Here is a 288,358-nt window from a genome sequence, read left to right as displayed (position 1 = left end):
CAAAGACATCTCCTGTACTCTATTCTCACTATGTCTGGTGTTAGCTCTCCCAGTTTTATATTTTGAATATCTGGTCACCATATTTACTCCTGTGTGAAGTAAATACAGTGCCACTTGAATCAGTCTCCATGCCTATTCAGCCCTTGATCTCTGTGCTGAAGGGCATTTTTTGTTGGCTGTGATAGTAGCTTTGTGATTGCTCCAACTGTTGCTACCTGCACACAAACAGCATGCCTAATACAGTTGCCCTTTAGACACACTGCTCTGAAACTTAAGTGTGTCTGACTCTGTGTAGGCATGACCCTGGAATGCCCACTGTGCACAAACAAAAGCTAGTGTATCTATTTAGGCATGCCTAAATAGGCTAATCTGAAAATGTTGTGGACATGTAGGTTCCTTTTTGTACATATACAGTGAGTATTTAGAGATGCAAGCATCTCATGTCCTTTCCAGTATCTGGCCCCTACATATACCTATATACCTTCTCACTAGTGAGCAATCTTGGGCATTTTTACCATTGTTTGTTCAGCAAAAGTGCTGCACTATTAATTTGCACTAATTAATTATACCTGCAATTGCTTACTTACTGTAACTAGAAAGCAAATGTGTTATACGTGGGAGTAATGCTGTGGAGTTACAGAATAACCTCAATATTGTTACAACTGGCATTTGAGCATTAGAGGTGTTGTGTGGTGCACAAGGGGAGATAGCCTCTGACCCGTAGATATTCTGATACATGTCCTTTTGTGTATCCTTTGATGTGTTTTTATTGAATGCTTCTTGCTTTCCACCATTGAAAGACAATATATCCCAAAACTCTTTTTTTAAAACAAGTTGCCTTTATTTAAAATTACTATGAAGTTGTAATGAGATTTATAACTTTGGAAAAGACAAATGCTAAGCCCACATCTCTCTAGCATAATTACACTTTGGCTCCTGTCAGGCAGGACCAGTAATACTGACTGCCTAGAGCTGTAGAGTCATCACATTTGGCAGGTTGGTGGTACTATAATAATACTGATTGCTGATCCTGTGTGAGGTGTTTAATACACACACATCTTTTAGATACAGTACATACAATTATCCTTTTGCATGTTAGTGTGTAATTTAACCAAACAGGACTCTCAGAAAGATATCTGTGATTATCGCAAGTCCTAAGTAGAGACACACAAAATTTGCACTCATTTTGGTCCTGAACCAGCAAAGCATTTAAGCACATGTTTAACTTGAACCCATGAAAGTAGTCCCACTGATTTCAATAAGACCACTTATCTTAAACACATGCATAATTATTTTGCTGGATTGGGGCCTCTAGCTACAGTACTAATGAAAGGACTTAATCATGTCCTTCCATGTAAAGATCTAGAGGAAAGCTAAAAATAGGGGGGAAACTTCTAGTAGTGGAGGCAGAGAACGTTGTCTTTCAACCACATAAAGGTACCTGGGGAAATCTGCAGATCTTAAAGCATCCACTGTGGGTTAGGGAATTTGTGCAGTATCCCAGCCCCTTCTTAATCTTTGGGAAATTTGACAGCGCATAGCATGAGCGACACCAAAGAGGAAAAACATTATCTCACCCAGGGAAATCTCTGCAAGCTTGAAGGAGTATGATGTCACAGAAAATGATTCATACCCAACTCCTGCCCTCCTCACCTAGCCATACGTACCTTTAAAACATTAAGCTCTAGACATGTAGAGCTAGGTCTTTAGCTGGTATAAACTGACATAGCTTGTCAAAGTAAAGTTGTGGGCAGCTGGCTTAGTGGCTAGAGCCACAGTCAGATGCCAAGAATCTGAGTCTATCTAAGGTCAGACACCAGGGGCCAGAGTCAGGTATCAAGGTCATGTTGGTGCTGGCAGGTAAGACCGAGGTCAGGAAGCTGAAGTCAGAAGCAGGGGAAACCAGATAACAGAGTCAAGAGGTAAAGCCACAGTCAGGAACGGGGGATCAGGAGCAGCACACGGAAGCAGAGTCTGTAGCACTAACTAGCTGACGTTTCATCTAGTTGCACAAACAAACTTCCTGTAGCCTCCTTGGGCTTAAAACGTACATCCGGGCCAATCAGGAATTGGGAATGTCCTGTCAGCCAGGCATTCTGTGGCTGGCACATCCTGTAGTGTATGCATCCCCGATACTCATGCCCCACCAAGCATTTCTACTGGTAGAACTGTTAGGTGAAGGTGGTCACTGACCAGGGAGTCTGCTGATCTAGGTTCTAAACCTGCTGCTCCACCCCCTCCCCTCCAGAGGAGTGACCCTTCAACATCATTGGGCTTGGTTTCTTGGGACACTTTTTGTGGAAAGTCTCCATGAGATTGGGGGTGCTTATGTGGTGGGCCAGTTCCTAGGACCATTCCTTGGGACCACACCCCTTTGAGTCCATAAGATACCATATTTGACTCTGCTTGATCCAGTTTGGCCCAAACTAGGTATTCTTCATAGCCCTGGACCTGGATGGGTAGTGGAGGTGGTTGCATTCAGCCACAGGTTTTCCGTGAATGGCTTCAAAAGGGAGATATGGAAAACGGGGTATATTTTAAGCAACCTTGGCAGGTGGAGTTTAATGCTGATGGGGTTAACAAGTTGGAAAATCTGAAATGGTCTGAGATACCGTGATCTAGTTTATGGGACAGTTAACTGATTTCAAGAAGTTTGATTGATAGCCAAACCTTGATTTTTGGTCCTCTTGCCTCCAGTGAGCTGCATATTGCTTATAGGCCTGCTTTGCCTCTGCTGGGTGTTCCTTGAGCTCTTCCCGGATATAGTGGATTTACTGGACCATAACGCAAGCTGCTGGATTCTTGGAGATGGTTGGGAACATGAGATGAAAACAGGGATGAAATCCATATTTGGTGAAAAAGGGACTTTGGCCTGTGGTGACATGGTCAGTGTTGTTATATGTGAACTAAGCATATGAGAGAAGAGTGGATCAGTTATCTTTATAGTACAGTAATTGGTGAAACACCACAGGCATTGTTCTAGTATTTATTTTACGCTTTCTGTTTGCCATTTGTCTGGGGGTGGTACATGGATGATACGCCGGTACAGATGTTTAAATAGCTGGCAAATCTCATGCCAAAATTGGGGATGAACAAACTGGGAGATGAACTGGGACTTTGTCAGATGTGATGCAGTTAGGGAGCCCATAGAGATAAAAGATGTGTGCAAACAGAAGTAGAGCAGTCACTGTGGCTCTGGGCAGTTGGACTCAAGGAATGAAATGCATCATCTGAGTCTGCTGATCTACTACTGTGAGTATGGTGCTGTATCCATTTGATTCTGGGAGTTCCATGATAAAGTCAAGGATGATTGCTGTCCAAGAATGAGATAGGTTTATAGGGTCATAAAGGTGCTAAGGAGTTTTGTGTACAGAACTTTGGTGTGAGCATATACATCACAGGAATTGACATAAGTCTAAATCTCTGTCTGCATCCTGGGACATCAAAAGAAGCAGGATGCCAGACCTGGGGGGCATCGTGGCATATACAGGGTATCTCTATCTGGGGGCACCCTGGTAGGACATAGATGTAACCATTCATGTATGTTATTCTATCACAGAATGTGGTCTCTTGGAACCACTACCAGGTTGCTCTGGGGAAGCTGCAGTTTCCTTGGTCAACAGGTCGCCTTGAGAAGCTGACCAAATCAATCAGAGTAAGGAGATTCCATTCCACCGCAGCATCAAGGAATTTGCAAGGTTTGAGGAGGAGGAGGGGCTTTTCTCAATTAGGGTTTTCTTGCTCCTTGAAGTATTCCCCCTTATGTGATACAGTATCAGCTTTACCATTCTTGGTTTCAGGTCAATACATAATGCCCAATGAAACTGTCTTTAGTTCAGGGCTTTGGCCTTGCATAAATACTCAAGGTTCTTGTGGTCTGTATATACCTTTGAGCTAGTAGCATTCTTTGTTGGGAATCTGAAAGGACAGCTTCTAAGAGCGCTAGGTACATGGATGCAGTAATTGTTGGGGTCCGTGTCTCTGCGAGACTATGGCCCCAATAGCCTCACTGGATGCATCAGCTTCTATTACAAATGCTTGGGTTGGATCCAGGTGTACCAGGATGGGAATGTCAATGAAAGCAGCTTTGAGTCTTTGCACACATAGTCAATAAAAGAAATGCCAATGCCCTGCTCTCACATAGGCATTACGGCTGCCCCACCAATCTCTAGTCAAGGGCCAAAATCCCCTTTGGGTGAATTTATTCTTTGTCAGAACCTGAATTCAGGGCCTTATGGGAATACCTCAATGAAAATCTAGCAAAGAATTTTATCCATCCTTCTACATGTCCCCCTTAGATCTCAATCCTGTTTGTCAAGAAAAAGGATGGTACCCTGAGCCTTTGCATAGACTATCGACCTCTGAACAATATCACCATCAAGAATAAGTATCTCTTGCCATTGATCAACGAACTACTGGAGAGGGTAGGCGTGGATAAAATTTTCACTAATCTTGACCAATGCAGCACCTAGAACCTGGTCCACATCTGAGAAGGCAATGAATGGAAAACAGCCATTCACACTCTGTATGGGCATTTTGAGTACCCAGTTATGTCTTTTGATTTCTGTAATGTCTCCAGCACTTAATGATATCTTCAGGAATGTTCTGGACCAGTTTGTTGTAATCTACCTCAATGACATTCTTTTTTTTTTTCCAGAGAATCAAACCCTACATGACCAGCATGAACAATTTCGAGCAAATGGTCAACCTGAACAGAAACCTGAGAATGCAAATTTGATCGCACCCTGGTGGTGCCTTGTGTTATGTCATCTCTCCAAATGGAATAAGCATGGATCTAGGAAAAGTCTTGGCAGTTTTGACGTGGGCTACACCCAAGAGCATCTGGGATGTCCAGTGCTTTCTAAGATTTACCAATTTCTATAGATTCCTCCCCAGGCTTGAATAGTATTTCCAGGTATGATGGTTTGGAGGTTCAACCAGACCAAAAGACTGTGTACCCTGGCTCAGAGACCTGACACCAGCAGTCTGCTTACAGCATAGTTACCTCACCCTGGCTTCCACCAGTCTGGTTACTCCTTGCACGGTGACACCTACAGCACTTCCAATCCGGAGTTTCCCCAAAACCATCTCTGCAGTGCTCAGCCCCTTTGACTGTAGCACTTACAAAACCTTATCAAGTTTGCTGCTCCTTTACAGAGATAATACACAGCACCAGCCTATTAGTTTGGTTGAAGATTTTACTCTTCAGTTTGAAACATGGCACTGATACAGTTGTATAATGAAACAAGATTAATTAATTAACAAAGGATTGATATTTAAGTGAAACCAAGTAGAAGGAATTCGGATAGAAATGGTTACAAACAAACAGAAGGAAAAATATGCTTCCAAGTTCTAAGGCTAAAATCAAACTTAAGAAACTACCGTCTTCTTTTCAAAGTGATTTTTTCACCCTGGTCATTCTTCCAGCATGGCTGGCTACTTCTTAGCCAAGATCCAGCACAGAGCTCAAAGTGAAAGACACCTTTTAAATAAATATCATGACAACAATGTGTGAGGTGCACTGAGCTGATCAAGATTCATTGATACATACCAGAAGACCCTTGACCTTCTATCATCGGGGTGCTCTTATGGTCACACTAGGCCAGGCAGGAAGGTCCTGTCAGTCAGGCCCTCTGTGAATGGCACAGCATTTGATGTGTGGGCCCCCAAGGCTCATGATCTGGTCAGTCTTTCTACTGCCAGAGTTGTAAGATAGCAATATGAAGGCCTTGTCTGCCTAAGGAATCTGCAGACCTAGGTTCTAGACCTGCTGCCCCTTATGCTTAGATCTGTATCGCTTTATACTGTGCAAGGATCTGGCCTGGTGGGTGGCTTTCATGAGGTTGGAGGGAAGTGGGTATGATGCAGCAATAAGTGAAAGGAATGACATGGCCCCAAGCAAACAACAATGTAAATATTCTAATTCTGCATAACTAAAGGAAGAGCTATGGAATTTCCCCTTCAAACATGCTGGGAAAATTGATAGACAAATGTGTAGTAACAGAAACTGCGTGTGAACTAGGCAAAAAAGTAAGACAGACTAGGAGAAGGATAAAGCACTTGTCACATATTAAAATAACTTTGGGGGGCATTTGTGATGTTATTGAAAACAGTCTGATAGTCCCAAAATTTCCCTTTATTCACCTTCTGAAAACGATACCAAAAGTTTTAAAAATGGAACGTTGGAAAAAGTGTTCTTACATTTGCTGTTAAATTGGTTCCATGCCTGACCTGGGCACTCAATTTGCCAATAGCATCAGAAACACTAACATAAAAGAGTCCTAATTTTCATCTTCACTCCTATTCATTATCCAAAGGATAAGAATACCTTTTAATAGCCAAATGAACCATTTTGAGGAAAAGTATAAAATGCACATATTATAGCAGGGAGTGGCTAATATTCCAGCAGTTTAAGTAAAACAAGAGATGGAGCGACATCTGTTAGCCAATATAGGATAACCTCTTTCTTGTCCTCTGTTTTCTTCCGTTTCTCAAAACCCATCTATAAACTGTGCTTGAGTTATGAAATTGCTCTTCCTAATGATTCAACAGCCAGCAAAAAAAATTCAACTCCCACACGCTTCTTCCATGATAAAAGCCTACACAACTGGTGTCATTTTGTTTTGGTATATAAAGGAAAATGTATATCCTATCTTTATAATGAATGCTGCATTATGTATTAAAAGTGGATTTTCAGCATTGCTAAAAATGTACTGTAGCTGTTAGCCAACAAACTAAACTAAATATTGAAAATGTATCTCAGACATTCCTGAAAGTACATATCTATCTAATTTGCACTAATGACTGGAAGATTCAAATTAGAGAGTAACTGAAGAAACACATTAAAAAAGCAAGGACAGTGAATCACCTAATGTTTTTTTAATTGATTTGATAAGTACAGTTTCGTAGTAAAGATTATTAGGAGCTAGATGAAACCTTATTATGGGATTGAGACTGATATGTGTGAACTTACCCTTCAGTTAACATAACTGGAAGCATAAAACTCACCTAAAACAAAAGTTGTGAACTGGCCCAGGAGTTTTGCTGAGTATTGTTTTGGATAGGTGTGTCGGTAAGATTACATTTACGTAAACTAGGAACCGTTTTGGTTTCTTCCTCCAGCATCCACACAAGGGAGTTATAGCACAGCATTTTGGTACGCACTGCTATGCACATCCTCTTAGCCCAAACTGCAGGGCAGTGTAGACAAGCCCTGAGAGAAAGGGCCTAAAGGACCAGCAGAAAGCACAGTGGCTGATCCTGGAAGAAAACCTGGGGAGAGGTTCTCGGTTCAGGTGTGCACACTGAAAAGGGTGCTTTACGTGCTGTGAGCTAACAAAGCTGCTTCCTGCTATTTGATTCCTTCTGTGTTCAGTGACACGGGACTTTGTATGTTCTTTGTAAATAAGCAAAACTGCATCAGAGAAGTACCTATCACAAATTTCTGCTCCCAACTGGAACACCCATGGGGTCCTAAACTTTGACTAGCCACTCAGATCAAAAGAGGCCACAGTATTTATTTATGATAAGAGCACATATAGCACACTAGTAAATGTTATTTAATGTATATTCAGATAAAAGTAATGGATTTTTGAATACAAGACCCAAAACCAGAACCTGGATGTTGCGGAGAATTATTATTAGTTATGATTTGTTTATGGTAGTGCTCACAATTTTCTAAATGCTTTCCAAGCAGACTAGTGTGCACCATCCCCACCTCATGGAGCTCACAGTCTAAGGACAGAAAGACAGACAAGTAGACAGAACTTAGGGAGAAGGAAAAGCAACATATAGTGAATGTACATTTTAGCTAGAATCATTGTCTACAGTACGGCAGAAGTGGGTCTAGATACATTTTGGCAGTACATTAGAATTGGGACATTACAGGCCTTACATTCACTGCAGACCTTATGGACAAAGTGGGTGTAGATTCAACGTAGATGAAATGACACATGTGGTTCTTCAAGACAGATTTGAATAGGTTAAGGGTTGTTGGAATCACAGAACAATAGGACTGGAAGGGACCTTGAGAAGTCATCTAGTCCAGTCCCCTGCACTCATAGCAGGACTAAGTATTATCTAGACCAGAGGTTCTCAAACTGTGGTCCGTGGAGGTTCTTAAACCAGTGGTCTGCAAGCTCCATTCAGGTGGTACATGGATAGTTCCCTCTAAGGTGTGCGCCTGGGCGGCCACACATGAGACAATGAAGGGTCACACACCTAATTAGTGGAGCCACGCAGGCGTGGCTCCACTAATTAGGTGCCTGGACCCTGGAGAAGATGAACATGTAAGATGAGGTGGTGGCCTTGGGGTGGGGCAGTGGGGTGAGAAGAGGAGGTGGGGGGTGTGATGGGTTCAGTCACAGAGACTCCCTTGGGACTGTCACCTGATATGCTCAGACTACCTCTGAGCCCGTTTTCTCTGCCAGTTTGGGCCTTCAGAACCCTGCCTTGTTGAGCTAGATATGCTAATCTGCTGCAACGCAGACCCAGGGTCTGACCCACGCCCCCAAAGCTGCAGACTTAACTGAAAACAGCTTAGCAAGTGCTCCTGTCTCTAGCACCAAGACATCCAGCTCCCAATGGGATCCAAACCCTGAATGAATCCATTTTACTCTGTATAAAGCTTATACAGGATAAACTCATAAATTGTCCGCCCTCTATAACACTGATAGAGAGACATGCACTGCTCTTTGCTCCCCCAGGTATTAGTCACTTACTTTGGGTTCAATAATAAGCAAAAGTGACTTTATTAAGTATAAAAAATAGGATTTAAGTGGTTCCAAGTAATAACAGACAGAACAAAATAAGTTACCAAGCAAAATAAAACAAAACATGCAAGTCTAAGCCTAATACAGTAGGAAACTGAATACAGGTAAATCTCACTCTCAGAGATGTCCCAATAAGCTTCTTTCACAGACTAGATTCCTCCTTAATCTGGGCCCAATCCTTTCCCCGGTACAGCTCTTGTTAGTTCCAGCTCAGGTAGTAACGATGGGATTTCTCATGACTGCAGCCCCCTTTTATAGCTTTGGCCCAAGACGGGAATCCTTTGGTCTCTCTGGGTTTCTACCCCTCTCTCTAAATGGAAAAGCACCAAGTATAAGATGGATTCCAGTATCAAGTGACATGGTCACATGTCACTGTAAGACCTCATTCTTCATTACCCACAGGCTGGCCCCCACATCCACAAGAAGGCTTGCAGGTAAATAAACCATCTACAGCCAATTGTCCTAGTCAATGGGTGCCATCAAGATTATAAACCACCATTAATGGCCCACACTTTGCATAATTACAATAGGACCTCAGGGTTAACTTCATATTTCTAGTTTTAGATACAAGAATGACACATTCATACAAATACGATGAACACACTCAGTAGATCATAAGCTTTATAATGATACCTTACAAGAGACCTTTTGCATAAAGCATATTCCAGTTACATTATATTTACAGTCATAAGCATATTTCCATAAACATATGGAGTGCAACGTCACAGGGGGAATTTGGGACATGCAGGGCTGCGGTGGCCAGAGAAAGAAGTGACTTTCCCCAGCTCCAGGGCTGTGGCTGCCGGGGAGAGATGGCCCTCCTTCCCAGCCTCAGCTCTGTGGCTGCTGTGGCAGAGGAGAGACCCATCCCCCTCCTTCCCAGCCCCGGCTTGGGGGCTGCCGTGGTGGGGGAGAGACCCCCTCCTTCCCAGCCCGGGGCTACCATGGCGGGGGAGAGAAGGAGAGACCCCCCCGCTCCTTCCCGGCCCCAGCTCAGGGCCTGCTACGGTGGGGAAGAGAGGGCACATTAATCCCATTAGAAAGGTAAGACTACTGATATTAAAATATGAGTTGTGTGCTTTTATTTGTAGAACAAAAAATGTTAATTATTATTAAGGTTTTTTTTAATATAGTGCTTTTATCCAAAGTGCTTTACAATAGTTAGTAAAGGTACAAACAAAATTTGGAAAGATCATTAAGTGGTCCGCCGAAACCCTCAGCAATTTTCAAGTTGTCTGCAAAAAAAAAGTTTGAGAACCATTAATCTAGACTATCCCTGACAGGTGTTTGTCTAACCTGCTCTTAAAAATCCCCAATGATGGAGGTTCCACAACCCCCGTAAGCAATTTATTCCAGTGCTTAACCACCTGACAGTTAGGAAGTTTTTCCTAATGTCCAACCTATACCACCCTTGCTGCAATTTAAGCCCATTGCTTCTTGACCTATCCTCAAAGGTTAAGAAAAACAATTTTTCTCCCTTCTCCTTGTCACAAACTTTTATGTACTTGAAAACTGTTATCATGTCCCCTCTCAGTCTTCTCTTCTCCAGACTAAACAAACCCATTTTTTCTATAGTACCTCATCGGTCATGTTTTCTAGATCTTTAATCATTTTTGTTGCTCTTCTCTGGACTTTCTCCAATTTGTCCACATCTTTCCTGAAATGTGGCGCCCAGAACTGGACACAATACTCCAGCTGAGACCTAATCAGCACGGAGTAGAGCGGAAGAATTACTTCTTGTGTCTTGCTACAACACTCCTGCCAATACACCCCAGAATGATGTTACACTGTTCACTCATATTTAGCTTGTGATCCACTATGATCCCCAGATCCCTTTCCACAGTACTACTTCGTACGCAGTCACTTCAAGAAACCTCTCCTCTGTACAAATGACAATGTATACAGATTAACAGAGTGCAAAGTTCTTCTGTAACACTTCTTTCCAAGATCTGACTTCTAACCTGGTGCAATACTGAAACTGAAAGATAGAGAGTATTCCTATAATAATGTTGGGGCAAGGATGACAATTAAATGTAAATTATGAATTACTGATATGACTGAATACTTGCATGAAAACCTCCATGGAAAGGACAGAGGGACAGATTCTGCTGTAGGTTTTTCATACCCCGATCAACACAGCTATGTTAACGTAACTTTTAAATATATAGCATGCCCTAGCCTGAGCTGTTGTGTAGCTAGCTGAAAACAATTAGTGAGGGGATTCGAGGGGGGACCTAACACACCTAGATAATTGGGTAGCACAATGGCAGATTCTGTTTAGTTTTGACAAGTTTCAGGTAATGCATACTGGAAGAAATAATTTGAACTCATACACCTCACTGGCTTCTAAATCAACTGTACTCTTGTAGGGAAAAGACCAGAGTGTCAGTTTGGACAGATTATGGAAAACATCTGCTTGATGTACAGAGCTGCTCAAAGGAGAAAACAAAATATTAGGATGCATTCAACTGAATAGAAGTCAATAATGAAAATATTGTAATGCTATTGTACAAATGGTGGCACACCCTCAGCTGGAGTTCTGTGTTGAATGCTGATCATCTTATCTCAAAAAAAGATATAGCAGAACTAGGAGAAATTCAACTATCAAGCTAAAATAAGTATCAGGATCAGAATAAGCTACGGTAAATGAAATGGAGGTGATGCTAATGTATGGGGAAGCAGTTAGAGGAAATGACAGGAATACTGAAGATTCATCTCTTGGCAGATTAATATTTATTGTTTTTATTACGGTTGTGCCTAGAGGCCCCATCTGAGAGCAGACCCCTATTGTGACAAAACTGAGTAAAGAGCCCAGGCCTCCTGGGTCCCATTCCCATGCCCCATCCATTGAGTCACTCCATGCCAAAGGGTTTACCATCTCAGATACATTTGAACTATGGAATGTCCATGAGATGCTAGGCAGCTCTCTAACTCCACATTCTATAGGCCATTATCCTCTGATCTTACTGAGGATTACCAAAAGAAACTACACCATCTGCTCAAGAAACACCCTGAAAAAGCACAGAAACAGATCTGTGCAGACACATGCCTAGAACCCCGACCAGGGGTATTCTATTTGCTACCTAAGATCCTGGAAATCCTGGACACCCCATCATCTCAGGCATTGGCACTCTAACAGCAGGATTGTCTGGCTATGTGGATTCTCTCCTCAGGCGCTACGCTACCAGCACTCCCACCTATCTTCGAGACACCACTGACTTCCTGAGGAAACTAGAATCCATCAGTGATCTTCCAGAAAACACCCTCCTGGCCACTATGGACGTAGAAGCCCTCTACACCAACATTCCACACAAAGATGGACTACAAGCTATCAGGAACGGTATCCCCGATAATGTCACGGCAAACCTGGTGGCTGACCTTTGTGACTTTGTACTCAACCACAACTATTTCACATTTGGGGACAATATATACCTTCCAGTCAGTGGCACTGCTATGGGTCCCTGCATGGCCCCACAGTATGCCAAGATTTTTATGGATGACTTAGAACGACGCTTCCTTAGCTCTCGTCCCCTAATGTCCCTATTCTACTTGCGCTACATTGATGACATCTTCATCATCTGGACCCATGGAAAAGAAGCCCTTGAGGAATTCCACCACGATTTCAACAATTTCCATCCCACTATCAACCTCGGCCTAGACCAATCCACACAAGCGGTCCATTTCCTGGACACTACTGTGCTAATAAACGATAGTCACATAAACACCACCCTATACCAGAAACCTACTGACCGCTATACTTACCTACATGCCTCCAGCTTCCATCCAGGACACACCACACGATCCACTGTCTACAGCCAAGCTCTAAGATACAACCGCATTTGCTCCAATCCCTCAGACAGAGACAAACACCTACAAGATCTCTGTCAAGCTTTCTTACAACTACAGTACCCACCTGTTGAAGTGAAAAAACAGATTGACAGAGCCAGAAGAGTACCCACAAGTCACCTACTACAGGACAGGCCCAACAAAGAAAATAACAGAACACCACTAGCTGTCACCTTCAGCCCCCAACTAAAACCTCTCCAACGCATCATCAAGGATGTACAACCTATCCTGAAAAATGATCCCTCACTCTCACAGATCTTGGGAGACAGACCAGTCCTCGCTTACAGACAGCCTCGCAACCTGAAGCTAATACTCTCTAGCAACCACACAACAAAAACACTAACCCAGGAACCTACCCTTGCAACAAAGTGCAATGCCAACTCTGTTCACATATTTATTCAAGTGACACCATCATAGGACCTAATCACATTAGCCACACCATCAGAAGCTCACTCACTTGCACATCTACCAATGTGATATATGCCATCGTGTGCCAGCAATGCCCCTCTGCCATGTACATTGGCCAAACTGGATAGTCTCTACGCAAAAGAATAAATGGACACAAATCTGACATCAGGAATGATAACATTCAAAAACCAGTAGGAGAACACTTCAACCCCTCTGGCCACTCAGTAAAAGACTTAAGGGTGGCAATTCTGCAATAGAAAAGCTTCAAAAACAGACTCCAAAGAGAAACTGCTGAGCTTGAATTAATATGCAAACTAGATACCATGAACTTGGGTTTGAATAGAGACTCGGAGTGGCTGGGTCTTTACACATATTGAATCTATTTCCACGTTAATTATCCTCACACTTTCTTGTCAACTGTCTAAATGGGCCATCTTGATTAACACTACAAAAGTTTTTTTTCTCCTGCTGATAACAGCTCATCTTAATTAATTAGCCTCTTACAGTTTGTATGGCAACTTCCACCTTCTCTGTATGTATCTATATATCTTCTTACTATATGTTCCATTCTATGCATCCGATGAAGTGGGCTGTAGCCCACGAAAGCTTATGCTCTAATAAATTTGTTAGTCTCTAAGGTGCCACAAGTACTCCTGTTTTTTTTGCGGATACAGACTATCATGGTTGCTACTCTGAAATATGAGATACAGTTTAATACCTTTGAGACCACAGAGCAGGGTTTAACTCTGCAGGCAAGCCTTAACTGAGGCATTGGCTTTTCTAGCTAACAGTGTTCAGACTTCTGGGTTATAACTTATGTATGTTTGTTTTTATCTGTGATGTGCCCAAAGGCACATGATGGGCAAGTTAGTGAAATAAAACAAAGGTCCCCGCAAAAGGTGAAAAAACCCAGGCCCTGCAGTTCTGCATGAAGAATTGCAGAGCTGTAAGGAAAGAAGATCTCCCTTATGCTGGACTGGCCCTCTCCATCTCTCCTGGAATTTATGGAAGTTCCTACAGATGATAGGGCTGGAGTAACTCCCCTACAACCTGGCCCCAAGGTGTGAGAGTGACAGCTCCTAGGTTTGTCTTAAGGGCCAGTTGTTTCTGTTTAAAAAAATAATACCCTTAAAAATATTCCCTAGATAACAGCCGGAGAAGCACCCTTGTGAACTTTATGGTGAGGGTTACATGCTGAGTGGAGTCAGGCTCATGGGAATGACCTCAGGATTCAATGACTGCATTCTCTGTCAGCTTGACATGGCAGGTGCGGAGAGAGGGGGCTTGTCAGATGTGACTTTACCCTAAAATGGGAATGTTTTGAGTGAACTGACATTTTGTGTTTTTATGTAGTGGGGAAGCACCCTCTTGAAATAGGAGCAAAGCTGAGACTATTGTATACCGGATTAGGCCCCTGGTCAGTTAATTGTAGTAATCACAATAGCAAATTTGATTTCTTTTCTATATGAACAAAGAAGTGAGGGATTTTCAAAAGCATGTACGTGATTAGGAGCATAACTCCCATTGGAAATAAATGGGACTTGTGCCCCTAGGCCACTGAGGTGCTTTTGAAAATCCTAGCCTAAACCATTTTGTTTTAAATATATGAATAAATCCTCAAACACTGCATTGCATACATAGCAAAAGACCATGAAGTCAGTTATTTGTGATTTGAAATTTATAGCAAAAGACAACCCAGACTCCAATTTCCCTATTGGTAGTGAGAAATTGATTCAAGTATGATAGCTCTTTTGTAAATCCATGCTAGTAGAAACTAATCATGCACAGAAGCAAATGCATGGCAAAACAGTGGTACCCACAGACAGAACAAAGAAGTGCACTCATATGAAAGTGTTTTCATATACCATTTAAAAAATTATACTTTTCTTAAAACACTTCATATTTTCATCCTTAAAAGAAACCTTTCCATTAACCCATGTAAATTGCATACTCTGTATTTTTTTCCCCACTGGCATAACATTATACTGGGGTATCCACAAATATATAAATCAATGTTTTTAAAACCCTGATGCTGAAGAAACGTTTAACCTACATTTTCCAGTGTGCATGTTGTGTGGGCGTATTTTTCTTAGCTGCCTTTCAATTTTGTGGATGAAATGCAGATGCTAATAGCACCACTACAACTTAGAAAGATGCTGAACAACATGTGTCCATGTAACTTAGTATTTATTACTTATTCTCCTTTTACTCTGGTTATTTCAGTGATAGTTATTCTTGTAGCAAATATTACTTGGTATGCAAAATTATGGGGATTTTTGGAGTGGGGGTTGTTTGTTTTACACAGTTAAAGATCAAATTCATTTGAAAAATTAAAAGCAGCCCAGATATGGGAAATTATTATTGTTGTATCGTTTGTATTGCCGCAATATCTCCACCCCATTGAGCCAGGCACTGTACAAACATAACAAAAAGACAGTTCTGCCCCTAATCTAAATATGAGAGGTGAAATGACAGGTGAATGCAACAACTAGACGGGGTGAGGAAGCATAAGGTAACAAAGAGACATTTATGAGCAGCATAATAAGCAATGACACAAAAACATAACTGCTTCTCTGTGAGCATACCAGATATTGCTATTTAAGCACCATCCACTCCTGGAGGACTAGTGGGGTATTTCCAACTCATTTTAATCAGTCCTTCTTTTACATGACAGTTTCTCAGTTTGTCTCACTAACAGTGACAAATGCATAGCTGGAAACCAGTCAGACTCACCTGTGTGTTCGCATTGTTAAAATAGATAAATTATAAGAATGTGTATAGAGTTTAGACTTTATGAAATGCTTGTAAGTTGCTGCATGCATTAACCTCACTTATAATATCTATATCCCATGTTATAAGGTAATATTTAAGTATTTGCTCTGTAACCATGAAAGTGTTTGCTAAAACTGCAAGACCCCACAGTCAGGAAAGAAGCTTTACCAAGTGTGCAATACTAGTTTACAACAAGAGGTGTCATCTCTTCCCCAACAAAAGAAGGCCGAAAGACACCAGACAAACCACTATGGAACATCAATGGACAAAAGACTTTGCTGATTGCTTCTCCAACACCCGTGAACAGGGTACATGCACAAGCTGCCATCCCATCACAGCTTGAACACTGAGGGGAGTGCATAAAAATCCTTGTCTAGGAGGAATTATCACTATGCTGCTTGGAATTTGGAGAGAGCAATATTTCTAAGCATGAGCAAGGGACCCCCAAGCTGCTTAGCTTGAGTTAGCCCAAAAGGGGACACACAACTTGCATATTACAGAAGCTTCTATTATCTGTTGAAACCCAAGACTGTAACTCATTTGCGTATGTATGTTTACTGGCATTAATCTTGTAAATAACGCATTTCTTTTCTTAGTTAATAAATCTTTAGTTAGTTTACTATAGGATTGGCTACAAACATTGTCTTTGGTGTGAGATCTAGGGTACAAGTGACCCGGGGTAAGTGACTGGTCTTTTGGGACTGGACATAACCTGAATATTGCTGTGATTTTTGAGGTAAGTGACCATCTATCACAAAGGCAGGTTTGCCTGCGTGGCACTAAATACCAGAGTGCCCATAGGCACTGTCTTGTTAAGGCTGTTCCAGTGCTTTAGGAGTTCACGCTTGATACCTGATTGATGAAATTATAGAATATACAACCAGTTTGGGGTTTGTGCCCTGTTCCTTGACAGTCTGCCCTGAGGTTGGCACTCACACTTGTGAACTACTCCAGTCAGCCTGAGAACCAGTACCACTTACAATCATGTCACTGGCTAAAAATAACCAAGATTCAAGCCTATAAAAGCTTTACAATTTGAGTCTTTAAGTTTTATTATGTGGTGTTTTTTTAATTAAATTAAGGGTTTTGAGGGTTATTTGTTGGGAAAGTTCCTCTCTCTGTTAATGCTGATGCAAACTATTAGCTTGGAGAGAGGAAGAAACCAAAAGGGGAATGGGAATGAGGAACAAAAACACCAATTTCCATAAACACTAACGATATCTAAAGATAATATCCTTAACCCAGCGAAATATTTAAGCAAGTGCCTATCTTCAAGAACATGAGTAGTTCCACTGTAACAAGTCTAATGCCCAGAAACAGGAAAAATATTGTATTCCCTGTATACATAATCTCAAAGGTACACAAAAGGCTGAATTTCCTGCTCAGAACAGCACTTAACCATGTAAGGCAGTTAGGGTGACCAGATAGAAAGTGTGAAAGTCGGGACAGGAGGTGGGGGGTAATAGGTGCCTATACAAGAAAAAAGACACAAATATCGGGACTGTCCCTATAAAATCGGGACATCTGGTCACCCTAAAGGAAGTACAAAGTGGACAGAACAGGGGCTGAAAATCTGGCCCAGCATGTGTGGCTTTCTGATTGGGTAACCATCTTCCTTAGGATATTTATGTAGCCTTGGTACCCACTATCTGTTGTAACAGTTTGTTGGGCTCAGATTTCATTTTCACTTATTATGCAAATTATCCACATGCTGGTACTGCAGCAATTAATTCCCCCCATTCTCTGCCCCTTCCCAAAGGGGAGAGAAGAGGTGGGGAGGAGACATGGATTTCTTTGCCGGTATGTGTCTCTGCAGAAAGCAGGTGTCAAGGTTCCTCCCCCACTCTGAACTCTAGAGTACAGATGAGGGGACCTGCATAAAAATCTCCTAAGCTTACTTTTACCAGCTTAGGTTAAAACTTCCCCAAGGTACAAATTAATTTTATCCTTTGCCCTTGGAATAGCCACTGCCACCACCAAACTCTAACTGGGTTTACTGGGAAACGTAGTTTGGACACGTTTTTCCCCCCAAAATCCTCCCAACCCTTGCACCCCACTTCCTGGGAAAGGTTTGGTAAAAATCCTCACCAATTTGCATAGGTGACCACAGACCCAAACCCTTGGATCTGAGAACATAAATGAGCATCACAAAATGGGGAAGAGATGGCCAGCCCTCGGAGGAGATAGAGGTGGTTAGGGACTATTTAGAAAAGCTGGACGTGCACAAGTCCATGGGGCCGGACGAGTTGCATCCGAGAGTGCTGAAGGAATTGGCGGCTGTGATTGCAGAGCCATTGGACATTATCTTTGAAAACTCGTGGCGAACGGGGGAAGTCCCGGATGACTGGAAAAAGGCTAATGTAGTGCCAATCTTTAAAAAAGGGATGAAGGAGGATCCAGGGAACTACAGGCCAGTCAGCCTCACCTCAGTCCCTGGAAAAATCATGGAGCAGGTCCTCAAAGAATCAATCCTGAAGCACTTGTATGAGAGGAAAGTGATCAGGAACAGCCAGCATGGATTCACCAAGGGAAGGTCATGCCTGACTAATCTAATTGCCTTTTATGATGAGATTACTGGTTCTGTGGATGAAGGGAAAGCAGTGGATGTATTGTTTCTTGACTTTAGCAAAGCTTTTGACACGGTCTCCCACAGTATTCTTGTCAGCAAGTTAAGGAAGTATGGGCTGGATGAATGCACTATAAGGTGGGTAGAAAGCTGGCTAGATTGTCGGGCTCAACGGGTAGTGATCAATGGCTCCATGTCTAGTTGGCAGCCGGTATCAAGTGGAGTGCCCCAAGGGTCGGTCCTGGGGCCGGTTTTGTTCAATATCTTCATAAATGATCTGGAGGATGGTGTGGATTGCACTCTCAGCAAATTTGCGGATGATACTAAACTGGGAGGAGTGGTAGATACGCTGGAGGGGAGGGATAGGATACAGAAGGACCTAGACAAATTGGAGGATTGGGCCAAAAGAAATCTGATGAGGTTCAATAAGGATAAGTGCAGGGTCCTGCACTTAGGATGGAAGAATCCAATGCACTGCTACAGACTAGGGACCGAATGGCTAGGCAGCAGTTCTGCGGAAAAGGACCTAGGGGTGACAGTGGACGAGAAGCTGGATATGAGTCAGCAGTGTGCCTTTGTTGCCAAGAAGGCCAATGGCATTTTGGGATGTATAAGTAGGGGCATAGCGAGCAGATCGAGGGACGTGATCGTTCCCCTCTATTCGACATTGGTGAGGCCTCATCTGGAGTACTGTGTCCAGTTTTGGGCCCCACACTACAAGAAGGATGTGGATAAATTGGAGAGAGTCCAGCGAAGGGCAACAAAATGATTAGGGGTCTAGAACACATGAGTTATGAGGAGAGGCTGAGGGAGCTGGGATTGTTTAGCCTGCAGAAGAGAAGAATGAGGGGGGATTTGATAGCTGCTTTCAACTACCTGAAAGGGGGTTCCAAAGAGGATGGCTCTAGACTGTTCTCAATGGTATCAGATGACAGAACGAGGAGTAATGGTCTCAAGTTGCAGTGGGGGAGGTTTAGATTGGATATTAGGAAAAACTTTTTCACTAAGAGGGTGGTGAAACACTGGAATGCGTTACCTAGGGAGGTGGTAGAATCTCCTTCCTTAGAGGTTTTTAAGGTCAGTCTTGACAAAGCCCTGGCTGGGATGATTTAACTGGGAATTGGTCCTGCTTTGAGCAGGGGGTTGGACTAGATGACCTTCTGGGGTCCCTTCCAACCCTGATATTCTATGATTCTATGATTCTATGAACAATGAAAAAGCATTCAGTTTTCTTACAAGAAGACTTTTAATAAAAATAGAAGTAAACAGAAGTAAAGGAATCACCTCTGTAAAATCAGGATGGTAGATACCTTACAGGGTAATTAGATTCAAAACACAGAGAATCCCTCTAGGCAAAACCTTAAGTTACAAAAAAGACACACAGACAGGAATAGTCATTCTATTCAGCACAGTTCTTTTTTCAGCCATTTAAAGAAATCATAATCTAACATATACCTAGCTAGATTACTTACTAAAAGTTCTAAGACTCCATTCCTGGTCTATCCCCGGCAAAAGCAGCATACCGACAGACACACAGACCCTTTGTTTCTCTCCCTCCTCCCAGCTTTTGAAAGTATCTTGTCTCCTCATTGGTCATTTTGGTCAGGTGCCAGCAAGGTTACCTTTAGCTTCTTAACCCTTTACAGGTGAGAGGATTTTTCCTCTGGCCAGGAGGGATTTTAAAGGGGTTTACCCTTCCCTTTATATTTATGACAGCAGGGTACAGCACTTAAAAGGGCTCAAAGGCATTAGAGGAGAGGGGATCTGATAGTTTCTGGGCTCGCTCAGTAGCTGTCTCTGAAGTATGCAGAGGGTTTCTATTAAGGCAAAGCTGTCTAGCAGGTTCCATACTTCATCCGCCATCTAAGAGCTGAGCCAACTGGAGCTCAGAGGGGAAAATGTTATAAATGGGGAGGTGGGTAGAGAAAGCCCTGGGGATTCAGCAGCTAAACAACACAGGACTAATGGTTTGTCATCACTGCCGTGTTAGCTCCAAGGTATAACTTAAATGTTGCCCCAACCTGATTTTTGTCCACACACCCAAATCTCTAGCTCCAGTCAAGTTGTGCTTTTAATTTGAACTAGTTGGACCATCTGTGTATGGGTTGAAGTTCCAGTGAGGATGCAACTACACGGTACAGCTCCAGTTAGCACAACTCATCAGAGACTAATCCAGTCACTTGGTGCTAACCCAAACACCTTATGTTGTTTCCCAGTGTGGTTGCTTTCATATGTGCTAGATCGAATGGAGTAACTACAGCTAAATGTTGCAGTGAAGACAAGTCCTAAGATGAGTCTGCTGTTAGGGCTACATCCCAAAGCCTGTGCCACTCTGGATCCATGCTAGCGACTCCCTATCTCACTGGATACTGAGGAGATGTCCCACAATTGACTTTGGGACTGAAAATTGCTGCTGGCTGTAAGGATCTTCTTATAGTTTTTAGTGAGGAAATTCTGAGGAGTTTAGAGGGGAATATGGGGGTGCCATTCTTCTCTGGCTTTGAGAAGTCCAGGTGATACACAGACACCTTTGATACCAAACTGAAAGATAAAAAGTCATCTGCATGAGACGGTTGGAGAGTAGTATGGATGTATGTGAATGTACTAAGGTACATCTGAAACTGAAACGTTTGTAACAGCAACACAGTGGGGGATTCTGTGTGGAACTACCAAGAGAATTAGTGCATAATAGTTTTGTTTAAAAAAATTATTTACTGATTTCCAAATGCCCGATTGCAACTGTTTGTAAGAGTGAAATTTTATTCTCGGGTTTAACTCCATCATTCCTTTTTTTTTTTTTCCCCAGGTTTGAAAAAGACTGAGCTCTGGTGCATCAGCAGAGATGTAGACTGAGGCACATGAAAGGTGAGCATATTATTCACATATTACCTCAGCACTCCTCTACCCTGTTACACAAGCACATACTTAATTTCTCTATATTACAACAACCTATTATGATTTAGATATTTTAATTGCTGTAATGCCTCACAGAACAAAACACAGACATGCCAAATCCAACGGTTAAGGTAAATGCTGAGATCCATGGGACAAGTTACTCCAGATGAATTACTAATCAGTATAATTTTTTTTACAGATGGAAAAATATATGCACTTTGGAACAAAGAGAAAAAAAGGCACCTGCCTATAGAAGTCTCACATACTATTGCAGAATATTCACCAAGAACTAAAAGATACTAGGATATCTTTGCATTTTTTTAAATCAGAAATTAGGCATAGTATCTCAATATGAGCAGAAATTAAAACTGCAGGAATGCTCATAATCTGTACTTTTATGAGCCTATTTTTTATGTTGCTTTATTCGAGCAAGTTATTTGATCGAATGAATGCCCTGCTGCTAATTTGGAGCTGCATTTTGAAATGGTTATACAGATGCTCCGCGACTTACATCATCGTTTCGTTCCAGCACACCTTGTGTAACTCAAATTTTGTGTAAATCGGACACGTATACCCGACCATTACGCAACAAAAACAAACCAAAAAAAAAAAACCCCACAAAAAACCCCTACTATTTCTGGTTTACGGAACTTTTTCCGTAAGTGCGGATTTGCGTAAATCAGGTCTTGTGTAACCTGTGGAGCATCTGTAGTGTAATAGTGCTTCTAGAATTTAAAGCTATATTTTGGCAAAGTACTGAATATTTTCAGTTATAGCTGGAAAACAATCATTAGAGCTGGTAGAAAATTGGAATCTCCATCCCTTGGTAAATTTTGATACTCCTATTCCTAATTTCTGAATTAGGATGAAAAATCAGAGTATCAAAATTTTTCTTAGAACAGAAAGTTCTAAAACATTTTGATTCAGAAATGTCAAACCGTTTCATTTTGGCTCAGTCTGACATTGAACTGCATCCAACCGAGCTGCTGTGGTATCTTATAGGAGTGGTAGTTTAGATGCCTCTGTGATGCTGGCAGACCAGGTTCCAGCTCATGCCAGAGCCCCAGGCCAATTCGCTTCTTGTATTACTGTAGATCAAAGTGATTGTTAAATGTATAAGAGTGTATTTGGTGTTTAAACTTAATGAAAACTAATGGGATATCATTTGCATTGTTTTCACTTATCTGTATCCTATTGTAATGTAGTAGCAAACATTTACATTGTGTATACCTCAGAACTAAATAATCCATCAAACGAGAAAGAAGCATTATGGAATGCAAATGAAGAATTCTAACAGTGTACCAGATGCAAAGCGGAGATCCCCAGAGACAATCTGGGTACCCTGAAAAGACTTCTGGGAAACTAGGAGTTTATTACATCACTGCCACCATTTGGAATTACAAACTGTGACTCACCTGTGCATATATTTTACCTGGTTTAACATCTCAATAATTCTCACTTCCTCTTCTTAGCTGATAAACCTTTAGTTAGTTTACTATAGAATTGGCTACCAGCGTTGTCTTTGGTGTAAGATCTAGAGTACCAATTGATCTGGGGTAAGCGACTGGTCTTTTGAGTCTGTAAGCAACCTATATGTGATGTGATTTTTGGTGTAATAGCCATTTTATCACAAAATCCAGTTTGTCTGGGTGACAAGATAGACTGGAGTGTCTAAGGGGACTCTTTGTGACTCCAGGATAAGTCTGGTATAGTGATCCAAGAGTTCACCTTTGTTACTGGTTTGGTGAAATCTAATTAGAGAACAGACCACCAGTTTGGGGTGTCTGCCCTGTTTTCTGACAGTCTGCCCTGAGGTAGGCACTCACGGCTGCGAGCCAGTCTAGACAGTGTGACAGCCTCATCCTCCCATTATTCTCTGGAATACATTTTCCATGATACACCAAGGTCACAGTTCTCTCAGGGCAGTTCAACCAGAGGTGGGACTGTAGTTCAACCAAGAGCCATACGGGAGTGTCAGAAATGAGGGCCTGGAATCAGCTAGCTAACCGCAGCTGAAACCTTTAATTGGCCAGATTGTCTGACTGGCTGAGCAGCATTGTCAGGACTGCTCTTATGCCCAGCAGTAGCATTTGGCCAGTGGCTGCTCCACACTTATGCCCACAGCTGCGATCACTCCTGTTTCTGGCTCTGACTCTTGGCTCCCAACCGCCACTGCTCTAACCATTAGGCATGACCACCCATGCCCTAGTCCGTGACAGTTTTAGCTGCCTAACAAAAAAGGGAGGTAAAGAAGGGGAGTAGAAATGAGTCTATTACTGGAATGGATCTCACTAAGGCCAGCATCTCCCTGTTGTGGTAGTGGGCACCATACAGAAGCTATGGACTCAGGCAGACCTCCTGCAGGCACAGAATGCTACACTGCAGGCAAAGGCCATGTTACCCACAACTCCTCCCCCTCGGGAACCTAAAATCCTCCTGCCAGTTTATGAACCTGTGCTGGCTCCTATTCCTGCTGCTCCCAGTCTTTACCTGCTGATCGGTCATCGTGGCTGAGACTTATCATTAGCCTGCTGACCAGGGAGATGCTGGCTTGGGCCTCCCCACTCCTGGAAAAGTCTAGCCCTCTCCTGAACCAGTCTGAGAACTTTGTTCAAGCCATGGCAGTAATTTTTGATGACCTGAGCCATGTGCACACAGCTGAGGCCACACTCCAGACCCTCCAGCAGGCTCATTGGCCAGTTATCATGCCGCTAATCATAGAATCATAGAATATCAGGGTTGGAAGGGACCTCAGGAGGTCATCTAGTCCAACCCCCTGCTCAAAGCAGGGCCAATACACAATTAAATCATCCCAGCCAGGGCTTTGTCAAGCCTCACCTTAAAAACTTCTAAGGAAGGAGATTCTACCACCTCCCTAGGTAACGCATTCCAGTGTTTCACACCCTCGTAGTGAAAAAGCTTTTCCTAATATCCAACCTAAACCTCCCCCACTGCAACTTGAGACCATTACTCCTTGTCCTGTCCTCTTCTACCACTGAGAATAGTCTAGAACCATCCTCTCTGGAACCACCTCTCAGGTAGTTGAAAGCAGCTATCAAATCCCCCCTCATTCTTCTCTTCTGCAGACTAAACAATCCCAGTTCCCTCAGCCTCTCCTCATAAGTCATGTGTTCCAGTCCCCTAATCATTTTTGTTGCCCTTTGCTGGACTCTCTCCAATTTATCCACATCCTTCTTGTAGTGTGGGGCCCAAAACTGGACACAGTACTCCAGATGAGGCCTCACCAATGTCGAATAGAGGGGAACAATCACGTCCCTCGATCTGCTGGCAATGCCCCTACTTATACAGCCCAAAATGCCATTGGCCTTCTTGGCAACAAGGACACACTGCTGACTCATATCCAGCTTCTCATCCACTGTCACCCCTAGGTCCTTTTCTGCAGAACTGCTGCCTAGCCATTCGGTCCCTAGTCTGTAGCGGTGCATTGGGTTCTTCCGTCCTAAGTGCAGGACCCTGCACTTATCCTTATTGAACCTCATCAGATTTCTTTTGGCCCAATCCTCCAATTTGTCTAGGTCCCTCTGTATCCTATCCCTGCGCTCCAGAGTATCTACCACTCCTCCTAGTTTAGTATCATCCGCAAATTTGCTGAGAGTGCAATCCACACCATCCTCCAGATCATTTATGAAGATATTGAACAAAACCGGCCCCAGGACCGACCCTTGGGGCACTCCACTTGACACCGGCTGCCAACTAGACATAGAGCCATTGATCACTACCCGTTGAGCCCATCAATCTAGCCAACTTTCTACCCACCTTATAGTGCATTCATCCCGCCCATACTTCTTTAACTTGCTGACAAGAATACTGTGGGAGACCGTGTCAAAAGCTTTGCTAAAGTCAAGAAACAATACATCCACTGCTTTCCGTTCATCGACAGAACCAGTAATCTCATCATAGAAGGAGATTAGATTAGTCAGGCATGACCTTTCCTTGGTGAATCCATGCTGACTGTTCCTGATCACTTTCCTCTCATGTAAGTGCTTCAGGATTGATTCTTTGAGGACCTGCTCCATGATTTTTCCGGGGACTGAGGTGAGGCTGACTGGCCTGTAGTTCCCAGGATCCTCCTCCTTCCTTTTTTTAAAGATTGGCACTACATTAGCCTTTTTCCAGTCCTCTGGGACTTCCCCCATTCGCCATGAGTTTTCAAAGATAATGGCCAATGGCTCTGCAATCACAGCCGCCAATTCCTTTAGCACTCTCGGATGCAACTCGTCCGGCCCCATGGACTTGTGCACGTCCAGCTTTTCTAAATAGTCCCTAACCACCTCTTTCTCCTCCGAGGGCTGGCCATCTACTCCCCATGCTGTGATGCGCAGCGCAGCAGTCTGGGAGCAGACCTTGTTAGTGAAGACAGAGGCAAAAAAAGCATTGAGTACATTAGCTTTTTCCATATAATTTTTCATAATTATGCTAAGTATGCTAATTTGGTATCTGGTAGCTGACACTGCATGAAATGAGGCTGTGCAGTGCTGCCACCTCCGGCTCAGCCTCAAAAATGAGATGAAAGATGAGCTGGCATGAGCAGACCCACTGGCTGGTCTGGACATCTTGAATGAGCTAAGCGTTAAAAACTGCCTAATGGAATGCTGACTAAAAAGAAGGTTGAGATCCTGAACCCTGCTAGGCTCACCAGGTCCAGTCTGCCAATGTCTCGCACTCTTGTCCCAGCCCGAAGCCATGCAACTCAACCAAGGCCAGCCCAGTCTCTGATACAGAGAAAAACCAGGATTGAACATCGGGCCTATCCTGTACTGCAATAAACTGGGACATTTCACATCAAACTGCCCTGCGAAAGCCCAGTCTGCATTTCCAGTCAGGAAATGGGATACAGGGGTCCAGGGTCAGCTGGCATCTTTCCCGGTTCAGGTTCTCCCAAAACCTCTTCCACTGGGTTCTTCAAGAACTCCGTTCGACTCCAGTCTCATGACTCAGGTTCCGTTATTTGGCATCCATCAAAGCTATGCTGAGTTGATCAGACTCAAGCATAGGGAGTGGGCATAGGGCATACCATATATTCAAAGTTATATAGCAAAACTTTACCTTATACACATTTTTACTAACTCTAATAACACATGCATTTTTACCTGTACATTGCATCATATGCTTTATGATTGGCTTGGTTACTTTCAAGGAACCAATACCTGTACAGCATGTTTTGTCCATGTAAAACCTGATTTTTACATTCCCGACTTATCTTGTCCATTGTCCCTAGCACCAGGGTGTTCCTGCTTATTTTAGCTAGTACAGATATCCTGACTCCAGCATGCTGCTTGTTAAGCCCCTATTTACAACTTAACCTTCCATTCACCTTCCCATTCATGTCCAGTAAGAAATGAGATCTTACTTATGCTTACTTATACAAGTTACTTATGCTCAGCCAGGCCTGCACTCCCTTGCTCCGATACCTCATGTCAGCATGGTCTGACATGCCTCCAACTCATGCTTCTTCTCCAGCACTCCGTTATGTTGGAGGTTAGCCTAAAAGCCATAGTGAACTCTGGGGCTTCAGGCAATTTCATGGATTTGGAGTTTGCCCAAGCTCATAATACCCTGACCCAGTGCAAAATTCCCTCCTGACTTCACAGAGGCCATTGACAGATCACTGTTCTCTTCAGGCCTGGTCATCCACCACACAGCCCCCTTAGAAGTCGTTATCCTGGTCCTCTAGTTGTGGTTGATCTGCTCACTGAACTCTCCAGTCATTTTCAGCATCCTATGGCTCATCATTAAGGCTTCATGTTTGTCAGAGGTCCTCTGCAGCTCTACCTGCCCCCCAATGGACCCCGAGACCAAAGGAGTTAGTCTGGAAGAAACCCCAGCAGCCTCTGTTACTCTCCCAACTGCCTTGGGAATACCTGCTGTTATACCAATAAAATAAAAACAAGCAGGATCTTATTAAAGGGGAAAGGCAAAATGCCACATTTATTGTGAATACAGAAAGAATCATAGTAAGCAGTTAGTTATAGCTATAACATTCCATTCAGTTTCATATTTATTCACACATTCATTCATTCATACACACACACACAGGTTTTGCAAGGTTGTTATCATAGTTACCAGCCTTAGAGTTGCTCATGCCAAGCCACTGGCCAGGTGGCTTGGACACGAGGAGGGAGCAGGGCCTGGTCAGATGCACATCTGACACTCCTGGAAGTTGGTTTGCAGAATCAGACCCCAAAGTTCTCAGTTTCTAGAGTCCATTTTTATAGGAATTTCTTCCTATGCCAGTCTATGGGAATTGCTTCATCATGCTTTTGCTGAATCAATCAGCAGATGGCACATTCCTGATGGCTCCGTGTTGTTCTTCGGTTCTCGAGGTTGTTGGATGGATTCAAGTCTGCCCTCCGGGGATCCTCTGGTTGTTTCCACTTGACACCTTCTTCGGCAGATGGACACTGGATTCTTAGGTTGGCACCTCCCTGATCATTCAGTTATTATCCACACCAAGCATCCATCCATATACATCCTCTATCTCTGTTTTAATCACAATTGTTAACAAAGCGAGATAAATACAACAAAAGGGCGGGGAGTCTCTGTGTGCTGTTTCTGTTGTTACAAAGTATTGCTTTGAGAATAGACTCTGTCTTAGGATGTACTAACACAATTAGTAGCTTGCAAGTTTCACACAGAGAGGAAGAGAAACAGTACCAAAAACCAAGAGACCTCTTAATTAGTAATACCCTGGAATTTAAACTATGGGGAATCAAACTCATTTGTGATTTTAATACAGAACTTCTTTAATAGGAGCCAACACTGCCAAGTATAAGGCTTTCACAGACGTATTCAACTAAAAAAAAGGCTGACATCTTGCCATTGCATGGCAGATATGATGGCCCCATTGACCTCCAGTTTGGAATGGAGGTACCTTTCAGACAAATCTGTTCCCTCTCAGAGCCAGAGCTACAGGCTCTCCAGAGCTATCTTAAGGAAAACCTACAAAAGAGTTCATCCACTCCCTCCACATCCCTGGCTGGGGCGCCAATCTTTTTTGTGACTAAGAAGGATGGCTTCCTGCATCCATATGTCTGGATTATTGGACATTAAATAAGATTATGATCTGGAACTGGTACCCCATATCCCTTATAAGGGAGCTCTCTGAAAGACTGTGCTCTGCTCAGGTCTTCACCAAGCTGGACTTTCATGGAGCCTATAATCTAGTTCAGATTTCACAAGAAGAGTGGAAGATCACTTTCTATACCAGATATGGGCATTCTGAATAACTACACAGGCTGAAAGGCATGACCAACATACCACGGACCTTTCAGCACTTCATTAATGATATCTTCTGAGACATGTTGGACCAGTTTGTGGTCATTTACCTTGACAATACTCATTTTTTTGGAGGAGCAGGATCTCCTTATGCATCATGTCTTAGAAAGACTCTGGCAAAACCTATACACAAATGTTGAGAATTACAGGTTTGACACGGACATGGTTGAATTCCTAGGGTATAATGTCTCCCCTAAGAGACTAACTAAGAACCCATGCAAAGTGGTAGCAATATCCAGCTAAGGGCCATTGAAAAACATACAAGGGCGATAGTGGTTCTTGAGTTTTGCCAGTTTCTACCAGCATTTCATCAAGCGATTTTCTAACCTGGTTGCCCCTATGCAGACGCTTCTGTGAAAAGGAGCACGGTTCTTCTGGGTCCTTGGAAGTTCAGACTGCCATTGATCAACAGGAGAGGGCATTCACTACAGCATCCATCCTTATCCACCCAGACCATTTACTGTGGAAGCTGACATGTCAAACTTTCCATAGGTATGGTTTTGTCCTGTAATCAACTTCACCCCTGTGCCTGGGAGTTAGACTGGCTGGTCTATATTTCCCTGGTATTTCTTTCTCCCCTTTGTTTGCCCTTCTCCAGTCCTCTGAGACCTCACCTGCCCTCCATGAGTTCTCAAAGGTAAGCACTATAGTTTAAGAGACTGCTTCAGCTAGTTCCTTAAATACTATAGGGTGAATTTTATCAGGCCATGTCAATTTGAATACATCTAACTTATCTAAATATTTTTAACCTGCTCCTCCCTTTCCTGACCCAAGATCCTCCCTCCTTTTTAATATTAATTATGTTAAGTATCTGGTCATAATTTAACTTTTTTAGTGAAGACTGAAATAAAAAAGGTTTTAACCATGTCAGCCTTCTGCGTATTATCCATTATTTGCTCTCCTTCTCCATTAAGTAGTGGATCTGCAGATACCCTTCATCATTCTTTTACTTCTAATGTATTTATAGAACCACTTCTCAATTCAGTTTTTGAGTGATCCATCCCCTGTTCAATAAAATGAAGTATTTCAATTTGAGTCAACCTGAAAATGAAATATTTTGTTTTGATTTCCCAATGAAAAATCTAAATAATCTGGAAAAATCAAAAATTGTGTGTAGAAAATGTTGATTTGGGGGAAATTGTATTTTCAGTTGAAAAAAAACTGATGGAAAATTCCCAATCAGCTTTACTAATTATTAAGGCTCCATGTCTGTCACGGAGGTCATGGAAGTCATGGATTTTGTGACTTTCTGTGACTTCTGCAGCAGCTGGTGCAGCTGGCTCCGGGCTACCCAAACAGATCAGACAGCCCCTGGGCCAGTCGTACCAGCCACTACTGAGCAGTTTAGCTGTGGAACGGGCTGGGGGTTAGGGTGTGGGGTGGCACTTACTTTGGGGGAGGCTCCCTGAAAGCATCTGACATGTCCCTCTAGCTCCTAGGCAGAGGGGTCAGGGGGCTCTGCGCACTGCCCCTGCCTGGAGGTACCATCCCTGCAGCTCCCATTGGCTGTGATTCCTGGCCAATGGGAGCTGTGCAGCCAACAGGAACTGTTCAGCCAGAGCTCATGGCAGGGGCACGGAGCCCCCTTGGCCTTCCCTCCCCCAGGAGCTGCAGGGACATACGGAGCCGGGTAGGGATCCTGCCAGTCCCACCAACCCTCCCCCCACACCACCAGCAGGGGTCCCGGGCCACACGCTGCCGCCCCACCTCCCCAGCTCCAGCAGAGGTCTCGGGCCACCCCCCCAGAACACCTGTGGCACCCCCAGTCCACCGCCCCCAGAGCACATCCAGCCCAAGTTTTAGTCAGGGATATAGTACAAGTCATAGACAGGTCACAGGCCATGAATTTTTGTTTACTGCCCGTGACCTGTCCATGACTTTTATTAAAAATACCAGTGACTAAAATAAAAAGAAAAGGAGTACTTGTGGCACCTTAGAGACTAACCAGTGACTAAAATGTAGCCTTACTAATTATCTATAGAACAAAAAGAGACAGCATGCCTAAACTGAATGGAAATTATTACCTATGGAAATCAGTCAAGGAAAGATGTCATTTATAGTTACAGTATTCTAAGAAGTCATATATAACTTCAACTGTTCAACATTTTACTGTACTGCTTGTTAGAAAAAGTAAGATTGGATATGCTAAGCTGATACACTAAGCTCTTCAGAGCTATGTATCAACACTGCAGAGAAGCTCATTGCATAACAACACTTCAGGGTAGTGAAACAATATGTTACTGCCACTAGATGGCAAGAACTACATACTCTAAAATAAATGCAGGAACATATACTTCAGACTTCAAAATGAGACGTATTACGTACTAAATCCTGCCCTGTGCTGCATGAGTTTGAAGAAAGTGAAAAAGTATAGATATTTTGTCAGAGGGTGGGCTGGCCCTTTAAGTGAATTGGGCTCAGCCCCACATTTTCACACTGTGCTCACCCCCGCTCCACTCCTCACCCCGCCCCCCATTCCATCCTTTTCCCAAGGCCCCAACCCACCTCTTCCTGTCAGTTCTACCCCCTCCCCCCAGCACCTCCTGCATGCCACTGAACAGCTGATCGTGGCGGGCGGGAGGTGCTGGGAGAAAGGGGGAGGAGTTAATCAGCAGGGCCAGCTGGTGGATGGGAGGGCTGAGGGAGAGGGGAAAGAGCTGATCAGTGGGGCTGCTGGTGGGTGCTGAGCACCCACTAATTTTTTTTCCATGGGTGCTCCAGCCCCGGAGCATCTCCGGAGTCAGTCCTTACGCTGAGCCCTACCTGTGCCTTAAGAGATGGGTTTTGGGCCCCATGGTTGGGTCAAGTGACCAAGCATCACATGACAGTAACCTGGAGCCAGTGCTTCCTATAAAAGTAATTCTGGGCATTCAGATAGAGGGAAGTCTTCTTTGCCATTTAAAATAAAGAAAAAAGATGGAGAGAGACCTGCAGAGAGCAGGAAGTTGGTGCTTTAGTAAAGACAGGTGGGTGGTTTTTTAGAGTGAATCAGAAAGTCTGCAGCTGAAACTGTGATATCAGGGTAGTAGGGCAGCTTTGAGGAAGGGATCAGTTGAACTTAAGAAGTCATGATACAAGAAATGAGGGAGGCCTGGAAGGTAGATAAAGGGATGCGGGGAGCTCTGGGTTAAGAACAGAAGGGTTTGTTTTGTTTAAATTTTTCTTTACCTCTGGAAGGGTAGATGGATGGAGAGCATTGCATGATTTGTCCAGAGAGCTAAATAATATAGAAGCATTTGGCCCCTCCAAGAACAGGAGATGGAGAAATCTGGACCCAGAAGAAGGGAAATGGAGGCACAGAGACCCATGTAATAAGGTGATGATGTCATGGGGCTTCTTTCCCCCCAAAATACAGTCAGATGGTATCACACCACATGTACTCCTTTGAGCACTAGGCTGGGGAACTAAAAATTCTACTGGCTCTCCATGAACCCCAAAATGAGGCCCTCTGTATCCTGTACATATGCTGCACTCAGCAGAATGCACCACAGGAGGGCACCTGATACTCCTGAGGGCATTCTGTGCCAAAAACTTAAAAATTCTGAGCCAAAAAATTATAAATTCTGCACACAATATTTTAAAATTCTGCAAAATTCTGCAGATTTTATTTGTCAAATAAATATGGATACTCCAGCACGGCATTGGGGAACACAGGCCACTGGCTGCATAGAGGTGGGAGATCCCTGTGCAGCTCCCCCACACCCCCTGACACGGACTCAGCAGTGAGGCTGCACCCAACCCTGACACAGCACGAGGACTGGACCTGCCCAATAAACACCCCAGGGGGATTCTGAGTGCGGGGGGGGGGGTGTGAGGCTGGGCAGGAGGCTCTGGATATGAGGGGGGTCTGGATGCACAGGGGTTGGGCAGATGTGGGAGCAGCTCACTGTAGAGTGATCCCTCTCCCTGCATCTGAAGAGTGATGGGTTCAGAAAGCATGGAGGGGGAGTTTGCAGTGCTTCCTACAGCTGGTGAAGAAATCTGGGGGTGGGTCTGACACGGCCCAGGATGCTGTGCAGAGGAAGGGAAATCCCATCCTCCCCAGCCCAGCCAGGACTAGCAGCTGAGCTTGGTGCAGAATAGGAGCAACCAGCCAGGTCTTCCGCAGTCCCACCCCCTGCTCCACAGTGATTTACCTCTCTGCCAGCCACCCTGGGCACCCAGAACATACTGCTGGGGAGATTCGCATTCCCCCAGGAGTAACCTGATACTACTTCCTCTATCAACTTGCATCAACTTTTCTTTTTCCCTATACTGTAAAACAGTAGAACTCTGTTTCAGTACCTCACTAGCCTGACAGGCTATACAAGACTTTTCAAAGTGTAACAACAACAGCAACCTCAAGTCTTGATTAGAGGCAGATACAATAGACTGGATTCTTATTTATGCGAAGGCCATTTTATGCCATTCTGAAAGTGTAAAGGGGCCTTAAAGTGGATCATAGAAACACAGAATATCAGGGTTGGAAGGGACCTCAGGAGGTCATCTAGTCCAACCCCCTGCTCAAAGCAGGACCAATCCCCAACTAAATCATCCCAGCCACGGCTTTGTCAAGCCTGACCTTAAAAACTTCTAAGGAAGGAGATTCCACCACCTCCCTAGGTAATGCATTCCAGTGTTTCACCACCCTCGTAGTGAAAAAGTTTTTCCTAATATCCAACCTAAACCTCCCCCACTGCAACTTGAGACCATTACTCCTTGTTCTGACAATCTGCTACCACTGAGAACAGTCTAGATCCATCCTCTTTGGAATCCCCTTTCAGGTAGTTGAAAGCAGCTATCAAATCCCCCCTCATTCTTCTCTTCCGCAGACTAAACAATCCCAGTTCACTCAGCCTCTCCTCATTAGTCATGTGTTCCAGTCCCCTAATCATTTTTGTTGCCCTCTGCTGGACTCTTTCCAATTTTTCCACATCCTTCTGGTAGTGTGGGGCCCAAAACTGGACACAGTACTCCAGATGAGGCCTCACCAATGTCGAATAAAGGGGAACGATCACGTCCCTCGATCTGCTGGCAATGCCCCTACTTATACAGCCCAAAATGCCATTGGCCTTCTTGGCAACAAGGGCACACTGCTGACTCATATCCAGCTTCTCGTCCACTGTAACCCCTAGGTTCTTTTCTGCAGAACTGCTGCCTAGCCATTCGGACCCCAGTCTGTAACGGTGCACTGGATTCTTCCGTCCTAAGTGCAGGACTCTGCACTTGTCCTTGCTGAACCTCATCAGATTTCTTTTGGCCCAATCCTCCAATTTGTCTAGGTCCCTCTGTATCCTATCCCTACCCTCTAGCGTATCTACCACTCCTCCTAGTTTAGTGTCATCTGCAAACTTGCAATCCACACCATCCTCCAGATCATTTATGAAGATATTGAACAAAACCGACCCCAGGACCGACCCTTGGGGCACTCCACTTGATACCGGCTGCCAACTAGACTTGGAGCCATTGATCACTACCCGTTGAGCCCGACAATCTAGCCAACTTTCTACCCACCTTATAGTGCATTCATCCAGCCCATACTTCTTTAACTTGCTGGCAAGAATACTGTGGGAGACCATGTCAAAAGCTTTGCTAAAGTCAAGGAACAACACGTCCACTGCTTTCCCTTCATCCACAGAGCCAGTTATCTCATCATAGAAGGCAATTAGATTAGTCAGGCATGACTTGCTCTTGGTGAATCCATGCTGACTGTTCCTGATCACTTTCCTCTCCTCTAAGTGCTTCAGAATTGATTCCTTGAGGACCTGCTCCATGATTTTTCCAGGGACTGAGGTGAGGCTGACTGGCCTATAGTTCCCCGAATCCTCCTTCTTCCCTTTTTTAAAGATTGGCACTACATTAGCCTTTTCCCAGTCACCTGGGACCTCCCCTGATCGCCATGAGTTTTCAGAGATAATGGCCAATGGCTCTGCAATCACATCCGCCAACTCCTTTAGCACTCTCAGATGCAACGTATCCGGCCCCATGGACTTGTGCTCGTCCAGCTTTTCTAAATAGTCTTGAACCACTTCTTTCTCCACAGAGGGCTGGTCACCTCCTCCCCATGCTGTGCTGCCCAGTGCAGGGAGCTGACCTTGTTTGTGAAGACAGAGGCAAAAAAAGCATTGAGTACATTAGCTTTTTCCACATCCTCTGTCACTAGGTTGCTTCCCTCATTCAGTAAGGGGCCCACACTTTCCTTGACTTTCTTCTTGTTGCTAACATACCTGAAGAAACCCTTCTTGTTACTCTTAACATCTCTTGCTAGCTGCAACTCCAGGTGTGATTTGGCCTTCCTGATTTCACTCCTGCATGCCCGAGCAATATTTTTATACTCTTCCCTGGTCATTTGTCCAATCTTCCTCTTCTTGTAAGCTTCTTTTTTGTATTTAAGATCAGCAAGGATTTCACTGTTAAGCCAAGCTGGTCGCCTGCCATATTTACTATTCTTTCTACACATCGGGATGGTTTGTCCCTGTAACCTCAATAAGGATTCTTTAAAATACAGCCAGCTGTCCTGGACTCCTTTCCCCCTCATGTTATTCTCCCCCCTGGGGATCCTGCCCATCAGTTCCCGCAGGGAGTCAAAGTCTGCTTTTCTGAAGTCCAGTGTCTGTATTCTGCTGCTCTCCTTTCTTCCCTGTGTCAGAATCCTGAACTCGACCATCTCATGGTCACTGCCTCCCAGGTTCCCATCCACTTTTGCTTCCCCTACTAATTCTTCCTGGTTTGTGAGCAGCAGGTGAAGAAGAGCTCTGCCCCTAGTTGGTTCCTCCAGCACTTGCACCAGGAACTTGTCCCCTACATTTCCCAAAAACTTCCTGGATTGTCTGTGCACTGCTGTATTGCTCTCCCAGCAGATATCAGGCTGATTGAAGTCTCCCATGAGAACTAGGGCCTGCGATCTAGTAACTTCCGTGAGTTGCCGGAAGAAAGATGTATCTTACAATAATTTTAAAACAGTTTTATGCGGCTACAGTTCTGTTAAGGGACTATGGTATAAATAAGGATCACTCTGCATATCTAAGTTTCTGCTAGAACAGTGATGATTAATATTTATTTGTGACTCAGTAGCATTCAAAGGTCCTAATCAGTATTAGGCCCTCATTATGCTGACTACTGTCAAACATAATAGAAAAGACAGAACCTGCCCCAAGACTCTTACAATCTAAATATGTGTTTTGAGTTGAATAGAAAGTAACCCATATGCAACTAGTGCTATTGCTATAGTACTGGTTTATTTTTCAAATGTATATAATCATTTAGCACACTAGATGGCATGCTGTGTAGCAAAGAGTGCTACTGGGGAGGGAAAGAACACTTTGGTGAGATTATTCATTCAGGACAACCTGCCAAGAATGCTCAGAGGATGTATAAAAGTGCCAAGCAAGCTTCTTTCCCATAGTGACATTTGGATGAAACTAACAAATGCCAATAAGAAGTATTGCTCACGCTGCTGTCTGGATAAAATAACAGTATGTCAAGAAGATCTATCCCTTACCAAGACATTTGGAGATAAACATCTCTCACACAGGCTTACTGAATACCCTGATGTCTGATCAAGTATGATGGGTAGACTTATCACTGACAATGAAGAGTGGAGACAAGAGGCAAATACTACCTGAACTCAGAACCTATCTAAGCTACTGAAACAACCAGCTCACAGGACTCAATTATAACACTGATGTCCCCAGACATGCTTAGACAGCTAGATACTGTCCATACCAGGTATTTTAATCATGTTGAAGCAGGTCAGGGAGCAAGTGTGTTGATAGGGATACTGTCAAGTACTGTTGTTTAGTCCCTGAATGAACTTAACAGTAATACTGATAGACATTTTTGGCCATGTGATATTTTTTCCATACTAGCAAAAGAAACTAAATTGCCTTGGCCATTTTTGACATACAGATTAACCAGAAAACATTTACAGCATAGTGTTAAAATGGAGCCGTGTTTCAAATAGGTTGTGGTCAAAATTTGCAAGAGAATTAATGTTTAGAGAAAAGCATTGCATCCGCTTTTGTGGTGAATGTCACCCCAATACAAAGTATAAAGTTGCACTTTGATTCCACAGGCAAAATTCATGCTGATGCAATGAGCTCACACAAGGCCTTAAGTACCATGTAAGCCTCATATTAAGAGTAAAATTTGTTTCACCTGCATAAAAAACAATAAATTGGGCTTTACAATATGTGAAAGAATGCCACAGAGAGGTTAAAACCAGGGCTCAAGTCTGCCAATGTAGCTCTTCTTTCCTGTGTGTGTTACTCTAACCTGTGGGCTAGAAAGGTGACTGCAACTTTTCTGCACCTCCTGTAAGCATAGATCCTGTGGTCCCTCGCTTGCCAGCCACCAACCTCTAATTCTCCCTGGCCTATGTTTGTCCAAGAAAGTGACCCATTCTGCAGGTACATAGGCTTCAATTCTCCACTAAATCTGAGTACCATGACAGTAGATCCCTGATCCTCAGTCACCAAGCCCTTTAGAAGTTAGAGTGGCAGATGGACTAACTTTTGCCAGAGGCAGAAGCTCTGTAATGGAGCTTACACCAGCAGAGTATAAAGTGTAGTGCAGTGCAGCTCCATGTCCCAACCTGCCCCCTCAATAGCCCCTTATGCAAGGGCTGGGATGACAACTGGTGGACTGGAGAAGCCAGCCCATAGTGCGTAGAGGAAGTCCTGGGTAGTTGCTTTACCAGTGCTTCATCCAGATACAGTTCCAGCAGGGACTTGCACTGGCCCTCACCCAAGGTGAACTTCATAACCCTGTGCAGAGGCCCCCTTCATTTAAGCTGTACTTAAACCCTGCATTAACATCTTAAGGGATGAATAAACTGCTGTGCCCTGAAGTGAATCTCACCTTTGATGAAAGGCTGCCAATCTAAAAATTGCACTTTTCTAAGAAAACATTTATCTCCTATTGTAACAACACAAGACATTGGATAAAAATAGCATGCTCTATTTTTCACTTTGTGTATTTGATAGCACTCGCTATGTAATCAGTTTTACTGTTTCCTTCTGTAGAGTCAGCTAGTTAGACAATGTCCCCTGTTGTTTGCTTGAGTTGTTCACACAGCAACAGACAACAGAAAAACAATTTTTAAAATACAAAAATGTCATTGTCAAACTAAAAAATTGGCAGAGGGACTCAAGAGAGGTGTAATACCTGATATGACTTCTAAGTAGTTTTCTAAATTGGTTAAATTTCAAATTGATAATGTCCCTTTAACGCTGGGCTTAACTGGCCAGTAGAGACTTGTGCAGGCTGTCTGCACTGCGGTAATATTTCCCCCCTGGGAAAAGCCATGAAGTGAAATAAAAATAAAATGTATCTTTGTAAATTCAGGACTGGGTAAGATGTGCAACTGGATCTGGGAGGCAGTGCCACATCTCAGAAATCTCAAGCAATTTGTCCCTACAGTAGAGAGACAAGCGGTCAATCAAATGTCTTTTTATATATTGTTGGGAGGCCACATGTGAATCATTTCCAGATTTGTTGTGACAGAACTGGAGCAGCTCTGTAATAATTTATGCATACTGTATGTTGTCCTGGTTATTGAGATGTTTACTTTATGAACATATAGGTTTACTTTAATGAGGAGATAAGCAGGTAGGGAAACAATGGCTCAAGAGAAACCACCCATTGGTAAGGGTTAGTAAGAGATAATTCCTGAACTATTAGCTCTGGAGATCCTATCTCCTGGCTCTGCCCGATTTACAGAAGTGGTTTGTAAAAGCGGCAAAGAGTCCTGTGGCACCTTATAGACCAACAGATGTATTGGAGCATAAGCTTTCGCCTTGGGAACCAGAAGATCAAAAGGACTCTTGTAGTTCAAAAAGAAACATCCCTCAAGGGATGGAGCAGGTGCTGTTCAGGGGAACGAGACTGACACACGGACATCACTAGCGTGTCTGAAGAAATCAGGCCTGCCTTGATCGCCATCAGGGGATAATACGCCTTTAGATAAAACAGACGTTTGTGTACTTTGTTTTAAAATCCTCTCTCTTAGGCCCTGTCTACACCAGCAAGTTTGTGCGCAGTAAAGCAGCTTTGAGTGCTGTAACTCCCAAGGGGTACATACTGCCAAGCTACTTAGTGCATAGAAATTGCGCACATGCAGCGCTCCAAAAAAACCACCCTGACGAGAGGCGTAGAGCTTTCTGCACCAGGGCTATAGCCCTGTGATGCCTTGTAGACACCGTGGGGATTACAGCGCTGTGATTGGCCTCCGGGAGGTGTCCCACAAGGCCTGTTTTCACCTCTCTGGCCATCGGTTTGAACTCTACTGCCCTGCCCCCAGGCGACCAACTGTCAGCCCCACCCCATACATTCCTTTGCAAATTTGAAAGTCCCCTTCCTGTTTGCTCAGTGATGCGTGAAGTGGTCTCAGCGCATCTTTCCAGGTGGCCATGCCTGCTCCACACACCAGGCGATCCCCCGCTTGGAGCAATGCCGAGCTGCTGGACCTCACTGGCATTCGGGGAGAGGAGGCAGTGCAGTCACAGCTGCGCACCAGATGTCAGAATTATGATACTTGCGGACAGATTTCTAGATGCATGACAGAAAGGGGCCATGACCAGGACACATTACAGTGCAGGGTCAAAGTGAAGGAGCTGCAAAATGCCTACCACAAGGCAAGGGAGGCAAACTGCTGCTCCAGCGCTGCGCCCACGAGCTGCCGGTTCTACAAAGAGCTGGACACGATACTTGGTGGCGACCCCACCTCCACTGCGAAGGATCCTGTGGATACTTCGTTGGCTTGTGTGCCAGTCGAGAGTGGACCTAGCCAGGAGGAGGTAATCTTGGACAAAGAGGGGGAGGGGGACCCAGAGGCAGAGATGCATGCAGTCAGGAGCTCTTTTCTACCCCGGAGGAGGCTAGCCAGTCACAGCAGTTGGATCTTGGCGAAGCGCAAACAGGAGAGGAGGCCCCTGGTAAGTGGACCTGATTTTGGGAATTGCTGAAGCAAGTTGTTGGGGGCAAGAGGGTTGTAGAAAGCAGGCTTGTCACCCACCTCATGTCTAGTCTGAGCCTCAGAACAGGCTGCTGATACACTCCCTCACTTCACGGGAATTTCCCTCAGAGATCTCCAGGAAACTTTCATGGAGAAAAAAGAACTGAAGGAGTGGTGGAACAGTGAGGAGAGGGACTGAAAGGAGAACGCGGCACACCAGAAAGAGTCCACAGAGCGGCTCTTAAGGGTTATGGAGAGCCAAGCAGACACGCTCCAGGCGATACTAGCTCTTCAAACAGAGCAGCTCCGCACCCGCCCTCCCCTGCAGCCGCTGTCACAAAACTCTTTCCCATGCGCCCCCCCCACACCGCCAACACACTGTTATCAACCTACTGGCCCCACTCTCTACCCACAGCATTCCACTCCTCCCTCCTCACAGTCCAGCAATGTGGACTCCCATTACCCACTGCACTCAACACCCATCCCTCTGCAGTTTTGCCCTGCTGAAGTACAGCACCTCCTGCATCATACTCCAAAGGAGAAGGTTGGGTATGATCCTCGGACATACACAAATCTGTAGCTGTCCCAGGACCCCTCCTCCTCTTGAGACCTTCCCTTTCCCAATCCCCATCCCTGCTGATGATTTTTTTTCGTTTGACTCTCTCCTCTGGTTGCTATCTTTCAATAAAAAAATTGTGTTTGAAAGCAATCGTTATTCTATTAAGGGAAAGCAAAAAGAGCACTGCAAAGCAACATGAAATTATGTTAAGGCCCCTTCTTGCATCATGTGCACCAATCACCTCCTAGCATAGCAAGAAATATTAGTGGCTTTCAGCTTCAAATTGCTGCCTCCAAGCATCCCTGATCCTTATGGCCCTGCGCTGTGCCCCTCTAATAGCCCTGGTCTCTGGCTCTTCAAACTCAGCCTCCAGGCGCTGAGCCTCTGCGGTCCAGCCCTGAGTGAAGCTTTCATCTTTCCCTTCACAAATATTATGGCACGTACAGCACTCGGCTATAAGCACAGGAATTTTGTCATCGACCGTGTCCAGCTTCCCATACGGGTATCGCCAGCGGGCTTTAAAATGGCCAAATGCACACCCCACAGTCATACTGCACTTGCTCAGCCTGTTGCTGAACCACTCCTTGCTGCTGTCAAGTTGCCCCATATATGGCTTCATGAGCCGTGCCATTAAGGGGTAGGTGGGATCTCTCAGGATCACAATGGGTATTTCAACTTCCCCCTACGGTGATCTTCTGCTCAGGGAAGAAAGTCCCTGCTTGCAGCTTCTTGAACAGGCCAGTGTTACGAAAGATGTGTGCGTCATGCACCTTTCTGGACGAGCCTGCGTTAATGTCTGTGAAACACCCACGGTGATCCACAAGCGCCTGGAGAACCATTGAGAAATACACCTTGCGATTAATGTACTCGGTGGCTAGATGGTCTGGTGCCAGAATTGGAATGTGCATGCCATCGATCGCCCCTCTGCAGTTAGGGAAGCCCATTTGTTCAAAGCCAAGGTCACGGTCTTTCGGAGCAGGATGTGATTAATGGCCCTGCACGTTTCCATCAACACGACTCCAACGGTCAACCAGATTGGAATGGGAAAGTCAGCAACCGATTGGAAGCAGTCTGGAGCAGCCAGCTTCCACAGTGCAATTCCCACACACTTCTCCAGTGACAGGGCAGCTCTCAGTCTCGTGTCCTTGCGCCGCAGGGCTGGGGCGAGCTCATCACACAGTCCCATGAATGTGGCTTTCCTCATGCGAAAGTCCTGCAGCCACTGCTCGTCATCCCAGATACGCATCACGATGTGATTCCCACCACTCAGTGCTGGTTTCCCAAGCCCAAAAGCGGCGTTCCACTGTGGTCAGCACCTCCGTGAATGCCACAAACAATCTTGTGTCATAGCTACTACACATGGCGAGATCAACGTTGCATTCCTCTTGACTTTATAGTTTAAGGAATAACTCCACTGCCACTCGTGATGTGTTGGTCAGTGCGAGCAGCATATTGATCAACAGCTTGGGATCCATTCCTGCAGCCCGAAAGAGGCGGGGTAGGGTGCGCAGAACACAAACCATTGAAAGATGGCGCCAAATGCGGACAAAGCACAGGGATTGCTGGGATGCAAGGCAATGCATCACGGGGCATTGAGACAGGACCCAGGATGCCCTGCAACCCCTTCTGCCTTCCCACAAGTCTTAGTGACAAAAGAGAAAGATGTGCTCTGTGGGATAGCTGCCCAGAGTGCACTGCTCCGAATAGTACCACAAGTGCAGCAAGTGTGAACATGCTATTGCCAGGCAGCTGTCAGTGTGAACACACAACAGTAGCTTCCCTTCGGCGCTCTCTGAGCGGCGTTGTAACTGATGGCGCTATAACTTTGCAAGTGTAGATGTGCCCTTAGTCTAAATGCTTTGTTCACACTGTTGAAACAAACAGTACTTTGGTTTAAGCACACTGGTAGCTCTATGCACCAGTGATCACAAAGTCCCAAAGGGAAGAATAGCAGGTCTACAAACTCAGTTGGACTTACTGGGTAATCATGGTTGATACACAAAGTACTGTAGCTCAGGGCCAGGACAGAGGTGCAACAAGCCCCATAACCAGTACCCTGGTTACTGGGCAGGGAAGGTGGCTGTACCATATGCACTATAATGTTTACACTTTTATTGACTTGGAGGCCTTGTATTATCTTTCTTCTTTTTTCTGTTAACAGCCGTACTGCTCCAGTTTCAATTATATTTGCTTGAGACTGGCACTATTTGAAATGCATCCACATTTTCAGAAGGTTATGAATTTTGTTTGCAAAATGCCTCCCTTTTTCTTTAAATGCAAGGAACCTGACTGAGCATTACAACTTTGACAAACATTCTGGCCATATACACAACTGCACATGTAGAGAAAACAATTGCAATAACACCCCTTCTCTCTGCCACGCTGATGGTCAATTCTGTTTATTATAGTTAATGAATGCATGGGCTGTAAAGCTAAAATTGCATTTGGAGTAGACTTCATACACTGGAACAATTATTAGTGTCTATTATGCCACATTACAAAGAAGGGGAGCCTAATGAGGTAATGAAAGTACAGTAAACTTGCAACAATGATCAATTATATATGCACTAGGAGAAAGCTGTGTAATGATTTGTAATTAGATGAAATCTGATTGCTTTGTAGTATAATCAAAGATTATGCAATACAAGAGCTGCACTATTTGCATATGCATATAGATTTGGCAATATTTTTATGCTATGCTCTTGAGATTTTAAATATTAAAGCTCTAAAGTAGCTTAAAATCCAAAGGGCATTAATTAACCAATTCTGATTTATTTTAAAAATAGCTATTTAAAATTGTATGTTTGCGTCAAAAGGAGAAACGTTTGCCTGCTGAAGCTTTTTTTTGGGGGGGAGGGGGCTTCCAGCAGGAGCATTTTAAGGCTCTGTCCACACTAATATTTGCAAATCTTGTTTAAAACCTGTTCGAAACACAACTGCAACCAAGTGCTTTTTGGAACAGCTGGCATTCACACTTAGGACAATTACAGACCATGTCAGAACCAGATAGATGGATAACACAGACTACCACTTTTGCCAACAAAGTTGTTTGCAATATTGTTGTGCGTTAGTGAATAGGTACTCTGTTCTGTTAACATGGTTTAATGTTGAGGCCCCACATCTGCAAGTTTCTGAACAGATGATCATGGTTCTGACTGAACACTGTTGAGTAGGGATACCCAATGCCTACCACACATCAACAATGTGGATCCACCAAACTATGTTGAACAGAACTATGCTTGACAACTGTTTTTAAACACAATTCTAGCTATGATATTGTAGGGTACACTGGGTCTAAACAACTAGGATGATGAAGGGCTCAATTGTGGCATTAAGCCACAGCCCACAATAATAATAGTAATATTGAGGCATGGCATCCCAGCAGGAGTTGCTGGACACATTGTGTCTTCGGCAGGTATAATACCTTCAGAAGCTGCACCATACTTGGAGATCCCTGACACTCCTGGGGAGGGATTCAGGACCATGGCATCACCTTCAAGATAGTTTATGGCTAAAATAGGTGCTAAACTAGAGAAGCCTTGGATTTAGGGAACTTGTGTTGTCAGTGTGCCCGGCTCCTTGTGTATCCTCCCTCCCCTTACACATCTGCTAAAACTGGGCACAATTAAAAGCTTAGGGCTCAATTCTACAATGTGCTATCTCTGATCCAACACTTAAGAATGTGACTAATCCCACTGACATCAATAGAATTACTCATGTGCTTAAAGTTATTTAAGGGTTTTGCTGGATTGGACTCAGAGTGCTCAGTACCATGCAGGCTTGAGCCCTTAGTTTGGAAGGGCAAATAATTTGGAAGAATACGAGATCTGACAGAGGTACATAAAACACCAAGTAGTCATTTTTACCTTATGCCTTAATACTAGAACAAGACAGCCCTCAAAGAAAGAAGATATTTGTAATGTGTAATTAACTTTAGGAGCTCACTACTACTGGATATAATTGTGACAACTAGTTTAGTGAGGAGGCGTGGGGGGTTGGGGGGGAAGAGGGTGTTAAATGACCATGGTTACAATCAGGGTCCAGACTCCCCAAACGGAGAATAAAAGGTTTTAACCCCCAAAATAAGAAATTAAACCAACTGACTGCACACTATATTATTATACAATTAAATATATCAAATAAGGTCTTTTATGAAAGCTTGTAATGTTCTAAACTTACTAATCATGGTGAGATATGTATACAGGCTGTGGTTATGAAATTTCTGTATTTGTATATTTAGAAAACTGTGCTTATAACCTGTGGTGCACCTTCAGTTCCACCTCTCAGCAGGGAGGTGAGCAGTCAAGGAGGAAAGCTCCCACGGCAGCACTTTGAAGTGCGACTCTGGTTGCGCACAAGCACTGGGAGAAAGGTCTGGTAATCCACCTCCACGAGGGGATTATCTCCGAGCTCTGGGAGCACAGCTCCCAGCGCTTTAGCCTGTCCACACTAGCACTTTAAAGCACTCAGATGTGCTGCACTCAGGGGGGTGATTTTTCATACCCCTGAGCCAGCAAGTTAGAGTGCTATAAAATCATAGAATCATAGAATATCAGGGTTGGAAGGGACCTCAGGAGGTCATCTCGTCCAACCCCCTGCTCAAAGCAGGACCGATCCCCGACTAAATCATCCCAGCCAGGGCTTTGTCAAGCCTGACCTGAAAAGCTTCTAGGGAAGGAGATTCCACCACCTTCCTAGGTAATGCATTCCAGTGTTTCACCACCCTCATAGTGAAAAGGTTTTTCCTAATATCCAACCTAAACCTCCCCCACTGCAACTTGAGACCATAACTCCTTGTTCTGACATCTGATACCACTGAGAACAGTCTAGATCCATCCTCTTTGGAACCCCCTTTCCGGTAGTTGAAAGCAGCTATCAAATCCCCCCTCATTCTTCTCTTCTGAAGACTAAACATCCCCAGTTCCCTCAGCCTCTCCTCATAAGTCACGTGTTCCAGTCCCCTAATCATTTTTGTTGCCCTCTGCTGGACTCTTTCCAATTTTTCCACATCCTTCTGGTAGTGTGGGGCCCAAAACTGGACACAGTATTCCAGATGAGGCCTCACCAATGTCAAATAAAGGGGAACGATCACGTCCCTCGATCTGCTGGCAATGCCCCTACTTATACAGCCCAAAATGCCATGGGCCTTCTTGGCAACAAGGGCACATTGTTGACTCATATCCAGCTTCTCGTCCACTGTAACCCCTAAGTCCTTTTCTGCAGAACTGCTGCCTAGCCATTCGGTCCCTAGTCTGTAATGGTGCATTGGATTCTTCCGTCCTAAGTGCAGGACTCTGCACTTGTCCTTGTTGAACCTCATCAGATTTCTTTTGGCCCAATCCTCCAATTTGTCTAGGTCCCTCTGTATCCCTACCTTCCAGCGTATCTACCACTCCTCCCAGTTTAGTGTCATCTGCAAACTTGCTGAGAGTGCAATCCACACCATCTTCCAGATCATTTATGAAGATATTGAACAAAACCAGCCCCAGGACCGACCCCTGGGGCACTCCACTTGACACCGGCTGCCAACTAGACATGGAGCCATTGATCACTACCCGTTGAGCCCGACAATCTAGCCAGCTTTCTATCCACCTTATAGTCCATTCATCCAGCCCATACTTCTTTAACTTGTTGGCAAGAATACTGTGGGAGACCGTGTCAAAAGCTTTGCTAAAGTCAAGGAACAACACGTCCACTGCTTTCCCTTCATCCACAGAGCCAGTTATCTCGTCATAGAAGGCAATTAGATTAGTCAGGCATGACTTGCTGTCAAGGTTCCTCCCCCACTCTGAACTCTAGGGTACAGATGTGGGGACCTGCATGAAAAACCTCCTAAGCTTATCTTTACCAGCTTAGGTCAAAACTTCCCCAAGGTACAAAATATTCCACCCTTTGTCCTTGGATTGGCCGCTACCACCACCAAACAAATACTGGTTACTGGGGAAGAGCTTTTTGGAAACGTCTTTCCCCATAAAATACTTCTCAAAACCTTGCACCCCACTTCCTGGACAAGGTTTGGTAAAAAGCCTCACCAATTTGCCTAGGTGACTACAGACCCAGACCCTTGGATCTTAAGAACAATGAACAATCCTCCCAACACTTGCACCCCCCCTTTCCTGGGAAATGTTGGATAAAAAGCCTCACCAATTTGCATAGGTGACCACAGACCCAAACCCTTGGATCTGAGAACAATGAAAAAGCATTCAGTTTTCTTACAAGAAGTCTTTTAATAGAAATAGAAGTGGCAGTGAGGTGGCTAGATCTGCAGACTGGCACTCTAATTATTTACTGTTAAAGCAATGGAAGAGGTAAGTGATTTTTTTGCTATTATAGTGGCATCTAGGAGGCCAAAGCAAAATTAGGTTATACTAACTGTGTATTTGTACAGAAGAGACAATCCTTGCCCCAAAGAGCTTACAATATAAATATACAAGAGACAAAAGTTGGGTGGGGCATTATTATCCTCATTTTACAGGTGGGGAATTGAGGCACAGAGATTAAGTGACTTGCCCAAGGCCAGAAAAGAAGGCTGTGGGAGGGCTGGAAATTGAACTTAAGTCTCTGGCATCCCTGTACAGTGCTTGAACTAAAAGAACATACTAAGCAAAGCAGGCAAGTAGACAGCTCAATGTATGTAAATGAGGTCTTACATGGTTTTAACGGGTAGTGTACATAGGGAGAACTAATTTGAAATTACAGTAGATGCAGATAGCCTTTAACAAAGTAACCCCATACAGAAAATGTCTGGGGCCACTGTGAATAGGTCGATAATCATGTGTGATCAAGTTTCAGAGTAACAGCCGTGTTAGTCTGTATTCGCAAAAAGAAAAGGAGGACTTGTGGCACCTTAGAGACTAACCAATTTATTAGAGCATGAGCTTTCGTGAAAGTAGCTGTAGTCAGGGGTGAATGGTAAAGTAGGTTGTACAATGGCAAAAAACACGGAGATAAAACCTAACAGAAAGCGTTAGGCCAGCTCCATATAAATCACCTAACCGTGTGCAGGAGAACGGCGGAGGGATACCGGGGTATCCAAGGTCTATCGGCGGAAGGGGAAGAGGACATGAGGCGCTACCGACCGAGGAGGGCAGAGGTGACAGCGACAGGACGTGCTGCTGGCGGCCGGCCCTGGCTGGCCTCAGGCCCTGGGGCTCGCCTCAGGCCGCGGGGCGGAGGTCGGGGCGGACCGCAATGAGAACAAGTAGGCGGGGCCGAGCAGCAAAGAGTCTTTCGCGTTTGCGCGTCGAGCCACCCCCACCAGCAACCGCCGTGTCCTACGCATGCGCGTTCGGGATTGGGACGCCGTTGCCGTGGCTGCTGCCGCCGCTGAATGAACCCCAGCCCCTAGGGGTCCCCCGCCCCACCGTGAGGGGGCGCGGCCCTTCAGCCCCCGCCGTTCTCAGCCGGACGCTCCCCGCAGTGAGCGCCCGGGCCCGGAGCCGCCTGAGCGCGCAGCTAATCCGGGCTTGGCCGCGGCGGCGGGCGGAAAGTTCCTGACCCTGCGGGGCCCGGACGCCCCTGAGGCCGGGGCCTGTGATGGGCGGGCGGAATCCCCGCGGTCCTGCCCCCTGCCGCCGCGACCCCTGAGCTGGGGGAGCCGGCCCGCCGGAGGATGAAGAAGATCTTCAGCTTCGGGAAGAAGAAGAAGGGGCAGTCGCCGTCTAGCCGCGCCTCGCTGCCCGGTGTCCCCGGCGGCGGCGGCGGCTACGAGCTGCGGGAGAAGGAGCTGGGCAAATTGCACCGAGCGGCCGCGGGCGGGGACCTGGGCAGGCTCCAGCAGCTGCTGAAGAAAAACGACATCAACCAGCTGGATAAAGAGAACCGGTAACGGGGGCGGGCGGGGCGGGGCGCAGCGCTGTGGCCCTCCCCATCCCAGCCACGGCCGGGCAGCGCGACTCGGAGCAGCCCCTTCACCTCCCTGTTGCCGGGGATCGCCACGTGGGGCCAGAGACCCTCCTTCCCTAGCTCCCGAGAAGCAGCACTTACATAGGCACCAAGTGTTACTGTTGTTTTATTGTAAACCCAACCGTCAGCGGCTCCAGACCAGTGGGTCTCCACCCGCGGGCAGCTTGTGGCCCAATCAGCATACAGCGGTGGCCCATGTGACATCCTGAAGGATGCCGCAGGTAGTATATACAGTGTGTGGATGTGGCCCACATAACCGATAGACAGCTGCATATGGGGTCCATAGTGGTAAACAGGTTGAGAAACGAAAGGAATACTTGTGGCACCTTAGAGACTAACCAATTTATTAGAGCATAAGCTTTCGTGAGCTACAGCTCACTTCCTCAGATGCATATCGTGGAAACTGCAGCAGGCTTTATATATACACAGAGAATATGAAACAATACCTCCTCCCACCCCACTGTCCTGCTGGTAATAGCTTATCTAAAAAGAAAAGGAGTACTTGTGGCACCTTAGAGACTAACCAATTTCCTGCACAAATAGCCCAACTTGATTGTCATGCACATTGTGTAAAAGAGTTGTCACTTTGGATGGGCTATCACCAGCAGGAGAGTGAATTTGTGTGGGGGGGTGGAGGGTGAGAAAACCTGGATTTGTGCTGGAAATGACCCACCTGGTGATCATTTTAGATAAGCTATTACCAGCAGGACAGTGGGGTGGGAGGAGGTATTGTTTCATATTCTCTGTGTATATATAAAGCCTGATACAGTTTCCACGATATGCATCTGAGGAAGTGAGCTGTAGCTCACGAAAGCTTATGCTCTAATAAATTGGTTAGTCTCTAAGGTGCCACAAGTACTCCTTTTCTTTTTGCGAATACAGACTAACACGGCTGTTACTCTGAAGGTTGAGAAATGCTGTACCCTAATGATGCTGTAGCCTTCCTGTGCAGTATGGGCATGGGTCAGTTGCAATTTAAATTACTGTAAATGGTGGATTCTCTCTCTCTCTCTCTCTGTAACTTTTGAAGTCTTTAAACCATGAGTTAAGGACTTCAGTAACTCGGCCAGAGGTGAGGGAGTTAATTATAGAAGTTGGGGGGTGAGGTTCTGCGACTGAAAAGGAGATCAGACATTAGATGATCACACTGGTCCCTTCTGACCTTAAAATTTATGAGTCTTATGGCTAGGGTGACCACATGTCCCACTTTTAAAGTCACATATTTAAGCTCTCCTGCAAGTGTCCTGACTTTTTCTTAAAAATGGGCAAATTGTCCCGTATTTTCTGTCCACCCCCAACCCCCATCGTTACTGACGGTTCCTGCTGCTGGCTCAATCTCTACTTGCCAGCCACCTGCCCACCAGCAGTGTGTGGGGTCCAGTGGCTGATGATGGGGGTGGGTGTGCGAGGCTGGTGGCGGGGCAAAGCTGCAGCGTAAGGCTGACCACTTCCCCTGGTGGTCCATCAGCATAGCTCCCACTGGGTGCCTGCTCTTGGCCAGCAGGGCCCCAACCCCCGTCCTGTTTCCATCCAGCACTGGCTGCGAGCTGCAGTGGCTGGTGCATGAGGGCAGGCGCCAGGCATCAGCTAGTTAAGTGTAGCCCACACATCTGCTCCTTATGTGCTCCCCCTCTTGCTGTCCTCTCCTTGCTTTGCCCCTTCAGCCCCTCCAACCCTGCTGCTCCTTCATATCTCTCTCCACCACCACCACCCGCCGCTGGTGAGCTTGGCTCACCAGGCTCCTGGCTAGCAGGCTCCGTCTGGGCTGGCACCCCAGGAAAGCCCAAGACCCTCCGGCCCGGGGCGCTGGCCAGGAAGAGCCAAGCACAGCGCTAGCGCAGGGAAGCCTCTCCGCCCCTCAGCTAAGCGCTATGCCCCCTCCCCCCCCGCCACTCCAGATATTTCCAGTGTGTTTGCACTCCGACCTTGCAAGCTCCACAGCAGACCCCCGAGCAGGGTCTTAGCATCCTCTTCACACACACCCCCACCCAGGGTCCTGCCGCCAGGGAACACAGGGATGCTCTGTCCCCTGGGCACCCTCCCCTGCTGAGCCACCTCTCTGGCTGGGTTTGCTGAAGCCCCTGCAGTCAGGTTCCCTGGGCCCTAGTGCACAATGCATACTCGGGGCTTAACCCCTTCCTGCCCACGCCATAGTGAGGGGAGAGGAGGTGGTTGTGTTGTGTTGGTGGCCAACAGAAGCCTGGAAGTGTTAGCTGTCGACACTGTGCAGTCAGGAAGGGACAAGCTGCTTCCAGACACAAGGATGGGGAGGAAGAGATGAGCTCTGCAAAGACAGGGGCCGGGTAATCCCTTCCCAGTCCCCTGCTGCTGAAAGCAGCTCCTGTCCCATCTGTCCCTCACAGTGCTGGAAGGCTGCTACTGGCCACATTCTGATATGAACCCTGGCAAAAATCTGGGCAGGGGGGTGGTATGTGACCCTGCATGCTGTCCCCATGTGTTGCCTCGAGAAGAGACGGTGCCAGGTGAGGCGGGTCTGTCCGGGTCTGCCAAGCCAAGCATGGAGGGCGGAGAGCGCCGGGCAGGGAGGGTTGGGTCAGGTCAGTCGGTCACCACCCCGTGTGAGAGAGGTGTATGGGAGTGTGTGTATGTCACCTCTCCCTGTGTGAACCCTAAAGCCTTAAAGATAAGAAGGTAAATAAAAATAATCTAACTACTCAGTATTTCTTTGTAAAACAGGCTTAGTCAACTTGATGCTAATTTGAAGTTAGTTCTGATTGATTACCATTGAGCTTACTTGAATATGAATAATTTTACCAGGTGTTCTGTATTCAGCATAGGGAAATATGGTCACCCTACTTATGGCAAAGCTATTTTCCCCCTTGAAACAGAAGTTGGGGAGCCAGAATGGCTCTGTAATATACCTTAAATGTTACCAAATGTAGACACACTTTTAGATGGTTTCATGCTTTTGAAAACTGCCAGTTGCTTGCAGAGCTGTAACAAAGCATTTTAGCTCCTGTGGTGAGCAAGCATATTTGTGCCCCCTAGATGCGACCTGTGGGGGGCATGTAGGGTCACATTCTCTCCCCCCCCCCCGCAATTTCTGCCTTCCGTTTAGCACAGAGGTTTTCAAACTGTGGGGTACGCTTCCATGGAGGGATGCACCCCATAGTTCGAAAACTGTTGCCTCCCTGCCAGGAGCCAGGGTGTAATGTCAAAAACCACTACTGACAGATTTTGCTACAAGAAGCAGTTACTGACACCTCTGAATGGTCTTTTCCTGCCTTGTCATAATTTGCTACCTCTCACCTTTGAAATTCTCTTTGCTACCTCTCATCTTTGAAATTTGAGCCAGGGTTAGCAAATTCTGACAGATGGGGTCACCTGTCACAGTTCGCTACTTCTCAACTTATCCATCCTCTGGTCCAGGAGTAGCAAATTGTAACAGAGCATCAACCATGCATCACAATTTGCTAACCTGGGCTCCGGCCAATGCAGCTGGGCCCAATCTTGCAAGTGGCTGGGGGCTGATGCTACTGGGCCCAATCCTGCACGCCACCACATTTTTGTACCCTTGCTGGCTCTGCACCATCGGTGGCTGCTCTGCTCACCCCGCCATAGCTACAGCCATGGTTGCTTGGTACAAATTATTTTAAGACTGTTCTTTACCTTTTGCATCCATTCAAACTCCTGTCCTGACCCTCCATTGGATGCTTATTCTCTCCTCTGTCTTGGAAGAAGTTTGAATGGAAGGAAAATTGTAAGGCCACCTGTGGTGCTAACATCTCCAGTAATCAGGAAGGTAGCTTTCTTATAGTACCCTGGCAAGCGCAATTAATGGAGCCATGAGGCACATTGTCTGCCTTTAGTTTTTGGAGTAGAAGTACCATTGATAATCCATTGAACTAGGTATATTAAGACTTAAAAGATGCAGAAAGTTGAAGTGATTGGCTTGTTTAGTACTAAAAGAAAATAATCTACAATGTTTCAAATGCAAAAGATTCAAGGCGCATATGTGCAGTGTAGACAAAAGGAGAATTACAGGCTGAAATAAATTAAATATATTTTATTTATTGACACACTGCAATGTTGACTGGGTTTTCTGTTTGGTGAAATTGTGGTAAGGTAATGAAAATAACTATACCCTCTAAGGATGGTAATTAGCCAATTGTGGTTTATGTTTTGGAACAAGTGATCAACTGATATTGGAATTTTTGGATTCACACAACAATTCATATGAGAGGTAATGCTTTTGAATGATATTTCTTGCAATCAGGAACAGAAGAGAAGTTTAAATTATGCAGCCACTAACTTTCAAACAGGAAGTACAAATTGCAAAAATGATTTTGTTGTCCCATTCTGAGAAAATCTATGCTCAATATTTCAAGCATCACGTGAGGCCTTCAGCCATGCTATTCTCATTAGAATCAATGAGAGTTGAGGCCGGGGATAAAATGTTTTACAGTATTCTGAATGTAGGGGGGTTTATGTAATATTTTGGTAGATTTTTATAAACGAATACATTAAGTTACACATCCTTGAATATTCATACTACATATTTAGTTTTGGCCTTCTTTTCAAGAAAAATGTTTTGTTTTGTTACATGGGTCAACTATTATGAAAATTACTTTGCCAGTTAGGCCCTGATCCTGCAAGAAGTTCTGCCTTAGAGAGGACTCTTCTTATAGCAGGATTCAATGTTAGGACTATTAGAGTTGAGATTGGCACAAAGACAGGACACTTTTTTTGTGTTTTTTGCTTTGTTTTTTAGTGATTAAAAATTAAAGGTGATAATTTCCTTATCTTATTCTGCCAATCAGAAGTTTTATAAACCCACTCCAGTGAGCATAGGCTTACATTTGCTGCAGTAGCTAGAAAATGTAATATATATTTTATCTTTACAAAATTCAGAACTGTCTTGACATTTTGGTACAAAAGCCGATATCCTAACACTTTGGACAGTTTCGGCATTTTAATTATAAAGAAAAATTGCAGGTTTAGTTGTTATAGACTAAGATTCCAATCCTGCAATCTGTTCTGCATTGGCAGAACTCTGCTTTGCACTGGGGTCCCATTGAAGCACCCTATTTGGGCACAGGAGTCCACCTGTATGGTCCAGTTGCAGGATCAGCATCTAATAAGTGTAATCTTTCAAGGATATTTTAAATAGTTATTATTAGTTTCAGATTCTTAGTATTGTAATGTTTTAAAGTACAGAAATGTTTTCCATTGGTAATATGGTTTCATTTAAAGCTTATTTTTACAAAATCTAAAATTTGGGCCAAATTTAAATTGACATTATTCCTGTAACATAAACATCAAACTTTTATTTGGTTGTTGTTAATCTGATGTATCATCTTATTTTTAGGACACCTTTGCATCTTGCCTGTGCTAATGGACATTCAGATGTTGTTACTTACTTAGTGGACAACAAGTGCAAACTAAATCTGTGTGACAATGATAACAGATCCCCGTTGATGAAGGTATGCACAGTATTTAATGCAGTTATGTAAGATGTACTAATATTATTTTTCCATTTAACTACAAATTCTGTATTATGGAATGTATAAAGTTACGTTACTGTCAGTGGGTATTTAATATAGTATATAAACAAAATGTTAATGCAGTTTTTTATTTATTAATTTCATTAAGTTGTGGCAATTCTAATAAGATGGAATTTAACTTGCAGAATTTATTCTCTCTTTTTCTGTTATATTCACAGGCAGTACAATGCCAGCAGGAAAAATGTGCAACTATGCTGCTAGAGCATGGTGCAGACCCTAATCTTGTGGATGTTAACAGCAGCACTGCCCTTCACCTGGCTGCCCAGACTGCTAATATATCTCTAGCAGTACTATTGCTTGAGTACAATGCTCATATTGAAGCACAGAATAAGGTAACTGCTTATTTTTAGAAAAAGAGAACAAGAAAAATTGTAGATTTCAACTTCTAATTTAATGTGTGTTTTCTAAAAAAGAACAAAGCTCATTTTTGTCTTAAAACAGTATTTTTAAATTTCCTTTTAAAATCTGTTTTAATCAGAATCTTGGTATATAAATCATCATCGGTAAAGCAGCACTTTTGGGGTGGGGGTGGCTAGCCAAATGTTCCCCCCAGGCCTCCTGCGGAGCCAGAACTTTGGGGACATGGCCTCAGCAGTCTCTGTGATCCCTCCCAGGAGTACTGTGTGGCCTGGAGCCCCACACATAATTTTCCTGAAGCCGTTGAAGAGGCTGAAGTTGGTTCCTTATTCCTGGTTACATTTTCCAAGTTTCTTATTTGTGCTACCAGCTCCTTATGTGGCTCCCAGTTCTTTATTTCCAAGGCCAAAATTACTTAGAAATATATCAATATTAGATTAAATTTTTAGAAATGTCATCAAATTAATGAGATTCTGATAAATTAAATTCCTATTTACTTGTTTATTAATTAATCAAGGAGCTAGGATTTGAGTGGCTGTACATGATGAAATAAGTTTCAGGTCACCCCAAGTGATACATCTCTCTGACTGTCAGACAGTTCTGAAGGATTTGGGACATGCCACTTGCTGACCTGAAACTTTGTTCGTGTGCAATTTGCTGCTAAATTCATGCTTCCACCCCGCTTCCATATTGTACAGAGGACTTGAATAAGGAACTGGGTTTTGACAGACAGTATCTGACAAAATGCGTTTTGCTCGCCCCAAGTGAAGCATCCCTGTGATTGTCAGACTGTTTTTGAAGGATCTGTGACATGCCACTCCCTGACCTGAAGCTTTTATTCTTTTTTGCAATATGCTACTTAATATCCCATCCGTATCCCACTTCCATATTGTAAATGGTGCTTGAATAAGGAGCTGGATTTTAACTGGCTGTATGAGATAAAATAAGTCTCTGGTCACCCCAAATGACTTGTCTATAAGGGTTATACACTTCTGAAGTAATAGGGGCTGTCTATGGCAAAATAATGTCTTGGGTCATCAAAATGACATGTTCCAGAGATTGTTACTTTGTTAGGAAGAGATAAGGATATGTCACTTTTAGAGGTGAACCTTTATTTCTGGTCTGACAAGTATATTATCCCAATTTTTATTTTGTGTTTTCTTTCTTAGTTAACATGTAATATGCGTGTGGAAAAACAACAAAAAGCAATATTCAATCAATTTGTTGCAAATCCAACTGTAATGTTTTCACAGAAATTATATGATAGTTACAAGTGAAAATGCTGGTAGGAACTTAGGTTTATTGTGAGATAAATTAAAAATAGGAAAAATGGCTAAATTTATTTAATTTTTTTTTTTAATTTTAGAGGGTTTTTTTGATCTTTACACAACAAAACTAATATGAAAACCCTGCATGGGCACAGTTGGCTCCCAAATAATTGTGTTTATTAACTATATGCCTAGATTAATGCATACTACTGTCTTGAGTGGTTTCTAAAATATAGAAAACAGTGAACACCACTAGAATGCTCACAAACTACTTCAAGGAATAATACTTTATTGCTGAATACTACAATTAGTTGAACCAGCTAGTATCTTTAGTGTTGCTGTAAGACTCAGGCAGCAGCTATGTGACTTGGTACACTTCACTAGAATTTGGAGAATTCTACCTGTGGCTCGAATATCTCCACCCCTTCCCTTTTAATTCTAAAATTCCCTGAGGTTGAGCAAGTTTGTGGGAACATACAAAATTATTCTTGGTGTTGTATGTTATCGCAACAATCTGTGATAACACCTTTCTTTAATGAACTTTACTGTTTACACAAATAATGTTGATGACTTCTGTTGAATTAATCAATATTTGAAACTTTTCAGAGTAACAGCCATGTTAGTCTGTATTCGCAAAAAGAAAAGGAGTACTTGTGGCACCTTAGAGACTACCCAATTTATTTGAGCATAAGCTTTCGTGAGCTACAGTTCATGCTCAAATAAATTGGTTAGTCTCTAAGGTGCCACAAGTACTCCTTTTCTTTTTGCGAATATTTGAAACATTATTTTAAATATTAATGCTATATGCAAGTTACCTTGTATAGTTCTACAGAGAGGGCAGATGAAGGTTTTTCTTCTGGACTAGGGGCATTTCATTTTTGTCTAAATAATCAGCGATTGGTATTTGAAAAGATGTAGATCACTACTTTGAGATATATCCTCCAAAATGCATCGTGTTTTCTTTCAGCTTACTTGCTATCATACTCAGAAATCTCTGAAGAAAGTAGGCAAGGGTTAAATTTTTAAATCTTTCTTGTGATCAGATTTACCTGCAAATGTAATTAGTAAGATGCATGTTTCACCATTAATGAAATGACATACTCAATTAATGTAATCAATTGCACTTGTTCGCTTTAATTCTGAAATTGTGAAATAAGTAAATAATTTGCTATATATTGTAATACAATATTTTAATTGAACAATTGTTGCTGCTGTTAGTGCTGATCAGTGGTGGCACCTGTACTTAAGCATTCCTAAGGATTTGTGTGATAAGACACTGATTTACACAGATGGGAAGTTTCTGCATGAATTTCTGCATAATTTGGTGCTCTCTGCTCTCCATAAGGAAGGTCTTATGGTCTGTAATCCTGACACAGCCAACTACTACACCAAACATCCACATGGAGTGGGAAACTCTGAAAAAAGATATGTGTGCAGAAGGTTTAGTAACAGGGTTTGATAGAGACATTTTTAGGTCAGAGGGGACCATTAGATCATCTAATCTGATCTCTTGTATATCTCCATAAAATTTTATTCAGTTGCTTTTGTATTCAGCACTGTACCAATTTGTGTTTGACTAAAATATATGTTCTAGAATGACATCCACTCTTGATTTGCAGATATCAAGAGATGGAGAATTCATTACTTCTGTTGATAGTTTGTTCCAATGGTTGATCATCCTCTCTTTTAAAAATTTGTGCCTAATTTCTAATTTGAATTTGTCTAGCTTTAGCTTCTAGCCATTATTTCTTATTCTGCCTTTGTCTTTAGTACCCAGTTTTTTGTACACATGAAGGTCCTTACATATCATAATTAATTCATGTCTCAGTCTTGGTTTTTGATAAGCTAAACAGATGTAGCTCTTTGACTCTCACTGTAAGGCATTTTCTCCAGCCCTTGAATCGTTTTTGAGGCTCTCTTCCGTGCCCTGTCCAGTATTTCCCCATTCTTTTTAAAATGGGGACACAACTGAATGCAATATTCTAGTATCAGTCTCCCCAATGCCATAAACTGCCGTAAAAATCACCTCCCTACTCCTTACTCAGTACTTCCATTTGTACGTACGAGGATGACATTAGCCCATTTTTCCACAGAATTGCATTGGGAGCTCATGTTCGGTTGTTTGTCTACATCATTAATGACTTGGATAATGAAGTGTAGAATACATTTATAACATTTGTGGATGACACCACCCTGGGAGGGATTGCAAACTTTTGGTGACAGAGTTAGAATTCAAGATGACCTTGACAAACTGGAAAATTGGTCTGAAATCAACAAGATGAAATTCAGTGAAGACAAATCAAAAGTACTACATTTAGGAAGTGTCATGGAGTCACAAGGTCAATGCTCTGGAACTACTCCATATGAAGCCAGTCAGGACTGTGAGGAGCATGCCTCCTCTCTCTGAGCATACTGTCTCCAGGGCAAGAAGTGTACACAGCTTCGACCTTCCTGGGTCTGACCTCGGAGCATTCAGCATCCCCTTCCACACCGTGCGCTTCCCACAGTGAGTCCATCCGAGTGGAGTTCCTGGGGAAGCCAGAGGGCCCTGCACCCCAACTCTGCAGTCAGATGTGACTCTCAGCCAGCCGGTAAAACAGAAGGTTTATTAGTCGACAGGAACACAGTGTAGGCCAGAACTTTTTAGCACAGAAATAAGTGACTTTCAGCCAAGTCCATCTTGAGGGAAAGGGAGTCCAGAGCCAGGGGTCTGGACCTCCCCCTGCGCCCCACACCAGCCGAGACTGATTCACTTCCAGTTGCCTGGTTCCTACCCTTCCCATTGCTCCTCCTCCAGCCTTTGTCTCACTCCCCGGGCCAAGAGTCACCTGGTCGCATCCCCCTCCTGGGTCACAGGTTACAAAGGGGCAGCTATGCACCACCTAGACATTGGTGCAATATACAGGGAAACTGAGGTGCACACAGCATTCATGCAAAACAGTAAGACTCACATAGGCTCACATACAACATAACAAGGGAAACTTCCCACTTCATCACAGGAAGGAAAGATCAAATGGGGAATAACTGGGTAGGTGACAGTACTACAGAAAAGGATGTGCAGGTTAGAGCAGATCACAAATTGAATATGAGCCAATAGTATCATGCAATGGCGAAAAAGGCAAACGTAATTTTGGGGTTCATTAACAGGCGTGTTGTAGGTCAGATATGGGAGGTAATTGTTCAGCTCTACTGGGCACTGGTGAGGCCTCTACTCAGCACTGGAGTTGTGTGGCCAGTTCTGGGCACCACACTTTTTAAAAAAGATGTGTAGAAATTGAAGAGAGTCCAGAGGAGAAGTACAAAAATGATAAAAGGTTTAAAAAACCTAATCTCTGAGATAAGGTTTAAAAACACTAGGTTTGTTTAGACCTTGAGAAAAGAAGACTGGGGAGGGACCTGAAAAGTCTTCAAATATGTTAAGGACTGTAATAAAGAATATGGTGATCAATTGTTCTCCATGTCCACTTATGGTAGGACAAGATATAATGTGTTTAATCTATGGCAGGGGAGATTCAGGTAAGATATTAAGGAAAACTTTCTAAATATAAGGATAGCTAAGCACTAGAATATGTTATCAAGGGAGGGTGTGGAATCCCTGTCATTGGAAGTTTGTAAGAGTGAGTTAGGCCTGATCTGCTGTAGGCGGTTATTTTGGAATTAGCTGAGTTAATTCGAAATAAAACTGATTCCGTCCACACGACCAAACCGTTTTTTTCTATTTAAAGGGCTCTTTAATCTGATTTATGTACTCCACCTCGGCAAGTGGAGTAGCGCTAAAATCGAGATCGCAGTTCCAGGTTACAGGTACTGTGGACGCAATTCAACGTTATTGGCCTTCAGGAGCTATCCCAGAATGCTCCGTTGCGACCGCTCTCGACAACACTCTCAACTCTGATGCACTAGCCAGGTAGGCAGAAAAGCCCCGAAAACTTTTGAATTTCATTTTCTGTTTGGTCACCATCAGCAGAGGTGACCATCAGCACAGTCCACCATCAAAGGCGACCATGCAGAGTCCACTATCACAAGAGACCACGCAGTCCCAGATTCGCAGACGAGCTCTAGCATGGTCTGAACGGGAGGTACTGGATCTCATCGCATGTTGGGGAGACGAATCTGTTATGGCAGAACTGCATTCCAAAAAAAAAAATGCAAATACGTATGCCAAAGTCTCCAGGGCCATGACAGAAAGAGGCTACTCCAGGGACACAGAGCAGTGTCGTACAAAAATCAAGGAGCTCAGGCAAGCGTACCAAAAAACCAGGAAGGCGAATGGGCGCTCTGGGTCACAGCCCCATACATGCCGCTTCTACCGTGAGTTGCATGCAATTACGGGGAGTGACGCCACCACTACCCCACCACGAAGCTGGCATTTCCGAAATTTTGATTTGGTTTCTGGACTTGTCCTTCCCTCCTCCTCCACGCTCCTAACCCAATTCCCCCCCCACCCCCCCGCTACCTTCTGATTTCTCTCAGTGTGTTTTTAAACAATTGTGACTTTATTTCCTTTATATATATATAGGGGGCGGGTAACTTCAAGAGAAACAAACGCAACTGTCACACCGTACCCTGGCCAGTCATGAAACCGGCTTTCAAAGCTTCTCTGATGCACAGCACTCCCTGCTGCGCTCTTCTAATGGCCCTGTTGTCTGGCTGTGTGAAACTGGCCGCCAGGCGAGTTGCCTCAACCTCCCACCCTGCCATAAACGTCTTCCCCCTTACTCTTACAGATATTGTGGAGAACACAACAAGCAGCAATTACAGTTGGAATATTGGTTGTGCTGAGATCTAACTGAATCAGTAAACTGAACCAGTGTGCTTTCAAACATCCAAAAGCACATTCTACCGCCATTCTACACTTGCTCAGCCTATAGTTGAACTGCTCCTACTACTGTCCAGGGTACCTGTGTACGGCTTCATGAGCCATGGCATTAAGGGGTACGCTGGGTCTCCGAGGATAACTATAGGCATTTCAACATCCCCAAAAGTAATTTTCTGGTCTGGGAAGTAAGTCCCTTCCTGCAGCTGTTCAAACAGATCAGAGTTTCTGAAGATGTGAGCGTCCGGCACCTTTCCCAGCCATCCCACGTTGATGTCGGTGAAATGTTCCTTGTGATCCACCAGTGCTTGCAGCACCATTAAAAAGTACCCTTTGCAGTTTACATACTGGCCGCCCTGCTGTTCCGGGGCCAAGATAGGGATATGTGTTCCGTCTATTGCACCGCCGCAGTTAGGGAACCCCATTGCATTAAAGCCATCCACAATGGTCTGCACATTTCCCAAAGTCACTACCCTTGATAGCAGCTGGTCAATGATTGCGTTGGCTACTTGCAGCACAGCAGCTCCCACAGTAGATTTGCCCACTCTAAACTGATTCCTGAATGACAGGTTGCTGTCGGGTGTTGCAAGCTTCCACAGGGCTATGGCCACTTGCTTCTCAGCTGTGAGGGCTGCTGTCATTTTGGTGTCTTTGCGCTTCAGGGCAGGGGACAGCAAGTCACAAAGTTCCATGGAAGTGACCCTACGCATATGAAAGTTTCGCAGCCACTGTGAATCATCCCATACCTGCAACACTATGCAGTCCCACCAGTCTGTGCTTGTTTTCCCGGGCCCAAAATCAGCATTCCACGGCATGAACCTGGCCCAATGCCACCATGATCTCCCAGTCACCACATGCCAAGCTTCTAGGAACGTCTGCGTCCATGTCCTCATCAGTATAGTAATAGTGCTGTCATTACTTCCTCGCCTGGTTTTGCAGGTACTGCACATACTGCTGGATAATGCGCGAGGTATTTAAAATGGTCAAAACTACAGCGGAGATCTGAGCGGGCTCCATGCTTGCCACACTATGGCACCTGCATGGGTAATCCTGGAAAAAGGGCGTGAAATGTAGGAGAGCAGAGTGGCAGCGGAAGAGGTGCTGTTTGGTTCATGATAGCTGAAAAAAGGTGGGAAATGGTTGTCTCCTGTAGCTTTCACGGAGGCGGGAGCTCCGTGAGGTGAGCACGGAGGCAGGAACATGGAGAAGCTCGGTAACACAGCAAGAGTGGGAGAGCAGAGTTGGGGGCAGAAGCTGTGCTGCTCAGTTCACAATGGCCTAGCAGAGTTGGCAGCGGAAGCGGTCAATGAGGAAGAGAAAGAGTAGATACTTATAGAGGTTACATAGAAAGACGAGAGGAAATGCGAGGTGGATTCATAGTACCAGGAGCATGCAGACCCTACTGCACCGTCTGCTGAAAGCAGTATGGCGTCTGCATGCCAAAAAGGCACGAAACAATTGTCTGCCATGACTTTCATGGGGAGAGGAGCGACTGATGACACACACCCAGAAACACCCGTGAGAATGTTTTTTTCCCCATCATGCACTGGGAGCTTAACACAGAATTCCAATGGGCGGCAGGCACTGCAGGAACTGTGGGATAGCTACCCACAGTGCACCGCTTCGACATTCAATGCTAGCCTCGTTACTGTGGACTCACTGCGCTGAATTCACGCGCTTTAGTGGGGATACGCAAGACTGAATGTATAAAATCGCTTCCAAAAATTCAAATAGAATAATTTTGAAATAATTTTGTACTGTAGATGTGCCCTTAGAAAAGCATGTCAGGGATGGTTTAGATATACTTGGTCCTGCGCCGGGGACTGGACTAGATGATCTCTTAAGATCCCTTCAGGCTGTACATTTCTCTGATTATGTGACCACTAAATCCTTTTCAGAATCATTGCTTTCCGGGATTCAGTCCCCCATTCGGTAAGTTGTCTGAATTCTTTGTTTTTAGATGTATTAAAATGTATTTTGTTTGAATCCAGATTGCTTTGTAGGACTGCTTTGTCCTCATCACTATTTACCTCTCTGCCAATCTTTGTCATCCACAAATTTTATCAACAATGTCTTTATATTTACTTACTGTTGGTGAAAATGTTGAGTAGCATTGGGCGTAGTCTGCATCCTTGCAGAACCCCACTAAAAACACCCATATTCATTGATGACTCTCCACTGACAACTACGGTTTGAGATCTGTCAATTAACCATTTCTTAATCCATTTAATGTATGCTTAATTGGTATGTTATAGCTCTAATTCTTTAATCAGAATGTTGTGTGGAAATAAGTCGAAGTATATTATATTCTCTTCCATAGAGGTCCTTATACTGCACTCATCACCAACATCTTCTAGTAGTGCATTAAGAAATGTGACTACACGTCTGTCATATGCTGTTTGGTCTCTCATCCTCCCCAGGGATAGCAGCAGAGTGTCTTGTTTTGGCAGTTTTTTAAGTTTTGTTTTTTATTAAACATACCTGTTGCTATGTGTTTGTTAGAGAAGGCAAGATCAAAGAAATGAGCCTTGCAATTTGAGCAGAAAGTGGTGAGGTTTGTGATGGTTCTTAGTTCCTGGGGGAATTCATTCGACAGTGTGGGACTAGCCCCACCGAGAGTTCTGTCTACTACACAGACAAGCTCTACCCTTATTGTAGAGAGTTCCATTGTGCTTGAGGATCAGAGTTATTGACCAATGTCTTTGTTTTGGAATGATGGAAATGTTTTAGATATCCTGGGTCTAGGCCACTGAGCTCCCTGAAAATAAGGTTGACACCTTAAACTTGATTTGAAATTCTATGGGAAGCGAGCGTAAAGAGTGGAAGAGAGCTGTGATGTCTTCATGATAGCCTTTGTTGCCGAGGAGGTGCACCCAGCATTCTGTACTAGATGGAATTTTCAAAATGCTGAAGTCTTCATGCCCCAGTATATCATGTTGCTATAGTCCAGCTGAGGAGTGACAAAGGTATGGATAACTGAGGCCAAAACATTGTCTGCTAGGATGGGATGGAGTCTCCTAGCCATGTGGAGAGCTCAGAAAGCATTACTCAAAGCTGCTGCTATGTGAGAGCTTAGCATCAGCGAGGAATCCAGGAGTATTCCTAAACTATGACTCTAAAAGACGAACTGTGGATGTGCATCTTCAGCCAAAGGAGACTGAACTGTGGCTGCAAACCCTTTGTCTTGATCAATCACATTTATAATGTCATCATAGAATTAAATTTGACAAGACTTATTTTCCATAAAGCATGTTGATTGGAATTAATTATATTCCTGTTCTTTAATTCCTTAGCAACTGAATCCCATATAAGCATTTCCATTTTTTTTTTTTTTTTTTTTGGTATTGATGTCCTGGGATTGATGTCAGGCTTACTGGCTTATAGTTACCCAGGTCATACTGCTTGCACTGTCTGAATATTGGCACAGCATTAGTACTCTTCCAGTCTTCTGGAATTTCCCTGGGACATAGATCTCCTGAGTCAACTCTTTCAGGACTCTTGGGTGCAAGTTGTTAGTGCCTGCTGATGGACTGGAAAGCAATTTATCAGCCTCATGTGATACAAATACATCATCCTGCTTCTTTTCAAATATAGAACAGAAATATTTATTGAACACTTTCTGCCTCATTATTAACAATTTTACCATCTCCATCTAGTAGTATGCCTTTTGCTCCTGGAGGAATTCTGCACCAAATAATTAAAAATTCTGTGCACAATGTTTTAAAATTCTGCATATTTTTCATCAATTATTTTGGCAATTTATTTAAACTACAATACAATGGATGGAGAATGGGAGTGGGGAGCACTGGAGGAAGTCACCAACCCCCCTCTGTGTATTAGTAATGTAGCTAATCACCCTTCATGTTATTAGTCAACAAATATATGCAGCCATATGCTCAGTGTTAAATCATAGGCAACTGAAGAGAAAGTGAGGGCTGGGGACTCAAACTCACAATTTATACTGCTGCTGACCACCACCAAAAAGGTCAGTAGCAAACAGTTCATCAGTTTTTCAGTCCAAAAATTTATACTAGTTCTAATCACAAAAGCACCATAAGCATTTATAAGGCCATACTGTCCTTTACAATAACGCTCCTTTATACCACTCTGGCAATGTAAAGGAGCCTTAAAATTTTTATACCTGTTCTATATTCCTTGGGGGAATTCACTAAGAACAATGGGAACAATTCACTGAGCAGACAGGCTGCTACATTCTGCTCTGCCTGAAGGAACAGAGACTGCCCCATACCTGCCTCTTTAGAAACACCTCAAAGCCCTGCCTCCACACCAAGAGTGCTGCAAAGCAAGCAAGAGGGACAGAGTGTCTCTCTCTATCTAGCATGCATGACTTCCCAGCTCTCCTGCCCCCCAGCACCAGGGAACAGGGTAAAGAAGTAACACCATGCTAGGAAAGCTTTGCTGGTACACTATATTGGCAAAGGGCTGCTAGTGTGGACACACATTATACCAGCAAAGTTGTGCTTCTTTTCCGTCCTCGAGCAAAATAAGCTGTACTGGCAAAAGCACAGTTCTGCTGGTATAACTGTGTCTACATTTGAAGCTTTTGCCTGCAAAGTTACTTCAGTCTGGGATCACAGCGCTAACTGATGTAGCTGTGCTGCTGAAAGTTTGCAGTATACACGTGGCCTAACAACTGAGACTTCTGCTTTTGTGGTCCTTCCACAGAGCCATATCCTTGGGGGCACATGGCCCCAGCAGGCCCCCTTCCCTTTTAGCAGCTAAAAGGTGCTGTCTTTACAACCTCAGGAACTTTGATGATATCAGCAGTTCCAGACTGTAATCTGCTTTATGAGGTTGGGAGACTGACTGTCTGGTGAGGGTGATGTTACAGTGGAGAGGGGAGGAATAGTGGAGAGGGTGTAATTTATGGACTGTCGTCAGTAGCCCTTTTTGCCATTCTGAATTGCAGAGTTATCAAAGTATGTGCTGCATATTAATCAAAGAACCTTTTCCTCTGCTGGTATGTTATAGCTGCCAGGACCCATCCCTAGCCCTGAACAGTAGTAGAGGGGATGGGAGAGCTCTTAAGCCTCAGTGCCGAAGGCATTCCAGAGGAAATAGGGCTTTATGTACATTGTCTAAAGGAGTTGTGGGGATAGTTTGTTAGTTCCTTTTCATGAAAGGAAACAAGTATGTTTGGTATAGAGGCAGTTGCAGATCATTTTTCCATGTTCTAGCTAGACCAACAAATAGTATAAACATAATAAGCAAGTCCAGGTCACTTTTATGGGGATAGAAGTGGGAAATGTTAAGTGAGCGCCAGGTGTTATGATTTGGTAGAAAAAAATTTAAATGATCATTTGCTTTTAAATAAAATCCAAAAACAAAAAAGTTAAATTATATGGAACTATCAAACTGGGGCCTTGTTCATTTTTATACTGCTATACAGTAATAGTTATTCTCCCCCCGCCCCCATTGTTTATTACTGGCTGTATCTTGTTTTATCCTAGGTTGTAATTTTCAGAAGCATGGACTATGTCTACCATTGTGTTTGTAAAACATCCAGTGTTGGGGCATTTGGGTACTATCATAATATAATAAAGGTGTTTTTAATATTTTTAGAGTTTTTATTAATATCCAGTGAAAAGAAACAAGATGAATATATACATCTTTCAGATGGTTCATGTTTAGAGTTCATTGGACTAACTGTCTGCTCTAATTTAAACTGTTGTAAATCTGGAGTAAATCCATTGAAATTGATGGAGTTATAGCTCTGTAATAGCAGTGTAAATAAGGAAACAAGCTGACTACTCTTCTGAATAAAAGAGGGCACCTATTAAATCTTGAAATTGCAAAATAAGAACTGAATCTTTCCTCAGTTTCTCTGTCTGTGGCGTCATTGAGGAAAATACAAGCTTCAGCAAGATACTGTAAACTGAATTTGGCATAAAAAATAAAATAAAATGTCTGAGCATGAGGTTATATGCAGCAACTTGCAAACCAATTATTCTATCATATCGTACTTGGTCAAAGTTAGCGATAGGTGATTGGAGCTGGGACAGGGATGCTTGTCTCAAGAATCAAGTTATGTAAAGATTAGTGTCTTGCTATTCTGATGTCAGTACATTCTAAAGTAGTATAGAAATTTAGGATTTGTAGCTTCTGTGTTGTGTAAAGTTCCTCAGAATTCAACATTTTAAAATAGACTTTTTTCACTACTGTGAATAAGATTTTAGCTATCAAATGTGTTACGTTACTACTGTGCAGTGGTGTATGTGAAATTTTAATTTTTGGTCTCTGTCAAGCTTTAAGTGGAAAGTATACATATCATAAAACCTGCCACTATTATTTTGTTGGCAGTCTCACCACATATATGAATTAGATCAGCTTGGAAAGTGAACCTGCCTACTAGCTTTACCCTCCTATCAAGGATGAGGAACTTCAGTGGATCAGTATGGGAATCTTGTGCCACTCTGGCCTGTGCTATGTGTGTTGTATGGATAAATATTGTTTTATTTCAGTGTACAGTGTTGTGTTAGCAGATTTTATGATTGCAACATTCTATTTTTTAAAAAAATCCTTCAGTTAGTAGTAGTGGTGTTTTAGCTGTGTTGGTCCCAGGATATTAGAGACAAGGTGGGGAGATAATATCTTCTATTGGCTCAACTTCTGTTGGTGAAAGAGACAGGCTTTTGAGCTACACAGATCTCTTCTGAAGGTTGTCTGTTTCACCAACCAAAGAGCTCTTTGTAGCTCAAAAGCTTGTTTCTTTCACAAAGAAAAGATTTTACCTCACCCACATTGTCTCTTTTTAGTTATTAATCATATTAAATCTAATTTTTATTTTAAATAGAAAGTAGGAGTGTGTGCATGTGCATAATATATCTACGGGAAAAATAATTTATCTTTATTCCATAGGAGGGGTATACACCGCTTACTATTGCTATAACTGAAAATCACCAAGAGATGGTAGAGTTTCTTCTTAGAAAAGGAGCTGATGTACATGCTAGAGACAAGTCTAAAAGGTAAAGTATAGGTCAAACTATTATTGACTAATCTACGAAATAAGCAGTAGCCCCAAATGGTGGATGCTACAAAAGTAATACAGAGGCAGGTCCTCTGGTGTAGCTGATCTTCACAAAGTACAGATCAAAGAAAGATGTGTGTAAAAAGGTACGTTAAAGCCTGCAATCTGCATGAGGGAAGTGCTGTGTTGTAAGAAAACCTATGCCATCTAAGCAAAATCTGGACTATTCTTGCTAGATGTCTACTTTTGAGAATAACCATGGTCGTGAATAACCATTACAAATACATTTTAAAATGTTTAATCCTCCAATTTTGTATGAATTAGCCCAGCAAGGTTTATTTTTAGCAGAAGGTGATTGCATGAATAAGGAATTCAGATTATACCAAATTCTGATCAGGGGATTAATTGACACTTATCTTAGATGCTTCCTTTTTCAAGCAAGTGGAAGAAACCCCAATTCTGGATGGTTAGGAGTTATTTTACTGCATAGTAAGGCCTAGGAGAGCAGGACTTCATTCTTGCAGCAACTTCCGTTCTTTAACAGCTTACTGTTGTGTGCCCTTGATACATGTCGTGGTATCCTAATGAAGACTTAGTAGAAGGAAAGATCCTAGCACGTACAGCTCACAGGTGATCATCTTCCCAATATGGATTTAATTTGCTAGTGCAAAATCATGTATATTTTGCTGCTGGCAGGTCTCCCTAACATCAGACTTGTGATTGACTATATCTCACTTCAAGTGCAAAAGAGAGTAAATCCTCTCTGAGAAATTATATTTCTGTGGGTTGGCTGCCTTTTTATTTGTGCCTGTGCAGTAATAAATACAGAAAGAGTCTGCAGTTTGCAGAATACATGCCATGTAAGAAGTGTATGTCTATGTGATTAAAAAGAAGCGCGTCTTGGTTCCTTGTCAGAAAGTAGTCTACTTGGAAGCCATATTGAGTATGAGTGAAGAAAGATTTTTCCTTGGTGAAATTTCAGTTCCTATATCTGTTTCACTGCACATTCAAAAATGCTTTGGCTATAACACGTCCCCTTAATATTCTTACAATCTGCTTGATTACGGGTATGGGAGAGCGCTATAAATGTTGTTAATTAAACAGCTAAGTATGCAAACTCCTTTCATAGTGACTTCTGGAAACTGAACTACCGTTCTTATCTTGGGTTCATCATCTAATAAGTCCTCTTCTACTGACTTCTGCAGCCATTCTTTTTCTATAAAGAGACTTTTAGGAAAGAATTCCCACTGGTAATACCAGACTGGTGGGAGGCCTACTAGTGAGTTGAATTAGTGTTAGTACAGGTGAGAATTTTTCGAAAAATTCCCTAATTCAAACATACCTTCTGTATTGTTAGTGTTACACTAACTTGTAAGAAGACTGAGTGCAGTAGTTTATTTTCTCTTCTGTTTACACTTGAGTCTGAATTTTTTGGGTGTCTTGTTTGGATTTTGTTTAACTTGCGCTAGGAAGAAAGAGATTAGTTATGTTTTGAGAACAATTAGGGATTAAAAAAATGAAGATGAAAGATCATATAAATTGATATGTTAAATGTCATCTTGTGGTTGTTTTAGAACACCTCTCATGATTGCTGCCTCTGGAGGAGAGCTTAGTTTAATAAAAGTTCTCCTTCAGTATGGTGCTGACGTTTCCCATAAAGATATAAATGGATGGACATCTGAGGACTATGCTCTTATTGGTGGATACTCTGGGTAAGTGTTTACACCTCTTTCAAAACTGTAAAGTCAGAACTACAGATTTGATAATGGAGTCCTTGGTAGCAACTCCATAGTCCAATGATGTATTGAAATTTTAATTTCAAGTTTGAAAAAGAATTCCTCTATTTCACACCTTAGAGATTGAGTTTAGTCTTCAAATTTGGCATGATAACTTGTCAAAAGACAGTTGAAAGTTCCATGTTGATCGAACATACAGTATTGATATGTATCTATTTAAAATTTTTCAGAGATTCCCCCACAAAATTTTTTTTGTTAAATTGGCATTTAAGTTGCTAGACTGCATATTGTGCAATACAAAACCTAAAAAGCAAGGAAATGAGCAGTTAAATCATTCAGCATTATATCTGGATTTCATCTGTCAGTTCTCCTTCTCAACCTCAACAACTAACATAATTAACCTGTAGAACTCATTGCTACAGTAGATCATTGAGGCCAAGAGCTTAGTAAGATTAAAAAAGATTAGACGTGAATGAGAACACACATAGATTAGAAAAGATAAATATTTGAAAAGGTTGTATTGTTACGTTTCAGGACATAAGCCAACCAGTAGCTGATGAGTATTAGGAAGAAAATTTCCTTAAGAATGGCAATTCCATGGTTGTCTGCAAGAACTGGCCACTGTCCGAGACAGGGAACTGAAACACTGGTCTGATCTAGTATGGAAATTCCTATTTTCCTAGAAAAGAATAAATATGTCCATAAAGTTTTAATCATCTACCCCTATCAGAGGCTCTTGCAGGCTTCCTAAGATCCCTGGGGTATCTGGCTGCTCCAGGTAGAATTTACTGCCGGTACTGACATCAGTTCCCAGTGTTTTGTAGGGTTTCTTGCCATTTCAGAGTTAGGAATTCCTCGGGGCATTGAGAAGATAATACTTAAGTTTTTTTTTAAATGAAGTAAAAAGATTCGTTGACATTTTAACAGGTTTACAAATCCCTGCTGTGTAGATATCAGAGACTAAATTATTACTACATTTTAAGCCTCCTGATCATACATTTGTTAAAAAATGTCAACAAAATGGGGTTAAATCTCATTTCAGATGAACAGAAGGACTAAACAGGGATTTCTGTTTTTTCCTTTACTTTTGTACTGGCTATCGATCCTTTTGCACAGAGAATAAGGATAAATAAATCTATCCTAAGAATTAAACTTGCAGGAACACATCAGAAAATAGCTTTGTATGCAGATGATGTAATATTATTTTATTTATCTAAACCAAATAGTTCCCTAAAATTAATTTCTAAAGAAATCCATGACTTTGCAAAAGCATCTGGATTTAAAGTAAATTATGCCAAATCTGAAATGCTAGCTAAAAATTTGCCAAATTCTGAAAAGCCATTCCTTTAGAAAACATTTTGATACACATGATCAACAAGTTATATAAGATACCTGGAAATTTAGGTCTCAAACAGCCTAGAAGAGCTCCAAGATTTAAATGTCAAACCACTACTTTAGCAAATGAAAAAGATCTGGAGTGCTGGTGAGAGCATGCAATTTCTTTTTTTGGGAAGAAAAACCCATTCAAAACGAACATTTTGCCAAGGATAGTGGAATCTGGTCAATTAAAAAACAAAAAATTATAACTAATTTATATTAGGGCTGTCAAGCGATAAAAAAGTTAAGCGCACGATTAAACAATAATAAAATACCATTTATTTAAATATTTTTGGATGTTTTCTACATTTTCAAATTAATAGATTCATAGATCTTAAGGTCAGAAAGGACCATTATGATCATCTAGTCTGACTTCCTGCACAATGCAGGCCACCAAATCTCACCCACCCACTCCTGCAATAAACCTCTCACCTATGTCTGAGCTATTGAAGTCCTCAAATCATGGTTTAAAGACTTCAAGGTTTAGAGAATCCTCCAGCAAGTGACCCGTGCCCCTTGCTACAGAGGAAGACGAAAAACCCCAAGGCCCTCTTCCAATCTGCCCTGGAGGAAAATTCCTTCCCGATCCCAAATATGGCGATCAGCTGAACTCTGAGCATGTGGGCAAGATTCACCAGCCAGATACCCAGGAAAAAATTCTCTGTAGTAACTCAGATCCCATCCCATCTAACATCCCATCACAGGCCATTGGGCCTATTTACCATGAATAGTTAAAGATCAATTAATTGGCAAAATCATGTTATCCCATCATACCATCTTCTCCATAAACTTAATGAGTTTAATCTTGAAGCCAGATAGGTCTTTTGCCCCCACTGCTTCCCTTGGAAGGCTGTTCCAGAACTTCACTCCTCTGATGGTTAGAAATTTTCGTCTAATTTCAAGTCTAAACTTCCCAATGGCCAGTTTATATCCATTTGTTCTTGTGTCCACATTGGTACTGAGCTTAAATAATTCCTCTCCCTCTCCGGTATTTATCCCTCTGATATATTTATAGAGAGCAATCATATCTCCCCTCAGCCTTCTTTTGGTTAGGCTAAACAAGCCAAACGCCTTAAGTCTCCTTTCATAAGACAGGTTTTCCATTCCTCGGATCATCCTAGTAGCCCTTCTCAGTACCTGTTCCAGTTTGAATTCATCCTTCTTAAACATGGGAGACCAGAACTGCACACAGTATTCCAGATGATGTCTCACCAGTGCCTTGTATAATGGTACTAAAACCTCCTTATCCCTACTGGAAATTCCTCGCCTGATGCATCCCAAGACCACATTAGCTTTTTTCATGGCCATATCACATTGGCAGCTCATAGTCATCCTGTGGTCAATTATAACGCAGAATACAAAGTGTAAAGTGCTCACTTTATATTTTTTATTACAAATATTTGCACTGTAAACCAAAACAAATAATATTTTTCAATTCACCTAATACAAGTACTGAGTGCAATCTCTTTATAATAAAACTTGAACTTACAAATGTAGAATTATGTACCAAAAAAAACCCTGCATTAAAAAATAAAACAATGTAAAACTTCAGAGCCAACAATGCTGTGACGTTGCACTCCATATTCTTATCAAAATATGCTTATGTTATGAATATGATATAACTGAGATGTACTTTATGCTAGATGGGTCTTGTAAGGTATCATTGGAAAAGTTATAATTTACTGAATGTGTTTATCCAATTTGTATGCCTGTATCATTTCTGTATATGAAGTTAGGAATATTGACTATGTATCTGTATATCAACTATGCTACTTTGGGTGACACCCACTGCTAACACTTCAGGTATAGCAATGGAAAAGCCAGACAGGGCTGATGGCCCGTCAGCGTGGACAGTGGACTGTGAAAAGGCTTGGCCTTCCTGTGGACGCTCCGTACTGCCACTGACTCATGGACGCTGTGACACTACAGAGTCAGGTGACCTGGTCACCTGATACTAAACTCCATCTTGGACTGCTGAACGTTTCCACTGGGAGGTGGAGAAATCAAAGGATTCCTGCCTTATGGAAATCCTATACAAGGTGGGGGAGGAAAACAATCAAGGTCTTCAGTTCATTTCTCCTCTGCCTCCCTGCCCAAAGAGATACTTGAAAATGGCTGGAAACAAAAGGACTGGAATGAGGGAGGGGTGTGTGTGTGTGTATGTATAGAACTGCTTGACCCAGGCTGGAAAGATACATGGCCTGTGAAGGAATCTACCTAAGACAATATCTAGGGTGAGGAATTACTATTTGTAACCAGTTTCTTTAGTGCATCAAGCTTAGTTTGTGTGCTTTGTTTTATTTGCTTGGTAATCTGCTTTGTTCTGTTTGCTATCGCTTTACCACTTAAAATTCACCGATTGTAGTTAATAAACTTATTTCGTGTTTATAATATAACCCAGTTTATGTAATTTCTAACGGGGTGGGGGGAAGCAGTTGTGCGCATCTCCCTCCACATTGAGGGAGAGGGCGAATTTCGTAAAACCTTTGGGTTTGTACCCCATTAAGGGAGTGGGCACCAGAGTGCTGGGGCAAGTCCCTAAGGCTGAATCTTTCTAGAGCAGATCTCTGTCTCTCTGTGCAGCTGGGTGTGGCCCTGCCTGTGTGCTTGGCTGGAAGAGGTTTGTGAGCCTAGCCCAGCAAGACCAGATAAAGGGGACCCAGGCTGGCAGAATAGGCTGACTCAGTGGCATCCCAACACATCTGGTGGCATGCGGGAGGGCAGGGGGGGCAAACTGTCACAAAGTCCACTCCTATTTCTTGTTCAGCCAATCGCTCAGACAAACAAGTTTGTTTACATTTGCAGGAGATAATGCTGCCTGCTTCTTGTTCACAGTGTCACCTGAAAGTGAGAACAGGTGTTCTCATGGCCCTGTTGTAGCTGGTGTCACAAGATGTTTACATGCCAGATGGGCTAAAGATTCATATGTGCCTTCATGCTTTAATCACAATTCCAGAGGACATGGGTCCATGCTGATGACAGGTTCTGCTCGATAACAATCAAAAGCAGTGCAGACTGATGCATGTTCATTTTCATCATCTGAGTCAGATGCCACCAGCAGCAGGTTGATTTTCTTTTTTAGTGGTTCGGGTTCTATAGTTTCCGCATCGGAGTGTTGCTCTTCTAAGACTTCTGAAAGCATACTCCACACCTCGTCCCTCTCAGATATCGAAAGACACTTCAGATTCTTAAACCTGGGGTTGAGTGCTGTATCTATATTTAGAAATCTCACATTGGTACCTTCTTTGCATTTTGTCAAATCTGCAGCGAAAGTGTTCTTAAAATGAATATGTGCTGAGTCATCATCTGAAACTACTGTAACATGAAATATATGGCAGAATTCGGGTAAAATAGAGCTGGAGACATACAATTCTCCCCCAAAGAGTTTAGTCACAAATTTAATTAATGCATTATTTTTTTAATGACCATCATCAGCATGGAAGTATGTCCTCTGGAATGGTGACAGAAGCATGGAGGGGCCTATGAACGTTTCGCATACCTGGCATGTAAATCATAGAATCATAGAATATCAGGGTTGGAAGGGACCCCTGAAGGTCATCTAGTCCAACCCCCTGCTCGAAGCAGGACCAATTCCCAGTTAAATCATCCCAGCCAGGGCTTTGTCAAGCCTGACCTTAAAAACCTCTAAGGACGGAGATTCTACCACCTCCCTAGGTAACGCATTCCAGTGTTTCACCACCCTCTTAGTGAAAAAGTTTTTCCTAATATCCAATCTAAACCTCCCCCACTGCAACTTGAGACCATTACTCCTCGTTCTGTCATCTGCTACCATTGAGAACAGTCTAGAGCCATCCTCTTTGGAACCCCCTTTCAGGTAGTTGAAAGCAGCTATCAAATCCCCCCTCATTCTTCTCTTCTTCAGGCTAAACAATCCCAGTTCCCTCAGCCTCTCCTCATAAGTCATGTGTTCTAGACCCCTAATCATTTTTGTTGCCCTTCGCTGGACTCTCTCCAATTTATCCACATCCTTCTGGTAGTGTGGGGCCCAAAACTGGACACAGTACTCCAGATGAGGCCTCACCAATGTCGAATAGAGGGGAACGATCACGTCCCTCGATCTGCTCGCTATGCCCCTACTTATACATCCCAAAATGCCATTGGCCTTCTTGGCAACAAGGGCACACTGCTGACTCATATCCAGCTTCTCGTCCACTGTCACCCCTAGGTCCTTTTCTGCAGAACTGCTGCCTAGCCATTCGGTCCCTAGTCTGTAGCGGTGCATTGGATTCTTCCATCCTAAGTGCAGGACCCTGCACTTATCTTTATTGAACCTCATCAGATTTCTTTTGGCCCAATCCTCCAATTTGTCTAGGTCCTTCTGTATCCTATCCCTCCCCTCCAGCGTATCTACCACTCCTCCCAGTTTAGTATCATCCGCAAATTTGCTGAGAGTGCAATCCACACCATCCTCCAGATCATTTATGAAGATATTGAACAAAACCGGCCCCAGGACCGACCCTTGGGGCACTCCACTTGATACCGGCTGCCAACTAGACATGGAGCCATTGATCACTACCCGTTGAGCCCGACAATCTAGCCAGCTTTCTACCCACCTTATAGTGCATTCATCCAGCCCATACTTCCTTAACTTGCTGACAAGAATACTGTGGGAGACCGTGTCAAAAGCTTTGCTAAAGTCAAGAAACAATACATCCACTGCTTTCCCTTCATCCACAGAACCAGTAATCTCATCATAAAAGGCAATTAGATTAGTCAGGCATGACCTTCCCTTGGTGAATCCATGCTGGCTGTTCCTGATCACTTTCCTCTCATGCAAGTGCTTCAGGATTGATTCTTTGAGGACCTGCTCCATGATTTTTCCAGGGACTGAGGTGAGGCTGACTGGCCTGTAGTTCCCAGGATCCTCCTTCTTCCCTTTTTTAAAGATTGGCACTACATTAGCCTTTTTCCAGATACAAATACCTTGTAATGCCAGCTACAAAAGTCCCATGAGGATGCCTATTCTCACTTTCTCATGAAAATGTAAATAAGAAGTGGGCAGCATTATCTCCTGTAAATGTAATCAAACTTGTTTGTCTTAGCGATTGGCTGAATGAGAAGTAGGACTCAGTGGATTTGTAGGCTCTAAAGTTTTACATTGTTTTGTTTTTGAGTGCAGTTATGTAACCAAAAAACCCCTTCATTTGTAAGTTGCACTTTCATGATAAAGAGATTGCACTGTGGTACTTGTATGAGGTGAATTGAAAAATATGGTTTCTTTTGTTTATCATTTTTACAGTGCAAATATTTGTAAACAAAAATAATATAAAATGAGTAGTGTATGCTTTGTATTCTGTGTTGGAATTGAAGTCAATATATTTGAAAATGTAGAAAAACATCCAAAAATTTAATAAATTTGCAGTTGATATTCTATTGTTTAACAATGCAATTAAAACTGATTAATCACGATTAATTTTTTAAATCACGATCTATTTTTTCAGTTAATTGCGTGAGTTAACTGCGATTCATTGACAGCCCTAATTTATATCTTTGCAGACAGCTTTCCTTTAAAAAAAAAAAAAAAAGGAAAAAAAAAGTATATATATAACACACTAGAAAAAGGACTGGGGTAGGCAAATTACCCCAGAGGAATGGGGTTTGATCTGCAAAAGAGGATCAGCATCCTCAGTCTGAAGCACAATGAAAGACATTTCCTTTGAATTACTGTTTCAGTGTTATCTCACACTAGTCAGATAAAAAATATAGAGAGATTGGGATAAAGTTGGATAAATTATGGTGAAAGAGGAGATTTTATGTATATATTGTGGACATGTCCAGTCATTAGAGAGTATAGGAACGCAATCTGTAAGCAAATATCACATATTGTTGGATATTTATTACCAAATGATACTTTGGTATTCCTCCTGGAGATTCTTGCGGAAATGATCACACTGAAGGAAATGAACAATTAATCTCTTATCTGCTAGTAGCTGCTTGGCTACTGATAGCCTCTCCTTGGAAAAAACAAAAATAGTCCAACCATAGAGGAATGGTTCAAAAAATATGAGAGGTGGTTGTTATGAAAAATTAACACTAATTATGTACCCAGCAAAATAGAGAACAAATAGATACTTAGATATTTGTATACCTTTTTATTCAAGTACATTTATTCAGCTGCATAACACCCCCACCACACCTGTAATTTTTTTCAAATATTAAGATTTGGTAGACATGCCTGGTCTGTTAAATATGTGTCATCAGAGATTTCACTCAATTTAATAGTCATTCGGAACAGCATGTCATAGGTGTTGTAATGATACTCTGTAATATGGTAAAACCATGTTAAATAGAGATATCTGATAACTACATTCCTGTATAATATATCTTTAAACAAAAGCTCACTATTGTAATGATTATTGCATTGTTTCTGATATTTACATGGAAAAGACTTGCAAACCTGTTAATACTTTCTAAATAAATAGTTTAGGTTTGTTTGACCTTTTTTTTTTTTTAAACATTAGAAAGTCTTTATGCTTTAATTCCCTAAAGGTTTCAAAAGTGCCTAAATCCCAATAAAAATCAATTACATGCTCTGGAAAATTTTTATCCACATTCTCTCTTAACTCACACCAAGAAAATCCCATCACACCAAGATTATTATCCTGCAATTTGATCTGTATTTGAGGAGCTGCATTGACATCAGTGTAACTCCATGCATGTTTAACGGTCTGCCAATGCAGATCAGATTGCAGGTTAGGTATCTAGATTATTAAAATATATATTTAAAATGGTACAGTTTACAATTAAAAATTTAACAATAGCCTCTAATACAGTGAAATATTGTACATTATCTTTTTAAAGGTTTTAGAGTAACAGCTGTGTTAGTCCGTATTCGCAAAAAGAAAAGGCGTACTTGTGGCACCTTAGAGACTAACCAATTTATTTGAGCATAAGCTTTCATGAGCTACAGCTCACTTCATCGGATGCATACTGTGGAAAGTATAGAAGATCTTTTATACACACAAAGCATGAAAAAATGGGTGTTTACCACTACAAAAGGTTTTCTCTCCTCCCACCCCACTCTCCTGCTGGTAATAGCTTATCTAAAGTGATCACTCTCCTTACAATGTGTATGATAATCAAGGTGGGCCATTTCCAGCACAAATCCAGGGTTTAACAAGAACGTCTGAGGAGGGCAGGGAGGCGTAGGAAAAAACAAGGGGAAATAGGTTACCTTGCATAATGACTTAGGCTTGAATAGAGACTGGGAGTAGCTAAGTTAATTGTATTCAATTTGCAAATGAATTCCAATTTAACAGTTTCTCACTGGAGTCTGGTTTTGAAGTTTTTTTGTTGTAATATCGCAACTTTCAGCTCTGTAATCGCGTGACCAGAGAGATTGAAGTGTTCTCCGACTGGTTTATGAATGTTATAATTCTTGACATCTGATTTGTGTCCATTTATTCTTTTACGTAGAGACTGTCCAGTCTGACCAATGTACATGGCAGAGGGGAATTGCTGGCACATATCACATTGGTGGATGTGCAGGTGAACGAGCCTCTGATAGTGTGGCTGATGTGATTAGGCCCTGTGATGGTGTCCCCTGAATAGATATGTGGGCACAGTTGGCAACGGGCTTTGTTGCAAGGATAGGTTCCTGGGTTAGTGGTTCTGTTGTGTGGCATGTGGTTGCTGGTGAGTATTCGCTTCAGGTTTGGGGGGCTGTCTGTAGGCAAGGACTGGCCTGTCTCCCAAGATTTGTGAGAGTGTTGGGTCATCCTTCAGGATAGGTTGTAGATCCTTAATAATGCGTTGGAGGAGTTTTAGTTGGGGGCTGAAGGTGACGGCTAGTGGCGTTCTGTTATTTTCTTTGTTAGGCCTGTCCTGTAGTAGGTTACAGGACAGGCCTAACAAAGAAAATAACAGAACGCCACTAGCCGTCACCTTCAGCCCCCAACTAAAACTCCTCCAACGCATTATTAAGGATCTACAACCTATCCTGAAGGATGACCCAACACTCTCACAAATCTTGGGAGACAGGCCAGTCCTTGCCTACAGACAGCCCCCCAAACCTGAAGCGAATACTCACCAGCAACCACATGCCACACAACAGAACCACTAACCCAGGAACCTATCCTTGCAACAAAGCCCGTTGCCAACTGTGCCCACATATCTATTCAGGGGACACCATCACAGGGCCTAATCACATCAGCCACACTATCAGAGGCTCGTTCACCTGCACATCCACCAATGTGATATGTGCCAGCAATTCCCCTCTGCCATGTACATTGGTCAGACTGGACAGTCTCTACGTAAAAGAATAAATGGACACAAATCAGATGTCAAGAATTATAACATTCATAAACCAGTCGGAGAACACTTCAATCTCTCTGGTCACGCGATTACAGAGCTGAAAGTTGCGATATTACAACAAAAAAACTTCAAAACCAGACTCCAGTGAGAAACTGTTAAATTGGAATTCATTTGCAAATTGAATACAATTAACTTAGCTACTCCCAGTCTCTATTCAAGCCTAAGTCATTATGCAAGGTAACCTATTTCCCCTTGTTTTTTCCTACGCCTCCCTGCCCTCCTCAGACGTTCTTGTTAAACCCTGGATTTGTGCTGGAAATGGCCCACCTTGATTATCATACACATTGTAAGGAGAGTGATCACTTTAGATAAGCTATTACCAGCAGGAGAGTGGGGTGGGAGGAGAGAAAACCTTTTGTAGTGGTAAACACCCATTTTTTCATGCTTTGTGTGTATAAAAGATCTTCTATACTTTCCACAGTATGCATCCGATGAAGTGAGCTGTAGCTCATGAAAGCTTATGCTCAAATAAATTGGTTAGTCTCTAAGGTGCCAGAAGTACTCCTTTTCTTTATCCTTTTAAACCTCACCATGAATAATTAATGGATGTTTTTGTTATAGTAAATATGATATATTTAAATGTCACATTACTATTTCCCTAATGTGTTTTCTTTCTTTCTTTCTTTCTTTCTATGGGTAGTCTTAGTAAACAACTTTCTGAGTATGCCAACTGGAAAAATGTAGAAAAACCTTCTCCAAACAATACAAAAGGCATGTCGGTGTTTAGCAGTCCAGACAGGGTTGGAGATGTTGGTTTTGCTTTGGGTGCACCTGCTACAGATAAAGAAGGTAGGATTGTTAAAAAAATTCAATTAAATGAAGGGTCAATAACTATTTTACTCACACATGCCTTGTTAAAACTGTTTTTAATCATCCAGCGAAGGAAAGAGAGTGACCAACCTAGGAAGTTTTGTACTTCTCTCGTTAGTTGGCTATGGATCTCAGCAGATTCTTGTTGCATCTCCTATGGCTGGTTGTGATCTGTCTGCCAAAGGATTCCAGCCTCCTCCCCACCAGATCTCACTAGGATATATACCAAAAAATACTGCTGTTTAAAAAAAAATGCGAACTGAAATATTATATTTGTTCAGGCAAGTAATTTTTCCTGCTGCTTATTCACTTCTGATGTGGTGAATCCGCTTACAGGAAACTGCAGATTAATCCATACTTTAAGTCAAGCGATTTCTTCTTTCTGCAGTAAGGAAGTGATAAATAATTCAGTATAAGAACACATGGCTCTCTATTTGGCTTCCACTGAATTTGTGTGTGCGTATATATGTGCACCCTTAAGTAGGATGTTTAAAATAGAAAGAGTGGGTTAACTTTTATTTGTCACCTTCAGTCACAGTTTTCTGTTTCTGTCATAACTAAGCTGTTGTGAGGTTTTTATGATATTACAAAGTATTATGGCTTTGTGTAAACAAACTCATAAACAGCAAAAATACATTTTCTGTGTATACTTATGTCCTTTAAAATAATTAGGTACATTGTTGGATAGAGCTTTGCTTTGTTTTTGATTCTTACATATCATTTTGTAAACTAATGTTTAATTTAGTCAAGTAATGCACTGAGTAGAAACACAAATTATGAATAGTTACATGATCAGGAAATTATATTAAATATCTTTATATGGCAAAAGAATTTATTAAGGAATTTACAAAATCTAATCTACAACTACAAGCCTCTCACGCACTAGAAATAGATTCCATAAACAAAACTTATTTTCCCACCTTGAAATCCCCCTTTTCCATGTAAAGTACAAGCAATATAAATCACTCAGGTTTATTATTTTAAATTAAGATTTCATATTGTTAATGATATTAATACATAATCTGTAAATGTAATAATGTGGTGAGTGGACAGAGCTGATATCATTCAAATGCAGCAAATCACACAATTTTTGAAAATTTTGAGGAAGTGTGTGAGTAAAGCAAAACACAACAGGGTCACCCTTGCTCTCCTTTTTCCTTCCCAAAAGGCTAAACCAAATTTAGGGCCAAATCTTGTTCCAGCCCTGCTCACTGGCATAGAGCTGAACTCCTTGATCCTGCCTGATTCTGTATGTGGAGTACTGTGTGTGCTGGTATCTTGAAGAATTAAATCTTGTGTTTACGGGCTCCACACACCACCCACACACAAATCAAATTGTAGCTCCCTCCCAAAAGACTGTGACGTGGCTCCTGACCTTGAGGGTTTGACGGCAAAAAGCAGTGCACATGCCTACTGATCCTGTAGTGACAGGTCTCATGGCTGACAGTCACACATGGAGTTTGTGTGGCTCAAAGAACAGTACCATCTTATAGTTCGAAAATGGAGCTACTGGCTGGGAGGAAAGGGTGAACAATTGGGCCAAATAACACCTCCATCTCCTGGGCAATTATTGTCATCTGTGGAACCACCTGGTATTGCTGTTACAGATAAACAGAACATGAGTGAAGACTTATCGAACTGTACATACCTGAATAAAAACATTACAGTTGAGAGAAAAAGGCTCAGGGAAGAATATACCATCCCCCCAATTTACTGAGCCCAGGTCTCAAAGGTTCTTTTTTCTTCTTTGGTTGTGATGGCACTTAAATAATCTCCCTGGACCACTTCTCTCCTAATGTTGCATCTCTGAAGTGGTTAGTGCAGGTGTGTGATGGCACTGACCTGTGCAGACGCAGAAGGGTTGTCTGGAGATGTGAAGTTTATTTGAGTTCTTGGGCTCCTGAGCAGCTCTAGCAATTGTGACTAGAAAACAGGCATGGATCCTGTTCTGCTTACTCAGGATCATTCACACTGTTGCAAAGCCAGAATAATCAGGAATTGGGATCTAACATGCTTCCTATAAGAGATTGGAATTTGGCTTTTGAAGTCTTTTCAATGAAAATAAAAGGAGGTAATTTCACCATTTGTCCTTAGTGGAGAATATGCTATTAGATCAGCAGTTTGTCATATTCTAGTATATGCGGGAAATCTCACGGTCCATTTTGGTCAATTTCACTGTCATAGGATTTAAAAAATCATAAATTTCATAATTTCAGCTATTTCAATCTGAAATTTCAAGGTGTGGTAAGTGTAGAGGTCCTGACCCAAAAAGGAGTTTTGGAGGAGTCGCAAGGTTATTATAGTTGGGGTTGCAGTACTGCTTCCCTTACTTCTGCACTGGCGGTGGTGCTGCCTTCAGAGCTGGGCAGCTGGAAACCAGTGGCTGCTGGCAGGTATCCCAGCTCTGAAGGTAGAGTTGCTGCCTGCAGCAGCAGTGCAGAGGTAAGAATGGTATGGTATGGTATTGCCACCCTTAATTCTGCGCTGCTGCCTGCAGAGCTGGGGCCTCAGTCAGCAGCCACCACTCTCTGGCCACCCAGCTCTGAAGGCAGTGCAGAAGTAAGGGTGGCAATACTGCGACCTCCCTAAAATAACCTTGCAACCCTCCTGCAACTCCCTTTTGGATCTGGACTCCCAATTTGAGAAACACTGGTTTTCCCCCATGAAATCTGTATAGTATTGGGAAAAAGCACACAAACGACCAGATTTCATGGGAGGAGACCAGATTTCATGGTCCGTGATGCGTTTTTCATGGCCATGAATTTGTTAGGGCCCTACTCATTAGCCATTCTGAGGCTGCTGTGTTTCAAGCACCAAGTCTTTATTGTAGTGAAGGGCTGTGGTTGTCTCTTCCTTGTTTCTTCTTTCTTTGCCTTTCTCTGTTTGCAAACAGTTGTTAGTAATGAATAAAGAAAGTTTCTGTAAAGAAACACTTTGCAGGATTCCTTATCTCAGGGCTGATAAACCTCCCCTTTCTCTTAAGGTTTTTTTGGCCTTTGTAGGTTGGATCAGGAGCTAGGTCCTTACTAGCTGTTGAGCACCACCCTCTACCTACTTTAAATAAAAGAAAAGGAGTACTTGTGGCACCTTAGAGACTAACCAATTTATTTGAGCATAAGCTTTCGTGAGTTACAGCTCACTTCATCGGATGCACTATGTCGCAAGGTTATTTTAGGGCACTATGCATCCGATGAAGTGAGCTGTAGCTCACGAAAGCTTATGCTCAAATAAATTGGTTAGTCTCTAAGGTGCCACAAGTACTCCTTTTCTTTTTGCGAATACAGACTAACACGGCTGTTACTCTGAAACCTACTTTAAATACTGTTCTAAAAACAGCCATGTAGGTTTTTTTGACCAAGTTTGTCAGAGGAGCTCCCCACAGGAGTTTGCTTCATCAGCTGTTGTTCTGTCTCTTTTCTGGATCCCAATGATGCCTCATTGTTGTATCCTTTCTTATCTACACCCTGCTTTCCAGCTGGGTCTGGTCAGGTGTCTAGGTGGTGTTTCAACACCTACCTTTTTTAAATGCCTGCTTTATTGCATGGACGTCATTAGTCTTAAGACAAGGAGAGCTCTGAACATACAATATACCTGAAAATCAGCCATACGTATCTCAAGTTGGGCATTTAAGAACTGAAGTACCCCAAATTAGTGAACACTTAAAACAGTCTGGGCCTTAACTTTGTACATCATGGTCATTCTCATTTGTAAGGTAAGGGAAAATGATAATAAAAACATAAATTGGACAAAATGGTTAAAAAAAATTACATTTTTCCCCAACCAGCTCACACATTTTTAAACTTCTTTAAGGTCCAGAAACTGCACTATACTGGCAAGCCAGCACAAGTGGTTGTAGGATCAGAAAACTTCCTTTTTATTTTCCTGGACAGATGACCTTAATTAAAAGAAATAAAACGGAATGAGATTTTAATATTTCTCTTTAAGAGCTATACTCTGTAAAATATGTGGAAAGTAGAGTGGCTGTAGTTTAATTAAAAGATTTTGTGGGGGAAGAAAGCATATTAGGAATTAGAGAAAAAATTGATGAGGTTCAAAGACCAAAAAATGCCCTTGCATGCCACTTTATTTCCTTACATTTATTTATTTCCTTACATTCTTCTACCCTTTTGCCCTTCTTGTTGGAAAAGATGTTCAGAAAACTTGAAATTCTTTTTGCATTTTAGCATGTCTGTTTTAATGTTTTAAATTTTTATCAAAACAGTTCTTAAATGTACTGTTTTGATTCATCATTGCCAGATTCAGTAAAAACTCCATTTGGGCAGAAAAATATTTGATTAGAATACAAACCGTGTACAGGTCATGACAAATTTTGCTAATTTTTAATATCATTTTGTAATGTAAATTAAGCTAATGTTTTACAAATTGTGATTGATTAGGCACTACTTTATCTCAGAGCCAGTAAACATTATTTATTTTGTTTATTTTTGGGATCCTTAATGTGTACCAAATTCACGGCTGTGAAAAATGCATCACAACTGTGAAATCTGGTCTCCCCTGTGAAATCTGATCTTTATTATACAGATTTAATGGGGAAAACCAACGTTTCTCAAATTGGGGGTCCCAACCCAAAAGAGGGTCATGGGCGGTGTGGGTTGCAATGTTATTGTAGTGGGGATGCAGTATTGCCACCCTTCCTTCTGCACTGCCTTCAGAGCTGGGAGGCCAGAGAGTGGCTGCTGGCCAGGCATCCAGCTCTGAAGGCTGCATGCTGCCAGCAGCAGCACAGAAGTAAAGAGTGGCAGGGTCATACCATGCCACCCTTTACTTCTGCGCTGCTGCGATCAGAGTTGGGTCAGCACTCCCACAGTTACAACACCATGAAATTTCAGATTTAAATATCAGAAAACATGAAATTTATGATTTTTAAAATCCTATGACTGAAATTGACCAAAAGGGCTGTGTATTTGGTAGGGCCCTATTAATGTCCCTTATTTTTTCCTTATTTAACTGTTTAGTCTCTTTTTAAAAGTCTTTAAAAGACTGTCAAGTAGATTAGTCACAAGATAATTACCAGATTCTAAATTCAAAGTTCACTGCTCTGTCAAAGAAAAAATATAACTTTGAAAGGGCATCATGTTTATAGTGCTTGCCAAATAGCATGGTCATGTTCCCCTGCTATATCTGCAACTGCAGTTACAGTAATTGATGAAGTAACTAACGTTGGCCAGTTTTCCCTTTCCGTGGGAAAACCCACTGCAGAGGCATGGGGAAGAAAGGCCTGTGAGGGAACCTGGTGGTGTTTCTTCTGAATTTCATCTGCCCGCACCTCCCCACTCATGAGACGTTCAGTCCATGGTTTCCCCTCAGGTTTGCGTAGACCTTGGGGTTGTAGCAGAGTCATAGGGTCTTTTGTGTGGAAGTGCAGAGCCCCTGCATTGGCTCTGGGATAGCTGCCTCATTCTGATTTCTGCTTATGGCTACCTCTGGAGTTTTTTCCACAGCATGGAGCATTCTCAGAAAACTAATATAGCTCCAGTATGAATTACTTTTTTCAGACTAATTCCTGTGAAATTGGAGGTCAATGTGTGTCCTGCCCCTGTCCCCACCACACCTCTCCACACACTGTTCACTCTTCCCACTTGTGGGTCTGGAGTAGGAGGAATTCTCTCACCATTTTCACATGGGTCATGGACCAATATATGTAAAGAGGATCCCCTCCAGGCCCAGATTTAGGACAATAGGTAGGTCTTTTTATTATTTCAGGTGTGCACAAATAAGAGACGCTATTTTAAGGTGAGCTGCCTTAAAGCTACAACTTTATTAGCAAGTATTAGAAACATACTTAACCATGCCTATGGGGAACTGGTCTCAAACCATGTCACAACTAGAGAATGTGCCCTGATCCAAAGTGCCGGAGACCTATGCATGGGATCCTCTGGACTATGGAGCTCACATATTTAGCTTGCTGGCACAGACACATCAGCAGCTTTGGAGCACAGTATTTGTGAAGGGAATTTAGGCCCTCCAGCAGGCAAACTTTATTGTACTGCACTGATGGTTTCCCTGCATTCCATGTATATGGTGAAAATAAACATACCTGCAGTACAAGGAATGGGTGCTTATAGAAACATAATAAAATAGTTTGTGACAGACTAGAATCACATGAGTTCAGGGAGGCAGGGATTAGAGATTGCCAGTAGTAAAGTACAGATCCTGATAGAGAAATGTTTTTGTTTTAATATTGAATTGAGGGTATTTCAGATTATGGAGAATAAGATGAAAATTAAACTTATTGGCACGGTATTAAGAGTCTATACAAGTAGCATTTCTTGTTTGTTTTCAGCACTATCATAATTGCTCAATAGATTAATAACAGTCAGTAGTTGTGTATTTCTTTGTTTCATCTTCATATATGTATGTTTCTGCTTTACAACTTTATTTTCTGATTTCATTGTTTCATCTGTCCTTTCCATGCCTTTCCCTAAATGGAAATAGAAATGCAACAGTCTCCCAGCCAGACATCAAGAACAAGAGATTCAGGGAAAGGTATTCCATACAATAAGACTTCCAATGTGAAAATACCAAATTCAAGTGTTTATACATATTTGATGGTTATTATTTTTGTGTGAATTCAAAAGTCCTTTAATGGCTTGATTTTACTTTTTAAATTGTTTTTTGTGGTGGTGATGTTATAGCTTTTGTTGTTTTGCAAATATTTAAGAACTAATTAGTCAGTTCTGGCATTCGTCATGTAAGAGTGCAGAATGTTGTGTGTTAATGTGTGTTGTAGCGTGACATTAAGTAATAGGGTGTTCTTATTTACACCTATTAATTTGATATTACTACAAACGTGAGATGGGCCTGAGTCAAAACAGTGGATATGAGCAACCCTCAAATACAGTTTGGATTTAGATCAAACACTTTATGGCTGGTCCAAACCAAATGCAAGGGTGTCTGAAACACCCAAAACTTGCAGCATGAATTTGTTTCTTATCTTCTAAAGAAAAATCATAATTCATTATTGTTGTAAAATATGTAACAATTATAGGTAACCATCAAGAATTGAGAACATTTTCAATTTAAATAAATGGATTGCAACAATAATAATAGACTCCCAACAGAAGTGGAACCCATTAGTCAAGACTTTCTACTTCATAGCTGCCCTTTCTCCTTCAATAAAGAGACAAATTGGTTAAAAATACATAATTTATGGGAATTTGTGCAAAATCAGGATTTTTTGTTTGTGTGTACTATAATCTTTTGGAAAAAACAATCAAAAATTAAATTTTCTCTGTCATTTTAAAAAAATATTTTGTTTTTGAAGTCAACTTTTATAAATAAAACTTCTGATTTTTTTAAAGGCATAATGTGACTAAAAGACTGATCAAAATTGCAGTGCAAAAAAGAAACATTTTTAAGAACAACCAACAAACTACATTATAGGTTTCAGGGTAGCAGCCGTGTTAGTCTGTATCCGCAAAAAAAACCAGGAGTCCTTGTGGCACCTTAGAGACTAACACATTTATTAGAGCATAAACTTTTTTGGGCTACAGCCCACTTCAGCAGATGCACTGAATGGAACATATAGTAAGAAGATATATATATATATATACACACACACACATACAGAGAAGGTGGAAGTTACCATACAAACTGTAAGAGGCTAATTAATTAAGATGAGCTATTATCAGCAGGAGAAAAAAACTTTTGTAGTGATAATCAAGATGGCCCATTTAGACAGTTGACAAGAAGGTGTGAGGATACTTAACATGGGGAAATAGATTCAATATGTGTAATGACCCAGCCACTCCCAGTGTCTATTCAAACCCAAGTTCATGGTATCTAGTTTGCATATTAATTCAAGCTCAGCAGTTTCTCGTTGGAGTCTGTTTTTGAAGCTTTTCTGTTGCAGAATTGCCACCCTTAAGTCTTCTACTGAGTGGCCAGAGAGGTTGAAGTGTTCTCCTACTGGTTTTTGAATGTTATCGTTTCTGATGTCAGATTTGTGTCCATTTACTCTTTTGCGTAGAGACTGTCTGGTTTGGCCAATGTACATGGCAGAAGGGCATTGCTGGCACATGATGGCATATATCACATTGGTAGATGTGCTGGTGAACGAGTCCCTGATGGCGTGGCTAATGTGATTAGGTCCTATGATGGTGTCACTTGAATAAATATGTGAACAGAGTTGGCATCGGGCTTTGTTGCAAGGATAGGTTCCTGGGTTAGTGTGTTTGTTGTGTGGTGTGTGGTTGCTGGAGAGTATTTGCTTTAGGTTGGGGGGCTGTCTGTAAGCGAGGACTGGTCTGTCTTCCAAGATCTGTGAGAGTGAGGGATCATTTTACAGGATAGGTTGTAGATCTTTGATGAAGCGCTGGAGAGGTTTTAGTTGGGGGCTGAAGGTGACAGCTTGTGGCGTTCTGTTATTTTCTTTGTTGGGCCTGTCCTGTAGTAGGTGACTTCTGGGTACTCTTCTGGCTCTGTCAATCTGTTTTTTCACTTCAGCAGGTGGGTATTGTAGTTTTAAGAATGCTTGATAGAGATCTTGTAGGTATTTGTCTCTGTCTGAGGGATTAGAGCAAATGCGGTTGTATCTTAGAGCTTGGCTGTAGACAATGGATCGTGTGGTATGTCCTGGATGGAAGCTGGAGGCATGTAGGTAAGTATAGCGGTCAGTAGGTTTCCAGTATAGGGTGGTGTTTATGTGACCATCGCTTATTAGCACAGTAGTGTCCAGGAAATGGACCGCTTGTGTGGATTGGTCTAGGCTGAGGTTGATGGTGGGATGGAAATTGTTGAAATCATGGTGGAATTCCTCAAGGGCTTCTTTTCCATGGGTCCAGATGATGAAGATGTCATCAATGTAGTGCAAGTAGAGTAGGGGCATTAGGGGATGAGAGCTAAGGAAGCGTCGTTCTAAGTCATCCATAAAAATGTTGGCATACTGTGGGACCATGTGGGTACCCATGGCAGTACCGCTGACTGGAAGGTATATATTGTCCCCAAATGTGAAATAGTTGTGGTTGAGTACAAAGTCACAAAGTTCAGCCACCAGGTTTACCGTGACATTATCGGGGATAGTGTTCTTGACGGCTTGTAGTCCATCTTTGTGTGAAATGTTGGCGTAGAGGGCTTCTACATCCATAGTGGCCAGGATGGTGTTTTCTGGAAGATCACCAATGGATTGTAGTTTCCTCAGGAAGTCAGTGGTGTCTCGAAGATAGCTGGGAGTTCTGGTAGCATAGCACCTGAGGAAAGAGTCCACTTAGCCAGACAATCCTGCTGTTAGAGTGCCAATGCCTGAGATGATAGGGCGTCCACGATTTCCAGGTTTATGGATCTTGGGTAGCAAATAGAATACCCCTGGTCGGGGTTCTAGGCATGTGTCTGCACAGATCTGTTTCTGTGCTTTTTCAGGGAGTTTCTTGAGCAGATGGTGTAGTTTCTTTTGGTAATCTTCAGTCGGATCAGAGGATAATGGTCTGTAGAATGTGGAGTTAGAGAGCTGCCTAGCAGCCTCTTGTTCATATTCCAACTTATTCATGATGACGACAGCACTTCCTTTGTCGGCCTTTTTGGTTATGATGTCAGAGTTGTTCCTGAGGCTGTGGATGGCATTGTGTTCAGCATGACTGAGGTTATGGGGCAAGTGATGCTGCTTTTCCACAATTTCAGCCTCTGCACGTCGACGGAAGCAATCTGTGTAGAAGTCCAGAATGTTGTTTCGACCTTCAGGAGGAGTCCACGCAGAATCCTTCTTTTTGTAGTGTTGGTAGGAAGGGGTTAGTGGGTTAGTATGTTGTTCAGAGGTGTGTTGGAAATATTCTTTGAGTCGGAGACGTCAAAAGTAGGATTCTAGGTCACCACAGAACTGTATCATGTTCGTGGGCCTGGAGGGACAAAAGGAGAGGCCCTGAGATAGGACAGACTCTTCTGCCGCGTTAAGAGTATAGTATTTTTATAATAAAAATATTTTTAAAATGGAAAAAAAAATTTGGGGAAATGATTGTTTTTGAGAGTTACTCTTTTGGAGAAAAGGTCAAAATTCATTAAAAATATTTGCACTTACCTCTTATTCTTATTCTTGCTAATCAGAATTTTTTCAGTGTTTCATCTATGCCCAGAGTTGAAGTTACAACCATTCAGGCCTGTCTAGCAAAAATGACACAGTAGGTGCAAAGAGTAAGGCAAAATATGAAACTTCTGCTCAGATTATGAAAAAATAATCATCAGTGTACCAGCATTTTGGAGTTATGAAGAATATAATTACTGTCATAGTAAAACAAGTTTATTTGTATTTTGTTTGGTTGTTTGTAGAACAGAGGACATGTATGCCTTGAGATGAACTTGGCCTATGCTTAAGTAACTAACATGTTGCTGTTAATTTTCAGTTTCCTGACTTTATTATGTTTATATCAGTCTTTTGTTTAAGACTGTTAATTGTGCTTTGCTATTTGATTTCCATGTTAAGAAGTTTAAAAAAAATTCTTCATGGAAAGTCACAAAAGGCATATTAATTTTGTCTTTTAAAATAAGAATTACACGAGTTAATGCACAATGATATATCAAAAATCAATTTTTCTGAACATAGAACAGTATTTATTTTCTGATCCTGGAAATTCCAGAGCTCCCTCAAATCTCATTAAAGTCAGTGGTGTTGGGGAATCTCAACCATTTTCATTCTAATTACAATGTCTTGGATATCACACTATGATAAAGTCCCAAATCCTGCACACATGTAACTATGTTCTTAGTTTTATGAACAGTGTGTAGTTCCATTTATTTCTATTCGACTACTTGCAATTTGTAAAGTTAAGCACGTCTAAAATCTTCAGAGAGTCATTGCTGACTAATCTATGGGCCCAATCTTTGGGCGTGCTAGAGCTGGCCTCGGAATTGCTGGGAATGGGGACGCATAAGTGGTTTTCCACCATCTTTTGGCCTCCCCAGTCCTGGGGGAAACATGGATCTAGTTTGGCCACTGATACATGTTACTGCTCTTCCACTAGCGAAGTGTGGTTCAGTGCAACATGCTCTACTCACATCCTTTCTGTTCCTGTAATGCTCCTTACTCAGAGGGGTCAAGAGTGGGTGATGTAGAGCAGGCCCAATCAGCTTTACACCACCTGGCAATTTCCCTACACAAGGGTACTGCTCTCCATTCCCTATGCATTACCAGAGTAATGCAGAGAAGAGAGTGGTGCTGCGGACATAGTCCAGCATATGTCAATGTATAGCCCATACTGTAAATATAAAAAAGATAAGTTTCTATTTATATGAATTGCCCACAATTCCAAATTTTATAATCTTAGCAGTTTTACTTCCCTTTCACCACATCATGCCCACCAAAAATGATTAACTATGTTCCAATTGTTTGGAACTTAGTTTCATTTTTAAATTGTATGTCATATTTTGAACATAAGTACAAAAGTGCTTACCAAACTGAAGACCTTATTTGTTTCATCCTTTGAACATACAGATTTTTTCAACTGATAATAGAAAATGTATTTACATTCATACTACCCTTGATTAACATGTCTATACTAAGTTTCAGCCTTGAATTACTTGTCGGTTTGCTCATGCTAAATATTTTTACTTACCTTTGGCAGCTTCCAAGTCTTTTGCTTTTGATGCTAAAATTATTAATTTCTTTTTTATTTTAATTAATATTTGAACAGTTATAGATGACCTTTCCCAAGGAGATTCAGTAAGGTAAGATTTAAAAAAAAATAACATATTTTAGCAAATCGTAGAGAGAGAGAGAGCGCACCACTTATTATTGTCTTATGTTTTTGTTATTTAAGAAGCTCTAAAAAAGATGAAGGGGATGACAGCTGGCTTACATCAGAGGAGGAAGAACTAGATTTTACGCCTAAGGTATCATACTCTTATGGAAAAACATTTCCTAGATATAAGAGGAAGCATATATCCTTTTTTTTTTTTTTCTTTTAACATTTGGGAGATTTTAGCAAAGATTATTTTTTTGCTGTGATTGAGAGACTTTACTTCTAGTCAGCCATAGTGCAAGTTTTCCCAAAATACAAATGCAGCTGACCTGATCTTCACCCTTTCCATTCCCACCTTGAGCCCCTTCTAAAAAGACTTTTAGTTGTGGCAGAGTGTATGAAGATTTTATGATTTGGATAAATATTCAGTAGATGATGAGATAAAGACCACCTCATATATTGTACTTATTTCTGCTCATTTAAACCAGGGTTTCAAGAGAATAAAGGTAGTTCTTTAAACCATACAATTACCTCTACTCCCTTCCAGAATTAAGAATTTGATCTTGAACTGTAGTACTTTTATGACAGGGTAACAGTGCATTAAAATGAAATTATTTATTTGCCTGTTGTTCTTTCCATCAGACATTTCTTGTACACAGTTCCACTTAAATGCTTCACCATGTTGACTGGTTCCCATTTCCTCAGCAACAAATTAATTGTTCCTCAAGTGGGCTCTGTCGATTACTCACTGAAGTGGTTCTACCTTCTACTTTGTTGTTATATTGCTCATGCTAACCTCGGGGTACTTAAATGTCCTCTTTCCTGGTGCTCTGATCATGTTCTTCCACCCCACTCCTAAAATACTTTTACTGGCTTTCTGATGATTTATCAGCTTCAAACTCCATTACTTCAACTTTAAGCATTTACACAGCTCGCCTTGCTTGCTTCTCAGCTCTCATTTCCTCTATAGTCCCACTCTTCGCCTTACTCTCTGCACACTCCTGCTGCTTCCATATTGTCTTTGTTTCTCCCTCTGTGACTCCCACTGTTTTTCTCATTGTCTTCCAACTTAGAATAGCCTCTTTTCTATGTAGCTAGCTATTTTCAAATCTCATTCAAACTTCCAGTCCCTTCTGAAATCTAATTTCTTCTGGTTAGTCTCTAATTTATAATCTTGAGATTGGTTTTGTCTATTACAGGGGTGGGAAAACTATGGCCCGCGGGCCAAAATGTTTTTATCTGGCCCTTAAGGTCCAGCCAGGGACTGGGGTCTGGGCCTTGCCCCACTCTGGCACTCCAGCCAGGGAGCAGGGTTGGGGGTTGGCTCCACGCGGCTCTGAGAAGCAGCGGCAATGCAGCATGTCCCCCCTCCGGCTCCTACACGTAGGGGCAGCCAGGGAGGTCAGCGCACTGCCACGGCCCCAACTGCCACCCCCGCAGTTCCCATTGGCCGGGAACCACAGCCAATGGGAGCTGCAGGGGAGGCACCTGCAGACGGGGCAGTGCGCAGAGCCCCTGACCACGCCTCTGCGTAGGAGCCAGAGGAGGAACATACCACTGCTTCCGGGAGCTACTTGAGGTAAGTGCCGCCTAGAGACTGCGCCCCAACCTCCTCCCTCTGCCCCAGGCCTGATTCCCCTCCCACCTTCCGAATACCTCAGTCTCAGACCAGAGCACACTCCTGCACCCCAAACCTCTCATCCCCAGCCCCATCCCCCATATCTTAGCCCCCTGCCCCAGCCCGGAGCCCCCTCCCACACCTGAACTCTTCATTTCTGGCCCCAGTGCGGAGCCCTCATCACCTCCCGTACCCCAACCCCAATTCTGTGAGCACTCATGGCCCACCATACAATTTCCATATCCAGATGTGGCCCTCAGGCCAAAAAGTTTGCCCACCCCTGGTCTATTACCACACACATACTTGGTGATCTTGTTTTTAAAAGGGAGAAAATATGAAAGTGAAACAACTAGTCAGTTGTCTTTGAAGAATGTTACTCATTCATAAGCAGTATTCTTTCCCCCCTTGTTTCCTATCTCTCTTCCTTTTCCTCACCTCAGAGGTCTGCTGTCACTTTGTCACAGAGACCCCCTTGGGACTGCCACCTGATGTGCTGAGACTACCTCTAAGCCCATTCTCCCTGCCAGTTTGAGACTTCAGAACCCTGCCTTGTTGAGCCAGACATGCTAGCGTGCTGCAAACACAGGTCTGAAGCACGTCCCCCAAAGCCGCAGACTTAACTGAGAACGGCTTAGCAAATGCTCCCGTCTCTAGCACCCAGACACCCAGCTCCCAATGGGATCCAAACCCCAAAGAAATCCGTTTTACTTTGTATAAAGCTTATACAGGGTAAACTTATAAATTGTTCTCCTTCTATCACACTGATAAAGAGAGATGCACAGCTGTTTGCTCCCCCAGGTATTGATTACTTACTCTGGGTTAATTAATAAGCAAAAGTGATTTTATTAAATATAAAAGTAGGATTTAAGTGGTTCCAAGTAATAACAGACAGAACAAGGTAAGTTACCATGCAAAATAAAACAAAAACATACAAGTCTAAGACTAATACAGAAGGAAACTGAATGCAGGTAAATCTCACCCTCAGAGATGTTCCAATAAGCTTCTTTCACAGACTGGACTCCTTCCTAGTCTGGGTCCAGCAATCACTCACACCCTGTAGTTGTCCTTTGTTCCAGTTTCTTTCAAGCATCAGTTTGGGGTGGAGAGGCCATCTGTTAAGCCAGCTGAAGACAAAATGGAGGGGTTTTCAGAGCCTTTTATATTCTCTCTCTTGTGGGCGGAAACCCCTTTGTTCTTCTGTGCAAAATCACAGCAACAAGATGGAGTTTGTCGCCACCTGGGCAAGTCACATGTCTATGAGTGATTCAGTTTTTTGTAGGCTGACACCATTGTTTACATGTTAGTTTGAACGTTCCCAGAAAAGCTCAGATGTGGACTGGCATCTCCCAAAGTCCATTGTCAGTTAAGTGTTTTTTGATAGGACTATTCTCAGTAAGTGCCCATTCTCAAGAAGCTGACCAAATGCTTCACTGAGGCAACTTAGAATCAAAAACATTGAGATAGAAGGACATAGCCAATATTCATAACATCAAATACAAAAATGATACACACATACAGAGAGCATAATTATAACCAGCAAACTACAACCTTTCCGTAGACACCCCACTTGACCTCCTCTGTACAAGACCTCCTCTGTGCCACCATAGGACCCTGGTTGCAACAATGATCTATACCGTCACAGTTCATGTCATTAATGTCACACCTACATTCTCATTGCTGTTGATACAAGAGTCTTTTTCTCTGCAGTTCTCACTATGTGGAACAATTTTCCGATATCCTTCAGCCTCATTAACAATCCATTTCATTTCATTCCCCTATATGCTATAAAAAAGAAATTATAAATGCAGAGAAATTTTACTTAGTTTTAACTGAAAATATACTCTTCTGTTTTTTGATGAGCACTGAGATATTTGCCTAGGCTGAAATCATTCAGTCTAGGCAAAAATTCTGATTATAGCAGTCTAAAAATCTTTATTAATCTTATATGGATCATATAATCTATTTTCATGAGGCAAGAAAGCACTTCCAGAAATATCCAAACTTAGCAAAAATTGTGGTCTTAGAGAATTTAATTTTACAGTACATGTTAAACAAAAAGGAAATAGTTCTTCCATTGACCAAGTCACATTTACACTGAGGTTTGGGTTGACTTACCAGTGGTGTTCAGGAGTGTGAATTTTACGCACCCAAAGTAGCTAGGTCGATCTACAGTTTAAGTGAAAACCAGGCATCATATTCCAATAAAGAAGGACTGGGAAAACTACACCATGGATTTTGAAATATATTTAATATTAATTTTTATAACTCTTCTGTGTTGTAGAAAATAGTTTATATTTGAACAAAACCTATTATCTGTCTCTTCCAATCTGGGATCCTTCTGTAAATTCAACATGCTGAATTTTTTGAGTCATATTTTTTTTTATGTTCAGTATCTAAAAGGTCATGAAGTTTGACTTAAGTATTCATTTATAGAGTTAGGCAGGAGGAGAAGATGGACTATTATCCAAACACAGAGTCTTCAAAAAGAGAAAAGGGGATATTGGAAATGACAACCAGTTTAAATCCATGAGATTTAAATATTCTCCCCTTCTATGTACGCTGCGGTATGAAAGGCCCAGATTTTTAAAGGTATTTAGAGGTTGTGGCACTCAGCATTGCATCACCTAAGTCTCATTTTCAAAAATGATATAGACACTTAGAAGCCTAAATCCTGATGACTGTAAATTGGGTGTTGACATCTAAGTGCCTGAGTTTCTTCTGAAAATGAAACTGTGATGAGGTGTCCACCCCACAGTAGCCTATAATGGGGTTAATTGAGCCCTAGGGAGGCTGCACAGGAGGCAGCCAATTAAAGAGGGGCTCCAAGGAGCGGCCAATCAGGGCCAGGGAGGTCCATAAAAAAAGGACTGCAGGGGAGAGCAGTTTCAGTTGCTCCCTGGAGCTTGAGGAGGGGAGGACTGGCTGCCTTGCAGGCTGAAGACAGCTATCACTCTGGACAGAGCAGTGCTTTAGGCAGGGACCGGGAAAACTTAAGATAGTTCCTGGTAGGCTGAAGGGATCTGCAGACTGAAGTCCTGAGGCAAGGGCAAAGAGGGTGCTGGGGCCTCAGAGAAGTGGCCCAGGGAAAGGAACGGAGGAGTTGGAGGGGACGCAGCAAGTGGCAGCTATTTACATTTAGATATGCTGGAGGCTAGGGATAGGATACAGAGGGACCTAGACAAATTAGAGGATTGGGCCAAAAGAAATCTGATGAGGATCAACAAGGACAAGTGCAGAGTTCTGCACTTAGGATGGAAGAATCCCATGCACTGCTACAGACTAGGGACCAAATGGCTAGGCAGCAGTTCTGCAGAAAAGGACGTAGGGGTTACAGTGGACGAGAAGCTGGATATGAATCAACAGTGTACCGTTGTTGCCAAGAAGGCCAGTGGCATTTTGGGCTGTATAAGTAGGGGCATTGCCAGCAGATCATTCCCCTCTATTTGACATTGGTGAGGCCTCATCTGGAGTACTGTGTCCAGTTTTGGGCCCCACACTACAAGAAGGATGTGGAAAAATTGGAAAGCATCCAGCGGAGGGCAACAAAAATGATTAGGGGACTGGAACACATGACTTATGAGGAGAGGCTGAGGGAACTGGGATTGTTTAGTCTGCGGAAGAGAAGAATGAGGGGGGATTTGATAGCTGCTTTCAACTACCTGAACGGGGGTTCCAAAGAGGATGGATCTAGACTGTTCTCAGTGGTAGCAGATGACAGAACGAGGAGTAATGGTCTCAAGTTGCAGTGGGGGAGGTTTAGGTTGGATATTAGGAAAAACTTTTTTACTAGGAGGGTGGTGAAACACTGGAATGCGTTACCGAGGGAGGTGGTGGAATCTCCTTTCTTAGAAGTTTTTAAGGTCAGGCTTGACAAAGCCCTGGCTGGGATGATTTAGTTGGAGATTGGTCCTGCTTTGAGCAGGGGGTTGGACTAGATGACCTCCTGAGGTCCCTTCCAACTTTGATATTCTATGATTCTATGACCCAGAGTAGTGGGTGGGCCCAGGTTCCCACCCCCCTCCCACCACCAATGAGGAATTGGCTAGACAGTGGGCTGCAGTTGCCACTGAGGGAAGTGGCTGGACAGTGCACTGCAGTTCCCCTGGAAGGGGGGAGAACAGAGCATGACACAGCCAGAGGGCTGTGCCATGAAGACAGTGACATGGTTTGGGGAGTGACATGGGTCCTGGAGGAGAAGTGATGGCGGTGAGACACCACCAGAAAAGGGTGCACTGGCTAGCAGAGCTAATCCCCAAGACAGCCAGCCGGAGGCACCACAATGGTGAGTCGCACCCCATCACAGAGACTTAGGCTCCTAACTTAGGTATTACAATGTTGAGGGCAGCAGTGCCTAAATACGTTTAAAAATCTGAGCCAAAGTGCTTTGAAATTGCAGGGGCGGGGAGAGTATATGTGCAGCAACATTCTACGAAGTCTTTCTCTCCCTTAAAGTTATCACACAATTCACCTCTTAAGTTGCTTGTTTACAGACTCAAAAAATCTTCATGAGCTTATATACCGTATGAAACAAATCAGCTACTTGTGAAGAAGCCACATACATTTTCCTTCTCCTCAGATCATATGCCTACTAGCAATTTCCTGAAACAAGAAGTTGTTCTTTGAGTATTTTTCTACATGGACCCTGCTCTAGGTGGGCATGCGCTGTGTGTGTGATGATCAGATTATTTTGGCCAGCAGTGCTCATTGGGGCTGCCCCTTCACCCTGCATGTGCTCGCACCAATCCACATGAAGCCATAGTGGGTAAAGCAGGCCCAACCATCTCCTAGTTCCTCTTATCACCCATGGCAGCGAGACTGAATTCAGCAGTGTTGGTCTGCCAAACCATAACTCCCTCAATTAATGTTAGGATTAGTTTAGTACTTAACATTTTATTTGCCCATTGGGCCAAAAAATAAGTTAGAAACTATGAGGATACTTGGTATGAAAGCATTAATGTCATGGCCAAGACAAAGTCTTTAGACTTTAAGTCCTGCCCTTCTTGTGAGGTGGCCACTCCCAAAATGATGGCCATTCTAAATGACTTTTTGCCTTAGAGAAGGCCACCTACTTCACAAGTGCTCCATCTGTAGATCTTTCTCTGAATGGATGCAGAAAGCCTGAGATGCTGCCTGAAATTGATTATTCCAGTAGAAATTATGAAGAGAATCTCTGACTCAGAGAATTGTGAGTTGAAAAATGGTTTAATTGCTCTTAAACCACATTCAGCTAGTTCTCTGGTAAACTCAGACACTATCCCTAGCACCCAGGGGACGACAGCTACCAAAAGACCTCAGACCTCATCTAGAGTTCATGATCGATCAATTGAGGTTTCCACAGGTGAGTCAGTTGTTCCTGCTGACCATGGTCAAAAACAGCAACTGTACCAATCACCTTCCCTGGTACAATCAAAGAGTAGGCTGAGGAGTCCTTCTGTTTCCGATTTGGCCACAGTTCCTCCTTCAAAGCCTGACCCCCCAATGCTGATCAAATCTACTGTCTGATGCATGCTCCTCGGCTCTGGCCTCATGTCAGTTGAGCTCCATAATCAGCCCATCTAATCTGTACAGATTATATTGGTTTCATCCATGCTGACAATGTCAGATCACAATTGAGGACCTTTCATGTGAAAGTCATGATCTAGATAAAGAGTTCCACTCTTTTTGAAAGACTATAGAAAGACACTTTGGCCCCTACAGTATAGTCCAGAGGAGGAGGCATGTTACACCTCAAATTTTTTCCAGGCTAAGGTTAACTTCTCTTACTGTTATCAACAGGAGTCCTCAGAGCTTCCCAAGAAAAGATCTCACTGTCAGTGAAGGAGAAGCTCAACCTTATCTTCTGTTAGAACCCACACATCACCATCCCTGAGACAAGAAATAGATTCTACGGTCAAGAGTCCTGGACTGATCTATACAGATCTGTTCACCCTGTTACTCTCTCACACACACCCTGCCCCTGCACACCTGTCCCTTATCAACCTCCTTTATTTCTTTTTGTAGGATGGTACTGTACTAGAATTAAGGATTGCAGGATCCTAGAAGTTATCAAACAGGGTTATTTGGTCCAGTTTCAGGCCTTGTCCACCCATCCCCATTCATTTTTTAGAGATTCCTCTTACAAGAAACAAGAGACAGTCATTCTCCTACTGCTCGGTGCAGAAGTTTGTATTGCCATTCTGAAAAAGAAAGGAGGATGACATCTCCAACTCAACAAATTCATTTATCACTTTGGGCTCAGGATGGTCACTCTGGCTTCTATAATTCCCTCCCTAAAACCTCAGGATTGGTTTATGACTTTTGATCAGCAAACTGCATATTTTTTATGTATGCCTTCCCCTGTATTGCAGCATTCTTTAGCTTGGGATTCGATATTGGTGAAAGGAATGAGAAGTGATTGAGTTTGCTCTACCCTTTATGTTCTTGGGTGGGGGACATGAGGATGTGAAGGGTGCAGCCGCAGTCCCAGTGGAGATTGCTGGCCAAAAGAATCTGATCTTTCATGCTCCTGTGGGATCTATGTGGACAAAACATCTTGAAGCAACAGGCATTGAAATGTAAGTAACTGTTCTGTATTTTGATTTCTCTTTTTAAATACAAGTGCTTATAGTATTAACATACCATTGCTAAAATACACAATAGGCTGTTAAGGAGCACTAGGTCTTTTTCTAAGCACCACCACTTGCTGAATAATTTGATTCAACATGGTAGACACTAGAATTATTTATTAGGCCTTTTCCATTCTCATTAAGCATGGAACGTGAATAATGGAAGCACTACCTGCTGAAGGTCCACTCTTTCAACTGTGGTTTTCATTAGACCTTCTGAAACCTCCTTAGAAGTTGTACATGAAAATTTAGGAGTATGTTTTAAAAGCATTGCATAGGGAATTTCCTATGTTACACCAGTGAAGAAACACATAGTTAAATCTTCATGAACTTCTTTGAAAACGTACCTTAAAATACAGTCATTAGATTATCTGTCTGGATCACTAATTTCTTTTTATCCAAATTCCTGCAAACTTCTGTATAAGTATTTTTTGTATCAATTTGATGACTTTTCCTCTTCCACTCAGATGATAAATTGCTGAATTTCCACTGTATTTCACGTGCATTGTGTGTTAAAATAGAAGCAGTAACATCTTCCCATCATGATGTAGGAATTTTGATGTCATCAGGCAGTGGACTGGGCCATTTTAAGTGACTAATCTGTTGACTAATCCTAGGGAACCAAGTATTTAAGACTCTTAGACATAAAATTTAAACAAAACATCCTAAATGCCAGTATTGCTAATGCCGACTGGATTAAAGAAAAGATTTTGTAGACTATAATTCACTTAGAAATATTTTATTTAATGATATATGGGCTAAATCTTTTGGGCAAAACTCTCATTGACTGACTTCAATGAGAGTGCTGGCTGAGTCAGGACTGCAGGATGGAGACCTCAACTGGCATTGTCAGTAAGAAAATGTTAATGAATTTAGTCTTCAATATTTGATAAAAAGAGAGGGGTGTTGCTTACTATTCATGTAAAAACTCAGTGTGCTTAAAGTTAACTTTATTTACAGAAACCACAGAAACCAAGTTTGACTCTGCTAATGAACTCTTCCCAGCAATTCAAGAAAAACAGTAAGCAATTGGGGGCGGCAGGGGGAATCTCCTTTACTACATTATATGTTGATAGGAAATTGTAGATTTATTATGTATTTTACTTCCTCTTTTAAGTATATTTAATCTTTGGTTTTTTTACTGTAGTAGGTGAGAAAAATAGCATTATGAGAACAGAACATATAGCCATTTCACAGCAAAATAAATCTGATTGTGAAGCTGAAGATGTCATTGAATCCCCTCCTAAGCCTTTTTCCCAAGTCAAGTCCTACCCTCGACCTGTCCATCCCTCACCTGGCTCCTTTTCAAAACCTTCCCAGATGACTCCTCCTCTCCTGGGGTTTAAACAGGTAAATTTTTGTTTGTGCAATTAATTTGTTGGTTCCTATGTTGTGTTTTTCTTTTTCAAATTCATCTATGATTTTATGAAGATGGCGAGGATATTAGAATTGGAAGTCCTCAGTCATCAAGGCAAAACCTCAAACAAGTAACCAGAAATCACACAAATTTGAATAAAAAAGAATGTAAAGAACTGACAAACGAAGATATTTCAGAAGCAAGCGAACAGGAGAAAGGAGAATTAGAGGAAGAAGAAGAGGAGGAAGATGATGAGGAAGAATTTAGTCAGGAAGAAAAGGAGGATGAAGATACAGAAGATGAAGAAGGAGGTCAAGATGATTACACAGAAGATGAGGAAGAGGAATATGTTGGAAAATTGGAGCATAAGCGTGATCAAGAGTTAGAAATCTTTAACAATGCTGTTAAATCTGAAAGGGAAGTTAAAAGTGGAAGCAAAAATATACACGATGGTGGTAGTCATGAAACATGTGAAGAGGAAGATCAGGAAATGCAGGAATCTGTTGATATTCCTGTGTCTTTTATAGCTGGACATTATGAAGGTTTAAAGGAAAATATAACTGCCATATCATCTAAGATGGTAAATAATGAAGTACCTTATGATTCATCAAAAAAAGGTGATGGTAGTGAACATGAAGAAATTAATGAATTTCAGAATACAAATGAATTGTTACATACCGATGGAAATGAGAAAATCAGATGTAAGAACTGCTCTTCTTTTGAAGGTTCTGAAATGACAGCCTGGAAAAAAGGTGCATCTCCATCTGTCTTAAATAGTTGTTATATTAAGGAGGAAAACCCAAATCTAGTAGATGATATCTTTGAAAGTGATGATGATCCTTGGTCAGAGACAGAAAATCCAAGGTGCAAGAACAGAAGACAGGACTCAGAGAAGCTTAGATTTGTAGGTGATCAAAATGCTGGAAAGGAGCAATGCAAGAATTCCAAGGAATTGGGTAATACAGTCTGTGAAACACTGGAACCAGAAAGTGAGAATTTGCCTGTAAATAGCGGTGATGAAAATCTAAAAGAAGCGTTTCAACCAAGCATCAAAGTAAGTAAAAAGGGACAAACCCAATAACAAGGATTTTTACATAGGTAAAGCAGAAGATAAGACACAAGGTACTTGTATTGTAACTGAATGGTTTGAATATAGTTAAATGAAAAACCTTTATACAAGATTGATAACAAGAATCATGTAACTCAAATTTAATCTGATCTTCAGCATTGAATAAAGAAATGACTGACTATAAACTTGTTTCCAATAAAGCAGAGTTTTCATGCATTAGTTAGGATAGTAATGAGCAGCATTTTTTTTATTCCAAATGTGGTTATGATGCTATAGAAGGATGAATTTTAGACTCATTGTTCTAAGTCAGTATAATTTGTGGCCTAAAGAATGATGCATAAAATAAATAGGGTATTATCTGCAAGAGTAATTGGGCTATGACAAAATCCAAATGTGTTACGAAAAGTAAATTGAACTATAACAGCATAAACTGAATTTTTTTTAATTTACTTTTTTTTTTAATACAAAAATGAGTAAAAGAAGGTGGTTGGAATATAAAGTCACATTTAGAATCAGAAGGTTAGTTGCGCACCTCTGGGACAATACAGATAAAGCCCATTGTTAAGTGTGTGAGATCTGGGAATAAAAGCATTCTTGGTTGAGGTGATCAAATAAGGAATGAAATTCCAGAGGAGATTAGGTAAATCTGACCATCTTTAGAAAATGCTGCAAGAACTTTTCACCATAACAAAATGATACTCTCAACATTGATACCTTCATCCAAACAAATTTGTCCCCATCCAAAAAAACAAAACAAAACCCACCTAAAACAAATGAATCATCCACCCAACTAAACAAACCCCATACCCAAGCAGAGTTTTTTGCCTCAAAAAATGACTCTATTACTGTTGATTTAATGTAGCAGGCACTCAGACACTACAATAATGAATGGGAGTATAACATCTTAAAATAGAAAATAATTTGGTTTTGTTTAGTATTTTTCTTTGGGAAGATATTTTTTATTCAATCTCTTTCTACTAGGAAGAATCATCAGAGGAGGAAGATGACATAGAACAACCACAAATTTCAAATGTTGGAGATAAAAATTTGATTTGTAGTGGCAACTGTGAAGCACAGAATCCCTCAGAAGATACTCCTGTTAGGAAAGGTAAATTAGTAAATAGTAACCCAAATGTTTTTCTTAGATTAGTTTACTGTGTGAGAGTACTAAGAAAAGATCATAATTTGCTGCCTCTGGTATTGTGAACCATGAGATGTTTTTCACTTGCCCTGGTACACTTTCAGGGAATGACTCAGCTAATAAATCACTTTGTTCTTTTGTTTCTGAAGGACTCCAAAGAGTACAAGACACACATTACACTTGAAGCACTTACACCTGTCTTGAAGCACTTATAATCTAAAAAAGGCATAAAGTAGATTGGACATATTGTAAAGCACAGAAATAGGAATAATTCAGATTTTTTATAGCCTACATTTTTAAATTAAGTCACCTCACAGATATCCCTAGCTGGGATGATTTAACTGGGAATTGGTCCTGCTTCGAGCAGGGGGTTGGACTAGATGACCTTCTGGGGTCCCTTCCAACCCTGATATTCTATGATTCTATGATATGTCTAAAATGACATTGGTGAGTTGACGACAACAATCAGAAGAGAGGGTGAATGTTACATCCAACCGTTTAGTTGAAGTTGTATTTCTACAAATTATCTAATTTCACAACCTTCAGTTGCTTTTAGATGATCAGATAGCAGCAGTGGCTAGTACTGATGTTATTTTTCTTCTGTGTCTGGCAGGTAGGGTTCAAATCTATTTTTTGATGGGATGTAGCTTCCATCACCGTGCCTTTGTAACTTTTGAGTACTGCAACACACTCCAAATCATGCTACACCTTAAAACCATTTGTAAACTGTGGCTAGTACAGAATACATTTAAGTGGAGCTACTCAGTGGCAGCATGTAACACCAGTGCTCTATAAAAATCCTTATTCAATTGAATCTTCTATACCAGTTCAGATATTTGTTAAAGTTCCTCCCAACCAGCAGATGCAGCCAGAACACTGAATTTTGGGGATGTCATCATGCCTTCACATATAAGGATTTAGGTATTTCTCAGGGTATGTCTACACTACAGCTGCTCAGCTACAGCACTGCATGTGTGCCAGCGTAGCACCGTAGTATAGATGCTTCCTGTATCAGCGTAGGAGTTGTTTCATCAGTGTAGGTAACCAACCTCCGTGAGAGGCAGTAACGAAATCGATGGAAGAATTCTTCTGTTGATTTAGCCATATTTGCACCCGGGTTTAGGTCAATTTAAGGGCTGCACTTAAGTTGCAAAATACTTCACAGCCCTGAAGGACATAGCTAAGTCAATGTAAGTTTTAAGTCTAGACCAGGACTTAGCCTTCAGTTTCTTTCTTCAGCGGATATGGCAGGTGTTTAGCAGGCTCCCACTGGAGGAGGGAAGAAAGATGGAGTCCTAAAGAAAACAGAGTGACACACTGTGGTGTGCAGCTACCTTAGCAGCACATGTGAATTATTTGTATACAGATTGAGATAAATTATGTATGCCTACTGGCTATTTTATGAATACAGGGCTTATCAGATAGAGAACAAACTAATGTGAAATGTTTATAAGAGAAAAGTAAAATTTCATATTTGTTTTATTCTGTGGATACAATGTCAGTATTAGGATTGGAAGAGGAGGAGGATACAGAATCACCCTGGGATTCAGAGGTACTTTCCATTAATATGGCTATTATGATCACACCAATTGTATTCGATTCACTACCTCTCAAGAGTTTACTTTTATTGCATTTCTGACTTCTTCGCTGCTTAATGGATCATAGGGCTTGATGCTGTGGTTTTGAAGTACTTATGCTATATTAGGGGCTGATTAGTTAAGACTGCTAATAACCTAGGTCTCCTGGCAGTGACCCCCTCCCCCCCCCCGATTCAATTAGTATTTCTAGCATCATATTGAATTATTAAAGAGTTTAGTTGTTTTAAATGTTTTTGAAAGTTAAAAATATTAGGTATTTAAATCTTTTTTTTATTTTATTTTAAAAAAGACAATGAAATCTTGGCCCCATTTAAGTCAACAGTAAAACTCTCATTGAATGGATTTGGGGCCAGGTTTTCACCCTTTATCTGATCTGCAAGCATTGCCTCTATAAATCCCCTCTTAAGCTGATGCACATTATGAAAAAGCTGTAACCATTGGAGCTGCACATAAACCCTAGCTATTGTCTCTTGCCTCTCCCATATCCAGAGGATAGCCCCAGTTGCTACTCAGTTCTTGCAGACTGCTTTAGGAAGAAAGGAGAATGTAGTGGTGTTTTATCACATTAGTCTCCTTTTGAGAGCATTTAACTTTTATCCTTTTAAAATATTAATCTTAAAGTTTTAGGATAGTGAGTGTTAGTGTTTGTCAACTTTTTGGCCTTGTTGGACTTTGTTTCTTTAGTCCTCCTCATAGCATTCCCTGTGCAACTGTGGGCCTATTGATTATCGTAGGGTGTATGCACAATTCCTATAGACTTGTGTGCTGAGGACATGAACATCACCTGCACCTACAGTATAGAGATACAAACAAACAATCATTGTAAAGAACTGCAATTATTATTCAAGCAGTCGGGTTTTTTTTCATTTTCTTGATTTGTTATCTTATTTCCCTACTTCATGTTACCACTTCTTCTGTGTTTATCAAGGCTGGTTCAGACATCTTAGTTGACAGAAATTTTAACTAGCATTATATTAACACTTTAATTAAAAATATTCATAAGTATTACGATTTTTAAATAGTCTATATTATGACATTCCTTTTCCAAAGCTTTTTCAGAGATATATGAGTACTATGTATAGTGGGTAGAACACAAAAGTATTTGGTTGTAAATCATTGCTGATACCCAACAACTAAAAATATTTATACTTTTTCTGTAGAAAGCAATTAAAAATGAATTGTATCCAGGTTATCATGCATATTTTTAATTAACCAGTGTGCTTCTGAAAGCCCAAGAAAACTACCAGTCAACCTGTTAATTTCATCTGCTGTCAGAACTGAAACACACATGCAGAGTATTTTTGAGGAACCAAATGAAGGTAATTTTATCATTGTATTGTTATCCATACTTCATGAGCTTTTATAGAATAAGCTTAATTTTCTATGTATTCCTTAGGAATTCTTCAAAAAAAGGAGGTGGTGGTTCTCTCAGTGGCAATAGAAAACTGTTTGTTAATTGTCATTATTAATAGATTTGGGTTTTTTTATTCTTAATAAGAGCAGAAAATGCTTTGACATTAATTCAGGAGATGATCCATTTCAGAGGAACTCTGGTAGTTTGTATGTCCTTGGCCATTGACTAGCAGCTAAAATGGGTAGTAATTGGAATGATACTCTCCTTAGTAATTCAAACTCTATTTTCACTAGACTTGTAAATGTTCTTCAAAATCTTGACAAGGTTCATTTTTTTTATTTGTATAGAAACTTTTTTCTGACAGAAAAGATGGTATGCGAGATTTTTTTATGGTCAAAAAGTGTTATGATTTGCTGCTGTTATATTTATTTCCTCTCTGTAGTTTTATTGGCCCAGGAGGTTTAGCCTAGGAAAGTTATAAAGAGATGGCATTTATATTTTCAAATATTCCACTTTCCAGAGCTTAACAGATGGTTCTAGATAGAAAGGAGTGAATGAAGTAGATAATTTTCTTGGAAATATATGATTTTTTTCATTTTCTGAATTCAGACTTTATCTATGAATACTAATTTATTTTTGAGTCCAGAAAGGGTAGTACTTGGCATCTGAGAAGTCTAGTTTTCTTAACTGTTCAAATGGCAAATGGGAAGTCTGTAGTTGTATCCCTTTTGTGCGCCAAATAATCTTTCTATAAATCACTGTAAAAGATTATTGCTCTATTCAATATTAAAAAAGAATAACAATATGAACCTTGCACAAAATAATGGTTAATAGTTACAGATGTCTTTTGATTGTTCAAGACATTTGACACCTCACATCTTGATTAGCATAATTGTGCAATACTTAATACTACCTTAGTGGCCACTTTGTTTCAGTTTATGCAGAATTTGGTAGTCTGCATGGTTAGTGGAGCAGGTCCAGCTGGACCCATCATCCTTATTCTTCATTCATTCCAGTGGTTTTGGCTGCAATTAATATTATGTGTCAGTATGTAAAGCCCTACCTGGCTTAGAGCTGGATAATTTTGGACATATCAGACCAGATTTTCTTGAGTGCTGGGGCCCTTTGGCACTGCTTAGGCACATAAAGGTGCTGTAATCTGGCCACAAATTCTCAACAGAGGGACCATGGGAGGAACTCTCTGTTGGGTGTAACTTTGCCAGATCCAGGTCTGTGCCTTTTCTCCGTGCCCCATCTGGTATAGAGTTCCAATCTGCTATGGCAGGGGTTCTCAAACTTTTGTATTGGTGACCCCTTTCACACAGAAAACCTGTGAATGCAACCCTCCTTATAAATTAAAAAAAAAATTGATACATTTAACACCATTATAAATGCTGGAGGCAAAGCGGGATTTGGGGTGGAGGCTGACAGTTCATGACCCCCCATGTAGTAACCTCGCGACCTCCTGAGGGGTCATGACCCCCAATTTGAGAACCCCTGTGCTCTGCCAATCCACTATTAAGAATCAAGCCTCTTCTCGTTCTCTGTGCACCAACAAAATGTCTGAGATACCTGATGCACTTTTGCTTCCTGTCTCCAGAAGCGCGCTCTTGACACCTGGAAGAAACTGTTCTCATTTGAAAGTTCTGGGCTATGGAACTTGCTACTTCTGCTGGTTAGCCAGAGTTCAAATCTGTTAGCCTGTAGAGCAAAGACTGACTCTTTTCAACCCAGCATCTGCCTGATTCTCTAAACTTTGTTGGCAGTATCTGTCCTCTTTTGAATTTCTTGACTTTTCCTGGCGGGTGAACGTTGAACACAAAAGGGTAATACTTCCTCCTTTTGTAGCTACTTTTATATTGATCTCTCTCTTTGTTTTGCCTGGAAGCTAAAGTAATGGATAAAATGTTATTTGATAAAATAATACATAAACCTTAATATTTAAAATAATAAACTTTCTGCATGGTGCTCTGTGACTACGTGCTTATGAGGAGGGCAAGAACGTTCTACTGCTAAGACAGCATGTTTCTTCCTAGTTTTGTCTTTAAAGAATTCACTCTCATTGGAACATGATGAACATATTGACACAATTAAATGAAATTTCATATCATATGTCATTAAGTTGTAGCCAAAACTTTTCCATCTTTTTGAAGGCTTGAAATCCTGTACTGCAGGGTTGCTTTGGGGAAGTCTGTTGCTTTGCATTCCCTTTACTTTGGTATGATTCTGCTAAACTAAATAAAATGTTTTTTAAAAAGATCAAAAGACAATTGTGGAAATACATGAGAGAGATTACCGTATCACTGGACAGCAGTTTTGTTGAGATGAAGTAATAGTTGCTTATAAGAACACTTGAATGTTGGTAGTATTAAAATTGTGCTGTACATGCTTTCTAACATTTTATATTCCTCGTTGCAAAAGAGAATCGAGAAACTATATGATGACTAAGGTAGAGGCTACAAGAAGTGTAGATAGGCCAGTAGATCACATGGGTATGGAAATGATTTTACGCTAGACAAAAGTTGAAGCTGTTATTGAGAATTGTATTAAAAGTGGACAATACAGCCAAACAGAAGAGTTGTTTCTGTAAGTTCCTGGTAATCAAAGCACACTGATCTGTAGATCACTAAACTGAGATAACATCATTTAGAGGTCTCTGTGTTGAGAATTTGTTGCCAGATAACTGAACTGAGATGACATCTGTACTTGCATATAACTCTCCTCCGACTCCTCCCATCTACAGAAAATAGAGATTCTTCAACACACAAACACTTGTGGGATAATCATAATAATTGTACTGTTGCACTGCTTTATAACATATTAAACTACTCCATTCCACTTTGGCTTTTGTAACTTTCCACTCAGGGAATGGATTATTGCCTTCTAAGAAAGAATAAAGGTTTTATTTTTGTACTGTTGATCAGCATGGCCTTATTACTTCACATGAATTACTCTAGCTTGGTCACTTGAAATCTGAGATGCATGATTGAACAATCTTGAGTTTCCATAATACTAACGTGCTGGTTGCTATGATATATTTAGCCTAACTAAAAATAAGTCTTGTGGAATTAAAACAATGGTTGCAAATAGTCAATACATAGTTGTCACACAAGGTACTAATTTTGCATGAAGTTGATAACTATTACACTTCAGGATTTTAAAAGACACTAGATAATACTTTTTCCTCCTCTTTTTAGGATTTTGTGAAAAAAATCTTGATTCACAGGTAAGTGTCATTTATGCTAAGAATTTGTCTTACTAATTAAAGAATATATCATTATTTTGAATTTTATTTAATTTTTGTGTGTTGGATTGTCTATAATAGCCAAAGACCACACAAGCAATTTTAGAAACAAATGACACCTCTTCTTGTCCTGCAAAGGGAATCGAGATTGGCAAAAGGCAAAAGTCAGGTAATATTCACTACATCACATTTTGGTGTGGGATTGAGCATCTTCATTAACAAATATTTATCTTCAACATTGCTTATTTTTTTCTTTTGAAGATTTAATGGAAGAACTTGGTTTAGATGATGCAGATGATATTGAAGGTATTTATATGTTTTTTGTCCTTTTTTTTACTAACATGTTTTAATTGCAATTTATACAAAAAATGATTTACAGTCAATGTATAAAACTTCCATATTTAATTTGTTAGTATTCTTTGCTTTTAACATGCCTTGTGACATTTGCTAATTCTTTCTTGAAGAACACACAATAACTGATCCAAAAATACAGCCCCAGTTTGAGATCCTAAATCTTATATAGAGAAAATGTGGACTTAAAGGATTTTTAAGTTTGGTTTAATTTACATTGATTTGTAATGTGTCTTTTTTTCTTTTATTTATCAGCCAAGAGCTGAATTCAGGGTTCTGTGTTCCCGCTGCAAAAATTAGGTGTTAAGCATATCAGCTGAAATGGGGGAATACAAAACCTTGGATTCAGTTCTAGGCAGGTCAGTAAAAGAGAGAACTTTCATGTATTTTGAAATGCATTGTAAATAAAGTGTATATAGCGTACATGTAGTCTGTTTATGATTTAGGATCTCAAATTCTTTTTGTTTTTAAAAAGGAAAGGTACTTCAGTTCTCCCCACTTCGAATTCAATGGAGGCTAACCTTCTTTTTAGAGAAATTTGTAAATGTATGCTTGTAGTTTGAAAGCAGAACATGTGTTAAAAGCATGAGCTTCCATTTTTCTCATCTTTTTGCAGCATGTGCTTTTTTGGAAGAAGCTAAAAGAGTTGGATATTTTATTATTTGTATTACAGTAGCACTACAGAGCACTAGTAATAGACCAGGATCCCATTATGTTACAAATGCAGAACAAACAGATAGGCAGTTAGTAGCATATTTTTGTTGGCTCTTACTGTTCATCTGCTCAGTGTTTTCCAGTAAGTTCCATGACACCTTATTCTCTTCAGTTTAACATTATCTCAAGAGTCAGACTTGAGAGAAACATTCACATATATTTCTTTGTTTCAAAGCAGCTTTAAGCAGAGTTCATGTGCATGGAGATGGTCTCATGTCACTAGTGGCTAGATGTTTCCAGTGTCCAAGGGGCCTAGGAGCACCTATTTCATTACTGTGTAAATCTGTGGGGGAAGGGAAATGTACTGCATTTGCCAAGCCTGTAAAAGACAGAACAAAGAAGATACTGTGATGCATAAGGATTCACACAGGCCAGTAAAGAGTTCAGTAAGGAGTTGGATCTCTGGGTACCTTAAATGCTATGCTGTTGTGGCTCACAGCCCTGACACCAACAGCCAGTATACAAGCATACAACTAGTTTCCACCACCCAGTTACGCTTTTCTGGGGAACCTCAACAACCCTTCCATACCTGAGTTCTTCCCCAAAAATGTCTGTCTGTCTTGTTTGACTTCTCATTTCTGGTATTCTTGTGCAGCTTTCTCAGCCTCTCATTTTAGGGCTTTTTGCTTCTTTTCCGATATAGCCAGCTCTAAATTTGCAGTTGTTTGACAGTTGCTAATTTTAAACTTCCTTTATTCTATTTCCACACTTGAGATAATAAACAGAAAATAATTAAGCTGTAATCTTTCTTTGATTGTTTCCAGCCTTTTGACTTGTGAACCACTTAAAACTATTTTATTGTTGCTTGAAGTGTAATTCTCAAATAGCAACCTGTATGTGAATCCTGCTGCCTATGCCAATGTGACACTTAGGGGTTCACCCTGGCCAGTTATGGTGTTCAGTCAACATCTGCCATGGAACTCTGGGTGACTTAAATGCTATGCTGTTGTGGCTCACAGCTCTGACACCAACAGCTAGCATGCAAGTTGTACCCTGGCTTCCACTGCCCAATTTCTCTTTGCAGGGGGAACTCCACAACCCTTCCAGCCTTGAGTTCTGCCCCAAAATCATCTTTCTCTGCGGTGCACAGCCCCTCCTATTGTAGCATCCACAAAACCGTATCAAGTTCGCTGCTCCTTTAAAGTGACAGTACACAGCAGCTTATTAACTTAACTGGGATTGACAAACCTTCCACTTCAAATAAATCACTGAGTGGTTTATAGTAAAAGTAAAACAAGTTTATTAACAAAAAGACATAGGTTTAAGTGTTACCAAGTATAAAGAATAAGGTAGAAATGGTTACAAACAAAACTAAAAATATGTTTCTAACACTAAAAATCTACTTAAAATATTAACTAGAGTAGTTTGTCTCATCACTGACATTCTTCCAACATGGCTGGCCCATTCTTGAACCAGGACCCAACACACAGAGCTCAAAGTGTTTGGTTTCTTTGACTATTTGAGTGAAGGATAACTATGGGGTTCTCTTCCTTTCTTTTCATAGTCCACTAAACTTTTAAAATGTATTCTGTGAAACATGAGCCCAGATAAAGTTTCTTTCTCCTTCAGGGGTGTAAATTCTATGTTATCTTCTCCCCCACTTTTTTGCTTGATAGTTTTGTTTACCTTATATATATCGGGATCTTCATTGTCTCTGCCTGACGACCAGGCTGGTCAGACAAACAAATACATATTCCTTTGTCCTGGACAGACTGGGTTATGCATTGTTGGTCAAACATGTTTTAAGAACATAATTCTAGAATGTATTTATAACTCTTTGTACACACTATACATATACTACACAATGATTTGGGGGGCCAGGTGTTCCCAGTTGTATATTATTCCTTACATGTGGTACCTTTTAGAGACAAATTATGACAACAGTGTGTAAGGTTTAGTGAGTACGTCAGGCCTGACAAAAGTTGCTGACACAGAGTAGTGAACCACCAATGGGCATTTTTGTCACACCTCCCCCCTGACATTGATGCAGTACAATTAGCCATTCCTTAGGCGTTGGTCCTAAATCCCCCTGAGCCCAGGTTACGGGTCACCTTTTCCCCTCCTTACTCATCCATATTTCCCCAGCAGTTGCTGCACACCCATCTGGGTCACTTTGGCCAAAGGATTCCAAGAGCATGAAACCAGATCTTACCACCCTGACTCTGCCATGCTCCCAGAGGAATCTTGGCCCACAGCTATTTACGTAGCTCTACTAGTGATTCATCACTCCCAGCAGAGTTTGGGTCACAACACCTTCCAGCTGTGCCTCAGTTTCCCTGCTTTCAGTGGAGTGCTGGCTCATAGCTATTAACCTATCTGTGCTAGGGTCCTACCACTTCTAGCAGAACTTGGGCCACAGCACCTTTTAGCTGTGCCACAGACACACATAACACTGACTCAATTTCCCCAGTGAGGGTTTATACCCCTAATCACTGAGTGTGGTCATGGCAGGTTTGTACCTTAGCCCTTGGGCTCAACCTTGTTATATCATCACAGAAAGTAGCACATCAGGAAAAAAACACTTCCCATGTTCACATGGTCGGAATAACATTTAGTGTCCATAGTGACTCAGGCTACAAGCGGAGTAACGAGGTCCACAATACACCTGTCTGTGTGCTAGCACCTGATCAGGCACATCATTATGTCCTTCCTCCAAGTTTCATTTGTGTGATTTACCCCCCTCTTCTGTTCAAGCCACCTATGTTTGTCCTGGTCAGTAAGCTTCTGTTGCTCCAGCTCTGTCTCCTCACTCTGACACACTTTGAGGTTTGTGGTGAGAAACTTATTTGAAGAAAAGACTAGTTTAAGTTGAAATTCAGTTGTAGAAGCATATTTTTACTTGTTATTTTTTGTAGCCGTTTCTAACCTTGTTCCTTATACTTGGTATCACTTAAACCAGGGATCGGCAACCTTTGGCACGCGACGTGTCAGGGAAATCTGCTGGCGGGCCGGGGCGGTTTGTTTACCTGCAGTGTCTGCAGGTTCGGCCGATTGCAGCTCCCACTGGCCGCGGTTTGCAGCGGATTTCCCTGACGGGCCGCATGCCAAAGGTTGCCAATCACTGACTTAAACCTATGTCTCTTTGTTAATAAGCTTGTTTTACATTTGCCATAAACCAGCTCAGTGCTTTGCTTGTTTGTCAACTCCAGTTAAGTTAATAAGTAGGGCTGTCGATTAATCGCAGTTAACTCACTTGATTAACTCAAAAAATTACTCATGATTAATGCAAGTATTTGTAATAAAAATAACTATAAAGTGAGCACCATACACTTTGTATTGTGTGCTGTAATTGAAATCAATATATTTGAAATGTAGAAAACAGCCAAAAATATTTAAATAAATGGTATTCTACTACTGTTTAACAGCGCGATTAATTTTTTTAATCACTTGACAGCCCTATTAATAAGCTGCTGTGTACTGTCTCTTTAAAGGAGCAGCAAACTTGATAAGATTTGTGAATGCCACGGTAAGAGGGTCTGAGCACTATAGAGAAAAATGTTTTGGGGGCAGAACTCAGGGCTGAAAAGATTTTCGATGTCCCCTGTAAAGTGTAATTGGGCAGTAGAATCCAGGGTGTGACCTGCTTGCTTGTATGCTAGCTGTTGGTGTCAGGGCTGTGAGCCACAACAGCATAACATTTAAGGTACCCAGAGTTCCAAGGCAGGTGTTGACTGAACCCTTTACTGGCTTGGATGACCCCCAAATGATCACAGATATTACTTTTCCATATTGCTTCCCTAGATACTGATTTTCAAATCATATCTGTTTTTAGAATATGGGGCTTTCAGAGCATAGATAAATATTCCAGCATGGATTCACCAAGGGAAGGTCATGCCTGACTAATCTAATCGCCTTCTATGATGAGGTTACTGGTTCTGTGGATGAAGGGAAAGCAGTGGATGTATTGTTTCTTGACTTTAGCAAAGCTTTTGACACGGTCTCCCACAGTATTCTTGTCAGCAAGTTAAAGAAGTATGGGCTGGATGAATGCACTATAAGGTGGGTAGAAAGTTGGCTAGATTGTCGGGCTCAACGGGTAGTGATCAATGGCTCCATGTCTAGTTGGCAGCCGGTGTCAAGTGGAGTGCCCCAGGGGTCGGTCCTGGGGCTGGTTTTGTTCAATATCTTCATAAATGATCTGGAGGATGGTGTGGATTGCACTCTCAGCAAATTTGCGGATGATACTAAACTAGGAGGAGTGTTAGATACGATGGAGGGCAGGGTTAGGATACAGAGGGACCTAGACAAATTGGAGGATTGGGCCAAAAGAAATCTGATGAGGTTCAATAAGGATAAGTGCAGAGTCCTGCACTTAGGACGGAAGAACCCAATGCACCGCTACAGACTAGGGACCGAATGGCTAGGCAGCAGTTCTGCAGAAAAGGACCTAGGGGTGACAGTGGACGAGAAGCTGGATATGAGTCAACAGTGTGCCCTTGTTGCCAAGAAGGCCAATGGCATTTTGGGATGTATAAGTAGGGGCATAGCGAGCAGATCGAAGGACGTGATCGTCCACCTCTATTCGACATTGGTGAGGCCTCATCTGGAGTACTGTGTCCAGTTTTGGGCCCCACACTACAAGAAGGATGTGGATAAATTGGAGAGAGTCCAGCGAAGGGCAACAAAAATGATTAGGGGTCTGGAACACATGACTTATGAGGAAAGGAGGGAACTGGGATTGTTTAGTCTGCAGAAGAGAAGAATGAGGGGGGATTTGATAGCTGCTTTCAACTACCTGAGAGGTGGTTCCAGAGAGGATGGTTCTAGACTATTCTCAGTGGTAGAAGAGGACAGGACAAGGAGTAATGGTCTCAAGTTGCAGTGGGGGAGGTTTAGGTTGGATATTAGGAAAAACTTTTTCACTAGGAGGGTGGTGAAACACTGGAATGCGTTACCTAGGGAGGTGGTAGAATCTCCTTCCTTAGAAGTTTTTAAGGTCAGGCTTGACAAAGCCCTGGCTGGGATGATTTAATTGGGGATTGGTCCTGCTTTGAGCAGGGGGTTGGACTAGATGACCTCCTGAGGTCCCTTCCAACCCTGATATTCTATGATTCTATGATCCCTTTCCCATAGTGTTTTTACGCAAATAAAATAATCAGTTCCTTTTTCACTCTGGAGTCACTGCAAGAATCCCTCTGTAAAGAACCCTTATTTCTTAGGAAGGAAATCTCAGTTCAGAAAGGAAAAAAAAATGATCTCTCCCCTTAATCATAAGATAGCATCAAAAAGAATGTTTTGTGGCTTGCTAAGGTACACACAAACTATTTTCTGTTAGAGTAATAGTCGCTGGATGTGCACAGATTGCCTTGAGATGTGTCTAAGTGGTTTTGATACTGTTGGGATAACTCTGACCTGTACATGTGCATCTGAGGGTAGAAAGATGCAGTCTGCTATATGGTGGATAACTGAGTATGCTACTAGAATTTAGCATTACTGTCTGCATTTTAATTCTTTTAAATCTGATATTCTTTTCAGATGTATCAGACTGGGATTCTACTAGCATTTCACTTAAAAATTTACCAGGTACTAAAAGCCCCAACGTTTTGACATTTGGGAATCCTTCATCTTTACTACCAATGTTAACAGCAAAGGATGATGCAGCAGCCACAGCTTCTGAAGTTATTCCTCCAAGATTAGAAGAAATGTCAAAACCTCAAACTGTGACTGCACCAGAAAATACCCATTTATATTCTCTCCAAAAACAACTCCTGCCAGTAATACTAAAAAGCAAAGGTATTTGTTTGTTTGATATAATCTGTTATAATTTTTTCTTAGTTACAATTACTGTGGAAGAACTTATTTGAAAACTAAAATTTGGGGAGTGGAAGACCTTTGTGATCCTTCTATCTTGTCCTTTCCACTCTCTCTGTACCTTAATTTGGCGTGAGGAAGTGTGCCTGCATCCCATTTTCAGACATCACAAAGTCCCATTTAAATTCAGTGGAACTTAAGACTTGTCTTCACTACAGCTGCTGGTCGATCTAAGATACGCAATTTGAGTTAAGTTAGTAGCATAACTCAAGTCGACATAACTCAAGTCTACTTACCGCGGGGTCCACACTACGCTGTGTCAACAGGAGCCACTCTCCCACCGACATTGCTTCTGCCTCTCGTTGAGGTGGAGTATAGTTATTGATGGGAGAGCGCTCTCCCATCAATTTAGCGCAGTGGTGGGCAACCTGTGGCCCATCAGGGTAATCAGATTGCGGGCTGTGAGACATTTTGCTGACATTGACCATCCACAGGCACAGCCCTCTGCAGCTCCCAGAGGCCAAGGTTCATCATTCCTGGCCAATGGGAGTTGCAAGAAGCAGCGGCCGGCACGTCCTTGCGGCCCGCCGCTTCCTGCAGCTCCCATTAGCCGGGAACGGTGAACCGCGGCCACTGGGAGCTGCGGGAGGCCATGCCTGTGGATGGTCAATGTCAGCAGAATATCTCGATAACCGCTGCATTTGTTGCAGCAGCACTGATTTAGCTCCATAGCGAAGACAAGACTCCTAAGAATCCTAACTCTCCTAGGTGCTTTTGAAAATGTTTCTCTTAATCACTATACTCTTTTTATATTGTTTTTCCCTTATATATGTCTCATTGTTGCACAGTTATTCCTGTAATTGTTTTGGTAAGCTGTTTCACATACTGATTGTCTTTGCATTGTTGATATGTTTTAAAAATTGTCTTTGACTCCGAGTTTCTCAGTTTATATTCGCCAAAAGAAAAGGAGTACTTGTGGCACCTTAGAGACTAACCAATTTATTTGAGCATAATCAAGGTGGGCCATTTCCAGCACAAATCCAGGTTTTCTCCCCACCCTCCCCAACAAACCCACTCTCCTGTTGGTAATAGCTTAGCTAAAGTGATCGCTCTCCTTACAATGTGTATGATAATCAAGGTGGGCCATTTCCAGCACAAATCCAGGGTTTAACAAGAATGTCTGAGGAACGGAGAGGTTGGGGGGGTAGGAAAAAATGGACACAAATCAGATGTCAAGAATTATAACATTCATAAACCAGTCGGAGAACACTTCAACCTCTCTGGTCACGCGATTACAGACATGAAAGTTGCGATATTACAACAGAAAAACTTCAAAACCAGACTCCCGCGAGAGACTGCTGAATTGGAATTTGCAAATTGGATACAATTAACTTAGGCTTGAATAGAGACTGGGAGTGGCTAAGTCATTATGCAAGGTAACCTATTTCCCCTTGTTTTTTCCTACCCCTCCCCCCCGTTCCTCAGACGTTCTTGTTAAACCCTGGATTTGTGCTGGAAATGGCCCACCTTGATTATCACACACATTGTAAGGAGAGTGATCACTTTAGATAAGCTATTACCAGCAGGAGAGTGGGGTGGGGGGAAGAAAACCTTTTGTAGTGATAAACACCCATTTTTTCATGGTTTGTGTGTATAAAAACATCTTCTGTATTTTCCACAGTATGCATCCGATGAAGTGAGCTGTAGCTCACAAAAGCTTATGCTCAAATAAATTGGTTAGTCTCTAAGGTGCCACAAGTACTCCTTTTCTTTTCGCGAATACAGACTAACACGGCTGTTACTCTGAAATCAGTTTATATTTGAGTCACGTTATTCTAAAGTTTGACACCAACTCAAAAATATAGCTGCAAGTCATTTATAAACAAGAGGCTTTGGACATGAACCTTTCTTCTGGATGGTGATGATGAGGATAACATTCTGGGTTGGGAGTGGTGGAGGAGAAAACTCTGACACAAAGATGCATCAGACCTGATTCGCCTCAGGAAAGAAGCCCAGCTACTTGAAACAGTGCCTGGGAGATGAGCATGATGTAGTTGTGTATTAGGTCTACTTGGAGAATTGTGACGCTTCATGGAAAGAACATAATGACCCCTGCTTTGAGGTTGCTATTATTAAGCTGTAAACGAGCATGGAAAAAACTAAGACCTTTAAAGTCAGAATACTGTAAAAAAAATAACTTTACTGTTCCAACAACAGGATCTCATTTCTCACTGGTAAGCAGTTGGTTTTCCAGTAACTTCATTACACAAAACGTAGAAAGACAGAAAAATATTGAAAAGAAACATACAAGACAATGAATATCAAAAGATAGTAATAGTGTTCCTAGCTATCCTGTAATGGAAAATACCCAGTATTTAACTTTTTTACTATTTTAGGACTATACACTGTCACCTTTCCACTTAAAATTGATAATAATAGTCAAGTCCCTACTAGACTTTGCAGTATGTCTGGCACTTCACCCTTTTCAGGATAAAACCTCTGCCTGGGGTAGAGTTCTTTTTAAAAAAAAATTGGTTGATTTGTTTTTGTTGGGTTCTTTTCACTTACAAGGGGGAGTCAGAGTTGTGGTTGCCATTATGATGGAAAAGTCTTTTTGAAGAGCAGGGTTTGCAGTGTTTCCTAAAAACAGTAAGGCATTGGATTCACTAAGGGCTTGTCTACATGGGAAGTTAGGGACCAGCAAGGTAGGGTTTGGATTTACTGTACACTAGCTACTCTATACTAACTCTCCGTCTGCCCTCTTACTGTGTACTGAAAATACCTTTGTGCACTTGAGCTTAGTCCACTTTAAAGTGTTCTAAGCTAAACTGCCTAAGGGCACTCTTAGACCCAATCTGCATTATGAAGTAGAGCTGTGATTCCCAGCAAGTGTACACATACTTGCGCTAGCTAACACAAAGTGTAGTTGTGGTAGCATGGGCAGTGGCAGCACAGCTTAGCCATGCCGACCGTATACCCACTGGTTTCAGGTGAAAGATTGTTCTGTAGCTGGATTCCCTGAACTGAGAATGTCCTGCCCCCAATACTTACATGCTTAGTCCTGGGTTTTGTGATCTGCAATGTCCCACAGGAGTACAGCTGTCTGAGCAGTTGATGGATTGCAGTTTGGTCTTTCACGTAACTGGGGTTTGATCCATTAATCACTCTAAGGATTGGGACAAAAGCCACAAACTGTCGTTGGAGGCTGACTGAGAGGACTTGAACATGGGCCTGATGTTTTTACAGCAACCTAATAGAGAAGGTGCAACTTTATTTCCTGATGTGGAATAAATGGGGTTATTCTTTGAGGCACTTGAGAGAATCCTGTAAGGTTGATAAGATACCAGCCCAGAATACTTCTAAAGGATTTCTCCTTCAAGCAATTTCCTCACTATCCACTATCTCTCCAGTGGATGCTGAGATTTGGTATTGGTTCAGTCCTAGCAGCCCTTCAGGCTCAGCAAATGTGCTTCACCAGTTATCTTGCAAAGATTTATGCCATTCACAAAGCAAGGCTTCAGCCTGTTGTTGCACCAAATTGGTTACTTCGGGGGGAATTATGTACCAAAAAATTAAATATTCTGCACACAATATTTGAAAAATCTGCATATTTTATTTGTCAAAATAAATCATGACAGTTTGAACTATTTTGGTAATTTATTTCAAAATATCTGTCAAGTATGTCTGTAACAACAAAAGAAACAAAAAAAAAGATTCTTGTAATTTTTTTTTGACAAATAGATTCCTTACTAGGCATATTAATACAGAACTTTGTGTAATTCATTTAAATTACCATACAGAACTGTATTTCCTGCACCTGTCAGAAGAGTGCAAAGGCTTGGGGGAGTCAGGGGTAACAGAGGAGCTGAGGGAGAGGGAAGGAGCCTAGGAGTAAACCTGGAGGGTGCTGGATGTAGATGTGGTGTTTGACACCATCTGTGTAGGCACTGTCATTACTAAAACAACCATGTCTAAATACCTGTCTAATACTGTATTACTGCTGTGACTGGGCAGGTCTGCAGTCACATCATGAACATGGCCCTCATTGAGGCAGAATAGCTCTGATTGCCAACCTAAGATGTGTTGTACTAGCAGATATGTTCAAAGCAGTCACATGGTCATCTGTGAATACTTCTGCAAAGCACTGTTGATTAAGATCACTGGTTCTCAGCCAGGGGTGTGTGTACTTCTGGGGGTACTTAGAAGTCTTCCAGCGGGGACATCAACTCATCTAGATATTTGCTTAGTTTTACAACGGGCTACATCAAAATCACTAGCGAAGTCTGTACAAACTAAAATTTCGTACAGACAACAATGACTTGTTTATACTGCTCTATATACTATATACGGAAATGTAAGTACAATAGTTATATTCCAATTGGTTTATTTTATAACTGTATGATAAAAATGAGAACATAAGCAATTTTTCAGTAATAGTGTGCTGTGACACTTTTGTATTTTATGTCTGAGTTTTTAAGCAAGTAGTTTTTTTAAGTGAAGTGTAACTTCGGGGTGTGCAAGACAAATTAGACTCCTACAAGGGGTACAGTAGTCTGGAAAGGTTGAGGACCACTGGTTTAGATTCTGTTTAAGGAGAGGAATCACAGTACATCTTTCAGTCTTCAGAACCTGTTTTTGAAAAGGGTTCCAAAACATTCCTATAGAGATCTTTTTTTTCCAGTTGTCTCTTACTTGAATTGGCCATTTTTTGAAATTCTTAGGAACATTGGAATTGCCATATGAGATGTGGCTAGTACCAGATGCTTGGGAGACTCCCAAAGTGGATAATTATTCTGTAAATAGAGTGGATTAATTTTAATCAAAGTAATTTTAAATATTTGATTTTAATCTTGTTTTGCATTTGTACTTTTTAGTTCTTCTTCCAGTGATTGCTCATGTGTATTCCACAATAGGTGTGCGTGCTCGCCACATGCAAGTTTTTCCCCTAGCAGTACCCGTAGTGGGGGGGAGCGCCCTCCGCGACCCCCGGAGTGGCACCTGCCTGGCGCAGTATAAGGGGAGCTGCGTGCTCCCCCCACCCTCAGTTCTTTCTTGCCACCAGTGAAGGTGTGTTGGAACTGCTCAGCTCCAGCTTTGCTGTAGCTCATCCCCAGAACTATTCGTTCATTCAGCATTAGTACCTATAGTTAGTTAGCTGTTTAGTTAGCCAGTGAGCCCGGGCCGGGGCATGCCCCGTGCCCCGGGGTTTAAGTTGTGCGGCTCTTGTAGGCGTTCTATGCCAAGAAGTGACCCATATGCAGACTGTTTGCACTGCTTGGGAGAAACCCATATTAGCGAAAGGTGCAAGATTTGCAAGTCGTTTAAGCCTTGGACCAAAAGAGAAAGGGACATTAGGCTCCGGGCCATCCTGATGGAGTCAGCGCTGACCCCAACCCCGGCACGCTGCTCCGAACCGGCACCGCGGTACGCGGTGACCCTCTGGTGCCATTGACCAGTCGGCACCGGTCCCCGTCCATGGGGCATGCCAAGCGGGCCGGGAAGACTCCCTCTTCGCAGTGGCACTGAGGGAAGTCTGGGACAGAGGCTAGGCCCATATTGGGCAGGCCTCGATCCCCACCGGGCCCCAGGCCTCCGACTCACGTTGAGCAGAGTAGCCCAGCCCCTTCGGAACTGGCCTCTCTGGATGTCCGGATGCCACCTGAAGCCCTCCAGGCAGCCTGGGACATTATGTCCATGCTGGTGCCCGGAGCACCGCCGATGTTGGCCCTGCGCTCCAGAGGCAAGCCGCCGCTGGGATCTCTGCAGTCGCCTCCATTCCGGTACTGATCTCGGTTGAGGAAACATTCCTGACGCTGATCACCGCCCAGTGATCGCTCGGGGCAGAGTCCATGTGGATTGCCCTCGACGCCGACCAGACTGTCTGGCTGGGTTCCAGCCGGCTGGGACTCGTGCCACTACTCATCCTCAAGGAGCGAATATCGGCGGGACCGTGGCAGGTGTCGCAATCGGTCCTTGTCTCGGAGAGGGTACCACAGTCGATCACGGCACAGTCGTTGACACCATTCCCACTTGGAGTCCCGCTCCAAGTCTCTGCCAAGACATCGCAGGCCTGTGTGTCGATCGCTAGCGTTTCGCTGTCGCGGGTCTGCCCGTCAAGACCGTTCGCAGAGCAGTTGTTACCGCCCGTACCGGTCCTCCATGTCGAGATTGCGGTCCCGTGGCTGTCATAGATCCCAGCACCGCTGCTCCTCCCAGTCCAGAGACAGCAGCAGATCTTACACCAGCCCGGCCTCCATTTGTAGCTTTCCTTCGATGGGCCAGGCCGGCCAACCCGAACAGCCGGCCCCGCCGATGCCACAGCAGGTGCAGTGGCACCGAGCGTCGTGGCCAGCCCAATGGTACCAGTGGGCACTGTGGCCTCCAGCGCAGCTCTCAGTGGGAGCTCGCTTGGTGGCCGGAGCTTCGGAGGCACCGTCGGCCTCCCTCTCCAGACCCCCGAGAAAGGAGGCGGTGGGACATGCGTCCTCAGGACTGTGCCCGGAGTCCGACCACGTGGTGGATCCTCCGGTGCAGGCCTACACCCTGCACCGGCCTCTTCGCCCCACCCGGAGGAGGCGATTGCGGCCCCGCCCCGCTCCGTCCTGCAGGAGGACTTCAGCGCACAACGAGAACTCTTAGAGAGGGTGGCAGCAAGCCTCCACCTTCAGGCAGAGGAGATGGAGGAGCCCTCAGACTCCCTGTTTAACATGTTGTCCCTATCAGCACCAGGTAGGGTGGCCTTGCCTCTCCATGAAGGAGTGGCTAAGATTTCAAATGCCCTGTGGCAAACACCGGCCTCGTTGGCCTCCATCTCTAAAAAGGCAGAACGCAAGTACTTTGTACCCATTAAGGGGCATGAGTACTTGTATACCCACCGGGCGCCCAACTCCCTGGTGGTCGAGTCGGTCAACCACAGGGAACAGCAGGGTCAGCCAGTCCCGACCCCAAAGAACAAAGACTCTTAGAGACTAGACCCTTTCAGAAGGAAAGTTTATTCATCTTCGAGCTTCCAGTTACAAGTGGCAAACCATCAGGCTCTCCTGGGCCGGTACGAATTGAATCTATGGGGCTCCCTGCCCAAGTTTGAGGACTCCCTCCAGGAGTGTGATAGGAAGGAGTTCAAGGCGCTAGCGGAGGAAGGGGCAAAGGCTGTTAGGGCGTCCCTGCAGGCAGCCTAGGATGCTGCGGACACGGCCACACGATCAATGGCCTTTGTGGTGTCCATGAGACAGGCGTCATGGCTCCTGCTCTCTGGGCTGTCCAGGGAGGCACAGTCTTCCATGCAGGATTTCCCGTTCGATGGGAGCTCTCTTTGCAAAGCTCTCTTTGCAAAGGAAACAGATACAAGGCTGAATGGCATGAAAGACTCCTGCACGACCCTCCAGACTCTGGGCTTCTGGGTCCCGACTCCGGCAAAACCTAAGTTCAAGCCACAGCAGACTCCTGCCCAGGCCGCCCTCCCAAAGTATGAGGCCGCCCATAAGATACAGCAGGACTATAAGAGACGCCCTCAGAGGCAGTCCCAGCCGGCCCCCCAGCCTGAATCCTCCAAGGGCAGGCAGGTGGGGAAAAGGCTTTTTTGACAGGATGCTCGGCCCCCACCCCCAGTCCTCATCAGGGATCCACCCCCAATAAAGCTTCCCTTCTCCAACCAGTTGGGTGCTTTCCTCCCAGAATGGTCGTGGCTAACCTTGGACCAATGGGTTCTCAACACCATCTCCTGGGGTTACACCCTCCAGTTTACTTCCTCCCTGCCCAACCACCCCCCGTCCCCTTTGGGGGACCCCTCGCACAAAGCTCTGCTCGAGCAGGAGGTGGGGCGACTCCCAGGTCTAGGAGCGATAGAGGCGGTGCCCGAGGAGTTCATGGGCAAGGGGTATTACTCCTGTTATTTCCTTATCCCGAAGGCCAAAGGGGGGCTCAGGCCCATCTTGGACCTCCGAGGTCTGAACTGGTACATGGGTGAAGCTCAAGTTCCTCATGGTCTCCCTGGCCTCCGTCATCCCCTTCCTGGATCCCGGGGACTGGTACGCTGCCCTTGAGCAAGAGGTTGCGTACTTCCACATCCACATATTCAAGGGGCACAGGCGCTTCCTCCATTTCGTGGTGGGACAGAATCATTACCAATTCATGGTCCTCCCGTTTGGTCTGTCCACTGCCCCCAGGGTATTTACAAAATGCATGTCGGTGGCAGCGGCCGACCTCAGACGGTGGGGGGTCCAGATATTTTCCCTATCTGGATGATTGGCTTGTCAAGGGCACCTCCCGGTCGCAGGTGAGGGATCACGTGGCTCTCCTCCTGTCCACATGCACCGCTTTGGGCCTGTTGGTAAACAACACCAAATCCACGTTAGTCCCGGTCCAACGCATAAAGTTTATCGGGGCACTCCTGGACGCAGTGTCAGCCAGTGCCTCTCTCCCGCCAGACAGATTCGAGACCCTGAAAGGTCTCATTGACTCGGTCACAGGGTTCCCGGTGACAACAGCCAGGGTTTGCCTACAACTCTTGTGTCACATGTCGGCGTGCACATACGTGGTCCATTATGCCAGACTCAGGATGAGGCCCCTCCAGCTCTGGTTGGCCTCTAAGTTCTCCCAGGCCACGGTCAGGATGGTCAAGGTCCTCACAGTGCCAGACTCTGTGATCACCTCCCTACGGTGGTGGTCCGCCCCAAACAACATGCTCCAAGGGGTCCTGTTAAGGGACAGGGCCCCATCATTGGAGCTGGTGTCTGATGCGTCGGACCTGGGTTTGGGGGCCCATGTGGGGAACTTCCAGACCCAAGGCCTGTGGTTGGCTCAAAACCTGACCTTACATATAAACGTCAAGGAGCTCAGGGCAGTGCGACTGACTTGTATGGCCTTCCGCTCGCACCTCAAGGGCAAGGTAGTCAGGGTCCTCATGGACAACACGGCCTCAATGTTCTATATCAACAGGCAAGGCGGGGCCTGATCCTCTGCTGCGAAGCCCTCAGGCTGTGGGACTTCTGTATAGCCCACGACATCCACCTGAAGGCCTTCCACCTGCCGGGAGCCTGGAACAAGAGGGCACATTGCTTGCGCAGGGACTTTTCCTCTCAACTCGAGAGGTCCCTCCACCTGGAAGTGGCCCACTGGCTCTTCTGAAGGTGGGGAACTCCCCAGGTGGACCTGTTCGTGACTCGGCAGAACGAGCGATGGCCCCAGTTCTGCTCCGGGGGGGGGAGGGGGTGCCTGGGGAGTGGCACTATCTCCAATGCCTTTCTCCTGTCCTGATCAGGCTGGTTTCTCTACGCCTTTTCCCCATTCTCTCTAATCATCAGGGTCCTGGAGAAGATAAAAACAGACAAGGCCCGGGTCCTCCTGATTGCCCCGGCGTGGCCCAGGCAGCATTGGTACGGGACCCTCACAGGCCTGACGGTAGCTCCACCACTGGACCAACTCTCTCAGGACCAGGGCCGTCTCCTCCACCCCAACCTGGCGGCGCATCACCTCACGGCGTGGCTGCTCAGTGGTTAGGTGGAGAGGAAAGAACACGCTCAGAACAGGTTCAGTGCGTCCTCCTCAAAAGTAGACGGCCTTCCACTTGCCGCGCTTATTTGGCAAAGTGGTCCCAGTTTTCTAGGTGGACGGCGGACCAGGGTATCTCCCTAGCGACTGCCCTAATCCATCTTATCCTTGATTACCTCCTCCACCTCAGGGCCCAGGGCCTGGCGCCCTCGCCAGTCAAGGTGCACTTGGCAGCCATATCAGCCTTCCATCCGCCGGTGCAAGGGCACATGGTATTTTCCCATGCTTTGACTGGCCAGTTCCTTAAGGGTTTGGACTGCCTTTTTCTGTATTCTACACCCCTGGTCCCACAGTGGGACCTAAACCTGGTGTTGGCTCGTCTCACGGGGCCCCCGTTTGAACCACTGGCCATGTGCTCCTGGTCTTATCTCTCGTGAAAGGTGGCCTTCCTGGTTGCAATCACATCTGCCAGATGAGTCTCGGAGCTCAGGGCCCTGACCTCTGAGCCACCGTAGACAGTCTTTCATAAAAACCAGGTCCAGGTCCAGCTCCACCCACACCCCGCGTTCCTCCTGAAGGTGGTCTCTGCCTACCACATGGATCAGGATATTTTTCTACCGGTCCTCTGCTGCAAGCCTCACTCATCCAGTGAGGAGTGCCGTCTCCACACGCTCAATGTGTGGTGGGCTCTGGCTTTCTACCTTGAGCGGACCAAGCCATTCAGAAAGTCCTTGCAACTGTTTGTCGCCTCAGCTGAGCACGCGAGAGGTCAGCCGATTTCCACTCTGCAGCTTTCCAATCGGATCACTTCATGCATCCATTCCTGTTATGAGCTAGCAGGTGTCCCCCCGCCACCCATTGTGAGGACACACTTGACTCAGGCGCAGGCCTCGTCGGCTGCCTTCATGGCCCGCGTCCCCATCCAGGACATTTGTAGGGCCGCCACGTGGTCTTTGGTTCACACGTTCACCTCGCACTATGCTATCGTCCCCCAAACCAGGGATGACGCCGGGTTGGGCAGGGCTGTCCTCCGTCTTGGGAATTTGTGAACTCCTACCCACCTCCAACATATATAGCTTGGAATCACCTATTGTGGAATACACATGAGCAATCACTCGAAGAAGAAAAGACAGTTACCTTTTCTGTAACTGGTGTTCTTCGAGATGTGTTGCTCATGTCTATTCCACATCCCACCCTCCTTCCCCTCTGTCAGAGTTATCTGGCAAGAAGGAATTGAGGGTGGGGGGAGCGCGCAGCTCCCCTTATACCGCACCAGGCAGGCGCCACTCCAGGTGTCGTGGGGGGCACTCCCCACTATGGGTACTGTTAGGGGGAAAACTTCCGGCACCGGTGCACATGGCAAGCACACACACCTATTGTGGAATAGACATGAGCAACACATCTCGAAGAACACCAGTTATAGAAAAGGTAACTGTCTTTTCTTTTTCTAAAGAGCTATTGATTCTCATTAGTTGATAACCATTAAAACATGTTGATTTGCAACTAAATTATAGTCTTTTAGTTAAATTTGGTACCTCTTTTTGCTTACCAGACAGATACACTGTAGCTATACACATTTAAGCAATTACATTGCTTAACATTTATTAGATGCTTAATTTTTCCTTTTTTTTTTTCCTTATGGTAGGAAATGGTGATGTTTCTTATTTACTAGATTAATATTTTTACTCACAATTTGTTTCAATCTCTATTTGGATGGGAATTAGAATTCAATTAAAAATGCACAAACAATATTTAAATAATTACCTTCAGTGTGCTGGATACATTTTATAAAAACTGAATCAAAACATTTTGGTTTAAAACATTATCAAACCAAGGAATATTGTCTGTACTTCGTGAATTGAACTGATTGTTTCTGGTCACCATATCCTTTAAGATTTTGGTACTAGTAGAGCTCATCCTCTCTCACCTAATTTTTATTCTTACATTGGAAGAAAACAAGCTTTCCTGGTTTTTCAACTCCCAAATGGTTACTTAACTTTAAATGAGCTAGTCATTGAAATGAACTGTTTGAATAATCTTAAATGAAGAAAATATTCTCTCTGTCCCTGCTGTCAGACACTAGTTTAGCACTTCAACAAACTCTTGTTCCATGTGCTTGACCAGTTCTATAGTTTAGCTTTCTTTAAAACTTCAGAGCAGAAATGTACTGTTTAATATTTTTTATTTAATTGAATTATTTTAATAGATTATAGTAAATTTAGGCCTTGACGTAGGTTGTCATAATTTCAAATTTATTTTTAAATAGGTTTATTTTTAAAAAGAAAAATATATTTAGCTTAAACAATTTTATTTAAATAAAAACTAATTTTTTAATTTTAAAAATATTTTTTAAAATCCACTTTGTCTATAACATGTCTATAGGGGCAACTTCTCATTTACTCCAGACATCTTAGTTGTGGTGAACATTTGTGAGAGTGGAATTTTAACTGGTATGGTAAATTCCTCTCCACTGCCCTCCCTCTACTCCTGTATTTTCATATGAATTTTTATTTTAAATAGCATTCATTTTATTAATACAGCTGTTCACACACACACATGTATGCACCATTAAAGGATCATTAAAGTTGCAAAGTTAGATAATGCCAGAACTAAGGTTGTCCTGGTAACACTAATTCAGACTCCTTGTGCATATGTATCATGATACTTTCTGGAATTATGTGATGACATCATATTTTTTCCACAGGATGCCAGCCTCATTTAGTGCACACAGTGGTCAGTGTTCACGTAATGAGCAGCTATTCAATATTTTGTTTTCTCTTCACTGTTCATTGTGTGGCCCTAGGCATTATTTATTGTGCACTATTCAAATCTTGTTCTGAACACAGAATTATTAGTTGCCTCATAGGCTTTTCTATGGCTCTCATCACTGTAATTATTTGTGAAGCACTCATATTAATTGATCTTCATGACACTCTTGTGAGGTGAGGTGGTAGTATTATCCCTATTTTATGGACAGGGAACTGAGGCACAGAGAAATTAAGGTCAAAAGTATACACTAACTTTTGGATGCACGATTTGAAATGCCTAAGACCTGATTTTCAGTTTATTTCCGTTGCAGCTGTGAGGGCACAGCACTTCTGCAAATCAGGCTATAGGGTCTCAAGTTGGGGTCCAGAATATGAGGAACATACAATTAATGGCCATCTGTAAAAAGTTTGATTTAAGTGACTTGACTAGCATCACAGAGGAAGTCTATAGCAGAGGCATGGAGAGAATTCACTTCTTCAGGACAGCACTCAGGTATCTTAGCCATGAGACTGTTCTCTTTCTGTAATCCTATGCCTCATTCATAGGTTTTGAAGGATTGGATTTTTGTCAATAAATTTCAATTTCACCATGTGTATGCAAAACAATGAAAAAATATTTCCATTGATGAGAATCAAATCAAAGAAAAATGCTGTTTGAAAACTTCTTAGAGTTTGATTTAAAGATATTTGCTTTGTATATTTTGACATATGATGTTGACAGTTTATTTTTTAATGATTATAAAGCTTTAACTTTTTGAATCTCAGTGTCTGTCATTAAATAATTGTTTGACTCTCTCCCACCTCCCATAATTTCTCCCAACTCTGGAAAATTTAAATGTATAAAAATTGGAAAAGATGCTTAAAACCCATAATTTTTTTGCAGCTGTGAAAATGTAAATCAATAATTGAAAAAAATGCTTAAAGATAAATGTTGATGTTATCCACTGAAATTATAAAAAATTGAATTCTGATAAGCCTATTCCCAGTTTCTGCAACAAATGAGGCAGGGGTCCTGTAAACAGCCTCCTTTAGTACTCAGCCTTGATTGACCCCCAAAGCAGGTCCATCCTGTGCACTGAATGAGGCAGGCATCCTGTGGAAAAATGTGATTATGTAATTAGACGGTGTCATAATACAGATATGCAACAGGATGAGTAAGGTGGCATGAGCAACATGACTGAGAAATTATATGTCTAATTTTCTATTTCCACGAGAGAGAGGAGTGATATGTGTTTGGCGTCTATTATTATAATGATCTATAATAGATTTCTTTCATACATATATAAAAAGGCAATTAATTAGAAGAAAGATTCAAAACTAAACCAGCTCTATCTTAAATCTACTTTTGTGTCAGTTTCTGCTTCAAAATTGCATAAGTTTATGAGAAACTTGAATTTTCCATTGATGTTTGAAAACTTCCTTGTTGTTTAATGTATATATATTAGCTGTAAGAATTGACCTTTTGCAAAGTAATATAGGCAGAAGTAAATGCTAAAGGCTAATGCCTTTAAGTTACAATTACAAGCATTTTTATTCAATATTAATATAGATGAACTATCCGAACCTTCCTTTAATATGCCATCACCAGATGAAGAACAAGAAGATGCAGGTGAAAACTGCAAGAAGCAGGTATGTAAAGCAAATTTGTTTTAATTTAGATAAGACTATCTTGAAAATTGTTTCACGCTAATGTTATACCAAATAAAATTGACCTTAGCCAGTTCACATGCCGAATTACTGGATGATAAATGTCACAAAGCCCTTGCTAAGTACTTTTAAAAAACTGTCAATAAGCTTTAGAGTCCATGAATCAAATCAGCACTGTAGACTAAAATCATTTTATAGGTGGGGCTCGTAGTGCCACCTTTTATTAAGGGTGCCCAGCACTTCCCAATAAAAGAGCCTGTTCTCAGTTGCTTATAACTTTGTCATACTTTAACCATTGGAGCTGAGATTTTCTTTGCTGGTTTTCTGCCTCAGGCTGATTTTGTTTGTTTGTTTGGAAAATTTCAGCCAAAATGTGTCTGCCATTTTTCATAGTGAAGCTAGGGAGAAAAACCTTGATTGGCCCATGTTAAAAGATTCTAGCAACGATTTCTTTGAAAAGCTCTGTGCTTTGGAGAAAGAACTTGAATTTGCAGGGAAGGTGAAGGGAAGAGGAGGAATAAAGGAGATTCCTTTTGCTGTCCCCATAAAAATCTTTGCAAATTTCACCAAGTTACAGGCTTTTGAAAACTAGCAGTTCACACATTCACAGTAGAAAATTTAGATTTTTGTAGCTGAATTCCCCAAATATTCTGTCTGTACTGAGCATGTTCTAGCTTGGGGCTGAGCAGGACTTACTCTACAAATGCAGTGCTGGACTGCTGCAGTCTTTTCTGGGACTAGGCACCTGAACTCAGAGCAGGGAGACTGTCTCCTGTGCTTTCAATCATGCATCCGCTCCCACCCCCATTTTCTCTCTCTACCGTGGGCCCAGGCAGTGTGGAGGAGGAAGCTGCCTGATTTGAATACAGAGGCAACAAGAACTGAGCCTGAGGGCAGTGGGGTAGTAGATTGGGACAAGAAGCCTGGAGAGATGGGGAGACTGAGACTTGGGGCTGGGAGGGTTGAAAACTGAGAATGTGAGAGAGGGACTGGGAGCTGGTAGATGGCAGGGAAACTGAGATAAGATGAGAAGCCAAGGGGAAACTGGGACTGAGAACCTATGGGTTGGGAGGAATGATGTGATGAGGGAGAGGAGACAGATCTGCCAAGGAGTCAGATTGTGGGGAGAGAACTGGGACTGGCTGGTCAAAGAGACTGGTGTAGGGACCTGTTATGTGTCTGTCAGATTGAACTAGCAGTCTTGGAAGGAAAATAGGGCTTTGGAGCCAGAGGGGACGGGGGAGGATAGAGGTGACTGGAGGCCAGGTTGCAGGAGATAGACTGGATGAGGAGCCGAGAGAGGAATTGGGATCAGTGGGCAAGGAGACCGGGGAAAAGGAGCTGGGGACTTGGGGGGTGCGACTAGAACTGGCTGGGCAAGAAGACTGGGACTGGAATAAGAAGCCTGAGGAGTGGGGACTGGAACTGGAACAAGGAGCAAAGATGTAGGAAAAAGATGGACAGAGACAGACCATTTGGAGAAGTGGGGCAGAAAAGGCCCCACTTGGGGGAATGGACTGTGTGTATATTCAGTAGTGCACACTCCCCATGGAAGCTGGAATGGAACTCAAAATTCCTGAGTGGCACCATTCCTCAGCTGTCAGCAAATATTTATGAAACCTGCTGGTAAAGTGTCTCATCCCCTTTTTGTGTTTCTGCTCATCGAAGCTGACAAGCTATAACTGCTATCAATTACTACATTAGCTCAAGTGGCAGAGATCTATGGATCTAAAGGTTTCAACCCTATTAATGATCCATGGCCTAATATGATGCCACATGGGAGGGTTTTTTTTCAGTTTGCTTATTTAAAAACCAAGGAAATGACACACACACAAAATGAGATTGCAACTGTAATAATGTTCTTTTAAAGTCAAGCACTCAGACTTTTGGAAATGCTAGAATTAAGGGTGCCTATGTAGCCTTTGTCTGACCCCCATGCATTATGACACAGACTTTAAATGTTGTTTATTTCGCCTTTGCATATTTAGATTTGTTTTTCATGGCTGGTTTTTGACTGGCTGAAGCAAAGATTCATTAAACAAACCATAATACAAACCTGTAAATTTTTATTTGTTACAACAATAACCTTATTAAAATGTAAATTACAAAATTGTAATTTTGGGACAAACCAATCGGAGTTCATGCAAAACAAATATGGTTAAATGGAAGAAGAAAAATAAAGGAATCATACAAATGAAGGGCCAAGTTCTGTCTGCTTTATTATGTGTACAACCCTATTGGCTTCAGTAGGCGAGCTCTCTTCTTCAGCCTGCCTTTTTAAATTGCACAAGATTTTACTTAGGAGACAAGATCTTACTTTCCTTTTCAACAACTTTTTGTTAAAGGGACATGGGTACTCAATATAAGCTATTTTTAAAAACCCTGTAACTGGAAGAAAACACCTGTTCAATAATGGTGCAGTAATTATTAGTGTATCATTAAACTAGGTGATGATCGCCAAAACATTAATTATTTGTATTGTAAAAATAAAGCCAATGAAACAGAATATTGCACAAAAGTTAAAGCCCCCTGCATTTTGCATGGCATGGAAATCTTGTGTCAATGTTTAAACCCATTGGGCGTATTATCATTAATTTGAATAATTTTGTAGGTTTTAAAACTTGAAAATCAAGGTATAAGGTGTACAAGGATACAAAAAAAGGTGTACAAAATCAAGGTACAAATGTGAAGGATACATGCACATCACTGGAGCAGAACCAGCCTCCACCCCATCTGGTGTTTTCAGCATATAACTAGAAATAGATCTGAGTCCCTTCTTTGTTAGAAACTGTGGGCGGGGACTTCTTGTGAAGAAATCTCCGCAAGGATTCCCTCACAGAGATTATCCCAATTATCCCAGTGGGAGTTGGAGTTTGCCTCATCACCACAGAAAGTTTGCCCCCTCAAACCTGGAGGATTTCAGGGGATCTGTGAGAGACCAGGCTATCTATGCAGCTGCATGGCCCCGTGAGAGCTCCACATCTTTGGATCTGTGTTACTATGACCTCCCCTTGGGTGGGGCAGATCCTAGAATTTAGGGTGAGGGAAGATAATTAACACAATCTGTGTACAAACTTTTACAGATGACTTCTGTGTTGAAATTTTCTCTAATTTCAAATATTTGAAAGGAGACATAGGGCCAGCATGGCTCCTCTTAGGGAATAACATGAGCTCTAGCCTCTCTCTTCTTCCCCTTTCTTGCTTTCCCAGTGCAGTCTCTGGACCATTGAGAGAGGGGTCTAGGTAGAAAGCCCTTCTGCACAGAGAGAAGGAGATCTGTATATGGGTAAACTCTTTCTTCACATGGATTTCAAAGGCATAATCCATTCCAGTGTCTGTGTTTAATTTTTATATATTTGAAATTACAGAAAGTAGACGGGTTGAAAATTTAAAATGGTTTAAGAAACCAAATTGCTCAGATAAATCCAATCCAGCCAAAATAAGACTCTATAAAATAAAAAATAAAGACTCCTTTTATAAAAACAACATTCAATAAACCTTTTTAATGTTTAGGGATTTTTTACAAGATTTGGTTACAGACCAGTTATTTTCAAGATTTCTTTGGCTCAGATTTGTGGTAGTTGGACAAGTTTGCAACATAAGCTTACTAGACTAATTGTAACTGCTGATCTTTAACTAATTTTTCTTTCTCCATACCTGCCTTCTTAAGGATAAACACATATTAGGTACAACCAACTTGACAGAAAAAACAGCATCTGATAATCAGACTGACAAAACAGAAATTTCATTTCCACATCCAAAAACAAAAACTGAGCCACTAAAACAAAATGAGGACTCACATGGTGATGATGTGCAATTAAATCCAAAACTTTGGGAAGAAAGATATGAGAAAATGTGGGTTGAAAATGACAAAAGGGAAGTGAAAACAAATTTTAAAAGCATTACAGCAGAGCTAAAGAAAATGTTTGGTGAAATTAAGGAAGTTCAGCAAACTGCACCCATGGAAGGGACATTACAAGATGGCTTCAGTGAAGAATTGGAGAGCATTCACAAAGCACCACATAATTTGACAAAACCCACCAGTAGAATAGAAGAAAGAAGTGAATTTATGGACCTATGCTCTGTGCTTGAACAAAAGGCATCTAGCAATGAAAACGTAATTTCCTATGCTTTAAATTCCAGTTCTCATGAGCATCCCAATCAGTACATTATCAGGCTATGTGAAAATGATAACAAATTGTGTACTGAACATGTATGGAATGTAAATGAAGAGGGTTTTACTAACAATGCAGAAAGTACAAAAGTAGCTGTAAACAAAGAGAGGGGAGACCAAATAGCTGCTATGGAAATAGAAGAAAATGTAGATGGAAATATTTCAGATTTAGAGAATAGTCCTGGTTGTTCACTAAAACATAGTTTGAAAGAAAGCATTTTGGACAAAAGAGCTAATATTCCAGATGTTGTAAGACCTGTTTCTACAGATGATAAAAGCACACTTCTTGCTGTAGCAAAAAACAAACTTGGAAAAGACACATGCTATTTTAACGATATTCCCAAAGACTGCTTTGTTGGCAATCCTAAAACTAGTAATACTGAAATTGAAAGTAATTTGGGAAACTCTCGACAATCTCGTGATGAAACTTTGAAAAGACTATTGGATGAAGAACTGGAACAAGATATGGAAAGATTTAAGAATGAGGTAGGAATGCTGCAGATAGTATTCCTGGCTTTGGAGAAAGAGAAAGTACAACTACAAAAAGAGGTAGAGGTTCACCTGCTGCTGCTTCATTTTCATTGGTCTTTGCTCCACATCAACCATCCTGTTCACTTCAGCTATTCATCATTTCAGAAAGGTTTCTTGTGCAAATTGGCTTTTTGTGCAATGCAAATATATTTCATATCTCGAAAGAGGGCAGATGGAGAGAATCTTCCTTTCCTCCATTATGTGGTTTAGAAGATTTAAGAAATCTAAAATTTAGTTATTCTTAATAGTAGTCTACAATTCTAACGTAAAGGACCACATTCAGTTTTGGTGTAAGTAGTTGGCACTCCATTGACTCAACCAAAGAATGAAAATAGCATCTGAACAGGGTATTGACTAATCTTTGCATCTGCTCTGTTCTGTGCATGTGTATCTTTCATTACCCTTTGCTGAAACTCTTCAGTTTTCAGTGAAACAATTCTCTGATTAGGTGATTTTCATTCAAAAAGAATTGTGTACATATTTCTGTTAATCATATCTATTATGTCTACATAACAAACACTATTCATTCCTTCTAATTTACTGTCATTAATACAGTTACGCTCTTCATTGCTTCATGTTTTAAGATGTAAATTGTATTTCAGTTTTAAAGGGTATGTTTTTATTAAACTTTTTAGTAGGGAGTGAATTCATCTTTTTTCCCCCAGTGGTGAAAGTATTCCCACTCCCTTGCTAACCTGTGTAACGGAATATTATGTAAGTGTAGTTCTTTTAACTTTTTAGTTCCTTTATGTGAATCATAGGAGTACAATTTAGTGTACATTTTGGCAAGAGTACCTCTTTATTAATTCAAGAAAATGATGACAAAAATGTTAAGCATCAAACTTTCTTATCCTAGGTAGAAAAGGAAAAGAGAAAGCAAAAATGTGGGGAAAGAGAAGATGCTTATAAGTCATATATGCAAACATTGGCTGGAAATGGTATTAACCAGCAAATGAAACAGAAGGGAACTGTAAAAGGGAACCAATATTCTACAGTAGAAAGTGGAGAAACCACAGAAGAAGAAAAACACACGAAGAACAGTATTTCCTCCAAGGAAAGAGAGAAGTTAATTCAAATACCTTTGAAGGGGTAAGATAGTACAAATAAATAATGATCTTTATTTATTTGCATGTAAACCTAATTGTCTGAAGTATTTTTTATTCTGTAGCTTAATGAAATAGTCTTCCACCTGTGAAAACTTGGGGTACACATTGTGTTTGCTTACAAGTAACACTAAATTTACCTTCCTTCCTAAAAATCATTAAGGACATAATAATTTGTGCACTACCCATTGAATAAATGAACACATTGACCAAGATTTTTTTAAAAGGTTGCCAAAAGTTAGGCGCCTAAAATAGACTTAGGACCCTAAATTAGCTGCTTTTCTAAAAATGTTGAACCACCTAAAAATTCTCCTTGACTTCAGTATCAATATTCAGGCCAAATACATTTTCAAAGCCAAAATTAGACCTCCAAATATACGATGGCATTGTGGAAACTGGTTGCAGACTTAGCTATAGAGAGACAGTGGCTCACAGTTTAATTTTTTCCTTTTCTGGTTGGGTGCAAGTTGTCTCTTTTATAATCAATAAGATTATAGATTTAATTGTCATTCTATTCATGTGTGTTTCGCAGGAATAAGGGGAGAGATGATACTTTTAATGAGTTACGCAGAGTTGGAATAGCATGCAGATGGAGAAAGGTTGGCTTGCCATCACACATGACCATTTCTTTTTAATTTTGCTGCTTAGTGGCAGCAGGGTTTTCTTAACTGCAACCTAACCTTTTAGTAACTTTTTTTCTTATACTTCTGAACTCAGCTGAGAGTATAGGCAAACACTAGTTCTCATCACCTTTCTTCTTTTCTTCCTCTTTTAGGCACAGTCATACTTTTGCCCTGAGTACGTGGTAGCACGTTGTTGGGTTGCCTGTAGAGCAGACCAGAAGGAACACTGTGACTCAGTTGTTGCACGACCCCTGGAGCAGACAGGGAGGCACAGTGAGTCACAGTCTGCTTTTTGGGTTCCCCCTTGCTTCAATAAGTACCCTGTACCATCTTTGTGCTAGCTGGTTGTACCAGGATAGCTATGCTAGCTGGTTCATGGTGGGTGAAGCCAGTGCTCTGCCTGCTCCCCATTCTGTATCTCCTACTGTCTGTCATTTATGTGGGGTACAAAGGATGAGCACTGTGGAGGCTGTTTTCTCTACCTCTGCCGATAGGTGCAAGGGAATAAGGGGCATTTATGCCTCCCTGTGTACTTGTGCATCCATGAAAGTCAGGCCACAGTGACAACTAACAAGGATCAGAGTCTATCCACCTCATATCCCATCTATCCGAAAATGTGGCCACCTCTGGCGTAAGGGTTGAGACAAGGCAGGATGTAAAATGACAATATAAAGTATTTTTGTTATATTACATATAATTAATAAGAGAATTAAAAATAACCACATGATAGATGGATTAAAAGAGTAATTAAAAGAAACTAAACACTGCTTATATTTGAATACAAAAGTGTATTCTAGTAATCTAAAAAATATTTACAAGGTGAATTTCTTTTCTATAAATAGACAGAAATTTACAGTTTTCAGATATCTATTTCAACTTAACTTTAGCTAAAGAAATGGATTAGTAAGAGTCACATTTATGTCTATAAAGAATTCCATCGCTATTGCTTGCCCATACAGAAATCTCAGAAAATTGTTACCAAGTTGATCAAATTGCAGATAAGTAGTTCTTGGAATTTCCCAAACGGTAAGTAAGACCACTTTGTGGGGTTTGAGCCTGCAAGCTGCTGAGTCTTTTCCAGCAAACTGTGCTTAATTTAAAGCATGTGAGTAGTCCCACTGAAGTCCCATTGGAACTACTCAAGTGCAGAAGAGTGACATTTGCTCCTGCTGGGCTGAATCTGGCCCAGGAATTCTAATATATGTTGCCACATGCATGTGTGGAGAAAAATTTGTGCTTAGACTGTTGATGTGTCCTTCACTGTTTGGTGGAATCAGCTTCAGTACTTTTTCATAGAAGACATGTTTCTTTTAAGTGCTTCAGTGTTCCTGGGTATTGTCTTCTGTATTATTTTTGTATTTGTCTATGTTACAAAGTATTTTATTTGAAGATACTTAAGTACTGGATTTTTTTCTTTCTTCATGTTTAAAGTAGTAATTCTGCCTTGAATGTGAAGGATGCAAAGAAAAATGAAAACAAAAAGCGTATTTCAAAACAGAGAGGTAATCAGCAGATGAATTCTACCAATGGAAATCAATTCCAAATACTGGATGATAGCACTTTAAGTGAAACATCTCAGGATGAAGGAAGGTACAGAATATAACAATGCTGTATTTCTAATTTAAGACTATTAGAACTATAACTTATTTAAGGTAGAAATTAGCTTGAGAACTGACACTAATAATAAGTACTACAGTAGAACTTCGGAGTTACGAACACCTCAGGAATGGAGGTGGTTCATAACTCTGAAATGTTCGTAACTCAACAAAATGTTATGGTGGTTCTTCCAAAAGTTTATAACTGAACATTGACTGAATACAGCTTTGAAACTTTACTATGCAGTAGAAAAATGTTGCTTTTAACCATCTTAATTGAAATGAAACAAGCACAGAAACAGTTTCCTTACCTTGTCAAATCTTTTTTTAAACTTTCCCTTTATTTTTTTTGTAGTTTACATTTAACACAGTACTGTACAGTATTTGCTTTTTTTTTCCCCTTTGTTACCTGATTGCATACTTCTAGTCCCAGAAGAGGTGTGTGTTTGACTGGTCAGTTCACAACTCTGGTGTTTGTAACTCTGAGGTGCTATTGTATTTGTTTTAGAGAAACAAGGTGGGTGAGGTAATATCTTTTATTGGACCAGCGTCTGTTGGAGAGGGTGAGAAGTTATTTCCTCAGGTGTCGGAAAGGTATTCACTGTCACAGCTAAATACTAGGACAGATAGTTCTGCGTAAGTAGTTAGCACATACCAGTGGTTCTTGAAGTCAATGCAAACCAAAATTTCATACAGGCAATGACTTGTTTATACAGCTCTATATACTATACACTGAAATTTAAGTACAATACTTACATTTCAATCTATTTTATAATTATATGGTAAAAATGAAAAAGTAAGCAAGTTTTCAGTAATAGTGTGCTCTCACACTTTTGTATTTTTATGTCTGATTTTTTTCAATTTTTATTGGGGCAATTAGTGTACGTCATCCAGTGCACTACTTGCCTCATAACTATGTGGGTGAAGCCAGACAATCACTATGTTCTCAAATGAACTCTCACAGGGAAATGATAAACGACAAAAACATTGTATCACCTGTGGGTGAACGCTTTTAACAAAGAGGTTAGCTATAGAGTGATTGATCAGTCCTCATCCTCAAAGGAAACCTGCAAAACATTTTCGAAAGATGAGCCTGGCAGCTTAAATTCATACCTTTGCTAGACACTAAAAATCATAGACTTAATAAAGACACTGGATTCATGACTTACAACAACAATCTGTAACCCAGTATCCGCCCCCTTTTTGTCCGATGACTTATAGTGGTGTTAACAAGCCACTTCACCTTGAATGGTCCCTTAGTACATATTCTCACTCCTTATGCTAAATTATCTATTCAACCTTGTATTTAGCTCTGACACTCTGAGTACCTTTCCCAGACCTGAGGAAGAGCTCTGTAGCTCAAAAGCTTCTCTCTCACCAACAGAATTTGGTCCAATAAAAGATATTGCTTCACCTACCGTGTTTCTCTAATATCCTGGGAGCGACACAGCTACAACACTGCATACTGCTATTTGTTTTGTTGTTCAGGTACTAAATCAGTGATACTCAGTCTGTGGCTGTAAGCTTAGCACACTTCTCTTTGAAGTATTCTAGGATGATCTTTGCAGTATATGACTATTCTCCCATCCTATTTCAGACATTCAGAACAATTTAGTATTAGTGAGCTATCTAAAAAGTATAGGTTTCAGAGTAACAGCCGTGTTAGTCTGTATTTGCAAAAAGAAAAGGAGTACTTGTGGCACCTTAGAGACTAACCAATTTATTAGAGCATAAGCTTTCGTGAGCTACAGCTCACTTCATCAGATGCATACTGTGGAAGCTGCAGAAGACATTATATACACAGAGACTCCTTACAATGTGTATGATAATCAAGTTGGGCCATTTCCAGCACAAATCCAGGTTTTCTCACCACCCCCTCCCTCCACCACCACCACATACACAAACCCACTCTCCTGCTGGTAATAGCTTATCTAAAGTGACCACTCTCCTTACATGTGTATGATAATCAAGGTGGGCCATTTCCAGCACAAATCCAGGGTTTAACAAGAACGTCTGGGGGCGGGTAGGAAAAAACAAGGGGAAATAAGTTATCTTGCATAATGACTTAGCCACTCCCAGGCTCTATTCAAGCCTCAGTTAATTGTATCCAATTTGCAAATGAATTCCAATTCAACAGTTTCTCGCTGGAGTCTGGATTTGAAGTTTTTTTGTTGTAATATCACAACTTTCATGTCTGTAATCACGTGACCAGAGAGATTGAAGTGTTCTCCGACTGGTTTATGAATGTTATAATTCTTGACATCTGATTTGTGTCCATGTATTCTTTTACGTAGAGACTGTCCAGTTTGACCAATGTATAATGGTCAAATCAAATATAATGGCAGAGGGGCATTGCTGGCACATGATGGCATTTATCACATTGGTGGATGTGCAGGTGAACGAGCCTCTGATAGTGTGGCTGATGTGATTAGGCCCTGTGATGGTGTCCCCTGAATAGATATGTGGGCACAGTTGGCAACGGGCTTTGTTGCAAGGATAGGTTCCTGGGTTAGTGGTTCTGTTGTGTGGTATGTGGTTGCTGGTGAGTATTTGCTTAGAGTATAGAGTACCACCCTATACCGGAAACCTACAGACCGCTATTCCTACCTACATGCCTCCAGCTTTCACCCAGACCACACCACACGATCCATCGTCTACAGCCAAGCTCTAAGATACAACCGCATTTGCTCCAACCCCTCAGACAGAGACAAACACCTACAAGGTCTCTATCAAGCATTCTTACAACTACAATACCCACCTGCGGAAGTGAAGAAACAGATTCATAGAGCCAGAAGAGTTCCCAGAAGTCTCCTACTACAGGACAGGCCTAACGAAGAAAATAACAGAACGCCACTAGCCGTCACCTTCAGCCCCCAACTAAAACCCCTCCAATGCATTATTAAGGATCTACAACCTATCCTGAAGGATGACCCAACACTCTCACAAATCTTGGGAGACAGGCCAGTCCTTGCCTACAGAGAGCCCCCCAACCTGAAGCAAATATTCACCAGCAACCACATACCACACAACAGAACCACTAACCCAGGAACCTATCCTTGCAACAAAGCCCATTGCCAACTGTGCCCACATATCTATTCAGGGGACACCATCACAGGGCCTAATCACATCAGCCACACTATCAGAGGCTCGTTCACCTGCACATCCACCAATGTGATATATGCCGTCATGTGCCAGCAATGCCCCTCTGCCATGTACATTGGTCAAACTGGACAGTCTCTACGTAAAAGAATAAATGGACACAAATCAGATGTCAAGAATTATAACATTCATAAACCAGTCGGAGAACACTTCAATCTCTCTGGTCACGTGATTACAGACATGAAAGTTGTGATATTACAACAAAAAAACTTCAAATCCAGACTCCAGCGAGAAACTGTTGAATTGGAATTCATTTGCAAATTGGATACAATTAACTTAGGCTTGAATAGAGACTGAGAGTGGCTAAGTCATTATGCAAGGTAACCTATTTCCCCTTGTTTTTTCCTACGCCCCCCTCTCCCCCAGACGTTCTTGTTAAACCCTGGATTTGTGCTGGAAATGGCCCACCTTGATTATCATACACATTGTAAGGAGAGTGGTCACTTTAGATAAGCTATTACCAGCAGGAGAGTGGGGTGGGAGGAGGTATTTTTTCATGCTTTGTGTGTATATAAAAAGAACTTCTACACTTTCCACAGTATGCATCCGATGAAGTGAGCTGTAGCTCACGAAAGCTTATGCTCAAATAAATTGGTTAGTCTCTAAGGTGCCACAAGTACTCCTTTTCTTTTTGCTAAAAAGTATAGTAAATCTATTTATTCATGTCTGAATATCAGTGACATTGTAGCAGAATTTTTGGTAGCCTTCACGATCCATCGCTAACTTGAGCTCTCAACAGCTGACCTTCCAGTGGTCTGACATGCCCCATCCATCCATCTTGCTGTTTGTCCACTAGTACCATGACCATATACCATCCCTACCATAATAATTTTCTCAAAAAGTGTGTAGTATGCCAGGAAATAAAGAGGCAAATGAATTGAGAGCTCACTCTCTCTTATCTATAAAAACCTTCCTCCTCTCCAGGTTCTTTTGCTTCCTTTTATTCAGAAGTCTGTAGCCCTCATTTTAGTACTGCTCTGTTCCCCTTCTCTTCTTTTAATGCTTAGGGCTTGTCTTCATTACAGGGGTAAGTTGACCTAATTTATGCTACTCCAGCTACGTGAATAACATAGCTGGAGTCGACGTAACTTAGGTTGACTTACCGCAGTGTCTTCACTGTGCTGCGTCATAGAATCATAGAATATCAGGGTTGGAAGGGACCTCAGGAGGTCATCTAGTTCAACCCCCTGCTCAAAGAAGGACCAATCCCCAGTTTTTTGCCCAGATCCCAAATGGCCCCCTCAAGGATTGAATTCACAACCCTGGGTTTAGCAGGCCAATGCTCAAACCACTGAGCTATCCCTCCCCCCCAATGCTCTCCCGTCAACTTACCTGAATCTTCTCGGGGAGCTGGAGTACTGGGGTCGATTTGGAGAGCGCTCTGCTGTTGATTTAGTTGGTCTTCACCCGCCAAATTGATCCCTGCTTCATGGATGGGTGGTACACCCCAGAGAATGGTGGGTGGACCAGGTACACCCCAACTGCAGCACGTACATATAAGGGTTGAAGCAACAATTTAGTTGGTGTGTGAGGGGATATACATGGAATTCCTGCAGAAGGAATCTGTGGGCAGTGGCGTTGATCTCCCCACAGTGAAGACCAGCCTGTAGTCTTTTTCTTTTAGGGAAAAAAGATAGGAGTATAGGAGGAAAAGCAAAATAAAAAAGGAAAGAACCCACCTAGCCTTCCTTTCTGGCATCTTCATGGGGGATTGGAGCATGGTTAGGGTACTACTTTTCCCCATTTAAAGAACTCCACATGGTGTTTGTGAATGTGGACATTAGCCTTTTTTGATAGCTGCAATAGAGATGAATTGATAATGAAGACTACCATTGTTAGAAGGGTATGCACTTGTATCTTCTAGCTCAGGTGTTTCTCATCCTTTTAGATAGCAGGGACCAGCTTGCTACCTTCCTAAACTGTGTCAGGGAGATCTTAGGGACCAGCGCTGGTTCATGGACCAGTCATTGAGAAACACTGTCTAGCTTACAAGAAGGCTGGCCATTACTCACCATTAGGAGGTTCAGTGACATTCTGTTATAGGGGTTGTCACTTTATCTGCTTGGATGACTGCCAGACAGTAACCTTGTTGTCTTCACATTCCTTCATATAACAATATGAGTTGAACTGCTCTGCATCCCAGTGCTCTCTCATTGGGCCTGGGTCCTTCAAGTATCGCTGTTAAGTAAATGTTGGGTTCTTGTCTCAACATTCACTAAATATCCTGAATGCATATTAGACGAGGGCAGAAGAAAGACTTACGAAAAGGAAAAGTTACTCGCTAGCATTTGTTTGTGATAGGTTTTTTTTTTTTTTTTTTACATCTTATCCATTTCCCTGCTGGGGTAGGGTGGTGCTGCTCTCCTGTTCTTCCTTTGCTCTCAACTTTGCTATTTAACTGGTGAGAAGGGGAAACAGATTGGTGCTTACATAGATAAGTGACAGTATCTCACAAATATTTTTGCCTCCTTGCAGAGCCCCACATGAGAAGATCACTGATTTCCATTATTTCATTGTGATATTACCCATTGCAACACATTTTCATGACATAAAATTAACAGCATAGTGTCGAAGTCATTCTTAGATTATTTTTGTTGCTCTTGTAATTTTATTCGGTGACAAAGTTATTCTTCAGCTGTGAGTAATACTATAGACACTTGTTTGTAGCAACACCTTATAAAAGCAACTGCCGCTATGAGAAACACTTTCCCAACTGTGTCCACTCGGTAACAGCAACATAGCCATCGCATAAGATCAATATTTGTGACATTGTGATATCATATCCAGTGGTGGAGATTGAGGGGGCATGTAGGGGCACTGCCTCCCCAAACTGCATACTTGCACTCCCCTTGCGACCCTGGCCCTTCAGTGAAGCTCCAGAGCACACATCCCTGTCCACTTGCCCTGCCTGACAGAACCTGTGTAGAGAGCATGTGTGGGGGAGAGTTTTGGGGGAAGATCTGGAAGAAAGGGATTTTGGGGGGCAGGGAGCTAGGGTTGACGGAGCATCAGAGGCACAGCTAGAGGGCTTTCTCCCTTCCTCAGCGTCTGGCTTGGTGGGGATGGGGAGGCCGCTATTTTGCAGTGGAGACCCCCCGTGCACTGAGCTGGCAGTGGGGTGTGGGTATCTCGATTGCTGGCAGTGGGGTGTGGGTATGCTGTTTTGCAGTGAGGGGTCAGGGCACTGACCTGTCCAGGGTGGAGCATGAACCTGCCAGTGGGAGCATCCTCAGCCTGGCCCTGGCAGCCAGGCTTGCTCAGCCATTTTGCCAACTGGGGGTTCCCCTGCCAAACACAGGGTTCCGCTGCCCAATTCCCCCCAAACTTGAGGTCACACACACACCCTAACTTCCCCCTCACAATGTGGCTGCCACATCCCTTCCAAAACCCTCTTAACTCTTCATATGCCTTTGGTCAGACACTCCCCATAACAGCAACCGCCACTTAAGAGCAGCATAGGGAAAGGGAAATAAGGACAATCCAGGGAATTACAGACAAATCAGCTTAACTTCAGTACCCAGAAAGATAATGGAGCAAATAATTAACCAATCAATTTGCAAACACCTAGAAGATAATAAGGTGATAAGTAACAGTCAGCATGGATTTGAAATCATGTCAGACCAACCTAAGGGCTTTCTTTGACAGGATAACAAGCGTTGTGGCTAGGGGGGAAGCAGTAGGTGTGGTATATCGTGACTTTAGTAAGGCTTTTGATACTGTCTCGTGTAACCGTCTCATAAACAAACTAGGGGACTACAACCTAAATGGAGCTACTGTAAGGTGGGAGCATAACTGGTTGGAAAACCATTCCCAGAGAGTAGTTATCAGTGGTTCACAGTCCAGCTGGAAAGGCATATCAAATGGGGTCCCACAGGGAGCAGTTCTGGGTCTGGTTCTGTTCAATATCTTCATCAATGATTTAGATAATGGCATAGACAGTACACTTATAAAGTTTGCAGATGATAACAAGATAGGAGGAGTTACAAATGCTTTGGAGGATAGGATTAAAATTCAAAAGGATCTGGACAAACTGGAGAAATGGCCTGAAGTAAATAGGGAAGGAACAATCTGTTGCACACAAATAAAATGGGAAATGACTGCCTAGGAAGGAGTACTGCAGAAAGGGATCTGGGGATCAGAGTGGATCACAAGCTAAATATGAATCAACAGTGTAGCACTGTTCCAAAAAAGCAGTTATCATTCTGGGATTTATTAGCAGGAATGTTGTAAGACAGACACAAGAAGTAATTCTTCCTCTCTACTCTGCGCTGATTAGGGGTATTGTGTCCAGTTCTGGGTGCCACATTTCAGGAAAGATGTGGACAAATTGGAGAAGGTCCAGAGAAGATCAACAAAAATGATTAAAGGTCTAGAAATCATGACCTATGAGGGAAGATTGAAAAAATTGGGTTTGTTTAGTCTGGAGAAGAGAAGACTGAGAGGGGATATAACAGTTTTCAAGTACGTAAAAGGTTATTACAAGCAGGAGGGAGAAAAATTGTTCTCTTTAACCTCTGAAGATAGGATAAGAAGCAATGGGCTTAAATTGCAGCAAGGGTGGTTTAGGTTGGACATTAGGAAAAACTTCCTAACTGTCAGGGTGGTTAAGCACTGAAATAAATTGCCCAGGGAGGTTATAGAATCTCCATCATTAGAGATTTTTAAGAGCAGGTTAGATCAACACCTGTTATGGGTTCAGGGGACTGGACTAGATGACCTCTCAAGGTATCTTGCAGTCCTATGATTCCATGATAGCAAAAGGGCACTGATATGTTGCTACTAATGAGTGTCTACTGTAGTACCAGCAGAGCTTAGAATTTGTTTTGCGAGGGACTTCGCAAAACAAATTCTAATGTCTCTACCCAAAGAGTTTGTAATCTAAAATAACAGTTCTCAGTGTTTTTCATAGCTTGGAATATATTTTAATACAGAAAATCCTCAGGGACTGTCTGCTATCCTATTTACAGATGTTTAGAGCATCTCTTCCTTTGTATAGATGCCTGACACACTGATAATTGCAACAAATAAATGGCCTTACTGCGTGAGACCAATGGTCCATCTTAGCGCAGTATCCTGTCTTCTGACAGTGGCCAGTGCCAGATGTTTCAGGTGGAATGAATAGAACAGGGCCATTAATGAGTGATCCCTCCCCTGTCATAAAGTCCCAGCTTCTGACAGTCAGAAGTATAGGGACTCCCAGAGCATGGGGTTGCGTCCCTGACCATCTTGGCTAATAGCCATTAATAGATATATCTTCCATGAACTTATCTAATTCTTTTTTGAACTTGTGTATACTTTTGACCTTCACAATATCCCCTGTCAATGAATTCCACAGTTTGACTGTGTTGTGTAAGGAAATACTTCCTTTTGTTTGTTTTAAACCTGCTTTCTATTAATTCATTGGGTGAATGAATCCTGGTTCGTGTGTTATGTGAAGGGGTAAATACACTTTCACTTTCTCCACACCGTTCATGTTTTTATATACCTCTATAATATCCCTCTCTGTCTTCTTTTTTCCAAGCTGAACAGTCCCAGTCTTCTTAATCTCTCCTCATACAGAAGCTGTTCCATCTCCCTAATCGTTTTTGTTGCCTGTTTCTCTACTTTTCCCATTTCTAATGTATCTCTTTTGAGATGGCGCGACCAGAATCACATGCAGTGTTCAAGGTGTAGGTGTGCCATGGATTTATGTAGTGGCTTTGTGATATTTTCTGTCTTATCTATCCCTTTCCTAATGATTCCCAACATGGTTAGCTTTTTTAAACTGCTGCTGCACTTTGAGCAGATGTTTTCAGAGAACTAGCCGCTATGACTCCGAAATCTCATTCTTGAGTGGTAGCAACTAATTTAGACCCCATCATTTTGTACGCATAGTTGGGATTAGGTTTCATTATTTTGCATTTATCAACATTGAATTTCATTTGTCATTTCTTGCCCAGTCACCCAATTTTGTGAGATCCCTTTGTAACTCTTCACAATCAGCTTTGGACTTAACTATCTTGATTAATTTAGTAGCATCTGAAAACTTTGGATAACCAGCCAGGATAACCCTCATAGACTGGGTAAAAGGGCCTATTCCACCTCCTAAAAGGTCTCTAAAAGCCCCAGAGCCACCTCACTGTTTACTTTTTTTCCATATCATTTATGAATATGTTGAACAGAACAGGTCCCAGTACAGATCCTTGGGGGACCCTGCTAATTTCCTCTCTCCATTGTGAAAACTGACCATTTATTCCTACCCTTTGTTTCCTATCTTACTGATCCATGAGAGGACCATCCCTCTTACCCCATGACTGCTCACTTTGCGTAATTGCTTATGAAGAAAAATATATTTAGGGAAGTAGAATCTATTTTTAGCTGTCTATATATTTTTAGAAATAAGGAGGAGCTAGCAGCATGTGACAGACCACCAGCACGTACTTTAGGCTAGCAGTTATCCAGGGACCACAGTTACAGAACCTCTAATCTAAAATATGGAAATAACAAAATCAGTGAAGGAAAGAATAGGATGAGGAGGGGAAGAACAGTTATATCAATAAGATCACATGGTGACTCAGTTCAGGTATGTTTCTGAGTATTTAAAAATTAAGTTTATCACTGCTTAAAAAAAGTCATGTCAGAAACTGTAATTTTTATTCTTTTTAGAAAATCAAACCATTTTTGTGTGTAATGCTCTGCAACATCCAAAGTTCATTGAAAAAATGTTCCTGTTGTTTCCTGTTGAGACCATATTTACATTTTATGGCACACTAAAAGGATTAAGTTTCTGCATTTATGGAATATATTTGCAAGACTCATTTAGATTGCTTTTCTAGGTTCTCAACAGCTATAACTAAAATTAAACATTGTTGGTGGAGAACTGGGGAATCCAAAAATAAGTGGTCTAAAATTATTTTGGACCAGAAGAGGCTTTGTCCTTAATGCTGAAAGAAGAGAGAGAGCCAAAACCCCCAGTTTTGAGCATAATGTTTGTTCAGCATCTACACAGAGAGCCATCTACTGCAGTGATGTGAGTGAGTGTAGTGAAGTGTACATGGTTCTGAGCAATGTGAGCAAGCGTCCATGTGCAGGCCTAGTTGTAAGAAAATAGTATTACTTTTTCAACCAGCTGCTTAATACCTCATGACTTATTCTGGGCAGTGTTCTTGCCAGTCCACCCACTGCTCTCAGCTTATTCATCTTGTTGGACTGTGAGTAACAAAGCACTGTGTTAAGCAGCTCTGATGGTAACTCAGCTGTATACTCTGAGCCCTTGTCCACATCTCATGCAGGATTGACCGTAAAAGAATTCACATTTACTAAATAAATAAATCAGTATTTTCAGAACAAACATATAATTTTACTTCTATCTTAACATCAGTTTTCCAATATCAAAATTTTATTTTTGTCTTCTAGACCTGGAGCCAGAACAGTAGATGAAAGGAACAAGGTACTGTAAAATAGCTTACTAAACAAAAATATTGCTTTAAATGTTAAGCATTTATATAGCACTTTATGCATTCATAAATGGGATGGTGTTTCACCAGATATGTAAATCACTGTCCCTTCTCTGAAGAATTAACGGTCTATTATGTTTGAGACCACAATGTGTGGGAAATAGTTGAGTAAATTAATAATAACCCTGCTTTTGTTATAACGTACGGTAATTTGCATTTTTTTTTACTCATGAAATTATGTCTTGTTTGTAGATTGGCAAACAGATGGATGTTGCAGATGATTTTGATGAATTAACTCAGTCTTCTGACACTGCTACAGAGGACTTTGAGTTGTCTGCTTCAACCTACAGAGATGCTGTGTTGCTGATAGAGCAGCTTAGTATGGATGGCAAAGGTAAAAGAGTTATGTTTCCATAGCAACAGAAGACAAATGATTTCAATTTCTGGACAACATTAATGCTTTTCACCTGTGTGTCTTGGAATTCTCATTGTAAATTAAAGCACATATTTATTTTTAAATCCTTGGTATTTCTAGCTATTTGTTCCCAAACTTATTGTCTCCTTTGACCATAAAGAAGGATATATTCCCTGGGAGCTCTGGCTGTCTGAAGCACTGATTCAGGGTAGTAAGCCAGGATAACCCTCATAGACTGGGTAAAAGGGCCTGTTCCACCTCCTAAAAGGTCTCTAAAAGCCCCAGAGCCAGCCACACAACAGGGGGAGGAAAATCCCCAGCAAAGGTATTAAGGGAGAGAGCCTCTTAGAGTATGTCTGCACTGCAATTAAAAACCTGCAACTGGCCCATGCCAGTTGACTCAGACTCAGGACTCAAGGAGATGCTTAATTGCAGTTTAGACATTCGGGCTCAGGCTGCAGCCCTGAGGCTCTGTGACCCTCCTACCTTTCAGGGCCCTAAAGTCTGGGCTCTGACCCAAGCCTGAATGTCTACACTGCAATTAAACTGCCTGTTACCCCACACTCCACAAGCCTGAATCAGCTGCCATGGGCCAGTCGCAGTGTTTTAATTGCAGTGGAGACAAAGCTATAGAGATGCCACAGAATCTCCTCCCCATTCTCTGTAGATTTGCTGAGCTTTAGCTAGATATTTTCCTGCCCCCCTTCCCCTCCCCCCATTATTTGTCTAGCTTCCACAAGCAGCAGCCAGACACTACAGAATCTATTAGCATTGGCATTTAAAGAGACTATGGTATCCGGTATTGCAGCTGCAAAGGGCTCCTTTATCCCACCCCCAGAGCTAGGTATGTGGCCTCTGTAATACCTTTGTCAGGGGAAGTAGAGATCAAACTTAATATCTGTCTCCATTTTGCACAGAAGTGATGTAGCTTTACTGTATAATCTTTACTCTTTACAGATCTTTACAGTATCTTTACTTAGAACAAGCGATGACCACTTAACATGCCACAAAATTTCTTTATCGGGTATTGCAAGCGGAGATTCTCAAAGGCGTAAAAGACAGTTAGGTGCCCAATTCCTCTTTATGCCTTTGAAAATTGCCTCCTCACTGTAGAAGCATGCATTTTGTAGTATATAGAAGTTACTGAATTGGACATGCAATCACAATCACTGGAGGTATAAAATGTTTTATGTTCACACACGCACACAGAATATGTGTGTGTATAATCTGGTTTGTACTTCGCATAATGAAATAAAAATAAAAATAAAATTTTAACATTGCACTTCTAATGTAAATGATAGTTTATATATTTTACATAAATTATACAGTGAACAGAAGTATTTTTAGAAAATATTTCTTCTTCGACAGAGATGCAAAAGAAATCTGCAAGCAAGTACTATGCAAGCATTTGTTATGTTTGTTATATTGGATTTTGAATAGTACTGAAAGAGACATTTACATTTGTTTCCAGATACAGTATAGAAAATTAAAGCAATCTGAAGTGCTTTTGGTTTTTTTGCAAATTGAAATCTGCACATATCTTTACATTGTTGATTTTCTTCACAAAGCAGATTCTATTAGTCTCTTGAAAATTCAGAACTTACTTCATGGATATGAACGATTAATAGAACGTGAAAAGGGCCGCTATACACAGCTTTTGGGAAAAGTAAGAAAGCTGGAGAATGAAAAGAAAGAGCTACAAGCAGTATTGGAAGAGACCAGAGAATTGAAATCCAGGCTGGATCACCAAAAAGTGGAATGGGAAAGCGATGTCAGCAGTCTCAAGTACGGAATCTTAAATTCTAATAAGCATTTTACCAGGTTACTTTGTCTGAATGCAAATAACAAAAGGGATGCTGGAATTAAAGTCAATTGGACGATTAACATGCTTTTCAGTGTTAAGTACATTCTTAAGTATTTTGCTGGATTGAGCTAGTTCTCAGCACTTTACAGCATCAAGCTCAAAATTGTTTGGTCAAAAGCTTACTGTTCGATAGTAGTTTTGCCTGGAAAGTCTACCTGCCAGATATTTTTCATGCAATCTTTTTTTCAGCTAATTGTTGTAACATGGAAAGGGAGGGAGTGATTTACTTGGGGATAAAGTAAGGAATAGAGCACAGCTGCCCTTTTGCTGCCTTTTGCTATCTCTTGCTCAGGTAAATCTCGCTCCATACAGTTTCCCCCTTCTTGGCTGCCATGGTGAGAACTACCCTTGTAACCTCTGTCACACTAACCATAAACAATCCAGTGTACACCTTATATGAAAGAGACTGTGTGGTGATATGCTGTTGGTAGAGTCTCTAAGTAAGATCTGTTCCAGGCTGTTGTTTTTCCAATCTTCAGAAACAAGTTGCTTATTTACAAAATTAGGACTTTCTAGACATTTTTTACATAGGATCATGAGTACACACAGTGCTTTACAGACAAATAATGTGACAAATTCGTGCCCCAAAGAATGATGGCAAACAAAAAGGAGATGGAGAGAGTATGGAAAAATGAGGGTTCTTTGAGTAGCTCTGCTATTTCCACTTATGGGTATTGCACTGCCTAGTGGAGCCTAATGGCAGAACTTTCTCAAAGCAGTGCCTGTTAGAGTCCTTGCACACCATCTCCTAGTCTTCCCCTCAGTGTTTCCAAACATTCTGAGGGTGAGGCTTTATAAGGGGGCACAGGTGCCCCCTACCACCTCAGTTCCTTCGAATTGCTGTGGCAGACAAAAATGAATCACTCCAGTCTGTTCAGGCCTGGGTTTTCTCCAGTTCTTAGTATCTTGATAATTGTTTAGTGATAACCATAAGCAGGGATTTTGTGGGAGGGGGAAGCATTGCCCCCCCCCAACTGAATATGTCGCAGAGGGGATGCATGGGGGGAGCATACAGATTTCTTCCTTAGCCCTGCTTCCTCCCCGCGAAAGAACATTGGGGGGCAGGGGGTGAGCGGCGACACAAGGCACTCTGTGTTTGCCAGTCAGTTTGCCCATGTAGGTTGTATAAGGGGAGGGCAGGGATATAAGGGAGCAGCTCCTGTTGACTCACTGCACAGCCCACGTGGGGAAATTGACCAGCAGGCATAGAGCGCCTGGCATTGCTGCTTGTCCCCCCTCTCCCTCATCCCCTTAAGGGGGCACAGAGGAATGTTGAGGGAGTTCAGCCACGTGTTCTCTGCTAGCAGGTAAGTTTCGCCTTCATGATCTGTGTAAGGGGAGGTCAGGAAAGCAGTGACCCAGGAGAACCAGGTGGCTCAGCTGCTTTCACAGTGTACAGCCCAGGTGAGTGACAGAGTGAATTACTCTTGGGAGAATTGGAATTCTGCACCTGGCTCAGCTGCTGGGGGTGGGGGGACTGGAACTTTCTCTTCCTCTGGAGCAGCTGGGGCCAAATCAGACCCACCCCAGGAAAGGCCACATCCCTCCCGCACTTCCTGACCACATTACTCCTCGGTCACAAGGAGAAGGGGTCACTGTATGGGGAGCTGCTCCCATGTCTGCACAATCTCCTTGCATTCAGACTCACACATACAGAGAACCTATTCCACTGAGCCCCCCGCCCCATCGAGCCACCCTCCCTGCACTTGAATCCCTATCCCACCAAGGCTCACCCCCTGCATCCAGAACTAGAGCCCCCCGCCGAGCCCCACCCATCCAATACCCTGTTGTGTCCCCCACACCCCTCCATATAGAAGTATAGTTAGTTAATATTTCAGTTCTGGATTGTGGTGGAACCGAAGAGAAAGAAGCTGGGTTTCAAGCCCAGCTGTCTTCCCAGCATCAGATGACCACATTCGGTGCCTGAAATGCTTGTGAGACAACTTTTTTCCTTCTGGGTGTTCCATCTGCTGAACTTCATGCCCAGAGTGCACGATGAGAGGCACAACAGATTACAACTGCTTCTCCTTAAGGAGCCTCCTGAGGCCAAACCATCCAGTTGCAAAATCTTGTTGGATCCAAGGTCTAAGAGGCCAGTCTTGGCTTCCATGACTTCCTCCAGCAAACTGAAGAACCTTAAGGGCTCCAGGAACTCTGTTCCGGCTGTGTCAGTTGTAAGGAAGAAAGCAAGGGTGAAGACAAGCACAGTTAGCAGTGACAGATCTCTTGTGTCATTTTTATCGGATCCATCTGATTCTGACAGGGCCTCTATGGCTACGGCTCTGAAACCCAGGCCAGTTCTAGCTTCAGCTTCAAGGACCAATGGAGTAGACCTGAGTGTTTCACTGGATCCTGTGCTGCTCAGATCTTCAGCTCTGGCTTTGACATCTGCTCTGGTTCCAAGTCCATCTTCGGATCCAAAGAAGACTTTTACTTTTGTGGCTGATGTATACCATTCAACTTCCAAGCGTTCCTCAGATCTAGATGTAAGAGTCTTCAAGAAGAGACAGGCTTCGTCGATTCCAAGGTCTGCATTGTCTTCACTTAAAAAAAAAAAAAGGGGGGAAGAACAGAGGAGATTGTTGGTCTTTCTCCTGATTCACCTATACCTCCTCCTCCTAAGATTCTTACAGAATCTCCACAAACAGTTTTCTCTCCATCCTCCAGATCTGTTGCTGTCTCTGGTGCACTCTGTTCTGTATCTGAGGCCAAATCTGTGTTTACAGGAGGATAGAGGAAGAATAAAGAGACTTGTTTCTTCCTGGCTCCTCCTCTTACAAGTATATTCTTGGAACCCAGTTGCTGGAGAAACGACAGTCCTGGGCTCCAGGGCCTTATTGGGTGAGGCTGCAGAAATTTTTCAGTTGTCTTCTTTATGAATGGAGAGATGATGTTTCCTTTGTAAAGAATTTGGTGGTGGAGAAATCCTCAGATCTGGTTCCACCGGATCTGTCTGCATCACAGACAGTGGTACCTGAAATTCTGTCTGAAGAAAATGAGGAAATAGCTCCTCTTTTTGAACATGAGCATGCTGACACAGACTATGATCCTGATTTATCACCAGATGAGTTTGTGGGAATGGCTTGCGCCACTTCCCTTTCTGAGGACTCTGCCGTTCATGGCCTGGTGGATCGCATGGCATCCACTTTGACGTTACCTTCAGTAGCTGTGGAGGAAACATTCCATCCAGTGTTCAACATTTTTGTGCCTATCTCCAAAAGTGGCATGTCATTGCCAGTTCTTCATTGTCTGCTGCAGCTGGCTAAGACTATTTGGTCCATTCCTGCCTCTTGCCAGCCTGTTTACAAGAAGGCAGACAAATTATATCAGATACCCTTAGAAAGATTTTCATATTTTAACACACATCCTATACCTAAATCACTGGTGGTGGCTGCTGTTAGTAGCAGGTTGAGGTCTGGACAAGCATATTCCACTCCTAATGATAGAGTCTCTACAGAGAAAGGTGTTGTTCTCTTCCTCTCTTGGTAGTAGGATGGCAAATTATCAAGCAGTTATGACCAGCTATTAATTCCACCTGCTGGAAAAGATGCCATTGTTTGTGAAGGGTTTGTCAGATGACAAAAGGAGATTGGCAAATGCAATCCTAATGGAAGATCAGAATGTGTCAAAGTACTCTCTCCAGGCTTTCGTCCTCTTCTCTGGTTCTGGATACTGGAATTAAGATGGAAGATCTCCCCTTCGAATGGGATGGTCTTTTCAGTAAACCTGATGAAATATATTTGTGAGTTTTGGTTCTTCTGTATGTTAACTTTGGCCTCCATAATCCCTTCACTTTCAACTATGGATTGGTTTGCAAGTCTAGATTTAAAAGATGCATACTTTCATATTTCTATCAGACACAGTCATAGAAAGTATCTGTTTCATGGCAGCGGGACAGCATTTTCAGTACAAGGTGGTCCCATTTGACCTGTCCACAACACCAAGAGTATATGTACAAAGTGTCTCTAGGCTCATTTGAGAAAGCAAGGTATTTTTGTTTACCCATATTGAGATGATTGGCTGTTGAAGGCTGCTATTTCATGTGGTGAAAATCTGATTCCCTTGTTTCAGCTTCTGTTCCTTGTATTTCAGAATATTTAATGTACTTAAAGACTAAGGGGTTATATTTAAAAGTTCAGTTGGCAGCTATCTCAGCTTACCATTTGAGATCACTGTTTGTGCATAATATGGTTAAAAAGTTAAGAAGGGATTATCTAAAATGTATCCCACTTTGAGGTATCCTGTCCCTCCTTGGGATCTTAATTTGGTTTTATCTACACTCTGAACCCTTGGCTGAGTGGTTTTTGTATCATCTGTCTCTAAAGATGGCATTCATTATTTCCATAATGTCAGCCAGAAGGGTTAGTGAATTAAATGCCTTGATGGCTGATTTACCATTTATGTCTTTTCATAAAGACAAAGTGTTTCTTAGACGTGATCCTAGGTTTTTACTAAAAGTAGTTTTCTGAATTTCACACCAATCAGACAATTACTGTGCTGCTATTTCTTCCAAGACTGCGTACAAATAAGGGGAAATCTGTTTTAAATACGTTAGATGCAAGAAGAGTTCTTGAATATTATTTAGATAGAACTAAAAGTTTTCAAAAACCATTTAGATTGTTCATCCCTTGTGGTAAAAATCACATGGGTCATACTGTGTCTCACCAGACTATTTCTAGATGGACTAACCAATGTATTGTTGAATGTTACACATTAGCAAAAACTCCTGTACCTGTGATCTCATTCCAGTAGATCTGTGGCAGTGTTTTTTGCTTATCTTAAATAATTCCCTTTTGCTGAGATTTGCAGGACTGCAACCTGGAGTTCTATGCACACTTTACAAAACATTATGCTCTATATTTGGCTTCAGGGAATGATGCTAGATTTAATAGAACAGTGCTTCATTCTCTATTCAATTAGGACTACGTTTCCTGGCTTCATGTTATTTTCAGCACTGCTTAACAAATTATTCATAAATTGGAATATCCACAGCCACTCAAAGAAGAAATGAAGGTTACTTACTTGTAACCAGAGTGCTTCAAAATGGCTCTATATATTCAAATTTATTTGAGCATAAGCTTTCGTGAGCTACAGCTCACTTCATCGGAGGCATCTGATGAGGTGAGCTGTAGCTCACGAAAGCTTATGCTCAAATAAATTTGTTAGTCTCTAAGGTGTCACAAGTACTCCTTTTCTTTTTGCGAATACAGAGTAACATGGCTGCTACTCTGAAATCTATATATTTACACTTCTCACCCTCTTTCTCACAGTTGTTTTGTTCTTTTCTCTGTGTCAGTGGTGAAAGGAACTGAGTTGATAGAGGACTCTGTGCACCTTATATAGCCTCACTCTCAGACCATTTGGAGATGCTGAGGGGCACATGAGCACTCTAACAGATGCCATTTGGCAAAGGTTCTACCATTAAGCACCTCTAGGTGGCTCAATACCTTAAGTGGGAATGTGCAGAGCCATCTCAAAGAACTCCGGTTACAAGAAAGTAACCTTCATTTATAATGATGAAAGCTCATGAGTTGTTCTTAATGTTAATGTTAGTGATCTTTGCAACTTTTTAGTTTAACATATGGTATTAGGAACTGTGGGTAATGTCTAGAATGAAGGCCAGGGTTGGGTTCAGTGCTGAAAGGCTGATGGAAACAAGCAAGTTTTGAGACAGAGGGCAGATACTCCTTTTTTAGATGAACGCCACCGTTAAGGAAGATCAAACTTTGGGCTTCCACCTGAGCAGTATCTCTTGACTATACATCTCAATAGTATGGTGTTTTTGTTTTTTTTGGGGGGGGGGGTAGTAATTTTGTTTTGTTACTGTTTACATTAATAGACTGTTTTTAGAAGTTGATTTTTGTGTAACAAATAAGTATTAGTATTTAAAAGGACACTTCAGTTTGATCCCAAATTTGGCATACTTTTGTTTTTCTTTTCTATTTACCAAATCCTTACACGCTGTTTATTTTCATAACAAATATTTGAATGTTGTTTTTTTTAAAATAAAATTACAACTAAATGAATATCAGCTCTGCACTCATGAGCAGCTATAATCTTGCAGAGTTACAGTAAGTATGGCATTGAACCCTTTATCTTTGAAATTCAGATTCATATGTTACATGTCAGTGTTTTTCATAATGGGACACTTTGTCTTCCTTACTATTCGTAAAGTTTGGAGTTCAGACTCTGAAATATGAATCACTCGTACATTAGTAGTTACAAATACTTGGAAAATGTTTAGCAGGATTTTAAACCAGCCATTTCCTTGTATACAATCAGATTTTCCTTGTTGTCTATATGATCTGTGATATTGGTCAAAATATCTAAAAGGTCACCCAATACTCAAATGCTTTATTATTCATGTCATGGGAACAAGGAAACATACTTTTCTTGTCTTACATTGTGTTTTTCATTGTTCACTGTCTCTACACTTATAGATAATTGGATTCAGTTATCAGAAAAGAAAAAAATAAAATTGCTAAACTCTCCTTAAGGCCTTCATTCTCTGTTAACCTAAAAATTAAACCTTAAGGTTCAGTTTCATGCATTTAAAAAAATGCTTGTCATTTTTATCACATTAAGCTTGAAGCTTATGCTGATTAACTAGCAAGACTTTTCTAAACTTATTTTAGATTATTGGCTTCATTCTTTAAGTACACTCCATTATGGAAAAAAACCCTTGCAGAGGAGAAAACATTCTGCTTAATTACTACAAGGTGTTCAGTCAGTTTATTTGTACAAAAGCCATGTTTAAAATCTTGCCAGTTTTGCCTTAGACACTTACTTTACTGGTAGTATTACCTATACTTATTATTTGGAATTACTAGTGAATATTACAGGTTCAGAGTAAAGATATTTAGTTTAAAGTAGCTGCCAAGTTTTACCTTATTTAGATTCATTGGCCCATATCTTCAACTATAGTAAATTGTCATAGCACCACTGATTTACACTAGCTTGGGAATCTGGCCATATGTTTTATTTCTATGTTAATTGCTCTGTTTTAATATGCTTTGTTCCATATTACTGTAGAATGACTCAACATTTTGGATAGTACCTTTTTGGAAGGGGGCAGGGAGAAGCCCTTCCTTTCCCACTTCCATGGTTTGGGATAAGATATAGGATTTGGCCCTTATGGCATTGAAGATAATCAAAGTATGTATTTAATTTTAAGTAAGGCATTGTGTTCATTATGTAAGGAAATGTGTTTTACAACTTTGCCTTTTATAACTTTATAACCAAATATTGTGTTGTTTTAGTGAGTTTGTGTGTTATGTATCTTCATCAAAACTTTTGTACAGCTGGCACCTCTGAATGAGGTTACGATTTTCTTTAAAAGTCCGTTTCAGAGCCACACGATAAGAATTGAAGGTGGTAGGGATTTTAAAAATGTGCTTCTTCTGTTTGTTTGGTCTTCAGGCTACATACTGTGGAAAATTTCTCTTTACCAATTTTTTAAGTGGGCTGAAATATCAACAGTTGAAAATCATGATGGGTGCAAGCATGTTCCAGGGGTTTGATTTTAAAATAATGTTGTGTTAAATACCAGGTTTACTTTGAAACAAGAAGAAGAAAAGAGATTGAGTATAGAAATGCTGTATGACAAAAACAGAGAACTTCTTAGAAAGAAAGAAGATCAGTACTGTAAAGAGATGGAGGAGAAACAACAGCTTGAGCTAACCCAAAGGAGTCTAGAAATGGAGTTGAGAACATTGAGAAATCACTTGAAACAGGTTATTATTTATTAAATCTTAAAATATGTAATTCAACACAATTTTCTTGTAAATTTTTTTCCAATTTGTTTTAATTCAGATGTGTTGTTCTAATATGTTTTTAAAAATGGGTTTTAAAAAATTGTCAAACATACAATGGCAGTATATAATTCTCTACATACATGCTCATGAAACTATAATTCTCTTTCAAGAGCTGGCTCTGCAGATTCCAGCACTCAGTAGCATATGCAATCTCAGAATATGCTGCTTCTACAGATATACCCCATGTTGTTTTTTCTTTTTCTCAGACTGATCATATTGTTTGTTGAATATAGGCATAAAAGGGATTGTAGTCCCAGCAACCCTCAGTTTCTGTTATCTGACAACAATCCTGATCTGTGGGGAGGCTTATTCAGACCCCTAATGGTCACTGCTTTCCAGATGCTATTGAGCTTGTGGCACTAAGCCATGTTCAAAAATGTGGATATGCCAGGGTGGTAAACTCGAAGAACTTCTTCATCTTCTTATGGACTCTCTAAAGTGAAGAAGATAAATGTCTGATCATTGTTCTTTTTAGGTTCTTGACAAAAAATATTTGTCATTTCACCCTGCTTCATTGAATTTAGAGGAATGACAAATGTGTATCTTGTTCCTTCGTAACCTTATGATTGAGAACAAACAAGAAATTGAGTAATAAAGATAGGCAGGTGTGGAGAAAATTTTTAGTGACATCATAATTAGCCATGAAAGCAAAGCTCTAGTGTTTTGTGATGTCAGATGAACACAGCAAGAGAGATGGATGCAGATATGGATGTATCGTTATTTTTATTTTTCCATAATAAATTGATTACAAATTGGTAAAATTAAGTAGAGGAACATTGTTAGTTTACTGATTTTATTTTAAATTTGCCATATTTGCCTGTCTGAGTTCAATTTTAAGAATAGATAAAATACCTGCCTATTTTTCATCCCTCTCATACTGTCAGTATGAGAGGTAGAACTTATGAACAAACATCAAGAAATTAAGGAAGATTTTTGTCTCACTCCAGGATACTCTGCCAAGTTCCCCGGGCCTTGTATTTTCTTTTATAAATCCTGGAATCCTGTTATCTCCAGCTTAGTATTTTGTTCGGGAATTTGGAATAGAAGATCTTTAACAAGCTGAAAAAATGTGGATTTAAGAAATATTTGTGCAGACTGCAATTGTGTTGCTCGAAAGTGGATATTTTCAGAGTGTAGCGTGCTAGGAAATTTTCTTTTGACTTCTGTCTGTGTGGATTGTAGCAAATGGTCTGGCAGATCTAGAATTAGTAGAATGAAGAAAGTTATTCAGCCTCATCAGGAGCCCATCTCTTCTTTCTCTAGTCCTCCTCTTAGAGGCTCTGTTGCCTCTACTCCTTTGTGTAGAGCACATGTTCCCAGCAGACTTGAAAGCAGATTTCCTTCCCCTCTTCTATCATTTTCTATTCCTCCGGTGAGAGAGAACGCTCTTAAAGGGATTAATTTTCCTTCAACTACATTAGACCTGGGGTTCAAGAGGAAAACACCTCAGGAAATACAAGGCCTTGTGAATATGGTTCGAAAAATGGTAAGAACTTTGTGTCCCTTCGTAACATCCTAGCTGTGAGAACTGTGTGTGTTATTTATAGAGCCCCGCAAATCTCCAGATATCTGCTTCATATCCGCAGACCATGTCTGCGGATCATGGATGGATGTGGACTCAAATTTTGTATCTCTGCAGGGCTCTAGTTATTTAAACTTTTAAAATGGAAGCAGGGTGTCCATTCTTGCAAAATGATTGTTTATTCAATACCAAACACTGGAAAATTCATTTACCCATATTTGATATTAGGTGATACTAGGTGATCAAATTGTTTAATTGAAGATTCCGTACATTTTCAGTACCAAATTAGTTTTCCATGAAAAGTAACCTGCTCATCAGAGAGGACTGTTTTTTTGGTACAGCTTCAGAAATAGTCTAAAATTGTCCAATTTGTTCAGCTTAAGAAGTCTGTGACAAAGAATATTGAGAATATCACTTTAAGTTGAAAAGATCATTTGATTTATTTTTTTTCTCGTATTTTCAGAAAACACACACAGAATTTTTGTGTGTTTCTGACTTGCATTTTAGTGTCAGTCTTCACTTAATGTTGACTGCTTTTTTTTAAAAAAAAGCAAAACATCGTAAAGCTATGAATTCATGGTCTCTATTTCTAACAGTTTTTATTGGGCTTATGTAGGTAGTTGATACTCAGTGAGGCACTGACTATAAAATAAGGATCATGATTTCTATCGTAAAGGATTGGGTATCTCAAATCCGATGATTAAGCTATTTAAATAGTCATGTTTATGCAGTGTGTACCATTCAGCTGTCTGCACATGATCTCATGGATCTTTTCACTAACCTTGACCTACTTATAACCTTCATTGTTGAAATGTATTTAACATTAAGGCTGCTTTATCATTGAACATTCTTAAGTTCAGCCTGCATACAAACTTATCCTCAAAACATGATAGCAATTCCTCATTGTGACTTTTAGGCCTTGTCTTCTCTAGAGAAACTTACTATGTTAAGAATAGCATGGTCCTTCTACCACACTTGTAGAACACATCCTATTTTTACACATACAAGATCCAAATTGTTTTCATTGGTACCAACTACCATTTAGATTAGACTTGCTTTCAGTAGGAATAAATACTAGATTAGTCTGAACAGTTTCAACTTCTACAGATTTCGTGCAAATGTATGTGGAACTAATATGGGTCAGAATAAAATGGCTTCCATCCTATATACATCCTAAGGAAGCAGACATATCTTAAAGAGGTGTTCTTTAGGCAAATGTGCAGAACCTCTTCATGTATGGGTGAAGAAGCCATGATGAAAAGGACAATGATTACTATATCTAGTATATTTTTCTAATATTAAAATATTTAAAATGTGTTTGTGTTAGGTTGAAGAAGAACGTAATGAAACCCAGAGACAGCTCTCTCAAGAGCAGAGTGCCAGAGCTCTACAAGAGGGTATTTTGAACAACCATCTTTGGAGACAGAAAGAAATAGAAGAAGAAACTAAAATAACTGCAGCTAAAAGTTCAGAAGTAAGCAGTGTTCTGTCCAGTTCAAGGAAAAATTACACAGTGTTCATTATTAAGTGTAAACAAAGGATGTTTTGTAATTGCATTACTTAACATGCCACCCTTTGCCAGAATATTTACAATATTGAAAATAATATAGTTTTGTAAACATTCCTATCTTTGTTTGTTTCACTTCCAGATTTAAAATTGGTATGTTGTGGATGGCAGTATCCACCAAATACTCTTAGAAAATTTGTAAAGTAAAAATGACACTTTTCTCAACTTCAGTCATCTGCTTATTTTTCTGACAATATTCTCAAATGTTTTCTGTTGTTTTTTTAATTACTTTTAACTCCTGCGAGCAGTGCAGAGCCAGTGAAGCCGCAGGAGATTGATCTGGATCCTTTTCTGGCTCAAATACTATGATATACTAGATAACAAAGTTCCCATTTGAGTTTCTTACTACTAGCAGTGATGGACAAAGCAGAAAGAACACATCTATTAAAAATAGCTGTTTATTTGTAAATTGAGCAAATTTGAGACAAACGTGGACTCCAAGAACCCCATTTTTACAGTCACTTTTGAGAGTGTAACTTCATCTTCAAAGTAATGTGATTACATTTAACATGCCTGAAGCTGACACAGTGAGAAGCTGTTTGACAGGAACACTCCAACTTTTGGTCGTACTTCTTCCTCACCACACTACCCAAAATTCTTGGTACAGTGGATGAATTATCCGTCTCCAGAGCAAAAGAGATTACATATGCATCTCCTATTTGATTATTATCTGAGTACATTATGCTGTTCGGATGATTGGAAGACTACATACCTAAGCTTCAGCAATATGGGAAAAAAGAGAGAGGGAAAGAAAATGAAGGATATGTGGGGAAAAAAACCACACTTTAATGCCAAGATAATACATAAAGTTAAAATATGTAGGATATATATTCAAATAGAAGTCAGAGAAGGAGATAATAAATAGGGAAGTTAAAACACAATGAATCAGGAGAGCTAGGTTCTGTTGCTGATTCTGCAAATGGGATAACAAGCCTAAACCATATTTTTAAAGGAATATAAAAACACCCCCATATCATAGAATATTAGAGTTGGAAGGGACCTCAGGAGGTCATCTAGTCCAGCCCCCTGCTCAAAGCAGGACCAATCCCCAACTAAATCATCCCAGCCAGAGCTTTGTCAAGCCTGACCTTAAAAAGTTCAAAGGAAGGAGATTCCACCACCTCCCTAGGTAATGCATTCCAGTGCTTCACCACCCTCCTAGTGAAAAAGTTTTTCCTGATATCCAACATAAACCTCCCCCACCGCAACTTGAGACCATTACTCCTCATTCTGTCATCTGCTACCACTGAGAACAGTGTAGATCCATTCTCTTTGGAACCCCCTTTCAGATAGTTGAAAGCAGCTATCAAATCCCACTTCATTCTTCTCTTCCGCAGACTAAACAATCCCAGTTCCCTCAGTCTCTCTTCATAAATCATGTGTTCCAGTCCCCTAATCATTTTTGTTGCCCTCCACTGGATTCTTTCCAATTTTTCCACATCCTTCTTTAGTGTAGGGCCTATAGTGTGGTGCCTGTACTAAAGTGTACATGTATGGTAATGTATTTGAAAGGATTTAGATTTAAAATATTTAAAGGCTTTGTTTATATTATTGATGGAAAAAAGAAACTTAAATGTGGCTTACTGATTTGGTTACTGAATAGTATCTTATAGTTCCAGTGAGTTCATTCACTAAAAGATAACGTGTTCAGAGCCTTTTCAGCCAATTAGATTGTAGTTTATAAAGCTATTTTAAGTAAGTCAAGCTTGATTATTAGAAAACATCAAAATGCATGTTTGTTATCATTTTTTTTAAATGTAACTCTTCTCCCTTCCTTCCCCCCTCTCACCTCTATGTTTATATGTTCTCAATTACTCAGGTACCTGATAATCTGAGAGAAAAGGATCTTTTACACAAAAATCAGAAACTGCAAGATGAAATTGCTATACTAAGACTAGAGCTTGATCAAATAAGAATTCGGCACCAGGAGGAAGAAACCAAATATTTAGAAGAAAATGAGGTCTTGAAAGAAAAAAATGAAGATCTTAGGAAGGAGCTAAAACTAAATGAGGAGGCTTTGACACAAACAGTTTTTCAGTACAATGGACAGCTGAATGTATTAAAGACAGAATCTGCAATGTTAACTTCCAAAATAGAGCATGCAAAAGAAAATAAAGATAGACTGGAGACAGAGACGGAATCATTCCGTTCCCGTTTGAACTCTGCTGTTCAAGAACTTGAATGCTGTCGGAAATCAAAAACTGATGTTGAGCGAACACTACAAAGAGAGCGTGATGAATGGCTTCGTTTGCAAGACAAGCTCAATCACGACCTGTCCAATCTGCGAGACACCAATAATATCTTGTCTCAACAGCTTAGTAAAGTCGAAACTAAAGCTAACAGTCTAGAAAATGAACTTCATCATGTAACACACACATTTAGAGAAAAAACTTTGCTTTTAGAAAGTGCTCAAAGAGATCTAAGTTATGCACAATGTCAGGCAAAGGAACTTGATTATGCTCGACAAACTGAGAAGGATCAAATGAGCAAATATATTGTAAAACAGGAATCTATGCAAGAACGATTGGCACAGCTTCAAAGTGAAAACGTCTTACTCCGGCAGCAATTGGAAGATATGCAAAACAAGGGGATCATCAAAGAAAAAGTAGTGAGTGATGTCCAAGACAGATTTAGTGATATATTCAGTAAACTTAGAGCTGATACTGAAAAGCAAATTCATATGATGGAAGAGAGAAATAAGGAACTAATCACAAAATGTAATAATTTAAGGGAGCAAGTCTTTAAATATGAAACAGAGAAAGTAGAAAGAGAGGTAAGTATAAAAACTTCAAACAGTGATTTGAGTTTTATCATTTATTCACTGAAGGTCCCATAACAAAGTTTAAAATTTATCCTTGTAAAATTTTGAAATACACCAGTTGGAAAAAATAATTGTGTAATTTACTTACAGGGGAATGCACTTATCTGTTTCGTACTCGGAATAGTAATAGCTTGCGGCAAATAAATCCATCTCTGCTTTTCCTCACCTATGTATTCTGCTCGGAAGATTTGAGCAATGACTTCCAAATTCAGACTATTCAAGGATAAACTACTTTGTCTACAAGTGTGATCTCCTTTCAGTTTTTACCTAGTAGTATTTGTGCATCATGGAATGGAAAGTAAAACTTTCCAAACAGTTCAAGAAATTCCAGGTGGCATTAGACTGGAGTGCCATGGAACAAAGGAAAGCCACAGAGGCAAAAGATTAGAAGAGAGGAAGTAGGAAATAAGTGAGGCAATAGGACTGTGATAAATGAAGGGATAGCTCCATTTTATGGACACCTAGCCAGCCATATATAGCCAGCTATAAAATTGCTCTTAGTAGTTGTTCTCTAAGTGCTCTACTTCTAAAGGGTTAAAAAGTCTCACTGCTATGCATAGGTAAAAGGAAGTGAGTGGGCACCTGGCCAAAAGAGCCAATGTGGGAAGGCTAGAACTTTTTAAAATTGAAACAAGACTCCCTTTTTGTCTGTTTGTCTGTTGTTCTTGGGGAGAGTCCGTTATGCTGTGAGAAGCTTGGGCCAGGTATGAAAAATCATCAATATCATACCTAGAAACTACTCATCTAAAACCCCAAATATGTAAGTAGATCAGGAAATTTCTAGGAAGACGCGATTAGGTTTATCTCTTTATTTCTTTATGGCTTGTGGACTCCTCTGTGCTAGCCCCAGATGCTTTTGTTTTGCTTCTGACCTTTAAGCTAGACCTCAGGAAACCTATTCTTGATACTTAATCCTTGTAGTTGTTTGTTTGTTTTAAATCTAGCAAAAGCCTAAGTTCCAAGATGTATTTTCTTTTCTTTTTTATTAATAAAATTTACCTTTTTTAAGAACAGAATTGGATTTTTGTGTCCTAAGAGGTTTATGCACATGTTGTTTTTCTTTCTCAGCTCTTCCCCAGAAGGGGGTGGGGTGTAAGGGCTTGAGGGTACCCCACAGGAAGAAATTCCCAAATGTGCCTTCCTGGGATCTCAAAGGGGTTCTGCACTTGGGTGGTAGCAGCAACTACCTATCCAAGGTCAGAAAAAAGCTGTAACCTTGGGAGTTTAATACAAGCCTAGAGTGGCAAGTATTAATTTTTAGAGTCCTTGTGGGCCCCCACTTTCTGTACTCGAAGTGCCAGAGTGGGGAATCAGCCTTGACAAGGACAAAGAAGAATACTGGAGAAAACTAAGAAAAGCAACAGATTAAGAAAGGGAGGCTGAACATAAGAGAGAGTAAATTAGATTTGGGCATAGGTGGAAATCAATTGAAGAATCAATTCGGAAGGGTGGACAATTGGTAAGAGACAGATGAGTGGAGAAGAGGATATGCTGGCAATTTGAAATCTAGTCACCACCTTCAAAAATGAGTTAGTTTCAGGTACTACAATAGCTCCAAGCTTCCCCTACTTCGGCTTTTCAGTGAGATTTAAGCATGTTTTTGCTCCTCTGATGCTGTATGAGAGACTACACAAAAAAATGGAAAGGGAGTGAGTGACTGAACAGGAAAACAGCTAAAATGAACTATAGCTAAAGTGCTTGCAAACGCACAAGAGTGAAAATCACCTATGTGTAGGGGCCAGCACAAGTCTATGTACCTCTGAGATCTCATTTAAGCCCTCAGAATTGAAATTTGAGTGATGCAGAGGCCATGTGCTAGCCAACCGCAATGGGTTGAACTACACCCAAAGTAAACAAACAAGCTTGGAGGGAACTATTTTTTTCCTGTAATCTCTTTCTGTTGTTGTCTTTTTATGTGCTACTTGTAAGAAGATCAGAAACAAAATTTTCAGACAGAGTTATGATTTTTAAGTTGGCAGTGTTCTTTCAGACATTTTCTCCTGTCTCTTTTCTTTTTGGAAATAAACCCTGAATGTCAGCAATTCTTCGGTAGATCTCATTCTTCGGTAGATCTCTGCCTTAAGTTTAGTGTTGCTGGGAAATTATTGATGCTCTGAAATTGCATTTACCTTTATGTATTATGATTCCAGAAACTCTGAGAAGGTCAGATATGTTAAGATGTTGCAGGCCTAGCTAATGACTAAATTCTTAAATGCTAAATGTCCCAACTATACACTCAATCAAATTGTGGCTTTTATGCCTAAATGGTTAAATCTGTATTCTGGTATATCTTAAAAAAATAAAACAAAACCAGACTTAACAATGAAAACTCTCTGTAAAAGGCCTTTCCTACATCACTGGAATGACCAAGACCCTTTCTTTTTAATGACCGTGAGCAGAAGATAACACACATCCTAAACAGTCTAAAACATTTAACCTCTCTAGAAATAGCAATCCGCATTCATTGGCACCAGCTGTCCAACTGGCTTTGATTAACAGTGGTCAGGTGGGAGGGAGCCTGCAGCTATTTAGGCGCATCACTGGCAGTCATGATTGTTTACCATTTTATGCCCTTCTGAATGTATTAGTTGACATATATAACCTGACAAATCAAAAAATATATTTTAGATCCTAATCTGGACTCTTCATACTAATTTTTGTAAGCTTTATTAATACTAACTTGAAAATATTTCATTAGGGTACAGTAAGACAACTGCAACAAGAACTTGCTGATGCTCTTAAAAAGCAATCAATGTCAGAAGCTTCACTTGAAGTTACAACACGTTATCGCAATGACCTGGAAGAGGACAAACTACATTTGCAAAAGGAAATAGACAAGATTAAAACCAAGGTATACAAGTCTATTAACTTCATATAGTAGTAAATCCGTAGTTGGTTCATTGATTTTACAAATAGTGAAAAACATAACATGTTCTGCTTATTTTGAGAATAATATCAAATACAGTTGTATTCATGAATTAATTTCATTTACTTTGTTATAAATGGCAAGATATTACGAAATGTCACAATTCATAAAACTAAATGGAACCTTTCTAATAGGAGTCTATTTTAAAGATTATGATAGTATGACATTTCAAATACAAGTATATCTAGTGTCTTATTTTGTCAGATAAAATCAGAAGGTAATTTCTGTTGCTAGTGTTTTACTGATGTTTTGTCACAACAGTCACCTTGTGGTTAAACTTGTACACTTTCCTTTGACTTCAATGTTATGAAGGGAGGGAGTCCTTTGTCGTCTAATAGTAGCTTTACTTTAACTATTATGGTCACGCTAAAGTCTTGAAGCAGGGTGAGGAAACGCAAAATTGGCCTTTTAAAATTTTCATTTTTTTCTTTAAGTGTAAATTAATTGAATAGTTTAATTGGGTTCTAGTTTATAACATGAGTTTTGCTTCTCTAAGCATTCAAGAAAAATGTTCTGCATGATGTCAGCCCTCATTAACTATAGGTAAAAATAGTTGTTTCTCATTACTATATTTTTCTTCTAAACATTGCAGAAAGTCTAATCTCCATTTTAAGCAGAATTGGGACAACATATTTTATTGGCAGCAGCAAGAAGATCTGTGCATGTGCACTAGAAAGACTAGAGTAGGGCATTTAATGTGAGAGTATTAGGACAAATACAGTGCAAAACACAAGATAAATAATTTTAACTAATCAATTAAACATGCATTAATTTCTGATTAATTCACTGAATTTTGGAGCAGCAGCAGTTCTCCAACTGATCAGTTCAGAATACCTGCAAATAACTGATTCTGTCCTCCCCGCTCCTAGAATTTATCAATCCTCTCTTCTTTCTCCATTTTTCCTCTAACCATTCAATTTTCAGCCCCCTCCTACAAAGCATTTCATCCTCTCTGCCATCCCAAGCATTTTATTTTCTCTCCACCCTCTTTATTTTTAGGAAAACACTTAACTCTTCACCCCCTCTTCTGAGGACTGAGGCAGGGAACAGGATCAGAAACTCCTTTACTCTGTGCTTCTGCCTCAGGCTGTGGTGGTGCGGAATGGGGCAGGATTGGAAGTGTAGTTTCAATCCTTTTTGTCACCCTTCTAGTCTTGGAAGTGTACGTAGAGCTGGAAGCCAGAAAGAGTTGTGAATTGGTACTAAAATCGAGCTTCTCTCCAGCCAATTCCAAAGACTTCTTTGCAGGCGAGGAGGATAGGACCAGTGGTGGTTGCAGTTGCCCTTTTTGGAGGAAGTAGGCTATTCCTCAGGCACATGTTGTAACTCTGATTAGCAGCCTTCCCCCAGGAGAGGGGGAATGTGATTAACTATTCAAATGAGGAGTTTTGCCAAAGAGCCTGAAAACTTTATTGTCTGCATTTGACATATCTGAAGACTTTGTGTTATCAGAATAGAATTTAAAAAAAATAAGTTTACAGAAAGCAAACTAAAAATATTTATAGGATAGTGTTTACAAGGTTTAAGTGAATTGCTTTGACATAGGATGCTACACTTGTTGAAGTAATACATCAAATCACAGTAAATGAAAGGTACAAAATTTTATCACTCAGTGATAAAACTTTTTGTGTATTATTTTGTGGAAATAATTTGGTATCACTATGGAAACTTAATACAAGTCTTTTGCCAAATTGCCAGACAAGCTTTATACAAATCAAATACTGTACAATTATCAAAACAGTTCAATCAAAAAAATTCTAAAGTTAGAAATTTAAATTGCTTTAACTACTGAAATGTCAATTCAATTTAAAATCATCTTACCACATAATTCTAAGCTAAACCTATTCTTGAATGCTTAGAGAAGCAAAACTCATGTTATAAACTAGAACCCAATTAAACCTATTCTTTTTCCACACACACACACACCCCTACTAACATCAAGTGTGCACTTGATGATTCAAAGCCACTTCTCATTTTATTGTTATTCACCAGTACATATAACTACGGGTAACTTGTAACTTTAATAATGGTTTACCTCTTACATTAGAAACAATAAACTCTTCAATTCACACTTTTCTCTATTATCTAAGGAGCTGTCCATTTTGTGACATCACAAACCATGTGTTCTGAAAAATGTATACGCTGTATTCATTATCTCTTTTTCAGCACCTACATACAATTTAAGTTTAGAGTAGTACAATGAGTAGTTTTTGTCGTCTCAGCACTTTAAACACTTATTGACTTAACATTATTTCTAGGCATCTAAAACACAGTGACATTTAAGTAATTTACATTCTTTTATAACTGTGGTACATACCTGATAACAATTTGTCTTAGAGTAACTAAGCTCACTAACTCACTTGGACAAAGCGATGCATGTATATATCTTTTACTTAACATATTATCTAGTTCAGCGGTTCTCAAACTGTGGGTCAGGACCCCAAAGTGGATCACAACCCCATTTTAATGGGGTAGCTGGGGCTGACTTATACTTGCTGGAGCCAAATTTTAAACAAGATATAGTGGGCAAGGAGGAGCAAGTGAAGACATTCAAAGAGTGACGTGGTCTTATAAGATGAGGAGAAATCATTTTTGCAGCTCTGTTTTGGACAAATTGGAGAGGAGCAATATGGGACTAGTGAGGCCAGTATGGAGGGTGTTGCAGTAATTGAGGAAGAAGATAAGGCATGGACAAGGCTTTCATACATCTGGACGGAAAGGAAAGGGACTAAGGATTTATTTAAAACAAATGTGTATGTACAGGAAGTTGAATTTTCATCTGAAATTCAATAATGATTTAAATACTTGCACTTCAAACGTCAGTTACCTTAAATTTGATTTGTTTACAGCTGCAAGAATCGGAAGATCAATATATTCAGTCTGAACGACGTGTTCATGATTTGAAGAATGCATTAGATAGTAAGGAACGAGAAGTGAATGCTTCTTCCCAGAAATTGCAAGACCTTCTAATAGCATCATCTGGAACAAATAATGCTATAAAACAACTGGAAGAACATATACAAAGGTAAGAAAATTGCCAATATGTTGAAACCAGGTTTTATTGTTAAAATATGGCCAGAAATAAAAGGACTTTTGCTAATACACAATTAAATATTACAGAATTAAATACTAGATACAATTTTAAAATGAGTTTTAGATTATGAAATTCATATGTAAATGATTATTTCAAAACTATTTCAAGTTTTGTGCTATTGTGGATTTAGAGACTTGTCCAGAAAAATTATATTGTTACATATTAAAAAGTATATTTGCTTTTAAGACTAGAAATTGAAAATGCCAGATTGGAAGCTACAACCAAACAGCAAACAATCAGAATTGAGGTACTTCAGAAAGACCTGCAGGATTCTGCTTCTGTAAGTCACCCACAGGCTTAACTTTCTTGTGAGTTTATTGCATCTATGCATTAAGGCTGGGATTTTCAAAGGAGCCTAAAGGAAATAGATTCTCAGATCTGATGGAGTTACGCTCTTATGAAAATCCCAGTCTAATATAGCCAAATACTTGGTTTCTGAGAACTTTTAAATGGCATTATATGTATTATTATTATACATCTGACATTATATATTAAATCAGTTTCAGTATGATATATTTTATTATTAATACTAATGTGAATGACAGGTTTCAGAGTAACAGCCGTGTTAATCTGTATTCGCAAAAAGAAAAGGAGTACTTGTGGCACCTTAGAGACTAACCAATTTATTTGAGCATGAGCTTTCGTGAGCTACAGCTCATGCTCAAATAAATTGGTTAGTCTTTAAGGTGCCACAAGTACTCCTTTTCTTTTTACTAATGTGAATGTTTGACTTTAAATCAGACAAGTTTTCAAACATTCATTAGAGATGCAAATTGTTAAAAATATGTATGTAACCAGCTAATAAATGGAAATTCCCTTGGGATTTTGGTGACAAAATACTTCCGCACTAGTCTGCTGATGCTAAATGACATCATCAGAACATCTGAATAGAATTACATCCCTTGTATTATATGTCGGCTTCTCAGTTTTAACAACTGATTTCATGGCTAGAATTTCTTTAACATAATCTAAATGAAAGAACTCTAAAGGTTTAAATATACAATGAATAGGGGAAGAACACATGTATAGAAGGAAAAAATCATTTTTAGGTTGTCAGCTGATGAGATTTTTCTATAAGCAGAGGTTGGTTTTGCTATGTATAGTTGCTTTTTTCCTTTGCTTCCTAATACTATGTTTAGTGATGTGCAATAAACAACAAAGTTGGATCCCTGTGGTAGGTACCTTTTGTGAGATGTTTCAGAGTAACAGCCGTGTTAGTCTGTATTCGCAAAAAGAAAAGGAGTACTTGTGGCACCTTAGAGACTAACCAATTTATTTGAGCATAAGCTTTCATGAGCTACAGCTCACTTCATCGGATGCAAGTGAGCTGTAGCTCACGAAAGCTTATGCTCAAATAAATTGGTTAGTCTCTAAGGTGCCACAAGTACTCCTTTTCTTTTTGTGAGATGTTGACTTTTTGTTTAAGATCCGTTTTTCTTCTGTGATGGCTAGCTTTTCATTTAAATAAGGTCCACATCAGAGAAATCACCACAACAGTTGTCACTAATTGACACCCTTGTAGGCAGTGCCATAGAGAAATCAAATATGAATGGGCACAGATATTGAACTGTCCACTCCACCCAACTGGCAAAGCAATATGGGGAGCATCATTAGTTTTCATCTTTCCCAATTAGCTATGAAGGCCATTGTTTTCAGGTCTAATATAGACTCATCTTACCGTACACCTCTTTCTCAAAGATAGACCTTTTGTCACATAGTCCTGTAGCTCTCTGAGTTGGACTGTGTGGAAACTGAGGAGAAATGCTAGCAGAAGCAAGTTGTTCTGAGAGGAATTATTCTTGGTATCCACAGTCTATTTCAATCACGGGAGAAGATTCTATCACTAAAGTAAGTGGGAAGTAGTTTTGGGGTCGGGAGAAGAAGATGCTATTAGGCTTTTTCTAGGCATGCTGTGGAAGAGATTTTATATGTAATGAATTACCACCGTATACCCTAAGGTACTGAGACACCTGCAGTGTAATAACAGGCCTGGATTTAGAGATTAATTGAATGGATCTGAACATAGGCTCCTCTTTGTTTCTCTCTATATATGGCAAATAACATAGGAGACTTGTATGTTGACTCTGAAGATCCACACTTCTTCTAAGTTCTCTGCTAGATGATGAGCCACAGTAAAAAACGGGGGTTATTTAGGCTGTGAACTTTATTATAATTTTTGCCTTGAATATTTGATTCTGAGAATAGGGTATGCATGCTTTCACAACAGTTACTGCATTTTACATAGTTCATAGACGTGTGACACATAGAATTGTTGAGTCAGAATACTCTGTGAAGGCAAATTATTGGTAATTTGTCATCCTCTCTGGATTGACAGTCCTTTTTTAATCTTGTGGGGGCCATCACATAAATTATCCTTTCTATAAAGCACAGTTTTTTTTTCTTTTTTTGACTGATTTCAAGCATTCACTCATTGCTCTGAGCACCTTACAAAAAGTAGAAAACACAATATAAACATTGAAACTATTATACATACAAAGCTATTTTTACATTTTCTTCTATATTCATTTTATCTACCATAATAGCTTAAAACCCTAACTACGCACAACGTATAACTTGCCCCTTTCAGTCCATCCTCTCCCTGAACACCTGAGAAAAATCTAAACCATTTCTTTATAAAGGTGATGGCCATAATGCTTCTGATGTTTCCAAATTCCACTAGTCTATTGGAATTGGAATCTCTCAGTGGTTCCTGAACCTGCACCTCCTGCATTGCAACACATTGCACACAGCTTCCAAAATCAAATAGGATCTCAAATATAGATAATATTTGTGGTTTTTTAATTTAGAAAAGAATGTGGATTTTCATTTAGCAGATGAACGACTTCTTCTCAGTTTTATTAGCACGTTTTCAGAAGCCCTTTGAAAATCTGTCCCATAATGTCTGGAATGTTAGGGGAAATAATCAGTTGACGTAGACATCAAAACAGATATGATTGGTATGTATAATACAAAAAGGGAAATATTCTTTGAATATGTCTGACTGCCCTTAGAAATTTTCACAATACTTGTTTGTTTCTTTGCATCACTTTTGTTCTATAACTGTATATGAACTTGAGTGTGGAAAGTTACAAATGTGATATATTTTTTTAATGCTTGTATAGGTTCATAATCGCCTTGAAGACTTGATAACAGGCTTACAGACAGCAAAAATCAATTTAGAAGAACAGCTAAATCAGCAGGTAAATTAAAAGACACAATTCTTCGAGTGTTTGTTCATGTCAATTCCAATCAGGTGTGTGTGCGCGTAAGTGCACGTTGGCCGGAAGATTTTTCCCTTAGCAGCATCCATCGGGTTGTCCTGGGCCCCCCCTGGAGTCGCACCCTCATGGCGCCTAATATATAGCCCTGCTGACCCGCCACCCCTTCAATTCCTTCTTACCGCCAGTGACGGTGGCTGGAACTTCCCTTGGCTTTTGCTCAGCAAGTTTTCTTCTCTATTCCGTGTATATGGTTAGTTTGTTTTTAGTAGTACACCAGTTAATAGTATAGCATAGTATAGTAGTTGGGGTTCCCCCCCCAACTTCAGCCCCGGTGCCATGGCATGCCGTGGTCCCTGGGCTTCAAGAACTGCATGGCCTGTGCCAAGCACGTGCAGAAGACTGACCCGCACTCGTCGTATCTTCAGTGCCTGGGGGAGACCCATCAGAAAGATTGTTGTAAGATCTGCTGCGACTTCCGCCCGAGAACACTTAAAGAAAGGGAACAGCGGCTGAAGGTGATCCTCATGGATGCAGACCTATGCCCCCACTCCGACCCAGGCTCAATTGACCCGACCTGTACGGCGGCGTCCTCAACGTGGAGCGCCCCGGCGCCGTCAGCAACTTCGATGCCGAGGAAGGACTCCTTCAAGGACGCTTGGCACCGCCACAGCTCCTCGCGGGGCCCATCTGATAGTAGGCACTGCTCCCATTCTCCAGTGCCTCAAAACAAGAAAAAGCCAGACAACCGTTCTCCTCTGGCTAAGCCTCGAGATGTGTGACCCCAGGCGAGACACTCCTCAGCGTCTCCTTCCGGGGCCGTGTTGACTCCTGTCCAGATGAGGCAGTCGATTCCAGCCCCACCTCGATCACCAGCACCTACACAGCAGCTGCAGCTCCCATCCACGCCGGAAGCATACGCGGCCGCCAGAGATCTCCTCCACCTGACAGCACTGTTCTCGCCTGCCATGGAGGAACCCTTAGCGCCGACGGAGCTCCGTCCTCCAGTGCGAAGGGAAAGCTGGCTATGACGTCGAGGCACTCCCCTTCGCCTTGTCCATCGGCACCTACACGCACCGACAGAGCGCCTTCCCACTCCCTGAGCTCTTGACATTCGAGGCACTGAGGATCAGCTCCTCTGTGGTCTTCGGTGTCTGAGACCCCGGAGTCGGAGCCCGACTCCTACCGCTCGAATAGGAGCAGAAGCCTTAGAGCGAGGTCGGGCAGAGACAGAAGGGAGCATCAGACGTGGCCTCTGCAGTGGCAGTATCCACCTAAGTGGCCCTTAAGGGTTCCCTGGGCTTATCACCAGGGGCGCACACTCAGTGACATCTTCAGTGGCCTCCGCCACTTTCGTGCCGCCTTCCACTGTGCATCCACTCCAGCACCTACGGTCCCGACGCCTTTGCCTCCGGCCCCGTCATCAACTCCGGCACCGTGCTCAGCTCTGACTTCGGCATCGGCCTTCACGACATTGACGCACCTGTCTCCCACACCTGCACCGTTGTCTGTGTCAATCTCGATGCAGGCACCTCGCCCCCCTCCCTGACCCCGGCAGCTCCTGTGAGCGTGCTGACTCAGCTGTCTCTGGTGAGACTGATGCTGATGCCGACGTTTGCTACGACACCTATGGCCCTGGCACCACTTCCTCCAACGCTGCCCTGGGAGTCACGTGACCCTCCAGGGCAGATGGTAGAGAGCTTCCACTACTGGCACACGCTTCCTCCTCCTCGTCGCCAGACAAAGCGTTGGCAGGGACGACTATAGCTGCTGCGTTAGAGGATAACAGAGTCCTACAGAAGTTGCTCCGCAGGGCTGCCCAAGGTCTGGGCATCAAGGCCGAGGAGGTGATAGAAGACACGGATCCCATGGTGGACATCCTAGCACCCTCGGGGCCTTCATGGGTAGCGTTACCCTCATAAAGACGGTGGTGGACACCACTAAGACCCTGTGGCAGACACCGGCATCCCTGTCACCCACTGCCAAACGTAATGAGCGGCAGTACTTCGTCCCTTCCAGAGGTTTTGAGCATCTCTACTCCCATCCACCTCCGGACTCGCTAGTGGTCGATGCAGCTAACCAACGGGAAAGACAAGGTTTCCAAGGTCCTTACCCAAAGAATAGGGACGCTAAATGCCTGGACCTCGTGGGTAGAAAAGTCTATTCCACTGGTGGGTTACAACTCCGTATTGCTAACCAGCAGGCCATTGTGAGCGGGTACTCTTATAGCACCTGTGCTTCAATGGCAAAGTTCATGGAGCTCGTCCCTTTGGACTCGGTCAGAGTTCACTGCCTTGGTGGAAGAAGGCAAATTAGTCTCCCACGCTTCATTGCACATAGCTTTAGAAGTTGCCGACGCTGCCACAAGAGTCATGGCAACAGGGGTGGCTATGCGGCGGGGGGCCTGGTTGCAAGTCTCAGGGTTGCCCTACAAAGTCCAACAGACAGTTCAGGACCTCCTGTTTGAGGGTGAGACTCTTTTCAGAAAAGATGGACAAACGGCTTCAGAGCCTAAAAGGTTCCCAAGCCACCCTCAGATCCTTGGGCTTGCATGCCCCCACCCCACAGTGGAGACACTTCCGCCCACAACCTACTCAAGGTTCCAGCAGCAGAACCGCCAGGACAATTCTAGGAGGAGGAACCAGAGCGGTAGGAGAAGGCAACATTCCTCCACTAATCAAGGCCAGCCCAAACCACCCTCTGGCCCTAAACCGGCCTTTTGAAGGTGTGATCGAGGACGGCATGCCAGACCAGAGACAGGATCTACCCCGCCTTACCGATTCCTTCTGACTGTCCCCTTTCTGTGGTGCATGATCCCATATAACTTTGGACTGCTGGGTGCTTCGCACAGTAGAGCCTGGGATACTCCATCCAATTCTGTGTCCTCCTGCCCTTCCACCCCCCTTTCCCGTCCCTCTTCAGGGACCCTTCTCATGAGCAACTTCTCATTCAGGAGGTGTAATCGATCATAGCACTGGGGCCGGTAGAGGAGGTTCCACTGGAGCACAGGGGCAAGGATTTCTATTCCTGCTATTTCCTAATACCGAAGGCCAGAGGCGGCCTCAGGCCTATCCTGGGCCTGCGCGACCTCAACAAGTTTGTGAGGAAACTCAGGTTCCACATGGTCTCCCTGACCTCCATTATCCCTTCACTGGATCCAGCAGACTGGTATGCCCCCCTCAACTTGAAGGATGCATATTTTCACATAGCAATCACTCACAACCACAGAAAGTTCCTCAGGTTTGTGGTCAATGGTTCCCATTACCAATTTACTGCCCTCCCTTTCGGCCTGTCAGCAGCACCTCTAGTCTTCACCAAGTGCATGGCAGTCGTTGTCACTTTTCTGCAGAGACATCAGGTACAGATGTTCCCATACCTCGATGACTGGCTGATCAAAGGCCGATCCAGGGCTCAGGTGAAAGCTCAGGTGGCATTCATCAGAGCCACCTTCGAGAATCTGGGCCTGCTTCTGAATGAGGCGAAATTGACTCTGTCCCCAGTCCAGAGGATGGAGTTCATAGGGGGGGTTCTGGACTCAACCCAAGCCAGAGCATTCCTCCCGCAGGCGAGATTCCAGGCCCTCGACGCCATGATCCAGGGACTCAGGCAGTTCCCCACCACCACCACAAGAAATTGTCTCAAACTTTTTGGCCGCATGGCGGCCTGTATGTATGTGGTTCAGCACGCCAGACTCAGGCTTCAACCGCTGCAGTCGTGGCTTGCGTCAGTGTACAGACCTGCCAGGGACAGCTTGGACAGGATCATGACCCTGCCTTGCCCTATCGCTCCTGTGGTCAATGGACGCTCAGCAGGTGTGCTCAGGACTTCCCTTAGCTGCTCCACAACCATCCCTAGTGCTAGTGACGGACGTATCAGATTTGGGGTGGGGAGCTCATCTTGGGGGCCACAGGATTCAGGACCTCTGGTCACAGACAGATCTCCATCTTCATATCAATGTCAGGGAGCTCAGGGCAGTACGCCTAGCGTGCCAGTCATTCCACCCATATCTGTCAAGTCGATGTGAATCGGTCATGACGGACAATACGACCGCGATGTTCTATATCAACAAACAGGTGGGTGCACGCTCCTCTTCCCTGTGCCAGGAAGCCCTCTGGTTATGGGACTTTTGTATAGAGTATTCAGTTGATCTACAGGCGTTGTATCTTCCAGGGGTTCAGAACGAGTTGGCGGACCACCTCAGCAGTCTTTTCACATCCACGAGTGGTCCCTTTGCCCTTTCCAGAAGTGGGGCTGTCCCCTGATTGACCTCTTTGCCATGCGACGCAACAGGAAGTGTCAGCAGTTCTGCTCCTTCCAGAATCACAGTCTGGGCTTCACAGCAGATGCGTTCCTCCTCCATTGTGGGGGTCCACTCCTAAATGCCTTCCCACCCCTATCGCTTGTACACAAGGTCCTGCTCAAGATCCTCATAGCACCAGCCTGGCCCCACCAACATTGGTACATGTCTCTCCTAGACATGTCAGTGGGAGCCCCGATTACCTTACCACTCTTCCTGGACCTTCTCATACAGGATCACGTGTGGCTCCTGCACCTGAATCTGCGGTCGCAACATCTCACAGCATGGAGGCTCCATGGCTGAATCTGTTTGAGCTCTCCTGTTCAGAACAAGTCAGACAGGTTTTCCTGGGCAGTAGGAAACCCTCCACTAGGGCCACGTACCTGGCCAAGTGGAAGAGATTTTCAATCTGGTGAGCTCAGCGCGACTTTCCCCCGGCGCTAGCCTCAGTGCCCCAGATTTTGGATTATCTTTTCCACCTAAAGCAGGAAGGTCTCTCCTTGTCTTCTAGAAGAGTTCACCTGGCTGCCATTTCGGCTTTCCATCCGGGGGTACAGGGCCGCTCGGTTTTTGCTAACCCCCTGGTCAGTTGCTTCCTGAAGGGCCTCGATGGGTTGTACCCGCCCATCCGCCAACCGGTTCCTGCTTGGGACATTAACTTGGTCCTCTCTAGGCTCATAGGGCATTCCTTTGAGCCTCTAGCAACATTCTCCTTGTTCTACCTTTCCTATAAGGTCGCGTTCCTCGTGGCAATAACATCAGCCCGGAGGGTGTCTGAGCTCAGGGCTGTAATGTACGAGTCGCCCTACACCCTATGTTTTAAGGACAAAGTTCAGCTCAGGCCCCATCCGGCCTTCCTCCCGAAGGTTGTATCGCAGTTCCACGTCAACCAGGACATTTTCCTCCCCGTTTTCTACCCCAAGCCTCATGTGAGTAGCCGGGCACAGAGACTCCACGCTCTCGATGTCCGCAGAGCGCTTTTACATCGAGAGGACGAAACCGTTCAGGAAGTCGGTACAACTCTTTGTCTCAGTAGCGGACGGAATGAAGGGCCAGCCTGTTTCGACACAGCACATTTCATCATGGATTGTGGCCTGCATTACTGAGTGCTACAATCTAGCAGGGATCCCAGCACCCCAGATAACAGCACACTCTACAAGGGCGCAAGCTTCATCAACAGCTTTCCTGGCTCAAATCCCCACCCAGGAAATCTGCAGGGCGGCAACGTGGTCATCAATACACAGCTTCACCGCACACTATGTGATTATTAGGCAAGCCAGAGATGACGCAGCCTTTGGTAGAGCAGTACTCCAGTCAGTGGACAGCTCTGACCCCACCTCCTAATTTTGCTTGTAAGTCACCTGATTGGAATCGACATGAACAAACACTCGAAGAAGAAAAAACGGTTGCTTACCTTCTCGTAACTGTTGTTCTTCGAGATGTGTTGTTCACGTCTATTCCAATACCCACCCCCCCACCCCTGTCGGAGTAGCTGGCAAGAAGGAACTGAAGGGGTGGCGGGTCAGCAGGACTATATATTAGGCGCCATGAGGGCGCGACTCCAGGGGGTGCCCACGCCGACCCGACGGATGCTGCTAAGGGAAAAATCTTCCGGCCAACGTGCACTTACGCGCGCACACACCTGATTGGAATGGACATGAACAGCACATCTTGAGGAACAACAGTTACGAGAAGGTGAGTAACCTTTTTTTCACATGGCCATGAATTTTTATCTCCTCTGAAAACTGTCATAAGTGATAATGGTGGTGGGGCAGGAATGAAATAACTGTTTTTGGATTGGGAGCTTTGTATGAAGGGGGGAAATTGCACAATACCCAGAGGAGTTGCATTCAAGACCCTATTATAGAACAAGGTGTCTTAGTAAGGACTTGTTAATATGTTTCCTAAGAGCCATATTATGGGTTTAACAGTTCCTTTTTCTGAGGTGGGGGGTGAGGTTATGTGTGGTGGTCAGACTGGATGATCATGATGGTCCCTTCTGACATTAAAGTATATGAGGCCCCTGTAAACATGTGATGTTTTCATCAACATGAACAGTTTCATGCATAATGTGTTCTGTGGCCTATAGGGAAGAAATGCTTATGTAGTTAAGGCACAGGAGTGGAATGTGGGAAACTTTCTGTTCTTGTCTCAGCTGTGGATTGCCATGTCATCTTGAACATGTTAGAATGTGCTTCATTTTCTCCATATGCAAAATGGGGATAGTACTTTCATACCTCACAGAGGGTTGAGACCAAAATAATTGCTTATAAAGTATTTTGAAAACATTCAATGAAAGGCAAAATAGTATAAAATATTTATCGTTATTTTTATCTATTATATAATTTGAGAGTATGGAAGTGGGAGATTAAGAACAGCAGAAGGGCTCAACAGATTATGCCAATATTTTAAATCAAATTAAATTGGCATAAACAAGTTAGATCACAAGTTTTTTCAGCCAGGAGCATGACCATCACCATTGAAAGGATTTACAAGTGCTTAAGAAGGGACCAACATGCAACAGTTTCAATCTTCTTGGGAGCATTCCAAGAGCTTCCAAAGGAGAAAGAAGGCAGAAACACAGACTGAGCAATCCTAGGACCAAGTCCAGAAAATAATATCAACTTGTATTCACTTGCTTCTTTTCAGAATACTCTTCTTCCTTACCCATATCCACTTGTGAGGAAGGCAAGATTAAAATCTGTTCCAAATAAACAGAAGGAGGCACATATTCCTTTATTCCCTTCTGAATTGTTTAAGACACCTGTTCTCAAACTGTGGGTCAGGACCCCAAAGTGGGTCGCGACCCCGTTTTAATGGGGTCGTTGGGGCTGGCTTACACTTGCGAGGGCCTGGGGCCAAAGCCCAGGCCCGAAGGCTTCAACCCTGAGCGGCAGGGCTCACATTACAGCTGAAGCCTTGGGACCATTCCACGTGTCCCCGCCTCAGTGGCACCATTCATCAGCACCATTCCCTATCACGGGAGATGTCCCGCCAGCGCTCGCCTGCATGGAGCCGTCATGCCTCGGAAGTAGGGAGGCAGGTTCAGAGAAGCCCTCTTCGGTCTCCAAACCCTGGGCACCAACAGCTGGATTCAAGGCGAGGCTCGCCAGTAATCTGGCGCAGACTTTCAGAGGCATGCACCCCCTGACATGAGCATCAAGACCAACCCTTCGCATCTCCAATGCCTCGGCACCGATCATGCGACCAATCTGTTGAATGGAGCCACTGGTCACCCGCCCGCTGGCACCTGTCACTGAGATGCAAATTCCCACAGTTGGGGAGATCCTCCTGATGACCGGCCCGCTCCGGCTCCTGGGCCTGCTCTAGGTCCTGACACCAGACGAGCAGCATGAGGCGTAGATCGCTGGTCTACCAACGCCGATCACCGAAGATCCCAAAGGGCCCGCGCGAGGGACTCGTCTCAATTGAACAGGTCGACGTTGAGGCACAGTGGCAATCCAGGCGATCCTCGAATAGGGCACGATGGCGGCCAGAGCGGCCCTCCACGCAGCTTCAGACGCAGCAGACTCTGTGGTTTGCACCAGGGCCTCGGCCATTTCCATACAGAGGGCATCCTGGCTGCTCCTCTCAGGTCTGTCACCTGAGGCTCAGCAGTCGATGCAGCACCTCCCCTTCGACAGCCAGGTCCTGTTTGCAGAACAGATGGACAGTAAGCTGCAAGGACTGAAAGACTCCCACTCTACCCTGCAAACTCTAGGGCAGTATGTCGCCGGTCCAGCCCATAAACGGTTCACACTGCAGCCATTTCAGGGTCAAAGGAGTCAACCCTGGCAGGAGCCGCCCCATAAGAAGAGTAGGGGCTACAAGCACTGCCCGAGCCACCCTCCTCCACCATCTGCCCAATCAGGCCTGACCCGCAATAAGCAGAGGGACAAGCAAGCATTTTGAGGGTGCACTCAAGGGCGACCTACCAGACTATACCCTGGATCCATCTTTCCCACTGTTTTCCAACTGCCTTTCTTTTTTCCTCCCTGCATGGACCACTATAACTTCGGACCGCTGGGTCCTCAATACTGTGTCACAGGGTTACACCCTCCAGTTTCTTTCTTTCTCCCATCCCCCTTTCCTCTTCAGGGACCCCCTCACAAGAGTCTTCTCGCACAGGAGGTAGAAGGGTTGCTGCAGCAGGGTGTGGTGGAAAAGGTTCCTCGTGAGTACAGGAACAAGGGGTTCTATTCCCGGTACTTTTTAATCCCAAAGGCCAAGAGTGGTCTACAGGCCATCCTGGACCTGTAAGACCTCAACAAATACCTAAAGAAGCTGAAGTTCCGCATGGTCTCCCTGGCCTCCATCATCCCCTCCCTGGATCCAGGAGACTGGTATGCCGCCCTTGATTTGAAGGATGCATATTTCCACATAATGATATTTCAAGGTCACAGATACTTCCTACGTTTCACTGTGGGACCCGACCACTATCAGTTCGCGGTCCTCCCATTCAACCTTGTGACAGCACTGAGGGTGTTCACCAAGTGCATGTCGGTAGTAGCCACTTACCTCAGACGTCAAAGTATCCAGATTTACCTATACCTCGATGACTGGCTCATCAAAGGCTGCTCCAGGTCCCAAGTTCAGAGGGATGTCATCATGGTTGCAGTGTGTGGCCACGCCAACATTGGTTTGGTACGCTGATGGACCTGGCGGTGGCCGCTCTCTGGCCCCATCCCGACCAGATCTGCTCTCACAGGATCACAGGCATCTCCTACACCCCAGCCTCGCCCCCCTTCACCTCACGGTGTGGATTCTGCGTGGTTGAACTTGGAGGAGCGGGCTTGCTCTAACGAGGTCCAGAAAATGCTTTTGGAAAGCAGGAAGACTTTCACTAGAGCAGTGGTTCTTAACCGGGGGTGTACGCACCACCTGGGGGTGTGAGATGCCCTTTCTGGGGGTGCGAGACAGGCCAGATTTTTTTAGAAGGTAAATCATCAAAAAGACAAATTAAGCACAGGCACATAAGTACCCTCAAAATGCTTTAATCAAACCTATGTATTTATTAACATTATAAATTTTTTAACGATTACTATAATATACAAACAAAAAGTATATCTAGGTTTAAAGAACTGACCTACTTCAACGATTTTGGATAAGGGGTGCGAGAACATATTTTGATTTTTGATAAGGGGTGTAAGAACATATTTTGAGAACCAAAGGGGCGCAGGCTGCAGTAAAGGTTAAGAACCACTACACTAGAGCAGCCTACCTGGCTAAATGGACGAGGTTCTCCCACTGGGTGTTGGAGCATACCATCTCTCCAATGCGCTCCTCTTTAAGTCTATCTTAGATTATCTGCTCCATCTTAAGTACCAGGGGCTGGCCCTCTCTTCCATCAGAGTACACCTTGCAGCTATCTCCACTTTTCACCCACCAATCCAAGGTCAGACATTGTTTTCACATGACATGTTGGTCTGATTCCTGAGAGGCCTTGAGAGACTCTTCCCACTGGCCCAGGCACCTGTCCCACAGTGGGACCTTAACTTGGTTCTTTCTAGGCTCACGGGCCAGTCCTTGGAGCCTGTGGGCTCCTGCTCCATCTCCCACCTGTCATTGAAGGTCGCATTCCCTGTGGCGATAACATGAGATGAGTGTCAGAGCTTAAAGCCCTGACATTGGAGCCATTGTATACGGTGTTCTACAAGAACAAAGTTCAACTGCGACCCCATCCTGCCTTTCTGCTGAAGGTGGTGTCTTCCTTCCATGCTAACCAGGACTTCTTCCTCCCAGTGTTTTGTCTGAAACCACACACCACTAGGGAGGAAAGGAGGCTGCATGCCCTGGACGTCAGACATGCCCTGGCGTTTTACCTGGAGTGTACCAAGCCTTTTTGCAGGTTGACCCAGCTCTTTGTCATGACAGCGGACCGCATGAAGGGCCTTCCGGTGTCATCGCAGAGGATTTCCAACTGGATCACCTCCTGCATCCAGACCTGTTATGAGCTGGCACAGGTCCCACCACCACTGCTGATTGCGAGGGCCCACTCAACCAGAGTTCAGGTGTCTTCGGCGGCCTTCCTGGCACATGTTCCCATCCAGTACTTTTGCAGAGCTGCGACGTGGTCTTCAGTTCACACATTCACGGCGCACTGCACCATCGCTCAGCAAGTCAGAGACGATGTTGGGTTTGGCAGAGGTGTATTGCAATCTACATGTCTGTGAACTCCTGCCTGCTTCCATTGGTATTGCTTGGGAGTCACCTAATATGGAATGGACATGAGCAAGCACTCAAAGAAGAAAAGACAGTTACCTTTTCCATAATTGGTGGTATTTGAGATGTGTTGCTCATGTCCATTCCATAACCCGCCCTCCTTCCCCACTGTCGGAGTTTCCGGCAAGGAGGAAGGGAGGTGGGGGGAGCTGGTGGCGCCCGTTGTACCGCAGCATTTGCACGCCACTCGAGGGGGCACCAGAGCTGGTCCCCTGTGGATACCACTGAGGGAAAAACTTCTGGCACTAGTGCATGTGGCGAGCACACACACCTAATATGGAATGGACATGAGCAACACATCTCAAAGAACACCAGTTACGGAAAAGGTAACTGTCTGTCTTTTTTCTGTTTCTAAGTGGATCAGGAATTGTTGGGGAAGCCTACAATATAAGGAGTTTCTCCTTGCCAAAAAGCAAAGGCATTATTACCATTCAGTCAGTCTACAAGAACTTCGTAAGTAAGTGTAAGGGACTCATGCAAGAAATTTGCAAGTTTACATCATGATCGAGCATCAACAGTTTTACCAGGCTGTCTAAGTTTGACTTCTTTTGATGCAGTCTTTTAGCAGAAGTCTTGTAGGTTGGTGTAGGGCTGACAGGAAATCTGTACATAATATTAAAATTTCTGAGAGTGGTTGGAGTGAATGTTTATATATTTTTGCTTCTAATCATCTAATGCCTGCCTTCTATTAGACATAGAGAAATTTCACCTGCTGATTTTTCTGGAGATATATAATACAGCATGCAATTTCTGTCCACCAGTTCTCCCAGTGTTGCTCTTAGTTTTGTTTCTTGAGTTAACTTTATACTTCATTTTGGAGAGTTGAGTTGGAGTGGGCCGTATTGGTTTGTTCCTCTAATTTATTTGTTACTGTCTCCCAGTCATAAGTAACAAGACCGCGCTCTTGTTATAAATTGTTGGATGGGCTTCTTAAGAGAGAAATTAGCAGATAAAAAGACCAGTACAGTAACTCCTCACTTAATGTCATCTTGGTTAACATTGTTACGTAGCTGACGAATTAGAGAACATGCTCGTTTAAAGTTGCGCAATGCTCCCTTATAATATTGTTTGGCAGCCACCTGCTTTGTCCACTGCTTGCAGAAAGAGCAGCCTGTTGGAGCTAGCTGGTGGGGGCTTGGAACCAGGGTGGACCAGCAGATCCCCTATCAGCTCCCCTAAGTTCCCTGTGCAGCAACCACCCAGCAGTCTATCAATTGCCAGGCAGTTCAGGTGTCCCTCCCCCTACTGCCGTGTGCTGCTCCTGCTCTCTGCCTTGGAGCTGCTGTGCTGGGAGGGGGAAAGAGGTGTGCTGATGTCAGGGTGGCCCCTTCCTCCCACTCCTGCACCCCACTCCTTTTACCCATCTCAGCAGAGCGGGGGGGGCACAACAGGGCTCAGGATGGAGGGAGCTTGCTGGCAGCAGCTGCTGTCTCAGCTTGCTGATCTACTTAAAAAGGCAATGTACTTAGAGTGGGGTCAGCGTACTTAAAGGGGTAATGTGCGTCTCTCTCACACACATGGTCTCTCTCTCTCTCATACATACACGCACACACACACGGTGTGTGTCTCTGTCTCTCTCTGCCATGCTGTGTCTCCTCCCTCCATTCCTGCTGCCTTGTAGCATGTGAGGCTACATTAACAACATGTTAACTAACACTTGAGGGCTCAGCCGAGTTCTAGTTCATCATTTAGCAGTAAGGCATTCCCTGGGAAATATCCCACCCTCTGACTCCACTACCTCAACCAAGCTTCACAATCATCATTGCTGTGTACGGTATTAAATTGTTTGTTTAAAACTTATACTGTGTGTGTATATGTGTGTGTGTGTGTGTGTGTGTGCGCGCACGTGTGTATATATAGTCTTTTTTCTGGGGAAAAATATTTCCCTGGAACCTAACCCCCCGCGTTTACATTCATTCTTATGGGGAAATTGGATTCACTTAACATAGTTTCGCTTAAAGTATCATTTTTCAGGAACATAACTACAACATAAGTGAGGAGTTACTGTACTGATAATTAGGGCCTTCATATGTGACTAAAATTTCTATAACTTCCAGCCTGACAATAATCTTGACATTTCTTTGTTACATTTTTGTTCTGTGCAAATGCTTACTCTGTAGGTCCAAAAGCAAACCATGCTGTCAATGACTGCAAAAGATACACATAATCTGTGGGAGGAGGAGTTGAAGTCCAGATCCAAACTTGGAGTTCGTCTATCTCAACTTGATAGGGAAAAGGCTGAGATGTTGGAACAAGTAAGTCAAAAAAAAATACCCAAATAATTTGTCAGTTTTAGGCTGTATCTGTATTTTAAATAGTTACATTTTCATTTTATGTCACCCTTAGTATCCTGTGAAATTCAAGCTTATGGTGACATACGAATTCTGGGAAGTCAGCTGGCAGGTTTATAACAGAAGGCGGAGAGCCTCTTAAAAATCTGGAAGATTTTGTGTCTCTTGAGGGGTGATGTGGTATATTATATGATGATATGATAGCCAGTAACTGTCAGATTCTCTAAAGCTACAACATATAATAGATCCACCTTCTTGGGTGTATGCTCTTTGTGTTTGCCAAGAAAGTCACATAGCTCTGTAGTTCTACAACCATTGACTTCACTAGTGTGTTTTGTGCACCACTTCTGGAGAGAAACCACAGCAATCCCTTATATATCATCAGCTTTCAGTTTCACTGTATGCAGGAAGACTGGAGGAGCTCCCAGAAAATCTTGATGGCTGTCTCAGCTATACTTTTTAGTTTAAAATAAATAAAAACAAGTTTTCCATTATTAGTACTTTCTGTGCAGGTAAATTTATTAAAAATTACCATACAAAAATTTCATTTTCCAAAAGTCACTAAACCTTCGAATAACATCAGCCTTGATCCTGGCCAAAACTCAGAAGGTAGCACCTTTATCAACTGGGGTTCCTGTATTATCTGACTTACCCCGTTCCAGACGCCTTTGTCTTGCCAGTTGCCTGTGAAGCAATAAAAATTGTTACAGCGGTTTTATTGTTCTCAATAAGCATTAAAATGTTTCTTCAACATGACACGCACACTGTTCCAAATCCTTAGCTGTCCATCTAAATTGGGACAATTCCATTTTTGTTCCTACCTAAGATTATCCTTCATAGAGTCATCCTGGACTTGGTTCTGGCCAAAATCTTTCTTTCAGGAAAGAGATTCAAGGACATTCACCAATCTGTTTCACTGATTTTAGAACAGCCTCTGTCTCAGTGGGATTCTTCTTGAGATTAATGAGGCTTATGTCCTCTTCCACATATTTACCTATAGCTCATCTGTAAATGAGACCACTGAAATGTTGGTTTATAGCCAAATTCCCTCCAAATGTGTTTTATATGGGAACTTTGTGTATTTTTATGGAAGCCCTCAGGAGTCTCTTTTCAGAGTTGTCAGGCAATGTGCTGCAGTAGCCAGGTAGTAAGATTAGCTTCTGCCTGGGCGGAGACTTCCACCCTCCCTCCTGCTCCTGCCATGGGGTTTTGGGTAACCAGACTCAGGGCTTCAGCCCTCCATTGCTTCAGCCAGGGCGCCCAGGCTCAGGGCTTCCACCCGGTGGCTGCAGCTGGGGTTCAAGGCTACAGCCCCCACGGCTACAGCCAGGACTTATGCACCCAGGCTTGGGGGTTCTGCTCCACAGCTCCAACCACGGTGCCTGGGCTTCAGGCTTCTGCTTCCCACTCTTGCCGGGGCTCTAGGCGCCTGGGTTCGGAGCTTCCACCCCCGCACCCCACTGCTGCCTGGGCTCAGGACACCAGGCTCGGGGCTTCACCCAGCAGCTCCTGCCAAGGCTTGGGCACCCATTTTTCTGTGGGCCCACAAATTGGGAATCATAGAATCATAGAATATCAGAGTTGGAAGGGACCTCAGGAGATCATCTAGTCCAACCCCCTGCTCAAAGCAGGCACAATCCCCAATTTTTTTTTTTTTTGCCCCAGATCCCTAAATGGCCCCCTCAAGGATTGAACTCACAACCGTGGGTTTAGCAGGCCAATGCTCAAACCACCCAGGACTCTTACACATAGGTCCGTTGTAGGCAGGGGGGCACTGAAAATGCTATGCCTAGGGGTGCCTAATCTGGCCCTGTGTGTGTGTGTGCCTGGTGCATAGGAGCCAGACTGTTTTCTGCAGCAGTACCTGTTGAGGTGGTGCATGTGCCCTACGCCAACTCATAGCCCCTCCTGAAGCTATGTTGGGAGAGTGGGGATGCCATCACACCCATAATCAGTTCCAATTATATCCCACCACCTTAATTAGTTTGCACCCAGCAAAATTAATTATACAGCAGACAGAAACAATCACAGAACCAGACAGAGATTATACAGACAAACAATAGCAAAGTGGGAACTATAATGACAAAACAATACAGAAGTGAGGATTTCACATCCCAGCTATTGATAAGTGAGTTCTTACCAGACAGGATGCTATCAAACTAAGTTTCCTTTTACATCTTCTAGGCACTTCCCTTTCTCTGGAGGTGATAGGCATTATCAGGACAGGATTGTATTCCTAACAGCCCAATAGCACCTTATTTCAATGTGACTAGTTTGGAAAGTGAGGAGGTGACCGGTCGCTTCTCAGCTTATGGCTGCCTCTGTTGCTTAGCCAAAGATCTTTGCCTAAGCACAGGGCCTCAGACTGTCACAGTAAGAGAAGGACCTTACACAGGCAGACAGTGATTTTGATTCTTTCTTTTATACCTCTATAACTAGCCAAGTGATAAGAATACAATTAAATTCTTAAAGTATAGGCCTTTACAGACAGGCCTGAATATCGATATCCTAACACCCCCCATATTCAATTGTAAAGGAACTGAGGGGGTGTTGAGGTGGCACTGCACTTACGTAGCTTCTGGAAGGGTTATGGGGAGATACAGGACATATGCACTGCCCTGATGGCTACTGCTGCAGAAAACTCTGGGTCCAGCTTGTTGGGCAAGCGAATACCTCAGTGGAATACATATGTACAACCACATCTGGAAGAACAACAGTTACAACACAGGTATCCATTCTTTCTATTGCCTTGCCATAATTCCAGATGCTGATTTCCTTCAGAAACATAATTTGCTGAGTTTGCCACTTGCATAGGAAACTGCCTGTCTCACATGGGCTACTATGAGTACAAAATGTGGAGCAAGTCTTGCCACATCATATATTCTTTCCTTGAAGAACAGAAAGAATTCAGAAATGCTATCAAGGCAGTTGGAAAGTTGCTTGATATTGCAGATACCACAGTAAGAGCAACTGCCTCTGGAACCAGATGCCTATAGTTATGGATTGCTGCGGCAAGTGTCTGGCCTTCGGAAGTAGGTACAACAGACGCTTAAGGGCCTGCTGCCTCATGATGGAAATCATATTAGGGAGACAATTAAGGCTAATCACACTAATGCCAAGAAAACAAAAGTGACCTGTAGTTCCCTCAAGTCAAGCTTTCCCTTCCTCCATCCATCAGGAAAGTCACAAGTACCACATCAGACTCAAGCAGCACAGTTTTCCAGCTCTCCAAGAGCCTGGCTGGATGAAGAGTAGCAGCTGACTGAAACTGAATCCAGAAGGACAGAGATGGGGCTGATGTCAGAGAGGGACAGAAACTGTTAAGAACTTGCCATCTCCATAACATCACGCTTCTTTGAGGGTGTCTTCCCTCAGATCGTGGAAATGGTGTACATGTTCATCTGGTCTCCTCATTGCACTGGATACCTCATTAGCCACAACTATTTTTATTTTTATTTTTTTACCAAAAAAAAATCCTTTTCTCACCTACTGCTGGCCAAAACCTGTTACATTCAGACTAAGCATTTATGCTCTCCAGGCTTGATTACTGGAATATACTTAACTAGGAATGAAACTATTTAAAAAAAAAAACCACAACATTGATTAGTTCAGAACATAGCAGCCTTCTTACAGATCCACAGGCCTCCAAGAGTACATCACCATAATGCTCCCCTCTCACTAACTCATTGTAACTACTGGGGACAAACTTAAAATTTCAGCCCTCATCTTCAAAAGCCTCCAGGGGATTGACCCATGTTACCTAAGGTACCATCTACATGATCATGACCTCCCCCAATAGTTGTATCCCAGCAGGACCCTGAAAATCTCAACCATGAGTGAGATTAACGTAACAAATGCTAAACTGAGCCCACAAGTATGGGGTAAATTCCTGGAGAGGGCAGCCAATTTCTTGTTCCACTCTAGCTAAGTGACTGTAAACTTACATTGAGAAACCTTATTTGCTTAAGTCTTTTGCCCCTTGGAGGGGCAAAGGATGTTTAGTGAGACTCATAGTAGCTTCTTGATCCAAACAGGAGTCTACTTTGGTGCTAGAGATCTTCCAGAAAGCAACATAGTGCTCAGTCCACACTTGTCCACTAGGCATCACCATTTTGATGGAAGGGACTCCTTGTGCTACATTTTGAAGATTTCAGTGTGGTAATCCCAGAAAATACGTATTTCTGTCACATGATAGTGCCTTCTCTGAGTCTACTGGGTTACTGTTAGATGAAATCCATTAGTCTCTGATGTGGTGAAGTTAAACATAAAATGGCAACTTTTCCCCGTGTATTTCCTGAAATACGGATTTCTGTGAAGATCTTCCCTACTCTGGAAAGCCCACTCTATAATCAAGATTTGGCGCTGATAGTCTTGATCTCTTGCTACAGCAGGAGGTGCCAAAATTCCACTGTGACAATTTGATCCCATGTCCTAAGTGAGAACAGAGAAGAAAGTAGCCTATTCATTTCAGCCCATATTGAAGGGATGCAAGACAAAATCTAAATTTGAGATGAGATGAAATATACTTTCTACATCTGGAAGAATAGCAGCTAATGAAAACCCCAGAGTTTTAATATGAGATAATTGGCGATGCAAAAATGTGTCTTAATATGTACATGGACAGCACCTATCACGATGTGAGCAACACTGAAATAAATAATATTTAATAGTAATGAACAGTGAATTAATAAGGTTAACAAGACTTAGCATCAGTTGTATCTGCTTCTTAATTGGCCACGAATGTATGTTTAATAGAGTTTTATGTTAAAAGATCAAAATTTTAAAACAAAGATGTATTCCAGCTTCTCTGTAAAGAATGTGAAGGTCTGCTTCCTGTATGTATCATATATAGCAAGTGAAAACTTCCATTAATACTATATGTAGTAATGTGTATATGTTTGTTTGTTTTTTTTCATTTTGAAAGTTCGAGAGTGAAAGGAAAAAAGTGAAGAAGCTAGTAGAGTTAAAACGATCAGTGGAAGCCCGGCTGGATCAAGAAATGAAGAGAAACAGTGAATTACAAAAAGAATGTAATGGGTACAGTTTTCTCAGCACTTTCAAGAAAATATCAAGTAAACTAAAACGTGACTTTGTTCTGTTTACAAAATTAAACTTTAACTGAAAAATGATTGCACAACTGACCTCACAAATTGCTTGTATAATGCTGAACTTTTAATGTTGTTCACTTTTGTAATTGAGCACCTGTTGCAAAGTGCAGTGAGCAGGTATGTTAAGCCAGGCTGCCATGCAACTCTTCAGGCAGGGAAGGAGAAAAAAGGACCTACACCTACATCCTCATGGGGCAGCCAGAAGTTTGCCCTAAAAATGATTTCTGAGACTGACGGGATGATTCCTCAGATTTGTCTATCAAATATACTTAAAATGGGTTTGAGGGGCTTGGCTATGGTTTCTAAAAATACATAAACAAGTCTGTTTGTCTTTCTACTGTACTTACTATGCAGAATGAAGAAACTTCTAAAAACAGCTAAGAAGAAACTAAAGGAATATGAGAATGGAGAGAGTGTGTCCCAGTTTAGTTTCCAGGGAGAACTGAAGAACAGATATTCTGAAATGGACAATGAAGTTAGCAGATTAAGGACAAAGGTAGGTTCTAATATTTGAAACTCACATAATTCATTCTTCATATATTCCTCTCAGAATCGCTATAAATGTGGTGGCTACATTTTGAGTGGGATTTTTGTTGTTTTTATTCTGGTTAAAGATTGTAAAGAAATAACCATTCTCAGCTCCCCACCCAAAGAGCCTCATGAGATCCTGATGCATCTCACAGGCTCTAAAAAGCACGCAGGAGAAGGATGGGAACACCCACTAAGATAAATGGACTACTTCACACATCTCAGAGTATTGATTCAGGTTGTAGTCATCAGATGTTCTCATTCTGCTCAAAAGAACACATTGAAATGAGAGGGCCACTTCAGACCTTTCAGAGACTCCTGTGCTGAAGGAGGATGCGTAGAGAAGCCTTTTCCCTCCATCGTCCCTCTATCCTTCCTGCTTAATGAACTGCGCTTCACAGTGCTCTAAAATTTGCATGCTTGCACTGATTTTCTTGAAATTCGCATTGCTTTGCAGGAATACGTTGTAGGGCTAGTGACCACATTCGGGATCATTTGAGACAGTAGTTCCAGAGATATAAGTTCTGAAAAAGATAGCAGTTTTTCAAAAAGTTACTAGGTAGGCTTTTTTGCGCAGAGCCAGAGATAAAACTGTTGCTGGGATGCAGCTCAAAATGTTCTTAATTGATCGTTATTACCCACGGTAATGGACGGCATCCACTAGATCTTTGGGGAATTTAAGAAAGTGTTTGTTTTTCTTCAATTGCGTACTTGTGCAGTCTGGAAGGATTACAATGTACAGGCCCCAGTAAAGAAGAAACCGTGAAAGGGTTTCAATGCAAGCACTTTATGCTTACCTGGGTAGTTTGAGGGAATGTGCCAATATCATTACACCAGTGAACAGCCCTCCACTGATGTTTCTAGTTCTAATCTTTGTACACCTGTGCAATAAAGATCTAATAACTCACGCTGCTTGCTGCAAGTTGTCTGTTATAATATCGTGTGCTCGTATTTTATGGGGAGGTTTATTGTGAACACAGCTGTCAAGGTTCCCTCTCCTCTCTGAACTCTAGGGTACAGATGTGGGGACCCGCATGAAAGACCCCCTAAGCTTATTTCTACCAGCTTCGGGTAAAACTTCCCCAAGGCACAAACTCTTTGTGCTTGGAGGGTACGCTGCCACCACCAAGTGATTTAACAAAGAATTAGGGAAAGGACCAATATCCTCCCAAGCCTTACACCCCCTTTCCTGGGGAGGCTTGAGAATAAACAAGATGAGCACAGACCAGCCTTGGGTTTTTAGGATCCTAAAAACCCGATCAGATTCTTAAAAAACATAACTTTCTTAGAATAACAAAACAAAGATAAAAGAACAACTCTGTAAGATTAGAATGGAAGATAATCTCACAAGCAGTCAGATTCAAAACACAGAGAATTCCTCGAGGCAAAACCTTAAGTTACAGAAAGAAGAAAAAAAAACAGGAATACACATTTCCTCTAGCACAGCAAATTTCACAAGCCAAAAACAAAAGAAAATCTAACACATTTTCTAGCTAGATTACATACTAACTCTATAGGAGTTGGATTGCTTGCTTTCTTGATCTGTCCCCAGCAGAGGCAACACACAGTCAGACAGACAAAGCCTTTTCCCCCGCCTCAGATTTGAAAGTATCTTGTCCCCTTATTGGTTCTTTTGGTCAGGTGCCAGCCAGGTTACTGGAGTTTCTTAACCCCTTACAAGTAAGAGGATTTTATAGTACTGTATCAGAGCTTCTTAACCCCTTCCCTTTATATTTATGACAACAGCAGAATAGTCAGTAGCTGATTTAAGCAAAATGTTTATTTTGGGTTGGGAGGAGCTGATGACAGAGGACTTGTGGGTTGGCAAGAAGGACAGACAAGGAGAGGGGTTGCAGTTGCAGAAGGGGTGGGCAGTAGCGTAGCTAGTGGGGGAGCGGGGCAGCAGCTGCTCCTCCACCGAGTAGAAGTGGCGCCTTTTTAATTACTTGGTGCCTTTAAAATTTTTACTCACCTGGCGGCGCTCTGGGTCTTCAGTGGCGGGTCAGGGGGAGCGGAGATTAAAAAAAGGTGCCACCCCCTGGTATTGACCCGGCGGTGCTCCGGGTCTTCAGCAGCACTTCGGCGTCAGGTCCTTCACTCGCTCCAGTCTTCGGCGGCATTGCAGTGGCTAGGGGGTGGGGGGGGTCCTCCAGTGCCGAAGACTGGAGTGAGTGAAAGACCCGACGCTGAAGTGCTGCTGAAGACCTGGAGCACTGCCAGGTCAGTACCAGGGGTTGGCGCCTTTTTTTATCTCCGCTCCCCCTGTTTTTTCCACCTGGCTACGCCACCGTAGGCGAGCCTTGCATTGGTTGTTTACAGATTTTTTTTCATTTTACTAGCCTCTGGGGAGGTTAGGGCAAAGGGCTATTTCCTGATCTTGGAGTAGATTAATGTGGTGTTTCCTAAAACACATAGTGCAGAAGTACAGAACTGACAGCACAGGTGACTTGACTGCTAAGGGAAGAGCAATATGTGTTCTGCCAGGGTGCCAATATGTCGATTCTGGGTGATTCCTCATCCACAAGGTTGGGGAAGTTTGTGACACAGTATGGAGTACACCACAGTATAGGGATTGCTGATTTGACTGAGTATGCAAACTGCAGGACGGGATATGAACAACTGTCTACATGACTATTAACTCCTATCAACAATGTATCTTTTCCTGTTAAAAAACCTGGGAAATCAATTGGCAAAAAACTGTTAATGGAGTTAAGCTTTGCTTGGTGATATGTTGTCCCCTTGCAGAATGTTGAGTTGAGCAAAACTCAAACTTCTGAAAACCAGGAAATGCACAGTTAAGCCAATGCAATATTTCTGTTCCCTCATTCAGCAATGCCCAATATGTCCCATAAACACACATACCTTTACTCTTCCAACCCAGTAGTTGCTGAAATGTACAAGCTGTTCGCTTCTTTTACAACCCCTTCACTCTCACCCACATGATTTTCATCGAACACTACTGAAAAACAAAAAGGAGGAAAGAAAAAGGTTGCCCACGCCACCTTCCCTCTACACTCTTTGAGCAATGCTTCAATATGCGTATACTCACTCTGGCCCTTGGCACTATAAGATTGAGGAGGTCCTGGATCCTGGCATATGCTCACACACTTAGCCAACTCCCCATAAAGAATACCACTGTGCAATATAAGAACTATGGTTTTGTCCTCACTAGCCCTTTTGTCAGTCAGGGGTGTGAAAAAAAACACAACCCAGACTGACATAAGTTTCACCGACAAAAACGCCAGTGTGGACTGTGGTATGTCTCTCTTCTGCTGACAGGTACTACAGCTCGTTGGGGGTGGTTTAATTATGCCGGCGGGAGAGCTCTCTCCCATCAGCAAAGAGCCGCTACACAGGAGACCTTACAGCAGCGCAGCTGCACCAGTACAGCTGTAAGATCCATAGTGTAGACATAGCCTATTTCACAGCCTTTTACAACTCCCTTGCATTTACTCACACTGTCACAAGATGGCTGCCCCCCTTGCCCCCTCCCCCCCCCCGGGGTCCCCTGTGTAAATACCAGCCTCATATGTTGCGAATATTTTTGTATGTATTGGAAAGAATGTTGGGAAGGGTTAAAGGTATAAATGCGGAACAAAAGGTTTCTTTACAGGCGGCGAAAAGACAGAAGGCGGGGGGGTGGGAAACGGGTTAACTTGATGTTCCAGCTAAACCCGAAAATAAGGAGCTGACACCAGCCCAAGGCCACTACCCACACTCACTCTGCTACCTGCCAAGACAGAAGGGGGGGAAGTCCACCCCCCACTTCCCCGACCAGCCGTAAGAAAGAAGAGTTGTTGAACGAAATGCAGGGGCTGCAAAAAAGACCAAGACAGCAAAGGCCAACAAGGAAAAAACATAACTGTCTCAAGGCCCTGAAACCGGTGTGTTTTGGGAAAGCTGAAGAAACCACGGAAGGCCAGTTTAGACTGGTACACAGAGCATGGGGAACAAAGGTCTCTGAAGGAGATGCCCCCAAGAGACCCCAGGACTTAAAAACCTGCCCAGGAGCTGAGGCAAATCGGAGATCAACAGCGGACCCTGGACAACCCGTGCACGGGACAAGAACTGCCATCCACCCCTCCCCCTCTTCTTCTTATGTTACACCCAGGCTTGGCCAGCCTCGGGTAGTGCGGGTGTGAGTATGAAAGTGGGTTAGGGCTTGGGGCACTAATGCTTTCTTACTTTCTCCAAGTGATGTGGGAAACCCCCCCACCCCCCTCCAGCACTCTCTGCTGTTATTTTATTATTTTATCAATAAAGCTTTAAAAACTCAGTTACTTGGTGTGTTCTGTAATCTCCTCCCCAAACAATCCTGTGGCCTCAGCCTGATCACCTGATGCCTCAGGCAGATTGGTAACAGAAATCTGTCACAACACGATATCATCTCAGCCATCACTTTCACTTAAACTTAATTAAAGCATTAGAATCCTCTCATATTGCCCCTCACCACTGACAATGGTCTTTGTAAAAAATGCCCTATGCCTTCCACCATTTAGTGTAGATATGCCTAACACTGTCTGCATGCAAATAGTTCCCATTGGTTGCTGCCATCTCCAGGGGAACAGAGCAGAGGTGATGTGGGCAACCTTCCTCCCCACCCATAGTATTGGATGGAATTCTGTGGGTGAGAGTGAATGTCTTGTAAAGGGAGGTGAAGAGTTGTACATTTCAGCACCTGGGGAGTGGCAGAGTAAAGGTATGTGTGTTAACAGGGTGTATTGGGGCATTGCTGAAAGAAAGCAGAGTTAAGGTTGCATGGACAACCTTAACTGCATTTCCTGGTTTTCAGAGGTTTTGAGATTTGCTCAACTCAACGTTCTGCATGGGGACCACACACCCCAAGCAACCTTAAATCTGCATTAACGTAGGTTTTTGCCATTGAATATACTTGGTTTTGTTCCAGACCATCTTCTTGAGTCTTATTATATGTTAAGGCTCTGATGTCACCTGCCTTTTAGGGATTCCACCATCATATTTTAGGTAAGCAGGCAATGAGGTAGGTCTGTAGGGAGTGGAACTTTTTTCCCCTTGTCAGCTGTCTCAGCCCATCCTGCCCTATTGTTAAAAACCTGAAAATGTGTCCTAGAAGTAGCTTTTATTATCCTTATCTGGCTTATATTTAGAAACATTTCCACCGTTCCTAGGTAGGGCCTAACTTACTGCAGTCTGTTCCCTTCATTTTATGAGTGTAACTTTGTTGCTAGTGCACTATATTTTAGAAATTAAGTAACTTTTTTAATTATGTGTTTAGTGCTTTGAGTGCCTTCACATCAGAGCATTTTTATAAATAAAATTAATAGTATTTGTATGACTTTGTTGCAGTTAAAATGTAAAAATTATATTTGAACATCAAGGAAGAGGATTTGTATATATTCCCTTCCTTGCAGTTATGTTTATACATATCAGTACAGTTGGAATAAGAAGGTCTGTTTGATACTGTCTACATATTTTTACACAGTATTTATTTTATTTATTTTCCTATTTTCCTTTTTTATGTTAAAAAGGACAAGGAAACCATAAAATATGCAGTAATGACAGAAACGATTAACAGTTTTTTTTCCAGTGAGTTTTATTCAGGTTTCAGATCCTACTGAAAGATCTCACATTGTCTTTTAAATTCTTATAAGCAAACTACCTTTTGATTTACCACAAATATATTTTATTTCTCTGCTAACATAAAAGGTTTCCTACAATCCAATTTTGCAAGTTTTAAAGGGTTGCATAGCATTTTTGATACATAACAAGGCCCCCTCTCTTATGCTCCTGTTTACTTTAGAGCATATGAATAGTCCCGTGACTTCATTGGGACTACTTACGCATTTAAAGCCAAATACATGGGTAAAATGCTTGTAGGTTTGGGGCCTAAATGATTTTATTTTTTAAAGTATTTCTGGAAACTACTGTATATAGGCTGATAAAGAAGAGAACTTAAGCTGTTCTATGAAAAATAATTTAAAAGATAATTTAAAAATTTAATTATAATAATTATAATAATAATTATAATTAAGCTGTTCTATGAAAAATAATTTAAAAATAATTTAAAACTGCTTTTAGTAAGTTTAGAATGATTTATAATTTTAAATGCAAAATTATGAACTTGTAAAATTATTGTGATTTTTTTTCACTGACTTTCATTGAATTTAGAGAAATTTTGAACTCCCTGTTTGATAACTGAGTTTAAACTTTTTCAATGTGTACAGATAGATGAACTTTCCAAAAAGCTGGATATAGAGTCAAAAAAATCTACACAGTTAGAATCTACAAATCGTGATCTACGAGAACAGTTGTCTTCTATGAAGATACTGCATAAGAATCATGAAAAGCTGGAGAAGAGCAAATGGCAGCTGGAAGGAGAAGTAGCTACTCTCAAACATCAAGTAGAGACTAATATGATGGACCACAGTCAACTAGAACAGTATAAAAGAGAGATTGAAGAACGAGCTAGACAAGAAATAAGACAAAAACTAGAAGAAGTCAATCTATTTTTGCAGGTTAATTTATTTGCTACTTACTGTATGCTGTAAATTGGTACTTTAAGCTTTATATTCCATATTCATTTCCATGTTGAAATTTATATTTTAGGTGCTTTTTCTTCTTCATAAAAGCTAAATGTATAGTATTTCCATATGTTTCCAGTTTGGTAGTTAGGGAACTAGAGATACAGTAGAAGGAAGAAAAAAATACAAAGAAAAGTAAAATTGAGTACAATCCCTTACAGTAGCACCTGCAGGTCATTCTATCCCAAAGACTGCCCCAGACTGATTTTCCCTCATGACTCATTTTTTACCCTGGAGGGGATGCTCAACTTGCTTACTCTTAGAGGGATTGTATCCTATCACACTGACCAAAGTAGCTTTTGTTCTTTGTATTTCTTTTGCAGAGCTACACTGATTTTCCCTCCTCCCCTCTTCTTTGGAATTCAGTTCATGAGCTTCTGTAGATAAAGATGAACTGAGGGAAGACTAAGGGGATGGATTATTTATATCCTCGGCCAGTAGACTATTTGGGCTCAAAAGATGTGTGTCTACCACCTCACCTACGCCACCCCTTCCCTTCCCCTCACCCCCTCGAGTTTTTACTGATGGTTCCATGGTCAGTGACCAGGCATGTTAACTGCTACAGTGTGGTTCTGAACACAGTATGTTGAGAGAACAAAAGTTACAAAATAACCTCCTCTTTTTGACTCCACATTTATTATTTCAATGCTGGAAGTATTATTTACGTGTGTATAGATCACATGGGATTCTGGCTCCAGCAAGGGGATCAGTTTCAATTAGACTATTGTCCGATAAGGCTGAAAGTTGTGTAGTGCTAACTTTAATGTAATAGATCCTTAATAAGGGACAGTTTCTTTCTAAGCTGAAATCTTTCTATTGCGTAGTGACTTCAAATGTCTCCCTGTATCGTTGATGGCACTAAGGAAGAGTAGTTCCCTATCAGAATAAGAGTGTACTTATATTGAATATGAGTAACTGTTGGGAAAAAAATCCTCTTTCTTCCAATTTATTAAAGTTGTATTATTTGCTTTAGACGCAGGCAGCCTCCCAAGAGACATTAGAACAAATAAGAACTACTAATAATACTTCACTGAGAAACCAGTTGGAGCACAGAATTAGAGATCTAGAATCTGAACTGGCTAGAATAAAAAACACACAAGAAGACAGTGTCTTTCAAAAACAGTCTACACAGACAGAACTGGAAAGATACAAAGAACTTTATTTGGAAGAGTTAAAAATTAGAAAATCGCTAGCAAGTAAACTGGATAGGTAAGTCAAAATCTTTATTTTAAAACAAACAGTAAAATAGTATTTTTCCCTTCATTAACTTTCGTCTTAAAATGCCTCACTCCTGGACCTGCTCACCATAATATGCATCAATCCAAGAGCAGTTATCTGTGGATGCAGTAGACTTTCACAAATAACTGGAAGGCTGAGAAACATGAATTCCTGTCAATATTTTATAAGTAGCAGAAATATCATTCGTTTTTATAGAGTATATTATAAAGTTATTTTGATTTTTAACAGGCATGTCTTCTGGCTGGTCTGTAATAATCTGTACTTACAGTAGGCAAGAGAAATTGCAGTTCTTTGAGTAGTGTTCTGTGGGTGCTTCACTTCAGGTGCACTTACATTCCATATGTCTTTGATCAAAGATTTTCATCAGCAATGTCCATTTGGCCAGTACATGCACTGCTGATATCCTCGTGCTCTCCACTGAGGCTATATGAGGCTGCACAGGCAACTGCCTCAGCCTGAGATGGAGCTTAGCATGTCTACATTGTGCCTGCCTCGGGTTCTTGCTGAGTTCATTCTACTGAGTTTATTTAGTTTAGTTAATTTGTAGTAGTAGTACAGTAGTTAGTTACTGGTTATTGAAAGATTATTTTATTGCTTCTGGGAAAATCCTTTCTTTGAGGGGCCTGCCCGGTTCACCGGGGTTCAAATGTTGCCTCACATGGAGAGAAGCTATCCTGATCAGCAATGGATAGTCTAAGTGGGTTCACTGCCGGGGAGAGTTGCATGGTCCACAGAAGTGTAACTTCCGGTTAGCCCTCAAATCCAGGGCACAGAAGAACCGGGAACTCAAGCTGTGACTGTTAATGAAGGAGTGCTCCCTTCTTCCCACTTCGGAGCCAAGTCAGGAGAACCCCCGCACCCCATACATCAGTCCCTCTAGTGCCCCTTTGACTTTGGTGCAACACTCTCCTGCAAAGGGGAAAGCCTCAGAGACCTCCTCTAAAGATGCTAAAAAGAGAAGCTCTAATTCCCCTCTGAAGAGATCCATCTCAAAAACCCTCGCTCTTAGACCAGGCCAGTAGCCTCAAAGACTTCATCCTCAAGGCTTGGTACCATAAAAGTGAAGGGCTCCTCCAGTACCAGTGAGTCAGGAAAATCCAGCAGCTTGAAGAGTAAACCTGGCTCTGAGAAGGCTCCAATACCATCTAGTGGAGATGATCAGAGAAAACACAGAAGAATATAGGTACCATCAGACCTAACCCCTCTCCTGGTACCTATGTCAAGCTTTTCAATATCATGTAAAACTAAGCCTCCATCTACATCAGCGCTGCCTATGAATCACTCAAAACCATCAGCACCATTCTGCAGGGACAAGCATTCCAGTCTGTCGGCACTGCAACAGCACTCAGTGCCGCAGCTCCACTCAGTACTGCAAGATATTAGGTATCCAAAGGACTTATCAGTGACTGCTGAACCAGAGTCTCCACTGCTGGCAAGTACCAAGCATCTCTAGGTACCGAGAACCTCTCAATCTCCAGACCCTTATATATCCCCAGTACAGTCACTTCCCTTTTTGGTCAGAGCTCCCCCATTAGAGGAGGAAGATAATGATGATGGAGACCTCTCTTCAGTATCATGGATCTCTGTTTAGGTCTCTCCTACATATCCATATATAAACTCCCTTTCTCAAAGAGACAGATGATGTCCGGGGACCTCATGACTCCTGATGAGAGCAACCCTGGATACCACCCACCTCCCCCTTATGGTCTTCAATGGCCATATTAGGATTCCTGGGCACCTTTTGGCAGCAGTTCTCCAGAGCCCTGATAGGTTCCAAGATTGTTGTCAAAGTTCTGTCAGTGGTGGCTGCCTACCTGTATCATCAGGCAATTACAATATTCCCATACCTTGACGTTTGATTGCTCAAGGTTCAGTCATACCAAGACATGTTGTCTGCCAAACAGAAAGCACTTTTTGTTCTTGGACTTGGGTTTTCAATTGAAAGTGGGACAGTCCACACTGACTCCTGTTCAGAACATAAAATTTATAGGGGTATCCCTGTATTCCTTGGCATCCAGGGCCTTCCTTCCCTTGGACAGATCCACAACACTATCAAACCTTGTCAGACATATTCAAAGGAAACCCCAGACTTCTGTTAGAAACAGTCTTCAACTTCTAGGTCACATGGTAGCTTGCACTTTTGTGACAGAACATGCAAGATTGTGCCTTTGCTGTTTCCAGTGGTGGCTCAGACCAGTTTACTTACCAAACAGATACAGCCTAGACAAACAGGTGTCAGTTTCTCAACAAGTCAGGTACTCCCTAGACTGGTGGAATGTTCATCACAATGTAGGGGTATGGATTCCCTTCCTTCAACCAATGCCAATGGTAACCATAACCCCAGTTGCATCTCTGTTAGGCTGGAGGAGGGCACACCTCAGTGCTCTAATGTTACAGTGCAGATGGTCACCCTAAGAATCCACCCCTCCATCAACCTGTTGGAGCTCAGAGCGGTCAGAAATGCCTGCGTTCATTTTCTCCCTCTCATCGGACACAGGTATATCCAAGTTATGATAGGCAATGTGGCCTGCATGTTATATATGCCTGCAGTCGGCAAGAAGGAGTGAGATCCCCTTCCCTCTGCGCTGAAGCAATAAGGTTATGGAACTGCTATATAAAACATTGCATAATAATTTCAATAATGAATGTCACAGCTGACACTCTCAGCAAGTGTTTTTCCCAAGACTACAAATCGGGGTTGGATTCCCAGGTTCTTGTCGGCATATTTCAGACTCCGGGATTTCCAGAAGTGGTCCTCTTTGCCACAGCTATAAACAAAAAATGCTATCTATTCTATTCAAGGAGGGGCTTAGTTCATAATTTATTAGGGGACACCTTCCCCCTCACTTGAACGAAGAAACTGTTTTATGCGTTTCCCCCAACACCTCTGATTCTCAAAGTGGTGAACAAAATCAGACAGGATAAGAGCAGAGTTGTCCTAATAGCCCCAACACAATCAAGGCAGGCCTGATTTCCTACCTGTTTTGCCTAGTTCTTTGTCCAGTGATAAATCTTCTAATCATTCCTCTCCCAGGGTGCCAGTCAACTGCTGCATCATAATCTGAGCATTCTCCGCCTGAAGGTGTGGCTACTTGATGGTTCGTGGGGTTAGAGTTGGTCTGCTTTGCAGAAGTACAATAGATAAAATAGGAAAGATTCTACCAGAAATACCTTCAAAAAGTGGAGAAGATTTAGTCACTGGTTTGAATTCCAGAATCCTGTCCCCAAATCTGCTTTGCTTCCTCTTGTTCTGGTATACCTGCTACAACTAAAGCAAAGGGGTCTATTACTTAGTTCTCTCAAGATTCAATTGGGTGCCTTAACAGCTTTTCATACCATTATTGCAGGTTCTCACTGTTTGCTCACTCTACAACCATAACATTCATGAAAGGTCTGGGTAATCCCCATCCCAGTTTGGGACCTTAATTTGTCTCTTAAAAGACTCATGAAATCTCCTTTTGAACCGATGGTGACACGCTCCTTACTGAATTTGTCTATGAAAACAGCCTTCTTAGTGGCTATTACCTCAGCGCACAGAGTTGGGGAGATGGGGCCTTCATGGTAGACCCTCTGTCAGAGTTCCCTCCCCACTTTGAACTCTAGGGTACAGATGTGGGGACCCGCATGAAAGACCCCCTACGCTTATTTCTACCAGCTTAGGTTAAAACTTCCCCAAGGCACAAAGTTTTTGCTCTTGGATTAGGGAGAATGCTGCCACCATCAAGTGATTTATCAAACAGTCAGGGAAAGGACCACCACTTGGAGTTCCTGTTTCCCCAAAATATCCCCCCACGCCCTTACATCCCCTTTCCTGGGGAGGCTTGAGAATAAACAAGATGAGCACAAACCAGCCTTGGATTTTTAAGACTCAAAAAACCCAATCAGATTCTTAAAAAACAGAACTTTATTAGAAGAACAAAAAAAAAATAAGAGAGCAACTCTGTAAGATCAGAATGGAAGATAATCTTGCAGGCAGTCAGATTCAAAACAAATGAGAATCCCTCTAGGCAAAACCGTAAGTTACAAAAAGACACAAAACAGGAACTCACATTTCCTCCAGCACAGCGAATTTCACAAGCCAAAACAAAGAAAACCTAACGCATTTTCTAGCTAGAATACTTACTAGCTTTACAGGAGTTGGAGGGCTTGCATCCTCGATCTGTTCCCGGCAAAGGTATCACACAGACAGACAAAAGCCTTTTCCCCCCTCCAGATTTGAAAGTATCTTGTCCCCTCATTGGTCATTTTGGGTCAGGTGCCAGCCAGGTTACCTGCCCTTCTTAACCCTTTACAGGTAAAAGGACTTTGCCTCTGGCCAGGAGGGATTTTATAGCACTGTATACAGAAAGGTGGTTACCCTTCCCTTTATATTTATGATACCCTCCTTTCACAGTATTCTGCAAGGACAAAGTTACTTTATGACCACACACCAGGTTTCTTCCTAAAGTGTCTTCTGAGTTTCATGTGAGTCAAGTCATTTACCTGCCAGTGTTCTTTCCAAAACCACATAATTCCAATCTGGAGACTGTGTTCCATGCTGAAGATGTCAAGAGGGTGTTATCCTTCTACCTAGATAGGATTAAATCATTTTGTAAATCTCCTAGACTGCTCATTTTGTTTGTAGACAGATCTAAAGGTTCTCAATGAAGTCACAATCTATATCTATAGCTCAACCTAAAAATTCCCCAGTATCTGAGATCTGCAGAGCTGCTACATGGTCTTTGGTACATACCTTCTCCAGGCACTACGCCTTAGTCAGTGCCTCTAGAGTTGATGTAGCAGTTGGCAATGCAGTTCTTTCTTCTGTGCTGGACTTGACTCTGGGGCTTCCTCCTCCTTATGGGGATACTGCTCGGGAGTTACCTGAAGTGAAGCACCCATAGGGACATTATTCAAAGAAGAAAGAGAGGTTACTCACCCTGTGCATTAGCTGTAATTCTTCTAAATGTGTTCCTCTTTGGGTGCTACACTACCCCCCCTCCTTCCCCTTTGCTTCAGAGTTTTCTTCTGAGATGCAGCGGTGAAGAAGGAACTGAGGGCAGTTTGCTCATGCAGCCTAATATAGCCTCGCTGCAGGGCATGAGGATATCAGCAGCACATGCATGCGCCAAATGCAGACTGCTCATGAAAATCTCCGATTAAATATGTGTGGGGCGCATGCACATCTGAAGTGGAGCACCCATAGGAGGACACATCTCAAAGAACTGCAGTTACTGCCCAGGATGAGTAGTCTCTTTTTTCCTTACCCTATCAGCCTCAGTCCATGCTTGAATAAGAATAGGGCTCTCTAGAAAAAGAGCCTGATCTGGTGGTGTGTTTAGGGTCAGTTCAGCTCCCATTATAACAGTACTTCTCAGGATTGGAACTACATTGAGAGGAAGGACAGTCCAGTTATTAGGGTACTAGTCTAGGATTTGGGAGACCTGGTTTTAGTTCCCAGCTCTGCCAAAGATTTCCTCTGTGATCTTGGGCAAGTTGCTTACTCTCTCTGGGCCTCAGTTTCCCCCTTATGTAATATGGAGATAATATTACTTTCTGTTCTCACAGGGTATTATGAGATAATTTAAATACATTAAAGATTATAGTAATCGGGACTTATAACTATCTAAGATAAATTGTCTTGAGGTCAAATTCTGAGAACTGCTGAGCATCTCTAACTCCCATTCGTTCCCAAGAGGCACTCAGAATCTTTCAGGATTGGGTTCTCAGAAAACTCCAGAGGGAATTGACAAAAACGAGGAGTCCAGTGGCACCTGAAAGACTAACAGATTGATTTGGGCATAAGCTTTTGTGGGACTCCATGCATCTGAAGAAGTGGGTTTTTTACCCACTAAAGCTTGTGCCCAAATAAATCCGTTAGTCTTTAAGGTGCCACCAGACTCCTCGTTATTTTTGTGGATACAGACTAACATGGCTACCTCTCTGATAGAGGGAATTGAGTAATTCCTCATTTCTAATATTCTTAATCATTTACAGTTATAGAAATATAATAAAAATAGCTTGAAATTTGGATGATAACATTTAGTTGTGAAAGTGTGAGTAAAAACTACATCTGTATTTTTCACAGAGCTAATGAAAGGATAGCAGAGGCCAATGCAAAACTCCTTCATGAGCGCCATAGGAGCAAATCTTTAATTGCTAACAGCATTGTAAATGGAGGTCTTTCTGCAAGTCCAGTCCTGGATACAACTCAACTTGGCAATCTCGGCAATAATTTAACACTAAATAGAAGTCTTGGTCTTGGAGGAAGTTTCATAAACCCAACTGGAAATGCATTATCTTCAAAAAACAGAGTGGAAGCTTATCTTGCTAAGGTGAGTAATTACAGATATCATTCTAAATTATTTTTATATAATTTAGGTTAAAGCATAGTCTGTCTTAGTCTTATTAATGAGCGTTCATTTTAAATGCAAAATATATATCCCAATGCTTGTAACCTAATAGTGTAAAAACCACAATAATTAATCATCAAAATAAATATATATATAATTTTAGAGGGAAAAGAGACTATAGTACTTACATACAGTGGGCAGTATGGGCCTGTGTGCAAATAAGCATGCACACAAGACAGAATATCTGGCAATTAACATCTAACAAGAAGAAGAAAAAAATCTTAAGAATTTTTGTCTTAGGTTGCAGGAAACTCCTAACACAGGTGCATATTATTTATTTACATAGAAAGATCATTTGTATTATGAAAGGGTAAAGATAAAAAGCTCATGATGTTGTAATTCTTGCTAGCTTTAATTTAAAAGAGGGGTACAAAAATTCTGAAGAACAAGTATTAGTTAACGGTACTTTTGCCTTCCTCTGTTACCTTCCTAATGTTTATGCTATATACATGCGTCATAGGGCTCCACTCTTTGGCAAGTGACTTGGCACATGAATATTGGCCACTTGGGCCCCGTTAAAAAAGAATGCTGTACAATGGGGTTGTCTGTATTTAGTATACATCCTGTGGTGAGGAATTTATGCCATGCACAGTAAATATTTACTTTTTAATAGCTCCTTAGCTTAGTCTCTTTGGGCTGTCTCAGGTTGAAGAGTAGCATAATATGGCAAGATAAATGATACCATATATGTACTGTATTATTGCCTGGTTTCCTCCTCTGCTGAAATATGAATGGTAAATAATAATTAAAAGGTAAAACTAATTGCTCTTCAAGTTACTGTCAACACAAATTCTACCTTGAGTGTGCATGTATGTAAGGTTGGATTGTTTTTCAATAGCAGTGTCTATTGGGGCCATGCCTGTAGCCTGGGAGCCCTTGCAACCACCATAGCTGAGTTTAAAATGGGCTGGGCAGCCTCAACCACCTCTCAATTTCTTCTAACTCCTCTGGCATTGACCAAGGAGAAGGGACCATAAGGAGCACTGCTCCTCGGACCAAGGAACATACAAATCTTTCTTCCCAGTCAGAAGACTTAAGTCCTCACCTGAGGCTCTGACACTCCAGTCCCTTGAGGCTGAGCCTCACACAGGTACATCAAAGCCAATGTTGGCATTGACAGTCACTTCACACAGTAAGCACTTTGCCGCTTCTGATACCACTCAGACGGCAGACTCCTCTCTGGCGCTGGATAGGTCCATACCAATGGCAGCAGCACCAAGAAATGCATACATAATGATGGCGCCCCTAAGAGGCACCCACAAGTTCTGAATTGATAAGTTTCAGAGTAACAGCTGTGTTAGTCTGTATTCGCAAAAAGAAAAGGAGTACTTGTGGCACCTTAGAGACTAACCAATTGATAAGGGAACTTCTAAACTGGTACTCTCCCATCCCATGTGTCATCCTCCCCCTCAACACTCCTACGAACACTGGCTTCATTGGTCTCCATGCAGTATCAACCCTTATGTTGGGAAACCAGCTTCCTCAGTGGTCTTCAGACCAAGACCACCTCTTGCCTACACAGCAGATTGAGCCAGTCCTAGTACCCACTCCCAGACATCATCAGTTTCTGAAAGGAGAGGAAGACCTCAGTGGAGATGATCTCTCCTCTGACCACTCACAGTCTCTAGCTATTTCCTCCTCGCCTGCTGATGAAACGACCAACCCTCCTCCTACATCCTCTTCAGCGTGGTTAAAAGTTTTTCAGAAAATGATGAGACTAGCAGAAATATTGGATATCCTATTAGAGATAATCCAAGAAAAGCAACATAAGATATTAGCCCTTCTCCACCCATCATCTTTAAGCAAAATGACTTCACCTATTAATTTAGGGCTTTTGGAACCAACAAAGGTCATCTGGGACACTCCTGCATCCATTCCCCCCACAACTTCCAAGTGCACAAACAAGAGATGTTTGTGCTAGCTAATGGGCACAAATACTTTTTAGAATTCCAGCCTCAGTACCCTGATTGTCTAGGCTGTTCATGAGAAATCTAAACAGCCCAAATCCATTCCCAGAAAAAGACAAAGAAATTCGATCTTTTCAGACAAAAAAATATACTTCTCAGCGAATCGTCAACTAGGAGTTGCCAGTTATCAAGCACTTCTTTTTAAGTATGATGTCCGCTTTTGGGACAGGTTCTTTACCTTAACATAGAAGCTCCCCTGTGAATACTAGGAAGAGTTAAGGTCAACCATGACAGATGGACAGCTCACTGCTAGAACATTGCTCCAAGCAATGCATCAGAACCACAGCTATGGCTGTGACAATGAGAAGGTTGTCCTGGCTATAGACATCTGCTGCCCCTCATGAAGTCTAAGTGACCATACAGGATCTACCCTTCCCAGGTAATTAACTGTTCAGTAGTGACACTGATGAGGCATTGCACTTTCTTAAAGATACAGAGAACAACCCTCCAGTCACTGAGGCTTATGTGATCCAGCTCTTAGAGGTAAACAACAATGTTGTCAGCAGTCCTTGTATAAATACAGCAGCAATGCTATCCTCAACAACGCATTTCATAGCCACCAAGGAAGAGGCAGTGTTTTCACCAATGACATTCCTTGAGCTCTTCCTTGGCACCCCTGCAACAGGGACAGTTGGTCACAAAACATCTCTGAAAGCAATGTCGAGAGCCCAGCTGGACCACCTGTGTATCGAGTCCCTTCTATTCATGTTGGCAACCACCTATTTTATTTCAGAGAAGCTTGGGCTGGGATTACTTCAGACCAGTCAGTCCTCAAGATAATGAACAAGGGGTATCCCATCCAGTTTCAAGCTATTACAATCTCCTCCCCATTCTTCCCGCTCCTCCTCAGAGATCCCTCTCACGAGACACTTCTAAGACAATAAATTTAACACTGGGAATAGGGGAGGAAGTTCCTTAAGGATTCAAAGGAAAAGGGCTCTACTCCCACTACTTCTTGATCCGAAAGAAGAAGGGGGCATGGAGACCCCACCTGAATCTTCAACATCTCAGTCTTTTTGCTCAGTGTTTCAAATTCAGGATGGTCACCTTAGCCTGTGTTATCCCCTCTTTGGATCCCATGGACTTGTTCACAGCTACTTTCACATTGTGCTGGGAGTATCACAGAAAATATACCTTAGTCACTCTTAGGCTTCATCTGATTTCCACATTAATCAGTCCCCTCAACAAGTCATCTACTCCATACAAAAAACTCTAGCTCTCTTCAGCCCTCTGGGACTCAATGGTTAACAGAAACAAATCCACACTAACTCCAACACAATGCATTGAACTCATAGGGGCAATGTTTAGATTCCAGGTTAGCAAAGACATACCAACAGCAACAGAGATCAGACATCATATAGCAGTTCCAGGTGCATTTCATAACGCAAGTGAGAACTTCTCTAAAGATTTTGCCACACTTCACTTTTGTCCACTTGAAGTGTGATTGAAATCAGTGTATCTGCCCAGTGCAGCATGGACAAGAAGGGGCACACAGAAGTCCTGTGATCATTTGATTGGTGGGCACAACCAAAATAAGTGTGTTGGAAAGTTCCATTTTCCACATCCCTTCCAAGGTAGTCTTAGACTTCCACATTAATGCGTCTCTTTATCTGCCAGTCTTTTTCCCCAAACCTCATTCTTCACCTGCCGAAGCAAACCTTTACACACTGGATGTAGTTAGAGCAGTCTTTTTATTTGGACAGGACTAGATTGATTGATTGATTAGAGCTTCACTGAGACTGCTTAGTACTTTTGTAGGACAGATGAGGGGACAACGGATATCCTTGCAGAGATTGTCTAAATGGATTTTGAACAATATACATACTTGGTATGTATTATTAAAGAATGATATTACCCTAGACACATCTGGTCTCATTTGATTCGAATCCACTGGGTCTACACTGCCTCTTTTAATGGACCCATTGACTGAGATATGTAGAAGAGCTATATGGAGTTCAGTCGATACTTTTACCATTCAAGCCTCTAGATCAGATGCAAGCTTTGGTCAGGAGATTCTTCAATCAGTACTTAAATATGACTCCTTTACATAATCTGGGCACAGGATACTGCTTGCTTATCACTAGGGCTGTCAAGCGATTAAATAAATTAGTCATGATTTATCGTGCTATTAAACAATAATAGAATACCATTTATTTAAATATTTTGGATGCTTTCTACATTTTCAAATACTGTATATTGATTTCAGTGACAACACAGAGTACAAAGTGTACAGCGCTCACTTTATGTTTATTTTTATTACAAATATTTGCATGTAAAAATCAAAAGAAATAGTATTTTTCAATTCACCTAATACAAGTACTGTAGTGTAATCTCTTTATCATGAAAGTTGAACTTACACATATAGAATTATGTACCAAAAAAACCTGCATTCGAAAATAAAACAATATAAAACTTTAGAGCCTACAAGCCCACTCAGTCTTGTTCAGCCAATCGCTCAGACAAGAAGTTTGTTTACATTTGCAGGAGATAATGTTTCCTGCTTCTAGTTTACAGTGTCACCTGAAAATGAGAACAGGTGTTCACATGGCACTGTTGTAGCCGGTGTCACAAGATATTTAGGAGCCAGATGCAGTAAAGATTCATATGTCCCTTCATGCTTTTACCACCATTCTAGAGGACATGCATCCATGCTGATGACAGGTTCTGCTCGATAATGATCCAAAGCAGTGCGGACAAAAGGTGTTCATTTTCAACGTCTGTGTCAGATGCTACCAGCAGGAGGTTAATTTTCTTTTTTGGTGGTTTGGGTTCTATAGTTTCCACACCAGAGTGTTGCTCTTTTAAGACTTCTGAAAAGCATGCTCCACATCTCATCCCTCTCAGATTTTGGAAGGCACTTCAAATTCTTAAACCTTGGGTCAAGTGCTGTAGCTATCTTTAGAAATCTCACATTGGTACCTTCTTTGTGTTTTGTCAAATCTGCTGTGAAAGTCTTCTTAAAACGAACAACATCTGCTGGGTTATCATCCAAGACTGCTAAAACAAGAAATATATGGCAGAATGCGAGTGAAACAGCAGGAGGCATACAGTTCTCCCCCTGAGGAGTTCAGTCACTATTTAATGAATTAATTCATTATTTTTTTAACAAGCATCATCAGCATAGAAGAATGTCCTTTGGAATGGTGGCCGAAGCATGAAGGGGCATACGAATGTTTAGCATATCTCGCATGTAAATAGCTTGCAATAGCAGCTACAAAAGTGTCATATGAACACCTGTTCTCACTGTCACGTGATATTGTAAATAAGAAATGGGCAGCATTATCTCCCGTAAATGTAAACAAACTTGTTTGTCTTAGTGATTGGCTGAACAAGTAGCACTGAGTGGACTTGTAGGCTCTAAAGTTTTACATTGTTTTGTTTTTGAGTGCAGTTATGGAGCAAAAAAATCTACATTTCTAAGTTGCACTTTCATGATAGAGATTGCACTACAGTACTTGTATGAGCTGAACTAAAAAATACTATTTCTTTTATTTATCCTTTTTACAGTGCAACTATTTGTCATCAAAAATGATAACATAAAGTGAGCGCTGTACACTTTGTGGTCTGTGTTAGTAGTAATTGAAAACAATATATTTGAAAATGTAGAAGAACATCCACAAATATTTAATAAATTTCAATTGGCATTCTATTGTTTAACACTGTGATAAAAACTGCGATTAATCACGATTCATTTTTTTAATTGCAATTAATTTTTTTGAGTTAATTGCATGAGTTAACTGCGATTAATTGACAGCCCTACTTATCACCAACAGTGAAATCTGTGTGGACAGTTACTCAAAAAAGAAAGGTTACTTACCTTTACAGTCAGTGAGTGAGGTTCTTCAAGATGTATTGTCCACACAGATTCCACAGCCTGCCCTCTGTCCTTGCTAATTCAAAGTCCCGTCACATGGGATTCTTTATCAGTGAAGAAACTGAAAAGTGGTTCAGGCCGTCCCATCCCTTATATCCTTGGCTATGGTGGTTTTGAGAGCTCCCAGGACTCAGGAGCAGCTCCAATGGATATCAATATTTTAAAAGAATCTGATATTGTGCACATGGGGCACATGCATGTTCAAGGTGGAATTTGTGCAAACAACGCATCACAAAAAACCACAGTTACATTAAGGTAAGTAACTACTCTTTCTTCTTCAAGTGCTTGCTCAGGTCCATTCCATATTAAGTATGTGTGCTTGCCACATGCACTGATGATGGAAGTTTTTTCCCTCAGCAGTATCCGTAGGGCACTGGCTCTGGTGCCCACATGGTGCAGTATAAGGGGCACCGCCAGTTACCCTCACCCTTAGTTCCTTCTTGCCACCAGTGATGGTGTTGGAACATCAGCTGCTTCAGCTAGCATTGTTTCATGCGAACTTTGAAAACCTGTAATATAGTTAGTAGTTTCTTAGTTACCCTTAGTAGTAGTACTCAAACTCATCGTTAGTCCCAACGGCAGTCAGCCAGGGGATGGGGCATGCTCTGGTCCCCAGGCTTTAAGCCCTGTGACCACTGCAAAGGTCCTATGGCCACCAGCGATCCACATACCAGCTGCCTAAGGTGCTTAGGCGAAGGGCACATAAGTGACAAGTGTCAGATCTGTAAGTCCTTTAAACCTAGGACGAAGAAGGAGCATGATATCTGTCTGAAAAAGCTGTTAATGGAGTCGGCATTTACTCCGGCACTGGAGCAATGGTCTGACTCCACAACCAGCACCGCAGACTCCATGCGCAGCGCTCGGCTGGCACCGTCTACAAGCCAGCACTGATCCCCCTCCATGGCTCCAGTCAAGAAGCTGAAAAAGACTGTGAGGGGAAGATCTCCTACCTCCCGTAAGGGAAAGGAGAGGGCTGGGGGTGAGCCACGACCCATGCCATGCAGCTCAATGCCCCCTTCAGGAAGTCGGGCCCCAGCTCAAGTCAAGCAGTGTAGCCCATCCCTCGCCTATGACTCCGATAGCGGTGCAGGCCCCAGCCAGCTTCAGCTGCCATTGACGCCCGAAGCCCTTCAAGCAGCTCAGGAGAGCCTTATGTTCCCAGTGCTGCCCACACCGGCTCCAGCAGTACCCCGGTCTCGGGGAAAACCCATGCTGGGACCTATGCGGGTGTCCCCACTTCAGCGGCACTGTTCCCCATCGAGAGGGACGTCCCATCATTGCGCACCCACCAGAAGCCGTCATGCCTCAGGACTAGAGAGGGAGGCTCAGCAGAGCCCTCTTTGGTCTCCGCACAGGGGTCACCGATGGAGGGACTCAAGGCGTACCTCGCCGGTAGATTGGCACAGTCCCTCTGAGGCACGCGCTACGTGGCAAGAACTCCTGGACCGGCCCCGACTGTCTCCAAGGACCCGGTACCAATCATGGTGACCGATCGAGGATCAGAGATTGCAGATCACCAGGTCATCATCGCCCATCTCCTAGCAATAGGTCACCTTACCCAGGAAGATCCTCCCGGCAACCAGCCCCTATTAGCTCCCGGTCCCGTTTGACGTCCCAGTACTGGTCGAGAAGAGTGAGGCGTGAATTGCCAGATCTCCAACGCAGATCCGCCAAATGCTATCGGTCCCCGAGATCCCAACCAAGATGCCTGTCTCATTCGGACTGGTTGGCTTCGGGACACAGTGATGGGCACCGGTCAGACAAGAGCCACCATTCCACCTGATCCTGGTCACCCGGTACCAACCGCTCCGTTTATACCTCTGGCACTAAGCGAGGTTCCCTGACCACGGGGCTAGCCCCAATACCTGCAGTGCCGCCTACATCATCAGCACTGAAACCTGTCCCATGGCCCCAGGTGCAGTGGCCAGTGCCATTGTACCTGTGGAACCCTTGTTATCACCCAACCCTCCCAGGCTGCCCGGTTGGCATTGAGAGCCTCGGAGAGGCCAGCGGCCTCAGTATCTCATCCCCCTCTGTTGGTCGAGGCTTTGGGGGGTAAGACCCCCAGGTCCAGGAGGACCCAGGGGAGCAAGCTACTGGACCACCAGTGGAAGTAGAGGTCCCTGTGGCATTGTCCTCATCGCACGGGGCCCCCTCACCCAGTTTCTCAAGATGACACCAAAATGCACCACGAACTTTTGAAAATGATCGCGTCCATCCTGGGGCTTCAGGCAGAGGAACTGGAAGAGCCCTCGGACTCCCTGTTTGATGTCCTCTGCTCCTCGGTTCCTGCCAGGGTGGCCATACCCCTTCATGAAGGGGTATCCAAAATCACTAATGTCCTGTGGCAAACCACCTCTTCCCTGGCCCCTATCTCTAAGAGGGCTGAATGCAAGTACTTTGTGCCAACCAAGAGACATAAGTACTTCTACTCCTATTCAGCCCCCAATTCCCTCGTGGTAGAGGTGGTTAACCACAAAGAGAGTCAAGGACAACCCAGGGCCACCCCCAAAATAAAGATTAGAGGAGGTTGGATCTCTTTGGGCGTAAGATTTATTCATCTTCCAGCCTTCAGCTGAGAGTGGCAACCACCAAGCCCTCCTTGGCCGATATGACTTTAATATGTGGCAAGCCACGGCCAAGTTCGAAGGGTCGCTCCCCAAGGCTTCCAAGAAGGAGTTCGAGCAATCCTCGATGAGGGCACAACCATGGCCAGGGCAGCCCTCCAGACGGCGTTGGATACCGCTGATGCTGCTGCCTGCACCATGGCTTCCACTATCTCCATGCAGAGCCGCCTGGCTGCTCCTCTCTGAGTTGCCCTCTGAGGCTCAGCAGTCAATGAAGGACTGCCCTTCGATGGCTGAGCCCTATTTGCAGAGCAAACAGACAGCAAGTTCCATGGCCTCAAGGACTCCCACTCCACCCTGAAAACCCTGGGTCTTTATGTCCTAACCCCGGCACGTAAGCAGTTCAAACCGCAGCAGCCTCAGGGCCAGGGGAGCCAGCCTTGGCAGGACCAGCCTCACAAATGAGCCAAGGGCTACAAGCACCATCAGAGCCACCCGCCTCCACCCTCTACCCAGTCAAGCTTGACCTGTGCCAAGCAAGGGGCCAAACAGTCATTTTGTGGGTGTGCCCGAGGGCAACCTACCAGACTATTCCCCAGATCCATCTATCCCAGTGTTCTCCAACCGCCTTTCCCTTTTCCTACCTTCTTGGACCACTATAACCTTGGACCGATGGGTCGTCAGCATGGTGGAGCAGGGTTATACCCTCCAGTTCCTTTCTACCCCCCCCCCCATCTGCCTTCCCTGTCCCTCTTCAGGGACCCCCCTCACAGAAGTCTCCTCGCACAGGAGGTAAAGGGGTTGCTACAGCTGGGAGTGGTGGAGGAAGTTTCTCTTGACTACAGGAACAAGGGGTTCTGTTCCTGGTACTTTTTAATCCCAAAGGCCAAGGGCAGTCTACGGCCCATCCTGGACCTGTGAGACCTCAACAAGTACCTAAAGAAGTTAAAGTTCCACATGGTTTCCCTGGTTTCTATTATCCCCTCCCTGGATCCGGGAGACTTGTATGCCACCCTCAACTTGAAGGATGCATACTTCCACATAGCAATCTTTCAAGGACACAGACGCTTCCTCCGGTTTACAGTGGGGCCCCACCACTACCAGTTTGCGGTTCTCCCATTTGGGTTGGCGACAGCACCGAGAGTGTTTACCAAGTGCATGTTGGTGGTAGTAGCTTACCTCAGGTGACATGGTATCCAGATCTACCCATACCTCGACGACTGGCTCGTCAAGGGCAGCTCCAGGTCTCAAGTCCAAAGGGATGTCCCGGTGCTTCAAGCCACATGCTGCTCCCTGGGCCTACTGGTGAATGACAAAAAGTCAACGTTAGTGCCGGTGCAGAGGATAGAGTTCATTGGAACAGTCCTTGACTCGACCTGCACCAGGGTGTTCCTGCCACTGAAAAGGTTCCACACATTGACAAACCTCAGCGCGGAAGTCTTCACGTTCCCTTTGACTACAACCAGGGTCCGTATGCACCTGCTGGGTCACATGGCAGCCTGCACTTACGTGATCCACTATGCCAGGCTCTGGATGCAGCCCCTGCGACTATTGCTGGGACAGTCTATTCCCAGTCCCGGCACCCCTTAGAAACTATCATTACCATTCCCCAGGCAATACTTACCTCGCTGCAATGGTGGACCAACTGAGGGCAAGTCCTGGATGGCGTTCCATTCAACAAACCCCTTCACTCCATCGAGTTGGTGTCAGATGCCTCAGACCTTGGCTGGCGTGTGCACCTCGGCAACGGCCAGACACAGGGGATGTGGTCCCCAAAGGAGGTGAGGTTGCATATAAACATCAAAGAGTTCTGAGCAGTCTGGCTGGCTTGCAGTCTTCCTGTCCCACCTCTGGGGCAAGGTGGTACAAGTCCTGACGGACAACACAGCCTCAATGTTCTACATCAACAGGCAAGGGGGAGCGTGCTCATCGGCTCTCTGTCAAAAGGCACTCCATCTATGGGACTTCTACATCAGCCACGAAATCCACCTGGAAGCTTGTCACTTTCCCAGTGTCAAGAATATGCTGGCGGACCACGTTAGGAGGGACTTCTCCTCTCACCACGAGTGGTCGCTCCATCTAGAAGTAGCCTGCATGATCTTCCAAAGGTGGGGAACTCCCCAAGTAGACCTGTTCACTACCAGACAGAACAGGAAATGCACCAGTTTTATTCTTGGCAAGGTCTGAGCAAGGGCTCCCTCTCCGATGCCTTCCTCCTGTTGTGGTCAGGGAGCCTGATGTATACATTCCCTCTGATTCCACTCATCAGCAGGATCCTGGCAAAGATCAAGAGAGACAATGTGCAGGTTGTCATGATCGCCCCGGTGTGGCCTCGCCAGCATTGGTTCGGCATGCTCATGAACTTGTCAGTGGCCCCACCCTGGCCCCTGCCCAACTGTCTCGACCTGCTGTCACAGGACCATGGTCAGCTCCTACACCCCAACCTCGAGTCCCTCCACCTCAGCATGTATGCTGTGTGGCTGAACCCAGAGGAACGGACCTGTTCAAAAGGAGTCCAACAGGTCCTCCTGGGGAGTAGAAAGCCTTCAACCAGACTGACTTACCTGGCTAAATGGATGAGGTTTTCCCGCTGGGCATCTGAACGTGGCATCTCTCCCTCACGTTCTTCCATACAGACTGTCCTGGACTACCTGCTCCATTTGAGGAACCAGGGCCTGGCACACTCTTCCATTAGAGTGCATCTCGGGGCCATCTCTGCTTTTCACCAACTGATCCAAGGACGACAATGTTTTCCCATGACATGACGATCCGATTCTTGAGAGGGCTCAAGAGACTCTTCCTGCAGGTGCGGGCTCCTGTCCCAGGAGCAGGTGCGGGCTCCTGTCTTAACTTGGTCCTCTCTAGGCTCACTGGCCCGCCCTTTGAGCCGCTGGGTTCTTGCTCCATTTCCCACCTGTCATGGAAGGTCGTGTTCCTAGTGGCAGTGACGTTGGGAAGATGGGTCTCTGAAATCAAAGCCTTGACCTCAGAACTTCTTCTACAAAGACACGGCTCAGCTGCAGCCCCACCAGGCCTTCCTGATGAAGGTGGTATCCATATGAACCAGGACATCTTCTTCCCGGTGTTCTGTCCCAAACCGCACAAGACCAGTGAAGAGAGGCATCTTTACGTGCTGGACGGCCAAAGAGCATTGGCTTTTTATTTAGAACATACCAAGCCTTTCCGTAAATCAACTCAGCTCTTCATCGCTACAGCAGATAGAATGAAAGGCCTTCCCGTGTTTCTCGCAGAGGATTGCCAACTGGATCACCTTGTCCATAAGGACATGTTACAACCTGGCGGGGGTTCCGCCGTTGCCAATTGTCAGAGCCCACATGACAAGAGCACAGGCGTCTTCGGCAGCCTTTCTGGTGCACATCCCTATCCAGGACATCTGTAGAGCTGCAACGTGGTCCTCTGTCCACATGTTCATGGCTCATTATGCCATCACTCGCCAGGCCAGAGATGATGCTGGATTTGGCAGAGCTATGTTGCAACCCACATATCCATGAACTCCTACCCACCTCTGGGGTACTGCTTTGGAGTCACCTAATATGGAATGGACATGAGCAAGCATTCAAAGAAGAAAAGACAGTTACCTTTTCTGCAGCTGGTGTTCTTCGAGATGTGTTGCTCATGTCCATTCCACAACCCGCCCTCCTTCCCCACTGTCAGAGTTTCCAGCAAGAAGGAACTGAGGGTGAGGGGAGCCAGTGGCACCCCTTATACCGTGCCATGCGGGCGCCACTCCAGAGGGCACCAGAGCCGGTCCCCTACGGATACTGCTGAGGGAAAAACTTCTGGCACCCGTGCATGTGGTAAGCACACACACCTAATATGGAATGGACATGAGCAACACATCTCGAAGAACAACAGTTACGGAAAAGGTAACTGTCTTTTCTTCATTAAATGGGTTCACAGAATCTCTTGAACTGCTCAGCATTTACCCTAACAGGGATCACATGTTCAATGCATGATCTTCACTCTATGAAGAATGCATTGGCCTCCTACTATGAGGCTCAGGAAGCACCAAACTATATTTAGATCACTTGAGTACAGGATTCTTCACAAAATACCTCTCAGTTCCCTTCTGTGAATAAGACTTTGCTTTCAGCTCAGACTTACTTTCTCTCTTTTTTCCCCCCATTCACTCCACCGTTGGTAGGAACTGAGAAATATTTTTTGTCACTTCAGTGACAAGTTTTTCAGTTTAGTTCTACAGTAGAATCCATTTAATCAGCATCCTGTTAAAAATGTGTCTGCTTACTGTACCTGAGAAAATGGCTTCAGGACAAACCAATATGAATTAATGAGTAGCAGTGGCAAATCTAAAGAGGGCAACGTTCTCTTGATAATTACGAGCATATATTTAGGACAGAATATGGACATGTTGTCTGTTGAAGAACTAACCCATGGCAAAAAAGGCAAGAAGCAGGGAATAGGCAATCCAGAAAGAAGGAAGTAAGAAAGGATTTAGGAAGGCAAAGATTAGAAATGGGAGACAGAAAAGTTGAAGGGCAAAAAGGGGAGGAAGCAGGCGAACAAGGAAGAATAGGAGTTGGGATAGGAGTAGAATGGAGGGAATGAAGAGCAGCAGGGAGAAAATGGAACAGAATAAATAACAGGAAGAACAAGGGGAAGGGAGGAATCTGTTCTATATAGATAAAAGAATGCTGTTCCAGCTTAAACAAAAAGGGGTAAGAGTTGTGTTTTTTTAAAGAAGCAGAAAAAGAAAGACAGAGAAGGGAAAGAAAGTGGAAATGGAAGTAGAGAAAATCAGAATAAAGAAATGTAAGCAGGAAAAGAAGATACAGGCAACTTTTAGGTTAGTGATTTTTTATGTCTTACTAGATTTTATAGTGTGTGTGTATATAAGATACAGAAAAGGGGAGCACCAGGAATATACCTCTACACCCCTCTTGACAGTGCACACATGTGCATGTGTGCTCATAATACACCTACTTTCTTTCCTGCTTTGACCTGCGTGAGGACATTAATTCCTTGTCCTACCTCTTGGTGCATCACATCACCACCAGATAATGCAATCTCAAAGCAGCATGAGACAGAGATCTTTGACAACAGCCACCAAAATTGGTGAGCTGCTCACTGCTGGTTTACTTTAATCTCTGCTTACCTTAAGGGTTTTTATAATAGTGTATTTAAATGCTTTGGTCATAACTTATTTTAGAAGAATTAAATTAAACCAATTATAGGAATTTTTTCTCCATTAACTAACTCATTACTGGCTGAAATGAGGCTATGACAAATCAACTAGTTTCTATTATTTCCCCTTTCAGCGGGTACTGAGATCTGAGAACACTGTTAACAATAGGCAGTTAATAAGATCAACAGACAATAATTTCTCCACTAAGAATTGTCTTGACAGAGCTCCACTCTTGGGCTACAAATCCCAAAATCATCAAGAATACAAGAACAGCAACTCACTGATCTGTTTGTTACCATATATTGGGGACCCAGGGCTGCTTCCACCATAGTCAGTAGTTTTCAAAATGATCACTTGCTTCAGCTGTACTGCAGTATGGTGAATTATATCAGGTCAGTTTGTAGGTTAGCTGTAGTTTCAATTAAAATATTTTAAAAACCTTAAGTAGTGTTAATACTGTTTTAAGTTGGTTAGTTCTAATCAGTTTCCTGATTTAAAGTTGACTAATCTCATATCAGATCCAGATAAAATATCTACCATTAAACAGTATGTGCCATGTGGTAATAAAGTATCTGTAAAAGACCAGCACACCAGTTTCCTTGAGTCTCTGGGAGAAGACCACTTCTTGAGGGGGTGCTCAGTTTGCCCTGGGCAATGCTGTTACCAAAAGGATGCGGTCTAGATTGCTGTCAGATTGTATTCCTCATTTCTGTGATCCAGCTGGCCCAAAGGCTTTGTCAAGGCTTACTTGATCCAAGGTGAGACTGCTACCACATTTTACCTCACAGACATCTTCATCTATCCAGACAAATGCAGCTACTTGGCACACTCTCCACATTATTGCTTGGATTTGGCCTCTAGGAAAACATCCTGTTTCAGACTCTCCATCTTCAAGAACTTGTTTTCAAAGAAGGGAGGGCAAACTCTGTGTTAAATAAACTCCCTCTTCTCAAGACATTGACCTTGTTCCTGCTGCTTGGTGTAATTGTGATCTCATTTTCTTCTGGGGCTTCCCTGGAGCATCTTACTCTTTAAAAAAAAAAAAAAATTAATAGCAGTGTCCATCTGGGCCACACATGCACCCTGTGCTGCCTCATGCTCCCGTGTAAGGACATAAAGGGCAGAGCAGCCCATTGCCCTTCCTCGGTTCTCTCTTATTGCACATGGAAGTGAGATGGGATTTAGCAAGTGTCTGACTTGTTAACTTTCCTCTAGTTTCAAATTAATCTTTTGGAATTAGTTTGGTGAAGAAGTATTACCTTTGATTAATTTTCCAATTTGGACGTTTTAAAAAACAACAGAAAGATAGCATGCTGTACAGTGAGGCAAGGTGCCTCATGCCATCTGCCATGGTGGACTCAGGATTTAAGCCCTGCCCAACCTGCGATGGACTTACTCCCCTGGTTGATCAACACAGTCAGTGCCTTTTCTGTCTGCGGGGAGACCTCATTCCTGATAAGTTTGAAATCCTTCTTGTTGTGGACTCACAAGTTGAGGGATGGTGTTGCTGAAACTACTGGTACTTGTGCAATTGGTGCATGTCACCTTAGACCCAATGGAGAAATCCACCTGAAAGGAACCCAAAGGCTTATCCTCAGTGAGTGCCACTCCAAGCAGACACAATACCCCAGGGCCTAGCAGTGAAACAAAGGCTGAGAATAAAACTGTTGAAACAGACACTGGTGACATTGATGCCAATTGCCCGGTGCATTTTGGCATCACTGCCAATTCTGTATCATCATCAACAGACTTGGCACTGGCCTTAGGACAAGCTCCACCAACACCAACAGTGACTTCATCAGAGCCAGCACCAGTGTCCCAACTCCAGGATGACGCTGAAAGGAAAGGCCGTGTAGAGATCAGACATGGCTGCAAGCATAGAGGCACTGCCTCTCAGAGAACAGAAATTATTCCATCAAGGGAAGGGCACTTCAGTTCTGTGCCAAGGGAGTGGCACTAAGTAAGCCAGCATCAGCACAGAAAAAGGTGCCAGCACTAGCCATGGTGCCAATTACAGGACTGAGATATGCCCTCATGGAACCCTGTTAATCCCTTCAGGGACATCATTGGTACCAATGTAATTAAGCCTCCTTTATTTCATAGAAGGCTGTCAAGCCCTCTGAGAGACTAAATAGAAGCCAATCTGAGCCTGTACACTGGACTTAAATTGTATTCCTTTCACGCTCCAATTTTGACTCTGGCAGATGATGACTTCTTGTTGTTATTCATTGACTTCACCTAGGAATTTTGGAGTATTTTTGTTCATGCATTCTGGAATATAAAATATTGACTAGAAACATGTCAGTCATTGGCTTTCTTTGCACCATTAATTTGATCTATTAAGAATGATGTTCCAGACCTATCTGTACAAATGATAATACAGCACTAACCCTTTTGTCATCCATACTCTAATTTTAGGTGGAAAGTTTTCAGAAAGAAGGAACATCCCTTTTGAAGATTTGAAGTTTTGAAGATCCCTTATGCAAACTTCTTTGGCGATTAACTTCCCTTCAGTATGTATTTCACAAAATGGCAAAGGTCTTGAACATTCACAGCATTCTAACTATTCATGAGATTTCCTCCCAGAGCATTTTCTAATGGGTAATCCTTTTCAATAGGATTCATCAATTGCCAGCCTTCCTAAAAATGTGAGATTTGCGAAATCGCAGTGAGCATCCTCAGTGCTGCTTAATTATTGCATGGCACTTTTAAGACCTCATCTTTGTGATAGGCTCTTTACATACCTGAATATCTCTCTTCATTCTACTTCAGCAACACCACCTATTTGTTTAAAAAAAGAAAGAATCTGTCACTTTCAGTCCCTTTTAGTTTCAGGTGCTAAAGCCAGGTCTAAAGTTTAATTAGTAGTACAGTAGACCAGGTTCTATAATTGTGTGGCAGTCATGTTCCAGCATCTTTGATGGAAGCTTTTACATTGCATTAATTACAGTGAAATTATCTAAACAATTATTTCCTTTAAGTTTTAAAAACAGTTTGGTATTTTCCAGGCATCTCTTAGGGTTGCATGAATGTAACTAATTCTGCTGTTGGGTTAATAATGTCAAACATTTTCTAAATGTTCTCATTCTTAATTTTGGATTTTTTTCTTTACAATTAAAGATAAATGCCTACTTTTAGGTAATTTGTTGTATCTAGCTGGCAGTGGAGGATTGTTCTTCACTATATATTTGCAAGTGCCTTTATGTGGTTTACTTTTGAAATATCTTAAATAGTTTTGAAAACAAAATTCAATAATCTTATTAGGAAAAAGATTTGAGGTGAATATCAGGAAGAGTCTTACTGTCAGGAAGGTTTTCCTGTTACTCAGCCTAAATTTCCCTCTCTTAATTTCATCCTATAACTCCAAATTAAATTCCCTTTTACCATCCTAAAAAGTTACTCTCTAGCCTTGTTTATTGATTACATCCTACAAATATTTGTAGATAGTTCAAACATACTTTTACATACTACATATCCATAGTAAAATCTGAAATTTACCTTTTCAGGGCAGGATTATTTTTTTATTCTAATAGAGATGATTTCCTTCTCTAGATGAAAGTAAGCAGAACTACTATTAGATTCATGGGTAATTTACCATTCCCCTCTCTTCCCATAAGAACACAGGACTGGGAGGGACTTCCTGCATTATCGAGTACAGTTCCCAGCTATTGCAGGCAACCTCGTCGTATAGTCCTGTTCATAAATTTATGAAGCTCCATCTTAAAATTAGTTAGGTTGTTTGCCCCACTGTTCTCTTGGAAGGCTGTTCCAGAACCTCACTCCCTTTCTGACTGTTAGAAACCTTCCTCTAATTTCTAGCCCAAATTTATTCATTGCCAGTTTATACCCATTTGTTCTTTTGCCAACATGGTCCTTTAGCTTCAATAGCTCTTCTGTCTCCCTGGTGTTTGCTCCCCGATGTACTTACAGAGAGCAGTCATATTCCCTCTCAGCCTTTCTTTTGTTAGGCTAAACAAGTCAAGCTCTTTTAGTCTCCTCTTATAAGATAGGCTGTCCATTTCCTGATCATCTCAGTAGCCCTTCTCTGCACCTATTCCAGTTTAAATTAATCTTTCTTGAACACAGGTAACCAGAATTGTACATGATATTCTAGATGAGGTCTTACCAGTGCCTTGTACAATGATATTAATACTTCCCTGTCTCTATTGGAAATATTTTTCCCGATATATCCTGGGATCACATTTGCCTTTTTTATAGCACATTACATTGGTGGGCCACAGTCATCCAGTGACTGACTAATAGACCCTAATCTTTCTCCTCCTTTGTCATTTCCAGCTAATGAGTCCCTAGTTTATAGGATAAATTCTTATTTGTCCCTAAGTGCAAGACCATGCACTTGTACTATTAAATCTGATCCCATTTCAATTATTCCAGTCCTCCAGGTCATCCAGTTCTTCCTTTTTGATACTTTCATCTGCCTCTGTAGTGATGCTGCCTCCCAAGTTTTCCCATTTTACTCAGCTCTTTTAAGGTAGATCCTCTACTTTCTTCTTTGTTGGATTTTCAGCTGCCATGTATTCTAACAAAACAGGAGTCTGATCTTAGGAGCTTAAACCTTCAGTGTCTATCAGTCTTCTCTTTCATTAACTTTTTCATTAAGCTGCAGAACTTTTAGCGAGATTCTTTTAATCTATTCACTGGTCAGGGAACAACTTTGACTCCACTTTAATGTCAACATAGATCATCTCAGATCACTGAATAGTTAGTTTTTTTCCAAAGGGTTATACCTCTTAGTTTCTTCTTTCAAACATGCTTCAGAAAAATAAACAGAACTATCAGCAATAAGTACAGTCATTGCTGGAGAACAGTTGAGTAAAATACATATTTCACATAGCTGTGCAGAACTGAGGGTATCTATTCATAGCCCAGTATTTCAGCATCGTATTTGAAGCCATATTCTTCTTCTGCACCCATTTCTGAAGAAGTAAAAGTACAAGATATCTATTCCATATGAACAATGATGTTAAGATATTAAAGTTTCAGAGTAAAGGGTTCAAGTCAGAAATACCGAAGAAAAGACTGCATATGTTTGTTACTGTATGTGTACTATAGAACTTGAGCTTGCTTCCCTTTAAATCAGTGGCAAAACGAGGCTAGAATTAGGGCCCCAGGATCTCGTACTGTTATGTTTTCTTTGAGTGCTGTCCCTGTGGGTGCTCCACTACAGGTGTTGGTGCATCCCGGCGCCGTTGATCGGAGATCTTCAGTAGCAGTGTCTGGGCAGGGGGTGCGTGTGCAATAGTAGTCTTGCGGCGCCGCTGGTGCCTCATCTGGCACGTGCACACCCCAACCCCTTCAGTTCCTTCTCAGCCATCCTCGGCTTGAGATGGAGCTACAAGCTCACTTAGAGTTCATCTCGCCGCCTCACAACAGGTAGACAGGACTTTGATATTCACTCACCCGATTACTAAGCGATTTTTAATGGGCATACAGAACATGTACCCAGACATCCTAGAACCCACACCAGCCTGAGACTTAAATCTGGTGCTCAGAAATCTAACCAGGGCCCCATTCAAACCTTTAGCCACATGCTCATTACTATCTATGAAAGTGGCATTCCTTGTTGCCATTACATTGGTGCGAAGAGTCAGCGAGATAAGGGCTCTCATGGCTCACCCCCCCATACACAATATTCCTCTAAGATAAAGTGACACTTAGAACACATCCTAAGTTTATGCCCAAAATATCTTCCTCGTTCCACCTCAACCAACCAATTCACTTACCTACATTTCATCCAAAACCATGCAGTAACACTCAAGAAGTGGTCCTGCACACACTGGATGTGTGCCGTGCCTTAGCATTTTGTCTGGACAGAATGAAGCCCTTCTGAAAATCACCTTGACTTTTTGTGTCAATAACAGAACGATCGAAGGGCTCTGCCATATCTACGCAAAGAATATCTAAATGGATATCCAGCTGTATCTATATGTGCTATTCACTACACAACACTGAAGCCCTTCCAGGCATCAGAACCGACTCGACAAGAGCTTTATCTACCTCCACAGAATTCCTACACAATGTGCCCGTTCTAGACATCTGCAGGGCAGCCGCCTGGGCCTCTGAACAGACATTCATGAACCACTACGCAATTACTCTCAGCTTAAGTTCAGACACAAGACAAGGTCTCACGGTACTAGCTTCAGCAACGAACTCAACTCCAAAGCCCCGTCCATCCTCATGAGGGCACTGTTCTACATTCACCTGAAGTGGAGCACCCACAGGGACAGCACTCAAAGAGAAGGTTACTCACCTTGTGCAGTAACTGAAGTTCTTCAAGATGTGTGTCCCTGGGGGTGCTCCACTACCCACTCTCCTCCCCTCTACTTTGGAGTACAACTAAACACTCCATGGTAAAGAAGGAACTGAAGGGGTCAGGCCATGTGCGTGCTAGATGAGGCACCAGCGGCACCGTGAGACTGCTACTGCACATGCGGACCCCGAACAGATACTGCTACTGAAAATCTCCAATCAACGGCGCTGTGATGCACCGACACCTGAAGTGGAGCACCCAGAGGGACACACATCTCAAAGAACTTCAGTTACTGCACACGGTGAGTAACCTTCTCTTCTGCCTGACTCCTGCCTTATTCACTATAAAGAATGAATGGTGTACAATAAACAAGACACAAGTTCTCAGATTCTCTGCATCATTTGAAGCCGTTTTTGTATTTTCAGCAGTCAGTCTGAAGTAATTCAGAAATCTTGATTTACAGATTAACAGAAAACAAAAACATTTTTCTCCCTCTGCATCAAAAACCACTTGTTATTAACTCTTCAAACTTTCCCAGTTGTTAAATCTCTGTGAAAAGTCATATGCTGCCTATGTTTGGAGATAAGGCAAAGTTCTTAACAATTTTTATTGTGGAGCATCATGGGCAGCGGGTATAATAGGACAGGGAATTCTAAGCCTTCCCTGGCTCAGCTGCCACTGACCTGCTGCTGGACACCTGGGCCATGGTTGCCCTGTCCCTTCCCCTTTCCCAAGGCCCCCAACTTCTGCTGCTGCCTGCCTGCTGCTGCTCGCCACATCCCTACTCCTCGGGGGTGGGGGAGTGAGGAGGGAACGCAGTTAGCCAGCAGTGGGCAGGAAGGTATGGTGGGGGAGTGAGGTGGCTCGCTTCGCTGGACACGGGGGGGACCAGCAGCTTCGCCCAGCCAGCGTGGCTGGGGCCGGCCTGGTGCTCAGCATGGTTGTGGGTGGCTGCTCAGCCTGGCATCCTGACTTGAGGGGACCTGGGGTCCGTCCTGTCGGGGGGGTGGCTCAGCCGGGTGCTTGGCCTGTCTGGAGGTGCGGGGGCTCGGTCCAGCCTGGCTGGGGCCGGACTGGCGCTCAGGGGGGTGAGTGGCCTGGTGTGGCTGGGGTGGGCAGGCCACAGAGCTCCTCCAGTCGCGGGGATGGGCCTCAGGAGGGCTTCTCCTGTTATGGGAGGAGGTTGGAGCTCCAGCATGCAGAGGGGGCAGGGCCTCGGGCAGAAGCGGGCACCGCCAGCACACTAGCCACTCCAAAGCAGAGGTTCACCCACCACCCACGTGGTGCGTTATGGACCCAATCATCCTTTTACTGCTATCAATGTGAGTTCTTTCATGTAGACTAAAGTGGAAACAGACTTGGGTACTGTCCTGTGGAGTAAAGCATGTTGCATTTTTTTTTTCTGGTTGTAGCTTAAAACATAATGGTATTTCTCTAGATGGCAGCAAACTGATATTTTCCTTAGCTCAAGTGTTAGATCCTGTGTTTCTGTAGCCAAGCAGAATTCCAGTCTGAGCTCCACAAGTGTTCATTATTCTTTTGAAGTGATAGCCTCCTCATGGTTTAGAGATTACAACCACAGTCCCATTCTGATTGATTTTTAACCCCTTTTCTAATGCAAAGAAGAGAATTTTCCATACTTAGAGATTTTTTAAGATTAAGTTCCATTTTCAGCTAGAACTTTTTCTGACGGTTTTGATTGTTTTAATCTCAAGAAATTTAAAATGTCTTAACAATGCCCTTCTGAAACTTCAGAAAAGTGTTTTTCTTTGTATATGTCTACATTACCTCACAAAAATCGAAGCTTAAGTAGATTTTGACATTGGTTTATGCAAGAAATAGCATTCAAGGACAAGAATGATAAAATGTTTTAAAAAGTGGTGCTATTTGAAAATCAGATATGAATTCTCTATCAGCTGAGCTGTTTTGAGGCAGCAGTTAGTGGCAATAGAAGATATTTTTTGTCAACATCCTTGGGTGATTTTTCAAAAGTGGAAAGAGACTTTGGGATGTGGTAAAATAGTTGGTTTCTTCTAACACTAAACAAGGAAAATTGGACTAATCTTACAGCTACCCTGTGTTTGTCTTCTTTTCTGTTGAGCTTCTTCCTACAATCCTCCCCAAATTCTGACCTTCCAAGATTCCTCCACAGATTTAAAGAAACGGTACACATTCTTACATGCCTCTCATACACACTGTTCCAAAAGTGGTTGCTCAGGTCACCAGTAAATTGAAGATGATGATTAAGACTCCTGTCATGGAGGTCACGGAAGTCAGAGATGCCGTGACCTCCATGACTTCTGCAACAGTCCCATGTGGCTAGGGATTGGGGTGTGGGGCAGTACTTACCTGGTGGAGGTTCTCTGGAAGGCCGACAGGAACTCCTCTCCCTCAGCTCCTAGCTTCATGTGCTGCCTCCACCCACAGCTCCCATTGGCCGCGGTTCCCAGCCAATGGGAGCTGCAGAACCGGGGCTTGGGGTGGAGTAGAGGCAGCATGTGGAGCTAGGAGCTGGAGGTCACCACTTCCCAGGAGCTGGGTAGGGAACCTGCCCTAGCCCTACCAAACCCCACCTCTGCCAAGCACCCGCGGCACCTGCCCCCTCAAGTACCTGTGGCGCCCCCCAGGCTGCGCCCCCTTGAGTACCTGCGGCACACACCCCAGCACCTGCATTGCCCCCATGGTCGCTTGTCCCCACAAGGTTTAGTTAGGACTATACAGTAAAATGAATTTTTGTTTAGTGCCCATGACCGCTCCATGATTTTACTAAAAATACCTCTGACTAAAATGTAGCCTTAACGATAATGCTCAATCAGCTATGTGTAAAGGGCTTTGAGATGTATGGATGAACAAGTGTTGTATGTACATACAAAGCATTATTAAACACATTTTTAAGATGGGGCAACTAAAGCACAACAGAGAGATTCAGTGACTTGGCAGGGAAGAAGAGTCTCCTAATGTGTTAGGCATTGATTCTTTAATGAAGATACCTAGGTTTCAGCCTTGAAATTGATACTTAATGTGTCAACTTTTTGGCACTTTTTACGAACATTCAGTGAAGGTAGGCTATGCTGTGCATGCATCCGTGACTGTCTCAACAATATACAGAATGGAAATATACTGCCAGATGCAACTGAATGAGACATTATTCTTCAGAAGCCATTATTAGTTTGCTCAGTGCTAGCCACTCCTTTAATAATTTGGTGACCTTGTCCAGCGCACTAAATAAAAAAAAATGTAAATGGTCTTTTCATTTACCTACACAAAAGAAAAGATAACAAGATAGTTACCTGTCACATCATCTAAAAACCGAAGCACTTAAAACCAAAGAAATTATTAATTAAGAACCTCATAAATCTGATGCTGGGTACAGAAGAAATATAAACTCATTATTCATATCAAGTATTTTTAAAAGCATATTTAATCAAATCACAGCCCCCTTAACACTGACCCAGAATAAATACTATATTCATCAGTAACCTCAAAATGTAAACACTGCATATAAAACCTTTTTGAAAAGGAAACAAAAAAATATGTACACATTGGTCGGCCTTAAATAGAAAATTACAGATAAATAACATACAGTTTTCATATTAAAAATACAACATTATTCTGAAGAAACAGCAACTATAAGTACTTGGGAAATCCACTGCAAACTGCATCTGTAGTAACTTAGATAACTTACAATGTTATGAAGGGAGGGAGGTTTAAACTCGCTAGCCCACCTCAACTCCTCCTAACTCTCTGGATCTCCAACAGCAGAGCTTCTCTGTAGCCAGGAGGAAGTGAGGAGTATGCGTTGCCCTCCCTTGTGCAGGGGCAGAGGGAGATCTGTGTATGGAGTGCTATACCTGCACACTGTTCACTAGGATGGATAGGTTCTAGCCAATAGGCCCCAATCTTTCAGGGAGCTCTGATGACTTTAGGGGAGATCTGCCCACGTGGAGTTCTTTGCAGGATTGAGGCCTTAGTAAACATTAAACAAAGAGCTATGCATAAAACTAATAGATGAATATTTTAAAATATAGTTAATAAAAATAAACAGTGTACGTCGGAAAACAATAGTGATCTCTATTGCCAACTACACTAAGCATGAATCAGTATAGTTATAAAGCACATCTTTTAATCTGTGGAAGTAGGCGGAATCTCCTTTATCTCTAAATTTCAGTTCTGTTTCCAGTCTTTTTCCATCTGCACTCTCTTGTAGTATAGTATTCAAAAATCCTAAGTAATTTTATTTTCTTCATTTATTTATGGGTCATTTTTCAGTTCTGACTTCCAAGACCTATAAACTTATTGGCTTTTGTTCTTACTTCTTCAGCTCCTTGATCAAAAGTCTGTTTCTTCCTTCTCTTCTCTGCAACCAGATACATGGCAAGGTGTGTAGTCAGTATTGCTTAATACAATGTAGTTGTTTTTACTGGGCACGTTTGTCTGTTTGTATTGTTTAAATTTTAATTTCAATTAAGAACAGGTTTTGTCTGGATTGTCATCATATTGCAAATTTTAAAACTTAGTTTATACTTTTGTTATACTTTACAAAAGTGAATAGCATAATTATTTAAATTAGCAAGACAGTACTGCTGTGTTTTATGTATTTGTGTGTAACAATGAAACATCTAAAATGATACTATTGATCAGTATTGAAAAATGGAATGTGCAGAATCATATTTATTGTATTTGAATCATGGCTGTCTTTAAACAGCAGGGGTTGGTGGATATATTTTTTTTATCTTTTAGGTAAAAAGTTGTTTTCCAACTTAGTCTTTCTTCTCTAAAATCCACTCTTGGCGTTCCTCATAAGGACTGCCTTATAGTTATCTAATCCACTGAATCCAGGAAAAGTCCATCAGTCATGCATTTAATGTGTATGGACTAGTGTCATGCTACAGTACTGTATATATTGTATATGATGACCCTTTCATTTCCTTTTTGCCTATCAGTCTAGACCTCAATACTTACTTTATCATTTAAGTTTGTATTTTTTATAGTTTAGTTTTTCATTTTTTCTTGATGTTAATAGTTTTCTCACTTCCTTTTCATCCTCCACTCCTCTTTCCTGGGGAAAAATAAGAAACTCCCAACCGAAGACAAAAAAAGCTGTCAACAAACCCTGGAGTTTCATAGGATCTTAAAAGCCAAAGGTTCTTTATTCTCCCTAAAGCTGATTAACAGAAACTCCCCAAGTAAAAATTTGTGCTAATCTTACCAACCGTTATATCTTCCCAAAAAACATTGCAGATAAGAAGATGGACGCTACCCTTAGATAGGACTTGGAAATTTCATCAGTGATCCATAGAGTATGTCTACACTGCAATTAGACACCCAAGGGTGGCCTGTGCCAGCTGACTCAGGCTCAAAAGGCTCAGGCTGAGGGGATGTTTAATTACGGTGTGGATCTTCAGGCTCAGGCTGCAGCCCAAGCTCTGAGACCCTCCCACTTGGCAGGTTTTTAATTGCTGTGTAGATAAACCCATAGACACTCATTCGCAAGCATATTCTTCACTAGACCCATGATGTCCTGGTGCAGTGAGTTGAAAAGCTTGGACCACCAGAAGCCCATGACAAGGTCGAGTCAACACTGAAGAAACTATCCCTAGCAACTACATTTGTGGCAGATGGATCCATGGACTCCATGAAGCTGGCAGCAAAAGGCTGTGCAAAACTATTCAAAGCAAATCCCTCTGTGCCTCAAAGGTCTCAGGTGGGAATCCTGTTTAGGTAGACACTGGGATAAGGTGGAAGTGAAAGTATTTATTCTCTACACCAGAAAAGATAAAATGACTACAGTCCTTATACAAAGGCTCCTTTCATTGCTACCCACAACACAGGCCACCAGATAAGGGACTTCTCTTATTCCAGGGTAAACAGTTAACCAGTAACCCACAGACAAGTCCTGATCAGGGAACAAGTTTAGCCCTTGTTTCCAATCCAAACAGTCAGTATGGATGCAACTGTGCCTGATTCCACCCAGAAATACTCCTGGGGGGCACTTAGACACATGGTTCCAGTCAACATTAGAGTACAATACTGATAATCTCTGGTGCTCCAGGCTCTTCTACATCTTTATCCATTCTGCAGCCTTAAGACACAGCAAGCCATCCTGAAGTAAATCTCTCATCTCCCAGAGTTATGAGTAGTAGAGCCTCTCTCTCAAGAGCAAATGTTTTCAGGGTTCTAGTCCATATTCTTCATAATAAGGGAAAGATCAGGAAGAATCCAAACCATCTTAGACCTCAAGAGGCTGAACAGGTCAACGAAGAATTAAATTCAGGATCAGATTTTAGCTTCCATTATTTTTTACAATCTCTCCAGCAGGCCTGACAGAAGCTTAGCTGCATATTCCACTCTGCTTCCATCACTAACAATTTCTTCAATTTTTTTGTTCCCTCCCTACAGAAGTAGTCACTAAAAATACAAAGTATTACTCCTTTTATCTGTCATCTGTCTCTACTCAGGTTCATAAAGGTACTGACACTGATAATAAATCATGTGAGTTTAGGGACTCATCTGTAATAATTCTTAAATGACATGCTCATTAGAGGATCATCCCCAGGAACCTCATCGGAAGTGACCCAGGTGACTCTCTCGATACTTCAGTCACACAGGTTCATGATAAAGTTAAAAAAGAGTTCCCTGATCTCGCTTGAGGACAGTCCACAATAGGAGCTGAGAAAGGCACAAGAGAATCAGAGTCTTCCTGACAGAGGAGAGGTGAATCAAAAATAATGCCCAAGATATATGTAGGTTGACTCCTGACCACCCTAGTATTCTTTGCTTCCTTTTCTGGAAGTGTGAAACACAACTCTTAGCCATCTCTTCTCAGCTTTTTCTTTCCATTTGGTCCCTCTTTGACAGATATGGATGAGAATAAGAGGGATGACTTCAGGCTTTGGGAGAAAAAAAAGAAGAGGTATAAATAGGATGAAATGGGTCAAGGGAAGGCCAAGGAGGATCCTGACTGATGATTCTATACCAGTAGAGCAGATACTCAGTAATCTGTGTACGCCATGCACCTGTTTGTGCAGGCTCCAGAAACAGATTGTGGATGTACTTTTTCAGACTGCATAACTTCTCCTTTCCCAGGGATCCTGGCTAGTCTCCTCCCATGGTGGGCTGTTTGACTCCCCACTTCTTGCTGTCTTCTGCTCCTTCAGCTTCTCCCCGTCAACCCTAATAGCCTTTTCCTTCCCAGGGCTTTGCTGCTGTTTTTCCTGGCCATACATAATTTGGAGCTTTGGGATTTAGGGGCTCCTTTTCTCCTGTTCCCTTCTTTACCCATTAAGGTTCAGAATTTCCCCCACCTTGGCTTCCTGATGGTTCTTTCCATTGGCATGCTTCTTAATTTGATTCCAGTTATCCCGTAAATCCAATAGAAGGCACCCATTTGCACTCTAAACAGTTTGCCTTGCCACTCAGTACCAGTCAGACTCTGTGCTCTCTTTCTGTTCTTACGCTTTCCCCAATTGTGTCTTACCTTACTCCTTTACTGAAGCAGTTTCTTCATCCCAAAATGCTGAACTGGTGAGTAAATTAACCTTGTAAAGAAAAAAAGGATATTAACCAGTATTTAAATTCTTCGATTTGTTTGTCAGTATACTGAACGGGTAAAACTCATCATTTGTAAAAGTATTAATTACTGTTCATGAGGTACTCACCACTGTTATATCTGTGTGCTAGCTCCATATATTTAGAAATTATGCTTTCTTATATGCTGGCTGTTGTTGTGTCTTGTCTGTTTAGATTTTAAATTCTTCAGGTCATTGACTGTCTTAATGAAAAGTCTATTGTGGACACTACAGAAATACAAGTTATAAATAACAATAACTTACACAGTACCATGGGTATGAATAAACAAAATGCTTAGAAAGAGCTTGCAATCAGAACTGTAAAAGTGACAGTAACTAATTCCCTTGAGAGAGGAACACACCTTTCCGTTTCTCCTAGTCAATTTAAGCCACTTAATACAAAGGTGCAGAACTTGTTCTCTGATCCCATAACCATCATTTCACCATCCTTAGGAGAAGGATGACAAAAAGAGATGAGTGCTGCATCTTTCCACAAAGATAGAGAGAAGGTCCTCAGTGTGATCTGAGGGCCTTGCAGTAAACTGATATTGTACATTTTTATAGCAGCTAAATTAAATACTGATACTTTATTTTTATACACAATTTAAGGACTCAATCTTGCAAAAACTTATTCATGCAACAGTAACTTCATTGGGTTGCAGGACTGGGCCTCATATTTTTAACAGGTCAAACTTAGAATTAGATACATATATCCACCGCTGAATTTAATTGTGGTTTTATTCACATATCTGAAGATAGAATTTAGCCCTCCATTATTAATTGATTGTGCTTGTTTGTATGTGTTTAACTACTAAATTATGAATCATTTATCATTAGTTAAATACATTAATAAGCCAACAACTAGTAAGGACGGTTTATTAAGCAGCATGTACATGAAGGGGAGTAAAAGCCAAGAGTCCAACACTCTTCTGAGCTATAGAGTAGTGAATTATAGTTTGTAAAAATACTTCACAGGGACAAAAGAGGCTAATTAGTAACTGTCTAGTCAGTTGAGATGGTCTAGTTTATTTGGTCCTGACTCAATGCAGGAGGCTGGACTTGATGACCTCTTGAGGTCCCTTCCAGCCCTACATTTCTATGATGTCTATGAAGGTATAGATTGTTTTACGATGCTGCTGATATTGTTCAACCATCAGAATATGAAGACTCAGCTAATCAAGATTTTCTCCAAAACAAAACTAAATCTCTGTTCAGGATTTCAGTTTCACTTTTAGTAACACTCTGTTTTTAAATATATAGCAATATTTTTGTGACACTAACTACCCTAAACTGTTTATATGTAAAATATTGTTAATATTTAATTTCAGATGCAGCAGGAACTAGAAAAAAGTATCACTAAAGAACTTGACCAAGGTAATTTGTTAGAGCATGTTAACATTTTTTTTTCAAAAACTGTGTGTTACTAAATATAATTTATGATATAGTTATAATTCAAAAATAGTATTAAGCTATTATGTCATACACCATTGCTGTTTCTACTAATTTTCAAATTTGGTAAAAAAAAATTTGCAAGGACTGCCCACTTACCAAAGTGCTGTACAGAATATTATGTAATTCCCCCACAAAAAAAAGTCTTAATCTGAAGTCAGTTTTGCAGGAATTCCCAAATACCATACACATAGGATTAACACAAATACAGTAAATCCTCTTTTAAGATTTTTCACAAACTTTAAAAATCACTTCTCCTCTCACACATATTTTAATCAGTATTATTGTATATAATTCATATTCTTCCAAATGTATCACTAGAATAAGCAATTGTCATTCCGTTGTCTTTATTGGAATTTGGTGTGCTTAGAGCATCTATGGATTTGACCTATGATTTTCAATAGCCCTTGAAATACTAACAGTTATTTACTGATTAGCAAAAAGGCTAATGTATTGCTTATATAATTAAAAAATCTGGTCCCTTCCTTTGTGAATATCCCTTTTATGTAATTTTCATCGTGTTTCCATTGTATTGATTTAAAATGTATATCTGCTGTCTCTGGACCTGACACAATGTCCACCGCTGTCAGTGGAAAAAATTCAATGGGTTTATGACAAAGCCTACTGTAAAACTATCACACAACATAACACAGAACATATATGGTCATTTGTTTTTCTTGTTCTTTCTAGCCACAGCTGAACTTGAAAATGGGTCTGTAAGAGTCTCTCCTGTAGGATCTACTGATGGATCTTCAAAAAATCTAAATGTGGATCAGGATCCGGTTTCCAGGGCAACACAGCAGTATCTAGATGTATTAAAGAAAAATTATATGATTTGAACAAAACATTAAAGCAAGTTTGTGAAAATGACTTTGTTTACATAATATTTTAATGGTTTCCCATTAAATGGGTTCAGATGTGAAAAATCTTAATTACAATTTAAATATAAACTATAAAGGTATTTTATAAATATCAGGCACATTGCACTTCTCTCTGGAGAAACAGCACATAGTTATATAGTCTCCTTTTAAATTAAATATATAAGCCATACCTTGTTTTCATTTGTAACTAGCAAAGGAAATACAGTGCAGTGTTCTTGAGTTTGACAGAACTGCCAGAATGTTAGTTGTTACAATAGCTGTTCTGAGTCTTGTCCCATTCATTTTCTCTGATGTATTTTAACCAAAGCATTTCCTGAATTTTGTTTTGTGTTTTCTCTTTTACATGTATTTTATGTTTTTAAATGTTCTCTTAAGTAGCCCATTAGCCTGTTCAGATCTGATGCATCTGTTTTGTGCCCAGTTCTGTAGTCCTGACACAGGGAAAACTTCTGTTGATTCACTGTAAGATTTGCCTATATTAGGTTTGCAGAATTAGGCACTTGCCTAATTTGTTTTTGCTTTTATTCCATTGTGTTTGAGTTTAAAAAATACTACATATCTGTAATAGTGCCAAGAGATTTGTAGTGTGTGTTTTATATGGTAGAGGAACTTATCAATACAATGCACTGAATTTTTAATTGAATAATACAGCAACTTGGGGCATTCTGAGTTGTTAGTAGATCACTGCTATGTTATAAGTACAACTCTTCTGTAGATGAAATAGAGTAAAACTATATATATTTTGTGTGCGCCTACCTCCAATTTTCTTGATATTTTCCAAAGTTGGTGCACGGAAAAGCTAAGTTTTGCATTATTACTAAAATCAGAAGACCCCTTGATCATAAATCTAGTAGACTGGACTTACAGCGAGTCTGTTTCAATGATCAAGACAGTTTTACTTATTCCAGCGATTCATCCATTGTTACTGAAGACCCATATTTCTGCCATTAAATATCTTTAAAAGTCACTAATGTTGTGGTTCAAGATGGTGAAATGGAGGAAGAAATCCCCACTAGAGAAAACATGAACAATGATTATACTGAGATGAGCAGGACATGAAAAATTTGTCCTGTACCCACTATTCCAAGAACTAAGCTAACTAGCCTGGGTGGAAAAAACCTGTGCCACCATGTCTCTTAACAGTTTTAAAGGAATAAAACAGTTTTGTACAGTTGGTATATTGTCTTTACTTGTAAAATATTCCATATCAGCTGTTCAATAAATTTTTAAATGTAACATGTCTCACTTTTTGTTTTACATTGCTTCTCTTCCTGACTATACTTGTGCGCATCATTCTCTGTGTTGGTTTCCGTGTCTGCTCTTTCTTTCCGTCCTTCTCCTGCCATCCCTTTATTCCCTCTCCTGTCTTCTGCCCAAGCCTCACAACTGATCTCATTTCTAATACTTCTGTCTCTCCTGTCTCCCCACAAAATGTCAGTCCCATGCCTCTCTTTCCTACACACCCATATCCATGCTTATCCACATACTCCTTTCTCTCTGGTCTTCTCCTTCCTTCTGATTGAAGGAACAGCAGCTCAGTGGGCCAGAGAGAATGGTTCCGATTGAGTTCAATATCCCATATAAAACTTCCACTCACCCTGAGCAAGTTGCCTTTTAAAACCTCATACAGTTTAGGGGAGGTATTGCAGCAGATCCTTTGCTGGTGTCGTTCAGCACCGTCCTATTGACTTTAATGGAACTATGCTGATTTACAGCAGCTGAGGATCCAGCTCATTATCTACCACCTCTAGATACCCCAGCCAAGACTCAAAAATGGGTGCCCCGAAAATTAGACTTCTAAATAAATGACCTGATTTTTTCCAAAGTATTCAGCACTCCCAGCAGCTCTCACTGAAATTACATCCCTTCCCCCAACAACACATCTTTAAGGGAAAGCACTAGGAACCCAACCTCAAACTACAACTCAAAAATCGAAATCATTTTTGGCTCTGGAGTCTTCCCTAAATGCCCCTAATATGAAATTGAGTATCCTAAATTGGTAATCTCTTAGCAATCAGCCATCAAACCCTTCAGCTAACCAGAGCCATTTGTATTCCATGACACAATGGGACAAAATTCCACAGCAGCAACCCCTAAATTCCACTGTAACATTAATTTCTTGTGTATCAACATCAGTTGTTATGATCTGCACCGTCATGAAAACATACACCACTGTGGCTTCTAGTAGAAAATAATCATTGGCATAAAACTTCATTATACTTTTCAACCATGATTAGTTTAGACTAGAGCATTTGTTCTGGTATGCTCTCTTGGTGGTTGGGCTTCAGCTCCCATGGCAACCCAGCTCACAACCTCCTTCTCCCGTATGTGCTACTGAAGAGAGAAGCTTGTACTCACCAGATCCCCAGACCTCAGCTGCTACGCTAGGTCCACAGAATATTGTCATGAGCATGCACTGTAATCCAGTTAATTCCCTGTGATATGGAAAGATGCAGAGCAAGAGGTAGGTACAGACAAGGTACAGGGTAACAAAACAAAATGTCAGGTGTCTTGAGTGCAGCAACAGGTGATGCTAAAACAGAAACAGTTAATTTTGTGACATCTTGAGGAAACTGCCAAATTACCAGTTACAGAATTGCAGTCCGTGTGGCTGTGATTCAGATGAATGGGGCAAGTGACTCTTCTCAGAGCTATTAATCAGCCTCTCTTCAGACACAGGCAGATGACACTGCATCCATTTACACTTGATTAAGGGTTTTGAGGTTTTCTTTGCAACCACAAGGGCTACAAGGTGTTTTGCTTTTAAAATGAAAGCTAACATGCTGAAGTCCAACTCTGTGGCAAGGGGACGAATAGCACAATACACAGGATCCTTTAATATCTACTGGGATGCAAAACTCTTCCTGTTCCACACTGACCATCATTCTCCAGACATAGAATTAAATGCAAAGGGAAATCCATTCATATTTTGCTCTTGTGTAAACAGAGAACATCATAGTATGGAAACCAACCTACTCCTATCTGCGTCAGGCTGCAGCGTAATGGGAATTGTGCCTATCTGGCTTTCAGCCCACAAAACCATGCCCTACCAGCAAACAGGGCTCAGAGTCTTAACAATGGGATAAGGGGGCCTCTCTCTTCAGGCTGGCCCCACACTAAAATGTAAGTAGTACTTCAGGCAGATTATGACCAGATCAAAGGCACATGAGGACTCCATTCCCCATAGGGTTGCACCATCATGGGATTATAGAGAAATAAGTGAGATATCTCTTCCCATGTTCAGAATTACTCGATTTACTGAATAAAGCCTCGAGTGGTACTAAATGACTCCTGCCGAACAGTCATGGTGCTAGACAAACCGGGGAGGAGACAGGCATCCTTCCAGGCTTCTGAGGCCATCTAGCAGTCTAGTCCCATACACAAGGTATTTGTACCAGCACCTCGCCTCAGTTGAGTGGTGTCCAGGCCAGGATCAATAGTGTGCTATCTTCTTCTTGTAAACAGCCTATTCACAAAAAACGTGCCAGGAGAGGATGCCAGTGGCTTGAAAGGAATTTATAAATGTTAATAAAATATCTTCCCCTTCAAGCATTACAGTGGTGCAGCAGCACCACTACAGTAAAGTTGCACCACAGCTTATGTTTAAAGCTTGACCTTCCTAGATCCTCTAAAATCAACATTCTTAGTCCGTGTCCTTTTGAAATTTGGTGTGCTTCAGGAAGGTGACAGGTAGAGTTAGTCACCCAAAATTGGAGGCCTTTGGACTAAGGTGGTGGAGATATAAGCCCTGAAAAAATAAGTCATTTTTTTAAAGTTTCCAGGTGTTTGGGGTTTTTTGTTTGGTTGGTTTTTGACCATATCTAGAGATCAAATCATTGCTGTGATCCACTGGTCTCAATCTGTTGAGTTTCACCCAAGGTCATGCATGGCTCCCACTAAATCTGAATGGTGACTCCGATTGCTTTGAAATTTGCCTCATGGAGGTTCCCAGTAGCATTAGTGATCCAAAATTGGGGTCATCTGACCATGGGGTTCCCAAGAAAACACTGGTTTCTTTTTGCTGCATTTTAAAGCTAAAGGTACTAGTGACTGGATGAATCACAGACCTTATTGAGATTGATTACTGTGAGATCACCTTTCACTTAGCATAACTAAGTATAAGTTTGAAGTCGCTGAGTGGTTGATTGCTCCTTAGTGGTGAGGGGCAGGGCTGAGCTGCACTAAGCAGGAAAGACTTAGTATAAAAAGTCACTTACTAAGCAAACTCAGGAGTCACAGAGGAAGCTAACTGCAGTTTCAGAGAGAGTGTGAGCAGCTGTCCTTCCAGCTTCAGCACTACATGTAATAGATAGTCAGAGTGTAGGTGCCTGGAGACAGATGAAGATGGGCAGGCGGTGGCCACCAGAGGGAAGAGGACCAGGGGGGATTCCACACAGGTAGAACTTTCAAATTGATACCAATTCATCAATATGGAAACTCTGGAAGATATCCCCTAAATCAAGCAGGTCCAAGGGAATGGAAAGATGCGTAGGATACGTGTGGATGGTAACTCAGTCTAACCTGCAAGAAAATCTAGCTTTCTCACAAAGAGTTTTCCAGCTTTCCAAGGAAGACAGACTATCCTTGTTGCAGATTCAATACTCTGAAGAATTGAAAGAACATTCTACAAGGGACAGACAGAAAACAGGACAGTACGCTGCCTTCCTGGAGCCAAGACACAAGAAGTCACAACAAGATTGGCTAGCCTTCTGAAGTAGACGGGCAGGGATCCATTGATGATGGTTCATATTTGGTGCTAATGACACTGTGTTGTGAGATATTTCATAGAGAGTAGATGACTTCAGGGAACTTGGAAGCGTGCTGAAGAAGAAAAATATCCAAGCGATCTTCTTTGAGATGGTTCCTGTCCCATGAGGGAAGGAAGGTAGAAGTCAGAAGATTTTGGAAGTGAACTGCAGGCTAGAGAAGTGGTATAGGGTGGAGAGGTTTGGTTTTGTGGAACAATGGTCCACCACCTACTGGGGCCATTTGGATGGCCTCCACCTTAATAGAAGGGAGACCAATCTTGGCAGGGACAGGCTGGCTACAGTAGTCAGGAGGGTGTTACACTAATAGCAAAAGGGCAGGGTAAAGAGAGGGAAGATAGGAGCAGTCAGCACAAAATCAAGATCTTGAGAACAAAATTAATCAAGAAACCAAAGGACATGAAGAGAAGAAATGTCTGAATTGCCTATACAGCAATGCTAGGAGCCTGGGTAGTAAACGAGGAACTGAAATTGCTAATTTGAGCATAAATTTGATCTAGTTGGTATTACTGAATCTTGTGCGAAGATTCACATGACTGGACTGTTAAAATCAATGGTTACAACTTATTTAGGAAGGATCAAATGGGCGGAAGGAGAATGGCATTCACTGTCAAAAAATGGCATTATGCGTTTCCAAGTCACTAATAACTTAGAGGAAAATCATCTTGAATGCTTATGGATCAATGCCCTATCAAATAAGCACAAGCTGAGCTATTAGTGTTTAGACTAATGTCACCCAATCACACTAGGGAACAGAATGACCACCTCCTTATGCACCTATCTATAATGTGTAGGAAAAAAATCTGTGTGACTTGGGGGGATTTCAGTTTGAGTAACATATGCTGGAGGTCTCATTCTGCCTGTCCTAAAACATTCTAATTTATTGGAATTGTTAAACATCATATAAGACAATTTCATAACTCAAAAAGTGTTGCTGCCAACACAGGGGAATTCTTTATTAGACCTTGTCCTAAAAGATAAAAACGAACTGATCACAGAACTAAAAGATAATAGTAGCTTAAATGTGACTTGATCACATTTATAATGTACAAAGAGAATAAAGTCCATACCAGTGTAGATATATACTTGTTGCTTTAACAGGGCCAACTTCATAAAGCTGAAAACAATTCTGAGCTAAATCAGCTGTAAGAAAGAATTTAATGAGAAAAAGTATGAATGATAATTAGGAATGATTTAAGAACATCTTACTAGAAGCCCCAAAAGCCACAATCAAAGAAGAAGGCCACAATGGTTAAAAAACTGACTTTGTTGAGGGGGAAAGTGAAGGCAGCCATAAAAAGTAAAAAAAAATATAACACATGGAAGAAAGGAGAAGTTGATAGTAATTACTATAAAGCAAAAGTTAGGAATAGTAGAAGGGAAGCCAAGAGACAGAAGGAGAAATTTATGGCCAGCGGAATTAAGGAAAGTAAAGAATTTTTTAAAATATATTATGAACAAAAGCAATCTTGAACATGGTATTGTCCATTACTAGATGGAAATAGGAGAATTATCAATAATAATGCAGAAAAGACAGAAGTGTTCAATAAATATTTTTGTTCTGTATTTGGGGAAAGAATACATGATATCTCATCAGCTGGTGTGAACACTCTTTCTATTCCATTTTTAAATCAGTAGGTCGACATAACTTACATCCAAGAGTTTTAAAAGAGCTGGCTGAGGAGCTCTCTGGACTGTTACAATTGATTTTCAATAAATTGTGGAGCACTGAGGAAGTTCCAGAAGACTGGAGAAAGCTAATGTTGTACCAATTTTTAAAAAGGGTAAATGGCCTGTATCAGCCTGACATCAATCCCAGCCAAGATAATGGAGCAGCTGATAAGAGTCTCAATTAATAAAGAATTAAATTAAATGCAAATTAATATGGGTTTATGGAAAATAGATCCTGTTAAACTAACTTGATTTTTTTTTTTTTTTTTTTTGGTGGTGAGTGTACAAGTTTCGTTGATAAAGGTAACAGTACTGATGTAATATATTTAGATTTCTGTAAGACGTTTGCCACGGTATCAGAAGATATTTTGATTAAAAAAACTAGAATATACAATTTAGATGGCAACCACTAAATGAATAAAAACTGGCTAACAGAGGTCTCAAAATGTAACTGTAAATGGGGGAACTGTCATCAAGCAGGTGTGTTCCCAATGGGGTCCTCCGTGGATTGATTCTTGGGGCCCTACACAATTTAACATGTATCAGTGACCTGGAAGAAAACATATAATAAGCACTGATAAAGTTTGCAGATGATACAAAAATTGGGAGAGTAGTAAATAATGAAGAGAACAAGTCACTGATTCAGAGCAATCTGGATTACTTAGTAAACTGGATGTAAGCAATATGCATTTTAACAAAAAAGGTCCCCCATTCTATAAGTTTGGCCTACTGTATCCTGGGAATCAGTGACTGAAAAGGTTTTGGGGGTCATGCTGGATAATCAGCTGAACATGAGCTCCCAGTGTGGTGATGTGACCAAAATAGCTAATGCGACCCTGGATTGCATAAATAGGGGAACTTGAGTAGGAGTAGAGAAGTTATTTCACCTTTGTACTTAGCACTGGTGCGATCACTGTATCCTGTTCTGGTGCCACAACTCAAGAAGGACTTTGATAAATTGGAGAGGGTTCAGAGAAGAGCCACAAGAATGATTAAAGGATTAGAAAACATGTTATAGTGATAGATTCCCGGAGCTCAATCTATTTAGGGTAACAGATAGAAGGTTAAGGAGTGACTTGATTGCAGTCTTTACGTATATGGGGAACAAATATTTAATATGGGCTCTTCGATCTAGCAGAGAAAGGTATAACACAAATAATGGCTGAAAGTTGAAGCAAGACAAATTCAGATTGGAAATAAGATGTAATGAGGGTAATTAACTATAGCAACAGTTTTCCAACACTCATGATTGATTCTTCAGCACTGATGATTTTCCATCACGATTGGATTTCTTTTCTAAGATATAGTCTAGGAATCATTTGGGGAAAGTTCTCTGGCCTGTGTTATACAGTAGTTCAGACTAGATGGTCACAATGGTCCCTTCTGGCCTTAGACTCTATGAAGTTAATCACAAGCAGCCCTCACCTAAGACAAAAGGAGTTTTGGAGTGAGTGGGTGGAGGTTGCAGCGATTTGTGGGTAAGGTTGCCAACTTCCTAGTTGCACAAAACCAAACACCCTAGCCCCACCCCTGCCCAGAGGCCCCCTCCTGCCCAGAGGCCCTGCCCCCCACTCACTACATTCCCCCTCCATCGGTGGCTCGCTCTCCCCCACCCTCACTCACTTTCGCTGAGCTGGGGCAGGGGGTTGGGTTGCAGGAGTGGGTGAGGGATCTGGCTGGGGGTGCAGGCTCGGGGTGGGGGCTGGGGATGAAGGGTTTAGGGTGCAGGAGGGGGCTCCAAGCTGGGGGACGGGGCGGAGGGATTTGGAGTGCGGGACAGGGCTGCAGGTTGAGCCAGGGGGTTGGGGTGCAGGAGAGGATGGGGGGTTCAGCGTGTGGGAGGGAGCTCTGGGCTGGGGCAAAGGGTTGGGGTGCAGGGGGGATGAGGGCTCTGAGCTGGGGGTGTGGGCTCTGAGCTATGGCCGGGGATGAGGGGTTTGTAGTGCAGGAAGGTGCTCCAGCCTTGGAGGCAGAGCTCAGAGCTGGGGCAGAGGGTTGGGGCGCGGCTTATCTTGGGCAGCTCCCGGTCAGTGGCGCAGCGGGGCGGGGTGTTAAGGCAGGCTGCCTGCCTGTCCTGGCACTGTGCTACACATGCCCTGGAATCAGCCAGCAGGTCTGGGTCCTAGGCGGGGGGCGCACGAGGCTCCACAGGCTGCTTTTGCCCACACGCACTGCCCCCCTCCCCAGCTCTCATTGGCCAGTTCCCAGCCAATGGGAGTGCAGAGCCAGTGCTCGGGGTGGGGCCAGCGCATGGAGCCCTGTGCCGCCTCCCCCAAGGAGCCAGACCTGCTGGCCGCTTCTGGAGCGCAGGGCGGTGCCAGCCAGGACCGGTAGGAACTAGCCTGCCGCAGCATCGCAGCATCGCCAAGGGGTCTTTTAACAGCCCCGTCAGACGCGCTGATCAGAGCCGCCAGGGTCCCTTTTCGACCAGGTGTTCCAGTCGAAAACCGGACGCCTGGGCACCCTATTTGTGGGTCATGGGTGGCCATTTTATTTACGGGGAGTGTAATCCAAGTCTTCGTGCGGGGGGGGGGGGTTAGATGTGACTGCTTCCTGGAGAGGGGGGCGTTATGAGGTAGAGGACTGGGGGAACAGGCAAGGGGTTATGGGGAGAAGGATACATGGGGATGGGTGATAGGGAGAGATGATGGGGGTTTCAAGTGAGGGACATGCCAGCTTTGCCAGTGCACCCCAACAGACCCCGCATCCTCTAGCTCTGCTGGTGCACCCCAACCCCCCCCCCCGCACCCCCAATCCATCTGCGCCCACGGCTCGCCCACTGCACCCACCCGCCCCGCCCCTTACGCTGTGAGCTCGACCCCTCTGAGTCCCCTGAAAGCCGCGCGCTCAGTCCGGTTCCTCTGAGGGCGCAGGGCCAGGGTCAGTGGTGGCTCTGACCGGGGCCCACGGGTGTAGCTGCACCCACCCCCATCACGGGTGGACACAAAAGCAGCCCTCGCCACCACCGCCCCGCCCCTGACCCCGATTCTCTTGCGCTCCCGCCTTGCCTGTGCAAAGTCCCGGCGCTGGTCACTCCGCCTAGCAACAGCTTTCTCCGGCCAATCAAAAATCCAGACTGGCATCACGGCAGCCAATCGAAAACAAAATCACATTTCTCTGGCCAATCATAAAGCTCCAAGCTCAACCTCCGCTGCCGAACACAGCACCAAGGGAAGAGTGGTTTCTCTACCCGGCAACACGGCGTGACGCACGGCCAATCAGAACATCAGGCAGGCAGAGCCCGCCCTCCTGCTATCCTGCCCAGCACTAGTGGCTAAGGCGCCGTAAAATCGGAACAGAGTTAACCAATCAGGAAGGAAAATAGGGTGATTGACAGTTCACCCCTTGGAGAGCTCGCGCTGTTGCTGGTTTGAGGTCTTTTCCCTGGCTCTTGGATCCAAGCTAGCCCCACGGAGAGCTGCAGTGAATGCGAGGGCCCCTGAACCTGTCACGGAGCAGGTCACATTCAAATATGCAAGTCCTTTCACGTCATTGTTGCAGTATTTTCTGAAATTAATGCTGTGTTTTCTTCCTTTAATAAAAGGGTTTTTGGGTTATACACAGGACTTGCGCATGGTGAAGTATTGCCTCTTCGCGGCGGCCAGGGCTGGTGTTCAGTTTTCCCAGTTTACCGGGCTCAAGACAGTTCTATTTTGCACTGTTAAGAGGACACCCCCCTCCCAAATCAAGGGTGGGCAAACTTTTTGGCTTGAGCGCCACATCTCAGTTTGGATATTGTATGGAGGGCCGGCTGGGGCAGAGGATTGGGGCACACACGGGGGATAAAGGCTCCAGCTGTGGTTGCAGACTCTGGGGTGGGGCTGAGGGGTTTGGGGTGCAGAAGGGTGCTCTGGGCTGGGATCAAAGGGTTTGGAGGGCGATCAGGGCTGGGGAAGGGGGTTAGGGCCTGGTGGGGCTCGAGGGTGCAGGATCCAGATGGTTCTTACCTGAAGCAGCTCCTGGAAACAGTGGCCCGTCCCCCATCCGGAGGCAGGGCCACACCACGCTGTGCACTGCCCCATCCGCAGGCACCATCCCCGCAGCTCCCATTGGTCACGGTTCCTGGCCAATGAGAGCTACAGAGCCAGTGCTTGGGGCGGGGGCAGTGTGCGGAGCCCCCTGGCTGCTCCTGCTTCCAGGAGCCGCACGGAGCTGTTGCATGCGCGATGAGGAGCAAGGCACGCCCCCCAACCCTGCTCCCCAGCCAAAGCACCAGAGCAGGGAAAGCTCCCAACCCCACTTCTCGGTGGGAGCTCGAGGACTGGATTAAAAGGTCCGACGGTCCAGATGCGGCCCGCGGGCCGTAGTTTGACCACCCCTGTCCTATATATTGAACCCAGCCCTCGTTGCTGCCTTCAGCACATGGCAGAAGGGTTACATAGCTAACTTCACCCCTCTCCTTCTTGTTTCCCAATATATCTTAGATCTGTGTGATACAAGTACAGAATTGGAGGAAAAGATTGTCCAAGTTATTTCTGGCATAATAAACTTCTCTGACATTTCAAAAATTCTGCAAGCTTCCAGTGGTCATGTGGCCTCCCTGGGCCCCTGCTGGGCTCCCCCCATCAAAATCTGAAATGGCGCTCCTGCCCAAACCTGCGGCATTTGGGTGGATGGGAGGGACAGTGCATGCATTGAATTGGGAGGATACATCAGCCTATGGTAGAGACCAAAAATTGGGGTTATTTGAGCTGAGGGGGGTGCAAAAATATAAGCCCCCAAAATAGTCGTTTTTTCAAAGAGTTTTTGGTATTTTGTTTTATTTTTACACAGATCTAGAGATCAAACTATTGCTGTGATGTGGGCCAAAATGGTCTCACTCTGACAAGTTTTATCACAGATAGGGCATGATACCCACTAAATCTTTGGGGGATGCAAATTGAGAATGATATTTAAGAATGTGTTCTCGTTTCTTTGCATGTGTAGTCTGGAAGGATTACTGTGCACATGCCCCAGTAAAGAAAAAAAAAACATGAGCAATTGTCTATGCAGCCAGATAATGTTTGCCTGGGTAGTTTGAGGAAATGAGCCAACAACATTGCCCCGGTGAACACCACATCACTGAAGTTTTTCGTTTCAATCTTTGTGTAGCACTTGTCCCAGTACAGATCCTTGAGGGACCCTGCTAGTTACCTCTCTCAAGTGTGAAAAACTGATTGTTTATTCCTACCCTTTATTTCCTATCTTTTAACCAGTTACTGATTCATGAGTGGACCTACCCTCCTATCCCATGACTCCTTACTTTGCTTAAGAGCCTTTGGTGAGGGATCTTGTCAATGATTTTTCTGAAAGTCCAAGTACACTATATCCACTGGATCACCTTTGTCCACATGTTTGTTGATACCCTCAAAGAATTCTAACAGATGGCTGCAGCATGATTTCATATCCCCTGGAAGGCACAAAGTACCGGTGTTCATTACACTTGGCGGTGGGTGATAGCAAGGCCAGGGTCTGCCACAGGGTCTTAGTCATGTCGGTAATTGTCTTTATAAATGGTAGGGTGATATGGGAAGGGCCAGAGGGGGCCAGGATGTTAACCATAGAGTCTGCGTCATCTACCATTAAGGCTGGGTCACCTTAATGCCCAGACCCTGGGCGACCCAGCACAGCAATTGCTGTAAACCCTAGAGTCTTCCAGAGCTCGGGCTACGGAAGTGCCCACTAGCACCTCATCTGGTGAAGAGGCAGAGGCCACCAAAGGAGGTGGTTGCTCTCTACCATCCCCACCCGAAGGATCTTTTGACCCCAGGAGGCTGTGGTTGGTTGGCCTGGTCCCAGTGCCGTGAAGGATGCGGGTATTGGTGCCGATGTCAGGTCCCACACCAGTGTCAGTCTAGACCCCTGGTGTAGCATCTGCACCAGGGTCTTCATCGACGCCATCGCAGCCAGCATCGATGACGATGTTGGTGTAAATGCTGGTGCCGGTGCCGTCGTCGGTGCCGAAGGTGCAGCCAGCACCATAGCACCAGTCTGAGCCACTGACGCCTCCAGTGCCAAAGATGTTGTCGAGGGCAGCGGCGGCACTGGAGATAATGGCTCAGTCGCTGGTTGTGGTGGAACAAATGTTGCTCCCGAGCAGGATCCTTGGCTCTGACCCTGGCCTTGATGGAAAGCCCACAGAGTCCAAAAGGGCCACTGAGCTGGGTTCTGCCATTGTGAGGGCCACTGCATCGGGCGGGATCCCCTATGGTGTCTTGAGCTGGACCTTCTGCTTCTGCTATAGTCAGAGCGGTACGAGTCTGACGCCGACTCTGATGTTTCACAATAGGAGGACCAGGGCAGCACTGCACCTCTCGACGTAGAGCGTCAGGAGCCCGGGGACCGACTGCGCTCCCTGGATGGAGGTGCTGGAATCAGGGGGTGCTGAGGTGACGGGGATTGGCATGACATCATCGCTGGCTTTCCCTTTGACTGAATGGGGTGCCAGGATGGAGCCTGCAGTGCCGGCGAATCCTCCTGCCTCGAGGGTGAGAATGGCGCCGTGAATCTCAGCAGGTCCTGCGCCACCTCAAAAGTCTCCTGGGTGGATGGGAGCAGCAGGTGCTCCAAGGGGTTCAGCGAGTATGATGGGCCCAGACTCGACTGCCTCACTTGGGCAGGAGTCGACATATCCCCACTCTGAGCCTCGGAATTGTGGCCCGACTGAGGTGCCACTGATGGCTAGTCCCTGGATCTTGCTAAGGGGGATCAGCCTCTTTCCCATCCTCTTCTTCTGTGCCGGTGATTGGGACCGATGCCAAAGGCTGGAATGCCCCCAGAGGCTCCATGCCAGTGCCAAGCCTCCTTGGCAGTGTCTTTCTTCGACGCCGGATCTCTCGAAGACGGCGCTAGAGCACTCTCCACTGAAGAAGACGTACTGGAAGCAAAAAGAAAAGGAGTACTTGTGGCACCTTAGAGACTAACCAATTTATTAGAGCATAAGCTTTCGTGAGCTACAGCTCACTTCATCGGATGCATATCGTGGAAACTGCAGCAGACTTTATATATACACAGAGAATATGAAACAATACCTCCTCCCACCCCACTGTCCTGCTGGTAATAGCTTATCTAAAGTGATCATCAGGTGGGCCATTTCCAGCACAAATCCAGGTTTTCTCACCCTCCACCCCCCACACAAATTCACTCTCCTGCTGGTGGTAGCCCATCCAAAGTGACAACTCTTTACACAATGTGCATGACAATCAAGTTGGGCTATTTCCTGCACAAATCCAGGTTTTCTCACATCCCCCCCACCCCCATACACACACAAACTCACTCTCCTGCTGGTAATAGCTCATCCAAACTGACCACTCTTCAAGTTTAAATCCAAGTTAAACCAGAACATCTGGGGGGGGGGTAGGAAAAAACAAGAGGAAACAGGCTACCTTGCATAATGACTTAGCCACTCCCAGTCTCTATTTAAGCCTAAATTAATAGTATCCAATTTGCAAATGAATTCCAATTCAGCAGTTTCTCGCTGGAGTCTGGATTTGAAGTTTTTTTGTTTTAAGATAGCGACCTTCAGGTCTGTGATTGCGTGACCAGAGAGATTGAAGTGTTCTCCGACTGGTTTATGAATGTTATAATTCTTGACATCTGATTTGTGTCCATTTATTCTTTTACGTAGAGACTGTCCAGTTTGACCAATGTACATGGCAGAGGGGCATTGCTGGCACATGATGGCATATATCACATTGGTGGATGTGCAGGTGAACGAGCCTCTGATAGTGTGGCTGATGTTATTAGGCCCTGTGATGGTGTCCCCTGAATAGATATGTGGGCACAATTGGCAACGGGCTTTGTTGCAAGGATAAGTTCCTGGGTTAGTGGTTCTGTTGTGTGGTATGTGGTTGTTGGTGAGTATTTGCTTCAGGTTGCGGGGCTGTCTGTAGGCAAGGACTGGCCTGTCTCCCAAGATTTGTGAGAGTGTTGGGTCATCCTTTAGGATAGGTTGTAGATCCTTAATAATGCGTTGGAGGGGTTTTAGTTGGGGGCTGAAGGTGACGGCTAGTGGCGTTCTGTTATTTTCTTTGTTAGGCCTGTCGTGTAGTAGGTAACTTCTGGGAACTCTTCTGGCTCTATCAATCTGTTTCTTTACTTCTGCAGGTGGGTATTGTAGTTGTAAGAAAGCTTGACAGAGATCTTGTAGGTGTTTGTCTCTGTCTGAGGGGTTGGAGCAAATGCGGTTGTGTCGCAGAGCTTGACTGGAAGCAGGATCCCCGGGACCTGGGTCCAACCGAGGTCAGAGAGCTGCCTCCATGAGGAGGATTTTAAGCCGCTGCTCCCTCTCTTAGAGTTCTCGGTCAGACTTCCCAACAGATCTTGCAGTGGTCTTTTTCCCTTGCCCAGACACCGTAAACAGGAGGTGTGGGGGTCACTTTTAGGCATGTGCTTCACGCAGTCCGAGCAAGTCTTGAAGCCCAGGGATCGCGGAGTGCCCCACTGACAGATAACGGGGCAGGGGGGTGGGGAGGAGAAAAACAAGGGGAAGGAACCCCGTGTAACTTATAAGTGAATTTATGCTATACTAACCAACTAGAACTAACTATCTACAGTGAAAACCGAAAGTACTGCTAAGCCGCTTGCTGAAGCAAGAGCAAGGGGAAGTTCCAGCAACTGTCATTGGCAGTAAGAAGGAACTCAGGAGGTGGTGGGTCAGCAGGACCCTTTATTGGGCACCATGAAAGCGTGACTCATGGGGGGGCCCAGGCCGACCCCACAGATGCTGGTAGGGGAAAAATCTTCCTGCTACTGTGCACGTGCACACGCGCACACCTGATTGGAATTGACATGAACAAGCCCTCGAAGAAGAACTGGCCCGAGCAATGTTCCATAGGTAGGCACATTCGAGTCTCCATTTGAGTATCAGGTGCCAAGATTAATCAGAATAACAAGATTACACAGGCTTGTATCTGGCCTTTCTAGTTGCCAGTACCTCTGAAATGCAACTTTTGGAATTAGCTCCCCTAGCTCTACAAGAACTACACTGTTGTTGTCATGAGGAAAAAGTTACTTTTATAGCTCCAGAAGTCTTTCTGATCAAGATAAGTTCCTCTTTCCACAATTCCTGGGAAACAGGTCTCCGGTTGTTTTGTTCTAAACCTTGGAAGGTTGTGTCATAAATAGGTATTCCTAGTGCTTTAAAATATATCTGAAGCACATGGAGTACATGCACCAGTTGTGTCTTGTTCATCTAATGCTATCCAAAATGTCAAGGTAATATAACGCATCAAAGTTGCTCCAGGCAAAACACAAAAATTCTGCACTAAGTGGCATGCTAGGCATCACAGAAGTCTTTAGAGGCACTGCAGGGAAAGTGTATGAGCCTCATCTGAGGAAGATTTGCAAGGTGAGTTTCCATTTCTCCACAGGAAGCTGCTACTGGGTTGGTTCCCACATAATTCCTTAGATTACAGAGCTCTGGCTCTTTATGGAGGGAAACTTCCATTCTTGCCATTATTCAACTATAATAATAATTAAAGCATCCTTTTCCCCTCCCTTACTTTTTGAATTCATTGCTTGCTGCTTCCCATTAGTGATGAATGAGGAGAGATGCTGTGCAAGAGAATGCCAAATTTCTTACCTGATAATTTTCTTTCCATTAGCAGCTTCTCTCCTCATTCAGCCCACCCTGGTAGTCTGGTAAATGACTAAAGGGAGAGTTAGGTATTTATAATTGTTTTAAGGTTAATTTAACACATTGTATCAGGTTGTCTTAATGCTAATAATCGGTTGCTGTAGTATTTCTACAGCTGTCGAAGTACTCCTTCAGTGACCTGTATGGAAGGGTGGGGCTTAGTCCCGGAGCCTCCAAAAACAACACTGGACTGCCTCTGAATTCTGGAGGGGTGGGGGTTATAACCCATTAGAAACGAACAAGAAGAGAAACTGCTAAAAGAAAATTATCAGGTAAGAAATGTCTCATTCTTTGCCTAGCCTGCCCTTTTGAAATCCAGGCACACATATGGATGGTAGCCATGTATCCATGCGTACCACACTGTTCCACCCTCCCCCAGGAGGCCTTTCCTGGGGCCTAGCACCAGCCCTCAGGAAGACTTGGAGAGTGAATGGGCAGCGAAAAGGGGTGGTGAGGGGCATGTACCTTATGCCTCCTTTGGCCCTGCAGAGATTTCCCCAGAGAAAATAATTCAGGTTATGGAACCTCCCACTCAACAATCTGGGGACAACCTCAGGCAGCAAGGATCCCTGGTAATGGAACTCTAGCAGCAGGTGTGTTATCAGGTGGCAGGCGCCAGAGCTGTTGTGGAAGCACAGAGCTTCTCCACAGATGGCCTCCAATAGAACCTTGGGTACTCTCAGGTTTGAGCCAGGTCCCATGGCCTATTCTGGTAGGGGGGCAACCCCACCTCCCTCATGGGATCTCTGTAAATGGCTGCTCACAGAGATTTCATCCTAATAAGCCATCTCCTTCTGGTTTTAGGTAATTGTATGCAGAGGCTAATTAGCTCTTAAGTATTTTGTGATTCTTTTATTTGAAACACATCATTTTATTTGAACACATCATTGTATTGTGAAAATCCCTTGTGTGACTTGGCATAGAAGCTGTTGTTGGGATTTTGTGCTAATGAGTTGTATAAATTTTTGCTGATTTATCTATACACTGGTTGTTATATAATTAGTGTCAGAAACACCTCTTAATTTCCTTGCTAAGATGTGCCACAAAGGCAGCTTGCTAAGTATTCTTTTAGAATCAACTTCTAGATTTTTAAACTGCATCATGGCAAATTCCTTTTTCAAAAATAGGTTGTACTCTCATAGGCTATAGCTATACAAATAAAATACCAGGAAAACTTCCTTTCACAAACTGTATCTGATCATGTCCATTAGTTTTTACCAGGAGCAAACATTTAAAAAAGCCCATCCAGCTTTTTGCTTTATTCAAGATGTAGTGCATTTTGTCCAAAGAACAAGCATGCTTTCTCTTTGTTATTCATTGGCAGAACTGTTGCTTGAGAGACACTTAAAGCTCATTCAAGTAGGGCTGCTGCAGAGACAGTAGTCAGACAACTCAATCCTGACTCTTGAGATTTGCAGGCAGCCACTTATAATTCATTACAAGGCTTTACAACTATGACTGCTTCCACACTGCTTTGCGCAAAGACTATAAATCTGGCCTACTTGTGGATCCTCCCCTTAGGCTGGGGGAGGTCCTTTAGCAGTGGGTGGGCAGAAGCCCGCTCACCTGCTGGATACCTGCTGGAGCAGATCGAGGGACGTGATCGTTCCCCTCTATTCGACATTGGTGAGGCCTCATCTGGAGTATTGTGTCCAGTTTTGGGCCCTACACTTCAAGAAGGATGTGGATAAATTGGAGAGAGTCCAGCGAAGGGCAACAAAAATGATTAGGGGTCTGGAACACATGAGTTATGAGGAGAGGCTGAGGGAGCTGGGATTGTTTAGCCTGCAGAAGAGAAGAATGAGGGGGGATTTGATAGCTGCTTTCAACTACCTGAAAGGGGGTTCCAAAGAGGATGGCTCTAGACTGTTCTCAATGGTAGCAGATGACAGAACGAGGAGTAATGGCCTCAAGTTGCAGTGGGGGAGGTTTAGATTGGATATTAGGAAAAACTTTTTCACTAGGAGGGTGGTGAAACACTGGAATGCGTTACCTAGGGAGGTGGTAGAATCTCCTTCCTTAGAGGTTTTTAAGGTCAGTCTTGACAAAGCCCTGGCTGGGATGATTTAACTGGGAATTGGTCCTGCTTCGAGCAGGGGGTTGGACTAGATGACCTTCTGGGGTCCCTTCCAACCTTGATATTCTATACCAACAAGACCCATGCCCAGCTGACCATCCCCTTCTTCTCTTTATCCTCCCTATCTGCCTCAACTATCGCCATATTTGTCACACTACATATATATATATATATGTATATATATATATAAATTGCCTGTTGTAAAAAGTTATATTTGCTTAAAAACACAATGCCATTGCTTTTTTATTACCTGTTGGCAGAAGGAGCTGAAGTTTCCAAACACTGGCTGCTGGAGCAGAGGTGTTGAGAGTCAGCATGAGCACCAGCCATAGCATTAGGGACTGCTGTTTACTGCTGCCATAGGGATAACAAAACTATTCAATCCATTGCCTCCAGAAGTTCATCTTTTTCCCATGCACAACTGAAAAATCAAGGGTGGATGCTTTGGGATCACTGCCTTTAAGAAGTAGCATTTTATAGCCCCAGATGCACTAAAAAAAATTGTTCCACTCCAAGGTTAAGCAGCACAACAAAGTGTGTCTATTACTGCTGAAACTGTTCAGTGTGTCCACGTTGTTGGTGTGCCCTGCACACTCTACAGCCATCACTGTATGTGTGCATAGAGGCACCTATTCTATAATTCTAGACACAGCTCTCTGGAACAGGCACAGAGCATCAGAGGAGGTTCTTTCTTGTCAATATGTTATCTAGGCAGATATATCATCAATGAATGTGTCTACATTAACCGCCTCTTCCAGATGTGTATATTTTGTCCGTAATTATGTATTCATTTACAAGGAACATTGTAAAGGTTGCTGCTGCACAATATTGTATCCTGCTCCTCTGATCCTTCTGGAACAAGAGATTTTGAAATGCATAAGGCAAAGTCAAACCTTTGGAAACTCAGATACAGTCTCAGCACGTCTCTCTTAAAAGAGTGTTAGGCACTATGAAAACAAAGGTTAGAGCATGAGGAAATGCAGAGTTAAGGGAATATTTCTCACACAAGACAACCACACAACCATAACTCTGCCCTTGTATGGCTACCAGGTTGACCTTATAACATCATAGTACTTTTCTTTCCCTAACGTAAGTTATAATTTCCCCTACGCCCAGCACCACTCCAAATACAGAGAAGGGAACCCAGGCATTCCTAAACTTTAGGTCTGATGGAGAACCAAGATCAGAGGAAAGCTTAGCACTGACACAAAGGCACTTAACTGGAAACTTCCAGAGCAATGGAACAGACTTGGCATGGAAGAACCTGCACTGATAGCACCAACCAGTTTTTGGCCAGAAAAGGCACTGAATTCCCCAGTACCTCACACATCCTGAGATAAAGGTTCAAATGACAGAACCAGCCTCTTTGGCACTGGAGATCTGGAAGTGAAACTAGACTTAGTGTTCTGACTCAAAACCCAATAATGGTGCTGGGCACATTAGGGACTTCTAAAGTTTCTTTTGCCTGAGGATTGGGGCCTGACTAGTGGATGGATCCAAAGAGCTGGCTTGTATGGCTTCTGTCATGAGGAAGGCCAGGAGTTAAATGTGCCTATCCTTTCAAGTCTAAGGCATGAAGACACAGCATGCCAAACAACAATCTAAGTGATGGCCTTCCCCATTGCACAGGAGACAAGGAGTACCAATGATACCACATGGACTTTTTTCAGATCTTTGGATGGAGCTCAGATTGTGAAGGATGGGAAGATACCTGTAATATTTTATGAATGATATTTCCATCTATTTGTGATTGTGTTGTTTGCTCTATGATTGTCAAATTAAACGATTAATTCATGCAGGATTTACTTACATGTTCACAGGAAAGGGAAGACAATAGCTTCAAATTGCCCCATTTACCAACACTTAAAAGGACAATGCAGGTGTCATCCCCCTAGAAATTTCTCTCTGACCATGCTGAGATCAATTGTATGGCTGGGGACCTGGGGTGGGGGGAGGGTTTCAGCTTGTACCCAAGAGAGGTGATGCCTTCAGGCAGGAAACTGGAACAAACAACTTTGGGACTGAGAAACTGAGAGCTCTTGAAGCACAGAGGAGAGAAAGGGTCAGTGAGGAAGCAAACTTAAACCCCAGTCCCCAGAGGTGGGGGTACTCAAGTGAAGGTAGGTCAACCTAAGCTTTGGGTAAGACCGACATACACTTAGATATTATGTTACATTAAAACTTTTTATCTTGCTATGCTCTGGTCCTACTATTATGATTAAACAATACTTTGCAGAAAAGGAAGAGGTGTTCAATAAATATTTCTGTTCTATATTTGAGGAAAAAACAGATTATGTCTCACCATATGGTGATAACACTCTTTCCAGTCCACTAGTATATCTGGAGGATGTTAAACAGAAGCTTCTAAAATCAGACATTTTAAAATCAGCAGGTCCAGACATCTTGCCTCCCAGAGTTTTAAAGGAGCTGGCTGAGGAGCTCTCTGGACTGTTACTGTTGATTTTCAAATTAAACGATTAATTCATGCAGGATTTACTTACATGTTCACAGGAAAGGGAAGACAATAGCTTCAAATTGCCCCATTTACCAACACTTAAAAGGACAATGCAGGTGTCATCCCCCTAGAAATTTCTCTCTGACCATGCTGAGATCAATTGTATGGCTGGGGACCTGGGGTGGGGGGAGGGTTTCAGCTTGTACCCAAGAGAGGTGATGCCTTCAGGCAGGAAACTGGAACAAACAACTTTGGGACTGAGAAACTGAGAGCTCTTGAAGCACAGAGGAGAGAAAGGGTCAGTGAGGAAGCAAACTTAAACCCCAGTCCCCAGAGGTGGGGGTACTCAAGTGAAGGTAGGTCAACCTAAGCTTTGGGTAAGACCGACATACACTTAGATATTATGTTACATTAAAACTTTTTATCTTGCTATGCTCTGGTCCTACTATTATGATTAAACAATACTTTGCAGAAAAGGAAGAGGTGTTCAATAAATATTTCTGTTCTATATTTGAGGAAAAAACAGATTATGTCTCACCATATGGTGATAACACTCTTTCCAGTCCACTAGTATATCTGGAGGATGTTAAACAGAAGCTTCTAAAATCAGACATTTTAAAATCAGCAGGTCCAGACATCTTGCCTCCCAGAGTTTTAAAGGAGCTGGCTGAGGAGCTCTCTGGACTGTTACTGTTGATTTTCAATAAGTCTTGGAGCACTGGGGAAGTTCTAGAAAGCTGGAAGAAAACTAATGTTGTGCCAGTTTTTAAAAAGGGTTAACAGGATGACTAGGGTAATTATGAAAAAAGAAAAGGAGTACTTGTGGCACCTTAGAGACTAACCAATTTATTTGAGCATGAGCTTTCGTGAGCTACAGCTCACTTGATGAAGTGAGCTGTAGCTCACGAAAGCTCATGCTCAAATAAATTGGTTAGTCTCTAAGGTGCCACAAGTACTCCTTTTCTTTTTGCGAATACAGACTAACACGGCTGTTCCTCTGAAACCTAGGGTAATTATAGGCCTGTCAACCTAACTTTGATCCCAGGAAAGATAATAAGAGCTGCTGATATGGGACTCAATTAATAATGAACTAAAGGAGGGTAATGTAACTAATGTAAATCAACATGGGTTTATGGAAAATGGATCCTGGCAGACTACCTTGATATCTTTTTTTGATGAGATTACAAGTTTGGTTGCTACATGTAATAGTGTTGATGTACTATACTTAGACTTTGGTAAGATGGCTGATTTGGTGCCATATGACATTTTGATTAAAAACTAGAACACTATAAAGTTAACATGGCACACATTACATGGATTAAAAATTAGCTAAATGGTCTCAAAATGTAACTGTAAGCGGGGAATCATCATCAAGAAGGTCTGTTTCCAGGAGGGTCCTGCAGGGATTAGATCTTGACCCCCACCCTATTTAATATCTTTATCAATGACCTAGAAGAAAAAATAAAATCACTGATAAAGTTTGCAGATGACACAAAAAAATTTAGGAGTGGTAAATAATGAAGAGGACAGGCCCTTGATTCAGAGCAATCTGGATCACTTGAGAAACTACGTACAAGCAAACAATATGTGTTTTAATACGGCTAGACATAAATGTATGCGTCTAGGAACAAAGAACGTAGGCCACACTTGCAAGGTAGGAGACTCTAACCTGGGAAGCAGCACTTCTGAAAAAATCTGGGGGTTGTAGTGGATAATCAGCTGAACATGAGCTTCCAGTCTGATGCTGTGGCTGAAAGATCTAATATGATCCTGGGATGCACAAACAGCTAAGTAGATGGATAACTCTTCAGACTGAGAAAATAATTTTAATACAGCTCTGGCGAGTCAGTTTTACCTGACTGATGTATGTAGCTATGATGTCTGTTTTCTGTGTATTGCACATTTAAATGTGTAAGGACTCTGCCTTTGTGCAGTAATTACTGCTACTGCGGCCTTTTCCAGCACAGGCACTCTAGCCTCCCTCGTTTTAGTGCATAGTTACATCTGCCCAATTTACGATATTTAGCTCCTATTTAGTGCTTTTGATCCATAATCTTAAAGAACTTTACAAAGATAAGTACATTCATTTAGTAATTGTACATGCAAATACACATGAAAAATGAATAATTTGTTCTACTCTGACATTAACCTGAGCCAGCAATATGTAAAAAACTAATGCTTAACAAAAATAAGTTACACATTAGCAAACAAACAATTCATTCTCTTTATTCAGCTCTTCCCCAAAGTTTAAGATGCAAGAGGGATTGTTTAGAGTACAGGACAAGAATAATTTTTGTTCTGGAACTTATCAGTCTTCCTTCCATCTGACTACTCTATTTAAGTCCCCTGTTCACAATGAATAGATCTCATTATTATAGTAGCCTAATGTGTGTTAGTGCAAGTGACAGAAAATCGTTTATTTTGCAAACTGATATTCACAAACACCACAGAGGTACACTGAAGTTATGAATGCTCTGGCATTTGTGAATTGGTGCAATGGCTGGAATGGTTTAATAAACAAAATACATTCAGATGTTTTGTGATTACCAGAAGAGTAACAGTCCCATTAACTTGATAAAAGCAAATTTGCAATACTTTGGAAACATGCATCATGAAGTCTCCACATATAGGTTAGTAAACAAGGATCCTAGTATTACGACTTTCACTCCTGCACTCAAATCAGAACTATATTTGTCCAAAATGTGTCACTATTTGTAATACTGAAATATCACACATTAAAAAAAGCTACTTGTTGGCAGAAGTTAAACTGACTTGTGTTTTTGCAGTGTAATTTACAAATCAACACAGTAAAGCACACTTCACCTTTAAAAGTAGTGATTTATGTTTCTACTCCAAAAGTGGCATTCACGAGTAGTTTATGTCTGAAGTGTCAAGTCTGCCACTGAAATTAAATGCTAATGTTAGATGTAAGTTTACTTTGCAGTGAAATTATACAAGAGACTTCAATAAAATGTAGGTATTTTAATTTACATATCAAACTACAACACATTCACAAAATAAAGTGTGGGCCAACCAAGTTATAACAATTTGTAAAAATTCTTCATGCTGTTTTTTAAATAGTTCTATACAGCCAAAGTTTACAAAGTCCTTGTGCATCCTTGTGTTTCTCCTGTTCAGTGTGCTACTGAGTTCAAAGGTTCTGCTCGAATATTCCCCAAGTCAAGTGCTGAATCTGTCTCTTCATCAATTTCACCTATGACAGCACTATAAAGTAACAAAATAGATTAAATATCACTAGTAGAAATTGTCCCACTTTGAAACAAGATGGAAACCATAAATATGGTGACTTGCTATACCAGAATGAGGTCTGTGATTACAGAATTGCAAAACTTCAGTAATTTTTCCCCATAGATTTTATTTGGAGCAAAAAAATAAAATAAAATTGAACAATAAGTACATTCTGCAAACATTTGTCAATCTAGAAGCCTGAAAAGATATTATACATTTTGATGCTTCAACAACTTTGGATGAAATCTGTCTACTCCTAGTCACTAGAGCAGGGATTTGAATTTGGATCTCTCACATTCTAGGCAAGTGTCCTAACTACAAGGCGATAGAGTTATTCTCAAGGCAATGACTTCACCATGATTGTGTGTGAATAACCATGTACAGTCATTGAGCCAGGGAAAGAGTGAGAATGACTCTACAGACTGGTAGTTGGGGCACTCACCTGGGATGTGACTCTGCAGGCTGGTAGTTGGGGCGCTTACCTGGGATGTGAGAGACTTAATTTCAAGTCCCTGCTTCAGTGACTAATTATTTACAAAAAGTGGAACAGTTTCAAGAGAGATTAAAGTATCCGATGAAGTGAGCTTTAGCTCACGAAAGCTTATGCTCTAATAAATTTGTTAGTCTCTAAGGTGCCACAAGTACTTTTTTTTTTTTTTTTTAAACGGATGCAGACTAACACGGCTGCTACTCTGAAAAGAGAGATTAAGAAAGCCCTGTATCAGAATACTCCACTGCCCAGTGTCTAGGGCACTCTCCTGCAATGGGAGCAGTGATTTGAACCTGGGTCTGTCACATCCTAGGTAAGTAGCCTAAAGGTTATGAGGAAGGCATCACCACCACCTCCTCCAGCTATTTTGTGAATTCTTTTCTTTGGTAAAAAGGCCAGAAAAATAAAAATGATTTGTTTTTAATAGAAATCAAACATTTTGTTTGACATTACCAAAAATGTTTCAAATTTTTCAGTTTGGTTGAACCTATTTGTCAAACTCGACGCAAATAGTTTTGGTAGCCTCAAAACTGCATTTTTCGGCAAATAAACTGTTCATCTGAAACTTCATCCAGCTCTACTTAATTCTTCTTTTCCCTGATATTTACAGAATATTAAACGCTTAGGCTGCTCCTATCATGTTGACCAATATTATTTCCTTGTACTCCAGGATCTGTTGTTTCATCTTATACTTAGATTGGAAGCTCTTTGGGGCAGGATGGCCTTTTTTGTTGTGTGTGGGTACAGTACCTAGCACTATGGGGAGCTGGGCACTATGGTAATACAAATAAATAATAAGTCCTAAATCCACAAGTGAGAACTTATGTTACAATTTTTATTACAGGTCGTCAGGTCTGAAGCATACAACTCCCTTTCACTTCTAGGTCAGGGGTTCTCACAACAAATTATTTTGGTGGTCTCAGACTGTGGCCAACAACTCCTTCTGGTGGCTGCTCAGACACAGTTTCCTAAAATACTTAATTAACTTTAAGAAAAACAAACAAATATGCACATATACATGTCCAAATCATTGAAATTCCTTTATGTAGGGTTTTGTTTTGTTTTTTGCAGACCCAATAATAAAAATAATGTATAGTTGTATTTTGGTGCCCCCGGCCCCTGCTGCCTCCCCAGGACTCTCTACCACCCCCCTGGACACTACTGCTCCCCCGCCGCATTGCCCCAAGCTCCCTTCCAGGGCCTCGCAACCCTGGCTCACCCTGCTCCTTGCCTCTTGACCATGGCGTGAAGCCCAGAGCCAGAGCCCCACATCTGGACCTGGGGCAGAGGGGGGCTGAAGCACAGAGCACCACCATCCTGGGTGGGTTGAAGCCCAGAGCCCACCACCAGTGGCCCACGGCTGAAGGGGGCAGGGTGGGGGCTGAAGCTCTCCCACAGAGTCCCATGGCTGAAGCCAAGCAGGGTGGGCTGAAGCTTGCCACCGGAGCCTTGGGCTGAAGCCAGGCAGGGGTTGGGGTGTGAAGCCTGCCCCCACAGTCCCACAATTGAAGATGGGGGGGGGGGAAGGAGAGAAGAAGAGGGGGGCGGAAGCCTGCTCCAGGTCCTGCAGGGAGGGGCCACTGCTTTACCCCCTCCCCATCTCTGCCCAGGATGCTGTCGTGGTTGCATCTGAGAAACAATGCTCTAGGTTACCAGTTTCAATATGACTAAACCTGTTACTGACCAAAAACAACCTTCTGATGGCTATTCAGGGCCTTTGTAAAATGTCTTCCTCACTTCTAGTGATAAGTGTGCACATCTTCATCTAAGCTAGTGCTAACTGGAACACTTTTTGGCTGTTTCAGTAAGGGGTGCCAAAACTGGAGTGTCAAGGTTCCTCCCCCACTCTGAACTCTAGGGTACAGATGTGGGGACCTGCATGAAAAACCTCCTAAGCTTATCTTTACCAGCTTAGGTCAAAACTTCCCCAAGGTACAAAATATTACCCCCGTTATCCTTGAACTGGCCGCTACCACCACCAAACTAATACTGGTTACTGGGGAAGAGCTGTTTGGACTCGTCCTTCCCCCCAAAATACTTCCCAAAACCTTGCACCCCACTTCCTGGACAAGGTTTGGTAAAAAGCCTCACCAATTTGCCTAGGTGACTACAGACCCAGACCCTTGGATCTTAAGAACAATGAACAATCCTCCCAACACTTGCACCACCCCCTTTCCTGGGAAATGTTGGATAAAAAGCCTCACCAATTTGCATAGGTGACCACAGACCCAAACCCTTGGATCTGAGAACAATGAAAAAGCATTCAGTGTTTTACAAGAAGACTTTTAATAAAAATAGAAGTAAATAGAAATAAAGAAATCCCCCCTGTAAAATCAGGATGGTAGATATCTTACAGGGTAATTAGATTCAAAAAACATAGAGAACCCCTCTAGGCAAAACCTTAAGTTACAAAACAGATACACAGACAGAAATAGTTATTCTATTCAGCACAATTCTTTTCTCAGCCATTTAAAGAAATCATAATCTAACACATACCTAGCTAGATTACTTACTAAAAGTTCTAAGACTCCATTCCTGTTCTGCCCCTGGCCAAGACGACTACAGACAGACCCAGACCCTTTGTTTCTCTCCCTCCTCCCAGCTTTTGAAAGTATCTTGTCTCCTCATTGGTCATTTTGGTCAGGTGCCAGCGAGGTTACCTTTAGCTTCTTAACCCTTTACAGGTGAGAGGAGCTTTCCCCTGGCCAGGAGGGATTTCAAAGGGGTTTACCCTTCCCTTTATATTTATGACATGGAGTCTGAACTATTTTAGCCATTCTACAGATGTTTGCCCACTATGTCAAGGTTGAGGCAGGTTTGCTGTTACTGTCTGTTCTGAACCTGTGGATAAAGAGAATTTAGGGTTTCTAGGTTTATCAATCTGACATCTTGCATCATTACAGCTTTAAAACAGTTTTAACTAATTCTGATTTGTTTTAGAAAAGAATAAGATATACTTACACATTATCTCCTCGAACAATGTACAATCCCAATACTACTTGTTCAACTCCTTGTGAAGAACTGAACACTCGTTCATGGCTTTCATCCAAAATCAAGTTGATGGTCTGATCAAAACCTTTGAGGGTTCCCTGAAAAGCGCACAAAAAATTTAAGTGTTCCAATTATCTTTAAGTTTTTCATTTCAGCTCACAAGAATAATTCAGGCAGCAATATACTGTAGAAGGGATGATCAATCTAGATTTTACTCTGAGCTTTAAAGCTGAATAAATATGTACTGTTAGAGATTGGAACTTGATAGCAGACAGTCAGGTTAAGATGATTATCATGCACTATCACGTGTTACAAGTAACAGTTAAGATTACTGTAACTTAGTATTAGAGCAGTGGTTTTCAAACTTTTTTCTGGCAACCCAGTTGAAAAAAACTGTTGATGCCCACGACCCAACGGAGCTGGGGATGAGGGGTTTGGGAGGGGCTCAGAGCTTGGGCAGAGGGTTGGGGTGCAGGGGTGAGGGCTGCGGGGTGGGGCCAGGGATGAGGGCTGCAGGGTGCAGGATGGGGATCTGAGTTGGGGGGCGGGCCTCAAGGCTGGGGCAAGGGTGCAGGAGGGGGTCTGGGCTGGGGTTGCAGGCTCTGGGGTGGGGCTGGAGATGAAGGGTTTGGGATGCAGGAAGGGGCTCCGAGGGCTCAGGGCTGGTGCAGAGGATTAAGGTGTGGGGTTGGGGCAGATGCTTCCCTTGGGTGGCCCCCGGTCAGGTCAGTGGCACAGCAGGGGTGCTAAGGCAGGCTTCCTGCCTGTCCTGTCACCACAGACCGCGCTGCACCCCAGAAGAAGCCAGCAGCAGCTCCAGCTCCTAGGCGGAGGTGTGCAAGCAGCTCCACACAGCTCTCGCCCACAGGCACTACCCCACCCCCAGCTCCCGACCAATGGGAGTGTGGAGCTGGTGCTCGGGGCATGGGCAGCGAGTGGAGCCCCGTGGCCCCCCCGCCTAGGAGCCGCACCTGCTGCTGGCTACTTCCGGGGCACAGCACGGCGTCAGAACAGGTAGGGACAAGCCTGCCTTAGCTGGGCAGCACTGCCGACGGGACTTTTAACGGCCCAGGACTTTTTAACGGGCTGACCAGAACTGCCGCGACCCAGTGCCTTACATTCCGCGACCGAGTACTGGGTCACGACCCGCAGTTTGAAAACCACTCTATTAAAGGCAGTTACTTTTTTCAAATGTACTTTGTGCAGTTGATGGTCAATTAAAAATAGCGAATTTCCCCATTTCTGCTGTATATTTAGTTTTCCCTGTTTGTGTGGGTCTTTCATACCCCAACAATATTTGAAACTTGTTTTTAAATTGACAGGATTTTAAAAGTGATGTCTCTTTAAAAAAAAAAGGTTATTTAGGCTCTGTAGGAAAGATGAACAATGTTCAAGATGAGCAGTTTCCATGCTTTGTTATTTGAGTGTGGCATCTGCCATTAGAAGGTTAATGCTCTAGTTATTTTTTAAAAACCCACATAATCCAAACAACACTATTTACATAGTACTAATTTTATATTCACCACAATCATTCTTCCATCAGAAGTAATTACTGCAACAGTACCTAACAGTACAGTCAAGGAAATGTTTAAAGAAAACATATTCACAGCTTGAAACAAGATGAAGGTGTTGTGTTCAACACAAATCTGTAGTATTAACTATGATTCAAGAGATTAACTTTGTGCCTTAAAAATTTCTTACTCAAAAAATTGTTAAAGAAATGTGTTAACTGACTGATGAAATCAACCTCTGAAATTAGCAGTGGTCTGGGGTAATATTTTTGTTCTGTCAAACCAGCATCACTGTGCTTTTCTTTGCAGGAGAGTAAAAAAATCAAAGCAGCAGACCCCCAAAAATATAGAGACAAGTATTTTCCTTTATCATCAGGACAGCCTCAGACAGCCTGTGCTGGCTCCCTAAAGCCTTTTAGATATCCCATCCCGTTACAGTTTCTGAGTCTGGGCTATTTATTTTGTTCACAGTCACAGAATTTAAGACCAGAATTGGATCATTAGATCATCTACTCTGACCTACATATCACATTTCACCCACTTACCCCCATACTGTCCACCATAACTTGTGTTGTTCTAAAATATACTACCCCAAAAAACCAACCAGTGTTGTGCTGAAGACATCAAGAGACGTAGACTCCACCATATGCCTGGCTAGTTTGTGCCAATGGTAAATCACCCTCACTACTAAAAATGTACACCTTATTGTCAATTTGAATGTGCCTGGGCTCAGAGTAGTGCCCTGATCTGTCACAAAAGCTCATGCTCAAATAAATTGGTTAGTCTCTAAGGTGCTACAAGTCCTCCTTTTCTTTTTGTGAATACAGACTAACACGGCCTCTGAAACCTGTTCAGACCTGGCGTTTTCATCCACAGAGCTCGGGGGGGGGGGGGGGGGAGGTGGGTCACTATCATTAGCCCCAGTTTGCAGACAGGGAGACTGAGGCACACGCCATGAGGGACGTGACCTGCCCAAAGTCAACCAGCCGGGCAGCGGCAGACCCCAGAACCAAACCAGGTCTCCGGAGTCCCCGCTCAGTGCTCTGCCCCCTAGGCCACGCTGCCCCACGCCAGAGAGCACCGCAGGCAGCACCGGCCCAGCCCCCTCCCCGCAGAGCCCCACGGACCGGGAAGACCGTGGCCTCCATCCCCGCCCGGGCTGAGCCAGGGGGTGGGTGGGTGTTGGGGGCGGGTCCCACAAGCAGCAGCAGCCGCCACCGACCCCTTGAAGGCGGAGGGAGAGAGAGAGAGGCCACTGTAGACCCCACTCCGCCTCCCCACGGCTCCCCCGCCCTCCCTGCGCGGCTCGCGGCTCGCGACTCTCAGCAGCACACGTATCCCGGCGGAAGGATACGGTTGATGTAGTTCTCCAGCGCGGAAGTCATGGCGGCGAGGGCTCCGTTCCGCGCGCTACTTCCCAGCACCACCGGGGCCGGCAACCGGCTCTCGCGAGACTTCCCGCGCCGAACGTTCCGTGACGCCGCGGGCTTGACGCACTGCGCACGCGCAGGATTGGGAGGGGCTTGGGGGAGGTGTGTGTGGGGTCGGGTTTCCCCAGTGCGGCCGCCAGGGCTGTCCCGCGGCTACGACAACCCCCGGGCGGGGGGCGGGGCCAAGCATTGGCCCCTCCCTCAGACAGGTGGGACTGGAGGCTGAAGAAGGAGCAAGGTGAGTTCTCCCGGGGAGGGGGGGACAGTGGTAGTGATGAGCTGCCAGAATCTTAACAACCGGGGCCCTGTAAAAAGTTCTGGTTTAAGGGGTGGGCCCTGGTATGTATTTTTTGTACCTCCAGGGTTACCATACGTCCGTATTTTCCCGGGAGGAATTTTTAAATTTTAAAAATTCCTCCTGGACGGCGATTTAAGAACCAAAAAGCCTGAGCTGTCCGGAGGCATGTTAACCCTGCCTAAAGTTCTTCTTTAGAAAGATGGGCGTGAGCTAGGAATGAGCTGCGTTTCACACGGGTGGGTCCCTGCCACGCCCTGGGGGTGTGCTTGGGTGACCAGATGTCCTGATTTTATAGGGACAGTCCCGATTTTGGGGTCTTTTTCTTATATAGGCTCCTATTACCCCCCACCCCCTGTCCTGATTTTTCACACTTGCTGTCTGGTCACCCTAGGGTGTGCACATGTGTGGGTCCCAGCTGCTCCCTGCCCCCCTCATTGAAGCAGGGGTGCAGGGTTACTGCCCTGGGAACTGCAGGACACCAGTGGATGTGGGGCTAGCTGCAGATGGGGCGTGGGCCAGGCTAGCTGGAGACAGGGAGTGCAGGGCTGGCTGCGGGCAGGACGTGCGGAGCTGGCTAGATACAGGAGGATGTGGGGTTGGCTGGAGACAGGGCAGGGGCTGACTGGAGGTAGGGGCTGGCTGCAGATAGGGCAGGGGGTGTGGCAGGCACCGGCTGCAGGCAGGGGGTGCGGGGGTGGCTGGAGACAGGGGCTGGTGTGGGCAGGGGGTGGCTGGAGGCAGGGCAGGGGGTGCAGCAGGGGCTCGCTGCAGGCAGGGGGTGCAGGGGGTGGCTGGAGACAGGGGTTGGCTGCGGGCAGGGTGGTGGGTACTCACGGGGAGGGCGGCTCCGAACAGCCCGAGCAACAGGACGCAGCCCAGGCCCAGCAGAGCAGCTGGGGAACCACCAGGCAGCAGCAGGAACCCCAGGATCGGGGGAACAGCAGCAGCAACAGGGCTCGTGTCCAGGGCCAGGCGGCAGCCTACATGTCTCCCACAGTGCAGCTCCCCCAGTGGCCGGAGGAGGAATTACATCACTTCCTAGCCAGAGCCCATCAAAGCCTCAGCGCCCCCTGCAGGGAAGCAGGTTAACAACCGGTTCTAAAACTGCTTCAATATTTAATAACCAGTTCACGCGAACTGGCTCCAGCTCACCACTGGATAGTGGGGCTCGAGCTTCAGCTCTGGGGTGGCCGGCGGTGGGACCCTGTGGCTGCGTGGACCAGGGCTGCGGCCACGGGGCTTTAGTCGCCAACTCCCAGCTCCAAACATGGGGTTTCGGGTGATGACACCCAGTGCTGGCCACGCGGCCCTGGCTTTTAGCCAGGGGGCGTCAGGCTCTGAGCCCTGGCCGTGCAGCAGCAGGCTCTCACCGGGGCTCCAGCCCCCAACTCCAGGTTCTGGCTGTGGGCACTGCCCCCCCGGCCCTGGCTGTGCCACTCCTGCCTCGGCTCTGGGCTCTTGCCGTCACGGGCACTGATTCATGGCAGCGGGTGCCAACCCCCAGCTCCAGCTGAGTAGTGGCAGATCTCATCCCCCATCTCCCCTGGACCCTACTGCCTTCCTGGCCCTGCATCCATCCCTCCATTGCCCCCGTGCCTCCCTCTCCAACCCCGCCATCCAGGGCTTAATTTGTCCTGGGACTTGCTGAGAAACGTGATATTAACAAACATGCAAGTATCTCTTTTCACAGCAGACATACTAGCTAGCTGGGAAGCTGTGAAAAGTGATACTTGTATGTATGATAATATCACTTAGTAGCTACCTGGGAAGCTGTGAAAAGTAATAAGTGTACTGTGAAAAGTGATTTATATTTAACAAACAGAAAAGGAGTACTTGTGGCACCTTAGAGCCTAACAAATTTATTTGAGGTTAAGCTTTCGTGAGCTAGAGCAGCTCACTTCATCGGATGCATCTGATGAAGTGAGCTGCTGTAGCTCACGAAAGCTTATGCTCAGATAAATTGGTTAGTCTCTAAGGTGCCACAAGTACTCCTTTTCTTTTTGCGAATACAGACCAACACGGCTGCTACTCTGAAACCTGTCATATTTAACAAACATATAAATATCACTGTTCAAAGTATTTTTATTGAGTCTGCAAAAAAACTCTACACAAATAAATTATAGCGATCTGGATGTTTATATGTGCATATTCATTTGTTTTTCCTAAAGTTCATTAAGTATTTTAGGAAAAAATGTCAGCGTGGCCACCAGCAACAGTTGGTTGCTGCAGTCTGAGGCAAATTTTGTTGTGGGAATCCCTGGGCTAGAGTATCTTTTAGAAAGACATCTTGCTCTGATGGAATTGTTAGAGACAATTGAATGTTATGTTTCTCACTGGAGGCAGAATATAATTTACCTCTTCAATACCAGGTGGTCAGAGTTTGAACAAAGGCCAAACACAGGCCTTGGAGCTCCATGGATTGGCCTTGCTTATTTCAGTATCAGTGTAGCACAGGCAGATAGCAGCTCCTGTCAGGCTATTTGCTGTCTTGATCTCAGTGGCCTAACCATGCCACATTCGAGGATCAGTCATCTCTGCGGACAGTGTGTATAACATACAGCTATCTGCTGGTTCTTAGCAAACAGCCACAGCAGAACTGGGCCAATCTGGGCAGCCTAGTCTCAAGCACTCTTGTTCCTGTGGCTTGCTTGACAGGGCACAGTCTGTGTCCAGAGCTGGGCAGAGGGGCAGTTATTAGGGCCCTGCCCCTTGCCCCCACCATCACACCCTGACTTGAAAGCGTTAAAACTCAGCCACTTCTCTCTCCTCCTCTCCCCTCCCACCCGCTCAGGACAGCCCGGGGCGGGCTGCAGGCACGCTCCTCCCATCTGTCAGCCTGCAGAGAGAGGACTGCAGGGGCATGGAGCTAGCCTGGAAAGACCAGGAGCTGTAGGGTGCAGTTGCAGGCATGTCACACTAGCCCAGGGGTTCACAAGCTGTCAGCCTCCACCCTAAACTCCTCTTTGCCTCCAGCATTTATAATGGTGTTATAAATTAAAAACATATTTTTATATATTTAAGGGGGGGGTCACACTCAGAGGCTTTCTATGTGAAAGGGGTCACCAGTGCAAAAGTTTGAGAACCACTGCACTAGCCACTGTGCAGCCCTGGCAGTCCCTTGCCTGGGAGGGACGCGCAGCTGCCGCCCAACACCTATTGCCTGAATCCTCTCTGCACCACCCCACCACAGCCAGTCTGGCCTGCACATGCACGCTGAGCGTATCCACAAGCATGCCTACCCCTACTCATCTTTATAGGCTTTTAAGCGCATGCGCACTGAGATTTTCTGGCTCCGTCCAGCCGCTGCAAATTCCCACCCTAAAGCGGTGCGTGATAGGTGTCAGCCCTGCCTGAGATTTACGCAATTTAATCAGTGTGTGTGCGCGCGACAGGTTCAACTCCCTAGTCCAGGCAAAAGTCGTGGGACTGATGCAGGAGTTAGTGGGTGAAATTCTACAGCCTGTGTTATGCAAGAGGTCAGACATGGTGATCATAATGCTTCCTTTTAGCTTTAAAAATCTAAAAATGACCATGTGTTTCATTTTCGAGGCACTCATCACTTGGTTGCCATATAAGCCTCTGATTTTAATCTCCTGCTCTGCCCTTGTTCTGCCTTTGTGTTGCTTCTATGCATCTATTTATCTCCACGTCTTCCTCACATCCTGGTTAATCATAATTAACACAGACAATGTTTCCTCAACTTCTTAAAAAAAAAACACACCAGTCAAACTCGCTTACTCTGCAATAAATTCTGAATAAAATGATCTTCTGTGACTTTGTTTCTGTACTGTATTGAACCAACCTTAGAATATAATCCCTTAAGGGCAGGGATCTCTTAATTATTTGGCACACATTACCTGTTGTACAACACCATGTATATGTATGTATGGTTCTATATCCGGTAAATACAAATAATACATGTACTTCTGCTAAGTACATACACACTATTCTGTTTAGGTTCTCATACCTCACTCTTTACCGTAGTATCTGAGGGCTTCAAATTATTATTTATTTGTTTAGTATAGTATTGTTGAGAATATGCTAGGTGCTTTACATACATGTAAATTACACTGCCATTGTAGAAAAAGGTGCTTGTGATCTTCATATGGTTAGGGCCAACTCCCCTAAGCACTATGTCATTGAAAAAAGCACTGCTAAAAAAGAAGTGAGCAAAGTAAAGCTTCTAAAGGCAGGTTTAAATTGCATCTTTTCTTCTCAGCCCCGTGAGAAAGTAGTTGTTATTGATGTCACTGTGGGGGTATTGCTCCTTCAGGGGGAATAAGGTATGCTTACAGGATGGATCATTAACAAATTGAGTATATGGCATATTAGTGATACAGGTATCAGGGTCTGTATGCACTGCAACTTTTCACCTTTGGAAGATCAGCTTTCCGTTACTGAATGAGGGGACATTATGTCCCTGATAGATTTCTCTCTGAATGCATCAGATGTATGTGGATATAATTTCTGTTCTGATCGTTATGTTGAAATTCTTTATTGCATATAACTATAAACAGCAATTCCAACAACATAAATATCAAGGAGAACCTCATTCTAGGTCTGACAGGCATGACTATTGCACAAGTCCTCACTTACAGACAGCCCCCCGACCTGAAGCAAATACCAGCAACCACACAACAAAAACACTAACCCAGGAACCTATCCTTACAACAAAGCCCATTGCCAACTCTGTCCACATATCTATTCAGGGGACATCATCATAGAACCTAATCACATCAGCCACATCATAAGAGGCTCATTCACCTGCACATCTACCAATGTGATATATGCCATCATTTGCCAACAATGCCCCTCTGCCATGTACATTGGCCAAACCCGACAGTCTCTACGCAAAAGAATAAATGGACACAAATCAGATATCAAGAGTTATAACATTCAAAAACCAGTCTGAGAACACTTTAGCCTCCCTGGTCACTCAATTTCAGACCTAAAAGTTGCAATTGTCCAACAAAAAAACTTCAAAAACAGACTCCAATGAGAAACTGCAGATTTGGAATTCATTTGCAAACTGGACACCATTAAATTAGGCTTGAATAAAGACTGGGAGTGGATGGGTCACTACCCAAAGTAAAAACTATTTCCCCATGCTAATTTTTTCCCCCTACTGTTACTTACACCTTCTTGTCAACTGTTTGAAATGGGCCATCCTGATCATCACTACAAAAGGTTTTTTTTTTCTCCGCTGATAATAGCCCACCTTAATTAATTGGTCTCGTTACAGTTGGTATGGCAACACCCATTTTTTTCATGTTCTGTGTATGTGTGTGTGTATATAGAGAGAGAGAGAGAGAGAGAGAGAGAGCGAGCGCGCTCTCTCTCTCTTCCTACTATATTTTCCACTGCATGCATCTGATGAAGTGGGTTTTAGCCCACAAAAGCTTATGCCCAAATAAATGTTGTAGGTGCCACAAGTACTTTTTTTTAAATGTAAAATACTGTTAGATCTGATACATTTTTGCATAATTTTCTATGTATACATTTATATCAAAGTCAGATGCCTGTTTCTTATACCTTACTGAATGGACTCTCGTATGTTATTCTCACTACAGGAATTCAGGACTGAAAACCTATTACACACTCACTCTGTTTATTTTTTGGCTGGCGTTAGCTACTCTCGTGCTACCATTTGGCATTCCATGAAAAGGATCTCTTACATCTGCATATAATTACAGCATTCAGCTCAATCTGCTGTGTGTTGGGTCATCAGGAATCATAAACAAGAGAGCTTTTGTAAGTTTTGGGCAAAATTTGCTTTTTCCACATATGCAACATCCCCATTCATTGAACATATACTCAGAGGTTGCTGGTCATCCTGAAAATTCGTGCTGGGATGTTAAGTTGCTGTTTGCACATCCCTATTTTGAAGTAGCCTTTTCACCTGTTTTTTAATTCAGAAGAGATGTCTTGGCCCTTCCCATCAGTTTCTATTGTGAAATGGATTGATACATTCAGTAGCTGATATCTATCAAAATGAGTGAGTTATTCTCCCTCTCTTTTTCTTGAAGAAGAGATAATAGAATGTCTTTCTTTAATATTTTATCATTATGTCAACCAGTGAAGAAATAGTAAACCAGTTTGGTTTTATATAGTGCCTTTCATGGTAAGTAAAACTATTTCCCCATGTTTATTCCCCCCCCCCCCCCACTGTTCCTCACATGTTCTTTTTTCAGAGTAACAGCCATGTTGGTCTGTATTCGCAAAAAGAAAAGGAGTACTTGTGGCACCTTAGAGACTAACCAATTTATTTGAGCATAAGCTTTCGTGAGATGCATACTGTGGAAAATACAGAAGATGTTTATATACAGACAAACCATGAAAAAAGGGGTGTTTACCACTACAAAAGGATTTCTCTCCCCCTATTCCACTCTCCTGCTGGTAATAGCTTATATTGGCACCCTTACAGCAGGATTGTCTGGCTATGTAGACTTCCTCCTCATGCCCTACGCTACCAGCACTCCCAGCTACCTTTGAGACTCCACTGACTTCCTGAGGAAACCACAATCCATCGGTGATCTTCCTGATAACACCATCCTGGTCACTATGGATGTAGAAGCCCTCTACATCAACATTCCACACAAAGATGGACTACAAGCCGTCAAGAACACTATCCCCGATAATGTCACGGCTAACCTGGTGGCTGAACTTTGTGACTTTGTCCTTACCCATAACCATTTTACATTTGGGGACAATGTATACCTTCAAATCAGCGGCACTGCTACGGGTACCCACATGGCCCCACAGTATGCCAACCTTTTTATGGCTGACTTAGAACAATGCTTCCTCAGCTCTCGTCTCCTAATGCCCCTACTCTACTTGCGCTATATTGATGACATCTTCATCATCTGGACCCATGGAAAAGAAGCCCTTGAGGATTTCCACCATGATTTCAACAATTTCCGTCCCACCATCAACCTCAGCCTGGTCGAGTCCACACAAGAGATCCACTTCCTGGACACTACAGTGCTAATAAACGATTGTCACATAAACACCACCCTATACGGGAAACCTACTGACCACTATTCCTACCTACATGCCTATAGCTTTCACCCTGACCACACCACACAATCCATTGTCTACAGCCAAGCTCTGCGATACAACCGCATTTACTCCAGCCCCTCAGACAGAGACAAACACCTACAAGATCTCTGTCAAGCATTCTTACAACTACAATACCCACCTGCAAAAGTGAAGAAACAGATTGTTAGGCCTGTCCTGTAGTAGGTGACTTCTGGCTCTATCAAAGAAAATAACAGAATGCCACTAGCCGTCACCTTCAGCCCCCAACTAAAACCCCTCCAATGCATTATTAAGGATCTACAACCTATCCTGAAGGATGACCCAACACTCTCACAAATCTTGGGAGACAGGCCAGCCCCCCAACCTGAAGCGAATACTCACCAGCAACCACACAGCAGAACCACTAACCCAGGAACCTATCCTTGCAACAAAGCCCATTGCCAACTGTGCCCACATATCTATTCAGGGGACACCATCACAGGGCCTAATCACATCAGCCACACTATCAGAGGCTCGTTCACCTGCACATCCACCAATGTGATATATGCCATCATGTGACAGCAATGCCCCTCTGCCATATACATTGGTCAAACTGGACAGTCTCTACGTAAAAGAATAAATGGACACAAAATCAGATGTCAAGAATTATAACATTCATAAACCAGTCGGAGAACGCTTCAATCTCTCTGGTCACGCGATTACAGACATGAAAGTTGCGATATTACAACAGAAAAACTTCAAAACCAGACTCCAGACTGTTGAATTGGAATTCATTTGCAAATTAGATACAATTAACTTAGGCTTAAATAGAGACTGGGAGTGGCTAAGTCATTATGCAAGGTAACCGATTTCCCCTTGTTTTTTCCTAACCCCCCATCCGTTCCTCAGATGTTCTTGTTAAACCCTGGATTTGTACTGGAAATGGCCCACCTTGATTATCATACACATTGTAAGGAGAGTGATCACTTTAGATAAGCTATTACCAGCAGGAGAGTGGGGTAGGGGGAGAGAGAACCTTTTGTAGTGGTAAACACCCATTTTTTCATGGTTTGTATGTATATAAACATCTTCTATATTTTCCACAGTGTGCATCCGATGAAGTGAGCCGTAGCTCACGAAAGCTTATGCTCAAATAAATTGGTTAGTCTCTAAGGTGCCACAAGAACTTCTTTTCTTTTTGCGGATACAGACTAACACAGCTGCTACTCTAAAACCTTTCATGGTAAGGGTATCTCAGACACTTAACAGAAATCAGGCAAGATACGTGGAGACAAATTTTGTGGCCCACTCTACTCCCTTTGTACTGCTCCAGCAATGCAAAAGGAGCAGAAACCAGTTGGATCTCACTTGCTGGGAATTCCCCCAACTTGGTGAAGTCCTCAGTGTGTGCAACGCTGACATGTCTGGATCCCTTGCCACCCACCCACTGACATGGGGGGAGGGGGATAGCTGATCAGCAGCACTCTGCTTCTCTCTGGCTAACAGATGGTCCCTGGGAGGGGGCCCCAGTCAGCCAGCATAGCACTGGCCTCAGAAACACAGAGCTTCAAGTATCTCTCTTCCCCCGGTACTCCCCTTCATCTGTATCCAGTTGAGAATCTATCCCTGATAGTGCAATGAATTACTATATATAGACAGAGAGACAAAGTAGATGACATCTTTTATTGCACTCATTTCTGTTGGAGAGAGAGACAAGCTTTTGAGCTTATCCAGAGCTTGCAGAGATCTGTTTAAGCTTGAAAGTTTCTCTTTCACTGACAGAAGTTGGTCCAATAAAAGATATTGCCTCACCCACTTGGTCCTAGGATATTAGGGATACAAACAAACGAACAACAACACTGCATATGTATAGATATAGCAGCCATCAAGCCCTCAGATTTATTGAGCAAGTTACATATCTCGCTGAGACATCTTTCCTTTTGTGATGTGCACTTCTCATGATTATACTTAACATTCAAACTGAGATTACTGAAGTAGTGTATATATTGATTATTAAACAACATGTATTAAAACAAACATTTGATGATTCCATCTAGATTTTTTTTAAAAAAAGTCACTTTCCAGAGCATTCACCTGCCTCCTACTTGATCATGAGTGATCTGCCATGGGGTAGCTGCTGTGACTGATTGTATAACCTACTGAAGGCCACCACTGTGGCAGTTGAATGTGCTCCTGTGGCTGTATCTGCACACGATCCTGGCTCCCCAGGGGTTGCCTGGCCAGGATGAGCCCTTTCAGAACTGCAGAGGGGGCCGCACTGCTCAGCTGTAAGCAGATATCTTCTTGTGTGAGCCTCGTGGCTGAAGGGATGGGTAACTGATGCCCTTATTACTGTGTCTTTGGGTATAGTTTATTTTACAGCTTCCAAAGTGCACTAGCCTTTGCTCCAGTGGCAGCAGGGGTCAATGCCTTTATTAGGCTGCAGCTAGAGGAGAAGGACATCCACTCCTAGGGTGCTGCTAGAAGTCATCTCATTTGATGTGACCTGTAGCAATCCTTAGTTAAGGAGAGGTGAAGTCCCCTAGAAATAATCCTGCGGACATGGGTAAACAGCTCTATAAAGGTCTAGTGCATGAGTTGAAAGGCCTGGCCAACATCAGTCCCCCTGGTATTGTCAGAGTCTGATGGTTCCTATGTCAGCCCCAGAGACAGGCGGTTGAGGGAGCTTGGTGCTAATCCTGTCCCTTTTTCAGCCTTCACTCTTGCCATACAGTTGCTGAGCAGTCTTGCAGAAACTACCAAAGACTTGAGCTTTGCTCCTTGTGCTTCTGTAGCTTCTTCTTTGTAGGCCAGATCCCCCAGCTGGTGAAAGTCAGTATAGTTCCACTACGTCAATTCTTCCAAAGAGATCGAAGCATACTGGACATAATCTGTTTTGCCATTTCTTGCCTCTGTCAGATTCAAATCAATCCATCTTGCAGTCAAGGAAAGCATGGACTGCTGTTTGCATCAGCCTCAAGGCTGGGGCTGGTGATGCAAGAGAACACTTTTCCTACATCAGTTTTCATTTGCTGGAGTCACATTGGCTTAGTCAGCATTGCATCTGCACTGCCTCCGAAAGGGGGAAAAAAAACAAATGAAAACATCATTGGTTTAAGATTAGAGTGCACACAGCAAAAGCCAGTGGTTCACCTTTTAACTTTTATCCTTTACATACTTTTACTGACTCAACTCCACCGGCTGGAGTGTGTGCACTTGAGAAAAAGCAGTTACATGAGCCACCTCTGCCTTGCCCTTCCCTGCCTTCTTATGGGTTTCTAGTTCTACTGGTGACAGTGGAATGTCAGCAGCAGCAGGACGGAGATTATGGCTGACACTTGCACAGGTACACAAGTGTGTGAGGGTGGAGGTGAAGGTCCTTGTGCACCTCCACAGTGCTGGCCACAATCGAGCCTGAAATCTTTTTAAAATAGCGTGTTTAAATACCCTTAGATGGGCATTTGGCATAAATCAGATGAAAAGTGTTTGAAAAGGTTAACAATCTAAAAGTGATAGCAGGCTTTGAATAGGAATTACAGCCCCCTAGAAACAAGCCCGCTTGGCAAGCAGTCTCACAGCACATTTTGTTTGTCCCTAGGATGTCTCAGTTAACAAACACTGGACCTGAATTGGTTTCCTACAGTAGTAATTCCAGCTATCAGAAAAGCTCTGAGAAAGCTTGGTTTTCACTAAAGAGCTCTCATGATGAGAAAAAAAATGTATATTTTCCCAATATTTTTGGTGAACGTATGAGCAGCATATTTCCATTCTCATTATGCTGCATCCTAACAATGTGTCAGCTTAAAAAAAATTACATCTTTCTACTCTCAGAAAAGTGAAGACATCAAAACTTCCTTTTTTTTTTTTTTTAAAGAAATAAACTGAAGACAGATAGGGGTATTTAAAAGGATAATGTTCCTAAAGTATATTTTTAGGGGGCTTTATGAAATAATGGCTGGAAAATGCCATTTGTTATATGCCCACATACAAAGCAAATAGATGCTCATGTTCATTTGTTCTAAACAGAAATTAAGATATCTAAATGAATGCTAAAAGAACATGGACTACATAAAAGGACAGTTTTAAGGAACTGACTTATTAACATGCAAACTTCATTTGTTGCCGCCATAGATAAATTCTCACTTGTTAAATTACTTACAGGTAGTAGATATTTCTGTACTGGTAGATTTTCCACTTATCAAGGCACAGTTAATCATATCAAATTCCAAATCTGTAGCTTCTGTTAGGGTGACTAGATCTCACAGTTTTAAATATTATACTCTTTATCTTAATGCTTTGTGTAGCAATGCCTATTTGTCCTCTTCCATTCCTGGTTTCATTTGCTGCATTCTAGAAGAACACAACATAAAAAGAATAGCATATGGTCAAAGAGCACTGTCTGGAGGTGGCTGACATGCTGCCTATTGCCAGTTTTAATGTAAATTGCACTGAAAAATAAAATCAGTGTTTCTCCTGTATAACTTACATTAAATCATTTATCAAAATGGGTTTTCATTGTGCCCTGGGTCTTTCATTTTGCACGAGTAGCATTGTTATAGCACTTATGTAAGTGGATGTAGTATACATAATGGGCTTGATCCTGCATGGAGCAGGTGCTGAGTGATTCATGCCTAACCACATTGTAAAAAAAAAAAATTGATAAGCAGTAGAGGGAACACAAGGAAACCTGATCCAGCATTACGGATACACTGAAGTGGGCTTGTCTTGCCCAGTAGCAGGAGCAGTGCCAAAGAGCAGAAGGCATAGTTAAGTGCTTCATTAGAATGAAGTTAAACCCATGTCTTCTCAGGTACAGCTCTTTTGCCCACACCCTGACCCTTTTTTACCCTGTGCTTTTGGAGGGGTGGGGTGGAGTGTAGGGGTGCCTATGGCATTTGAGACTTACTTTGCAGGTAAGCATGGCAACTCAAAGGTGATCAGATACAGTGTCTGAAATTTCAGGAAAATCAGTTAGGGTGGGGGTAGTTGTGGGATGTGTTGAAAATTGGGCTTATAATAAACTTCCCATTAAGCCAACTTCAATTATGGAGTGGCTACCATCACTGCATAGTATCTAGAAATAGAGTAGTTCAGACATCACTGTGGTATCAACCACTTCGCTATAGTGCTATTGATTACTGCTCCAGATGCTTGTCCCTTAAGTTCTTGTTCAGAAAGACTTAACATATTAGCCCTATCGAATAGTTATAGGAGTGTCACTCAAATTCACTTCCCTTTTCTACAATCCACAGTAGATGGACACATGGAGCTGAAAACAGACTGTCTTGGTGTTTGAGCATCTTCTCTGGATAGAATTCTCCTTTTTGGTTGTATTCAGCTTGTGCTGGACAGGCTACTAATATGGCTCTGGACTTTTATAGTTCCTTTTGCTGTATGACTTCAGTAGAGCATTACAATGTTTCTGTAAGAGATAAGTATTATTTATATGGTATGTAAAATGAGTCAGTGTGAGGTTAACTGACTTATCCAGGCTACCACGCTGAAGTCAGTCGTAGAAACAGAAAAAGAACCCAGCAGTCCTGAATCCCAAACTCAATCCTAGTTGATTTTTTGTATTACAACAGCACCAAGAGGCCCCAGTCAATCAATGCCCTATTGTGTTAGGCTCTGTACATACACATAATAAGGGACAGTTTCTGCCCCAAAGACAAGAAAGGATTGTTAGCTTTATTTTACAGATGGGAAGCTCAAGCACAGGAAGTCTGTGGCAGAGCCAGAAGTTGAACCCAGATCTCTTGACTCAGTCTAGTGCCTTAGCCATCATTCACTTGTTTGTTATGAAAAAACTGTTGGAACTCATTCTGCCCACTTCCTCCACCCCCCCTCAGCACTGCACTGATGCATAACTAGAGGAGTTTGCAAGGGACTGTAAGAGCAATGCAGTCGGTGCTCTCCTATTCAGGAGACTGAGTATTAACTTGGTGACACACTTATTTCTGTTAACCTAGCAAATGAAAGTTCAATGGTAGCATGTCAAGTAAAATATCCCAAATGTCAAAGTAAAGCATTGTTGTGATTTCTCCCACCTGGTTGCTCTTTTTCCTTCAACAAAATTATTAAAGTGATAAAAAGGAGAATAAATCAACATGCAGGAAAAAACAACAAATGTAAATTACACTAATTTCCATTAATTCTTGCCAAAAAGACTAAAATCACCTCATGACATACTGGGGTAGGTTGGCTTTAAAAAAGGTTCTCCATTTTCTCAGACACTGCATAAGTGGTGATGCAAATGCTGAAGTGACTTTGGTTTTTGTGAGCAAAGTCTATTGTAAGTGGGAGCATAATATTCAAATAGATTGCATTTGTTAGCTTCATGGCAGCAGAGTTCTGCGCATTGACAATCTGTTCTTCCCAAGGGATCTCAACATTATCCTGAATGTGTACAGTGCATACATGGCTGACTGGTATTTTGTAATCACTTCTGGCGTGTATAAACAGGTGATGGTCTGTTATATACCTGGGGGAAAAAAAAATGACAAGCATCTTGGGTGTAAGCATGTAGGTTTGCATAGCCATCCCTCATTTGCAATCACTGAGGGTAACCATGCCTCTTTCCTGTCAGGCCTCTGGAATGGCAGTCTGTACAAGGAGGAAATTAGCAATCTCTGGGGTACAAACCCTCAGGCAGGGTAGAGCAGTGAACAGTTCAGGGCACCAAGCAGTCTAGCTCCAGCCTTCAAGTAGGGTAGTGCAGGTAAGAGTCTAGGGCTCAGGCCAGGGTGAGCACCAAACACAGTCTAGTATCCTATCTCAGGTTTCAGAGTAGCAGCCATGTTAGTCTGTATTCGCAAAAAGAAAAAAGGAGTACTTGTGGCACCTTGGAGACTAACAAATTTATTTGAGCATAAGCTTCCATGAGCTACAGCTCACTTCATGGGATGCATTCAGTGGAAAATACAGTGGGAAGATATATAGACGTAGAGAACATGAAACAATGGGTGATACCATACACACGGTAACGAGAGTGATCACTTAAGGTGAGCTATTACCAGCAGGAGAGCAGGGGAGGAGGGAACCTTTTGTAGTGATAATCAAGGTGGGCCATTTCCAGCAGTTGACAACATCTGAGGAACAGTGGGGGGTGGGAAATAAACAAGGGGAAATAGATTTCCTTTGTGTAATGACCCATCCACTCCCAGTCTCTATTCAAGCCTAAGTTAATTGTTTCCAGTTTGCAAATTAATTCCAATTCAGCAATCTCTTGTTGGAGTCTTTTTGAAGTTTTTTCTCCAATGCATCATCAAGGATCTACAACCTATCCTGAAGGACGACCCATCACTCTCACAGATCTTGGGAGACAGGCCACTCCTTGCTTACAGACAGCCCTCCCAACCTGAAGCAAATACTCACCAGCAACCACACACCACACAACAGAACCACTAACCCAGGAACCTATCCTTGCAACAAAGCCCGTTGCCAACTGTGCCCACATATCTTTTCAGGGGACACCATCACAGGGCCTAATCACATCAGCCACACTATCAGAGGCTCGTTCACCTGCACATCTACCAATGTGATATGTGCCAGCAGTGCCCTTCTGCCATGTACATTAGTCAAACTGGACAGTCTCTACGTAAAAGAATAAATGGACACAAATCAGATGTCAAGAATTATAATATTCATAAACCAGTCGAAGAACACTTCAATCTCTGGTCACTCGATCACAGACCTAAAAAAGTTGCAATATTACAATAAAAAGACTTCAAAAACAGACTCCAACGAGAGACTGCTGAATTGGAATTAATTTGCAAACTGGATACAATTAATTTAGGCTTGAATAGAGACTGGGAGTGAATGGGTCATTACACAAAGGAAATCTATTTCCCCATGTTTATTCCCCCCTCCCCCCCGTTCCTCAGACGTTCCTGTTAACTGCTGGAAATGGCCACCTTGATTATCGCTACAAAATATTCTCCCCCCGCTGGTAATAGCTCACCTTAAGTGATCACTCTTGTTACAGTGTGTATGGTATCACCCATTGTTTCATGTTCTCTATGTATCATAGAATAATAGAATATCAGGGTTGGAAGGGACCTCAGGAGGTCAGCTAGTCCAACCCTCTGCTCAAAGCAGGACCAATCCCCAATTTTCTCCCCAGATCCCTAAAAGGCCCCCTCAAGGATTGAACTCACAACCTTGGGTTTAGCAGGCCAATGCTCAAACCACTCAGCTATGTATATAAATCTCCCCACTGTATTTTCCACTGAATGCATCCCATGAAGTGAGCTGTAGCTCACGGAAGCTTATGCTCAAATAAATTTGTTAGTCTCCAAGGTGCCACAAGTCCTCCTTTTCTTTTAAAAACAGTTTAGTTATATTAAAGACTTTAGAAAGAGACCTTCTAAAAAACATTAAAATGTATTACTGGCACTGTGACGTTATTGACTTGAACTGGGACCATATAGAACATTGTTGCAACGAAGGTCCTGTAGTGGCACTAAATCTTGTCTAAAGGGGGTCAAATAAGGTTTCTAAGATGAGGTTATGGTTTGCTGGTTATGATTATGCTATCTGTTTGCATATATCTTTAAATACAAAAATGATACAAGTATTGGCTCTATACTGTCTGTATTTCAAACTTATGCTATACTTCTGGGTGACACCCCAGACAAGTTGGTGTCCGCTCTGCCTAGCCTGCTTGATGGCCCATTAAGGACTATCCGCTGTACAAGTGACCCACTGAGAAAAAAGAAAACGAGTACTTGTGGCACCTTAGAGACTAATTGGATGCCGATGAAGTGAGCTGTAGCTCACGAAAGCTTATGCTCAAATAAATTGGTTAGTCACTAAGGTGCCACAAGTCCTCCTTTTCTTTTTGTGAATACAGACTAACACAGCTGTTACTCTGAAACCTGCCATTGAGAAAAGGCAGACACGCCTTGTGACTCAGCAAGGTATGCAGGGACCTGCCTATGGACAGAACTCTGAGGTTTTTCCAGGCCATGTGATGGACAGCTTGTCTTTGGAACAAAGAAAGACCACATGGCAAGAATATAAAAAGCTGCTGCAGCTCCTCCATCTGGTCTTCAATCCAGCTTCATACCTCTGGAGGGACTTTGCTATACTGAAGCTTTGAACCAAGGACTGAAAGACCCATCCCAGCTTTGGATGTACTCCAGAGACTTGATTTAAACCTGCAGTTTACTTGATCACTGCTGCAAGCCTGAACCAAGAACTTTGCCATTACTGTATGTAATTGATTCCATTTAACCAATTCTAGCTCTCATCTATATTTCTTTCCTTTTATGAATAAACCTTTAGATTCTAAAGGATTGGCAACAGCATGATTGGTGACTAAGATCTGATTTATATATTGACCTGGGTCTGGGGCTTGGTCCTTTGGGATCGAGAGAACCTTTTTTCTTATTGGGGTATTGGTTTTCATAACCATGTGTCCCCATAACGGGGGGCACTGGTGGTGGTACTGGGAAACTGGAGTGTCTAAGGGAATTGCTTGTGGGACTTGTGGTTAGCCAGTGTGGTAAAACCAAAGTCTTCTCTGTTTGGCTGGATTGGTTTGCCTTGCCTTGGTGTGCATAGAAACCCCAGCCTTGGGCTGTAAGTGCCCTGCTTTAAGCAATTTGTCCTGAATTGACACTCTCAGTTGGGTCCTGCCAGACCCAGCATCATTACAGTCCCCCAATGCAAAATTGATACAGGAAGGGATGACACAGACATCACTGACTGCATCCCAAGAGCTCCCCATCCTTGGTTCTGCCTTATTACAGCTAGTATTGGGTTAGAAGCCATACCAGTATATAACAGAAATGGTTAATCAAAGTCATTTTCAATAACCTGATTGAATTTCTTTACAAACTCAAGGCAAAACTTGGTTAGAACAACAGTGGATTGGATCCTGCTCTTGCAGCATGGTTCCTGTATGTCTCATGTGATCTTGCCAAGAGCTAAAGAACATAGCTATTTTATCCATAAAAGCTCTGGCAAATGTTTGAAACCCATTAACATCAAGTCAATGTAGATATTAATGTTGTCCATAGTATAGAAATCTTGGCATTTAGCCGTGAAAGCAATATGGTAATGTGTCTCAGTTTCCCCTTTCATACAGCACATCAGGTTCGGAACGTCTTTTCCCCTGTGAAAAGTTGCAAGACTGCGTACAGGCATTAACTGTGCAACATCAGTATAACAAGGCCTTTTAACATAAAGTGTGCCCTTATGTATCACTTTTAAGATATTCAAGGAATTTTCCAAAAGATTTGGCACATTGTACATTTTTACAGTTTTTGGTAAGTACCATTAGCAATAACCACAAATTCATTGCAAGCGTCCATTTACAACCATTTTTGTCATGCCACACCTTTGGCTCAATACCATTGAGGTTGGGCCTTTTAGGGTTAGCCTGTGGCTTCCCTTTGCAAAATTAAGGTCTCTTTTTCCTCCTTGTCCTGAAGGATCAAATCCTGATTTCTCTTGCTTAACAGAATTCACTGGCTGATTGGGTGTGCTCTGTGCTAACAGCTATTAGCAAAAAGAAAAGGAGGACTTGTGGCCCCTTAGAGACTAACAAATTTATTTGAGCATAAGCTTTCGTGAGCTACAGCTCATGCCCAAATAAATTTGTTAGTCTCTAAGGGGCCACAAGTACTCCTTTTCTTTTTGCAGATACAGACTAACACGGCTGCTACTCTGAAAGCTATTAGCAAGTCTTTCTTCTCCCTGCCAGCCAAGTAATATGCATTACCACAGACAGGAGCCAGTTCACCAGTTTTCAGATCCTTAACTGCTACCAATTCCAAGGCTGGACTCTGTGTTAAAGATAGACCATCCATTTTCACTAACAAGCCAGACTCAAAGTTCTGTTGTCCTTCCCTTACCAACCTCTACTTCCACATGGAATCAGATGTTAAGTTCACTGAGAGACTGCAAGTCATATCCAAAGTGTCTAGAGATGAGAGTATACCTGTCATCCCCTGCATTCTTGAGAGATTAACTACATGGCTGTTCTGCTCTGCAGACTCAGCTACCCAGTCTTCCCTCTGAACCTGAGACACAGACTGTTCACTCACAGAATCAGCATGGAGACATTCCTCTCTGAACAACCTTGTCTCCCCAACAAGCTGGCCAACCAATTGGTTATAGGACTGTTCAACTTTCTTAACAGCTTTCACTCCATCTGAGACCTTTTCAAAGCTACCCATACTGGAACATTCAAAAGGAAAGTCAGTGGATCCATTCAGAGAATTTCTGGCTGTTAGGAACTGAAACTTTGATTACATCACTTTCATACCCTTCAGTTGCAGTAAACTACTTGCAAAGACTACCATGAGTATTCTTTTCCCCAGGAGCTTTTCTAAGCAACAGTTCACCCCTCACAGAAATTCTGCCTTTACCCTTTTCACCTAGGGCTTGCTCTAATGGAACACTTCCCCCTTTCTGGGTCTCACATCCAGAATCCCCTCTGGCCCAATCAGGCAGATTCCTACAAAATCCCCCTTCAGGCAAACTTCTAAACTTCCTAGATTGTCAAGGTTCCTCCCCCACTCTGAACTCTAGGGTACAGATGTGGGGACCTGCATGAAAAACCTCCTAAGCTTATCTTTACCAGCTTAGGTCAAAACTTCCCCAAGGTACAAAATATTCCACCCGTTGTCCTTGGATTGGCCGCTACCACCACCAAACTAATACTGGTTACTGGGGAAGAGCTGTTTGGACGCGTCTTTCCCCCAAAAATACTTCCCAAAACCTTGCACCCCACTTCCTGGACAAGGTTTGGTAAAAAGCCTCACCAATTTGCCTAGGTGACTACAGACCCAGACCCTTGGATCTTAAGAACAATGAACAATCCTCCCAACACTTGCACCACCCCCTTTCCTGGGAAATGTTGGATAAAAAGCCTCACCAATTTGCATAGGTGACCACAGACCCAAACCCTTGGATCTGAGAACAATGAAAAAGCATTCAGTTTTTTTACAAGAAGACTTTTAATAAAAATAGAAGTAAATAGAAATAAAGAAATCCCCCCTGTAAAATCAGGATGGTAGATACTTACAGGGTAATTAGATTCAAAAACATAGAGAACCCCTCTAGGCAAAAACCTTAAGTTACAAAAACAATACACAGACAGAAATAGTTATTCTATTCAGCACAATTCTTTTCTCAGCCATTTAAAGAAATCATAATCTAACACGTACCTAGCTAGATTACTTACTAAAAGTTCTAAGACTCCATTCCTGGTCTATCCCCGGCAGAAACCAGCATATAGACAGACCCACAGACCCTTTGTTTCTCTCCCTCCTCCCAGCTTTTGAAAGTATCTTGTCTCCTCATTGGTCATTTTGGTCAGGTGCCAGCGAGGTTACCTTTAGCTTCTTAACCCTTTACAGGTGAGAGGAGCTTTCCCCTGGCCAGGAGGGATTTCAAAGGGGTTTACCCTTCCCTTTATATTTATGACATAGATAAAAGGTTAGAAGCATTCTCCTTCCCTTTGCCACACACAAGCTCAGGAATCTTTTCCTTCTTGCTACAAGTTTCCACACCATCAGTAGGTAACACAATCAAATCACCTTTCTGCTCTCCTTGTGCCCTGGCTAGGGTATCACCCTGATCAGGTAGAGTTGCTACACCCTTTCCTAACACCACATTAGCAACAGGCAAAATACAAGCACCAGAATTGTCTGGTCTCTGGGATTTTGCTAGGACACTAACTGAATGCAGCCTAGTTACAGTGCCGTTCTCCCTAGCAGACAATCTTAGGACTATTCCCTTCCTGGGCTTTAGCTGAATCCAGAACCAACTGAGACAGCTGCACTATTCTCAACCATCACAGGCTGAAAGGCCCCTTCTGCCTGCTCCACAGACAAAGAAGGGTCGGAGACACATTCTCCTTTCCCAGACACAGCTTGGGATCTCATTTCCCTTGTCCCAGCACACAGGGCTGTTCACAGACAACTGCTTGGAGACTGGGGTAGCTCCCTCCACAGGCAAGTCCATACCACTGACACAGGCACATTTCCTTCACTGTCACACTTCTCCACAGAGGTAACAGGTAAGGTATAGGGACACTCATCTTCCACTATCCTTGCCTTCCCAAACTGCTGACTAGATCAAGCCATCAGCTCACAAGGCTGCCTAGGCTCATCCAAACTTTCCTTCCCAGGCACATTGCCACTCCCCACAGATAAACGGCTGCTCTTCTGACTACCCTGACCTACTTCCAGCAAATCAGTTACCCTTTTCAGGTTCACTTTTATAAGCTAGCTATAGATTGTACTAGCCAACAATCCATCACCCATCAAAATTCTACCCTTTCCTTTCTCAGTTAGGGCTTCAACCTGACCATCCACTTTAATCTGCTCCTGAGAAACATTGTCCTGACCAGTGAGTTCTTTCTGTGCTTGATCTAATTCCAGATTCACTTCTGAGACATTAGACAGCCAGTCAGAAACTTCATTCATAGACAAACGGATATCTTTCCAAAGATAATTTTTTAGAAAAACCCTCCATAGACAACTTCAGGATTAATCCTTTCCTGTGCCTGGTTTGTGTCAACTTGACTGACTATAGCTTTAATATCATTTCCAATCATAAGATCCTTAGGGATTGTGTTCTTCACTCCCACCATGGTGCCCTCAAATCCCTTCCATTTAAGGTGGATTTTAGCCAAAGGCACCGTGACAAAATATTCAGAGCTACAACAGTTACACTTTCATCTGGCCAATAATCTTTCTCCCTGACAAGACTTGCTTTAACCAAAGTAATATCTGCTGCGGTGTCCCTCCATGCCATACACCTTATTCCATTCACTTCTGCACTGCTAATAAACTCTGGTGGAGTCAAGTGGAGTGCCCCAGGGGTCGGTCCTGGGGCCGGTTTTGTTCAATATCTTCATAAATGATCTGGAGGGTGGTGTGGATTGCACTCTCAGCAGATTTGCGGATGATACTAAACTGGGAGGAGTGGTAGATACGCTGGAGGGGAGGGATAGGATACAGAGGGTCCTAGACAAATTGGAGGATTGGGCAAAAGAAATCTGATGAGGTTCAATAAGGATAAGTGCAGGGTCCTGCACTTAGGACGGAAGAACCCAATGCACAGCTACAGACTAGGGACCGAATGGCTAGACAGCAGTTCTGTGGAAAAGGACCTAGGGATGATAGTGGATGAGAAGCTGGATATGAGTCAGCAGTGTGCCCTTGTTGCCAAGAAGGCCAATGGCATTTTGGGATGTATAAGTAGGGGCATAGCGAGCAGATCGAGGGATGTGATCGTCCCCCTCTATTCGACATTGGTGAGGCCTCATCTGGAGTACTGTGTCCAGTTTTGGGCCCCACACTACAAGAAGGCTGTGGATAAATTGGAAAGAGTTCAGCGAAGGGCAACAAAAATGATTAGGGGTCTGGAACACATGACTTATGAGGAGAGGCTGAGGGAACTGGGATTGTTTAGTCTGCGGAAGAGAAGAATGAGGGGGGATTTGATAGCTGCTTTCAACTACCTGAAAGGGGGTTCCAGAGAGGATGGTTCTAGACTGTTCTCAGTGGTGGAAGAGGACAGGACAAGGAGTAATGGTCTCAAGTTGCAGGGGGGAGGTTCAGGTTGGATATTAGGAAAAACTTTTTCACTAGGAGGGTGGTGAAACACTGGAATGCGTTGCCTAGGGAGGTGGTGGAATCTCCTTCCTTAGAAGTTTTTAAGGTCAGGCTTGACAAAGCCCTGGCTCGGATTATTTAATTGGGGATGGGTCCTGCTTTTGAGCAGGGGGTTGGACTAGATGACCTCCTGAGGTCCCTTTCAACCCTGATATTCTATGATTCTAGTCCAGTGCGGGGCAAGTACACCCCGTCACACTCACCTAAAGGATAAAGACTTTCCAGAAACATTCTCATCTCAATAGATGGCACATCTAGAGTATCTTGCTTGAATATATAAAAATACACAATGCAATGTCATAATGTCAGCTTTTCTGAAGTAGTTCCATTTTTTAGCTAAAACTGATGGGCAATTCAGC

General features: G+C 42.8%; 2 protein-coding genes and 1 long non-coding RNA gene across 22 annotated transcripts; 1 reads left to right on the top strand and 2 right to left on the bottom strand.

Moving 5' to 3' along the window:
• The first annotated feature begins 47,127 nt into the window (after window positions 1-47,127).
• Window positions 47,128-236,966, top strand: ANKRD26 (ankyrin repeat domain 26). 19 transcript variants are annotated; one of them, XR_012156802.2, is made up of 41 exons: window positions 47,130-47,870; window positions 53,281-53,395; window positions 53,635-53,808; window positions 66,797-66,903; window positions 68,480-68,617; window positions 78,993-79,141; window positions 85,619-85,669; window positions 90,802-90,835; window positions 90,928-91,000; window positions 100,033-100,093; window positions 100,504-101,483; window positions 102,480-102,606; window positions 104,142-104,191; window positions 105,454-105,556; window positions 108,789-108,817; window positions 108,917-109,004; window positions 109,097-109,141; window positions 115,376-115,633; window positions 129,458-129,537; window positions 133,226-134,278; window positions 135,117-135,349; window positions 137,418-137,576; window positions 148,136-148,169; window positions 148,429-148,570; window positions 150,160-150,376; window positions 158,005-158,188; window positions 161,119-161,265; window positions 163,178-164,131; window positions 166,878-167,030; window positions 169,955-170,130; window positions 170,386-170,479; window positions 173,322-173,399; window positions 186,057-186,191; window positions 191,152-191,264; window positions 191,690-191,831; window positions 198,067-198,357; window positions 199,397-199,632; window positions 205,730-205,976; window positions 222,045-222,139; window positions 234,794-234,839; window positions 235,605-235,646. XR_012156802.2 is itself a non-coding variant. In XM_073328175.2 (41 exons), exons 1-40 carry the CDS (start codon window positions 47,659-47,661, stop codon window positions 234,823-234,825), a joined length of 7,752 nt encoding a protein of 2,583 aa, XP_073184276.2. In that variant the 5' UTR covers window positions 47,130-47,658; the 3' UTR covers window positions 234,826-234,839; window positions 235,605-235,693. The 19 variants fall into 19 exon arrangements, 16 of the variants coding, with proteins under 16 accessions (XP_073184284.2, XP_073184279.2, XP_073184283.2 ...); XR_012156803.2 differs by lacking the exon at window positions 235,605-235,646 and adding an exon at window positions 230,219-230,276 and having other exon boundaries at window positions 234,794-234,809; XR_012156804.2 differs by lacking the exons at window positions 234,794-234,839; window positions 235,605-235,646 and adding exons at window positions 225,509-226,198; window positions 230,219-230,276.
• LOC140905248 (uncharacterized) lies at window positions 230,450-234,346 on the bottom strand. Its single transcript, XR_012156805.1, has 3 exons — window positions 233,556-234,346; window positions 233,375-233,435; window positions 230,450-232,787 (listed from the first exon to the last, which is right to left on the bottom strand). It is a non-coding gene; the product is annotated as an uncharacterized LOC140905248 (long non-coding RNA).
• A 22,381-nt stretch (window positions 236,967-259,347) lies between the features above and the next one.
• LSM8 (LSM8 homolog, U6 small nuclear RNA associated) lies at window positions 259,348-266,098 on the bottom strand. Of its 2 annotated transcripts, none has more exons than XM_073328166.2 (4): window positions 265,976-266,087; window positions 264,634-264,674; window positions 263,081-263,208; window positions 259,348-259,605 (listed from the first exon to the last, which is right to left on the bottom strand). In XM_073328166.2, exons 1-4 carry the CDS (start codon window positions 266,004-266,006, stop codon window positions 259,515-259,517), a joined length of 291 nt encoding a protein of 96 aa, XP_073184267.1. In that variant the 5' UTR covers window positions 266,007-266,087; the 3' UTR covers window positions 259,348-259,514. The 2 variants fall into 2 exon arrangements, with proteins under 2 accessions (XP_073184267.1, XP_073184268.1); XM_073328167.2 differs by lacking the exon at window positions 259,348-259,605 and adding an exon at window positions 262,456-262,960 and having other exon boundaries at window positions 265,976-266,098.
• Between the last annotated feature and the right edge of the window lie 22,260 nt (window positions 266,099-288,358).

The sequence above is a fragment of the Lepidochelys kempii genome, chromosome 1 (genome assembly GCF_965140285.1).
Source record: "Lepidochelys kempii isolate rLepKem1 chromosome 1, rLepKem1.hap1, whole genome shotgun sequence".
In the NCBI taxonomy this organism is placed as follows: Eukaryota; Metazoa; Chordata; order Testudines; family Cheloniidae; genus Lepidochelys; species Lepidochelys kempii.
The sequence above is the reverse complement of the archived record's forward strand: the minus strand, read 5'-3'. Positions and strand labels throughout refer to the sequence as shown.

Excerpts from the sequence above, each read along its gene's own strand:
- ANKRD26 (XM_073328168.2), top strand. The coding sequence starts at position 47,659 with ATGAAGAAGATCTTCAGCTTCGGGAAGAAGAAGAAGGGGCAGTCGCCG. Across the intron at positions 53,809-66,796 it reads ATATTGAAGCACAGAATAAG|GAGGGGTATACACCGCTTAC; the intron begins GTAACTGCTTAT and ends TTTATTCCATAG. Across the intron at positions 205,977-234,793 it reads TGGAAGCTTATCTTGCTAAG|ATGCAGCAGGAACTAGAAAA; the intron begins GTGAGTAATTAC and ends ATTTAATTTCAG.
- LSM8 (XM_073328166.2), bottom strand. The coding sequence starts at position 266,006 with ATGACTTCCGCGCTGGAGAACTACATCAACC. Across the intron at positions 264,675-265,975 it reads GCTGGAGAACTACATCAACC|GTACTGTTGCAGTAATTACT; the intron begins GTATCCTTCCGC and ends CTGTACTGTTAG. Across the intron at positions 259,606-263,080 it reads ATTGTTCGAGGAGATAATGT|TGCTGTCATAGGTGAAATTG; the intron begins GTAAGTATATCT and ends GTTACTTTATAG.